The sequence below is a fragment of the Oncorhynchus mykiss genome, chromosome 28, assembly GCF_057628025.1.
Source record: "Oncorhynchus mykiss isolate SJ-2025 chromosome 28, ASM5762802v1, whole genome shotgun sequence".
In the NCBI taxonomy this organism is placed as follows: domain Eukaryota; kingdom Metazoa; phylum Chordata; class Actinopteri; order Salmoniformes; family Salmonidae; genus Oncorhynchus; species Oncorhynchus mykiss.
The window spans coordinates 25579423-25867780 of NC_143049.1; the positions used below are offsets into that span (position 1 = coordinate 25579423).

Sequence of the window (288358 nt, forward strand, 5' to 3'; positions counted from 1 at the left end):
TCCCGAAGTTGCCTCTTCGCTGTTGACGTTGAGACTGGTGTTTTGCAGTTACTATTTAATGAAGCTGCCAGTTGAGGACTTGTGAGGTGTCTTGTCTATAATTAGATACATGCATTAGCATTCTCTCAAGATGCTGAAAGAAAGAAATCCAATTTTTTCACTCCTGTTTTCAAGTCAACATTTAGCCTTCATTTGGATTATAATTTTACTGCAAGAAATGCTTAATTCTGCAGGAATTATTATAAAGGCTATGTGAGAGGTTATAGACCTACAGTCAGTGTCCAGATTTCAGTTTCCATTCAACCCATCTAAACAGTAGGTTACAGTTCCCTTGATGTGCTATATGCCTATTTGAAGTCCTGTCTTATGACTATCGAATTTGTATAGCGCCTCACAATCATCACACATAACATAGCCTGCTATCATCCTCTTTTACCACTTCACCTAATCTTTCCCAAACATTACTTTTCTGGTCCCCCCTTCTCTTAATGTTCAACTCTTCATTTTGCTGCTTTTCTCTTATTTAATTAAATGTCAATATTGTCCTATTTGCATCTGTGGATCGGCGTTAACATTTTCTGCAATGGTAACGTTTTCTGCCTGTTCCTAAAAGCATTAGGTGATAGGCGTGCAGTCTATTTGGTACGTGTCCAGTTTGGCCCTAAAGGTTAGGCTTACGCACTAATACCAGATAGCCTAAAATAATTTAAGAAAACCCTAAATTTAGCCTATAGATATAATTTGCACACAAATTATACATTTATGTATTTTTTAAGGTATTGTTTTCACTTTATTCAACCACACAATATTTAATAACCCTAAACCCGCCCAGCTCTCAGATATAACTGTGGTTATGAGTCAACCCGTGCATCACCAACTCTTACATTATTTGGGGAGAACCCCCAATGTCACAATAGTGAGTGCACGTCAACATTTTGACCATAGTTGCGTCCTAACTATGGCAACCTATTCCCTGTATGGTGCACTAATTTTGACAAGAGCCTAATGAAACTCACTGTATTGGCCGCTGCTGGTCTGATAGATTGAAGTTGGCACTTGAACTGCAGGCACACTGGAGGATGGAACCTCATCTTCGGGTTTCTCTTCCTCGATTCTCGGAATTGAGGAGGAATCTGATGATAGTTCATTGAGGATTTTTCTGAAAGAAAGAGGAAAGCACATAATAAACTACTCTGCTTCGATTGCTTTGAAATGTCATTGCTTGTTTATCAAATTACATCTTGCTCCCTTTATAGTGCACTACTTTTTGTTTGTTTCATATTTGCAACGTTTTTATGTCTACCAACCGATAAGATGGGCGTCTTGAGAGAATCTCTCTTCTTTTCTGTGTGTCTGTGGCTGTTGACTCCCCATCTTCAAGCCCAGCTATGGAGGTTATCTGGAGCAAAGAAAAACACTATGAAGTCTGAAAGTAATGCATTGATATGATCCCTGTGTACGGTCACCTCCCTCCATTTAAAATACCTTACTGAATACTGAAAAATAAAAGTCATTCCCAGTGCTGAAAACAAATTTGTACAATAGTAGAAACCTCAGGGTGTTTCCGAAATGACACACTATTCCCCCACAGGGCTCTGGTCAAAAGTAGTACACTATATAGGGAATAGAATGCCATTTGGGACAGATTCTCTGTAATTTAGAGAATAAAGGACAACTAGGGTGACATCACGTGCTGATTTGTCTAATGAAAGCAGACAGTGTGTTGTCTTAGAGACAGTCAGACACAATACAACATTCTGTGTACATGAAGGTTAAACTTTGTGCTTTTGCTAACTTCAATGGTGTCATTGTCAAGCCAAGCATGTTTGGAATGATAAAGAGTGACAAGAATTTTGCATGATGGGACAAACAGACTGGCACTCAAGCTAAGAAACTATAGCTACAAGTACGCAAAACCATTCTTTGGTTTTTCTATGGGGAAAAATAACTACTCAGTAAAATAACACAATGCAGATTTGACTGAATTTAGCCAAGAAGACTATAGTGACAAAAGTCTGTATCCCAAATGGCACATATTCCCTATATAGAGCACTGGTCAAAAGCAATGCACTATATAGGAATAGGGAAGGAGCTACCTGTACATTCTGCATCTGTGGTGACTGGATGACAGAGGCCTGAGGAGCCTGGATGACACCCTGAACATGAAGTGTCTGCCCACTAGGTAACTGCACCACTGTCATGCCAGCGGAGTCTCCTGAAACCTAGAGGAAGACGAGAGATGTTCAATTATTTTACAAGCAATTTAAACAATATTTGAGAAATATTTGAGGAAATGCAAACGCCTTGTCATTTATTGTCATATTTGTCTTGACAATGAGTAATGGGAGTTGGCAAAAACATAGACAGAACTGGGACCAGGCTATTTAGACCCCGATACACATCTGAATTATAAGAGTGATGATGAGTGACATTGGCCACAACACACACTTCACAAAGTATCTACCTGAGTGATTACTGCAGTGGGTGAGTTGGATTCACTCTGACTTGGATCCTCATCAGACAGAGAGTCATCAAAACGTCCCTCCTGCTTTGACGACACAACCTCTGTGTCCATGGTCATCGGACTGGAAATGTCAGGAAATTAGGCAAAGTACAATTAAAGTCTACTTAGCTTGGTTTCTTTAAGTTTAAGGTTATTTTAAAATCCATAATTATTGGGACAGTGACCATTTCGTTTTTTTTTACTCTGTGCTCCAGCACTTTGGATTTGAAATTATACAATGACTATGAGGTTAAAAGTCAGCTTTAATTATTTGAGGGTATTTTCATCCATACCGGGTGAACAGTTTAGAAATTACAGCACTTTTGGTACATAGTCCCAATATTTTAGAAGACAAAAAGTATTGGGACAAATTCACTTGTTTTTTTATTTAACTAGGCAAAGAACATTCTTATTTGCGCTGCCCTATGGTACTCCCAATCACGGCCGGATGTGATACAGCCGGGGGCTGTAGTGACACCTCTCGCACTGAGATGCAGTGGCTTAGACCTCTGCACCACTCAGGAGCCTGACTTATATGTGTAAAGTAGTCTAGTACTTGGTTTAGTACTTGGTCCCAAAGTTAGGTCTTCTCCTGTGCTGTAACCATACTAATTAAACAGGGATACACGTGTTTTAAATAGATGCAAGGAATGCTTTTGTGTCTTCGCTTGTTGGAATACATATGCAACAGAGGAGGCTGGTGGGAGGACGTGTAGGAGGACGGGCTCATTATAATGGTTGAAATGGAACAGAATCAAATGTGGTTTCCATTTATTTGATACTGTTCCATAGAATCCATTCCGGCCATTACAATAACCCTGTCCTCCTATAGCTCCTCCCCCCAGCCTCCTCTGATATGCCATCAAAGTTCCAAGAGCTCTTCATAAAGTTTAAGTCAAGTGGCCTTCAAGTCAAGCATTACAAGAACACAGTTCAACCAGAAGGTTGATGTGATTGTGAATCAAATGAATGTATTCAATGCAATGTAGTGTTAAATATGACAGTTGCTATTGCTTGGACCTTGGTTCATATTTTCATTTAACTTCCCCCCCATGGAGCAAACATGCGCCTGTCTGAATTCGAAATGGGAGGAGTCTTGTTTCTAAACTGGTTAGTTTGTACCTGTAGCGAGGTTGTTACATATGAAACTTGCTGCTACATCTGTAGCCATATTCAGCACCTAAAGAAGATACATTTGGTACATTTATTAAAAGGTATTGCTGACAACCACAATGTATTTTCTTCAGTAGCTGGCTAACGTTAGCTTTTCAAAAAGAGAAGAAGAAGAGAACGAGAATGGGGTTGCGTCGTTTAGCTATGCAGCTGTTCCATAGAAATTGCGACTCGCACCGAAAAGCATTAAGGGTGGTAACGTTAGCTTTAGATAATGTAACTAGCAGCTAACTAGTAGCAGGGAGTTACAAAAAAAAGTTAAGTAATAATATACGGTCACTGGTTGGCAAGCCAATTGTCACTGTATACCATGTCAGCTAGCAAGCCAAACACTATTGCATTTGTTTCTGTGCATGAAGTTGTTCAGCTGGCTAGCAAGCAGGAAGTAGATTCGACTGCGAATCGAAAGTTTGTCCATGCGTCATTGTAAACCGTGAACGTTCTGTCTTGTCGCTCCTTTTTTTCTGGGCTTGTGCCGCGAGTAGGCTACAGTGTAATAACTTACCAAAGTTATAAATTACGTAGTCAGACTCGTCACTAATTATGGTAGGAGTGGATGGCTCGAGCCACGTAGTCCCCACGTCAGTCCTGATGATGCAGCGCTAAAATGTCGACCAAGCACTCGTCCCCTCCAACTGAACCCTACAGAAAAACACTACACGTGGGAGGAGCTTCACAGATTACTGTACTCTGCTACTGTAGCTAGACTGAGGGCAAATCATTCTGTTCATGTTTAACGTTAGACAACAATGCACTGGATACACTAATAATAATAATCTTAGAATTAACCTTTGACACTGTATATTACTAGCAATACTGTGAGTTAAAAATAGTATAATAGTGTTTAGACCTACTCTTTGAAATTTAAAGAGTTAGCCTAAACATTGTAATTATATTTTACTTCTATCACATGTGCACAGTGAACACTTAACATTGATCGTATTTTTTTCAGATCATGTTGTAACTTGTAATGTAAGCCAAGAGTTGCCTGGCTGCACAAACTTCAGTTGGAGTAGTCAGGCAAAGTTTACAGTATTTCAATTTTATCTGGATGTGCCATCTAGTGGTTGTAAATGGGAAAACAACTCTGGTTTGAAATGTATACATTTTTTATTGATTTAACCTTTATTTCGACAGGGAGTTATGCTGAGAGCAAGGTCTCTTTCTCAAATGAGCCCTGCACACACATAAAACACATCAGTACACCCAGAGAAAAACAATAATAGACAACACATTCTTAAGGAAAAAAATATATATATATATTTGAGCTCAGCAGACTTGAAATTTGCTCAGTGCTGAAAATATTGAGAGAACATTGCATATGGCTATTTAAAAAATATATATATTTAACCATTTAAGTCATTCTTATTTACAATGACGGTCTAGCCGACGCTGGGCCAATTGTGCGCCGCCCTGTGGGACTCCCAATCACAGCCGGATGTGATGCAGCCTGGATTCGAACCAGGTACTGTAGTGATGCATCTTACACTGAGATGCAGTGTCTTAGACCACTGCACTCTATTTCCTATATAGTTCACTACTTTTGACCAGGACCGATGGAAAGAGACTTTTTGTCATTGGCCCCCTAGGGCCACCATATGGTGGCATTTATGCCAGGTCAGGTCATACTGTTCCTACACCAAGCCAGCTAATGTTAAAGAACAAAGTCATTACAGTAGCACCCTTATGTTGAAATATTGAATATATTAGGCTACAGCACATAAAATGATTAAATAGTTGGGCAAAGTATTTCAAGTGTGTGCATATGCGTGTGTTTATGTGAGTAATGGTGCTTGTGTTGTGTTGGGGGGAGGGCATTGGCTTGTACATGATGTACATGTAGAGGCCTATGGGTCCTGGTTAAAAGTAGTGCACTATATAGGGAATAGGGTGCCATTTGGGATGCAATTATGGAGGGCAGTGTCCAGATGGTGAGGCAACAGCAAGGGGACAACAGGAGGTACAAAGAGCGGCAGCAGGGGGTAACACAACCCTCAATCGACAGCTCAGGAAATTATTATATTAAACAATTTACATGATTTAACATTACATTGACATTTTAGTAATTAAGCAGTTTGTCTTATCCAGAGCAACTTACAGTCAAGGAAAAACAACCACATTTCACAGTTATTGCAAGTAGACCTTAATCGAAATATCTGCTATCAACAGAATCAGTGGCAGGAAAGTTGTCCTTCTGCTGGCCTCATTTACACTATCCTTTCTTAATCTGGTTCTGGCAAAAGGCAAGTTTCCTCAGTACATTGTTCGTTGCAACGTCATCTCACCGAGTCGACCTCTACACAAAAAAATGTAACTTGTGAAAGTACAACAGTAACATAACACTCACAGGAATTAACTGTATTACATTTTGCACATAGATAACAATAAAATACTTCAAATATTTTACGAAATATCCTTACATAAGGTCATTTTGTACTTTGTCTCTAGAAATATATTGGTACATTTTGTGTAGCGGCATATCTCAAAATACTAGTAAAACAAACAGTATAGTATAAATACAGTATAATGGGCCTATATTTATAAAGGCTACCATTCAATACATAGCTATACAAATAATATGGGTATTGAATTAAAGTTTTTGTCAAATGGCAACGTTTTTTTTATAATCATTTTCCAAACGTACTTAGATCTGCATTTCAGCCAAAGCAGAACTGCAATTATCAACTATCTGATTATTAGGTGGAACTGTTGAAATAAAATAAATGGATGAAAAAAAAATCCAAAACATCTAAAATATATAGAATGCATACAGTTGCAGTCGGAAGTTTACATATATTTAGGTTGGAGTCATTATAACTCGTTTTTCAACCACTCCACAAATTTCTTGTTAACGAACTATAGTTTTGGCAAGTCGGTTAGGACATCTACTTTGTGCATGACACAAGTCATTTTTCCAACAATTGTTTACAGACAGATTATTTCACTTATAACTCAATGTATCACAATTCCAGTGGGTCAGAAGTTTACATACAGTGGGGCAAAAAAGTATTTAGTCAGCCACCAATTGTGCAAGTTCTCCCACTTAAAAAGATGAGAGAGGCCTGTAATTTTCATCATAGGTACACTTCAACTATGACAGACAAAATGAGAAAAAAAATCCAAAAAACCACATTGAAGGATTTTTAATGAATTTATTTGCAAATTATGGTGGAAAATAAGTATTTGGTCAATAACAAAAGTTTATCTCAATACTTTGTTAAATACCCTTTGTTGGCAATGACAGAGGTCAAACGTTTTCTGTAAGTCTTCACAAGGTTTTCACACATTGTTGCTGGTATTTTGGCCCATTCCTCCATGCAGATCTCCTCTAGAGCAGTGATGTTTTGGGGCTGTTGCTGGGCAACACGGACTTTCAACTCCCTCCAAAGATTTTCTATGGGGTTGAGATCTGGAGACTGGCTAGGCCTCTCCAGGCCCTTGAAATGCTTCTTACGAAGCCACTCCTTCGTTGCCCGGGCGGTGTGTTTGGGATCATTGTCATGCTGAAAGACCCAGCCACGGTTCATCTTCAATGCCCTTGCTGATGGAAGGAGGTTTTCACTCAAAATCTCACGATACATGGCCCCATTCATTCTTTCCTTTACACGGATCAGTCGTCCTGGTCCCTTTGCAGAAAAACAGCCCCAAAGCATGATGTTTCCACCCCCATGCTTCACAGTAGGTATGGTGTTCTTTGGATGCAACTCAGCATTCTTTGTCCTCCAAACACGACGAGTTGAGTTTTACCAAAAAAGTTATATTTTGGTTTCATCTGACCATATGACATTCTCCCAATCTTCTTCTGGATCATCCAAATGCTCTCTAGCAAACTTCAGACGGGCCTGGACATGTACTGGCTTAAGCAGGGGGACACGTCTGGCACTGCAGGATATGAGTCCCTGGCAGCGTAGTGTGTTACTGATGGTAGGCTTTGTTACTTTGGTCCCAGCTCTCTGCAGGTCATTCACTAGGTCCCCCCGTGTGGTTCTGGGATTTTTTCTCACCGTTCTTGTGATCATTTTGACCACACGGATGAGATCTTGCGTGGAGCCCCAGATCGAGGGAGATTATCAGTGGTCTTGTATGTCTTTCATTTCCTAATAATTGCTCCCACAGTTGATTTCTTCAAACCAAGCTGCTTACCTATTGCAGATTCAGTCTTCCCAGCCTGGTGCAGGTCTACAATTTTGTTTCTGGTGTCCTTTGACAGCTCTTTGGTCTTGGCCGTAGTGGAGTTTGGAGTGTGACTGTTTGAGGTTGTGGACAGGTGTCTTTTATACTGATAACAAGTTCAAACAGGTGCAATTAATACCGGTAACGAGTGGTGGACAGAGGAGACTCTTAAAGAAGAAGTTACAGGTCTGTGATAGCCAGAAATCTTGCTTGTTTGTAGGTGACCAAATACTTATTTTCCACCATAATTTGCAAATAAATTAATGAAAAATCCTACAATGTGATTTTCTGGATTGTTTTTTCTCATTTAGTCTGTCATAGTTGAAGTGTACCTATGAGGAAAATTACAGGCCTCTCTCATCTTTTTAAGTGGGAGAACTTGCACAATTGGTGGCTGACTAAATAAGTTTTTAGCCCCACTGTACACTAAATTGACTGTGCCTTTAAACAGCTTGGAAAATTATGTCATGGCTTTAGAAGCTTCTGATATGCTAATTGACATAATTTGAATCAATTGGAGGTGTACCTGTGAATGTATTTCAAGGCTTACCTTCAAACTCAGTGCCTCTTTGCTTGACATACATCATGGGAAAATCAAAAGAAATTAGTCAAGAAAGAAAATTGTAGACCTCCACAAGTCTGGTTCATCCTTGGGAGCAATTGCCAAACGCCTGAAGGTACCACGTTCATCTGTACAAACAATAATACACAAGTATAAACACCATGGGACCACACAGCCGTCATACCGCTCAGTAAGGAGACACGTTCGTTCTCCTAGAGATGAACGTACTTTGGTGCGAAAAGTGCATATCAATCCCAGAACAACAGCAAAGGACCTTGTGAAGATGCTGGAGGAAACAGGTACAAAAGTATCTATATCCACAGTAAAACGAGTCGACGTAACCCGAAAGGCCGCTCAGCAAGGAAGAAGCCACTCCTCCAAAACCGCCATAAAAAAGTCAGACTACGGTTTGCAACTGTACAAGATCGTACTTTTTTTGAGAAATATACTCTGGTCTGATGAAATAAAAATTGAACTGTTTTGGCAATAATGACCATCGTTATATTTGGAGGAAAAAGGGGGAGGCTTGCAAGCCGAAGAAAACCATCCCAACTGTGAAGCACGGGGGTGGCAGCATCATGTTGTGGGAGTGCTTTGCTGCAGGAGGGACTGGTGCACTTCACAAAATAGATGGCATCTTTAGGGAGGAAAATTATGTGGATATATTGAAGCAACATCTCAAGACATCAGTCAGGAAGTTAAAGCTTGGTTGCAAATGGGTCTTCAAAATGGTTAATGACCCCAAGCATACTTCCAAAGTTGTGGCAAAATGGCCTAAGGACAACAAAGTCAAGGCATTGGAGTGGCCATCACAAAGCCCTGACCTCAATCCTATAGAAAATGTGTGCCCAGAACTGAAAAAGTGTGTGCGAGCAAGGAGGCCTACAAACCTGACTCCGTTACACCAGCTCTGTGAGGAGGAATGGGCCAAAATTCACCCAACTTATTGTGGGAAGCTTGTGGAAGGCGACCTGAAATGTATGACCCAAGTTAAACAATTTAAAGACAGTGCTACCAAATACTAATTGAGTATATGTAAACTTCTGACCCACTGGGAATGTGATGAAAGAAGTAAAAGCTGAAATGATTAATTCTCTCTACTATTATTCTGACATTTCACATTCTTAAAATGAAGTGGTGATCCTAATTGACCTAAGACAGGGAATTTTTATTAGGATTAAATGTCAGGAATTGTGGAAAACGGTGTATTTGGCTAAGGTGTATGTAAACCTCCGACTTCAGCTATATATTTGATTTAAAGTGGAACGCAAATGAATCTTTATCTCACCCCGATCGATCTGTAGAGGCTCGGGTAGACTGCTGTGCTCCACGCAACATGAGTAGTTGTGTTTAGTACCAGAGATGAAGATGGTTTTATGCAGTTGGTAAGTCAAATCATGATTAGGTTTGATGTCTGTTGCCACATGTAGAGAGGTTGGCTTCCCATCCAGCTCCCACTTAACAGAGATGTCCTTGACCCGGTCTTCTCCAGTTCTAGGTCTAATGACCACTTCAGGACGAACTGTCAAGGACAGAACATTACAATACAAAATCCCATGCACTCTACAAGACAAAGTGAACTTCCAAATCCTTTATTTCCACAATCATCAGTTTTGTACACTAACCATTGCCCACCTACTTATAATTGTGGGTACAATACAGTACTATAGTATACAGTATGGTACTATACAAATCAGGAATTAACTTCAAATTTTGCCTAAACATCCACATTCACATACAACAAATATACAACGAATACAACAAATAAGATAAGTAAGATATATTGCAGTGTGTATGCACAGGTTGCCAATGCTGCCAAACGGGTCATACAAGATAGTTATTTGTTCCTACGTTGTTCCAGTGTCATTCCAGTGAAATGTGGTTGGACTATCATACGTTGGTATGTTTCAGATTATTTGATTAGCATCATACAGTACAGTTTGTTTGAATGCCATTAGACAACAGTTGGTATAATTAGGCCTATAATCGACGATGGGCACAGATACATCCAACGTGTCTTGTTACAAAATACCCTAAAGACCAACATATCAAAATAAACTACAAAATACTGGTTCCAAAAAAATATTATGCAGGAAATACATTTATAAAAACAACCTGTCTATGACCCTTGGCTAACATGCTGAATACTACCAATAGCCTAGACAATTGGCACAGTTCATAGTGTTTTGTGGCCCCTATTACTCGAGATTTGCTGCATTGGTGTTAGAATTGTGAAAAATAACTCAGCCCTTTTTAAATGCAAAATGACAAAATACAAAAAAGTTAGTATGGTAAGTATTTCAAATACATCTAACAGAAAAACTGCCCCTATCTGATCAAGCCAAAACTAGATCGTATCTGTATGTGAAGCCTTGCTGAACTCTTATAGCAATGTACAATAACTCTATCTATTAATATCATGCAACTAATATTAAAAGTTGATAGCTGTAAGAGGATTTATATATATATATGTTTTACAAATCTATATCAATTGAACCAATGCATGGTCAGAGCCATAACATTTAATAAGTGATTTTACATTTTCTGTTGATGGCCATCTTACTGTGTGTAAACGTTCTTCAATCTTGGAACACAATCACGTTTCACATAGGGCAAATTACTTTGGTTCTAAAGTTTATACCCATCCAGAATGGTCTTGCTAATGCCATTGCATGGGGAACTGAGTGGCTCCAGAGCATGGTGTCATCATCCAAAGAAAGAGAATGTATTTCCCATTGACAGAGAACTTGTACAGTCCCCTCTGGATACCATCATGGTCTAATTCACAACCATATATTAACTGAATAAGTGGACCTTAAGAAAACAAATGTACGTACATACTACATATCAATGACCTTTCATACATGACACATAGGCTGCATGTTACATTCCTGAGTCATCGTTTATGTTCTTACTGTGACAAAAATACAATATAATATGCCCATACAATGTGCAGTATATGTAATCAGATAATTATTGTCAATCTACCATTTAGTAAGGCGATGGATTGGGGCTAAGGCCCTGCAGCCGAGTAATGTCCTGTCCAGGGAGTGTACTTGTACATCAAGCTGCCTCACGCTACAGAGGCCCTATGGGCTGTTCCGGGTCAGACAAGGCTTACTTGTCCAAGGCTTACTTACTTACCATTAAATCCTAGAGTGGCATTTGCATGTCTTGTGAAGGATTGAAAGTAGCCAAGTTTAAAACGAGTGCAGTCCTGAGTGTCTCAAGGGACTGGAAAAGTCTCTTACATTGCTTTTATAACTAAACACTCTTTGGTCATCGAGCATATCAGAAGAGCAGTACTCTGGTAAATGTCCGCGTGCAAACATCCAATATATAATCAAACTATGGTTTCCTAGATGAGAAGGGTGAACATGTTTGTCATCAATATGCCAGGTTCGTGGTAGCACAATATGGTCTGTCAATGCACTAACAGGATCATGCCGTTAGTCAAGATTAACGGACAGGCAAATTGCTTCATGCTTTTTTGTATGTAATTTAAATAAGTGCTCTCCAGTGTACAACTACAAAACCAACCTGAATAGTTATTCATCTCTACAATGGGGAACAGGCACATGCTAATGCCTAACGTTACCTGTTGGTTTCACAGAACAACAGCTTATTAATAACCACTTTATGATTGTTCTCAACAGAATTTCTCTAAATATTGAAGTTTCATAATGGTTATGTTGTTAAAAATGCACTGATATGGGGTTCCTGAGTGGCACAGGGTATAAGGCACTGCATCTCAGTGCTAGAGGCGTCACTACAAAAACACTGGTTCGATTCCAGGCTGGTCGATTCCAGGCAAGTCAGTTAAGAACAAATTCTAATTTACAATGACGGCCTACCCCGGACAAAGCTGGGACAATTGTACTCCCTATCACAGCCAGATGTGATATAGCCTGGATTTTAACCAGGGACTGTAGCGACACCTCTTGCACTGAGATGCAGTGCCTTAGATTGATGTGCCACTCTGGAGCCAAAACTTTATATTGGAGTTGTGCCTAATGGATATAACCCATTTTAGCATGGACGTTGAGTGCTACCACAATTTTAAAGTAGGCCTAGTCAACTGGGTGGGTATTCCTATTAGTTGGGAGCCATCATCCAATGAAGAAGAAGACGCCATGATGGCACAGATACTGTACCAACTCCAATTCACATACCGCCCCAAAAGATCCACAAATGGCACAATCTCTATTGCACTCCACACCGCCCTTTCCCATCTGGACAAAAGGAACACCTTCATTGACTACAGCTCAGTGTTCAACAGCATAGTGCCCTCCAAGCTCATCACTAAGTTAAGGGCCGTTGGAATGAACTCCTCCCTTTGCAACTGGATCCTTGACTTCCTGACGGGCCGCCCAAAGGTGGTGAGGGTAGGCTACAACATATTCGCCACGCTGACCCTCAACACGCAGGCCCCTCAGAGTTGCTTGCTTAATCCCCTTCTGCCCTCCCTGTTCGCCCGTGACTGCGTTTCCGAGCACAACTCCAACATCATCATTAAGTTTGCTGTCAACACGACGGTGGTAGGCCTGATCACCGACGATGATGAGACAGGCTATAGGGAGGAGGTCAGAGAGCCAGGACAACAACCCCCTGTCAAAGTCAGCAAGTCAAAGGAGCTTATTGTGGACTGCAGGAAATGAGGGCCTAGCACGCCTCCATTCACATCAACTAGGCTGTAGTGGAGCGGGATGATAGCGTCAAGTTCCTCTGGGTCCACATCCTTAAGGACCTATCATGGGCCAAACACACCAACACAGTCGTGAAGAGGGCATGACAACATCTCTTCCCTCCCTGGAGGCTTAAAAGTTTTGGCATAGGCCCTCAGATCCTCAAAAGGTTCTACAGCTGCACCATTGAGAGCATCTTGACTGGCTGATTCACTGCTTGGTATGGCAACTGCTTGACATCTGACTGTAAGGCGCTACAGAGGGTAGTGCATACAGCCCAGTACATCACTGGAGCCGAGCTCCCTGCCATCCAGGACCTCTATACCAGGTAATGTCGGAGGAAAGCTCTTAAACTGTTCTCTCTGCTACTGCATGGCAAGTGTACCGGAGCGCCAAGTCCGGGACCAAAAGCCTCCTGAACAGCTTCTACCCCCAAGCCATATGACTGCTGAACAGTTAATCAAATGGCTACCCTGACAATTTGCATTGAACCCATGTATTTGCACTGACTCTCTTGTATAGCCGAGGGACATATAATCCCTAATCTTACTACATTTACACACACTGTATATAGACTTTTCTATTGTGTTATTGACTGTACGTTTGTTTATCCCATGTGTAACTCTGTGTTGTTTGTGTCGCACTACTTTGCTTTATCTTGGCCAGGTCGCAGTTGTAAATGAGAACTTGGTCTCAACTAGCCTACCTGGTTAAATAAAGGCGAAACAAAAAAAAAGAAAAACAATTCTAAATACACACAAAACACACATGCCTATTGACGCTACACACATTCACAAATAGAGACACTCTTTCACACTGCTGCTGCCTTGTTTACTATCTATCCTGATTACCTAGCCACTTTTATCCCTACCTACATGTACATATTATTCTGTAACAACCAGGGGGTGGCGTATTAGCATACCTCTTGTACTATCTGATCACATGAACACTTACAAAAAAAAATACTTCTACATGCTGTATAGGAATAAGGCTACATGATGAAATAAGTTATATTGATTGTGCATTGTTACACAATGAAAAATTAATAAAACATTACAAATCAAATCAAATTTATTTGTCACATACACATTGTTAGCAGATGTTAATGCGAGTGTAGCGAAATGCTTGTGAAATGCGAAATAGCGAATGTAAGACACACACAAAAAGATGCCTTAGTACAGAGGCTAGGATTCAGCGCTTTTAGACTTCTCAGCTTGAAATGCCTCCACCTGTGGCATCAAATGTTTATCTTCTTGGTGGAGCAGTTGTCAAGAGGGCAGCCACCTATGTTTGCGAGATAGGATCCAATATTGAATACCAGAGTGGGCTGGTGAGGAAGGAAACAGTACTTTTATTAAGCAAGCTGTGGGCTATGTGTTACATTTGATTGCCCATAAAGATGTTAATTTGTGTCTGACTGTCAGGATTAAGCCTTAAATGGTGACATGATGAGTTGTGTTGCCCAGGGCCCTGGCTGGCTCAGTTATGGATGTATCTTAAATGGCACCCTATTCCTTATGTAGTGCACTACTTTTAACCAGGGTACCCGGCTCTGGTCAAAAGTAGTGCACTATATAGGGAATGTGGTGCATTCTGGGACACAGGCAGTGTTATGAGTTTGTTGTGATGGAGAAGCCAAGTTTCTATACAGCCCACCAGACCCTCTGGCACTGGGAGAGAATCCTGGGATGAGCCAGGCTGCTGTTTGAACATGCCAAGAGATGGCATATGCCTTCATATTGAGATGTCATCCCAAACTGATGAGAGAGAGGCCGCAACTGGAAAAACTTTCCCTGAACTTAGTGAGAGGACATTCGTCAATGGCCTATGCTTCTTACAGGTCAAGTAAGCCAAGTGCAGTACGTAAACATTCCACAAGGTGTCGCCCAAAACTTGCATGTTGACATTGCAATAAAAACAGTAAAAAACGGAACATTCAAGATGTGACGAGTTCATTGACCCATTACAGTTATTACTACAATTCTGTCAGGCAAACAGTATTGAGTAAATGTATAACATCCCATTAATAAATAAATAAATACAATATTTAAAGGTCATTTTAAAGCATTTGCACCAGCTGGCTTTGGTCAAGATCTTCTTTCAGGTGGTCAATGTTGAAATATTGATAATTGACCCAATTGTTCACGCACACATGGGTGCAATTGCTCGCGAGCGCCATATACCACCTTCGACAGTTCCAGTCTTGACCGGCGTGTGGAGGCCGTTCCCCAATCGAATCCTGATGGAGCTGTTGCTCCCTGCACTAGTCTGGGAACGTGGAAACACAAGGAGAAGGACTAAACAGGTGGTCAGAAACACACAGCTAACAATGTCGTCCCTGGATAAAATGTGAAAGATATTTTGGTCTCATCTCTTTTTAAGGATACAAGATTCAATAACCAAAGATAATTCATGTTTCGGCTGACTTTCAAAGGGATAATTTATCCTCGGTTTTCCTCCGAATCTGGGCAAGATCTATCGGATATTAAACTATGAAAGTGACTGTGTGTTTTGGAAGGACTAGGGTGGTGGTACCGTGCGGAGATGGAAATATCAAAATCCATATTCTCATCCTGCAAGCCGTCATGAGATACAAAAAAGCAATTGCAAAGGTAAGTCGCGTTTACTTTGTATGGCGTGTTTGTTTCCAATGTTCCATTTACAGCATTGGGTCTGGAAACAATGTTGCAATGCCTGGACTGGACGTGAGGCTCGCGCAAATATGGCGCAAATTTGTAAGAGATGAGCTAAAAATGACCAAATTATTCAACATGCCTTTCGTTTTATCCTGCTGACTAAAACAAACAACGCATGTTAGGCTGAGTTGATACATCACCATAGTTGGCAAAGTCCTGTGTAAATCCACGAAAACTTCATTTGGGATTTCACCCTTTCCCAACTGAAGTGCATGGAAAGATGGCACATAACGCTAACTTAAGTAGTTAACTAGCTAACTAACTAGGATATAATATGCAAACCTATTTAGTTCTAGAAGTAAAATGATAATGATATCTACCAATTCGAGATTTGACTCCTTGGAAGCTGCTAGCTGGATGCTTGCTAGTTAGCTGACTTTTATAGCTAGCTAGTTAGCATCAGCAAGCTGCAGGATGGCATTGTTTTTGAAATGGGGATACTGCCTAACTTAATTAAAACATGTCATTTTTAAAAAGCGTAAAATTTCCTATCGATGTCATGCCGATTGTACCTTTTTTATTATTGTTATGCTACCAAGATGTCTATACTACATTTTCACTGGCACCCGAGTTTCTCTTGACTTTGTTACCCCTAGCTAATTAGCCTATTATGTTGTTGGCATAGCTAGCTAGCTAAGAAGCGGTAGCTAGCTTGCTAGCTGGGTCATTCCTAAATATAGGGTGCCTTTTCTGTTCCCAGGAAAAATCACTTATTTAGTGTAAAATGTAGATTCCAAAATGCTTTAAATATAAAACCATTTATCATTTTACCTTAAAAACAAAAATATGGACCTTGAAGTGGAATTCTATGCATTTTTAACACTTTTTGTCTTCTCCTCAGTGGATGTAGGCGTTTTATGCTATGTCCGCCGGTGTTATTCATCCACTTCCACGATAAATATGAATACATTTAATGTCCCATGTCAGTCTCACACTCATAAATGTCCACTCTGTTAGGCTAAATTATTGAGAAAATTAACCAAATTTCAAAATGTTTGATAGAAGTTAAAATCCGATTCAAGTGTTCACCGTTATGCTAGCTCAATCTTGGAAACTCACAGAGCTGTCTAAATTAGGCTCCAGATTTCCACCCTGTTAGGTTCCATCCTGTTAGGATTATGCAACTAACAGGTTGGGAAATGCACCTAAAAAAATAATTGCTTAGCTTGACCAATGTGTGTTTTAAAAAAACCTCAATGATGCCCTTTTTTCTGATAGAAATACAATTTAAAATTATACCCAGCTAGGCTAGTATCAATCAAGGAAGAGGGCTTCAAACAAAGATTGTATCTCGAGTCTGTCTCACTTCTACTCACATCCCAAATTCAAATCAAATTTCTAGAATGATGCATGGTGGAACGTCAGAATGTTTCCCAACATGGTTTGTTTCCATTCTGTCTCAATTGTTTGAACTGGAAGTGGGGAAGAATCTTTCTTGAGCCACATGCTTCCTGAGAGCAATTTGCCCTTGAGGAAAGAGGGAAACAGCATGTGCCCTGCATTTTTAAGAGTCGACTGAGGACAGGAGAACCTTCATTGATATTTGTTTGAAGATAAACTTCCATGTCAGGATAAATGGTTCAGCTGACTATAATGATATTGTGCAATTTCTTAGCATATGATGGTTGTACTGGCATGCCTGGACAGCTGAGAACTAGATAATTTGATTACTCAGTTTTGGAGATGCCAAATTGACGCAGTAGCTGGTTATTTGATTCACTTCCACAGAATGCTAATTTCCCTCATACAGGAGACAAGCATAAACTGTTTTTGTATGTGGGTGCAGACCATATTGCAACCTATAAAGCTGCACAATGCAGAAATCGATCCTTCATTTCCTGGTTTCTAAAATTCGAATAATTTGCCTAATATCAGTTTGTGACAAAGCAAGCACATATAGTGTAGTCATTGAACCATTTATACTGCTTTGAAATAGCTTTTCCATAACAAAACAATTTTATTTTCAGCTGTTTGAAGCTGGTGTACAAAAAAAAGATACAAGAACAAAACTTAAGGAAGCATAAAATCGGCACACACATAACATATCTACCGCTTCTTAGACCTGCTTTGAATGCAAATGACAGACTTGAAACTCACATTTCTGTGAAATTGTTTGGGTGTCCCAAAAAGTTAATATGTAACTTTAAATATATATATATATATGGTCATTGACGACAAACTTGATTACATTGATATTAGATCTAGCCATGTATGTAGGATCCAGGAACATGAGGATTCTATAATTAAATCATGCATGGCACAGCGTTGTGTGGCAGAGCAGTCTCATTTGTTTCAATGTTAGTAACCCAGATGACATGGTGCAGTGAGTGCATGTCCTTTCAATAATTCAATGATGTCTGACAGTGAAGCGCTGGAGAAGAATGGGCCTATTTCTATCGTGAGGCTGTGACTGGGAGGCAGACTGGTGGAGCATATCTGGGGGACTTACACTTGGCCTTATCTATATCAATACAATCCTGCATATACTTTGAGTGTTTGGCTGTGTGCTGTCAGTATAGTTTACACTTTGGTAGAAGTTTTTCTTTGCCCTCCGATAGAAATTGTGGTCATTGGGTTTTTTTCAAGCTGACTTTCTAATGCAATTGGAATGTAACGTATGATAATTGTAACAGACTTCTATCATGGAAGAAGGAGAAGTGTGGAAATACTGAATATTCTCAAGCTGAGAGTGAATTGGTCTTCTAAGCAGTAGTGGTGCATGGGTACAATCACTGGGGAAGCCAGGCCAGAAAAACTAAGCCATATTGCCACCTGTGTTGTGATACTTGTTTGTTCTATAACCTGTAATGGACAGTTTATACTTGGTCTGTCTGTAGGCAATTAGAATGCGATGTGTCGCTGGTCAAAATGTTTCATATATATACCCCTGGGGAATGTCTAGATTGTCGCTTCAACTGTCAGTTTCCTTGTCACACAGACATGGAACAAAGTTTACGTCTCCATTGTCGTGGTTACCGGACTGCCACAGCAACTAGACCAATGATGCAGGAGGTCTAAAATTCTCAGATAGAATGACCTACTTTTATTTGGTCACGCAGTGGCGTTAAGCTTGACATTGCCTTGTAAATAATGATGTTGTGGGTTTATGTAACAGTTTTACTTCAGTCCGTCCCCTCGCCCCGACCCGGGATCGAACCAGGGACCCTCTGCACACATTAACAACTGCCTCCCACGAAGCATCGTTACCCATCGCTCCACAAAAGCGTCGGCCCTTGCTGAGCAAGGGGAACAACTACTTCAGGTCTCAGAGCGAGTGACGTCACCGATTGAAACGCTATTAGCGTGCACCACTGCTAACTAGCTAGCCATTTCACATCGGTTAAATTTATTTTCCCATAATATTTAATTCAAAAGTAGCCAACGTTTTAAGAGACGTTGTCAGGTATACAGTCGTGGCCAAAAGTTTTGAGAATGACACATTCATTTCCACAAAGTTTGCTGCTTCGGGGTCTTTAGATATTTTGTCAGATGTTACTATGGAATAATGAAGTACTATTACAAGCATTTCATAAGTGTCAATGGCTTTTATTGACAATTTACATGAAGTTGATGCAAATAGTCAATATTTGCAGTGTTGGCCCTTCTTTTTTAAGACCTCTGCAATCCGCCCTGTCATGCTGTCAATTAGCATCCGCCAACTCCTGGACAGTCTGGTGCAACGTGGCGTTGGTGGGTGGAGCGAGACATGATGTCCCAGATGTGCTCAATTGGATTCAGGTCTGGGGAATGGGTGGGCCAGTCCATAGCATCAATGCCTTCCTCTTGCAGGAACTGCTGACACACTCCAGCCACATGAGGTCTAGCATTGTCTTGCAGTAGGAGGAACCCAGGGCCAACCACACCAGCATATGGTCTCACAAGGGGTCTGAGGATCTCATCTCGGTACCTAATGGCAGTCAGGCTACCTCTGGCGAGCACATGGAGGCCCCCCAAAGAAATGCCACCCCAAGACTGACCCACTTCCAAACCGGTCATGCTGGAGGATGTTGCAGGCAGCAGAACGTTCTCCACGGCGTCTCCAGACTGTCACGTCTGTCACATGTGCTCAGTGTGAACCTGCTTTCATCTGTGAAGAGCAGAGGGCGCCAGTGGCGAATTTGCCAATCTTGGTGTTCTCTGGCAAATGCCAAACGTCCTGCACAGTGTTGGGCTGTAAGCACAACCCCCAGCTGTAGACGTCGGACCCTCATACCACCCTCATGGAGTCTGTTTCTGACTGTTTGAGCAGACACATGCGCATTTGTGGCCTGCTGGAGGTCATTTTGCAGGGCCCTGGCAGTGCTCCTCCTTGCACAAAGGCGGAGGTAGCTGTCCTGCTGCTGGGTTGTTGCCCTCCTACGGCCTCCTCCACGTCTCCTGATGTACTGGCCTGTCTCCTGGTAGTGCCTCCATGCTCTGGACACTACGCTGACAGACACAGCAAACCTTCTTGCCACATCTCGCATTGATGTGCCATCCTGGATGAGCTGCACTACCTGAGCCACTTGTGTGGGTTTTAGACTCCGTCTCATGCTACCACTAGAGTGAAAGTACCGCCAGCATTCAAAAGTGACCAAAACATCAGCCAGGAAGCATAGGAACTGAGAAGTGGTCTGTGGTTCCCACCTGCAGAACCACTCCTTTATTGGGGGTGTCTTGCTAAATGCCTATAATTTCCACCAGATGTCTATTCCATTTGCACAACAGCATGTGAAATTTATTGTCAATCAGTGTTGCTTCCTAAGTGGACAGTTTGATTTCACAGAAGTGTGATTGACTTGGAGTTACATTGTGTTGTTTAAGTGTTCCCTTTATTTTTTTGAGCTATATATCTCTATATCTAAACAAACAAACACAAGACACCTGTGTTTTTCACGCCCATCTCAGTGAAGTATTCCATTGTGGCAGCTGTGGGCATGGCATACTCCAAGAGGAAGGGGAGTGTGGCTAAAATGCACAATGCACGTCTCTCTCCAGAATGCTCTTTCTCCCTCCAATTTGGGCACATTCTTTATTCATAATTAATTGTGAATTGTTTGCTTGTTAGTCTATCAATTCCCCATTTACATATATAACCAGTAGTACATTTACCATTAATTCTAATTATTTCAAATCTACAATTTTTTGGGGGTTACTGTAATTTCCGTTAATGCAGTCTATTATTCCCGTCTTTACCGTTCTCATTGTCGGAGTGGACACATTGTTTGCAGGGTGGACAACTTATGCTACACTTGTTTCTCACAAGTTTGTTTAAAAAAAAAAAAATTCCATTTACGAGTTTTGTTAATTTAGTAATTGTCTTTTGTTTGGACGCTCCTGTCAATTTTGAGTAAGGACACCTGATTACGCCTAGAAGTAGGCATATAAGCTTTGGATACCGGCCTATGCACAAGTGTAGGCATATAAATGTGCCCATTTGGGGATCTGATAGTATTTCTGATAGTCTTAACGCACCACCAGTAATGAGCTGTGGAGCTTCTCAAAGTAAAGTTTTCTTCACCTCAAACAGCAAGCAAAGTATTTTTTTTCTATCCATTGAGAATGATAATAGTTACTCAATGTATTTGACAAATATTTCAGTCTCTCTCCCTTTCGATAACCACTCAGCGTGAAATTGAAAAAATGTAATGCTCCTGAAATTGAGAAATGTAATCCTCTGGTCCAGTGGAACCTCATAAAATAGGCCTACCTGATTACTTCTTATTCCTTGCGCAAATAGCTAGCCTACAGCTGTCTGTCCTGAGATCACTGGCACAGGGAAACTCTTGAGGGCCCAGAATATCTTATACAATGTTTCAAGTTTGTTGTAGACTGGCCATGCGTAGCCAATGTGATTTATAGGATATTTATTTTTTTCAGGATATTTTCTACCTGCAGGCTGCAAGGTTTTTATTTGTTGGCATTGTAGGCTATTTTCACAGTTGACATGGCAATATAAGTTACTTTTTACTTTGATCATTTATTTGGATAGAATTGAGTACATGACAACGATTTTTAGATACGAAGACGTTATAAGTGTGCATATGAAAACCATAACTGTCACGCAGATCGGTAGTAAGATAAGTTCACATTCCACATGAAAGGTTGCTGACTCCTGTAGCCTATACCAGCAACTTCAGGAGAGTAAACAAACGCAGAATCTGCCATTGAGTCATTTTGTCTTATTTCAACAAACAGTGCGCTAAAAGCATCAGACAAGCTCAATGCATGAAGTTGATTTTATTAAAAGGGTGTCTATATATGGAAAAATACACGTTTAAAAAGACGACTTTCGGTCAACCAATTAAAAAAAAATTAAATAAAATCCCCTTCGCACAGTCCTATTTCCTATATAGAGTCCAAGTCTAGCAGGTGAAGTGGGAGATTTCTAATGAATGCAAAATTGAATTCAAATGACGGAATTAAGTTGTCTAAATGAGAAAGGGTAGGCTACGATCAACCAACTGGTGTTCTGTCAACACCATTTTTTTCTCTCTTTTAGTGGTGGTCATTTTAAATATTTCAGTATTTGACATTTTTCCCCCCCCCCCAATATGTTTTAACAATGTTTTGTTTGAGTGGTGATTTGAATGACCGCATAGACTCTGCTCACCAGAAGTTAAGTGGTGCTGAGCAGTAGCCCTGCACCATACTAATGACCATAGCATCAACGCTTTCTTCTCACATGCCCATCCTGAGGCATTGCAGATCAGATCAAAGGCAGTTTCACATTAATCAAAATAGTAATTTGTGTAATAAAATTAAATATACCTGGACAAGACCATCACTTTTGGTGGTTGAAATAATTACCCTGTCATCAGTTTAACTAAAAATAAATCAGAATTGAGGTCACCATTGTAAATACCAAGTAGGCCTATGTATGTTATTAATCACAAAACATTCCAAGTTGTTTTCCTCAGGGTCCTTAATCCATCCTTTTCTATCTGAACTTAAGTAACCAGAATTGTCAGCAACTAACACCAGCAATCACTCAGATGAATATGGTCAGAGCACTTTTCCTGTACCTTATCTGGATATTGGGAACAAATATCATATTATTCAAATACTGAAATAATTTCAAATGCTTTCCCTAAAAGAGAATGGTGTTGACAGAATGCCATTGAGAAGACCACTTAGGCCTACATGCTTTTCTTGAACAAGATCCTCAAACGTGGTGTTCAGATGGAATATTACATTTCAATTTTAGTCCTTTAGCAGATGCTCTTATCAAGAGAAATTATTATTAAGTGCCTTGCTCAAGGGCACATTGACAATTTTATTTTTTAACCTAGTCTGCTCAGGGATTTAAACCAGCAACCTTTTTATTAACCTTTTTATTAATTGTTTTCCTCAGGGTCCTTAATCAATCCTTTTCTATCTGAACTTAAAGTATCCAGAATTGTCAGTAACACCAACAATTCATATCCAACAGCAACCACTCAGATGAATATGCAGCAAAGTGGCCTGGCTGCTAGCTGCTGTCTGGTGTGAGCTCTGGAGCTTGGCCACCTGAGGTCCCAGGGGAGGACGTCATTCATCCTTTAACACCCGTTACAGACAATGAAAAAGATACGCGGTCGACAAGTGGTTGGAGCGTTTTCTTGTACTTTAATATTAAGCCTACATGTCACATCAGGATTTTTAAAATGTATTTAACTAGGCAAGTCGGTTAAGAACAAATTCTTATTTACAATGGCGGCCTACCAAAAGGCCTCCTGTGGGGGCTGGGATAAAAAAAAAAAATAGAACACACACATCACGACAAGAGACAACACAACATAAAGAGAGACCTAAGACAACAACATAGCAAGGCAGCAACACATGACAACACAGCATGGTAGCAACATGGTAGCAGCACAAAACATGGTACAAACATTGGGCACAGACGAGCACAAAGGGAAAGAAGGTAGAGACAACAATACATCATGGAAAGCAGCCACAACCGTCAGTAAGAGTGTCCATGATTGAGTCTTTGAGATTAAACTGTCCAGTTTGAGTGTGTGTTGCAGCTCGTTCCAGTCGCTAGCTGCAGCGAACTGAAAAGACGAGCGACCTAGGGATGTGTGTGCTTTGGGGACCTTTAACAGAATGTGACTGGCAGAACATGTGTTGTATGTGAGGATGAGTGCTGCAGTATATATCTCAGATAGGGGGGAGTGAGGCCTAAAAGGGTTTTATAAATATGCATCAACCATTGGATCTAGCATGGGTAGGATGGTCATCTGAATCAGGGTAGGATTGGCAGCTGGAGTGAAAGAGGAGCGATTTACGATAGAGGAAACCAAGTCTAGATTTAACTTTAGCCAGCAGCTTTGATATGTATTGAGAGAATGACAGTGTACCATCTAGCCATACTCCCAAGTACTTTGTATGAAGTGACTACCTCAAGCTCTAAACCATCAGAGGTAGTAGTCACACCTGTGGGGAGAGGGGCATTCTTCTTACCAAACCATATGACCTTTGTTTTGGAGGTGTTCAGAACAAGGGTAGAGAGAGCTTGTTGGACACCAAGAAAGCTTTGTTGTAGAGCATTTAACACAAAATCCTGGGACGGGCCAGCTGAGTATGAGACTGTATAATTAGCATATAAATGAATGAGAGAGCTTCTTACCGCCTGAGCCATGTTGTTGATGTAAATTGAGAAGAGCGTGGGGCTTAAGATTGAGCCTTAGGGTACTCCCCTGGCGACAGGCAGTGGCTGAGACAGCAGATTTTCTGACTTAATACACTGCACTCTGAGGTAGTTAGCAAACCAGGCCAAAGACACCAATACTCCTTAGCTGACCCACAAGAATGGAATGGTCTACTGTATCACAAGCTTTGGCCAAGTCAATAAAAATAGCAGCACAACATTGCTTAGAATCAAGGTCAATGGTGACATCATTGAGGACCTTTAAGGTTGCAGTGACATCCGTACCCTGAGCGGAAACAGATGTCTATAGTATTCTCTCTGGTATACCATCAAGAAATTCAGTCAGTTGATTATTGACAAGATTTTCCAACACTTGATAAACAGGGCAAAATAGAAATAGGCCTATAACAGTTAAGACCAGCTTGATCTTTCCCTTTAAATAAAGGAATCATGGCTGCCTTCCAAGCAATGGGAACCTACCCAGAAAGGAGAGAGAGGCTTGGCGATGATAGGGGCAGCAACCTTAAAGAAGGAAGGGTCTAAACCATCTGACCCAGATGTTTTTTTTGGGGTCAAGTTTCAGGAGACCTTCTGGCACCTCGGACTCAGTGACTGCCTGCAGGGAGACTTTGTAGTGTGGCAGGGGAAAAAAGGGAGAAGCATTGGGGATAGTCGCATTTAGAAAGGGTGGAAGATGAGGAAATGTTGGACAGGCAAGGAGGCATGGCTGAGTCAAATAGGAAACCTGACTTAAGTGGTGATTAGAGCTCAGGCATGTGCTTCTTCATTAACAACCACATCAATTTTAAGGGACTTGGGCAGCTGTGAGGAGGAGAGTTTATTCTTCAGGTCTTTAAGTGTTTTGCAGAACTTCTTGGGGTGAGACCAATTGACGCGCATTCAACGCGCAAAATAAATGGACATTTTGGGGATATAAAAAAGGAGTTTATCGAACAAAAGGACCGTTTGTGAAGTTTCTGGGACATATTGGAGTGCCAACAAGATCTTCAAAGGTAAGGTGTGAATTATATCGTTATTTCTGAGTCGTGTCACACCTGCTTGGGTGAAATATGATTTTCCTGTGTTTGTATGGCTTTTGCCGCAACGCCTTTTTGAAATCTGACACGGTGGCTGGATTAACAAGAATTTAAGCTTTATTTTGGTGTATTGCACTTGTGATTTTATAAAAGTTAAATATTTCTAATAGTTTAATTTGAATTTCGCGCTCTGCAATTGACAGAGGGGATCAAGCGGATTCTATACCATTTTACAGAGGCCAGTTCATGAAGGAAGGCTTACTCATGAAAGTTTTTAGCAAGCGTCTATAACAAATCAGGAGAGGTCGTTTCACTGAGCAGCCATTACGGACACAGGCTGTAAAACAGTGATCACTAAGGTTTCAGTCTGGTGTTTTCTGTAATGACCTATCAGGATTATTTGTGAGGATAACATCAAGAAGAGTAGCCTTTTCTGGGTGTTTGGATTCATACCTTGTGGAATTGGTAATAATCTGAGAGAGATTTTTCATATTGCTTTAGGACTTGGTGGGTTAAGCATGTCCCAGTTTAGGTGACCTAGCAGGACAAATTCAGACTTGGTGTAATGGGCCAGGAGAGCGCAGAGGGCAGGTAGGGTACAGGCCGGTGCTGATGGAGGATAATAGCTCTTTGTTGACTGTTGCTGGGTGCTATTTGAAAGTTTAATACTTAAAACCAGCAAGTCTAATTGTTTGGGGAGAGACTTGGAGACAACTGAGCACTGAAGGTGATCCTTGGTAAAGATTGCCGCTCTGAACCCACACTTTCAATTGATCCATTTTAGATAATAAGCTTCTAGTGTTAACGTGCCGAAAACCCAGGCTTTTACGAGATCAGAAATTAGTGAAGCAGATATCAGAGCAGAAGTCTTGGGGCTAGCAACAGTAGATGGGCCAGGGTGTACATGCATATTTCCAGATATCATCAACAGTAATACAATCAAGGCACAGCATAGGACAGGGAGAGCTCTGCAGTGCTGATTTTATGACATCTGAATGTGCATCAGATGGCAACAAGATCATATTTTTCAGTAATTTCATCAGTTAACATGAATACAAAGCCGGCCGAGAGGTGGTTAGAATGGGATGGAGGCCAAAAATCTGTGTAACCAATAGAGTCAGAGTCCCGAGAGTGGGAACAGTCTTTCCCACGGTTGGGTAAAGAAAGTTTGTAGTTAACAAAGCATGCAGAAGTCATGAGACAAATAGCAAACTGCACAAGAAAAACAAAATGTAATATATAACGACTTGGGGCTAGCCATTGTAAGTTCAGAGTCACTTACCCCACCAGTGCCTGTGTGCTGGACGTGAGTGAAAGCTCGGGGGGGGGGGGGTATTCCTGTACCAGTACCAGACGGGGAGACAGGCCAGGGCAGACGGTGAACAGATCACCAGGTGGAATCCAAGCAGCAGTGCAGCAGGCAACGGGAGTAGGTGTCACACCCACTTGGGAGAAGCTTTAATTTCTGTAGGCAGATTTATTGTAGAAAAGCCCTGAACAGCAGGAGGGGGCTTCCAGGCCTCTGGATTTGGGTGGGGTAGCCTGCCATTTGTTGAGCTCAAAGGCTTCGACACCTCTCGCTGAAACAATTGAATCAAAAGTTCTAAATCCATGGATTTCATAGGCTACTCAATCATTAGTCTTGTCATAAGCAATCATGTTTGGCAGGTATAGGAGGGCAGGTGGCCAAGCGGTAAAGATGGTTGGGCCAGTAATGAAGGTTGCTGGTTTAAATCCCTGAGCAGACTAGGTTAAAAAAGAAAATGTCAATGTGCCCTTGAGCAAGGCACTTTAATTATAATTGCTCTTGATAAGAGCATCTGCTAAATGACTAAAATGGAAATTTAATATTCCATCTGAACACCATCAATGGCATTCTGTCAACACCATTCTCTTTTAGGGAAAGCATTTGAAATTATTTCAGTATTTGAATAATATGATATTTGTTCCCAATATCCAGATAAGGTACAGGAAAAGTGCTCTGACCATATTCATCTGAGTGATTGCTGATGTTAGTTGCTGACAATTCTGGTTACTTAAGTTCAGATAGAAAAGGATGGATTAAGGACCCTGAGGAAAACAACTTGGAATGTTTTGTGATTAATAACATACATAGGCCTACTTGGTATTTACAATGGTGATCTCAATTCTGTTTTATTTTTAGTTAAACTGATGACACCAAAAGGGATGGTCTTGCCCAGGTATATTTTATTTCATTACACAAATTACTATTTTAATGTGAAACTGCCTTTGATCTGATCTGCAATGCCTCAGGATGGGCATGTGAGAAGAAAGTGTTGATGCTATGGTCATTAGTATGGTGCAGTGCATCACACGTGCGAGCTACTGCTCAGCACCACTTTTAAAAGTTCTTGTGAGCAGAGTCTATGCAGTCATTCCAATCACCACTCAAACAAGACTTTCCAAGGAAATGGCTCAGTTATGGACTTGTCCATTTTCTTGTTATGTTCGAAAGGACTATCTGAATACAATAGACACTATGGTCTTCACTTCCTACAGTACACGCAGAATGTAATCATAGAATGAGTCCATAGAATGTTGCTAGCCTTGGTACCAGTCTGTTTGTTATCATGCTATTTGCCATGCCAAACAAACATGCAAGGAGTGGCATGATGGCACTAACACTGGTAACCAGGCTATAATATTGCACCTTTTGCTGCTGAACGGTGTTTGATCCTGTCACAGGGCTGTGTGAGACAGTGGTTTGGCTTCGTGCTCCAATGCTGGATTAAACGCTAATTTGATCATGTGTGTTGATCCCTGGGCAATGATTGGGACCCTGGCTGAGTCCCAAATGGCACCACATTCACTATCTAGTGCACTGCTTTTGACCAGAGCCCTTTTGGGGTTTTGCATCCATACTGATTTACACCGTTTCCCAGCTGCATGTAACAGCCTTGCATAAGCCGTCAGATTTGATTTTCCAGCGTTGACATCTTAATGAAGGGGATACCTAGTCAGTTGCACAACTGAATGCATTCAACAGAAATGTGTCTTGCAGCTTTAACCCAACCCCTCTGAATCAGAGAGGTGTGGGGGCCTCCCTTAATTGACACCCACTACCTTGAATAAATGTGTTCTGGTGCAGCCAAAATCATAAAACATCTGGAGTGCTGAGCTAGGATCATGTTTCCATTCTTATTCATTATGATTTAAAATGCAAAACTCATCCTAGATCAGCACACTGAGACGATTTATGAATACAGGCCCTGATTTTAAACCATTTCTAACTGCATGTTACAGGAAGTGACACAGTAGTAGGGATAAGTAGCTCTACTCCAGGGGATGGCATCTCTAAGGGCAGCACTAGTGGCCTCTTGGAACAGAGTTAACGGGAAGTTAAATCATAACACTTCATGACATGGAGTGCTTAAGTGGTTTATAGAGTGCTATGCAAACAGATTACATGCACCCTGGCAAAGATCCAGTCAGCTGAGTGTTGCCTACATACTGTATTTCACTATATATTGATGCATGGACAGGTTTGGGTTTTTACTTGGCCTTGTATAGCAGTATTTCAGTGTTTGTTAAATGTTATGCCACTCCGCCGCGTGTAATGTCAGTTTAAAAAATAATTCTTTACTCCGTTTGCTGCTTGTCGTCTCTCTCATTCCACACAGCCCCGCCCACTGTCACTCAGAGAGCAGTTTTTGGGCTCTACCACGAGTCACAACCACTTGGAGTCTGCATGGTCAATGTTGCAGATGCAACAAGATGTTGGTGACAACTATGCTGCTTCTTTATAGAAATCTTGTGGATTTATATTAACACTATCTTACTGTCTGTGAAACCGGGGCTATACTGCACCGCTGTAACTCTGCGTTGTGTGTGGTTGATTGAGAATAAAGACGTGGACTTTGGAGATCAGGTAGTTTTAATCAAGCAGAACTCACTTTCTGCATCCTGCATCCAAAAGGAAACAAAACATTTGTAGAGCACATGTTCTCTTTCTCTCAGTGCATCAATGATTTTCTAATACAAAAATTAATACTCTCTCCTTATTATACATAACATATTTTACATAGATAAAACCACACACCTGCATCCAAAAGGAAATAAAACATTTGTAGAGCACATATGTTCCGAGAATCGTCGCCTCTTTCTACAACAGATGCACAATAGGAGGGACTGGGATCATTCGAGGAGCTAGCCATCGTTCACACATACCATAGCTAGCTATTAACCGCATGTTGATATCATCCAAAAAAAGTACAATTACAAGTGCATCTTAACATTACCACCCAGTTATGAGTAACCTCTAAATATACATCATTATTCATGAACAAAACACTGTGTGTATGACTTTGTACTTAAAATAATCAAACTTTTCTGAAGACAGAAAAAGCGTGCCTACCTCTCTCAGTGCATCAAAATGATTTGAGCACGAGCACGCAGGGCAAAACGTAAGTACACACTCCCCTTCTCCCAGGATGCAGGCATGCATAATAACAAATCAACACTTGACATAATAATGAACCTGGTGAAATTCAAATAGTACTTTAACAACCGTTACATCTGCAAACATTTAGCATGTTGTGGCTAAAATAAATTGTGTTAGCGACTAATGCTAATCGCGAGTTAGCTGGCAAGCTAGCTAGGTAAATGTTCTTAGTCAGAGAAAACGTTGCTAGCTAATACAGCCTGATACCAGTGCTGCTGTAAGCCTAGATCAGAATGAGTTTTTTTTTGTGTGTGCAATGGCATATTCTAAATCATAAAGGAATAGGTGATGCATGAATATTTTAACTACTTCAAGGCCGCTTTTCAAACTCAAAGCAGACAGCCTCCTAAACACTCACACCTTGAATTACGTTTTATATCGTCACATCCAGGTGTACCTTAAATGCCCCTTGCCCAAGCGAGGGGGAATGATGATCGGTGAGGCGATGTCCTTGGTGGAAATCTTGCAGTTCAGCTTAAAAACAACCAACCTAAAGCTATTAATGTACCTAGTAAGCTAACATATCTAGCACTCCTGCCAGGTAGCTTGAAGTCTCATTTTTGCATCTGCTGAGAAGCTCTAGCTTTAGGTCTTCTTCCATAAACTGAGGAAGCGCCTGCATATAAACTGGTCATGACGGGGTGAGGCAGCTTTTAATATATATTTTTTTAGCTTTTATATCCGCTCCCTGCTTTGCTCTGAGTTTATTGCATGCCTTTGTCCACCTTTGTCAGCCTGCAGAACTTTCTTATACGTGGTTGGGTTGCACAGCCTCAGAGGCTCTGACCTGAGTTTATTTATAAATAAGGTTCTTCGGTTGCCTCCACAGAAGTGTGTGGTAAGTCATGGGCGTTTTCCTGAAGCTGGTGGTCTGTTTGGCCTAACCCTGGCAAGCAGAATATGGCCATATTTGGCTTCCCTGCAGGGTTATTTGGTCTCCTGCATAAGCAGTGGTGTTTTTTCTAGTGTTCTTATTTCTTTATCAATATCTAGGACTGGCCATTGGTGTTGGATCCGGTCTCCTTGCTGACAGAAGTCTCCATTTTGAGGTTATAAGAAATGTAACCTTAGTTTGAGTTTGTTAATAGAGGATCATTGTGGTTTATGCCTCATGAATATTCAAATTGTTCTGGAACAGTTATTTATTCTGAGGTAGCCACGTATAACTGGATAGCAGCAGCATACAGGTTGTGTCCCAAATGGGATATACCCATTAGGCTCTGGTTAAAAGTAGTGCAATATGTAGGGAACAGGGTGCCATTTGGGATTAACAGTTTTTCCATAATTCACCAGAAACTTGGTTAAATATCGTATCAATGAGACCATTCTTATGAACAATGCACACGGTTGGACTCTACTTGTATCTGGGGTAACATTGAGCCAGTTTACTCTAATTAAACCAGGTGTCAATTAGGACCCTCATGAACATGTATATTGAAGACCACATTTGAAACGAGCCTCTGGTCTTTGTGTGTAATCCTCCATAATGTTAAAGGCTGCGCCACACTAAGAGTACTATGCAGGCTCATTTTAATGATCTAATAAATTGAATCAAATTTGAACCGTTTCATTCTCCATCTCTGGTTTTGTTCCCCAGCTCCATGACTGTGTTCCAATGGCACCCTATTCCCTATATATTGCACTTCTTTTGACTATTGTCCTATGGGCCCTGGTCAAAAGTAGTACAATATGTATAGGGAATAGGATGGCATTTGGGATGGAACCCATCTTTGGTTTTGTTTCCCCAGCTCCATAAATGTGTTCTTGTCCTCAGAAGCACGTTTCTGTGGGGAGGCTGGCCTGTTCAGAGCTCTCCATAACTGAACACTTTGAAATGTCAAGGCCTGTGTGTGGAACACTGAGCACAGGGAGAGGATTGTTTCAGAGGAATGTCTGGCCATTAAATAAACATCTTTCCGTGGCTCAGATGTACTGTACGAACGACTCCACTCTGCAAAAATGCATTGACTCATGATATTTAACTGTTTCATTTCAAGACCCTTTGCACAGACATCACGTCTTTTTACTTCTTGCACAGACATCACGTCTTTTTACTTCTTGCACAGACATCACGTCTTTTTACTTCTTGCACAGACATCACGTCTTTTTACTTCTTGCACAGACATCACGTCTTTTTACTTCTTGCACAGACATCACGTCTTTTTACTTCTTGCACAGACATCACGTCTTTTTACTTCTTGCACAGACATCTTTATTCTTGCACCGTTCAGGCTGGTGCTGTTTGTTTGAGCAATGCTAGGCTACCATCAACATTCCACAACCAGTTAAGTGTGGTCTGTGTTGTGTGAAATGTGGTGCTTTAGTGATACAATAAGAAACCAGTGCTAGAGCTAGCCTGTAGGTCCTACCACTACCAAAAACCTTCAACCAGCACGGTCTTAAATCTACTTTCTTTGCAAAGTCATTTTAATGAGTAATACATAATTATGCCCTTTGAAATTGATGTCACTGCTCAGGCTGATGAGACCATGTTTGCGTAACAAATGGCACCCTATTCCCTATATGCTGCACTGCTTTAGACAAGAACCTTATGGATCCTGGTTAAAATTAGTGCACTGAATAGGGTGCCATTTGGGACGTGCACAATATTTATCTGCGATATATAGCAGGAGATCCTTTTTTTATATAAAGAGAGCTCCTCTGACAGACTTGATTATTAGCCTATTAAAGGGAATAGGGTGCAATTTGAGATGCAGACATGTAGATTTGAGATTCGTTACCCTGGTGACTGCACCTCCTAAGTTTGAGTTAAGACTGCAGTAAAGCATCACCTAACCCAGACATCTGTACAAAACCACAAGTGCATGTTGATATCTGCAGAATGGTTTTCAGTGACGGGTTGTTAAGTATTAAATCTGGTGTCAGGCTCTCTGAGCTAGTGAGTGCAGAACAGGGCACATTCACAAAGCGTCTAGGATCTGGTCCACCCTTATCCATATAATCTCATTCCTTACGATTTAAAAGGTAAAACAGACCCTAAATCAGCCCTCCTGCTGTGAGATGGTTGACATACAGCCTTGATGTCCTCACCAGTGAGAGTGTACCACAGAACAGAGCTCTAGTACTGGTTGGCCTCAGATGGGAAATGCTATGTATAGCATATATTCAAATCACATTTTATTGGCTCAATACACGTGTTTAGTAGATGTTATTGCGGGAGTAGTGAAAAGCTGCTCCCTTACTGTTTGACCATGAGATGATGCAATGACACATTTCCAATGAGGATTTACCTAGGTGTTTTACCCAAAGCCTCAGACGTTTCTGTTTCCATCTACTCAGGCCGGCACCAGTGTTTCATTGGGCCATGGCTCCGGCAGACCTGCTCTAACTTGGAGCCCAGGCAAGACCCTGGGTAGTTTTCAGCTTGCATTTACAAAACAATGACTAACTGAATTGTAACACGTGCTCACAAAACAACAGTCTTGAATGATGCAGAGGTTGTTGATTTTGCACACCACAAGTCTGTCCATCCAGAATCACAACAACACACGGCCTTCTGCCCCATTTGAAGTGCATGCATTGTTTTCGTGAAGTTGTCAGAAGGGACAAAAACAGTATTTTATTTATTTTTATATATATCAACAACAAAAAAAATCTCAAGGTAAAAATGAATCCATGAAGCAGTTAAACTCTGTAGTCCTTGAAAAACCTGTTATATGTATATATAAAAAATATGTATATATAAAAAAAAAAATATATATATATATATATATATATATTATATATATATATATATATATATATATATATATATATATATATATATTTTATATATACATATATTGTGCACTGTAGCTTGGAAATTAAAGTGACTCTGGATGACAGCATAATGTTTGTTTCCAACATTAGGGCGGTTTTCCTAAAGAAGTTAAGTTTTTGTTTCCTTGCCATGATACTAAGGAGTATTGCAATACTACTATTGTCCTGGCTCTAGTTGTCAGCCAACCAGTCTGTCTATACATAACCACACTAACGATAGTTGAAGGTGCGTTCTGAGCAAAGGAGAGACTGAGTCTAGACACTAGAATGTTCTGTTAAAAGGCATGCGAGTATATTTTCATACAACTCTCCAATGGACAGTTTCACATATGGCCACCTATGTCACTGATGGTCATAATATATTTATTATATGGCAACTTATCTTTATAAATATTTAGTTTGTATTCGGAACTGACTGTCAAGTTCGCCAGTCATGAATATTTTGACCACCTGCCCCCTGGAAGGTCTGTGCATGGCCCTGAGCAAGGGACAAATTGAGCTCTCTGTATTAGCAATCCCTGGAGTGCTGTTGAGTCCGTGCTGAGGAAATGCTCTATCGCAGCTGGGGAATCAAAGCTGTGCCCCTTAGCCACCAGCCCCCAGCCCTGGCCTGTGTTAACCCAGCCCCAGCCTCTGACTCCTGCCTGCCTCTCCTCTCTTCCTGACAAGATAATGACCGGTTAATAGGAGCTGTTTAACCTTGTGTGGGTGGAAGGAGGACTGTCAAACAAGAAACACAGAGGAAAATGCTTGTTTGGAGGAAGAGTCCTTTTTTCAGAATATGAATAGTTTAGTTGAAGTTTAAGCTGCAGTAGTGATTTGTTTTATTTGATTGAAACTATCTTACTGTGCTGTTTTATAATAGAGGCATGTTGAGTGCAATGCAAAGTGAAATGTGGGAAGGACATTGGAGTTGTTGTTGTGTTAAGAGGAACATATTTAGCAGTGTAGAGGTGTCACCAGCCCAGACTGGGAAATGATTCCTAGTCTGTCCTTGAAGCTCCTACAGATCCTTGTCCTAAATTGATTATACAAATAAAATCTAAGTGTATGGGTTGCGTACACAGATGTGCAGATGTTATAGTCGATGCAGCTAAATGCTTAATGTTACTAGCTCCAGCAGTGCAGGAGGTACATATATGACAATGTCACCTCCAATCATTCAGCCAGGGCTATTGGTGCCCTCTGAAACTCTGCATCTATAATGAGACCCGCATAGATGTTTTTATTTCACCTCTAAATTCAACCCACTCACTATTACGTACATGCACACTGTTATAGTCTACCGTCAGTGTATTTCACAAGCCTGTTCAATAGTCTCTGTACTACAATCTCTCAAAACACCATGCTTGTTGTAACAATATTCATAGCATGTAAATACTGTCTTGGCCACCAAAAAGAACAAGGTAACAGTGCACAGTGCTGGGGTATGACCTCTGGTTTGTCTTTCTGTAAATGCCTTCTAGAAAGCCCCGCAGCTACCGCTGTAGTCGTGAAACCATTAGCATCTCTTGACTAAATAATTCCTATATTGTCAAATTCTGCCATGTGTTCACTGACTGAACAGTCTTCTTAGAAAATAGAAAGGCCCTTATTTATATACAGTATTTCTATTAATTGGCCTGGTCAATTTGAAATGGAAATCCTAAGAACTGTGATGTTAAAAGTGAGATGATGTGTTTGGTTGGAGTTGGACAGCCCAGTTATCAGTCAACATTTTACAGATGTCCTCCGAGGCTGTTTGACAGGCTTTGTATTGCGATGTTGTAGTAAGAACACTGTCCTTTTTCTACCCAGGCTGCCTTTACAGGGATGGGAAAATGGCACATTCATGCCAGTGAATGCAAGACCTAGCTGTCTTACTACAGCTGGCATTAAATACACCGCACATACAGGCCCAGTGTTGTTTTTTTGCTCCCGCTGTTTTTATTTTGGTGAGGATTACGCAAACTCCAGAAAAAAACTGCCACTTTGTCAAATTTGACATGGCCATAGTATAGGCCTAGTACATTGTTGACATCTCTAGTTGTGGCCTTGATTTCCATGTAATTAACCATTTATGCCTCACATATGATTATATAAAGGTTTGGCCTCAGATATGAGCAGCCTCTTTAGTTCCAGGCCAGTTTTCCATATGGTTTTTATGATACATCTCAAGGTGAAATTGTAGGTGACACCACCAAATGAAACTTTGGCAACAGTAGGCCTATGTCTTTTTTGGTCATGAGAAAAATATCCTTATACCTCGGGTTATTTTCAAACCAAACTACAGTTTGCTATTGGACCTGACAGTGTGGGAGACATAAAGAAGACTGGTCTGTGTAGCTAACATCCTCTGCTGACTGGGGGCAGTATCACTCATGAATGTTAATCATCATTCTCAATCTCCCCTCTCTTCTTCCTACACTACTCCATCTCCCCTCTCTCTTCTTCCTACACTACTCCATCTGCCCCCCCTCTTCTTCCTACACTACTCCATCTGCCCCCCCTCTTCTTCCTACACTACTCCATCTGCCCCCCCTCTTCTTCCTACACTACTCCATCTGCCCCCCCTCTTCTTCCTACACTACTCCATCTGCCCCCCCTCTTCTTCCTACACTACTCCATCTGCCCCCCCTCTTCTTCCTACACTACTCCATCTGCCCCCCCTCTTCTTCCTACACTACTCCATCTGCCCCCTCTCTTCTTCCTACACTACTTCATCTGCCCCCCCCCTCTTCTTCCTACACTACTCCATCTGCCCCCCCTCTTCTTCCTACACTACTCCATCTGCCCCCCCTCTTCTTCCTACACTACTCCATCTGCCCCCCCTCTTCTTCTTCCTACACTACTCCATCTGCCCCCCCTCTTCTTCCTACACTACTCCATCGCCCCCCCTCTTCTTCTTCCTACACTACTTCATCTGCCCCCCCCTCTTCTTCCTACACTACTCCATCTGCCCCCCCTCTTCTTCCTACACTACTCCATCTGCCCCCCCTCTTCTTCCTACACTACTCCATCTGCCCCCCCTCTTCTTCTTCCTACACTACTCCATCTGCCCCCCCTCTTCTTCCTACACTACTCCATCTGCCCCCCCTCTTCTTCCTACACTACTCCATCTGCCCCCCCTCTTCTTCTTCCTACACTACTCCATCTGCCCCCCCTCTTCTTCCTACACTACTCCATCGCCCCCCCTCTTCTTCTTCCTACACTACTCCATCTGCCCCCCCTCTTCTTCTTCCTACACTACTCCATCTGCCCCCCCTCTTCTTCTTCCTACACTACTCCATCTGCCCCCCCTCTTCTTCCTACACTACTCCATCGCCCCCCCTCTTCTTCCTACACTACTCCATCTCCCCCCTCTTCTTCCTATACTAATCCATCTCCCCCTCTTCTTCCTACACTACTCCATCACCCCCCTCTTCTTCCTACACTACTCCATCTGCCCCCCCTCTTCTTCCTACACTACTCCATCTGCCCCCCTCTTCTTCCTACACTACTCCATCGCCCCCCCTCTTCTTCCTACACTACTCCATCGCCCCCCTCTTCTTCTTCCTACACTACTCCATCTCCCCCCTCTTCTTCTTCCTACACTACTCCACCCCCCCCTCTTCTTCTTCCTACACTACTCCATCGCCCCCCCTCTTCTTCTTCCTACACTACTCCATCGCCCCCCCTCTTCTTCTTCCTACACTACTCCATCTGCCCCCCCTCTTCTTCTTCCTACACTACTCCATCTGCCCCCCTCTTCTTCTTCCTACACTACTCCATCTGCCCCCCTCTTCTTCTTCCTACACTACTCCATCGCCCCCCTCTTCTTCCTACACTACTCCATCTCCCCCCTCTTCTTCCTACACTACTCCATCTGCCCCCCCTCTTCTTCTTCCTACACTACTCCATCGCCCCCCCTCTTCTTCCTACACTACTCCATCGCCCCCCCTCTTCTTCCTACACTACTCCATCGCCCCCCCTCTTCTTCTTCCTACACTACTCCATCGCCCCCCCCCTCTTCTTCCTACACTACTCCATCTCCACATATATAAAAACAAATATTACGGTACATTGTATCTTTTTTTTTACATTTTATTTTTATTTTTTATATAAAATAATGCAATAATATTTTCGTGGTAGTTGGCTGTACCTGCACCAAAAATCCTGTACTTTTCCTTCATGTCTTGTTCTCAATATTTTTAAACAGGGAGACAATTTGTTTACAGCACTTCTATTTCCATGACTGATCAAAACAACGTGTTTTCTCTTGTCCTTCTGCAGCAGATATATGTGAGCAATGGAGCCTTAATAAAATCTGTTTTGAATCACAATACATAGAATCGTGACAATCGCAATAAATCAAATTGTCACATGCACCGAATACAACAGGTGTCGACCTTACCGTGAAATGCTTACTTACAAGCCCTTAACCAACAAATCAGTTCAAGAAATAGATAAGAAAATATTTACCAAATAAACTATAACAATAACGAGGGCTATATGTACGGGGTACCGGTACCATTTCGATGTTCAGGATAATTTGTACATGTAGGTAGGCGTAAAGTGACTATGCATAGATGATAATAAACAGCCAGTAGCAACAGTGTACAAAATAAATGAATTGTGCAGTCTTATGGCTTGGGGGTAGAAGCTGTTAAGGGGCCTTTTGGTCCTAGACTTGGCACTCTGAGTCTGACAATTTTTTGGAGCCTTCTGACACCGCCTAGTACACAACACCTAAGTAAGGCTGGATTGTGATATTGTTTGAGGTACCTGGAAATAGACAGGCAGTAGGGCTGGGTGTCTACTTTATAGTTTGGATTTGGTTAGTTCTCATAGGATCGTATAAAAAAAATATGTAGCTCCATTATCGGTTTTACATACTTTATCTGGTTTTATTCGTTTAAGTTTACACTGAGTGAGGGCAAATGTACGTGTACTTTTTGTGGGCCTGAAAGGAAGCAGAGTGTAGATTAGAGCAGCTGTCAAAGTATGTACATTGGCCTGTATGTAACGTCTCAGATTAGGAGTGCTAATTTATGATCAGTTTGGCCTTTGTGATCATACTGGATAAGATTACATACAGGGGGGACCTGATCCTAGAACAGCAATCCTACTGATATTCGCAGCCTGGGCTTTTAAAGGAAACTCTGCCAGGACTGAGGAGTAAGCAGCAGCACACAGCAGAATCTGAAGCACGGCTGGACCTAGCTGTCTGTCAGTGACTGTACGTCTGCTTGTCCAAACCGGTCTGTGTGTACGTCTGTCTCTACATGCTCTACAGTCATTCTCCTGAATGATGCCGGCACCTGGGTCCACACCTTAGTGCTAATATTCAAAGTCTTGAGAAGAAAAACAACTTCTACAGGGAGGGCAAGCCTCCAGTACTCTGGCACAGGGATGTTACCACTGCTAATATCGAGTTATTGTTTTGGCAAGTCATCCCCTCTGTTATTGGTTATTTTTTAAAGCCCGTCTCAGTTGTCATAAACATGTCAGTTAATATTCACTTGACCATGATGTTTTTTTTAGTTAGTTTTTAGTTAGTTTATTTTTTATTTTTACAGGGACAGTGCACATTAATCAACGTTTCAGTAAAAGTGCCAGTTTTAGCCAGCCGGCTAATTTTCAACCGCAGTCCCTGGGCAGGTTATTAAAAACAATTACAATATAGACAATAGCAGCATAGAACAAGCAAGACATAGCATACAGACAGAGCAACATAAAACAAAAAGCAGCAAGACAAATACATATGTACAATGGTAGTTCTGGATTGAGTATTGAGCTGCATGTAAAGGCTGTAAAATAAACCTATTATTAACATGTTTTCATTTAAAGATGACTAACCTTTAAAATTCTCAGGCTGATGTTCATAGAATTACCCTGAACTGAATATAAAGGCTCAGGCTGAAATAAAACCTAACCTAACTCATTTGTTAGGATAGCCTATTTCTAGCTTTAGTATGATATAAGAATGTGATGTTCCTGACAACCAGCACTTTCGGCAGCAAAAAACTGTTCCGCTTCGTCACTAATCCTCACACAATTGTGCATCCCAAATGCCACCCAATTCCCCATGTAGTGCACTACTTTTGACTAAGGCCCATAGTGAATAGGGTGCCATTTGAGACATGGACAACATAACTGCATCCTCTGGTTATAATCTGCTGTAGATTGTGGGTGATATGGACAATGTAACTGCATCCTCTGGTTATAATCTGCTGTAGATTGTGGGTGATATGGACAAATGTAACTGCATCCTCTGGTTATAATCTGCTGTAGATTGTGGGTGATATGGACAATGTAACTGCATCCTCTGGTTATAATCTGCTGTAGATTGTGGGTGATGACGCATTGGGACCAGTTGAGTAGAGATTTTCTCAATTGGCCCCCTATTCCCTATATAGTGCACTAGCTTTGATCGGAGCCATATGGACCCTGGTTAAAAGTAATGCACTATATAGGGGGCCATTTAGATGGGCCCAGGCACTCACTAAGGGAAATCACGGCCAGCGTCCTTAGGATCCAGTCTCAACACGATCTTAGATCTGTTACAGGCGCTGGCGTTTCTCACTACATTATATATCAATGTCCTCAATGGCACCCTATTCCCTATATAGTGCACTGCTTTTGACCAGGGCCTTAAATCTCTGTCAAAAAATAGTGCACTATGTAGGGAATACGATGCCGTTTGCGGTGCACTCTCTTCCTCAGTGGTAAGATTTGAACTTTGATCCTTGGGAGAACCTTGTCAACCGCTAACATGTTTAGCTTTGCCTGTCACCGCAGCAAAATATTCCTAGTTTAGGCTACTCTTAACAGAATGATCGGTTGCTCTTATGAGTCTGCATACATGGAAATGGGCTGTGTCTGCTCAGCTGCAACTGAAGAACTGATTTTAGCGTTTTTCTATTTTGGGGAGTGGCACCATGTATTCCCTGTTCCAGTCCTGTTGTTTTGACTTTACTTTGTTTGAGGGGAATAGATTAAACAGAGTGAGCTCATCAGATACACACCTGGAGCACCTTTGGGAGGCTCTGCACTCTCTTCACTGGAGGGAGGTGGGGGAGAGAGGAGGGAACCCACCAAGAAAATGTCCCAAATGCCACTACTGTCCCTATATAGTGCACTACTTTTGACCATAGCCCTATAGGCCCTGATCAAAAGTAGTGCACTATAAAAACAAAACCCAAGCCTCTGCATAATCAGCTCAACACAAGTTAAATGACACCAGCTGTGGTCCGGGGCTCAACGCTGTTATTCTCTGGTCTGTGTCCCCCAAATGGCACCCTATTCCCTATGCAGTGCACTGCTTTTGAATAGAGACCTATGAGCCCTGGTCAAAAGCAGTACACTGCAGGGAACGGAGTCTAATTCAGACAACTGTCATCACCTCAGCCACCTCCCTGACGAGCAGAAGGAAGCAGCATTTCCACAAAGGGATAGTTACCCAAATGATGACTTTGATTTCCTTGCCCTCTAAGCAGTCTATGGACAAGGTTTGACAGAAATTCATGATTTGGTTTAGTTTCCCCGGCACTGTGAGAAGATGAGACTCACAAACTCGACGGTGCTCTACACACACACACACACACAAGCGTCTTGGGACTCAGTACAGCCCATCTGCCAACTTCTGTCTGTCTGAACAGTTTCGGCTACACACTAATATGACCCCTCTGTGGAGGTGTACTTGTTCGTAAGAAATTCATGTTGGTTGCTAGGACATCCACAAGCCACTCCTCTGAAGACCCCCCCCCCCCCCCCCCCCCCGGTAGCAGTAAAAAAAATAAAAAATAATGGAAGTATACGCCGCTGTTCAAACGTTTGGGGTCACTTAGAAATTCCCCTTGTTTTTGAAAGAAAAGCACTTTTTGTCCATTTTTAAAATAACATAAAAATGATCAGAAATACGGTGTAGACATTGTTAATGTTGTAAATGACTATTGTAGCTGGAAACGGCTGTATTTTATGGAATATCTACATAGGTGTACAGAGGCCCATTATCAGCAACCATCACTCCTGTGTTCCAATGGCACGTTGTGTTAGCTAATCCAAGTTTATCATGTTAAAAGGCTAATTGATCAATAGAAAACCCTTTTTCAATTATGTTAGCACAGCTGAAAATGGTTGTTCTGATTAAAGAAGCAATAAAACTGGTCTTCTTTAGACTAGTTGAGTATCTGGAGCCTCAGCATTTGTGGGTTCGATTACAGGCTCAAAATGGTCAGAAACAAATAACTTTCTTCTGAAACTCGTCAGTCTATTCTTGTTCTGAGAAATTGCCAAGAAATGGAAGATCTCGTACAATGCTGTGTACTACTTTCAGAGAACAGCGCGAACTGTCTCTAACCAGAATAGAAAGAGGAGTGGGAGGCCCCGGTTCCCAACTGAGCAAGAGGACAAGTACATTAGTGACTAGTTTGAGAAACAGACGCATCAGAAGTCCTCAACTGGCAGCTTCATTAAATTGTACCCGCAAAACACCAGTCTCAATGTCAACAGTAAAGAGGTGACTCCAGGATGCTGGCCTTCAAGACCGAGTTCCTCTGTCCAGTGTCTTGTGTTCTTTTGCCCATCTTAATCTTTTATTTTTATTGGCCAGTCTGAGAGATGGCCTTTTCTTTACAACATTAACAATGTCTACACTGTATTTCTGATCAATGTTCTTTCAAAAATAAGGACATTTCTAAGTGACCCCAATCTTTTGAATGTAATTTCTTTCATTGATCTTTCTTATCGCTCAGATATAGGACAGACACTTCAGAACAAACTTATTTTAGATTTTTTTGGGGGGACTGTTCCATGTAGTGAATCTGTTATTCAATGCGCTTGTATGGGCTAGTAGCAGTAAGGCCAAATAAAAAAATGTTAGTCAATTTAATATTTTTTGTTGATACTTCAAGGGGTCTTAATTCAAAATCAAATAGCTAAATCATCCTTGGTAGGACCTTCTTGTTGGTAATGACGATTAACCGAAGCCATCACCCAATAGACTTTGCTTGCTCATAAGAAATGATTGTCTTGGTGTAGGATCTCTGATCAGATTTACTGATTTGAACTATTATGTGTAGAAAATGGGACCCTATTCCCTAATATTGGACACTTTTGACCAGGACCCATGGAGTTAGGGAATAGGGTGCCATTTGGGACACAGCCCTTGACCACCTGAAGTCACTGGAGATCAGTCATTATGAAGTGGCAGCCTTATGAAATAGAGGGTTAAGAATCCAGGATGAAACCTGAAGAGGCCCAGAATGAAACGGTGCCGGGCTGGCACCGAACCCCTCCAAAGCTGATCTCAGGTCTGCCAATGCTTTGAGCTGCTGCCTCTTGAGCCTCACTTTGCTGAAGGTCTATAAATGTAATCCAGTTCATTGACCTAGCAGCCAGCTATGTGTGTGTATGAAAGCCATACTTGCTCTCTCTCCTCTCAGCTCTGTTTGTACTTTCTTCCTGACGTTCTTCCCAATCGCTTCCATTGCTTTGTATTCTGCTCTTTCAAGTCAGTCTTTCAGGTATTTTTCTTTGGTGCATCTAGTTTGTTTAATGTGCTGCTATGTTGCTGCAAACTGTATCAATAACCAATGAGACTGGTGATATGATACACTCTATCTAATGTAGCAAGAAGATGGGGGGATTCTCAAGTTGCAGTGTGTGGCCTCATTCAGAACCTCGGGCTACACCCCCCCCCCCCCCCCGTCAATAGTAACATAACCCGTGTCCCAGGAGAGCACGACATCAGCAGACAGCAGGTGTACTGTGTGTAGAATAACAGCAGGTTAATGGGCTGTGGAAGCACCACTGTGCCCTGAAGAGGGTGGAGACATGTCGGGCCTACCAGGTAGTAGTCGGTCTGTCCTTCCCCCAAATGGCACACTGAGCCCTGTTTTTTAAAAGTTGTGGTCAAAATAGGGATAGGGTGACTGTGACCTTAATTGCCTATTGTCTGTAAGCTGTTAGTGTCTTAATGACCGTTCCACAGGTGCATGTTCATTAATAATTTATGCTTCATTCAGTGTTTAAACTTTTTACAATGAAGATCTATGAAGTAAATGTATAAAAATCAAAATATCTTTGAAAGACTGGGTCCTGAAAAAGGGACGTTTCTTTTTTCAAAAGTTTTGCACTGTATAAGGAAACGGGTCACACATGCCCTATGGTACACAGCCCTGTTCTGCCTGTTGTTTCCTATCATCTCAGGCTAGGACATGTCCCCCTAGCCCAACAGGCTTCCAGACAGACAAATGAATCCATATAGAAGTGATATGGTCTCAAATTGTTATCCATTCAAAATGGCCTAATCCCCTTGACAGAAGAGTGCCTAAAGAATAAAGGATTTGTTTGGGTTATCACTAAAGCACTCCCAAGTCTGCTTTCCTCTTGTTTGGACTTCCTCTCCATTCAGTTAGGATAACGCTCTCTACCTCTTATCCCCAATTTGTGAAGTTCCACTGGATTCATTTGTGTGGGGGAACTTTTCCTATTTATTGAACTGCCATTCAGGCTTATGAGTGTTTGCTGAATTCTGGGCTCTGGCAAACCCCTTTCTCAATTCTGGGATAGTTTGTCTTCAATCTTCTTTTATTTGCCAACATCAAGCGGTCTAAGTAAGGGGTAGTGTTGGCAGTGTGACAGCCAGTGTAACTGAAGACTCTGACGTGTGTCTTCGGTTTCCCTCCCATTTCTCTCTAATGGACTGACCTTAAATAGAAATTCCAATTGGCTGTATTTTTTTTCTCTGCTCCACTCTGCTTTTTTTTGCTGTCTGCGAAAAATGTTTACATTTGAACTTTAATTTTTCTGTACTTGAAAGGCGATTGCAGACTTGTCGTTGTTTGGAAGGTACTCGTTGCATATTAGTTTTGGCGTGGTTAAATGAATAGCGGTAGGAGGAAACCTGATTTTTCCCTGCTGAAAGGCACTGTGCTGAAATGTTGCTTTAACAGTCACGGTGTCTATACAAATCTTGGAGTATAATACTGTACATTCCCTATCAATTTCTCATGACTGGGTTTCCTGAAAAGCAGAAATGTTTGCCCACAGGATGTTTTCTGCCTCCATGCTATTCCACAATATGCTTTTGGATTGGCTGCTTCATTTAGGGAATCGGAAGGCCATTTAATTCCGTCCCAAATGGCACCCTATTCGCGATATTAAAAGTATTGCACTATATAAGGAAGGGAATAGGGTGCCATTTTGGATGCGCATTTATTACAATGAGCTGTTGGCTGTGTTATCTTTCAGAGTAGGCGTAATGGAATGAAAATGTCTAACGTTGACTTAATTCATGAACATTATTGTGATTTAGATTTATTCTCTTTTGCTCATTTGCTTTAATTGCTGTTCTTTCCAGCTGAAATACCATAGACTTGTATATAATGGTGAAATACCAAACTGCAACTTGAATTTTAATACTAGAATCCTGGTAGGTGCAGATAGCTTACAACTAGTTTTTGTATGCCTACTTGAATTGCGTCATTAACAACTTTAGCTGCCGCAAGGAGCAAAATGGCCAATTTGTGAATGGCGTTTGGGTTACGGCGGGTTGTGGTCAAAGTATGTGCTTGCGTGCCTGTGTAGTGCTTACGCTGACCTGCACAGATGAGGGTCTAATGGATGAATGAGCCACTCTGTGATTGTGGATGGTGTCTTTTTACACACTGGCCCTAGCCTGCCGTCTGAGCTGGGTGTCCTGTGACACCACCTGGCCAGCTCTCTTTCACCCACACCAGAACCTGGGTACAGATACTATTTTAAATCTTTCAAATACTTTGAGCATTTGCACTAGCCTGCCTGGAGTTCCACTCAATGGGCTGCGTTTGGGTCTATTCTTTAAGCCAGGAAAGTTCAGTCGAGCACAAAGTGTGAAATTATTTCAAATCGCATTTAAAACAAGGTCTGACCCACACTGGCTCAACTAGAGAAAGGAATCAGTGAGAAAGATGCCCGTCCCTCCTCCCTCCTCGTTAACACTGAGTTCCCTGTGTCCTCGCTAGGCCTCTAGGGAACACTCCTAATCTCCTCAACACCCATACGAGGGGAGAGAATACTTACGTCTCTCTGTGTCTCTCTGTGGCTCTCTCTGTGGCTCTCTCTGTGGCTCTCTCTGTGGCTGTCTCTGTGGCTGTCTCTGTGGCTGTCTCTGTGGCTGTCTCTGTGGCTGTCTCTGTGTCTGCACTAGAGGTCGACCGATTAATCGGAATGGCCGATTTAATTAGGGCCGATTTCAAGTTTTCATAACAATCAAAATCTGTATTTTTGGACACCGATTTGGCCCCTTTTTTTACACCTTTATTTAATCTTTATTTAACTAGGCAAGTCAGTTAAGAACACATTCTTATTTTCAATGACTGCTCAGGAACGGTGGGTTAACTGCCTCGTTCAGGGGCAGAAGGACAGATTTTTACCTTGTCAGCTCGGGGGATTCAATCTTGCAACCTTACAGTTAACTAGTCCAACGCTCTAACCACCTGATTACATTGCACTCCACAAGGAAACTGCCTGTTACGCGGATGCAGTAGAAGCCGAGGTAAGTTGCTAGCTAGCATTAAACTTATCTTATAATAAAACAATCAATCAACCATAATCACTAGTTAACTACACTTGGTTGATGATATTACTAGTTTATCTAGCGTGTCCTGCGTTGCATATAACCGATGCGGTGCGTATCGTTGCTCCAATGTGTACCTAACCATGAACATCAATGCCTTTCTTAAAATCAATACACAGAAGTATGCATTTTTAAACCTGCATATTTAGCTAAAAGAAATCCAGGTTAGCAGGCAATATTAACCAGGTGAAATGGTCACTTCTCTTGCGTTCATTGCACGCAGAGTCAGGGTATATGCAACAGTTTGGGCCGCCTAATTTGCCAGAATATTACGTAATTTTGACATAAAGTTGAAGGTTGTGCAATGTAACAGGAATATTTAGACTTAGGGATGCCACCCGTTAGATAAAATACGGAACAGTTCCGTAATTCACTGAAAGAATAAACGTCTTGTTTTCGAGATGATAGTTTCCGGATTCGACCATAGTAATGACCAAAGGCTAGTATTTGTGTTTTTTATTATATTTCAATTAAGTCTGATTTGATATAGCAGTCTGAGCAGTGGTAGGCAGCAGCAGGCTCGTAAGCATTAATTCAAACAGCACTTTTGTGCGTTTGCCAGCAGCTCTTCGCTGTGCTTCAAGCATTGAGCTGTTTATGACTTCAAGCCTATCAACTCTCGAGATGAGACTGGTGTAACCAATGTGAAATGGCCAGCTAGTTAGCAGGGTGCGCGCTAATAGCGTTTCAAATCGGTGACGCAACTCGCTCTGAGACTTGGAGTAGTTATTCCCCTTGCTTTGCATGGGTAACTCTGCTTGGCTGTTGTCGTTGTGTTCCTGGTTCGAGCCCAGGTAGGGGTGAGGAGAGGGACTGAAGCTATACTGTTACACTGGCAATACTAAAGTGCCTATAAGAACATCCAATAGTCAAAGGTTAATGAAATACAAATGGTATAGAGAGAAATAGTCCTATAATAACTACAACCTAAAACTTCTTACCTGGGGATATTGACGTCTCATGTTAAAAGGAACCACTAGCTTTCATATGTTTTCATGTTCTGAGCAAGGAACTGAAACGTTAGCTTTCTTACATGGCACATATTGCACTTTTACTTTCTTCTCCAACACTTTGTTTTTGCATTATTTAACCTCTTGAACCTCTGGGGGCAGTATTTCATTTTTGGATGAAAAACGTTCCCGTTTTAAACAAGATATTTTGTCACAAAGATGCTCGACTATGCATATAATTGACAGCTTTGGAAAGAAAACACTCTGACGTTTCCAAAACTGCAAAGATATTGTCTGTGAGTGCCACAGAACTAATGCTACAGGCGAAACCAAGATGAAATTTCATACAGGAAGTGAGGAAGTTTGCCATGTTTCTGTCGATATTATGGAGTTAATTTGGAAAAAAGTTCAGTAATGACTGAATTTTCTGGTTTTTTTCTTAGCCAAACGTGATGAACAAAACGGAGCGATTTCTCCTACACAAATAATATTTTTGGAAAAACTGAACATTTGCTATCTGAGTCTCCTCATTGAAAGTTCTTCAAAGGTAAATTATTTTATTTGAATGCTTTTCTTGTTTTTGTGAAAATGTTGCCTGCTGAATGCTAGGCTTAATGCTATGCTAGCTATCAATACTCTTACACAAATGCTTGTGTAGCTATGGTTGAAAAGCATTTTTTGAAAATCTGAGATGACAGTGTTGTTAACAAAAGGCTAAGCTTGTGAGCCAATATATTTATTTCATTTCATTTGCGATTTTCATGAATAGTTAACGTTGCGTTATGGTAATGAGCTTGAGGCTATAATTACGCTCCCGGATACGGGATTGCTCGTCGCAACAGGTTAAACCAAATTGAACATGTTTCATTTTTTATTTGAGGCTAAATTGATTTTGATGTATTATATTAAGTTAAAATAAGTGTTAATTCAGTATTGTTGTAATTGTCATTATTACAAATAAATAAATAAAATCTGCCAATTAATCGGTATCGGCCCTTTTTTGTCCTCCAATAATCAGTATCGGATTGAAAAATCATAGCATTGAAAAATCATAATCGGTCGACCTCTGGTCTACACCTCCTTTGCTCTCACATCGTGGTGTTGAGAAAAGGCCTCTGCTGTGAAGTGCTGTGTTTTCTCCACTGGTTGACAGTGAATTGATTTAGCGTTCCAGGTTAGTCCCCCTGAAGGTCGTCGTGGCAGTGTGTGCTGCTCTCCAAGTCCTGTTCATCTAAAAAGCTTTTCATGTGGCCTGGTTAAGCAGATTATTTCTTTAGGTGGATTGAGATCAAATGGGGCGACAGAGGTAGACCTAGCTACTCCTCATTGCCAAGCCTCTCTTCCCCCCAGTTCAAACTCAGCAAAACCTTGCCACTAATATAGGTCAAACTATTCCAACCTCATCTGAAACGGGGTCCTACTAAGTGCTTTGAGGGGCTCTGCTCGACCCTAACGATTGAAGTAACGAGCAAACATCCAGTCTAAGTAATTACAGATATTTGTAGAATCTACTCTGCCTCCTGTTTTTAATCTTTTCATTCTTGATTGGATCAGAGACCCACAACTGCACTTAATAAATCTGAATGTAACATTGTGTGTTGAGTGGGACCCCTTCCAGGAAGGGTATGCTTGTCCCTGTGGCCGGGAGCTCACGAGGGAGGGGGGGGTAGGGTTGGACTTGAGGGGCTAGCTCCTGGCTGTATGTCATGTGGAAGAGGAAGCCTCTGAGATATTGAGTCCTGTCTGATGGGGTTCTGAGGTTACATTCCAAATGGCACCATTTTCCCTACATAGCAGTGCACTATATAAGGATTAGGGTGCTATTTGGGAGACATTGTCTGCGGGCTGACTGGCCTGGTACCGAGGTGACGAAATAGGGGTGTTTGAGAGAGAGACGGGTTTGGAGGACAGAGTTCTATAGCTGAGAACTATAGCTAGCTCAACTGGTTCATTGTGGCTGTGTTTTTGTGCCGTGTCATTGTGATTTAAAACGAGACATTACCGTTCCTCTTAACCCCCTTTCTCCGTTTCCTCAGATCAGTCTAACAGGAGTTATTGCTGACTACAGTCTCTCTATCACACAGTGTAACACTGGAAAAGGGCAGCCTGGTTGTAAATTGAGTGAATAAGTAGTAAGTAGTAGTTCCCACTGAGGACCTGTACTTAAGATTCCGGATGAGCTTATAGTCGCACGCGCACACACGGAGGAATGTAACGCACTTGACTTCAGGACTAAGCACAAAGCCATGCCTGCAGAGAGTAATGAACCTAGGCTAGGTAATAGGCATATCTTGTTACTGACACAGGCCCTGGCTATGTCCCAAATGGTAGCCTATATAGTGCACTACTTTTGACCAGCCTCTATGGGCCCTGGTCAAAACTAGTGCACTATATAGGGAATAGGGTGCCATTTGCGGGACACAGTTGGCCCCTCTGCCTGTCATTATTTATCTCCATTTCAAATGGCACCCTATTCCCTATATAGTGCAGTACTTTTGACCAGAGCCCTATGTAGGGAGTAGGGTTGCTATTTAGGACACAAGCATGTGCATGGTGTACGTGACCTTGTGTGGTCGCCGATTTTCATAATATATGAACTTGACTTTAGATAGCTACCCAAATTTGTAGCGAGATTTGTCAAAATTGATTTGTGGGTAATTTGAGTCATGACACAACGTTGTTCTAATGTTAATTTGTGTTGTGCAGCTCCATTGCTTCACATCTCTGCTGTGTCTGGAAGGCTCTGTTCCCTCACACCACCATGTTTCTCAATCCCAGTTTACACACAGGGTGTTTTACACTACCAAAATATGAAGTAAGATCTTCTTCTACATCTGTTTACATTATTGGAGGTAGTGTGGGCCATGGCCAAAGCTTTATGTGTGTCTAGCTAATAGTCTACCTCACCGGTTGAGTTGTCAGCCTTCTGATCAGATAAACAGTAAAGGCGAGCATAGACTGGTCAAAATGAAAAAGCGTGCCATTTGTGGGACAGCCTGTTGGAGGGCAGGTACGGTAGAGTGAACGAGTCCTCCAGAATCAACCATGCTAGAGTTGTTCTCGCCAAAGAAATGGTACCTCAGAGAGTTCTATTGTCATGAAGGTCTCTGCTGTTTGTCTTGGCCTAGATGAGACTGGCTGTGCTCAGTTAGCTATTTCTAGACCATGATCAGTTTACTGGAGCCTGGTCCAATCCCAAACTCTTTCACCCCCTAGCAGACTCCTCAGATACCTCCCAAATGTCACCCTATTCCCTATATAGCCTAGTGCACAACTTTCGACGAGGCTCCATAGGGTGCATGTTAAAAGTATTGCACTATATAGGGTGCAATAGGGAATCCTTTGTACATTACAGTAGGGTTGGCGTGCTGCTAGGTCAGGAGAAAGAAGTATGTAAGGGGATTTCTCTGGATTGTATTATGTTGTAATGTTTGTTAATCTCCCCCCAGATAGTTGCAGTAGCTTTGTCTTCATTTTGTCAGCTCCCAGCCACGTTGCCTAAGTAACTTACTGTCCTCCATCTGTCAACGCAACACACGGAGAGGCTCTCCCTCCATGCTTAATCCTAAATCTACAGTCACTTAATTATGCTCTCAGATGTGTGTGTGTGTACACGCACGTGTTTCCCCCTCCAATTTGTTCTCTGCATGAATTCAGACCAGAAAGAGAGCACTGCAGCAAAACTAGTTCTCAGGGCTATACTAAAACCTCATGGCAGTGCAAGTTTTTGTCAGTCATAGAGTAAACTACATGCAAATGAGCCTACATGACCGAGGAAGGAGGGGAATGGGTTTGGCTACTAAACCTGCCTTTGGTGTTCTTCGCTGTAGGGATAGGGAGAGATTTGAAGATGGATGAGTTTGGCTCTTAAACCTGCATTGGGGCTGCTGAGAAACTGTGTTGTGAGGATGACTTCTGCTGAGCAGAACAAATGCAGCATCAGTACTTTAATATTAATGAAGTATAAATATACAGTGCCTTCATGAAGTATTCATACCTCTTAACTTATTCCACATTTTGTTGTTGCAGCCTGAATTCAAAATGTATTAAATAAGATACAAAATCTCACCCATCTACACACAATAGCTCATAATGACGAAGTGAGAACATGTTTTTAGAAATGTTTGCAAATGTATTGAAAATGAAATACAGGAATATCATTACATGAGTATTCACACTCCTGAGTCAATACATGTTAGAATCACCTTTGGCAGCGATTACAGCTGAGAGTCTTTCTGGGTATATCTCTTAAGAGCTTTGCACACCTGGATTGTACAATTTTTGCATATTTATTCTTAAACCTCTGTCAAGTTGTTGATCATGGCTATACAGCCATCTTCAAGTCTTGCCATAGTCTTGAAAATCTAAGTCAACTGTAACTCAGCCACCCAAGACCATTCAATGTCATCTTGGTAAGCAACTCCAGTGTGTATTTTTGGGCTTGCATATTAGGTTGTCTTTCAGTGTCTGGTGGAAATCAGACTGAACCAGGTTTTCCTCTAGGATTATGCCTGTGCTTAGCTCTATTCTGTTTATTTTAAGCCTAAAATCCCTAGTCCTTGCTGATGACAAGCATACCCATAACATGATGCAACCACCACCATGCTTGAAAATATGAGGAGTGGTACTCAGTGACATGTTGGATTTGCCCCAAACATGCTTTGTATTCAGGACGTAAAGTTAATGTCTTTGCCAAGTATTTTTGCAGTTTTACTTTAGTGCCTTAATGCAAACAGGATGCATGTTTTAGAATATTTGTGTTCTGTACAGGCTTGCTTCTTTTCACTCTGTCATTTTAGGTTAGTATTGTGGAGTAACATCAAATAGGGCTGGGTAATATATCAAATTAGTTTAATTCTAATGTGTGTTTTAACACAATGTTCAAAATGCCTGTATCGCAAGAATCAACGTTTTATATGTAGTGTTCGTATTTATGAACACTTTTGGTCTCCTTCACTCCTTCTGTGCTGTGTGCACTGTGTACCTTCCCACTCACACACAGACACCAAGCCCATTCCCCTGCCACTCACAACAACGACAAAAGATAACTTCTTCCTCTCTGACAAGCGGTTTAAACTCGCTATTTGCATTTCAGGTTTGGTCCAACCGAATCGGTCATATGGACACAAACGCCTAGAGACATTTATTTGACTGTAATAGAGGAGAACTCTGCCTTTCTAACGATGCCCTTTTCATGTCTCAACTCCCAAAATGTAGAACAGAGCAGACCCTACTAAAATGAGAGTATCAATGAACTTGATTGTGGAAAATTAATGCTCAGTTTGTCAAGTGTGGCATTGCGGTACCACGTACTCGCTAGCAACATTTTAGCCAGACTTATGTGCTAGCTGTCTAGTTTGTTTTATTAATGTGCAATGAGCATAAGACACATTTATATAAAGAATTGGCAACTGGTTGTCATTCTGAGAAATAAGCAGCATCTTATCCAGTTAGGCCACTTGATTTCAACATCTAAAAGTGAACAGGTTGTGTTTCAAACAGTTGGAGATGGGAAGGAGGGTGTGTTTATAAATTCCATTGTTTTACTTTGTTAGCAAGCAAATAGATCCACGTTGGCTAGACTTCATATTTAACGTTTAGCTGACTACTCACTGGCACGTGGGCTTGTGCTTCAGAGATTGAGACCTGTGTTAATGTTCTATAATGCTACCAGAAGTTAGTCATTATTAGTGAATGTGCCTTATGCATGTTTCTGGTTTAACTAAAAGGGCATTTTCATAGACTCTAAATTGATTTACTGCAAAAAAGCAGGTTAAACTATTTTGATAAAATAATGAATTTATTAGTGGGTCTTATGGTTGTGGAAGGCTTATATTTAGCCTAGGTATAGGTGTACATGCAAGGTTTTGACCTTTTTTTCATTGAGCAAAAAGCTTATTTTAAAGGTTAAAACATTTTGAGATGTATCGTGAATTGCCCATAAATTTGAAAAAAATATAGATTTTTAGGCCATATCGCCCAGCCCTAACTATGTCGTAGATCCATCTTCAGTTTTCTCCTATCACACTCATCAAACTGTAACCATTTTAAAGTCACCATTAGCCTTATGGTGAAATCCCTGAGTGGTTTCCTTCTCTGTTAACTGTTAGGAAGGATGCCTGTCTCTTCTGTTGTGACTGGGTGTATTGATACATCATTCAAAGTTAAATTAATTACTTCACAATGGTGAAAGGGATATTCAATGTCTACTTTTTTAAATGTTTTAACCCATCTACCAATAGGTTCCCTTCTTTGCGAACCATTGGAAAACCTCAAATCTGTGTTTTTGAAATTCACTGCTCGACTGAGGGACCTTGCATATAATTCTGCGTGGGGTACAGATATGAGGTAGTCATTTAAGTCATGTTAAACACTATATTGCTCACAGTGAGCCCATGCAACCTATTATGTGACTTGTTAAGCACATTTTTACTCCTGAACTTATTTAGGCTTGCCATAACAAAGGGGTTGAATACTTATTGACTGAAGACATTTTAGCTTTTCCTTTTTTTTATTAATCTGTTAACATTTCTAAAAAACGAAGTTCCATGTTGATATCATGGGCCATTGTGTGTAGATCAGTGACACAATCTCAATTTAATCCATTTTAAATTCAGGCTGTAACAAAATGTGAAAGTTCTGAAAGAGGGGAGAGTGAGATGCTGGCAGCCAGAAATGTTGGCAGCCAGAAATGCTGGGAGCCAGCAAGGCAGCCAGAGATGCTGAGAGAGGGGAAAAGCGGTATGCTTACTTAGCCTTGTCACACAGTCCATCCTCCCTCCAGCCAGCCTGTTCCTTCAGTACAGCACTGGTCTTTGCATACTGCCCTTAGTGCTCAGCAGTGCATGGCGATGCAGCACACGTCATTGACAGTGGCCTATCTGTGCACTGAGCTAGAACCCCCACTGCCTGTTTGGACTGTGCCCAGAACCCATGGTGCTCTGCATTATCCCAGGGAGAGTATGTATATGTGTATATGTATATATGTATATGTGTGTATTTTAATGTTATTATATTTATTTATTAATTTGATTTATTTGTAATAATGACAACTTTTTTATTTTAACTTAGTATAATACATCAATAAAATCAATTTAGCCTCATAAATAATGAAACCGGTTCAATTTGGTTTAAATAATGCAAAAACAAAGTGTTGGAGTAGAAAGTAAAAGTGCAATATGTGCCATGTAAAAAAGCTAACGTTTAAGTTCCTTGCTCAGAACATGAGAACATATGAAAGCTGGTGGTTCCTTTTAACATGAGACTTTAATATTCCAAGGTAAGAGGTTTTAGGTTGTAGTTAATATAGTATTTATAGGACTATTTCTCTCTGCCATTTGTATTTAATATACCTTTGACTGTTGGATGTTCTTATAGGCACTTTAGTATTGCTAGTGTAGCAGTATAGCTTCCGTTCCTCTCCTCGCCCCTACCTGGGCTCGAACCAAGAACACACCGACAACAGCTACCCATCGCTCCACAAAAGCCGCCGCGGCCCTTGCAGAGCAAGGGAAACGACTACTTCAAGGTCTCAGAGCGAGTTGCGTCACCGATGGAAGCGCTATTAGCGTGCACCCTGCTAACTAGCTGTTCATTTCACATTGGTTACACCAGCCTATTCTCGAGAGTTGATAGGCTTGAAGTCATAAACTGCTCAATGCTTGAAGCACAGCAAAGAGCTGCTGGCAAACGCACGAAAGTGCTGTTTGAATGAATGCTTATGAGCCTGCTGCTGCCTACCACTGCGCAGACTGCTCTATCAAATATCAAATCAAACTTATTTCTAATACACTGCTCAAAAAAATAAAGGGAACACTTAAACAACACAATGTAATTCCAAGTCAATCACACTTCTGTGAAATCAAACTGTCCACTTAGGAAGCAACACTGATTGACAATAACTTTCACATGCTGTTGTGCAAATGGAATAGACAACAGGTGAAAATTATAGGCAATTAGCAAGACACCCCCAATAAAGGAGTGGTTCTGCAGGTGGTGACCACAGACCACTTCTCAGTTCCTATGCTTCCTGGCTGATGTTTTGGTCACTTTTGAATGCTGGCGGTGCTTTCACTCTAGTGGTAGCATGAGACGGAGTCTACAACCCACACAAGTGGCTCAGGTAGTGCAGCTCATCCAGGATGACACATCAATGCGAGCTGTGGCAAGAAGGTTTGCTGTGTCTGTCAGCGTAGTGTCCAGAGCATGGAGGCACTACCAGGAGACATGCCAGTACATCAGGAGACGTGGAGGAGGCCGTAGGAGGGCAACAACCCAGCAGCAGGACCGCTACCTCCGCCTTTGTGCAAGGAGGAGCACTGCCAGAGCCCTGCAAAATTACCTCCAGCAGGCCACAAATGTGCATGTGTCTGCTCAAACGGTCAGAAACAGACGCCATGAGGGTGGTATGAGGGCCTGACGTCCACAGGTGGGGGTTGTGCTTACAGCCCAACACCGTGCAGGACTTTTGGCATTTGCCAGAGAACACCAAGATTTGCAAATTCGCTACTGGCACCCTGTGCTCTTCACAGATGAAAGCAGGTTCACACTGAGCACATGGGACAGATGTGACAGTCTGGAGACGCCGTGGAGAACGTTCTGCTGCCTGCAACATCCGCCAGCATGACCGGTTTGGCGGTGGATCAGTCATGGTGTGGGGTGGCATTTCTTTGGGGGGCCGCACAGCCCTCCATGTGCTCGCCAGAGGTAGCCTGACTGCCATTAGGTACCGAGATGAGATCCTCAGACCCCTTGTGAGACCATATGCTGGTGCGGCTGGCCCTGGGTTCCTCCTAATGCAAGACAATGCTAGACCTCATGTGGCTGGAGTGTGTCAGCAGTTCCTGCAAGAGGAAGGCATTGATGCTATGGACTGGCCCGCCCGTTCCCCAGACCTGAATCCAATTGAGCACATCTGGGACATCATGTCTCGCTCCATCCACCAACGCCACGTTGCACCACAAACTGTCCAGGAGTTGGCGGATGCTTTAGTCCAGGTCTGGGAGGAGATCCCTCAGGAGACCATCTGCCACCTCATCAGGAGCATGCCCAGGCGTTGTAGGGAGGTCATACAGGCACGTGGAGGCCACACACACTACTGAGCCTCATTTTGACTTGTTTTAAGGACATTACCTAAGTAATGTCCTTAAATTATCGAAGTTGGATTAGCCTGTAGTGTGGGTTTCCACTTTAATTTTGAGTGTGACTCCAAATCCAGACCTCCATGGGTTGATAAATTTGATTTCCATTGATAATTTTTGCGTGATTTTTGTTGTCAGCACATTCAACTATGTAAAGAAATTATTTAAGAAGAATATTTCATTAATTCAGATCTAGGATGTGTTATTTTAGTGTTCCCTTTATTTTTTTGAGCAGTGTATAATAAAACACACAGAAATACTAGCCTTTGGTCATTAATATGGTCAAATCCAGAAACTGTCATTTCGAAAACAAAACGTTTATTCTTTCAGTGAAATACGGAACCGTTCCGTATTTTATCCGATGGGAGGCATCCTTAAGTCCAAATATTCCTGTTACATTGCACAACCTTCAATGTTATGTCATAATAGTTGGCATATTAGTTCTCAACGAGCCAGGCAGCCCAAACTGTTGCATATACCCTGACTCTGCGTGCAATGAACGTAAGAGAAGTGACACAATTTCCCTAGTTTAATATTGCCTGCTAACCTGGATTTCTTAACTAAAAATGCAGGTTTAAAAATCTGTAATTCTGTGTATTGATTTTAAGAAAGGCATTGATGTTTATGGTTAGGTACATTCGTGCAACGATTGTGCTTTTTACGCAAATGCACTTTTGTTAAGTCATCTCTTTTGTTAAGTCGGTCTTCACACAGTTTGCAACGAGCCTGGCGGCCCAAACTGCTGCATATAGCCTGACTCTGTTGCACAGAATGCGAGAGAAGTGACACAATTTCCCTAGTTAAAATAAATTCATGTTAGCAGGCAATTATGAATTAAATATGCAGGTTTAAAATGATATACTTGTGCATTGATTTTAAGAATGGCATTGATGTTTATGGTTAGGTACACAGTGGTGCAATGACAGTACTTTTTTCGCGAATGCGCTTGTTAAATAACCGTTTGGCGAAGTAGGCTGTGATTCAATGATAAATTATCAGGCACCGCATCGATTATATGCAACGCAGGACACGCTAGATAGTGATTATATTGTGTTTTTTCTAAGATACGTTTAATGCTAGCTAGCACCTTACCTTGGCTCCTGGCTGCACTCGCATAACAGGTTGTCAGCCTGCCACGCAGTCTCTTCATGGAGTGCAATGTAATCGGCCATGATCGGTGTCCAATAATGCTGATTACCGACTGCTCTAACATCTTGAAATCGGCCCTAATTAATCGGCCATTCCGATTAATCGGTCGACCTCTAATCCCAGGACACATCCTCGTGGAGAAGGGCCTTAAAACTGGATATGGATATCTTTAAGAAATGGCTTTCTTGCCACTTCCATAAAGGCCAGATTTGTGCAATATACGACTGATTGTTGTCCTATGGACAGAGTCTCCCACCTCAGCTGTAGATCTCTGTTGTTCATCCAGAGTGATCATGGGCCTCTTGGCTGCATCTCTGATCAGTCTTCTCCTTGTATGAGCTGAAAGTTTAGAGGGACAGCCAGGTCTTGGTAGATTTGCAGTGGTCTGATACTCCTTCCATTTCAATATTATCGCTTGCACAGTGCTCCTTGGGATATTTAAAGCTTGGGAAAATCTTTTTGTATCCAAATCCGGCTTTAAACTTCACAACAGTATCTCGGACCTGCCTGGTGTGTTCCTTGTTCTTCATGATGCTCTCTGCACTTTTAACGGACCTCTGAGACTATCACAGTGCAGGTGCATTTATACGGAGACTTGATTACAGACAGGTGGATTGTATTTATCATCATTAGTCATTTAGGTCAACATTGGATCATTCAGAGATCCTTACTGAACTTCTGGAGAGAGTTTGCTGCACTGAAAGTAAAGGGGCTGAATAATTTTGCACGCCCAATTTTTCAGTTTTTGATTTGTTAAAAAAGTTTGAAATATCCAATAAATGTCGTTCCACTTCATGATTGTGTCCCACTTGTTGTTGATTCTTCACAAAAAAAATACAGTTTTATATATTTATGTTTGAAGCCTGAAATGTGGCAGAAGGTCGCAAAGTTCCAGGGGGCCGAATACTTTCGCAAGGCACTGTATATGCGTAACATTACTTTCTGTACATGTTTGAGACCAGAAGGGTGTTCCTGCAGCATTCTGACTCCAGGCCTGTTGCTGCAAGAGTCGGTTGATGAGGACAGAGCCTGTCTGAGATGTTCCCACCATGTGTGTTGAAATAAGATGCATTTTGATTCAAGCGACTAATTGTCTCTCTCTTTAGAATATGGAGAACAAGCTATGAATAAAAAATACTGCTGTTTTGGTGCCCGTACAGCTAACAAGCGCAACAATTCTATTGGGATTTTGTCAACGACACGATATATCAACAAAAACAAAAAATTCCAAAATGTAACTGTTGTTTTCCCCCTCCCCCCATCACTAAAGGCTATGGGGTTGATCATTTATGTAATGTGTGTCTGAAGGTGGGGTGTTTAGTAAGGCCAGAAGCTGTGCCGAAATGGAAGAAAACGGACAAACATGGAGTGAACTAGCCTAACCTGAACCTGCTTGTTTTTCGTTGCAAAACTGTTTGTTGCCAAACGATTTGCTACGTGTGCACTAATGAATAGGATCCGGGTTTCCAGCATGCTACACCACCACAACTGTCCTTGTTTACTCCAGATCCAGAAATCCACTGGGACATGTGGTGTGTTATTTACACTTGGCTGTTTTTACTGGACGGACTGGGGCTTCTAGGAATGCATTTTACACACTGCTCTCTGATGTGGCTGACCCTGTTTAAGCAAAAAAGATAGTATCCCCTCAACAGACTACTACACAGAACACGTGCTTGAGGCTAAGCCCCCCAATATTCACTGAAAATCACTGACGGCTCTGGTTCAACCAGGATATGACTGCTCTGAAGCTGTGTATACTGTATATAGGTGTTCTTGTAAGCAACTTAATGGCCACAGAAAGGGAAATAGTAGCCTTTTTAATACTTCAACCTTTTTTAATACTTCAGCCTTTTTTAATACTTCAGCCTTGAACAGACCATAAAAGGCCATACCATTGCAGTGTTGAAGTGAGAGGCTGACGAGTGTTGTAGAAGGGGTCAAAGTGGCCTACTCACCCCAGGGCCAGTGTGCTTACTGTGGATCATAGATCAACCTGTCTGTCTGTGTCGGTCTCACGCTCGCTCTAAAATCGTGAGAATAGATTAACATCAATCCAGTTTGTACACTCAGTGTTTTAGAAAATAAATGGGCCACTTGGCCACCCACCACCTCACTCACTCCCCCATTGTGATTTGTTTTGTGTACACTCTGTGTTTGCACCCTACCCTGAGCCATCTGACCACTAAGGGACTGGCTCTTTAAGGATGCACCGAGTAGGTCCAGTTTGTCAATTTAACTGGTTATGTTAAGGAATCCATTGGTGTAAAATTTGTGCTCTGCTCTCCACTTTTTCCTGTAGTCCACTCCCTCTATCCCCCTGACAGACTGTCATTCTGGCTGCACCCTCATTTGGAGTTACCAAGGTCGTGTTCATTAGGCACCAAATGGAACCAAACAGACAAACAGGGCGGGATGATCTGGTCCAATAAGAAACACACATTCCAAACACTGTTTACCGTTGTATGCCCTAAGGAACAAATCTATGTTTTATTGCCATCTGAGACAGGTCCTCTTAATATGTAATTGATTGAACCAAAACCGTTCCTTCAATGGGGTATCAGTGGAGAGGTGCCTCCCCCTCCCCTCCACACTTTCCCCAGGTCTGATGTGAGGGGGTGGGGGCGAGAGGAGTGAGGCTATCAGAATAGGAATGAAGATCTAGGATCAGTTTAGCCTTTTAACTCCATAATGAATAAATAGCTGTCCTGATCTTACAGCACTGCTACTTTGAGACGCTATATGAATACTGGCCCAGATGGTATCTCCAGGGGTCCAGTACTGCCTAAATGTGGTGAGTGACTTGTCTGTCAGAGTCGTAATGATCTTAATGCTATGCGTTAGCTCCACAAGGTCTCCGCCATTGTCCCTCACTGTCAGGGTTTAACACCATGGGGACACATCAGTCACGGTTACAGAATGCAGAATATATTACAGTGCCAGCCAGCCATATTCATCACTCTCTGTATGTCTGCTCTCTCCTCTGTCTCTCTGTGTAGGCCTACCTCTTGGTTCTTCTCACTCTTTCTCTCAATTTCTCAGTCTCCTCTCTTGATGTTTCCCAACACTCTTATTGTTGAATCTGTGGACATGTTGACAGTTGATCTGTGTCTGCTGTGTTACTTGTAAGTGGAACCGATTGTAATGCGGGTCATTCTCCCAGTATTGTGAAAGATTGTCAGTCTATACAGTATAAATGATATGATGTGTCTACCCTCAGGGCTGTCTTCACGTCGCTGTGCTCTTAAACCGTCTCAACCCTGTCAAGACTGTCCCTAAACATCTCTCCCTTCTTTCTCTCCTCTCCCCCCTCCCACTCGCTCAGGCCGTCTCTGTCCTCTCCATGTGTTGTATGGGTATGTTTACCAGAGACAATGGGATATGTAAAATACCCATTTCTCTTGCTCATGCAGTAAATGGACAATGCATGAATCTTCTCCTTCTTCCCCTAGGATGCCAGCTACTGGTTACATGTGCACCGGTTGGAGCATGGGGACGGAGGTATCCTGGACCTGGATGACGTGCTGTGTGATGTGGCTGATGACAAAGACCGGGTAAGGGAACTGAAGCATGGGGTGTTCTAGTGGTTTAAGACAGTGAGAGAGTGGGTTTGAGTCCAACCTGCTGTTTTCTAGCACTTTCTCCTGCCTGTCCTGTCAGGCGTTCACTGTCCTATAGTAAACACGTGGTTGGAAATGCTACTTCAAGCAAGGGCCATGTGTCATCATGCATAAAGGATGACATGAGAGCAAAAACTCAGGGCATAAGTAGGTTTTGCCTACACTGTATGTGAACAACCCTTTTGGCAACAACACTGGCTATCTGGTTATTGCTTGGCATTTGTTGTTTGATACAGGGAGCTAGGTTGCTGCCAAAATAATGGAAATGCATGTTCTGGGGTTCATCCATTGGCATTCAGGAGTATACCACCTCAGTCACTGGCTTCATCAATAAATGCATCAATAATGTCGCCGTCCCCACAGTGACTGTTCGTACATATCCAGTACATCACTGGGACCAAGCTTACTGCAATCCAGGACCTTTATACTAGGCGGTGTCAGAAGAAAGCCCATAAAATTGTCAGGGACTCCAGTCACCCACGTCATAGACTGTTCTCTCTGCTACCGCACGGCAAGCGGTACTGGAGCGACAAGTCTAGGTCCAAAAGGCTCCTTAACAGCTTCTATCCCCAAGCCCTTCTTTGGACACTGTGTTAACAAACTTCCAAACAAGCTTCAATGCCATCCAACTCTCCTTCTGTGGCCTCCAACTGCTCTTAAACGCTAGTAAAACTAAATGCATGCCTTTCAACTGATCGCTGCCTGCCCGACTAGCATTCTGACTTAGAATATTTGGACAACTACAAATACCTAGGTGTTTGGCTAGACTGTAAACTCTCCTTCCAGACTCATATTAACCATCTCCAATCAAAAATACCACCATATACTACCCACCACTGCGACCTGTATGCTCTCGTCGGCTGGCCCTCGCGACATATTCGTCGCCAGACCCACTGGCTCCAGGTCATCTTTAAGTCTTTGCTAGGTAAAGCCCCGCCTTATGTCAGCTGGTCACAATAACAACACCCACCCGTAGCACGCGCTCCAGCAGGTGTATCTCACTGGTCATCCCCAAAGCCAACACCTCCTTTGGCCGCCTTTCCTTCCAGTTCTCTGCTGCCAGTGACTGGAACGAATTGCAAACATCTCCCTCACTGACTTTAAGCATCAGCTATCTGAGCAGCTTACCGATCGCTGCAGCTGTACACAGCCCATCTGTAAATAAGCCCATCCAATCTACCTACCTCATCCCCATATTGTTTTTAACTTTTTTGCTCTTTTGCACACCAGTATTTCTACTTGCATATCTATCACTCCAGTGTTAATTTGCTAAATTGTTATTACTTGCTACTATGGCCTATTTATTGCCTTACCACCTCCCGCCATTTGCACACACTGTATATAGACCTTTTCTATTGTGTTGACTGTACGTTTGTTTATTCCATGTGTAACTCTGTTTGTGTCACACTGCTTTGCTGCTTTGCAGTAATTGTCATTCGTTAATCAGTGGTCCCTGATTAGTTTAATGAGCATGAAAATGATTTAAGCCGTATGCCATGGCCGTCTGTCACCTGATCTCAACCAAATTAAAGACTTGTGGGAGATTCTGGAGAATCTATGCCAAGGTGCATTGAAGCTGTTCTGGTTCGTAGTGCCCCAACGCCCTATTAAGACTGTTGGTGTTTCCTTTATTTTGTTTGTTTTTCATCAATAACATAGATGCATAAATAGATCAGGCAATCAGTAAACTGTCTGTATACTTAAAGGCTTGGGCTACTTCACTCACCCCTCTCCACAGAATAGACTATGACCGCACCCAACCCTATTCCCTATATGATGTACTACTTTAGACCAGGGACCATATGGCTCTCTCTAGGGAAATGAGTCTGATGGAGAGTGAATCCTCTGAGTGATGAACAGCAGAGGTCATCAAGGGGTCACCTTCTCAGCTGGGTCTGCTGTGCGCCAAGGGCACCGGGCTATATCAGAATCCATGTTACCGCAATACACGGGACGGAATGTGACCAACGTAATGTTAACATTAGGATGCTGTAATGAGTTGCAGCTGGGATTTAATATGGGAATCCATGTGGGAAACCTCCACCAGATGTAGGCTTGGTACAGTGTGTATTGCATATACAAGTGAGTAAATTTTAGACTAACGTTCTTCTTACACAGTGGATGTAGCAATCCTGCTTAATGTGAGTGACTCTTACCCGAGTTTACAGCCTGATTCGGGCTCTATCCAGACCATGGTGTGGGTTTGTTTGAGAGTGTATGCATGTTTCCAATCCAATTGGAGACGATTTTCATGCAAATATTCTCAAAAATGCATAAAAGTAGTATGCGCTTTTCCCCACCAGAGATGTTACTATCAAATTGACTTGAGGATAAAAGGCTGTGTGTGATGACAGTGCACATAAAAATACCTTTTGCAGTTAATTTCCTATGTACAGTGGGGCAAAAAAGTATTTAGTCAGCCACCAATTGTGCAAGTTCTCCCACTTAAAAAGAGGAGGCCTCATTGTAGGTACACTTCAACTATGACAGACAAAATGAGGAAAACAAATCCAGAAAATCATATTGTAGGATTTGTTATGAATTTAGTTGCAAATTATGGGGGAAAATAAGTATTTGGTCAACTACAAACAAGCAAGATTTCTGGCTCTCACAGACCTGTAAGAGGCTCTTCTGTCCTCCACTTGTTATCTGTATTAATGGCACCTGTTTGAACTTGTTATCAGTATAAAAGACACCTGTCCACAACCTCAAACAGTCACACTCCAAACTCCACTATGGCCAAGCCCAAAGAGCTGTCAAAGGACACCAGAAACAAAATTGTAGACCTGCACCAGGCTGGGATGACTGAATCTGCAATAGGTAAGCAGCTTGGTTTGAAGAAATCAACTGTGGGAGCAATTATTAGGAAATGGAAGACATACAAGACCACTGATAATCTCTCTCAATCTGGGGCTCCACGCAAGATCTCACCCCGTGGGGTCAAAATGATCACAAGAACGGTGAGCAAAAATCCCAGAACAACACGGGAGGACCTAGTGAATGACCTGCAGAGAGCTGGGACCAAAGTAACAAAGCCTACCATCAGTAACACACTACGCCGCCAGGGACTCAAATCCTGCAGTGCCAGACGTGTCCCCCTGCTTAAGCCAGTACATGTCCAGGCCCGTCTGAAGTTTGCTAGAGAGCATTTGGATGATCCAGAAGAAGATTGGGAGAATGTCATATGGTCAGATGAAACCAAAATATAACTTTTTGGTAAAAACTCAACTCGTCGTGTTTGGAGGACAAAGAATGCTGAGTTGCATCCAAAGAACACCATACCTACTGTGAAGCATGGGGGTGGAAACATCATGCTTTGGGAATGTTTTTCTGCAAAGGGACCAGGACGACTGATCCGTGTAAAGGAAAGAATGAATGGGGCCATGTATCGTGAGATTTTGAGTGAAAACCTCCTTCCATCAGCAAGGGCATTGAAGATGAAACGTGGTTGGGGCTTTCAGCATGACAATGATCCCAAACACACCGCCCGGGCAATGAAGGAGTGGCTTCGTAAGAAGCATTTCAAGGTCCTGGAGTGGCCTAGCCAGTCTCCAGATCTCAACCTCATAAATCTTTGGAGGGATTTGAAAGTCCGTGTTGCCCAGCAACAGCCCCAAAACATCTCTGCTCTAGAGGAGATCTGCATGGAGGAATGGGCCAAAAATACTGCCACGCAGTCTCCTCATGGATTGCAATGTAATCGGTGTCCAAAAAGGCAGATTACCAATTTGTTATGAACACTTGAAATCGGCCCTAATTAATCAGCCAACTTGTCTAGCTTGTTTTGTGAACATTTTAAAAGTTTACCGAAAATGTTCTGTTTCCATCAGGCCTGTCGTGAATATATTTAGCTGACATGTACTTTACTTGCATAAAAAGGGTGAATGGAAACTTGGAAAGGGGGATACCTAGTCAGTTGTTGTACAACTGAATGCCTTCAACTGAAGTGTCTTCAGTATTTAACCCCTCTGAATCAGAGGTGCTGGGGGCTGCCTTCATCGACATCCACATCTTCGGCACCCGGGGAACAGTGGGTTAACTGCCTCGCTGTGGTCTATTAGATTAGGGCCCATGTCCGAGTTTTTTTTATTTTTATTTTTTTAAAGCCTGTGATTCTATTCAAGGGGGATGGATGATGAATGAGACTGGGATTGAAAGTGACTGACGGCTTGAATTAATCTGTAGAGGGAGATGGGCGGGGGGAGAGAGCAGCTTCGTTCAGTTATGGGTGTAGTTAGTAAGCATAGTGGCTGACGGAAGCTTCTCTCCACAGTAAATGGTTAGTTAGTGGATCAGCATCTCTACAATAAAGGGGGTAAGTGAATGCCGTGACCTTAGTGCTGGCACAATTACCGTATAGCTGTGTAACTGACGGTTATGGATGAAGACAGTCATGAAAATAAAATAATCGTCTCAACCATAAATTAAACTTCAATTCAAATGAACAGCTGACTGAATGACCACAATGCTGCTGCATCAGCAGCAAACGTAGAGGAAGAGAATGAATATAACAGGCTTGGAACCTCTAAACCGGGCAATTTGACTGGTAAACTCACGGGTACACTCATGGGTCGCCTAGGATTGTTATGCAATAATTCCATGGTAATGTCACACGTTCATTCAAGTCATGTTAACCCTTTAGACCCCAATATAATTCTGGAATGCTGCTGTAGACTTCCAAAAACAAAGAACTTGTAATTGTCATTCGTTAACTTAGTTTTAAAGAGCACAACCTCTTCTTTAATGACACCACATTCATGTCGATATGAATAACACTCATCGTCTTCCATTGTGTAGACACTCATTATTAACACAACAATAAACAAGTATTTAAATTGTAGTACATTCTGAGTGAGTAATTTAGTCAAATTTACTAAGTATAATCTATTATACTTCTAAATATGTGAAAATGTAACCGGAGGACAATATTCAGGAAGTATTTCAAAACCCACACAAAGTAGGCTATTTGATTGACAACAATTCTTACTTCTGTAACAATGTAAAAATACAAACATCCATTCAGACTATTTCAAAATATAGACACCCTCAATAAGGATTAGTACAGACCATGCCTGAAACCAAATGTAGAAGTAGTAGCCTACTTTGACAACAATTCAGTGAATGCAGACAGATTTCAGAGAAGTACAATTCTAAAAAGTACACAATTTCCCTAATACGATTTGGAGGACAAATTCATATTTCACCCTGCCATTTGAGTGTTTGCATTTAGCCTACAACATGTCATGGATCTTCTGGAAGCACGGCCCCATCCTGCAAAGTGGCACAGAACACGTAGAGCACTCAGAGGAAGTTACTAGATATCTCCCACTCTTTGCCCTGCGTCCACTCTGGATACACACCACACACACTGTCTCCTACGCCCTTTAAACTTCACCAGGGAGTGGCCTGCTTTCAAATGATGAGTAACAACTCAGTCCACACCCCCGGGTGACACACTCTTGTCTCCCCGCTTCCTGCCACTGTAGCCAAGTGAATGCACAAGCTGCATTTTGAATGCCTTCAGGGATGAGCGCATGCGGTTTCTGGGAAGGGGCCTTTGCAGGGTCCCCACACTGGTCTACTGACGCCGCCCTCAGGACGCCCTAGATGGGTAGCAATATGACACGCCACCGTTTTGAGCAGCTATGTAGGTACATGCACTTTTCAGATCCCAATTCAACAAATGAGACAGACAAATTGCACAAAGTAAGCGGTGTGCTACAAAGGTGAATGTTGAGATTTGGGGCAGACACATTCCATGGAAACACAGTCTCCCGTTTCTGGTGTCCTTCCTACTCCTCTCCATGTTCCTCTTCCTTGCCATGTCTCCATCGCACACTATTCCCTGTGGGCACCGGTGAAAAGTAGTACGCTATATAGGATACCATTTGGGACACACATTATGTCTGTATATATTGTTGTCAGTCAGTTTAGTCTGATACTCTACAGCCATAGAAATGTAATAGGTAGACTTGAATGAAGAGTTGATTGTGGATTCCCGTTCTACTCATTCCACTTCTGTGGCTACAGCAGTTCTGACCTGGAGTTAATTACATAGTTGTATGATGCCATAATCGGCTACTAGCCCAATAACCACTCCACTAAACATGACTCCACTCTCCTGGCAACTCGCTCTGCATCTCTGACATGTGTGAGATGCTTTTTAAAGACTGTGGAGAAGGAATGTGTGGCCTGGTGAGCGATGTGGCTTTTTATTGGGTTACAGCGTGTCATCGCTGCTGCCAGGAATGGTGGCAGACAGCTCAGGGATTCACTGAGTGTTTTTTCAGATGCTGTGTATCTTTCTGTCTGTCCCTCCCTCCATGAGTTCTCCTTTGGCCCACAGTCCAGCCTTGAGCCTTGATGGTATTCCCGTCTTTAACGGTCAGTCAATGTCCACCCTGCCTAGTAATAATTACCCAGAGATGGAGGATAGGACATTCAACACACACACAACCTTGGTGCCAGGTGACTGGCGTGTCCCAGCACCCTCCTGAGGTCATGAACATTTCAGGGCTATGCTGTTTCAACCCCACATTCTCCATGTGTCTGGGAAGGACACGCATGCACGCACACACACACACAGTGGAATCCGTGTGTCTGGGCAGGGCAGACAGCTGCACGGGCCATCTCCACTTAATCACTTCTTGACAGACACGCACTTCTGTGTAAATACATTTAAATTCACATACACAATCCATGTCTCAAGACTTAAAAATCCTTCTTTAACCGGTTTCTACCCCTTCATCTACACTGATTGAAGTGGGATTTACCAGGTGACATCAATAAGGGATCATAGTTTTCATCTGGATTCACTCGGTCAGTCTGTTATTGAAAGAGCAAGTGCTCTTAATGGTTTGTACACTGTGTGTAGTGCACTACTTTTGACCAGGGCCTATAAGGATAGTCATTTAGGACACACCCCAGCAAGTCAAACCACTCATTGGACACAGTGAAACCACTGTCAAGTGTTTCTATGACTGTAAACCCTGTCTGAATGTTACATACTGATTCCCCCTCTATGGCATGCTGGTCTGGATGGAATGGGGTAGGACTGACTCACTACTGCCCTGTCCTGAATTACAGGACACCTCTAGTTTGAAGGCAGGGGCTTGGCTTCAGTATTATTAACTTATTGAGACTGATGTGGAAATGAGCAGGGGGACAGTGGGGTAGGGAGATGCTGAGGTAGCGGTGGCGCCAGGATACGTACCCACGTTGAGGGGTGACCTATCAGGCCAATGTGCTGCATCGGGTGGTGTTACCTGCTATACCAGACTCAGGGTTTGGGCTCAATTGTACACCTGCTGAAAGTGAGACGATGTGGGCTTGTGCTCCATAGAGAACAAGGATGGCGAGGTAACAGCCATTTGTGAAATCAAACAAATCCACTGTTATCGACAAACCCTGCTGTGTTCCCCTTTGGGAGGGTGCTGTTCAATTGTGTTATATCCACGAAAACATAAATGTTTACATGTATTGATTTTGGGGCCTCTATATTTAGCCTGCTTGTTTGTCCACCAAGTGTATTGATTTTTGGAGCACATGTTTTATGATGCTTTAAAAATGAGTATTGACCCCATTATAATACATACTGGTACTTATGAGGAATGTCTTATGTATTCTAAAGCATTCAATATAAATACAGTTGTGTGGAAAGAAAAACACATAAAAAAACATGGTTCAAACTGGTGATGAGTTGACTTAGACCATGCCTCTGGGCTGCTTTTATCACTTTCATTAAATCTTCTCTGAAGCCATAGAGAGAGCAGAGATGCCCTCGAGCAGGGATTGGCAACTGGCGGCACGCCAATTTATGAAATAAATAAAAATGTTAAAAAAAAATATATATATATATATATATATTTGAAGTCGGTCGGGGTCTCAACTTACTGTTGAGGGTTGGAATAATAGAATACACAAGGTGCAATTTCCAAATTTGGTTGTGCATCAGTCACTCAATTAGTCTGTCAGCAATTTTTATTTAGATTTGTAAGTTAGCGACCAGCTTTCTAAACTTGTAGTAAGCATGGCTGAATTACCGACCGGGGTAGGGCCCATTTCTTCATCAGTTATCATATTAAAAACGGCAAACGTTTGCCCCCCCATGGCAAAATGTGTAGAATTGAAGGAAATTAAATTTAAAACGTACATTGTTTTTTGTCTTCACTGTCACAAGGGGGGGGCACTAAAATACTTTGCGCGCACTGTTGGGTGGTGAATGTATGTGGGTATGCAGAACCACGAGCCACTGCGGCCCCTCGTGACGACTTGTTTTTTTGTGGCCTCCACCCCCATCAAATAGTAGGTATACCTGTCTCCACCCATCACTACATAACCTAGTGGTGACCTGTGTGTGTGATATCCTTCATCTGCCTCTCCATCAAATACCTCCTTCAGAGAAGAGCTGCTAACTAATGACCTTCTATTCCACACTCCTCCTGCGTCCCGCCCTAATAGGAACAGCATGGTGTCTATTGGACTCTGCTAAGATGTGGTTGATAGAAAGGTCTATAGATGAGGTTAACACACACTAAGGTACCATGCTTTTCATATCTGTGGTGCTGGGTCTTACTGCCCGCGCGCGCACACCATTTTTACCTCAGCACGTGGATTTGACGACTTTCGCTGCAAGACCTTTTTGAAGACTGGGTAGAAAGGTCTCTGTTTGAGCCTCTGTAGTGGTAGACCAGATAGTCTACTGGCTAAGACCAAGTCAGGAACATGATTCATATGATATGTTGGTAGCTGCTGCTAAACACAAGTGGCCATTTCAACACTCAAACACTTGAAGGGGATTTAAACTGAATGGAAGCGGAAAACTCAATATTAATGATGGTTAAATGCTTCTAATGAGGTTAGAGTGGAAAGTTGTGAAAGGAAGCTGTCACTGGAAATTCATCATTTGGGCACTACGCATTAAGACCAGCGTGAATTTGTCAAGAAATTCACTGTACATTGACCTAGAAGTAGGCCTGTATACACAAAAATACACTGCTCAAAAAAATAAAGGGAACACTAAAATAACACATCCTAGATCTGAATGAATGAAATATTCTTATTAAATACTTTTTTCTTTACATAGTTTAATGTGCTGACAACAAAATCACACAAATTATTAATGGAAATCAAATTCATCAACCCATGGAGGTCTGGATTTGGAGTCACACTCAAAATTAAAGTGGATAACCACACTACAGGCTGATCCAACTTTGATGTAATGTCCTTAAAACAAGTAAAAATGTGGCTCAGTAGTGTGTGTGGCCTCCACGTGCCTGTATGACCTCCCTACAATGCCTGGGCATGCTCCTGATGAGGTGGCGGATGGTCTCCTGAGGGATCTCCACACAGACCTGGACTAAAGCATCCGCCAACTCCTGGACAGTCTGGTGCAACGTGGCGTTGGTGGATGGAGCGAGACATGATGTCCCAGATGTGCTCAATTGGATTCAGGTCTGGGGAACGGGCGGGCCAGTCCATAGCATCAATGCCTTCCTCTTGCAGGAACTGCTGACACACTCCAGCCACATGAGGTCTAGCATTGTCTTGCATTAGGAGGAACCCAGGGCCAACCGCACCAGCATATGGTCTCACAAGGGGTCTGAGGATCTCATCTCAGTACCTAATGGCAGGCTACCTCTGGCGTGCACATGGAAGGCTGTGCGGCCCCCCAAATAAATGCCACCCCACACCATGACTGACCCACCGCCAAACCTGTGGGTTTGCTGGAGGATGCTGGAGGATGTTGCAGGCAGCAGAACGTTCTCCACGGCGTCTCCAGACTCTGTCACGTGCTCAGTGTGAACCTGCTTTCATCTGTGAAGAGCACAGGGCGCCAGTGGCGAATTTGCCAATCTTGGTGTTCTCTGGCAAATGCCAAACGTCCTGCACGGTGTTGGGCTGTGAGCACAACCCCCACCTGTGGACATCGGGCCCTCATACCACCCTCATGGAGTCAGAAGCGCACATTTGTGGCCTGCTGGAGGTAATTTTGCAGGGCTCTGGCAGTGCTCCTCCTTGCACAAAGGCGGAGGTAGCGGTCCTGCTGCTGGGTTGTTGCCCTCCTACGGCCTCCTCCACGTCTCCTGATGTACTGGCCTGTCTCCTGGTAGTGCCTCCATGCTCTGGACACTACGCTGACAGACACAGCAAACCTTCTTGCCACAGCTCGCATTGATGTGCCATCCTGGATGAGCTGCACTACCTGAGCCACTTGTGTGGGTTGTAGACTCCGTCTCATGCTACCACTAAAGTGAAAGCACCGCCAGCATTCAAACGTGACCAAAACATCAGCCAGGAAGCATAGGAACTGAGAAGTGGTCTGTGGTCCCCACCTGCAGAACCACTCCTTTATTGGGGGTGTCTTGCTAATTGCCTATAATTTCCACCTGTTGTCTATACCATTTGCACAACAGCATGTGAAATTTATTGTCAATCAGTGTTGCTTCCTAAGTGGACAGTTTGATTTCACAAAAGTGTGATTGACTTGGAGTTACATTGTGTTGTTTAAGTGTTCCCTTTATTTTTTTGAGCAGTGTATATTGGGTTTCCTTCTGTAAAGACTGAATATACCTTGTATTTTACAAGCCACATGTTGTACTTCCCAAAAAGTGGGTGTAGTTGGCGAGTTAATGAAAGCCTTATGGGAAATACCTTGCCAGTGCTCTGTGGCTCAATGGTAGCCTTCCTTGTTAGCCTAGGTTTCCATGGAGCTATGATGAACCACATAAAGCAGTGTATGTAGCAATGGTGTGTGTAGGCTACCGTTAAGTCTCACCTTCATTCAGCCCATCCCCCATGAGAGGAACACACCCACGTTTACATGAGTGAGTCATAGATAGTCATACAGCCAGGGAGATGGGGAGCAGTTGCAGGACTGTAGAGAGCGAATGAGCGACGCCTTTGATCTGCTTTGTTGTGATGAGGCTTTTGGTTGGCTCTCCTGCTCTGTCATGGGTCTGTGGCCAGGACCGATAATGTAACAAGCCTTTTTAGGTGCAAACTCTGAGACGAGTGGGGATCTGTACATGGAGGCAAGATACAGTAAGTCAGAGAATGGCTTTACCTCTCTGGGATATGTGGGACGGTAGTGTTCCACCTCGCCAACAGCCAGTGAAATTGCATGGCGCCAAATTCAAAACAGAAATCTCATGATTAAAATTCCTCAAACATACAAGTATTTTATACCATTTTAGAGAGAAACTTCTTGTAAATCCAGCCACATTGTCCAATTTCAAATGGGCTCTACAGTGAAAGCTCACCAAACGGTTGTTAGGTCAGCACCTAGTCACAGAAAACCTTAGACATTTTCCATCCAAGGCGTGGGCTCACAAAAATCAGAAATAGCCATTAAATTAATCACTAACCTTTCATCTTCATCAGATGACACTCATAGGACTTAATGTTACACAATACATTTATGTTTTGTTCGATAAAGTTCATATTTATATCCAGAAATCTGTTTTACTTTGGCGCGTTATGTTCAGTAGTTCCAAAACTACTGAGAGCCACATCAATTTACGGAAATACTCATAATAAACATTGCTAAAAGATACAAGTGGTATGCATGGAATTTTAGATCCACTTCTCCTTAATGCAACCGCTGTGTTAGATTTTTAAAAAAACTTTACGGAAAAAGCACACCATGCAATAATCTGAGTACAGTGCTCAGACGCAAAAACAAGCCATACAGATACCCGCCATGTTGTGGAGTCAACAGAAGTCAGCATTATAGCATTATAAATATTCACTTACCTTTGATCTTCATCAGAATGCACTCCCAGGAATCCCAGTTCCACAATAAATGTTTGTTTTGTTCGATAAAGTCCATAATCTATGTCCAAATACCTCCCTTTTTGTTTGCGTTTAGCCCAGTAATCCAAATTCATGAGGCGCGATCACTAGGTCCAGACGAAAAGTCTAAAAGTTCTGTTAATGTTTTTAACATAAATCTTCAATAATGTTCCAACCGGAGAATTCCTTTGTCTTTAGAAATGAAAAGGAACGCAGTTAACTCTCACGGGAGCGCGTGAGACTGAGCTCATGGCACTCTGCCAGACACCTGGTTGAAACCGCTCTCATTCCCTCCTCCTTCATAGTAGAAGCCCCAAACAAGGTTCTAAAGATTGTTGATATCTAGTGGAAGCCATTGGAAGTGCAATATGACCCCATAGACACTATATTTGATAGGTAATGACTTGAAAAACTACAAACCTCAGATTTCCCACTTCCTGGTTGGATTTTTTCTCATGTTTTTGCCTGCCATATGAGTTCTGTTATACTCACAGACATCATTCAAACAGTTTTAGAAACGTCAATGTTGTCTATCCAAATCTACTAATTATATGCATATTCTAGCTTTTAGGCCTGGGTAGCAGGCAGTTTACTCTGGGCACCTTTTTATCCAAGCTACTCAATACTGCCCCCCAGTCCCAAAAGTTAAGACACAAGCTTTTTCTTTTGCTCCCTCTTTAAAGCTGGGATCCAAGGTGAAACAGCGCCCCAGTCACACTTGTTTTTGTTTTGTTTTTAACTGGAGGAGATGAGCATCTAGCATCATATGTGATGTCCAAAGGAAAATAGTCTTTGTGGTTTGAAGTAACATCTTTGTAATATCGCAAGCGGACGTGGCAGTTTCACCGCTAAGGATTCCATCTTTAAGGTAACATTTGTGTCCCTTTCTTTTACAGCCTGCTCGAGTAGGCTACGCCTAATTTGTCATCAGGAATTGAAAATGATTTAAATTGAGAATGTGTCACTGATCTACACACACACAATGTCAAAGTAGAATTATGTTTTTAGAAATTTTTAGTTTTTATGGCTGTGATAGAACTGAGGATGGATCAAAATTGTAGTTACTACACAATACTAACAAATTACAGTGAAAAGGAAGTCTGTACAGAATAAACATATTCCAAAAGGTGCTTCCAGTTTGCAATAAGGCACTAAAGTTATACTGTAAAAAAAATTGGCGAAAATTTACTTTCTGTCCTAGATACAAAGTGTTATGTTTGGGGCAAATCCAAGACATCACCAGGGATTGTGTTAATGCAGGATTTTGCCATTTTCATGCAGAAAGGGAAAGATAAAACGTAGAAAAAGTATCTTGCTTGGTTTAGTAAATGCAGATCTAAAATGCTTCTTATTGTAAATTCTACTCGGCTTCAGCCACGGTCAAAATCATGAATGTAAAAGGCCAATTTCCTGCTTCAGTTGTACTTCTCCACTTGGATGAAATATCTTTGCTCCCGTCATTGGATCACCAGACCTAGTTCTGACACTATCTGATGTGTGGGCAACTTTTCTCCGGTACTTTCCTCCAGTGTAGTTTTTCTTAAGACTGCAATTTAAAATGCAAGTTTAACTTCAAGCAAAACATTAGGGAATTTTGCTGGCTGCATTCTCTGACAATAATGCCTTGCTTTTTCATTGTAAGCTAATGTACCTAGCTATTTGTGGCTGCTAGCCAAATGGCATTGCACATCTGTTATCATCTGAAAAAAATTCTGCTGAATGTGTTGCACACCTCTTACACTTGTTACAGGTTTAGGATTTTCCATTTGTGTTTTGAGGTTGGACTTTAGCACGTAAAGCTTGTCAGCAGGTCGGGCTCACCGTGTACGTCGGTATGTATTACACATTCGGGTGTCATTAGTGGGAAGGTGTTTCACCTGTGCTGACCCAGGTGCTATTTAAGAGTAGCTGGCTCAGTGCTCCAATTGTCTTGATAGATGCGGAGGGTTAACTCGGCTGAGAGTCAGACTTGGCCGACGTAATGTATTACTAATGTCTACGATGTGGGAATTGGGCTCGGGACGATTCCAGTGTGAGTTATCTGGGCCAAAGGTATTGCTTGGGGTTTGGGCCGAGGCTACTCTGGCAGATGATGACACGAGCTGCTTTATATAATTAACATTTCATTATTTATTTTCTCATTGTTTCTGTGATCAAAAAAATACAATTAACATTTAAATTAAATTATTTAAGAGCCCTGTGTAGTATTTTAGTTTTCTGATACTTTGTGCAAGGCAATTGATAAGCATTAACTTTGCATGGAGCCTCCTGAGTGGCTAAGACACTGCCTCGCAGTGCAAACAGCATTGCTACAGATGCTGGTTCGAGACCCGTGCCGGCCGAGACCAGGAGACTCGTGAGGCGACGCACAATCGGCCCAGCGTCATCCGTGTGAGGGGAGGGTTTGGCCGCCCGGGATGTCCTTGTCCCATTGCGCTGTGGTCACCAGGCGTATGGTGTTTCCTCTGATTTTGTGGATGGGTATAATTTGTACGTATAAAATGTATGATAGTAATATTTAAAATTACTAAAACAGATAATTCCGGTAGACTGAAACGGCCCGACATACTTGAGCCGATTCTGGGCAGTCATTCATTTTGATTTCGGGCCGAGTCCATCAGTTGTGCTGCTTCTGGGCCTACTCCTCATTGCTAGCTGGGGTGTAATGGTTTAAAACACCAATTTATTTTCAAGATACAGTATATTAGTGTTTTCCATACATTCTAATGTTTTTGTGAATTATTCTTCTACTTTGACATTAGAGTATTTTGTGTATATTGACAAAAAACAAACACTTAAATCCTTTTTAATCCCCCTTTTGTAACACAACAAAATGTGGAGAAAGTTAAGGGGTGTGAGTACTTTCTCCCAGACTGTGTGGGTTTTTGTCTGCTGTATGAGGCCACAGGGAAAATCTGATTATTTGTGTGTGAAGTCCACAGGAGTCCATATTAAACAGGGTGCACCATAAAGGGAATTTGGTCCCTTTTGGGACACATCCGGGCTGTAAAAGATGAAGAGCAGATGTTAATCAGATTGGAACCTCCCTTCTGTCCATCTCCCAGCTGAATGTTTTTTTATGCTCTGAGGGAATTTGGGGTAAAGGACAAACTTTTCTCCTGTGTTTCCTGAAATTGAAGACTGGTTTCTTAGCAAACTCTTCAACATAATCTATTTGACATACCAGTAACAATAAAATACCAGTAACAATAAAACCACATTATTTTTTTTGTTTTTTTTTGTGTGTGCTTGTCAAGTTGACATAGCGTCACTACAAACACATCCTTAGCCAGCATGTAGTAAGTCCAGGGTCAGTACGGAGGAACAACGCTGCCCTCCTGAGGTGTACATCTGTAAGTGCAACATGTCTTTCCTTTTCCCCCTCCACTGCTTCATCTCAACTATGGCTGAATGCGCATTTTTCTTCTGGCTGACTGCAATTCTCACCCTGGCTGACTGTAATATCTTAAGCTTTTCAGTGATAATCTGTTGCCTTTTGAAAGCGGTAATAGTACTGCGTGGAAGATTATTCATATTTCTCACCTTTTGTTGAACGTTTGTGTGAATGAAAGATTGAAAAAGTGTTTTATGCTGTTTTCTTAACGTAATAATAAGTGATTATTGGCACCCATAGACCTTGACTACTGAGACTTCTGTTTTTTTTTAAGAGCAGCCACAATGAGCTGTTATTGGCCTATATGTTTTTGTAGCCACGACCACAACTACCCAGCAACACAACACAGATATGCCAACACACAATACAGCCATGGAGATGGGCAAACACTTCTTCTCCAATAGAAGTCTCTGATCACACTTGTAGGCAATGTCATGGTTACGTTGGCTAGCTAAGTTCATGCGCAGAAACACTTAATCGGGTCTAACGGTCGTTTCATGCCGAACTACGCATGTGCAAGGCCGTCAAATCAAATGCATTCTTTAGATATAGTTTTTGACTAAAATGAAAACGTGTCAGTTTGTCACTCTCAAGGTTGTAGTAATATCATGTTTGACTACTTAAGACATTAGCTCAAATCTAGGTTGTCCCTTTAGATTTGGAGAAAATTAACTAAGGAAGAATTTTTCACTTCTCTCATTGACTTCTCAAACCCTAAACGCCGGCCTGGTCTTCTTGGTCTATTTCACAAGAGGTGCCGGAAGTCGTGATTTTTGCAGCTGTGGGTTTAGAAACTCTGTGATAGCACTTTGTGTTCTGTTCTCAGCTGGGTCCTCATCTCAGATATGGCTTAGTTACATATGAACTGTGGAATGTTTTGTTACATGTTCTGTAGTCTCGCCTCCAATCGAAGGAGGTGTGTGAGAGAATAGTAAACTAACCATCAAAATCAGACTGGGGACATTTCGTTCGTCCCCACAAGGAAAAATGCTATTTCTGTGGTTTAGGATTAGGGTTTGGGGATAAAGGCTAGGAGTTAGGGTTAGGTTTCCTGTGTGTGAGAGATGTCTGTCACTTCGAGACACATACTGTGTCGTTGATGCTGTTTTAGGTAGAGGTGCCATCCTTGTACCTGTCTGATCGATCCAAGTTAAAGTAATAAATCCTTTGAATGTTCAGGTCCATTCATGAGATTAAGGTCTGTATTCATAAAGCATTTCAGAGTAGGCGTCCTGCTCTAGGATCAGTTTAGTATTTTAGATCAGAAGGAATAAGATCATATGGACAGGGAGGGGACCTGGTCATAGGTCAACACTGTAATACTGCCCAGTTTTGTGTTCTCTCTCTGTCAGGACAGTCTAACTTTGACCAACAGAGGTCTCCCTTGGTACATAGTCATTGAGATTGTCCTGCTCTGACATTGCTAGACTAATGTAGTCATTAGTGGGAGAATGTGTACACGCTTTCATCGTTACATGTAACAGCTCATTGAAACGTCTCGCCTAGTAAAACAGGAAACCACTAACTGGGGTTTGGCTCTGTTTCCCACACTTGGCCAGTACTTGTCTGCATCACAAATGGCACCCTATTCCCTAGTATAGTGCAGTTTTTTCTGACCAGAGTTCTATGGGCCCGGTCTAAACTAGTATAGGGAATAGGGTGCCATTTGGGACACATACATGGTTTTATGACAGAGCAAACACTGGACCCTCCATGTTAATCCCAAGAGGCTGTCCTGCCCAGAGAGAAGAGGGCTTGTTACACACACACACACACACACACACACACAGTGCCGTCTAGCCACCGGGTTCCCACAGTGAGTCACCAGTGCCAGCCAGCTGTGGTTTGTTTGTGGGAAGAAATGGCTTGTCGCTGCAGTGAGGATTCAGGAAGTGGTAGCTAGGCCTACATGGCACACAATAAAATCAAGTCCTAATTAAAAATGTATTTGTCACATGCTTGGTAAACAACAGGTATACACTGAGTGTACAAAACATTAAGAACATCTGCTCTTTCCTTGACAGACTGACCGAGTGAATCCAGATGAAAACTATGATCCCTTATTGATGTCACCTGGTAAATCCATCTCAATCAGTGTAGATGAAGGGGTAGAAACCGGTTAAAGAAGGATTTTTAAGTCTTGAGACATGGATTGTGTATGTGACATTCAGAGGTTGAATGAACAAGACAAAATATCTAAGTGCCTTTGAACGGGGTTGTTGTAGGTGCCAGGCGCACCAGTTTGAGTGTGTCATGAACTGCTCAGTTTTTCACGATCAACAAGTTTCCTGTGTGTATCAAGAATGGTCTACCACCCAAAGGACATCCAGCTAACTTGACACAACTGTGGGAAGCACTTGAGTCAACATTTCGACACCCACCGTGTAGATTCCATGCCCTGACGATTGAGGCTGTTTTGAGGGCAAAAGGGGGTGCAACTCAATATTAGGAATGTGTTCCTAATGTTTTGTACACTCAGTGTAGACTAACAGTGAAATGCTTACTTACGGGCTATTCCCAGCAATGCAGAGAGAACATAAAGGAAACAAATAATGAGGAATAAATACACAATAAGGAATGATAACTTTGCTACTGTACATACACGAGGTTACCAGTACCAAGTCGATGTGCAGGGGTACGTGGCAATTGAGGTAGATATGTTCATAAAGTCACTAGGTAACAGGATAAGCAATAAACAGTAGCAGGAGTGTAGGTGATGAGTCCGGTAGCTAACTATCACGCTGTGGCAGCACGTTCAGTTCACACACCCACACACTGAGACGTGTGGGTATTCTCTTCTGTCTATTACTGTACCCTAGAGGGGACATAGTTAGCCCTCAATTGCCTATTGTGACAACATATCACATTGAGGAATTGTGATAGAAATCTCTTTTGTCATACGACATTTCGTTGGTTCATTCATATGACAGTTCATTCGTTCTCTCCCCACCTGCTTTGTCTCTGTACTCCTGATGGAATGCATCTCACAATGTGGAAGTGTTTGTGTGCTGCTTGCCCAAGCCTTCCTTGAATAGGCATAGGTTTTGCCCATTGTTGATGCCGGACACACACACACACACACACACACACACACACACACACACACACACACAATGAATATTCTTAACTTCCAGAAGGGGACACTGTGGTGTTAGCATTGAGATGGTGCCGGCCCTTTCTCTTCTCTGGGGGGAGAGCACAGACTCTAAACCCCCATAGACTTGCATCATGTCTTGTGTCTGCTGTGCAGGACAATAGAATACAGGTAGTCAAGCCATTGTTATGCTGCGCTTGCCTGTCCAGTCATCCAAACAGTAGCAGTGTTGTGATCTTGCCTGTCCGGTCATCCAAACAGTAGCAGTGTTGTGGTCTTGCCTGTCCGGTCATCCAAACAGTAGCAGTGTTGTGGTCTTGCCTGTCCGGTCATCCAAACAGTAGCGGTGTTGTGGTCTTGCCTGTCCGGTCATCCAAACAGTAGCGGTGTTGTGGTCTTGCCTGTCCGGTCATCCAAACAGTAGCAGTGTTGTGGTCTTGCCTGTCCGGTCATCCAAACAGTAGCAGTGTTGTGGTCTTGCTTGTCCGGTCATCCAAACAGTAGCAGTGTTGTGGTCTTGCCTGTCCGGTCATCCAAACAGTAGCAGTGTTGTGGTCTTGCCTGTCCGGTCATCCAAACAGTAGCAGTGTTGTGGTCTTGCCTGTCCGGTCATCCAAACAGTAGCAGTGTTGTGGTCTTGCCTGTGCCTCCCTGCGACGATGACTTCCTGCATTTTCCCCTGTCACTGCAGAAATGCCTTGGACGGGAAGGGATAGAGCAGGAAGTGTATACACGCAGGTCAACAGGATGTGGTGATGTGATGGAGGCAGAGTCAGTCAGAAGTGCGGACTTGATTCCAGAAGAGGTTCCTTCCACTCTAATGACTGGGAAGTCTTTAGAATGGGTCAGAATGGAATTTCCGCCCGGGTCAGAAAACGGAGCCTCTCGTGTCAGCCTTTCGAACTGTCATGGTGGAACTTATAGTGTTTTAAATGCAGGACCTGAACGCCGGTGTAAAAAATAACAATTTGTGAGATGGGTCTGAACCCAGTGGTGAAACCTAATCAGAGTTAGAGAGGAGCTCCAGACCGGTCTGTCCTTTTTAAGGAGAACCTTTTATTTAACTAGGCAAGTCAGTTAAGGACAAATTCTTATTTACAATGACGGCAAAATCTGGCTGACACTGGGCCAATTGTGCGCTGGATTTGAACCAGGTACTGCAGTGACGCCTCCTGCACTGGGATGCCTTGTCTTAGACCACTGCACCACACGGGAGCCCAGGATTAGGATCTCATTAGCTCCATCTAAACAGCATCCCCCCAGCCAGAGAGGAAAGACCACCACTTACCCAATCACACCAAGGAAATCTCGTTTAGCCTACACACAGCCTGAGGAGGAACAGGAGAGGAGAGAGGCACGATGAACTAACCCAATACTGTACCTCCTCAACCTCCACCCACCAACTGCTGGGGACCTTTCATCTTCATTAGGCTGCCAAGAGGAAGCCCAGCTCTGAAGTACACAACAACCCTCTAAGATGTTTTCTGGTGTTGTGATGTTAGCTAGTAGCTACAGTAATATTGCTAGCTGCTCATAGCATTTCACTGTAAGGTCTGTTACAACTACCTGTTGTAGTCAGCGCATGTGACAAACAAAATTAGATTTGATAGTTCACCACCACATGTTAATCCCATACAAACAGGGAGATAAAACATGCATCACTGCTCTTAAGATGCTGACATCAACACAGGCTGCAGCTGCATTGGTGAGAGCTGGGACAAGAGCGTTGGTTGGTAATGGGGTCAATGGAGAGGAGAAGCCAGCCAGCAACCATGGCTGTGTGGCGTGAGCTACGTACTCACAACATCCCCATCTAATTTAACTGTATTTCATGTCTTAGACTTTCTTACCATCTAGGCCAGTCATATAGACTAGTGTCCTGTCCAGGGGGTGTACTTGTACATAAAGCTTCCTCACGCTACATAAACAGGAGATGGCTTCTTGCACTATGGTCCATTCTGGCTCAGACAAGGCTTACTTAGTCATATAGACCCATATTTATGTTTTTATGAGTCCTGGTTTTGATCTGACAACACAGGCATGGGCAGTGTTTTGGCTAATAGTCAATCTGCTGCTTGTTTTAAGGATTGTGAGAAGTGGACAGTTTCTCTGCTTTGTGGGGGAGAAGAAAAACAAACCCACACTTAACAGACAGACAGCGCCAGAGATCCTGGCATGGACTGATTTAGGTCGAATGGTTTTAACATGGGAAGACCAAGTCAGGTGCACAACCAGCCAACTACTAATCACTGCTCTCACCACCCAATGGGACTAAATGGGTCTGTATCTGTGCTCTCTATCTGTGCCCCTCAATGGACTGCAGGCTACTCGCAGATGGATAGGATCGCTGGCTGAGTCTGTCTCTCTACCATGCTGTGTCGCGCTGTGTGCATTAGCCAGTCTATGTAAAAGAGGGAATTACTGGAACAGACCACAGATAGCCAATTTGATCATTACGTTTGGTGTTTTGATGGTGATGGGCATCTTGTCTGGGAAACCTCTTAATCCGCTTCCTTACTGTAAGTGTGTACTGAGACTACATTTGGTCCAGTCTACTGTAGACTAGGCCCTATCATATGAAGCATATTCAATGCCTTGATGATAATCAAAAAGTAAGTAATGACTATAATGCTGAAGTGATGATCATGCAATCTTTTCAATAGGAGATTGATTGGGTCTCTTCTCTGGCAGGCTATCAAAAGTGTGGCACTCATTTTGGTCACAAGGGTTGTCAGCGATTTGCTGTGCGTGGATACTGCTCTTGATACATTTTCTTAGAAGAGAATAAGGTAATTTCACTTTGAAAATCAGAAGCCTTGCGTCAAGGAGAAGCAAATTGCCTGTATAGCATGTCAGCCTTTCATTAAGAGTTGGAGTGTCCGTGAGAGAAAATTTGAGATTTAGGAGGGGGTCAACTGGCTGGGGTGTTGGGCAGACCAGGGCAAGTTTGACCCTTAACATAGAGGGTGTGGATACGGACCTCTGTGGTCCCCATGGTTATATTTGAGCTCGCTGTCAGTATCACTTATTGCAGAGTGAGTCAAGGTACCTCTAAACATTCCCTCTCCTTTCTCTCTGGCTGTTTGGTGTTGGAAGCTAGAAATTGAGGTTTCCAAGGAATTCAAGAAATGAAGAGAAATAATTTTAAGACATTCTAGAGCAAATATGGACTGTTCAGTTTCAGACGAGCTAATAATTTAAAACTGTTTTCCTCAACCCATGTTAACGGTATCGTACATCTTTTATTTGTTTCATCTCTGTAATAATATCACTGAAGGACAAAACTATTTCCTCTGTTTCGAGATCCCCTTTGGAACTGTAAATCGTAACACCATCATGATTGGTCCTGGACTCAATTGAAAGGATTTCTTGGAGCAATTTAAAGTAATATTTGTCTGTCTCAAAAACCTGTATTACAAAACTGCACCCATAATGACCCATTTCTGTCAGCTTATGTCCAATTTCTGACAGGAAATTTTTTTAGAAGCCAGAGACCTCCAGTCTTAATGGGCTTGAGAGTAATTTCTCAGACTTTCAAGAATAGTTGTCTTCTGCAGATAGTGACCCATATGAACAGTACTATGAATGGCAATCTATTCCCTTTTATAGTGCACTACTACTTTTGAACAGAGCCTGGTCAAACAGTGCACTATACAGTGTATTTGTAAAGTATTCAGACCCTTTTGACCTTTTCCACATTTTGTTACGTTACCACCTTATTGTAAAATGGATTCAATTGTCCCCCCCCCCCCAATCTACACACAATACCCAATAATGACAAAGGAAAAACAGGTTTCTAGAAATGTTTGCAAATATATAAAATATTAAAACTTTAACACATTTACATAAGTATTCAGACCCTTCACTCAGTACTTTGCTGAAGCACCTATGGCAGCGATTACAGCCTTGAGTCTTCTTGGGTATGACGCTACAAGCTTGGCACACCTGTATTTGGGTAGTTTCTCTCATTGTCTGCAGATCCTCTCAAGCTCTGTCAGATTGGATGGGGAGCATTGCTGTACAGCTTTTTTCAGGTCTCTCCAGAGATGTTCGGTCGGGTTCAAGTCTGGGCTCTGGCTGGGCTACTCAAGGACATTCAGAGACTTGTCCCGAAGCCACTCCTGCATTGTCTTGGCTGTGTGCTTAGTGTCGTTGTCCTGTTGGAAGGTGAACCTTTGCCCCAGTCTGAGGTCCTGAGTGCTCTGGAGCAGGTTTTTATTAAGGAGATCTCTGTACTTTGTTCCGTTCATCTTTGCCTCGATCCTGACTAGTCCCTGCTGCTGAAAAACATCCCCACAGCATGATGCTGCCCCCACCATGCTTCACAGTTGGGATGGTGCCAGGTTTCCTCGAGACATGACGATTGGTATTCAGGCCAAAGAGTTCAATCTTGGTTTCATCAGACCAGAGAATCTTGTTTCTCATAGTCTGAGAGTCATTTAGGTGCCGTTTGGCAAACTCCAAATGGGATGTCATGTGCCTTTTACTGAAGAGTGGCTTCTGTCTGGCCACTCTACAATAAAGGCCCGATTGGTGCTGCAGAGATGGTTGTCCTTCTGGAAGGTTCTCCCATCTCCACAGAGGAGCTCTGTCAGTGACCATCAGGTTCTTGGTCACCTCCCTGACCAAGGCCCTTCTCCCCCCGATTGCTCAGTTTGGCCGGGCGGCCAGCTCTAGGAAGAGTCTTGGTGGTTCCAATCTTCTTCCATTTAAGAATGATGGAGGCTGCTTTGTTCTTGGACCTTCAATGCTGCATAATGTTTTTGTACCCTTCCCAAGATCTGTGCCTCGACACAGCCCTGTCCGGGAGCTCTACGGACAATTCCTTTGACCTCATTACTTGGTTCTTGCTCTGATATGCACTGTCAACTGTGGGACCTTATATAGACTGGTGTGTGCCTTTCCAAATCATGTCCAATCAATTGAATTTATCACAGGTGGACTCCAAGTTGTAGAACATCTCAATCATGATCAATGGAAACAGGATGCACCTGAGCTCAATTTCAAGTCTCATAGCAAAGGGTCTGAATACCTTTTTATTTTTTTATATACATTTGCAAAAAAATCGAAACTGTTTTTGCTAAGTCATTATGGTGTATTGTGTGTAGATTTGAGGGGGGGAATTATTGAATCTATTTTAGAATAAGGCTGTAACGTGGAAAAAGGGAAGGGATCTGAATACTTTCCCGAGTGCACTGTATATGGAATAGAGTCCCATTTTAGGACATAAACTATTCCTGTCTGTCGTGATAGATCTGTTGGCTGTAGCTCTCTCTGGTCGGGAGGGACAGTCTGCCTGTCATTTATTTATGTGTATAGGGACATCATACACCCATGTTGAGTTTATTATGTCCATGTGTTTGGAGTCAGACTGAGAAATGTACTGAAGCTATGGCCCAGTATGAAAATAGTAAAATACTGTAGGCCTGGTGATTTCTTGCTCAGTCATAGGCCTATTAACTGTGCTTGCTATGCCACTCTAGTCCAAAGCAGTAGTACGGATGAGCATCTACATGCTTGTTATTGAGTGAAAGGATGTAAAAATCATTTATTTTTGTGTACAACATGTATATGCATTGTAAAGCAGGACTTGGAGATGTTTACTTGTGAATGTGCTGTAATATTTCATGTTGTACAGCATTTACACAGGCATCCTTTGTCACTGCAAATTAGCTAGCTTCCTTTTCTCAAGTTTTTCCACAGCTTGTTCTATTCTTTGGGACAATGTGTATTGTATCGTTAGGATTTTCTGCTGTCTTTGCTATACGTAAAAGTGCTTATTTCATGCAGTACAAGGCCAGCCTTGTGTGCTGCTGTGTTCCTCTTCCTCCCCAGACACCGAATAAAGTATACATTTCCTCTTAATATACACGTCTCCATGGGCAAGCCTGAATTCCACTTCTACTCCCTATTTTTCATTTGGTAATTGGCAATAGTCTCTAGTTTAGGCTGTATAGCGTTTCTACTTCCGCTGTTGTAGTACGGTAGTAGTGCCGCGGTAGTACTCTCTGTGGTCTTGTAAGGGAGCAGATAGTGATTGTGTTCTATTTGGGTGCAACGTATTGGCATTCCTTGTTAGTCTGTGTGTGTGCATGTAGTATTAATAATATTAGCAGCATTTTGCTTTAAACATCTTTTGACTTAAGTCTCCTCCCGGTCTTTGTGTTTGGGTGTGGCTATTTTCTCTGGGATCTGATGTGACCATGCAGGCAAGTAATTTCCCAGTCCTTAGTCAGGACTGGGAAGTCAGGCAGTCAGACTGGCAGTCAGTCTCTTATACGTTTCCACAGGCTCCACTTTACTCCAACTGCATCGCATTTGGACTGTATTGTGCTCCAAACAAGTTTCACATGTCCATTGTGGGTACTGCACTGACCTAGAAAGTTCTGTCAATATTGAACTACGGTAGCAACCTGTACTTGAAATTAAAAAAATAAATTTAAAAAAGTACAAATTGAATTTGGACAGTGTCTGACTTTGGCACGGTGGTGGTGATCAGCATCTAGGAACACACTGGGAACTGACCACCTTGTTGAATTACTTGATTTGGGTCAGGGCATCTATGGTACTGTAAATAGCAGAAGATCACATATAATTAAAGTCATAAGTCATTGTCATAAGGACATGCTAAAATGTGAACCGGGACATTATGCCCTTAGTTCTAGCAAAAGAGCAAAGTGGGAACTGATTTGTCCCTGTGTGCCACAGTCAGTTTTGTGTCGTCATGCCCCTTCCCCAGTGTCGTCGCGCCCCTTCCCCAGTGTCGTCGCGCCCCTTCCCCAGTGTCGTCGCGCCCCTTCCCCAGTGTCGTCGCGCCCCTTCCCCAGTGTCGTCGCGCCCCTTCCCCAGTGTCGTCGCGCCCCTTCCCCAGTGTCGTCGCGCCCCTTCCCCAGTGTCGTCGCGCCCCTTCCCCAGTGTCGTCGCGCCCCTTCCCCAGTGTCGTCGCGCCCCTTCCCCAGTGTCGTCGCGCCCCTTCCCCAGTGTCGTCGCGCCCCTTCCCCATTGTCGTCGCGCCCCTTCCCCAGTGTCGTCGCGCCCCTTCCCCAGTGCCGTCGCGCCCCTTCCCCAGTGCTAGAACAGCAGACTTTGCCCAGGCAGATGATGATGACTCCTGTGAAAACCATGTATTGCGTTACGCCAGTGTTACCGGGGAGTCTTCAGGTCTCAAACTTTGTCCCAAATGACACCCTATTCCCTACATAGTGTGCTACTTTAGACCAGTGCTGGATAGGGCACTATATAGGGGAGAAGGGTGTCATTTGGGATGCTGCCGGTCTGTCCATCTTATTTTGATTTGTGCCAAACTCCCAAAGACATGACTTTGATTTGACAGTTTAATTTGTGCTTATTGGAGTTTAATTAGGTTTTGTGGCTTAGCTCTGGGAGGTTAGGATGGTGAAAGGAAGAGCGATGTGATTAAGTACGTTGAGGGCTCTCATTGCTCCTAGTGGTCTTCTAGCAGAGAGAAGGAAGAAAACAGAGAATCAAGACAACCTTTGGCAGAGAGAGACAGACTGAAGAAATAGAGCAGGAAAATTAGCTTTTGCAGAGAAAATGTTTTTTTTTGGGGGGGGTCACATTTGAGTCAGAACCCAGTGCAAAATTAAATGGAGAATTTGCTGAGCAGTCTGAAGTGGACAATATGGAGTTGGTCCTCTCTTGGAACCTCTTGATAACCTAATGCATTTATCATGGTTTGTCAAGACCTTTAATGAGCGCTAATCTCCACTGAGATTTCTATGTATTTGAAGTGTAGTATTTTCTAATCCAAATCCTGCCCAATGTAATGAATCCAAGGGGATAAGTATACTTATCAAACTGAAGTAGGACGGTGTCCTATTTCTGACGGCATCAGCAGAACTATAATTTCTCATTAACAAACTGTCACTCCACCCCCTCAAATGTGCACTCGTCCTCCAATTACAGATAAGGGTGTTTTTACACTTGGTCCCTTTCAGCCAATTTTTGTGAACTCAGTGCGGTTCTCTTAATTTTGTGTTCAGTGTGAACACTCCAAAGGAACTTGGACTACTCAAGAGCCGCTAAGCGAACCGAACTGAGACCATTCGGTTTGATTGAATTCCGGGGTCCGTTTCCCTTTTTTAGGACAATGTGAACATAAAGCTCCCCGGGTTCACTTGTCATTGGTGTAGGAATACACACTAGACTAGACTACTGCAACACTGTTTCCCCTGACATAACCCCTCACATTGGTGCCAAAAGAGACAAGATGATGTGCAGGTTTGCAGAAGAAAAGGTGTGGTGTTTTTGAATAGGCCTATTGATTAGCGATTTTCAAGGATGCATAAAAATTCCAAAACGTGTGTTTTTAGTTAAGATTATTTGTTTGCAATGTGATCTATAGGCTAAGAGAGCTTCATACGCTGTTTATTTGATTGTGGGGTTTGAATAGTGTGAAAACAACATATTTGGTGAGAATCACAGTACAGTACAAAATCAATACTAGCTCTTAAGCATGAGACACACCAAGAATCTCACTGCCGATAGACTGCCAAATAGATACTGATCACAGTGGGAGGCCTTTCTTTCTTTTGCTATAACATAAGCGGTACCTGCTGCGTGCCGACCTGGTAGCGACTAACCAATTGCAATGCTCGTCAGTGGCCAACAACTTGACTTTGCGCCAATCAGAGAGCACGAACCTCCACGTGGGGGAGCCAACAATGTTTAAAAAAAGTTTTTCTCCGTACATCCACAGATGAGACAGTCACATTTCATATGCCATGTAGGCTATGGGATGGTAAGTGCACAGATGCAATGCACACAACACTAAATACTTCCTCCAAGCTAGCTAACCACTATAGCTAGTATTGTATATAATTAAATCACAATGGATTAGCGAGTTTCCATGAAACAGCTGCCTGTGTTAGCTGCTGAGTTAGTGCAGTGTCTTTAACCAGCTAGTTAGCTACCTACAGTACCAGTCAAAAGTTTCGACACACCTACTCATTCAAGGGTTTTTCTTTATTTGTCCTTTCTACATTGTAGAATAATAGTGAAGGCAACCAAAAGTGTTAAACAAATCAATATATATTTGAGATTCTTCAAAGTAGCCACCCTCTGTCTTGACAGCTTTGCACACACTTGGCATTCTCTCAACCTGCTTCACCTGGAATGCTTTTCCAACCGTCTTGAAGGAGAGAATTAGCTCAACTAATTAAATGACTATCTCACCACAGAATAGGCCTTACTATCGCTGTGCTAGTGTCATTTAAGGGTGCCTCTGAGCCTGTATTAGTGAACATTAATGTTGTCAAAGGCTAACCAAGAGAACGGGAGATGGCTGCCAACCTACAATACATGCTTTGAGACAAATCAAAATCAAATCAAATCAAATTTTATTTGTCACATACACATGGTTAGCAGATGTTAATGCGAGTGTAGCGAAATGCTTGTGCTTCTAGTTCCGACAATGCAGTAATAACCAACAAGTAATCTAACTAACAATTCCAAAACTACTGTCTTGTACACAGTGTAAGGGGATAAAGAATATGTACATAAGGATATATGAATGAGTGATGGTACAGAGCAGCATAGGCAAGATACAGTAGATGGTATCGAGTACAGTATGTACAAATGAGATGAGTATGTAAACAAAGTGGCATAGTTTAAAGTGGCTAGTGATACATGTATTACATAAGGATACAGTCGATGATATAGAGTACAGTATATACGTATGCATATGAGATGAATAATGTAGGGTAAGTAACATTATATAAGGTAGCATTGTTTAAAGTGGCTAGTGATATATTTACATCATTTCCCATCAATTCCCATTATTAAAGTGGCTGGAGTTGAGTCAGTGTGTTGGCAGCAGCCACCCAATGTTAGTGGTGGCTGTTTAACAGTCTGATGGCCTTGAGATAGAAGCTGTTTTTCATTCTCTCGGTCCCAGCTTTGATGCACCTGTACTGACCTCGCCTTCTGGATGATAGCGGGGTGAACAGGCAGTGGCTCGGGTGGTTGATGTCCTTGATGATCTTTATTGCCTTCCTGTGACAAGGTATGAGGAGGCTGTTTCCAAGACGGGGTCAAAGGTCAGGGGTGTTGCGACAGCTTCTTTTTAAGAAGTGTGTACTTGTACACTTCCTGCCATGGATGAACAAGCATCCATGGCTGTAAGCATTGGCTAGCAAGAGAAGAGTTTCCGCCATCGTTAACTCCATGATCGGGAAAAGGGTGGAGAATCAGGTTGTAGACTTATGAGAAACTCTTTTAACTCCCTCAGTTAGCATGGAGCCAATGCATAATTATATATACAGTACCAATCAAACGTTTAGTATTTAGTATTTTCTACGTTGTAGAATAATAGTGAAGACATCAACTATGGAATCATGAAGTAACCCAAAGTGTTAACCAAATCAAAATATATTTTAGATTCTTCAAAGTTGCCACCCTTTGCCTTGATGACAGCTCTGCACACTCTTGGCATTCTCTCAACCAGCTTCACCTGGAATGCTTTTCCAACAGTCTTGAAGGAGTTCCCACATATGCTGAGCACTTGTTTGCTGCTTTTCCTGCAGTCCAATTCATCCCAAACCATCTCAATTGGGTTGAGGTCCGGTGATTGTCGAGGCTTGGTCATCTGATGCAGCACTCATCACTCAAATAGCTCTAACACAGCCTGGAGGTGTGTTGGGTCATTGTCCTATTGAAAAACAAATGATAGTCCCACTAAGCGCAAAACAGATGGGATTGGATATCGCTGCAGAATGCTGTGGTAGCCATGCTGGTTAAGTGTGCCTTGATTTCTAAATAAATCACTTGACAGTGTCACCAGCAAAGCACCCCCACACCATAAGACCACCTCCTCCATGCTTTACGGTGAGAAATACACATGCGGAGATCATCTGCTTCTCACAGACACGGCGGTTGGAATACAAATCTCAAATCTGGACTCATCAGACCAAAGGACAGATTTCCACCGGTCTAATGTCCATTTCTCGTGTTTCTTGGCCCAAGCAACTCTCTTCTTATTATTGGTGTCCTTTAGTAGTGGTTTCTTGCAGCAATTTGACCATGAAGGCCTGATTCACACAGTCTCCTCTGAACAGTTGATGTTGAGATGTGTGTTACTTGAACTCTGAAGCATTTATTTGGGTAACTCTGGGTCCTTTCCTGTGGCGGTACTTATGAGAGCCAGTTTCATCATAGTGCTTGGTGGTTTTTCTGACTGCACTTGAAGGAACATTCAAAGTTATTGAAATGTTCCGCATTGACTGACCTTTATGTGTTAAAGTAATGATGGACCGTTTCTCTTTGCTTATTTGAGCTGTTCTTGCCATATGGACTTTGGTCTTTTACCAAATAGGGTAATCTGCCGTATACCCAACCCTACCATGTCACAACACAACTGATTGGCTCAAACACATTAAGAAGGAAAGAAATTCCAATAATTAACTTTTAACAAGGTACACCTGTTAATTTAAATGCATTCCAGGTGACTACCTCATGAAGCTGGTTGAGAGAATGCCAAGAGTGCAAAGCTGTCATCAATGAAAGAGTGGCTACTTTGAAGAATCTCATATCAAATATGTTTTGATTTGTTACTACATGATTCCACGTGTTATTTCATAGTTTTGAGGTCTTCACTATTATTCAATTTTATAGAAAATTGTCAAATTAAAGAAAAACCCTTTGCTATGGGCTGGCACTGGCAGGATTATGGGTCAATTAGAGTCAATTAAATTGTTTCTTCATCTTGCTAGGTAGTTATCCAGCTGTGGCCATCTAGCTAGTAACAAGGGCTTTCTACAAAATAGCCACATTAGAGCAGATAGCTTGGAATCTAGACCGTAAGCAATACGTACGGATATTCATTGCCAAACAACGCTACTGTCACCTGGTTTGGAGTATTTTGTGGCTGATGACATCCAAGGTCTTTGCTGTGTGAACACAAAAGAGAGTACGAAACAATTACAACTACAGAATAATTTAATCTGCAGTTATTCTTCAGCTATTTATTTTCTTACTATTAACATGCACAAATTATTGGTGTCTTCTGATTTACAATGATTATGGAATGGCTGGTCCTGCACTTTGTCAAACCCCAGAATGCATTGAGTGAATGTTAGGAAAAATATATTGTTTCCTTTCTAAACATAGCAATGTGAACGCAAAGAGGACTCAGACCCCAAAATAAGTGAACCTGCATAAGAGTTGAGTCCTCATTCAACGGCAAGGGCAGTGTGAATACAAAGAGAACTGAGTTCTTTTGTTTTGTTTTACCCCAGAGGACTGAGATTGATTCTTTTAAAGAGGACTGTGAAAAGTCCAATTCCCCAACAAGTCCCCATGGAGTGCCAGTCTCAGACCCCCCATTTTGACCTGTTGACGGGGTTAAGTGTTGGCGCTCACCGTCAGCACTCATCAATAACACAGCGTTGATCTCTTCCAGATGCATCGTGGGTCAGGACGGGGACTTATTAATCTGCTCGAACAATGACCATTAGCTGTTGTCAGCTCACTTATAATAGGTTACGTCCCAAATGGCACCATATTCCCTACATAATGCACCATAGGGCTCTGGTCGAAAAGTAGTGCACTATGTAGGAAATAGGGTGCCAAATTGACTGTTGTAGCTTAGTTGGCTTATGGTGTTACTCTTTAAACCATAGCTCTAGCTGATTCTTCTTCATTAAGTGCGTACTGGTGTAGGCCTTGGCCTTATCAGGGGCCCTGTTACTGGATGAGTTGAGAAAAGCAGAGCTGTTGAGAGGTCGAGAGGGGCTCTGAAGTCATCCCAAATGGCACTCTGCTCCCTTATTGTTCCACTTCTTTTGACCAGGTTCCATAAGGCTCTAGTCAAAAGTAATGCACTACATGGGAAATAGCGTGCCATTTGGGTCAAAGCCCTTCTTTACTGGGGGAAACGCTGACCTGGCCTCACAGGGTGGGAGGTAATTGGACACCCGGGACTCTTCCAGACGCTGTATGATGAAACATTTCTGCTTCAGTCCTTTTTCACGCTGATCACTTTTAATTGTACAAATTTATTGCGATAAGCAAAGGAGCTCTTGTTTTCTTTCCTGAGTAGCCTAGTGGCAGGTAGCCTGGTGGTTAGAGCGTTGGGCCAGTAACCGAAAGGTTGCTGGATCGAATCCCCGAACTGACAAGGTAAACATTTGTCGTTCTGCCCCTGAACATGGCAGTTAACCCACTGTTCCCTGGTAGGCCATCATTGTAAATAAGAATTTGTATTTAACTGACTTGCCTAGTTAAATAAAGGTTACATTTAAGAAAATAAGTTCCGCATGTTGGCTCGTTGCGTTGTGAAACACAATATAATTGCTCAACATTGACAAAGTTGAGCTTAGCCAGCTGTATCGCAATGAATGATGCAACTTCCCTTCTACTCAGCTGGCCAGGCCAGTGAATACAGTACAGTCAGAAGGCATCTGACTCCCACTTGGAGGAAGTGTTATGTTCTCTGGCCAGACAGACACTATGGAGAAAGACTTCATTTATTACTGTAGGTTTTGCAAACTTTCTCTCGACATCGAGAGGAGGGAGCTCAGGATGTCTCAAGCTCCTTTTTGGAAGATGTCCCTTTTTCCAAGGAGCTGGCTGGAAAGGGCAGTCACACACGTGGCATTTACCGCACTGCAGGAAAAGCAATCGCCTTTCCTACAGTCCAGGATAGATGTTGCACCACATACAAAGAAGTGCCATGTTCTGCTGGCAGGTTCTCTCTCAAATGGCTACAACTAAGGCCCAGTGTCTCTTTGTACAGGAAAACAAGCTACTCAGACAGAATGTGTGTTGATTAACGATCCGACGGTAGCGCAGACACCACCTCATAAAAATGTTGTGGACTCACCGTGACTTTTATGAGGGGAATTGAAAAGCTATTGCTGTCGAGAATCGCCTAGCAACATGATGGTAATGGCAGCACCTGCATACTCAAAGATCTGTCTCTAAGCTCTGTTCTCTTCTTGAACCATAGAAATAGAATGTGTAGTGTTCTGTGTCTAGAACACCTTGGCCCATGCTGGGAGTGTGAAGTAGCAAACTGTCTCCATGTCCTCTGCTCTCTTGGGACTCCATAAACCTAGTTAATAACCAAACACCCACCAAAGACCTGGAGAAACCATACACTGCCGCTCTACAGTCACCATGTAAACCTAACTCAAGTTATTTACTGACGTTTCCTTCTTCCTGTGTCTGCCAAGTGGACCGTATTATCAGCCAAGCTCCGTGGGTTCTACTGGATCTGTTTTGATGTAAGAGTTGGGTGAGATACTGTATTTTTAACAAACATCTCCATAGTGCAGTGGAAAGCACGCCAGGATGCCATTCTGACATTCGGCCATAGGTGTTGTCATTGAGCCTTTTAATACAGCCTCCTTTAAGCGCATCCTTCTCTGCCGCAACGCGAGACAAATTGTTCCCAGCTAATTGAACACCCGCATTGTAAAATATGCCCATGATGTCTGATTAAGTGTTGATTGGCTTGAGAAGCTGTTATTGCAGTCCAAACAGGAAAAATGTACCTCCAATGTGATTAAGGGTGATACTGTGTGATGCATGATTCTCATTAACTGTTCTCCCAGCAGGCTTAGGAAGTTAGTTGCTCCTAATTCTTCAGACTATACTGAGGTGCTTAATTGGGTGGTGTTCTGTTGAATTAACCAGTAGGCCTAAAGCAATACACATGGCATAGCTCTTCATTTTTTTTTGTCTACTTCGAACATTTTTCTTAACCAACAGTGCGGTTCTAGAAGAATTAAGGGCTTGTAAGTAAGCATTTCATGGTAAAGTCTACTCTTGTTGTATTCGGTACATGTGACCGCTTGATTTAAGTAGGCCTATTGTTTGTGGAGCCTGTTGTTTTGTCTCCGTTCTCCAAGTCTTCTATGTGAGAATGTTAACACAAGCAGCACATGTACAGTAGTTCATGTGAGAACAAACCTTTTCAGGTCTCACGTATCTGAAAGATGTGGACTGTAGTTGAGGTTTACGTTTTAGTTTCAATTTCCTACAGCTTACGTGTAATTTCACTTTGCTATAAATGAAAGCTGTAACAACCTTTGTCTAGCCTTTATCCCAGGAATTTTTTATTTTTTTTCCATTTGCATTAGTATAGCTCTGTCCCCTATTACGATTCCATTATCTCTGTAATTTAATGTACACTATATACACAAGTATGTGGACACCCCTTCAAATTAGTGGATTCGGCTATTTTAGCCACATCCGTTGCTGACAGGCGCGTAAAATTGAGCACATAGCCATGCATTCTCTATAGACAAGCATTGGCAGTAGAAGGGCCTTACTGAAGAGCTTAGTGACTTTCAACATGGTACCGTCATATGATTGCTTCCTTTCCAATAAGTCAGTTTGTCCAATTTCTGCCCTGCTAGAGCTGCCCCGGTAAACTTGAAGTGATGTTATTGTGAAGTGGAAACATCTAGGAGCAACAACGGCTCAGCCGCAAAGTAGTAGGCCACACAAGCTCACAGAACGGGAACGCCGAGTGCTGAAGCGTGTAAAAATCATCTGTCCTCGGTTGCAACGCTCACTACTGAGTTCCAAACTGCCTCTGGAAGCAACGTCATCACAATAACTGTTCGTCAGGAGCTTCATGGAATGGGTTTCCAAGGCTGAGCAGCGGCACACAAGCCTAAGATCACCATGTGCAATGCCAAGCGTCGGCTGGAGTGGTGTTAACGCGTCGCCGTTGGACTCTGGAGCAGTGGAAACACGTTCTCTGGAATGATGAATCACACTTCACCATCTGGCAGTCTGATGGACAAATCTGGGTTTGGCAGATACCAGGAGAAAGCTACCTGCCATAATGCATAGTGCCAACTGTAAGGTTTGGTGGTGGAGGAATAATGGTATGGGTCTGTTTTTTGTGATTTGTCTAGGCCCCTTAGTTCCAGTAAAGGGATATCCTAACAGGATACAATGACATTCTAGATGATTCTGTGTTTCCAATTTTGTGGCAACAGTTTGGGAAAGGCCCTTTCCTGTTTCAGCATGACAATGCCCCTGTGCACAAAGGGAGGTCCGTACAGAAATACTTTTTTGAGATTGGTGTGGAAGAACTTGACTGACCTGCACAGAGCCCTGACCTCAACCCCATCGAACACCTTTGACGAATTGGAACTCGAACTGCGAGCCAGGTCTAATCACCCAACATCAGTGCTGACCTCACTAATCCGCTTGTGGCTGAAGCAATATTCCAACATCTAGTGGAAAAGCCTTCCCAGAAGAGTGGAGGCTGTTAGTCCCCCCTTTGCTGTTCTAACTCCATATTAATGCCCATCATTTTGGAATGAGATGTTTGACGAGCATGTGTCCACATACTTTTGGTCCACATACTTTTGGCGCAGGTCTTATTCAGATGCACCTTTTCCCCCAGATATTTTCTGTAGTTTCCATTAAGTGAAATGGATAGGGGGTTATTACAGTAAAACTGCTTCTTCCATTCTAGTCACAATTGTTCTACACTTGAACATGATTCTACTTTTCGAGTGGGTTGTATGCTCGCTCTCTGACGTGCGTGTGTAAGATTTGCGTCAAGTGTGATTGTACTGTACGTCTACATTTACAAGCCATCTGTCAAGACACTGTGATTTAATGGGCGGATTGGATCGAATTGATGCCTGACTGCTTGTGTGATGTTGACCATATCTTATAATAAAAGTCTATAAACAAGTCATCTCGCCCCTATCATGCCACAAATCAAACAAAACTCATCAAATGGGCTCAGCACCGTATGTATCTCTCCAGTGTCTGCTACTGACCCTCGTGGGTTGTTTTCACCACATCATGATTTGAGTCTTGTTATAAGCAATTTATTTTCCTTGTCTGTAGACAGTGTTTAATCAGCTACTTATGAGGATATTATTGGCCTGGTTGGGGCTCATACATATTGGGTGTTGTGGATGTTGGCTTTAGACCCAGCTGAGCATTGGGTGTTTTGGTTTGTAGATGTTGGCTGTAGACACGGTGATGATTGGTGTTTTGGGTTGTAGATGTTGGCTGTAGACACGGTGATGGTTGGTGTTTTGGGTTGTAGATGTTGGCTGTAGACACGGTGATGATTGGTGTTTTGGGTTGTAGATGTTGGCTGTAGACACGGTGATGATTGGTGTTTTGGGTTGTAGATGTTGGCTGTAGACACGGCGATGGTTGGTGTTTTGGGTTGTAGATGTTGGCTATGACAGAGACATGGCGTTTAGTGCTGGTTGTTGACCGCTATGTAGGCCAAGGATCTGGGCCATTCCCTCCACTCGCTGACAGCTCTGCTATCTCGCCTCTAGTATTTACCTGGCATACAGGGTCTAGCCAGACAGGTCCTACTTCTGCGGGCAAAGTGTGACATCTGCCTGCTCCCAGTTAGTCAAAGAACACTGTGGACTGCTCTAAGAGAAGTGGACATCCCCTGTTTGGGTTGGTTTCATTTGCCATGTCTACTGAGGCTATGTAAGTAAGTCTTGTTCATGCCAGGACGGCCTATAGGGCAGGAACACGTGTCTGTAGCATGAGGCAGTTTAATGTACAAGTAGACCCCGTGGACCCTGTATTTCAGATGGAGATGAGAGGTTATTAACTTGATGTTTATGGTATGATTTTAATGAGTGTGTCCCAAATGTCACCCTATTCCCCGACCTAGTGCGCTACTTTTGACCACAACCCTATGGGCATTGTTCAAAAGTAATGCACTACATAGGGAAAAGGGTGCCATTTGGTTTGTAACCAATAAATCACAGGGATATATCATGAGGCATTGGGCAACTCACTAGAACATGACATTGAAGGATGAAGTATATTGTAATCGAATGAGTGAAATATGATAGACATTGTTATAAAGCACTCCATATGCCTCTATCCATATGTGATTTAGTAGACAGAGTTGAGGACGGTTATAAAGATTTTTTGCGAGTTCATTGCTATGGCCATTGTGTCCATTGTGGTGTTCGCTATCCTTTAGGGAGGTGTAAAACCTGTGTTCAAACTGGGTAACAGAGAATTACACACACACATGCATGCACACTAGCGACGGGATGATACCAGTATCACAATATTTCTTCCATGGCAAAAATAAATAAACACGATGCAGATTTTTTGGTCCTATAAAAATCTGCTCTGTGTAAAATTGTGTGCTATATATTTATTTATTTTACCTTTATTTAACTAGGCAAGTGGTTAAGAACAAATTCTTATTTTCAATGACAGGAAAAGCTAACTGCCTCGTTCAGGGACAGAACAACAGATTTTTACCTTGTCAGCTCGGGGATTCGATCTAGCAACCTTTCGGTTACCAGTCCAACACCCTAACCACTAGGTTACCTGCCACCCCTATAGTTTGGAAAATCAATAAATGTGACTCTTGATGACGACAATGATAGTTCCTGACAACACGGTTGTTTACATAAAGCAGTGAAGAGGTGCTTAATGTTTTGTTTCCTTGCCATGATACTAACAAGTAGAGGTCGACCGATTTAATCGTAATGGCCCGATTTAATTAGGGGCGATTTCAAGTTTTCATAACAATCGGAAATCGGTATTTTTGGGTGCCGATTTAAAATAATAATAATAATTTAATAAAAATAAAATAATATCATTTTTTTATACCTTTATTTAACTAGGCAAGTCAGTTAAGAACACATTGTTATTTTCAACAACGGCCTAGGAACGGTGGGTTAACTGCCTCGTTCAGGGGCAGAAAGACAGATTTTCACCTGTCGGCTCTGGGGATCCAATCTTGCAACCTTACTGTTAACTGCCTCTCTCTCGTTGCACTCCACAAGGAGACTGCCTGTTACGCAAATGCATCCTGCCAAGGTAAGTTGCTAGCTAACATTAAACTTATCTAATAAAAAAAAAAATTATAATCACTAGTTAATTACACATGGTTGATATTATCTAGCGTGTCCTGCGTTGCATATAATCTGACTGAGCATACAAGCATCCAAATATCTGACTGAGCGGTGGTAGGCAGAAGCAGGCGAATAAACATTCATTCAAACAGCACTTTCGTGCGTTTTGCCAACAGTATAACACTGTTGTACATATACATATATACACATATACAACATATACTGTTGTAACAGTATAACTTTACGTCCGTCCCCTCGCCCCGACCTGGGCGTGAACCAGGGACGCTCTGTACACGTCAAGTCACCCTCGAAGCATCGTTACCCATCGCTCCACAAAAGCCGTGGCCCTTGCAGAGCAAGGGGAACCACTACTTCAAGATCTCAAAGCGAGTGACGTCGCCGATTTGAAACACTATTAGCGCGCACCACTGCTAACTAGCTAGCCATTTCACATCGGTTACACTCACCCCCCTTTTGACCTCTTCCGCAGCAACCAGTGATCCGGGTCAACAACATCAATGTCACAGTATAGACTCTACGTCCGTCCCCTCGCCCCGACACTGGCAATACTAAAGTGCCTATAAGAACATCCAATAGTCAAAGGTTAATGAAATACAAATGGTATAGAGAGAAATAGTCCTATAATTCCTATAATAACTACAACCTAAAACTTCTTACCTGGGGATATTGAGGAACCACCAGCTTTCATATATTCTCATGTTCTGGGCAAGGAACTTAAACGTTAGCTTTCTTACATGGCACATGTTGCACTTTACTTTCTTCTCCAACACTTTGTTTTTGCATTATTTAAACCAAATTGAACATGTTTCATTATTTACTTGAGACTAAATTGATTTTATTGATGTATTAGATTAAGTTAAAATAAGTGTTCAATCAGTAGTGTTGTAATTGTCATTATTACAAAAAAATACAAAATAAATTGGCCGATTTTAATCGGTAGCGTCTTTTTTGATCCTCCAATAATCGGTATCGGCGTTGAAAAATCATAATCGGTCGACCTCTACGAACAAGTATTACGATACTGGTACCTTCTTGTCACACGCAGACACACATGCACGACATAGCAGACACACACACACACACACACGCATGCATGACATATCAATCATGTAAGTGTGTGCAGAAACACACGTATACAGTCTCTCAGGGCAATCAACACACATTTGAAGTTGAACAGTTATTTTGTAGTCATCCTCAGGGAAAGACCACCCCTGTTGATTGTGTGTGTGTGCGCGCATGTGAATGAGTTATCTTGTGGTGGGGCCAAGTATGTGCTTGTCAACAAATGTAGCAATTAGTACTGAGGAGGGGGAGTTTCCTGCTGTGTAGATTGCTTCACCGCACACTTGTGTGAAGTCGCCAAATACCCTGCTGCAGTTTACTGGAGTATTTTAACCATTCTATTACCAAGTTGAGGCCAGGAAAGCGCAACTCCGTTCTCTGATATCGAGGCGGAGTTGCATATTAATAAGTGGTCGCACGATTTGCTAGCAACAAAATGGAGTCATCAGTCGACACTAACAATATTCCGCGGGGTGCTGAAATAAATACTTTTAATAAACTTTTAGCGAATACAACCACCAATTGAATCTCAACTGGCATGTAGAACGGAGTTGAGCGTTCCTCAGCTATCCATTGACCACAAGCATGTAGAACGGAGTTGAGCGTTCCTCAGCTATCCATTGACCACAAGCATGTAGAACGGAGTTGCGCGTTCCTCAGCTCTCCATTGACCACAAGCATGTAGAACGGAGTTGAGCGTTCCTCAGCTCTCCATTGACCACAAGCATGTAGAACGGAGTTGAGCGTTCCTCAGCTCTCCATTGACCACAAGCATGTAGAACGGAGTTGCGCGTTCCTCAGCTCTCCATTGACCACAAGAATGTAGAACGGAGTTGAGCGTTCCTCAGCTATCCATTGACCACAAGATTGTAGTCTCTCACATTCTGGGCACTCCACATAGGGCTGGCACAATGCAGCAGCACACATAGCAATATAAATAATAGATCGGGCTTGGAACCTCTAACCCTGGCAATTTGACTGGTAAACTCATAGATGTGGTAAAGAGGTCAATCGAACTCGACCAAAACAATGGAATTGCCATTTAGTGGGGGAAAGATTGCGAGTCTCCTCATTGCCCCCAGCAAAATTAACATACATTTAGATTATGGTTTATATGTATTTCACAATATGTTGAGGTCAAAATCTGAGTATAATGCTTGTATGGATGTTAAGCCCAACACATGTTAGTCATCGTTACCAATCAACAGCATTACAGTTAAAATGTACTTTGACTCCCACCCACAATTACCGTATGCTTGCTATGCTAACCAGTTTGTTCAAACGGGACTTGAAAAGGGACAAACTGAAAAGGGACCATTTCTACATGTTATGCAGCATAAACTGCCAAATATATCCAAATCGGACTTAAGTAATTACCTTTAAAGCTTTTAAGAAGGCTATTGCACTGTACTTGTGCATGTGACGACATTTAAACCTTGAAACTTGTGGTCCTGTTACAATACATAAATCATGACGGATTTGACGAATATCCACTTTGTTAGATTTGTTGAATATGCCCAAACTCCTTTACCACATCTATGGGTACACTCGCAATGGCTGCCTGGTATTGTATGTTCATTCTAATTATGTTAATTTGTTTGGCTCATGCTAGGTTGAAGAAATGTAGGTTAAGACAACGTGGTCACTAATCTGGGACCAGTGCCGCTGCCAACTAGCATAGCTGTTCCCATTGTTGCAAAGAGTTATATGATATTAGAATCATGTTGTCTTAACTTTTTAGTTTTCTTTAAATTAGGGCTCATGCATTGGCATGTGTTTTCTGTAATGTCAGTTGAGTCGAATCAACAAATCACAGCACATCTTGAGTACACTTCCTGTTTTTACTTCCTGCTTTGCTCCTATGAAGACACTCGCAATGGCCACCAGTCCACCCAACCATGCCATCATTAACTTGAATGGGGACATGTTCTATTCATTTTATTTTGTTGGCAACGCATGCAGTCAGGAGCATAGCGTTTGCTATTTGAACAGTTATTACGGAGACCGAGGTCATTCGGCTGGCCAATTACCACCATCCAAAATTCAATGACAGTCACCCTAGCTCTGCACACTCAACACTAGTAGTCCCCTACCTGGAGATACAGTGAATGTGATAAGAGTGAAATGCAATTCAAACAACCTGAGAGACAGTGTTGTGATGTAGTGATTAGTATGTTAGTGCATCATTCTCATCCTTACCATGGGATGTAACTTACCAGTAGATATTAACACAGATCCTTTATCATAGGCTTGAGAGTGACACATTCTGGAGACTGGTCAAAAGAAGTGCACTTTACATTGAATAGTGTGCCATTTGGGAAAAAGACCGTATACCTCCAGTGGACAGATACCGGTAGTGTTATTGTGCCCTCAAACTCTGCCTGACTCTGTCTCTGTGGCCAGTACGGGAGTCAGAGACGGACAACAGTTGGTTGCCTTTGGGCCTCTGCTGTACTGCATGGTGAATAAGATCCGTTTCTAATGTGGCTGTCTGCCTGTGTGACTGTGACTGTACTGTTATTGGCCTTTTGAACTATTTTGATCCTTCCTCTCCGCACCGAACCAATAACGCAAGCCAGCTGAACACACGTGGACGTCTTAGTGACGGCTTGAATGTCATATTCAATTAACTGCAGGGGTTCTTGTCCTTGGAAGTAATAAGGCCTCCGTACGATAGGAAGCCTGAATCATACAGTAGATACAATCATTGGTGGGATCCATATCGATTAGAGTCAGACGTCAACTTGAATTCTTAAGTCGTGTTTCTTTTTCCTCCTATCTCTCTTTCTCTCTCCTTCTTTTTCTCTTTGTCTCACACATTTTTCTTGCTCATATTCCCTCCCATCTCTCTCTCTTCTTCCCGACTTTCTATTACTCCTTCACACCACACACTAAGCTTTTCACTATTCTATACAGTACCAGTCAGTCTGGACACCTACTCATTCAAGGGTTTCTCTTTATTTTTACTATTCTACGTTGTAGAATAATAGTGAAGACTTAACTATGAAATAACACATGGTATCATGTAGTAACCAAACCCTTGAACGAGTAGGTGTCAACTTTTGACTGGTACTGTATGTCTTGCTCCCAGATACAGTATATGATTTACAAAAGATACATGTCTGTTGATAATGTAATGATTCCAGGAAGAGTAGCTGCCACTTCTGCATATGTAATACATGTAAATGGTCAATAAAGTAATCATCTTTTTCCCTCTTTCCGGCAGCTGGTGGCGGTGTATGATGAACAGGAACCTCACCATGGTGGCGACGGCACCAGCGCCAGCTCAACGGGCACCCAAAGTCCCGACCTGTTTGCCACCGAGCTCAACACAAGCAGCGTGTCTGCTTTCCAGCCCTACCAGGCCGCCAGCGAGATAGAAGTCACTCCGTCCGCACTCCGAACTAGTAAGTTCACAAATCAAACACCCGGGTTACGTAAAATGAGCATGCCTCCGACATGTACACCAAGGAATCATGTCTGCATGGATTTTGTCTGCAACGTTCGACAACGTCGAAGCATACAGATACAGTGCCTTGCGAAAGTATTCGGCCCCCTTGAACTTTGCGACCTTTTTGCCACATTTCAGGCTTCAAACATAAAGATATAAAACTGTATTTTTTTGTGAAGAATCAACAACAAGTGGGACACAATCATGAAGTGGAACGACATTTATTGGATATTTCAAACTTTTTTAACAAATCAAAAACTGAAAAAATTGGGCGTGCAAAATTATTCAGCCCCAAACTCTCTCCAGAAGTTCAGTGAGGATCTCTGAATGATCCAATGTTGACTTAAATAAATACAATCCACCTGTGTGTAATCAAGTCTCCGTATAAATGCACCTGCACTGTGATGGTCTCAGAGGTCCGTTAAAAGCGCAGAGAGCATCATGAAGAACAAGGAACACACCAGGCAGGTCCGAGATACTGTTGTGAAGAAGTTTAAAGCCGGATTTGGATACAAAGATTTCCCAAGCTTTAAACATCCCAAGGAGCACTGTGTAAGCGATAATATTGAAATGGAAGGAGTATCAGACCACTGCAAATCTACCAAGACCTGGCCGTCCCTCTAAACTTTCAGCTCATACAAGGAGAAGACTGATCAGAGATGCAGCCAAGAGGCCCATGATCACTCTGGATGAACTGCAGAAATCTACAGCTGAATTGGGAGACTCTGTCCATAGGACAACAATCAGTCATATATTGCACAAATCTGGCCTTTATGGAAGAGTGGCAAGAAGAAAGCCATTTCTTAAAGATATCCATAAAAAGTGTTGTTTAAAGTTTGCCACAAGCCACCTGGGAGACACACCATGTGGAAGAAGGTGCTCTGGTCAGATGAAACCAAAATTGAACTTTTTGGCAACAATGCAAAACGTTATGTTTGGCGTAAAAGCAACACAGCTCATCACCCTGAACACACCATCCCCACTGTCAAACATGGTGGTGGCAGCATCATGGTTTGGGCCTGCTTTTCTTCAGCAGGGACAGGGAAGATGGTTAAAATTGATGGGAAGATGGATGGAGCCAAATACAGGACCATTCTGGAAGAAAACCTGATGGAGTCTGCAAAAGACCTGAGACTGGGACGGAGATTTGTCTTCCAACAAGACAATGATCCAAAACATAAAGCAAACTCTACAATGGAATGGTTCAAAAATAAACATATCCAGGTGTTAGAATGGCCAAGTCAAAGTCCAGACCTGAATCCAATCGAGAATCTGTGGAAAGAACTGAAAACTGCTGTTCACAAATGCTCTCCATCCAACCTCACTGAGCTCGAGCTGTTTTGCAAGGAGGAATGGGAAAACATTTCAGTCTCTCGATGTGCAAAACTGATAGAGACATACCCCAAGCGACTTACAGCTGTAATCGCAGCAAAAGGTGACGCTACAAAGTATTAACTTAAGGGGGCTGAATAATTTTGCACGCCCAATTTTTCAGTTTTTGATTTGTTAAAAAAGTTTGAAATATCCAATAAATGTCGTTCCACTTCATGATTGTGTCCCACTTGTTGTTGATTCTTCACAAAAAAATACAGTTTTATATCTTTGTTTGAAGCCTGAAATGTGGCAAAAGGTCGCAAAGTTCAAGGGGGCCGAATACTTTCGCAAGGCGCTGTATATCTACTGTGGCTATGCAGATATTTTCCTGTGGGAGGAATCTAGGGCAGTCAGTTCTTTAGCCACATAAAATTATCACATTAAATGTTTTGGCCCGCTGGTCTTGAGTGGTTATAGAACATCAGGAAGATGCCATTAACTAACATTAGTCTAAGTGGGCTTTTGGTTGGAAACTGTTTTTGAATGGGAGTTCTGTAACAGAATAGCAGTATGTCATCAACAGCAAACAAGACTATGCTACAGTATATACAAACATTTAGTTGTTGTGTGCAGCACAAAAAGAAAATCAACAAAGTTAAGCTCCATTCATTTTCAGCGTTCTTCTCCAAACTATGTCAGAAATCCCAACGGCTTATTTGCTGCTCCACTGGGTCCAATAAATGGACCACAACAGAGAGCAGAACCCTGGAAAATCTGTAGCTAAGACACTGTTTTCATAAAATACCTCTCCAAGGCTTTTGAAGACACCAAGTGTCACATCACCATGTTCTGACTCATGGGAACGTCTCCACTATGCTGCGGCTCCTCAGTGCTACTTCCAATGGCTCCTCTCCCCTGCATGTCTCCCAGAACATTCAGTGTCACATCACCATGTTCTGACAGATGGGAACGTCTCCACTATGCTGCGGCTCCTCAGTGCTACTTCCAATGGCTCCTCTCCCCTGCATGTCTCCCAGAACATTCAGTGACACATCACCATAAAGTTCTGTTTATGACTAGCTCCTTCATCCAAACTGGAACACTGGAACACCGAGCAGGAGTCCCATGACGCTGTTAAAGTGGGCGTCTGTTCAGCAGGAGCGTGAGAGACGTGTTCAGAACTATGGTGTCTCTGTCTTAGTCATGGGACAGAGCATTACAGGGAGGGAGGAGAGAACTCCGTCCTAACAGGTCTGACCACCCAGACTCAAACTCCGAGGCCTCTCTGTCGGCCTCTCTAGCTGCCTACTGGAATCAAATTGCTGAAGACAGCATTCCATTAATTGTCAAGATTATAATTAGGAATATGATCAGAAAAACTATTAGAAATATAAGTTTACTCTCATTTTATTCAGTCCCTCCGCTATCCAGTCTTGTTAGCTGTGTATTCTTTACTCTTTGGCCAAGAGCCAATTGTCCAAATTATTCTACTGGCAAAATGTCATCTTCCATTAAAAACTGTTCCAATTTACATAGAGGACCCTGTGTAGATTCATTCAATTATACCAGTTTTGCAAGATATAGTAATATAAAGTTAGGCCCTGTTAAAAAAATATATATACCGCCAGTTAACTTCTTAGGGCTGAAATCCCATTAATGGGATCGATATGACAACAGCCAGTGAAAGTGCAGGGCGCCAAATTCAAAACAGAAATCTCATAATTACAATTCCTCAAACATACAAGTATCTTATACCATTTTAAAGGTAATCTTGTTGTTAATCCTACCATAGTGTCCAATTTCAAATAGGCTTAACAGCGAAAACACCACAAACGATTGTTAGGTCAGAGCCAAGTCACAGAAAAACACAGCCATTATTCCAGCCACTGAGTGGAGTCACAAAAATCAGAAATAGAGTTAATCACTAACCTTTGATGATCTTCATCAGATGACACTCATAGTGTGTTACTCATGTTACACAATACATGTATGTTTTGTTCAATAAAGTTCATATTTATATCAAAAAATCTCAGTATACATTGGTGCGTTATGTTCAGTAGTTCCAAAAACATCCGGTGATTTTGCAGGCGGTCGCCTGATTTTAAAATGGGGTTGCGAGAGAATTTGCCCTTGTTTCACAAAACTTACGCTAGATGCCGTTGTAATAAAGAAGTTTATTATGACCCCATCACCGAAAAATGACTGTCAGGTACATAATGTTTCCCTCTACTATGCCCACAACCCGTTAGAACCGAGTGGACAAGACCAGGCACTAAATTAGACTGGGGGAAAAATAACATCAATGTTATTTTCTACACAGAATATAATACACTATTGCCTGATGATCTTCTGAACTTCCCAATACCTTTCTGATGCATTTCAGTCACTTCAAACCATACTTCCTTCAGATTGAAATACTGTGGGTCTGATATGTAATGTCAAAGTAAACATTGGCCGTTGATTACATACCTTTTTTTTTACATAGTGGGGTAACAGATGTTTTTTGTATGAAAATGGGGTCGCGGGCCAAAGGTTTTGGAACCCCTGCTCAATATTTTTTATGCAACCTTTATTTAACTAGGCAAGTCAGCCTACACCAACCTCCGATAATTACTGAGCATAGACATAATAGTGGGCTCCAGAACACCAATTTACAGCTGATAGTGGTGAACTCTAAATTCTAATTTTTGTTATTTCTATTGCTGATTTGTGTATTGACGCAGGACTGGGAACCCAGACTGTAATGGCTTTATAAGAGAGAATCACCCACACTGCTCTGGTTCACATTAAGAATGGACTAATTACTACTGTGAGAAGGGAATTGGCAAGAACTGCTGCTGAGCATCATAGTCTGTTTGGGTGTGTTGTAGTCCAAATCAAACATGTGTCCTTGCTGAAACTAAGGTCCTGATTAGGACCAATACACAAACCTAATAAAGTGACATAAAGCAGACATCAATATGGAGGAGCCTAGAGAGAAGGTCAACTGAATGAAACCCAGCTGTTTGCTGGAGCGATGGGTCAAAGTAAGGAAGTACATACTTTCCCAAATAAATTCATTTTGACCTTCTCTGCTGTCTCTCCCTCCTCTCTGTCGTTCACCATCTCGCACGGTCTCTTGTTCTCCTCCAGATATGCCCCTCCATGTGCGTCGCAGCAGTGATCCAGCACTGGCGACGGTCAACGGGCCATTCAGCGACCCCCGTGTGACCCTGCCGCCAGAGGAGCCGTCCAGGAAGAACCCCACCCGCTGGTCCACCACAGCTGGTTTCCTCAAACCACGACACTCTGTTGGAGACACCAGCACTGAAGCCAACAGCCTGGAGAGAAAGGTTGCCAACGATCATACAACTCCCCTGTACACTATCAAAGCAGGGGTGGGCAAACTATGGCCATTCAATCTGACCCGCACTCAAGGCCAATAAATTGCCCACTCCTGATCTACAGTGTATGACATTAGCTACTTGTGTCCTCTCAAATGCTCTCCCCTAAGTGTACTGTATGTAGACGTACTTAGCAAGGGCCCCCCACGCTAACAGTGTTTATAGCCTTTGTCTTTAAAGGGAAACTTTGGGATTATGTAAATGAAACCCTTTATCTACCTCGCCAGAGTCAGTTTGAAGGAAGTTGTGTGCAGTTTGAAGGAAGTCACTTACTAGCTCTAGCGCAATTGCTAGCTAGCGTTAACACAGTGACTGGAGGTCTATGGTATCTGCTACCTCCCTTCATACTGGACATAAAAAAAAAGTGATATGCACAAGTTCATCTTACACTGGGGAAGTACATAAAGGGCCTCTTACACTGGGGAAGTACATAAATGGCCTCATTGCCAAAATCCTGAAGTATCCCCTTAAGGGATGGTTTTCCAGACCCAGATTAAGCCTAGCGTATAGTACGACTAGGGATAATCTGTGTCTGGGAAACCAGCCCTAAGATTCTTCTTTGTTCCTTTGTCTATCCAGGGTAAGGTTGTGGACACGTACCGTAGTCTCCCCCGTGACTCAGGGACCTGGGCAAACCAGAGAGAGTTCCAGAGAGAGACGGCCCGCTCCTCCCTGAGCGCCAACCACCCCATGGTAGACCGCTGGCTGGAGAGACAGGAGCAGGTAGCACCACACACTGTACTGTACATGCAAACCTGGTCACATTAACATTATGTATATTTGAGTCATTTAGAAGACTGTATTATCCAGAGTGTGGGGGCCCTTGCTAAGTACGTCCCGCGCTCTCTGCGCCCTCGCTCTCTGCGCCATCTGCGCCCTCGCTCTCTGCGCCATCTGCGTCCTCGCTCTCTGCGCCTTCGCCCACTGTGCCCTCTGCGCCCCTTGCCCACTGTGCCCTCTGTGCCCCCTGTCCTCTGTGCCCCCTGTCCTCTGTGCCCCCTGTCCTCTGCGCCCCTTGCCCTCTGCGCCCCTTGCCCTCTGCGCCCCTTGCCCTCTGCGCCCCTTGTCTCTGCGCCCTCGCTGCTTCGCTCCCTCTCCTCCATGTAAACCATGGCATTAGCTGACAGAATGAGTTCAGATGTTCATCTGTCTGTGGGCGCTGGGCCGACTGAGCTGCTCTGCTGTGGAGAAGCCACATTGACGACAACTGGTGGGTCTGTATCCAAAATGGCACCCTATTCCATATAATGGACTTATTTTGACCAGCTCTGGTTGAAAGTAATGCACTATGTAGTGACTAGGGTGCTATTAAGGACACAAGCCGGAAGTTCATAGCCTAGGATGTTTCTCATAATAGTGATCGTCATATAACTTCTTTCTTCCGACCGTTCATTTATTTTGTCAGCGCCATGAGATATGAGCTGATTTTAAAAGGACATGTGGAGCCATGAACGATTTAGTCACTCCATTAATCAGACTGGACTGGAGAGGCATCTTCCAACAGATGTCTGTATTCTATAGGGCTGTAGCCATCACCGTGAAGGGTGTCAGTGGTTGTATCACAAATAATACCCTATGCCCTATTTCATGCACTTCTTTTGACCAGAGCCTTATGGGCTCTGTCTAAAGTAGTGCACTATGTAGGGAATAGACTGCCATTTGGGAAGAATCAAGTGGCTCTGCTTTCTCACTGCTGTAAGTGTTTGTTCAGATTTTTTTCAGAGGGGAAGGATGGAGAGATGTTGAAAGTTGGGAGAAATGTCTTGTTTGTCCAGTGATGGAACTCCGTGAAAGTCATTGAGGTTCTGAGAATGCTCTGAAAACTCAAACTGAGTTTGTGATGTGAATCCTGAAATGTTATCTCCTTCATCCGCTCTGGCAACAGGTACTGTTGCTGTGGCAACATGAGAGCGCAGAGATCTGTGTGTGTGTTCATAAATCTGTCATGTGTTTTAATGAGCCACAGCTGGCAGTGCAGGAGCAGGGTGTAATGACCACTTCTCTTGCCAATCTGAAGAAGGACTACATGGGCGACAGTGTGTAAAAAAAACACTTTGTAGGGTCTGTTTTTGTATGCTTGAATACACTTCTTGGTAATGACCGACCACTTCTCACAGCAGACAGAGTATCTCACAGCCAATCTGATGGGGGATCACTTGGATGACAGTGTGGAGAAAACACTATGGTTGTGTCCTAAATGACACCCTATTCTCTCTATAGTGCACTACTTCTGACCAGGACCCAAAGGGGATTCAATACACTTTTTGGTGTGCTTGAATACACTTACTATCTATAAAGTATGGGTGCATATACATTATTGCGTGTGAGTGTCTGGCTCAACATAGATAGCAGAGCGTGAGACTTTCAATTCAATAAAAACAAATCTATTGAACACCATCATGCAATGTGAACTGTCTCTTTGGCCGGAGTATTGCAGTAACAGCCAGTCCACACACACACACACACACACCTGCAGATGAAAGAGGAGATGCCTGTACAATACCCAATGCCCACCCATATCTTGTTCGCTGCTGTAATTGGAATTCTTTAGAAATGAATATTTATAAGAAATGGGCTTTGGCTTCAATTCTCACTTGTATCAGTATTGGCTGAGGTTAGCGTGGATGTGCTTGGTTGCCCCTGGCTGTATACGCTTCATGCAGCTCCTGAATGAATGTTACACATGCAATCCATGTCAGGCGAAAAAAGATACCACCACCGTTCCATGGATTTACCTAATCATCATTCTGTCCGGTTTGTCCTTGTCCATTAGGCCATTGTGTGTATCCATGTCCTTTGTCATGGTTGGACTTGGTTTAGTGATCGGTGCATTAGTTAACCACAGGGGAGATGAGAAGCCTGTTTCACACAGCCGAACAAACAGTAGGTTAATCATCACTGCTGGCTAACTACATGCAGTAGAAACTGCTAGCTAGGGTCCCTCCAGCACTCCCCGATGTCCTGCATACTACAACAAAGATGGGGAAGTCCCTCAGGTGGCACTGGTGCAGAACAGAAGCCTACAGTCACCTGGTTTGTTATGATAAATCATGTGAAGCTAGGCCGTGGAGCCATAAATCATGGCTAATGGAGCTGCTTCAGGAGGATGTGCTGCTGGCTTCCTGGTAGCTAGCGGTGGAGGTGTTTGTATGAGGCTTAATAAGACAGTTGAGGGTGATTGGTCGACTTCTTGTCTTGGCCACTGGGGACCACAGCTCCATAAGCCCATACAGATACTAGAGAGGTACTAGAGTTCTTTTCCGTACGCCCATAGAGCCCAGGGCTCTTCTCCGTACGCCCATAGAGCCCGGGGCTCTTCTCCGTACGCCCATAGAGCCCGGGGCTCTTCTCCGTACCAGTAGGTGCTGCTGTGGCCTCAGGATTGTGGAGTACTTAATGGGGGAGTGGTATTATTTGTTCTAGGTTACTCTCACTCTGACTCTCTCTTTTTCCTTCTTATGCTCTTGCTCTCTATACTGTCTCTCTCTCCCCTCCGTGCTGCATCTCAACCCTTGCTTTTCTCTGAGAACCTCTCATTTGCTTGCTCCTCTTCCCCTCTCCTACCTCACCTCATCTCTCTCTGGTCTCCATGGCTGCACCGACCGTACTAGTATCTCGCCGTCGTTCTCTCATCTTTCTCCTCTCCCTGTGAGCTTTGTTCTCTTTTGTTTTAATGTGACACCCCCGCTGAGCAAGATGGGAGTTCCAAGGCTGGTCTCTCCCTGAGGGTCCACTTCTAGCAGAGAAAGACACCTGGGAATTTCTCCCTCCCAGAGGCATTGTGCATATTGTCACGGCATTCAACCCCACAACACGCTAATTACAACACTAATTAAACCCCCTAGCAATCAATACACTTAATGATTTCCAGAAACCATTCTTCAGATTTGTGATTGTCAATACCTGAATGAGAGGAGAACAGGACACTGTTAAATGTGAACAGGGGAACGAGAGCAGGAGAACAGGACACTGTTAAATGTGAACCGGGGAACGAGAGCAGGAGAGCAGGACACTGTTAAATGTGAACAGGGGAACGAGAGCAGGAGAGCAGGACACTGTTAAATGTGAACAGGGGAACGAGAGCAGGAGAGCAGGACACTGTTAAATGTGAACAGGGGAACGAGAGCAGGAGAACATGACACTTAAATGTGAACAGGGGAACGAGAGCAGGAGAACAGGACACTGTTAAATGTGAACAGGGGAACGAGAGCAGGAGAACAGGACACTGTTAAATGTGAACAGGGGAACGAGAGCAGGAGAACAGGACACTGTTAAATGTGAACCGGGGAACGAGAGCAGGAGAACAGGACACTTAAATGTGAACAGGGGAACGAGAGATGTCCTTTATCCTTTTGTGTTTTATAATTGGTTTAAACAGGAGTAGTACTATCAAAGGTAGCGCCAAAATGCCATCTATATCATTAGAACTAATACTCACTTTGACACGATGCAGTGCCCTGGCATGATACCACTTAGTATGGGCCCCTGACTGTGTAACACAAATATAAAAACAGTGCTTGCCGTTCTGTCCTTCTGATTTCCATTCTTACAAGAGCATTACCAGTCGTCAGACCGTGTCTCCCCACAGACGGGACGAGCCCAGTGATATCTGTATCCATCCCAAATTCAATCCGCAAATGCTGGTTTGTATCCCAAATGGCACCCTATTCCCTTTAGAGTGCACTACTTTTGACCAGGACTCATAGGGCTATGGAGGGGTAGATGTCTGAGAGGGGTGCTGAGGTTGAAGAGCTGCTGTCGTACCTTCACCACGGTCTATTGAAGGCCGAGGTGTAGTCAATAAACAGCATCCTTCTTGTCCTGGTTGAGGGCAGTGTGCAGTGAGTGCGTTGGCAATTGCGTCGTCTGGATCTGTCGGGCGGTAGGTGAATTGGAGAGGGTTGAGTGTGTCAGGGAGGATGGAGGTAATGTGGTCTTTGACTAGCCTCTTGAAGTACTTCATGATGAACGAAGTGAGTGCTACAGGTCGGTAGTCGTACAGTTACTTCTTGGGCACAGGGATGATGGTAATCATTTTGAAGCAGGTGGAGACAACGGCCTGTGCTAGAGAGATTGAAAATGTCCCAAATCACAATACCTAACTGGTCTGCACATGTTCCAAGGGCGCGGCTAGGGATGCCGTCTGGGCCGGCAGGCTTGCGAGGGTTAAGATGCTTGAACGACTTCCATACGTTCTCCGTGGAGACCGTAAGGACGTAGCCCTCATTGTCTTCAGGGGCTCTCCTCGGCAGATCAGTCGTTGTTGTTCTAAGCGTGAGAAAAAGGTGCTTCGCTCGTCTAGTAGGGTGGCATTGATGTCCACGGCGTGACTAGCTTTCTTTTTGTATTCGTTAGAAGATCATTAGAAGCCTTGCCACATATGCTGAATTGTCTTGGAGTAGGAGTGCTGATCAAGGATCCGAGCCCCCCTGTCTGTATTTGCTACAATCTAAAAGGCACGTCTGATCCTGAATCCTTGCACTCTGAGTCTTTATGGACTGCTTGACGCTATAGCTGAACAGAACCAACTCTATTGAAAAGTGGGGAGCCACAAAGGTGAAATTCCTTCACTTTTAAAGAAAGAAGTTGGTACCATTATAAGCATACTATCATAACCTAGGATAAATGTGACTCCACCAGCCTTTTCTCTAATGAGGAAAAAAGCTGTAGTTTCTCTATCTTCTGCTAGCTCCAAGACTGCCATGCGTCTTCCCTGCTAGCTCCAAGACTGCCATGCGTCCTCCCTGCTAGCTCCAAGACTGCCATCTCACAGGACTAGTTGTGTGGGTAATAGGCCTCTTGTGAAATTTGTTTGCTTTTTCTTTCTTGCGATCTCCCCCCCAGCTTTCAGTTGTCACCATTTATGTAAGTCTCTTATTAGCCTGACATTTTTTGTTTTATGGAACATTTTGTTTAACAAGTCAGTTAAGAACAAAGTCTTATTTACAATGACGGCCTAACCCGGACGACACTGGCCCAATTGTGCACCTCCTTATGGGACTCCCCAATCACGGCCGGTTGTGGTACAGCCTGGATTGAACCAGGGTCTGTAGTGATGCCTCTAGCACTGAGATGCAGTGCCTTAGACCACTGTGTCACTCGGGAGCTTGTTCCTGCCTGTAACACAATGTTACTCTGATATACCACTGCAATCGACCTTTAGCAAGTGCTTTATGTTAACCAACTAACACTGAAGTGACCTTCGTTGCTTTACGGCTAATCTGTAGATTAATTTCTTAAATATGCAGGGGCCATTTCTGTTGCAGAAATCAACTAGATTCAGCCACGGGACATTTTCTTTCTTGAGCGGACTGTCGGGGGGCCGGAACATAATTACAAATCATTTGTAGACTGCAAATTGACCACAAGAAGCCCAAACAGTAATGTTTGACCTAAACCTTGTTTACATTTCTGTATGATCATGCGTGTGTCTAATATCTGTGGGAATACTTGGCAACAGATTTCTTCAATTTAAGTGACTTGGAGCTGATTTCCTGGTGTTTTTACGGAATTGTGTGTCCAACAATGAATATTTGGAAAAAAAGCAGAACTTGGGCCAAATAAAGGCCCATGGGCAGCCAGTTGGGGAACCCTGTTCTATTGTCACCTCAGTGTAGCGTGTGTATTCTGCTTACGTATATATTTATTCCTCCTCCCCATTGTGTGAAACTATGCATTCATTGTTCTGTTTCATCTTCACCTTGGCTGGCACACACAAGCCTGTTAATTCCTGTTCAGTGTTGTCAGTGTTCGATGTGCTCAGTGGAGTGAGAAATGGCTCCCTCCATGCAAACAGTCTCACACCAGCTTCATTACCACAGTAGAGACACTGTATGTGTCCCAAATGGCACCCTAATCCCTTTATTGTTCACTTCTTTTGCGTAGAACCCTACAGGCCTGGTCAAAATTTGTGCACTGAATACAGAATAGTGTGCCATTTGGGACAGAGGCACAGCGGACTCGGAGACCGTAAACACTTCTGGAATTCACACATTAACAGGTGGAAACAATGCAATATACTACATTTAGTCAGGTTGAAATCAATACAGCTCCAAATGTAAACACATGATTATGCTATTTATTTGTACTGCGCATATATAACTACAGAGAGCCATGATTACATGGAACTCTATTCCACATCAAGTAACTCATGCCAGCGGTAAAATTAAAATAGTTAAAGTAGATTTTATGGAACAGTGGGGATTGTCAAGCAACACAAACAGGCACAAACGCACAGACGATAACATATGCACTATACACACACGTACACATGTATTTTGTGTTGTAGAATGGCACACCTGATGGCACACACTTAATGTGAATGTATTGTATAACAGCCTTAACAAATACAAATGTGTGTGTGATCCCACCCAACTTTCAGAGATGATCAGGAAGCTCTTATGAAGGATCCCACCTTCTCAGACTCATTAGTTGTGTGTGTGTGTGTGCATTCCAGCTCTTGCAGTGCCTCGTGTCTCATATGTTTCCAATTACGCTGTGTCCTGTACCCCCCAAACACAACATAAACCGCTGCTATGTGTTGGACCATGTTGATTGTTGTAAAAAATAAGCAATGCAGGTATCACGGAAGGAGTATACTTATAGCAGGGCTGTCCTGTGGTAGTCAGTCTGTCAGAGGAAACCGTTAAAATGGGTTTATGTATAAACCAGCTCTCTCTACAAGGAACTTGCAGTGTTTTCTTGTTGCAGTGTTTTCTACTTTCTACGTCCATTAAAACAGCATTTAACATTTAATTGTATTTGTCACATGCTCTGAATACTGTGAAATGCTTACTTTTACAAGCCCTTAACCAACAAAGCCATTTGAAGAAAATAGAGTTAAGAAAATATTTACTAAATAAGCTAAAGTAAAAAATAAAACATTTTTAATAAGTATCACAATACAATAATGAGGCTATATACAGGGGTATTGCTATGCAGATTCATATCCGGTATTGTTGTTGGTATTTAGTCCGTAACCTCCTCTCCCCTTGCTCCGTCGGTGATCGTATGGATATCTCCTCTCCCCTTGCTCCGTCGGTGATCGTATGGATATCTCCTCTCCCCTTGCTCTGTCGGTGATCGTATGGATATCTCCTCTCCCCTTGCTCTGTCGGTGATCGTATGGATATCTCCTCTCCCCTTGCTCTGTCGGTGATCGTATGGATATCTCCTCTCCCCTTGCTCTGTCGGTGATCGTATGGATATCTCCTCTCCCCTTGCTCTGTCGGTGATCGTATGGATATCTCCTCTCCCCTTGCTCTGTCGGTGATCGTATGGATATCTCCTCTCCCCTTGCTCTGTCGGTGATCGTATGGATATCTCCACTCCCTTTGCTCTGTTGGTGATCGTATGGATATCTCCACTCCCCTTGCTCCGTCGGTGATCGTATGGATATCTCCACTCCCCTTGCTCCGTCGGTGATCGTATGGATATCTCCACTCCCCTTGCTCTGTCGGTGATCGTATGGATATCTCCTCTCCCCTTGCTCTGTCGGTGATCGTATGGATATCTCCTCTCCCCTTGCTCTGTCGGTGATCGTATGGATATCTCCTCTCCCCTTGCTCTGTCGGTGATCGTATGGATATCTCCTCTCCCCTTGCTCTGTCGGTGATCGTATGGATATCTCCTCTCCCCTTGCTCTGTCGGTGATCGTATGGATATCTCCTCTCCCCTTGATCTGTCGGTGATCGTATGGATATCTCCTCTCCCCTTGCTCTGTCGGTGATCGTATGGATATCTCCACTCCCCTTGCTCTGTCGGTGATCGTATGGATATCTCCTCTCCCCTTGCTCTGTCGGTGATCGTATGGATATCTCCTCTCCCCTTACTCTGTCTGTGATCGTATGGATATCTCCTCTCCCCTTGCTCTGTCGGTGATTGTATGGATATCTCCTCTCCCCTTGCTCTGTCGGTGATCGTATGGATATCTCCTCTCCCCTTGCTCTGTCGGTGATCGTATGGATATCTCCTCTCCCCTTGCTCTGTCGGTGATCGTATGGATATCTGAAATGGATGCTCATGAATTAAGTGGATTTACCGACAGAGCTCATTGTAATTTTGAGAGTAGAGAAATCTAATGTTGCGCCTCCGTATTGTTATTGCTCTGCTGCTGTTGCTCTGAAAAAGGCTTAGCTGGATGTTTTATCTTTTGGCTTTTTCTCCACTCTCATTGCCTGTTTTATATACAGACAGTACACCAGGCAGTCCTTAGCTTTACACTACCTCAGACTGGGTGAGGGGGGGGGGCATTGTCATGTCAGCCTCAGCAGTTTCACCCATCCACCAGGAAAGTGGTTACATGCCTTGCATACTGGTAAGAGCCACTTAACAAAACCGCAACGATGAGGCCTATCTCAGATAATCGCAATGACTTGAGTTGACACTGACAGTCCTACTACACTTAGACTGCGTATCTTAAATCTATCCCCTCTCAATTCTTAGACCGTTTATGAGAATAATTGAATGACGTGATGGGTGTAGTTGAATGTCGTGGCAGGTGTAGTTGAATGTCGTGGCAGGTGTAGTTGAATGTCGTGGTAGGGGTAGTTGAATGTCGTGGCAGGGGTAGTTGAATGTCGTGGCAGGGGTAGTTGAATGTCGTGGCAGGTGTAGTTGAATGTCGTGGTAGTTGAATGACGTGGTATAGGGCTCCTATATGATCCTGTGGGAACCTGGAACTCTGTGTATACATATCACATTTCCCAGAAATGGACCCTGAGGGGTTTCCTGAGAGGGGTCACCCAGTCACTGACCCAGAACCTGTTTGTCCGGTGTGTCTCTGTCAAGACTCTGATTGTGGATGAGGAGCATTGTGCTCGCCCAGTGTTTCCTCCTGTTATGAAAACATGGCAGCGAGGCAGGATGGACATATGTGACTCTGGACAGGACAGAAGATGTAGTGGGGTTAAGTGTAAAGGACAGTCAGGATAGTCACCTGGGCTAAGAGCATATGTCCAAGTTCCACGTTTACTCCATGTCCTGTGGGTAATGTATGTGTGTTGTGTTTCTTTCTTGTGTCTGTGTCCGTAAACAATCAGCTGTCCATTTCCAGCGGGAGCACACTTCATTAAAGTGCACTTTGGCCGTCTGCTACACGGTCCACTTCATTCACACTGAGATGGATTTTACTATTAAAATGTAATGAGCCCACAGGCCCGAGTGCCATTGTGGCCAAGACACTCGCACTAAGATGAGGAAACAAACAATGACTCAGCTGAAAAATAAAATATGTCCTGTCCTGTGGCTTTCTCAAATGGCCCCCTATTCCCTATATAGTGCACTACTTTTAACTAGAGCCCTAGGAGCTGTCTAAAGCAGTGCACTATAATGGGAATAGGGTGCCATTTGGGCCACGACCTTGCCCTACCTACCCGCCTGTAGCCTGTCTTCCCAGTAGCCATTAACTCCAAGCCCAGCCCTGAATTATAGATGTGATGATCTAACCACTTGGTTAGAATGGGAGGATATGTACAACCTGATGTCACAGGAGGGGCTAGTGCCATAGTGCAGTTAAGTGACTTTTGAACAGTTATTTGGTTGATGTTGTATTAATCAAATGTGAGATCTTCAAAGCACATCTTGTACTGTAGCTGTCTGTGTTGTAGGGGCATTTTTGAATGTGTTTTAGTGCAAACAAAACCATTTGATTCACTCAAGTCACTCCAAACCAACATGAGCTAGTATAGGCAGTTTGTTTGTCATGAGGCCCTATACCCCCGAGCCAGTCGTTTACTGATGGAAAACTGCCACTGTCCCCTCAACATTTTCTGTCACCTCAGTGTCCCTGCGCCTTACCTGGGGGGAGAGACACTGATGCATCCCAAATGGCACCCTAGTCCCTTTAGAGTGCACTTTCTTTTGACCAGGGTCCAGCCGGCCCTGGTCTAAAGTAGTGCACTATAAAAGGAATAAGGGGCCATTTGGGACTCAGCCTGTGATGTTGGAGAGCCAAGTCGAACCCCACTGTGCAATTCAGGAAATGGAATTGTCACTCGATGAATAAAACAAAAGTCCATCGAAGGAGCTACTATTTAAATGTGGCCGTGTGACTTTCCTCCTGTATCTGTGGTGATGAATGTGATTCACATGCTCTTCAAGGAGCATAGTGTTGTCTTGGGGAATAGAATGACCTTTTCATAAATATCTCCCTTTCTATGTCTACACCATGCAAGAATTGTCATGTACGTGTAACCCACAGTGTCCCAAACCGTTTTCCTCTTGTTTAGAAACCCATTCACAACCTGTTAAGTATAGGACACGACTCCTATGAGACATGCTCTGTAGCCACTGTGATCCTGTTGTGAAGGAGACCAATAGGACTGGATTACCGGTGTACTGCAGCCCTCCACTGTACGTCGTCGCCCCCCCCTCGCAGCAGCAAACAGTGCACTGTCATGGCAACCGTACAGGGAACTGTGGCGATGTGTTCATTTTCATACTGATGAGGCGAGCTGTTGCTGCCGTTGCCGCGGCTCCTCTGCCTTCTCCAGTATCACCATGAAATTTTAATGACCCTGTCTAGTCCACCATCTCTCTTTCTCTCTCTTACTCCTTGTTCTCTCACTCTCTCTCTCGCTCTCACAATAGGAATCAGTCCTGAACATTTGTTCAGGTTTTAATAGTGGCATAGGCTGTAATGGGTGCTCATATGCAGGTTACCCGTCTTATGTCATGTTGTCTGCGTACCATTTTTTTGTGACTCATTTCAGCCAGTGTGGAATGGACCATCTTTCAATGTCTGTGCCAATGAGACTCGGGAGGCTTGGTTTGATAAGATGCTCATGTTGCAATCAGAGATCCATAGAATTACATGACTTCTAGGTTGTTGTCTTGTTTTGCAGGAGGAGGGGGGGCACGGGGAGGAAGAGAACGGCAGGATCCAGCCGGTTGGCCGAGCTGACTCCTGTATGGCCCACACCCCTGTGAGGTCACTGGAGTAAGTTGTCCAATTACAGATAGAGGACTACGTCCCAAGTGGCACCCTTTTCCCTTTATAGTGCACTACTTTTGACCAGAGCCTTGTGGATCCTGGTCAGAAGTAGTGCACTATATAGGGAATAAGGTGTCATTTGGGATTCATCCAGAGCTTCTGTCTCAACGTAACCACCTCTCTGATCACCTGACATTGATCCCTAACAAGTACAGGAATAACATTAATCTGTAGCATTGGAATGAGTACCAGTTAACTACCTACCTCTAAGCTGAACCTAACACTTCTGATCTTATATTGTATTCTCCATGTAATCATTTATTGTCAAGAGTCTTAGATTTAGGCCAATAAATATTGCATTCCACAAGTTTGGAGATAATCTTTTTAAACCCCTGGCTAATGTTCTTTTAAGGAACTTGAGCATAAACCAAATGTCATCATAACCATAAAAGGTACCATGTACTGATCCATTGTCATGGTGATAGTAATAACACTCGTTTTCTAACTGTCATCTCTTTCATGCCATCAGTCTAATCTTCAGGTACAGTATGTTATTGATATTGTTTCGCCCAAAAAGGAAGGCGTCCTCGCCTCCTAATAGAATACAACTATATTTTTATGCAAATAACCTTTGTCCTAAAGGTAATAGAAACACAGCTACTAAGCACCAATCTATGGAAACTCGAGGGGTTAGAGGTCAAAGAATACAAGTACAACACAATTTTTTTTAAAGGAATTTGATAGTTTACTTGTCTCAGATTTCCCTATAAAAATCCTATGTGATAGACTGTCTGAAGGTCAAGACATAAGATATGATATGTATATGTAGTGTGTATGGAAACCTCCCTTGACGCTCCTTAGAACTGGGTTCTGAATGATGCGTTTCTGTCACCTGGGATGTTGGGAGAAACCAAAACCTGGCGTAATGCTCATCCCTAGTGGTTTATTCATTTCTTCCTGCTCTATTTGTTGTTGTTTTTCTCCCCTTCCTGATTTCCATGTGGTTTCACCCCTCCCCATCCTCATTGTCTCACAGTGACATTGTAAAGCTGGTAGAAGTGTCCAATGACGGTGGGCCCTTGGGAATCCATGTAGTGCCTTTCAGTGCCCAGGACCGCAGGTAAAGCCCTCCCACTACAGCCACCACTGGATAGGCAGGCAGCAGGCTACTTACGCTACGCAGGCATAACACTGTCACGATTAAGGAGGGGGGAGAGAGAGTGAGAGGGAAGGAGGGGGGAGTGAGAGGGAAGGAGGGGGGAGAGAGAGAGAGCGCGAGCTTAGTCTGCTATGGCACCTGCATCCTCATGTGACCCAGTAAAACAAACACTCTCTCACACACACACACACACACACACACACACACTCACACACACACACACACACTCCCCCTACACAACATGCATGTCATGCTCACATCATGAAGTGATTAGCTAGTTTACAGTGATCAATCAGGATTGTTCAGTGCTTGCAGGTGACTGTCATGTTCCTCCGTCACTCCTGTCTGAAGTATTTCCTTGATGTAAAGGTTGTACTCAGCAGTCCTATACACATTTACAGTCCACACACGTCTCTGTTAGAAGATGTAATGGAATAATTGATTTAATGGTCCAGCTCTTTCACATATGTCCACTAGCACAGAGCTAGGTTTACAATTCCTAGCCTGGTCCCAGATCTGATTGTGCTGTCATGTCAACTCCTTGTCATGCCAAACATGACAAGGTGTGGCAAGGATTGGCATGATGGCACAAACACGGGTACCCAGGCTAGCTTATTCGCTACTGATTCAGAGGAACTTCCAACTAGAAGTTCTGGAAAACATATTTTGTTATAATGAATCTGTGTTTAAACATACCTGTGAACAATAAGTATTATTTTAATAGTTCTAGCACTTTATGGTAATTTGTATGATTTTGGATGACCTACTCTGTATGTTTAGTGAAGTCAGCATTGTATAGCAGTCAGGAAGCCCGAGGCATCTTGCTACTGTATGGAGGGTTACTGGTTTCTCTGACAGCTGTCACAGCTGAAGACTTCCCAAACTCACATGTGATGGAGCAGCATTTCTCTAATTCCTACATGTTACTGTAGATTTAACTGTTTTCTCTGTCAGAACGCTAATGGTCTATTTGTTTTGCATAAGGCAGCTCAGTCAGGAGCAAAACTTTGCATTCAGGTAGAGAGAACGGGCACACCTAGCTACAGTAACTAGACCTATGCTGTTTTAGACGGGCACTTTCATCTAGACACCAAAATTACTACTGACAAACATAACGCCACCAACTTAATAATAATTTATTTGAATTTATGTAACGCTTTTCTACCAACTGAGGTACTCAAAGCGCTTTACATAGTAGGGAGAATTTCACCTCATCCACCCCCAAAGTGAGGCACCCACCTCAGTGATTCATGGCCACCATTTCTGTGCCAGAACGCTCACCACACATCAGCTATCAGGTGGAGAGATGAGGAGTGACATGCCGATTAGGAACGAGGGGGATGACTAGGTGGCCAGAATGGAATGTGACCAGGTTGGGAATCTAGCCAAGACAGTGTCTCATATCTCACTTCCACTTTACACTTTGCATGAATTAAAACCTTACACCAATCAGTGTTAGCCTGTAAACTAAGTAAGGATGCAGATGACATGGAGGACATGTTGCTTATCTCTTCGTTATGAGCCTATGCATGTATCCAAAAATGGCTCTAGTGCACTACATAGGGAATAGAGTGCCATTTGCAACACACCTTATTCATGTAGAGCCTAGGTGTTTGCTGGAGCTTCAGTAGTCCTCCCCTTTCCAGGCCTGCTCTGTCTACCCCAACAACCATATTGAACCCTAAGGCCTCCTCCACAGCTGCCAGCCGTATTACACCAACGTCTGCTTCTGAATGTTTCCAGGACTCTCGGCTTGTTGGTCAAGCGCCTGGAGAGGGGAGGCAAGGCGGAGCAACATTGTCTGTTCCAGGAGAATGACTGCATCGTACGCATTAATAATGGAGACCTGCGAAACATCCGCTTCGAACAGTAAGACGCCTGTACCTACCGACCGGGACCACCGGTCCTGAGCCCCCCTCCACTCCCTGCCAGCCCTCCCCTGCTCCTCTCCCTTACTCTCCACTGCCATGTCTTCTAACCAAAGCATGGCCTCTGCTGCTTTCTGTTGCTAAGCTAACCCCATTCCTGTTTGATGATTCCTAAGTCGTTCCTACTGTAGGATCTTGGTAATATGGAGGCTGCCTGCCATTCCTCTCAGCCTCTGTCCTCTCCATACTTGCAATCCTTTCTATATGTATTTAGCAGCTCCATCTGTTGCTACTGGATGCTAACATCTTCCTATTAGACTCCTAGATCAAACCTACCTCTGCTCTACTTGCTTGGCTTCTGACTTTCAGGGCATCCCCGGCTTTGATCGGTCTCTCTCCCTCAGCTCCTCAGTCTGAGCAGATCTTAACGGCCTAGCTAACTGCTGCTGCCTCCCATTGTTCTCTGCTGCAGATACTGTTCCATAGAAATAGAATGATGGCTTCCTGCTTCATTCCTATTTTGTACAGTCAAAATGGCTGCCAGGCCACCCATTATGCTGTCATTGACTTGAATGGGGGAGGCCATTCTATTCATTCTAGTTCTGTTGTACGCTGCTTGCATGCCATTCTAGAATCCAGCTAAAGCTTTTGAATGCAATGTTACATTACATTCCTCATCATGCTTTATGTAATGTGCTTTTCTGAAGCATAAGCACTGGTGTACTGTGAAAAAACAGCTGTCATTTGTTTTGTGTGCACACTTACACACTCACAATAACCTATAGCTATAGTGTAGCCTAGTGGTTGAACAGGATTCCCATGTGATTCTGGGAGGAATGGGAGTGAAGTTCTAGAGTCCAGTTCAGGACAGGAACAACAGTCTACAGCCCTCAAACGCAACTCTGGACCTCAGTCAGTTCCACAGCATTTTTTCCCTTTGTTCCCCTCTAATCAGGGACTGATTTTAGACCTGGGACACCAGGTGGGTGCAATGAATTATCAGGTAGAGCAGAAAACCAGCAGGCTCTGGATGTCTTAGGGTAAGAGTTGAGTACCCCTGGTCTACAAGAATAGTTAAAAACTGAGTTTTATTATATATTTTTTGGGGCGGAAATGTCATGTGGAGTGTTGCACGAAAACGACTGTAGGCTAGGCCTAATATGGTTTATGTAATAAAAAAGAAATGGTCATTTCCCACCTCCCCCTTCCGCCGGGGTCACTCCCGTAGTATTACATTTGTTGTATAAAATGCTGCGGTTTAATCAAATAGGCTACCAGCTGGAGAGTGGGACAAGCAGCATTGCTGCTCTACTCACTTTACCATCAAGCCCAATTGTTTACGTATTTAACTATACCCGTGCCATCTGAGGTGAAGAGTGACATAAAAATAGATCACCTGAGTGGCAGTACTGCATAAGTCTATGTTCAAATGGCCACATTGGGAATTTTCATGTGTGCAGTGCTCAGTTGTAGGCTACAGATTTGTGCTGTTATGTGCAAACCATACCTGCTGGGGGGTCTGCCCTCATCCTTCAGCCTTAATCAATATACATTTAGGTCATTTAGAATACGTTCTTATCCAGAGCAACTTAGGCCTACAGTCAAATCAAACTTTATTTGTCACATGCTCCGAATATAACAAGTGTAGACCTTACCGTGAAATGCTTACTTACAAGCCCTCAACCAACAGTGCAGTTCAAGATTAGTTACAAAATATTTACCAAATAAACTAAAGTAAAACATTTAAAAAAGTAACACAATAACATAACAATACCGAGGCAATATACAGGGGGTACCGAGTCAGTGTGGGGGGGGGGGTACAGGTTAGTTGAGGTAATTTGTACATGTAGGTAGGGTTGAAGTGACTATGCATAGATAATAAACAGCGAGAAGCAGCAGTGTACAAAACAAATGGGGGGGTGGGGGTGTTGTTGTCAACTTAATAGTCCGGTGGCCTTTTTTATTAATTGTTTAGCAGTCTTATGGCTATGAGGTAGAAGCTGTTCAGGAGTGTTTTGGTCCTAGTCTTGGCGCTCCGGTACCGCTTGCCGTGCGGTAGCAGAGTTAACAGTCTGACTTTGGTGTCTGAAGTCTCTGCCAATTTTATGGGCTTTCCTCTGACACCGCCTGGTATAGAGGTTCTGGATGGCAAGAAGCTTGGTCCCAGTGATGTACTGGGCCTTACGCACTACCCTCTAGCGCCTTATGGTCAGATGCCGAGCAGTTGCCATACCAGGTGGTGATGCAACCGGTCAGGATGCTCTCGATGGTGCAGCTGTAGAACTTTTTGAGAATCTGGGGACCCATGCCAAATGTTTTCAGTCTCCTGAGGGGGGAAAGGTTTTGTTGTGCCTTCTTCACGACTGTCTTGGTGTGTTTGGACCATGATAGTTTGTTGGTGACGGGGACACAAAGGAACTTGAAACTCTTTACCCGCTCCACTCCAGCCCCGTCGATGTTAATGGGGGGGGGGGGGGGGGGGGGGCGCAGATCTGTTGCTACGCTTACCACCTTGGGCAGACTGTCAGGAAGTCCAGGATCTAGTTGCAGAGGGAGGTGTTTAGTCCCAGGGTCCTTAGCTTAGTGATGGGCTTTGTGGGCACTATGGTGTTGAACACTGACCTGTGTTCCCTCACCGAGACACAAATGTCGGTGACGACACCAGTTGGGCCTGGCAACCGATATCGCGGCGCTACTTCCCAATTTCAGGCTATATCAATTTCCAGACAGGATGTAATAGGTTTCCCAGCACAGGTTACTTACTGCTGTTGAATTAAATATATCAAAACAGACAGGGTTTTCACACATGCTAAATGTCAGAAAAGCTTCTCCATTATATTTTTGAGGAACTTGTGGGAGGGCTACATCATTAGAGGTTGACATGGGAGTGAACATTCATTATTGTTCTGTCATTGTTGGTAATGGGCTTATAAGTACGCATTGTATTCGGAGCTTGTGGCAAATCACATTTGATTTGGGAATATTATTAGTGGCTGGGCATTTTGGCAAGGAATTGCACGGTCGTTGGGAGTGAGGTAATGATGTCTGTTAATCTGTTTTGAGAAAGGAGTTGCCTGTGTGCATCCCATATGGCAACCTATTCCCAATGTAGCACTCATTTTGATCAGAGCCCTAAAGTCCCTGGTAAAAAGTAGAGCACTATATTGGGAATAGGGTGGCATTTGGGACATATCCGAGATGTCTAGCAAAGTCAGCTTTAATCTACTGTAACAGGTGTGGCTAACAAGACTACTGCTATGGCAAGATTACACTAAATAGATGGTTTCAGTTCATATCTACACTACCTAATGTTGAAGGGGTTTAAAATGATTTTTCTCCAAACGTGCTTCAGAAACCCCATTCCTTTCATCTGAGCCATATGAGGGATTACATGATGAATCTGGCAAGCCTATTCTAAAGCTATACATTCTTACTCTCTACAAGCTTTAATCACTGTGCTGTGCAGGTGCCCTACCAGTAGGGTTGATAACCACAACTAATGTAGTGTGTAATGTGTGCTTGAGTCATAAATTGGCACCAAATAATTTTTATTGAGCACTACTTTCAACGAGGCATTCAGGACACTCCTCTTGAGCCATTTGAGATGCAGACTATGTCGGATCCAACATCTGTGTTGAGTTGTTTTGCTTCTCCCTCCTTCCTGTCCTCAGAGCCCAGAACATGTTCCGCCAGGCCATGCGTTCACCAGTCATCATGTTCCATGTGGTTCCCAACCTGATGAAGGCCCAGTACGAGCAGCTGTCACACAGCGAGAGGAACCCCAACGTGGCCTACTCCTCTGGAAGCTTCAGCCCTGACTCCCTAGCCAGCGAGAGAGGCAGCACAACCTCAGGCCTGGACCACACCCCACAGGTCTCTCTACGTTTTGTATATTGTCTGTCGAGTGTCCAGAGTGCTGCAGCGGTCTAAGGCGGAGCATCTCAGTGCTACAGGCGTCACTACAGACCCTGGTTTGATCCGGGGCTTTATCACAGCCGTCCGTGATCGAAAACCCATAGGGCGGTGCACAATTGGCCCAGCGCCGTCCGGGTTACGAGGGTCTGTCGTTGCGTTTATGATGCAAGGCAAATTTCTTTCAAAACTGATAATGAAATGCTGTCTTATCTTATATCACAGAGGATGTCCCGTGGTCCCCACCCTCACCAGCACCCCGAGCAGGGTGACGCCTACACCTCTCTACCTCACCCCCATGGGCTTGCCCATGGGGGCTCCATGGGCAAGCCCCCATTAGGCCACGCCCCTCCAGGCCGCACCCCCTCCCCTCACAGGGTGCTAAACTCCACCCCCACGGCGGGCTTCACCAAAAAGGTCGGCAGGAGACTGAACATCCAGCTGAAAAAAGGTCAGACGACACACATACACACCTAAAAAATATGTGATTGGACCTCACAGAGAAAGCATTAATCTAATCCTCTCCAGCACATCTAATCCTGGCCAGGGGTCTAAGATAAATTGTCTTAAGGCGTCAGCATGCTTCAGTTCGGCTGGCGCCTAGCCGAACTCGGCTAACCGAACGAGTGTGCTTGTAGACTACCGTAAAAGACCATCGCTTGAAAAAAAAGCGGCAATAGTATGCACTTCCTCAAAATAGTCCGAAATAATCTAAGACAACTCAAGATGTCTATTAATTTTGATGTTTTTGCCTTAGAAATATTAGTCGCGCAATTTTACTTCTAGCAAATGTTTGGTACAGTATTTTTCAATAAAAAATGTGCATGAGTTGTCTCGTTGAATGACAAAGATTTTATTGAAGAATCCCCCCTGTTGACCAATCACCGACGAAGGGACTTAGACGTTGGCTCCAAACTTCGGCTTCGCCTCCAGAAAATGTGTGTGCCCGAACAACTGAAAAACCTTGCTTAACTCCAAAACTAACAAAAACACTGCACCAAATACCCTAGTTTCAGACTCTTAATTATCCTTACACCTCTGAAGACTCTTGCCACTTCCATGCCAGGCAGAATAACTTTTGTTTCATCTCCGAACACTCAAACTTGTTTCTCCACCGACTGTTGGATAAGAGGAACCATGGGGTGTTCAGATCCTGACTGCACCTTTGTCCATCCTGAGACATACCATGTGGTTAACCTGACACTCACACCTCACCATTGTTACAGCCCCCCCCCCGCATTTGTTTGTCCAAAAATAACAGGTGTTCAACGGTCAAATTATAAAATGCAACATCTCTAATGAAATGAAACATTAGAAAGAGTGTAAAGATAAGCCAAGACCTACATTAAAAAAAAATCCAAAATTCCCCCAAATAATTAATGAAATAAGCTAAATTTAAATACCCTCCAAAAAAGAACGAATGGCGGAATTAAGTGCAGTTTGCCACGACTACAAAGACTGTAATTGTGGTAGTACCCGTTTCAAGTAGGCTGATTTTTAGGCATTAGGCTACTTGAAGGTGAAACTATGAGAAATCAAGGGGCCTACTGTAGCATTTGGAATTTGACAAAGCTTTAGTTACTTTCTTAAATTATAGCAGGTAAAATGGTTTAATTATTCATTGTTTGTATCATGCTTATATTTATAAGTACTTTGCGTCGTACTGTGAAACTGCTTGAGGTGTTAGGATCCCTTTAATCAATGACGCCTTTGTTTTGGTTATTTTATTAAGTGTGTTATTTTAAATACACTTCAAATAAAGTTTGAATTGAAGTTTGATATTGGGTCTTTAATTGACAATTGTATGAGTATAGACTCTATAAACTAAATAGACTGTCGTTCTTAAGACATTTTTAGAACTCTGTTATATGCCTATTAAATAAATGTTTGGCATAGGTTACCTACTGAGCTGAACTGGGCCGTGATATGAGGACAATAGACAAGGTGTAGGGGCTATTAGTGTAAATATTTAGTGTAACGATCCATGACCTTCCAGAGCCAACTAATCAAGACTGGTCAAGCTCTGATTCAATACTGAGCTTCTACTTCTTATCATTACAGGTATTCTGACTGACTTGTACACGCTTGGAAACAGGCCATTTTACTCAGTGTTACTTTCCCTCAGTCTAAGAATTTAGCCTCTTAGATTCTACAAATAAAATGCTGTGTTTAGGTCTGTGTGATGAGGTTGGATAAATAAATACTTGTTCTGTTAAGGAGGAACGCAGCAAAGGGTTTGGGTGGAAATATATAATTATTACAGTAGCTTCCAAATAAACATATGCCAGTCTCATCTCATTGATTCATGAAGAGATGCACACTTCAGAATCATTCGATCTAGCCATAGACTTGTATAAAGATGGCCAAACAGCTTCACACTTTTGCCTGAAATGGTGGACAGAAAATGTGTTACAGATTGAGCCATAAATTCCTAATGAAACACACTTCAGGGGTGTATGCAGTGACTGACAGCTGGACAGAGTTGGCACGGCACAGGCCTCTGCCATAGGAGACACACACATACCGGTCTCTGCCATAAGGACCAGGTGTGTGTGTGTGTGTTCCTGCCAGGTGTGGTGGGCAAGAGGGCTTGTTGCTAAGCAGCCACTCTGTCTGTGTAGTGTGCACTGTGTCAAATGCAATGTTGAAGATAGAAGGGCCCAGTCCATATGGCACACCAGCACTGTGTTGGGATGTCTCCACTGTCCTGGACTCCTGGCCTGGAACCAAGCCAGAGTACTGAAAGGCCTAGGCCAGAAATCAGGGATGCATCACAACTTTCACTCTATTCGCTATATTATAGTGGACTGGTCAAAATGAGTGCACTATATAAGGAGTACTGTAGGGTGCCATTTGAAAAGCAGCCCGTAACTCCCAACCTGGTTGATTCCTGTTAATAAGATCCCCACTGACCACATCCAGGTGTCTATCGTTCCATTTAGTAGGAGGACAACGTAAACGTAGCTCTGTTATCATCCACCAAGTTCTGGAAGACATTCCTCCTTCCATTCCTTGTTTGCTTTGGTTGAACGAGTACAGTAGTTGCAGATTAACATTAATTTATGAGACTTTGCCTGGCTTGTTATGTGTCGAGTGCAGACTAAACCTTATTTGGATGATAGATTTACTTGGTTAGTTTGCTTGGTAACTCCAACTCACTGGCCTCTTCACAAAACCCAAGCTGTAACACAATCAATCTGGAATTAGAGCACGTCTTTCCTAATCAAGCTAATGTGTCTTCAAAGATCCTGTGTACCATGTGAAGCATAGCGATGGTTAAGCCATTTACTGGTAAGTGTAATACGTGCCCATACTGTGGTGGGAAGTTGATTGGCTTATTGACATGGAAGGGATTTAGAGTGTTCTGAAACAGAATCCTCTGAGCATTCTGGAATCCTCTGTTTGCGTTCTGCCTTGCTTGCATTACCGTACACAGCTCAGACAGTCAGACAGAGGGATTAGGCTGGGCAGACATTCTGAGACATTCTGAATGTGGTGCCGTCTGGGAGAGAAGCGGTCCGATCCCCATCCTCTACACTCTGAGTTGGTCTCATTAGGGCGGGAGGGTTCTGCAGGTTCAACACTGCGTCTTGTCTCAACATTCCCTACTAGTCCTCCAGATTCCTTCCCATGTTCCATTTTCCTCTTGGAATGCCTGTTTTGGTTTTCTATGGCCATTTGGACTATATGTTTTATTGCTGTGTACGTCCTAGTGTACCTGTGATATGAAGGCAAGTTCAAATATAGGCCATCTCACACTTTTTCTCACACTTCCCTCAGGTCCGGAGGGTCTGGGTTTCAGCATCACATCGCGTGACGTCCCCATCGGCGGCTCGGCGCCCATCTACGTGAAGAACATCCTGCCCCGAGGAGCTGCCATCCAGGACGGACACCTCAAGGCTGGAGACAGGCTGCTGGAGGTGAGACCCGAGATGAAAGGAATAGCGCTCACTGCCTGATCACCCTTCCTGTTTGCGTTGGTTTATGTTATGTTGGCATCATACAGTCTGCCACATAGACATGTTTAGGCTGTAAGGATCATATTAGTGATCTCAGTGGCGTTTAGCGGTCTCAAAATGAATGTGAATCTGTATGTTACTAATGGCCATTTGCCTTCCAGGTGAACGGAGTGGACCTGGTTGGGTTGACCCAGGAGGAGGTGGTCTGTCTGCTGAGGGCCACGCCCATGGGAGGGGCTGTGGGGCTTGTGGTGTTACGACAGGAGGAGACCTTCCTGCCCAGAGAAGTGGTATGTCTCTCTGCTCCCATATCACAGCAAACCCTACTTCCCTCCACTCTAGGACCCTTAGAAAGTAGAGTCCCCATTTGTCATATGTCCCCTACTCTCAGGAAAGTATGTGTGTGTTAGTTTGTATGTATGTTGTTAGGTCCTGTGGTTGTATGTATGTTGTTAGGTCCTGTGGTTGTATGTATGTTGTTAGGTCCTGTGGTTGTATGTATGTTGTTAGGTCCTGTGGTTGTATGTATGTTGTTAGGTCCTGTGGTTGTATGAATGTTGTTAGGTCCTGTGGTTGTATGTATGTTGTTAGGTCCTGTGGTTGTATGAATGTTGTTAGGTCCTGTGGTTGTATGTATGTTGTTAGGTCCTGTGGTTGTATGTATGTTGTTAGGTCCTGTGGTTGTATGAATGTTGTTAGGTCCTGTGGTTGTATGTATGTTGTTAGGTCCTGTGGTTGTATGTGTGTTGTTAGGTCCTGTGGTTGTATGTGTGTTGTTAGGTCCTGTGGTTGTATGTGTGTTGTTAGGTCCTGTGGTTGTATGTGTGTTGTTAGGTCCTGTGGTTGTATGTGTGTTGTTAGGTCCTGTCGTTGTATGTGTGTTGTTAGGTCCTGTCGTTGTATGTGTGTTGTTAGGTCCTGTCGTTGTATGTGTGTTGTTAGGTCCTGTCGTTGTATGTGTGTTGTTAGGTCCTGTCGTTGTATGTGTGTTGTTAGGTCCTGTGGTTGTATGTGGGTTGTTAGGCCACGTGGTTGTATGTGTTAGTATGTTGTTTGTGTGTCTTATACCCTGTCACAGATCTAGTTCATCTCCCAGTTCTCCAGTAAGTCTTGTTCTCCTAACACATGACCGTTCAGCGTGTTGATTGATTGTGCTGCTCTTTATCCTGGTGAGTCCCAAATGACACCATATTCCCTGCATAGTGCACTACTTTTGACCAAAGCCCAAAAATCTTGGTCAAAAGTAGTGTGCTATAGGGAACAGGGTGCCAGTAGGCTGCCATTCGGGACGAAACCCCTGATCCAGTTATTCTCAGTGGGAACCTGTAGCGCTCAGCTCCCTCAGAACAGATTAGATGGATGGATGGATGGATAGATGAGGGAACAGTCAGGCCTGGGACAGACTGAGAAATGCACATTGTGTGGATTATCAATCAGATTGAGCAAGCAGCACCAACACACTCCAAACCAGTAGACCTGGGAGTAATGTTTCAGTGACATGAAATACCTCCCAAATGGACCCCTATGCCCTATGCTGCACTACTTTAGACCAGAGCCCAATGACACAGCCACGGTATTGTCTAGAGGGTGACGACACTGTTTGAGATTGACTCATGTAAACATTAACAGTCAAATGTAATGTACATATCATATACATATATTGTGTGTACATAGACGTTCAAGGGGTTAATTTTTTTTACATTGAAAGGTTTTATTGTTTCTTAAATAATACAATAATACAACACATTTGGACTTTTATTAGTGTCTGACAAGCAGGGCGGCAGCGTAGCCCAGTGGTTAGAGCGTTGGACTAGTAACCGGAAGGTTGCAAGATCGAATCCCCGAGCTGACAAGGTAAAAATCTGTCGTTCTGCCCCTGAACAAGGCAATAAGATTTTGTTCTTAACTGACTTGCCTAGTTAAATAAAGGTAAAAAAAAAAAAGTGTTAATGCTGGAGTTATTTATGAGGACTAAGTCAGTTTATACGTCTCAAATGGCACCGTATTCCCTACATAGTGCACTACTTTTAACCAGAGGCACTATAAAGAGAATAGATTATCAATGGCTCCTATATTATGTCCCAACTCAACCGCCAGTGTCCTTAAACACCTGTCGAGTACTGAGCTGAGTTATTCCCCCTGTTGTCATAATAATGGGAAGTGGTTTTCTCCTCTCCATTAGTGGAGCCCAGTCTTCACCACCACCCAACAGCAGGTTCAATCAACCTCACCACCCCCTGTCGATGAGTTATTACAACTGAAGACTCGCACACCATATTGGCTGGCTGTCACTCTGGGTCTATGGCTTTTCATCAGAGCCTTATCGAGATCAATACTCATCCTCTGAATAGACCAGGTTTCTTTCACTCAATATGTATCCCAAATGCCACCCTATTCCCTATGTAGGTGCACTACTTTTTACCTGGGCCCATAGTGCTCTGGTCAAAAGTAGTACACTATATAGGGAATAGGGTGCCCTTTTGGAACGCAGACTCAATCTATTCATCTGTCTGCTGCCGTCTCATCTGACACATGAAAGGAGAACCTCTTCTACCCCCAGGGTTAGGGTTAGTTAAATTACACATGAAAGGAGAGAACCTCTTCTACCCCCAGGGTTAGGGTTAGTTAAATTACACATGAAAGGAGAGAACCTCTTCTACCCCCAGGGTTAGGGTTAGTTAAATTACACATGAAAGGAGAGAACCGCTTCTACCCCCAGGGTTAGGGTTAGTTAAATTACACATGAAAGGAGAGAACCTCTTCTATCCCCAGGCTTAGGGTTAGTTAAATTACACATGAAAGGAGAGAACCTCTTCTATCCCCAGGCTTAGGGTTAGTTAAATTACACATGGGAAAGAGAACCTCTTCTACCCCCAGGCTTAGGGTTAGTTAAATTACACATGGGAGAGAGAACCTCTTCTACCCCCAGGGTTAGGGTTAGTTAAATTACACTGGGGAAAGAGAACCTCTTCTACCCCCAGGGTTAGGGTTAGTTAAATTACACTGGGGAAAGAGAACCTCTTCTATCCCCAGGCTTAGGGTTAGTTAAATTACACATGGGAAAGAGAACCTCTTCTACCCCCAGGGTTAGGGTTAGTTAAATTACACATGAAAGGAGAGAACCTCTTCTATCCCCAGGCTTAGGGTTAGTTAAATTACACATGAAAGGAGAGAACCTCTTCTATCCCCAGGCTTAGGGTTAGTTAAATTACACATGGGAAAGAGAACCTCTTCTACCCCCAGGCTTAGGGTTAGATAATTACACTGGGGAAAGAGAACCTCTTCTACCCCCAGGGTTATGGTTAGTTAAATTACACATGGGAGAGAGAACCTCTTCTACCCCCAGGGTTAGGGTTAGTTCAATTACACATGAAAGGAGAGAACCTCTTCTACCCCCAGGGTTAGGGTTAGTTAAATTACACATGAAAGGAGAGAACCTCTTCTACCCCCAGGTTTAGGGTTAGTTAAATTACACATGAAAGGAGAGAACCTCTTCTACCCCCAGGGTTAGGGTTAGTTAAATTACACATGAAAGGAGAGAACCTCTTCTACCCCCAGGGTTAGGGTTAGTTAAATTACACATGGGAAAGAGAACCTCTTCTACCCCCAGGGTTAGGGTTAGTTAAATTACACTGGGGAAAGAGAACCTCTTCTACCCCAGGGTTAGGGTTAGTTAAATTACACATGAAAGGAGAGAACCGCTTCTACCCCCAGGGTTAGGGTTAGTTAAATTACACTGGGGAAAGAGAACCTCTTCTATCCCCAGGCTTAGGGTTAGTTAAATTACACTGGGGAAAGAGAACCTCTTCTACCCCCAGGCTTAGGGTTAGTTAAATTACACTGGGGAAAGAGAACCTCTTCTACCCCCAGGGTTAGGGTTAGTTAAATTACACTGGGGAAAGAGAACCTCTTCTATCCCCAGGGTTAGGGTTAGTTAAATTACACATGGGAGAGAGAACCTCTTCTACCCCCAGGGTTAGGGTTAGTTAAATTACACTGGGGAAAGAGAACCTCTTCTACCCCCAGGGTTAGGGTTAGTTAAATTACACGTTGGAGAGAGAACCGCTTCTACCCCCAGGGTTAGGGTTAGTTAAATTACACATGAAAGGAGAGAACCGCTTCTACCCCCAGGGTTAGGGTTAGTTAAATTACACTGGGGAAAGAGAACCTCTTCTACCCCCAGGGTTAGGGTTAGTTAAATTACACGTTGGAGAGAGAACCTCTTCTACCTCCAGGGTGAACATAGGCCTGGTTCTTCTTACTCTGTTGTTTTGGGATAGAGCGCTGGAGCAGGACATTCCTCACCCTAGGCAATGATTACTGATATAATGATATCTATAGAGGGCCTGTAGTGGTGCGTATAGATGTGCAGTTTGGTAAAGAAATGCTTTCTCTATTGGTATGTGAAACACTTGTTACTGGTACCACTGTACAGTGTACAGTCCAGATAAATGCATGTTACTGAAGATACATGGATCATTATTAGACATTTTAGTTTTCATTGCTGTTCATTTTCTCCAGTGGTATTCATATGAGCCTGGAGGTCCAGAACACTGCTGCTTTTCTCTTCTACCTGATGTTTAATTCCACCCACCTGGTGTCCCAGGTCTAAACCAGTCGTTGATTAGAGAGGAAGAATGAAACTCAGCAGTGGAACTGGCTTCAAGGTCCAGATAGGAGTTTGCCTGATGTACACTGTAGATGCTCCTCCCTCAGTTAGATTTGATGTACAGCGTTGCTGCAAACATCTGTCATTGACTACAGTTCTTCTATCCCCCGTCTCCCCTAGAATGCAGAACCCCAGATGCAAAGCCCCAGAGATTTGGTAAGTCACCTAAACCTGTAGCCTACACTACACAGTGGAGGCTGGTGAGGGTAGGACGGCTCATAATAATGGCTGGAATGGCATCAAACATTTTATTCTGTTCCAGCCATTACAATGAACCAGTCCTCTGATTTAAAGTGTTACCACTGTCCCGGGCCCACCCACCCCTGGCTGCTGCTGCTCAGCACCTTGCCTGGGTCCTGCAGCATGTTAGGAGCTAGCCTGCAACACTGCCAATTAGGGCTGCACGATTATTCACATTTTTATTGGAATTGGGATGCACAATGTCCATATCGGAAGAGGCTGTGATATTTTGAACCGCCATTGTAACGCACTTTCCATTCTTTTCTTTTTCAGTTTTGATTTATTACTCAAGTTGACAGTGTTCTCTACTCAGTCTTTCCTCTTTAGGCAGCTTCACAATCCCCCTGCCCCCTGTCACTCATGCAGGCAGTTCCTCATGCTCCAGATTCACTCAGCATGCATTGACCAAAAAGCAGCATGCAGTCAATAGATTCCTAACTTGAACTATGCAGCTTTCCACTTTGCTTCTTAATATAAATCCACATTTTCTACATGATACAATTTGTTTGTGTATTTTGCTCTCTGCCAAACTCTAGATCATTTTATTTCTATGATTCCAACAGGTGTTTTGATCTATGATCACAAATAAAATCGCAATATTTGGTACAAAAATTGTAATAATATTTTTTGCCGATATCACGCAGCCCTACTACCAATGTTTGAGTAAAGGGGCACCCAGTACATCACTGGGGCTGAGCTCCCTGCCATCCAGGACCTCTATACCAAGCAGTGTCAGACTCCAGCCATCCAAGTCAAAGACTGTTCTCTTTGCTACTGTACGGGAAGTGGTACCGATGCGCTAAGTCTAGAACCTTCTACCCCCAAGTCATAAGACTGTTAAATAGTTCATCCGGGTGGCTATTGGTTAAGTATTTAACTATCTGCATTGACCCTTTTTGAACTAACTCTTTGTCTCATCACAAACTGCTGTTACTGTTTATTATCTATCCTGTTGCCTAGTCACTTTATCCCTACCTATATGTACATATCTACCTTAATTACCTCATACCCCTGCACATCGACTCGTACTAGTACCCTGTGTATATAGCCAAGTTATTGTTGCTCATTAGCTGTGTTTGAATACCCATACTAACATACTGCGCTCTGGATAACATACAGTATATACTCCATTTCCGTCACAAATAGAATGGTTAGTATGAGTGTATCTGAACACAGCTATTGAGTATTTATTCCTTATTATTTCTCTATTTTTCTCTTTGCATTGTTGAGAAGAACTCATAAGTTGTTGTTTACGAAGCATGTGGAAAATACTGATTTATTGGTTTCGAACCCATTCAATGTTACTGGGGTAACACCTACCTATCCCATGTCAAAGAAAGGCTTAACATGCTGCCGATGCTCATCTGAATTAGAGGGGTAGCCCTAGAATAGAGGGATACTTTGGTATTTTGAGATAGAGGGATACTTTTTACTATTCCTTCATCTACTTCCCCAGAGTCAGAAGAACCCATGGATACCATTTTTGTGTCTCTGCGTTCAGTTTGAGGGAAGTTAGAGGTAGTTTGAGCCAATGCTAACTAGCATTAGGCTTCCAGTCATTGCGCTATGTTGGTCCTCCCTTTGCTGCTATAACAGCCTCCACTCTTCTGGGTAGGCTTTCCAATAGATGCTGGAACATTGCTGCGGTGACTTGCTTCCGTTCAGCCATGAAAATTAGTGAGGTCAGGCACTGATGTTGGGCAATTAGGCCTGGCTCGCAGTCAGCGTTCCATTTCATCAGAAAGGTTTTCGTTGGGGTTGAGGTCAGGGCTCTGTGCAGGCCAGCCAAGTTCTTCCACGCTGATCTCGACAAACTACTTCTGTATGAACCCCGTTTTGTGCACAGGGGCATTGTCATGCTGAAACCAGAAAGAGCCTTCCCCAAACTGTTGCCACAAAGTTGGAAGCACAGAATTGTCTAGATTCTAGAATGTCATTGTATGCTGTAGCATTCAGATTTCCCTTCACTGGAACTAAGGGGCCTAGCCCGAACTATGAAAAAACAGCCCCAGACCATTATTCCTCCTCCACCAAACGTTACAGTTGGCACTATGCGTTAGGGCAGGTAGCGTTTTCATGGCATCCGCCAAACCCAGATTTGTCTGTCAGACTGCCAGGTGGTGAAGCGTGATTCATCACTCCAGAGAATGCGTTTCCACTGCTCCAGAGTCCAATGGCGGCGAGCTTTACACCACTCCAACCGACGCATGGTTATCTAAGGCTTGTGTGCGGCTGCTTGGCCATGGAAACCCATTTCATGAAGCTCACGGCAAACTTTTCTTGTGCTGACATTGCTTCCAGAGGTGGGTTGGGTGTTGCAACCGAGGACAGATGATTTTTACGTGCTTCAGCGGTCTCGTTCTGTGTGCTTGTGTGGCCTACCACTTTTTGACTGAGCCATTGTTTCTCCTAGACGTTTCCACTTCATAATAACAGCACTTACAGTTGACCGGGACAGCTCTAGCAGGGTAAAAATTTGACGAAGTTACTTGTTGGAAAGGTGGCATCCTATGACGTTGGTGCCACATTGAAAGTCACTGAGCTCTTCAGTAAAGGCCATTGTACAGCCAATATTTGTTTATGGCGATTGCATGGCTGTGTGCTCTATTTTATACACCTGTCAGCAACTGTGTGGCTGAAGTAGCTGAATCCGTTTGTGTGTACACACACACACACACACACACACCTACTAGCGTACCATAGAGTCTAGTCATTGCGCTAATACTAGTTAGCATCTTCCTTCAAAATGAACACAGAGACAAACATTTTTTCTCCCAAGACTATACACATCACTTCTTGTCCAGTTCAGATTGTCCTCTGCTTTGCTGTTAGTGACGTGGTTGGTAGTGTCAGGTTTGTAAATATTGAGTCAACCATTGTCAACATTTTATTATTGATGATGGTATGCAATGCAGCCCACAGACAAATGCAATTAACTTTATTGCACGATGTCCATAAATTCTCCATGTCCTCCAATTGTGCACTGATTGATTTAAAAAAAAATAATAATTCAAGAGTTCAGTAGGGTTCTATAGAGGGGGATGTATTTTCACTACTTAAATAATTGGCTCAGTGAATGAAATGATTCAGTGGCATTAACAACCTGGCCAACTCGTCATTTTACCAATCTGGGAGGCAAAGTCATTAAAGAGTTCAATAATTCAGCAGTGTATTTCAGATGGAATCAATGCATTAGAATATACTTTGTTTTGAAATAGATCCATGATTAACTATACTGTATCAGTCAGCCATTCAGTAGCGTTATTTATACATTTGGTGCTTCTGTAACCATATCAGTTCGTTCCTCAATCCATACGCCTTGGTTGGAGAGCGAGGTAGCAGTCTAGAGTGGTAGTTCCATGTTCCCTGTGCTCCTGTGATACCTGACCGCTGCCTGCATTCATGGTTCTTATCGCAAGCGTGGTCTGTGGCCAAATGGAGAACAGTCTTGGTTATGATCCCCGCTGGCATATCGAACCAATCTTGCCTTCATCTGACTGATAATCTAAGTATAGGTTTAGTTCAGGGTGGTCCTTCTCCAGTAAACCTGTCATACCAGGACCAGGAGATGTGTAACCAAGAGATGTAGAATTTTCTTATGTGGAAACGGCCCAGTTGTGTGATTTTCCTCAGTAACATTTTACTTGAAGTTATCGTGGTGCCTAGATGAGACCCAATCCAGAGTGGGAGGCACCTTGGATCTCAAAGCAATCTCTTTCCTGTGGGATTTTACAAGCCCTCGTCAAGCCCTCGTCAATGAATCCCCTTCTCTCCTTCCTGGCATGTTCCTACCACAATGTGAACCTACGCGTTATACACCTTGGACTCATAGCAAGCTCTCTTTCGCTCTCTTTCTCGCTCGTTCTCTCTTCTCTTTCTCAGTTTCTCTTTCCCTCTACTTCCCGAAATATAACCTCCATCTATTTCTCTCTCTCGCTCCCCTTCCCGACATATTGCATTACCATTTCATTCTCTTTTTCTCTTTTTCTCTCTATCTACTTCTCTTTTTCCTGCTCTTTCTCCTTCCGACATACTGTATGACCTTCATCTTATTTTCTCTCGCTTTTTCTCCTTTCTTCCTTTCTCTCCTTCCCAACATTCTCTCATCACTATTTCTCTTTCTTTTGATCTCTCGCTCTCTCCTTCCCAACATATTCTCTCCATCTTTCTTTCTATATATTTTTCTCTCTCCTTCCCAACATATTCTCTCTTCTTTCTATATATTTTTATTTCTATCTCTCCTTCCCAACATATTCTCATCTTTCTTTCTATATATTTTTATTTCTATCTCTCCTTCCCAACATATTCTCTCCATCTTTCTTTCATTCTATATATTTTTCTTTTTCTCTGTCTCTCCTTCCTGACATATTTATTATCTCCATTTCATTCTTTCAATCTCTCCTTTTTCTATCTTTTCACTCTCTTTCCTTCCCAACATTCCCTCCATCTCTCTTTCTCGACTCTTTTTCTCTTTTCTCACTCTCTCTTTCGCTCTCCTTCCCGAAGTTCTCTTTCTATATTTCTCTCTCTCCTTCCCGACAGAGTTAACTCCATCTCATTCTCTCTCCATTTCTATTTTTCTCTCTCTCCTTCCTGACATATTACCTCCATCTCATTCTCTTTCTATTTTTCTCTCTCTCCTTCCTGACATATTACCTCCATCTCATTCTCTTTCTATTTTTCTTTCTCTCTCCTTCCCAACATGTTCCCTTCATCTCTCTCTCGTGTATGAATTTACAAGCCTTGCCAATGAATCCTTTTCTTCTCTCCTTCCCAGCATATTCCCTCCATAATGGGCTCAATTATAAACAGCAGATGTTATCTATTGTTTGAGGCTTTGTTCCACATGACTCTCAACAACACATGAACTTGACTGTTCTGTTGTGGTGCCAGGCAAGACAGCAAGCAGCACTAAGGTTCTTATACCAGTACAGCCAGAATATCTTTGTGAGTCTCAAATGGCACCACGGTATCTATATAAAGCACTACTTATGGTCAGAAGCAGTGCACTCAGGGCTCTGAATTAGAACATGTCATTGGTAGTACTGGTGCATTACATAGGGAACAGGTCAAACACTCAGACAACAGGAAACATCACATAGACCCTCCACAACAAGTGAATCAGAACTTTGCCAATGTTAATCATTAATCATTGTGTAATTGTTGGTAGTAATAGGTTATTTATCTTTGAGGCAGGAAGGGTGTTAGCCTGAGGACACAATGGGGACAGTTGTCACACATGGAATGTGTTGCAAATGGCACCCTATTTCCTAGAGAATATGCTGGCATTTGGTACTGGGCCTTGGTTTACAGTTGACTTGATGCTGCTGCACTTCTAACATGTTTGGCGCTGTTGCTTGATGGGCATTGGCAGTACCATGGCATATTGGGCCTGTGGTGATCTCTGGGAGGTGTATGGGATGTAACCGTGGGTATTGCCGAGTGACGCTGGAGGAAGGGAACAGTGAGGGAGGCCATTGTGGCCGACTGAGGTAACCGCCCCCAACAGTGTCTGTCCCAAATGGAACCCTATTCCCTTTAAAGTCCATTACTTTTGACCAGGGCATAGTTCTCTGGTCTAAAATAGTGCACTATAAAGGGAATAGGGTGCCATTTGGGGGACAGTCTAGGTCAAGCTGGTACCACGAAGCAATCAAGTAACACTGTTTGGCCTGTTGTGCAGACTGAGTGAAGGTCGATTGAGCAGTTTATTGGGAATGCCTAAGTAACAGTAAAGTGAGTAGCTATGTGACCCTGAGTACAGATTACAGGTCACATTACCGTCTGTCACTCTGTACTGATGATTTATGAAGTTACTGCCTTTCACCTACCATCGCAGAGCAACACAACGTAAGTATTTAATATACATGAACTCAACAAAAAAATAAACGTCCCTTTTTCAGGACCCTGTCTTTCAAAGATAATTTGTGAAAATCCAAATAACTTCACAGATCTTCATTGTAAAGGGTTTAAACACTCTTTCCCATGCTTGTTCAATGAATCATAAACAATTAATGAACATGCACCTGTGGAACGGTCATTTAAGACACTAACAGTTTACAGATTAAATTAAGGTCAGTTAAGGTCACAGTTGTGAAAATTTAAGACACTAAGAGGCCTTTCGACTGACTCTGAAAACACCAAAATAAAGATGCCCAGGGTCCCTGCTCATCGGTGCAGGTGCCTTGGTGGAAGAGTGGGGCAACATCTCGCAGCAAGAACTGACAAATCTGGTGCAGTCCAAGAGGAGGAGATGCACTGCAGTACTTAATGCACCAGATAATGTTACTTTTGATTTTGCCCCCCCCCCCCCCCCCTTGTTCAGGGACACATTATTCCATTTATGTTAGTCACATGTCTGTGGGACTTGTTCAGTTTGTTTCTCAGTTGTTGAATCTTATGTTCCTACAAATATGTACACGTTAAGTTTGCTGAAAATAAATGCAGTTGACAGCTAGAGGACATTTCTTTTTTTGCTGAGTTTATATACTGTATATGCCATTAAGCAAATGCTTTTATCCAAAGTGACTTAGTCATGCATGCATACATTTTTGCGTTGGGTGGCCCCAGCAGGAATCTAACCCACCACCCTTGGCATTCCAAGTGCCATGCTCTACCAACTGAGCCACACAGGACCACTGATCTCATACAGTACAGTAGTACCAATCCATCGCTCATTATATCCATAGTGGTTTATATTGTCGCAAACTTCGTTACAGAAAATTACAACAAGTTGAAATTGAAAACCATCAGTGGCAGTTACCATGTCATGGCAAGCCACATTGATCTATGATCACACACACATTCCCTCTCCCTCGACTCAGTAAGTCATCTCTGATAAAGCATTAACAATAGAATGCAGTTCAGTGCAATTAATTACTGGTGTGGCTCTTTCCGTCTTTCCCTCTCTCACTCACACACAGTGCTATTTGTTCCGCGGTGCAGATGCGGCTGCATTCATGTCTCTCGTGTGTGAATGTATGTGTTTCAGAGGGCCCAGTGAATGTAGAACATAACAAGCCCTTGCCTTAAAGTGATGTTTCAAGATGACACCTGTTCCTACACATAAAGCACACCGTGACTGCATCAGCTGCTAGTACAGGGGGGAATGGCAGTACGGGGGGGTGTATGGATTAGAGGTCGACCGATTAATCGGAACGGCCGATTAATTAGGGCCGATTTCAAGTTTTCATAACAATTGGAAATCCGTTTTTTAAAAATCTTTATTTAACTAGGCAAGTCTAGGCAAGTCAGTTAAGTTTTCAATGACGGCCTTGTCATTTACAAAATAGCCTCCAATACCCTACTCAACAAATTGGATGCAGTCTATCACAGTGCAATCCGTTTTGTCACCAAAGCCCCATATACTACCCACCATTGCGACCTGTTCGCTCTCGTTGGCTGACCCTCACTTCATACTCGTCGCCAAACCCACTGGCTCCATGTCATCTACAAGACCCTGCTAGGTAAAGTCCCCCCTTATCTCAGCTCGCTGGTCACCATAGCATCACCCACCTGTAGCACGCGCTCCAGCTGGTATATCTCTCTGGTCACCCCCAAAACCAATTCTTTCTTTGCCCGCCTCTCCTTCCAGTTCTCTGCTGCCAATGACTGGAACGAACTACAAAAATCTCTGAAACTGGAAACACTTATCTCCCTCACTAGCTTTAAGCACCAACTGTCAGAGCAGCTCACAGATTACTGCACCTGTACATAGCCCACCTATAATTTAGCCCAAACAACTACCTCTTTCCCTACTGTATTTATTTTATTTATTTATTTATTTGCTCCTTTGCACCCCATTATTTTTATTTCTACTTTGCACATTCTTCCACTGCAAATCTACCATTCCAGTGTTTTACTTGCTATATTGTATTTACTTTGCCACCATGGCCTTTTTTTGCCTTTACCTCCCTTATCTCACCTCATTTGCTCACATCGTATATAGACTTGTTTATACTGTATTATTGACTGTATGTTTGTTTTACTCCATGTGTAACTCTGTGTCGTATGTGTCGAACTGCTTTGCTTTATCTTGGCCAGGTCACAATTGTAAATTAGATCTTGTTCACAACTTGCTTACCTGGTTAAATAAAGGTGAAATAAAATCAAAATAAATAAAAAGGAACAGTGGGTTAACTGCCTTGCAACCTTACGGTTAACTAGTCCAACTCTCTAACCAACTGCCTCACGAGGAGCCCGTCTGTTACGCGAATGCAGTAAGAAGCCAAGGTAAGTTGCTAGCTAGCATTAAACTTAATCATAATCACTAGTTATAACTACACATGGTTGATGATATTACTAGTTTATCTAGCATGTCCTGCGTTGCATATAATCGATGCAGTGCACATTCGCGAAAAAGGACTGTCGTTGCTCCAACGTGTACCTAACCATAAACATCAATGCCTTTCTTAAAATCAATACACAGAAGTATATATTTTTAAACCTGCATATTTAGCTAAAAGAAATCCAGGTTAGCAGGCAATATTAACCAGGTGAAATTGTGTCACTTCTCTTGCGTTCATTGCACGCAGAGTCAGGGTATATGCAACAGTTTGGGCCGCATGGCTCATTGCGAACTAATTTGCCAGAATTTGAAGGAATTATGACATAACATTGAAGGTTGTGTAATGTAACAGGAATCTTTAGACTGATGGATGACACCCGTTAGATAAAATACGGAACGGTTCCGTATTTCACAAAGAATAAACGTCTTGTTTTCGAGATGATAGTTTCCGGATTCGACCATATTAATGAATAATATGAAGGCTCGTATTTCTGTGTGTTATTATGTTATAATTAAGTCTATGATTTGATAGAGCAGTCTGACTGAGCGATGGTGGGCACCAGCAGGCTCATAAGCATTCATTCAAACAGCACTTTTGTGCTTTTTGCCAGCAGCTCTGCTGTTTATGAATTCAAGCCTTTCAACCCCCAAGATTAGGCTGGTGTAACAATGTGATGTGAAATGGCAAGCTAGTTAGCGGGGTGCGCGCTAATAGCGTTTCAAACGTCACTCGCTCTGAGACATGGAGTAGTTGTTCTCCTTGCTCTGAATGGGTAACGCTGCTTCGAGGGGTGGCTGTTTTCATTTCGAGCCCAGGTAGGAGCGAGGAGAGGGACGAAAGCTATACTGTTACACTGGCAATACTAAAGTGCCTATAAGAACATCCAATAGTCAAAGGTTAATGAAATACAAATGTTATAGAGAAAAATAGTCCTATAATTCCTATAATAACTAACCTAAAACTTCTTACCTGGGAATATTGAAGACTCATGTTAAAAGGAGCCACCAGCTTTCATATGTTCTCATGTTCTGAGCAAGGAACTGAAACGTTAGCTTTCTTACATGGCACATATTACACTTTTACTTTCTTCTCCAACACTTTGTTTTTGCATTATTTAAACCAAATTGAACATGTTTCATTATTTATTTGAGGCTAAATTGATTTTATTGATGTATTATTATTACGTTAAAATAAGTGTTCATTCAGTATTGTTGTAATTGTCATTATTACAAATACATTTTAAAAATCGGCAGATTAATCGGTATCGGCGTTGAAAAATCATAATCGGTCGACCTCTAGTATGGATGGCTGTGGAGTTTCATTCTAATCTCAAATAATTCTAATCTCGTGGACCAACTTTTTAGGCCAACTGGTGTGTGTAATGCACCATCTGAGAGGTGGTGTGTGTGTTTAGGAGGATTTGGTAGGGACAGTTGCTATTTGTGAATATGCCTTAAAGATGGAAATATTAAAAGATACGTTACCTGCATGTTAGCATCACATAATTCATTGAGAGGTGCTCCTTGTCTTTGCTCACAGTTCCACTGTGTTTAATCACTCACTGGCCCGCTCCATGTGGAGTCTGACTTTGACTTCACTCCTGTGTAAGTGAGTGTGTGCAGTTTGCACTCCATGCTGTGAGTTTCTCTTAGTGCGCACGCATGCAGGCACACGCCTCCATGTCAGTCTGCCTGGACTCCTGTCTGTCTATTATCCCAGGTGTTTGATATTCATGCTCTATCAGCGTCCAGTCTCAGGCAGAGAAAGAGAGAGCTGCTTTAAAAAGGGCAGCCAACAGTGCTCTCCACGCATGGGTTCGCTCCAGCAATTACATCCTCCAGCGCCTTCTCTCCTCGCTGCGCTTTTAATTTGTTTCCAAGTGACTTTACAATGTCATCAAATAGACAGGTTTGTGGGAAAGTTGAGAGCACCTCTCTAATAGCTTCAGGTGATGCTGTTCAGAGCGACCAGGGGTGAGGCCAGGGGTGTAGCGGGGGGGGGGTAGTATTCTCCCCCTGCTTAAGGTTGATTCACCCTGTGGAATACAAAGCAGCATGCAGTCTTGGAGAGGGGGGAAGAAGAAGGGAGGAGAGGCAATTCTGCTGTTGTTCCACCTGAATTCATTCTCACTCCTTCTCCTCTTTCTCTTCTCTTGCGTTCTTCCCTCGCCCGCTCTCTCCACAAAGTAATCCGATCTCTCTCTGCAAACAATGGAAGCTAATGAATGTCTGACACTGAGCTTGATTATGACTGCATTCATTACACATGCACATAATTTCCAGTAGTTAAGTGTGCAGATTTATTCAAAGGACAGCTGTCAATTGACAAGGCAGAGAGAATAGCTTTTTTGTTCAATGAGGTTCAAGCACCTGTTGCATTTTGTGATATAGTGTCTGTTTCTGTGTAGGAAATTCTGTGTTTCTAATAGTAGATTGCACAGTAGCAACAATGACCAGTAACACAGTCCTTCCTCCCTCTCTGTTCTAGAAGATTGAGGAGGATGACCTGGTGTTGACCCCGGATGGTACCAGGGAGTTCCTGACCTTTGAGATCCCTCTGAGTGACTCCGGGTCGGCGGGGTTAGGGGTCAGCGTCAAGGGCAACCGCTCCAAGGAGAACCACTCTGACCTGGGCATCTTCGTCAAGTCCATCATCAACGGGGGAGCTGCCTGCAAGGTGAGTCTCATCTCTCACCTTTCATTTGAACTAATGTGCAAGTTTTCATGCTCATACAAGTAATCAATAATATGGTATTTTTGGGATAATAGTGGCCGATATTGCCACTCCTATTTGCCATATCGTTAATCTAAGCTGACTAGAAAGTATGTGTCTGCAGGGAAGCTAAAGTAATTCCCCTACCCAAGAATAGTGAACCGTCCTTTACTGGCTCAAATAACCAACCAATCAGCCTGTTACCAACCCTTAGTACTATTTTACTGTAAACATATTGCCAAGATACTTTCAGCACACGTATAGGGAAGAATGTTCAACAAGCATGCACTTACTCAAATGACTGATTGGCTGAGAGAAATTGATGATAAAAAGATTGGGGGAGCTGTTTTGTTAGACTTCAGTGCAGCTTTTGACATTATCGGTCATAGTCTGCTGATGGAAAAACTTGTTATGGCTTTACACCCCCTGCTATATAGTGAATAATGAGTGTGTTCTGTTAGAGAGGTAAGAGGGTGTTCTTTAATGGAAACCTCTCCAACATAATCCAGGTAGAATCAGGAATTCCCCAGGGCCGCTGCCTAGGCCCATTTTACTTTTTTCAATCTTTACTAATAACATGGCACTGGCTTTGAGTAAAGACTGTGTGTCTATGTATGCGGATGACTCAACATAATACACGTCAGTTACTACAGTGAGTGAAATCACAGCAACACTTAGTTGCAGTTTTTTTTTAAAGAGTTGCAGTTCGTTTTTGAATGGGAGGCAAGGAATAAGTTAGTCCTAAATATTTCAAATTAAAAGCATTGTATTTGGGACAAATCATTCTCTAGACTTAAAAATAATAATGTGGAAATTGAGGAAGTTGAGGAGAATAAACTGCTTGGAGTAACCCTGGATTGTGAACTGTCATGTTCAAAATATGTTAATACAACAGTAGCTAAGATGGGGAGAAGTCTGTTCATATTGAAGCGCTGCTCTGCCTCCTTAACATTATCATTAAGGCAAGTTCTACAGGCCCTAGTTTTGTCGCACCTGGATTACTGTTCAGGTGCCACAAAGAAGGACCTCGGGAAAATAAAAATTGGCTCAGAACAGGGCAGCACAGCTATCCCTTGAATATACTCTGAGATTTAAAATGAATAATATGTACGTACATTTCTCAAGGCTCAATGGAGGAGAGATTGACTTCATCACTACTTGTTTTTATAAGAAGTTTAAACTACTAGCACACAGCTCAGACAGCCTTGCATACCGCACAAGACATGCCACCAGTGTCTTCAGGATCCCCAAGTCCAGAACAGTCTATGGGAGGCACACCTTATGGAACAGTGGGTACTGTGAAGAGACACACACACACACACACACACACACACACACACACACACACAGGCACATACCCATAAGACACACATACACATGTATTGTAGAGTAGTGGCCTGAGGGCACACGCTTAATGTGTTGTGAAATGTCACGTCATGTAATATTTGAAATAGTATTAAACTGCCTTAATGTTTCTGGACCCCAGGAAGAGTAGCTGCAGCCTTGGTATCAGCTAATAGGGATCCTTAATAAATACAAATATACCAGACTAACCATCCTATTAGCATCTTATGTCTAGCAGTTCTGATAGCTGTTCTGTCTAATTTGACAGAGATACAACTTCATTGCTTTTTCTGCTATTCATTATTGTACTGCCAGTACAGTTGCCTGTGTCTGAGCTCTTGCCAACTCCTTATGGAATTAAGTGACCTGGGCGTCATTTGTTGCTTGGTGTGACAAGGAGTTGGCAAGAACACAAACAGATCTGGGACCAGGCTAACATTATAGTGCTAATGCATTGAACAGCCTGATTGTGCGTGTTGACTGATTCTCATCCTACCTGTCATATCCTGCGTGAACAGGATGGAAGGCTGCGGGTCAACGACCAGCTGATAGCGGTGAACGGGGAGTCGTTGCTAGGCAAGACCAACCAGGAAGCCATGGAGACGCTAAGGAAGTCCATGTCGGTAGAGGGCAACAAGCGGGGGATGATTCAGCTGATTGTGGCCAGGAGGGTCACTAAACGCAACGAGGTAGGCCTGACCATCTCTTAAAGCTGTGGAGATTATACGACTAACACCAGCCGTGGGTGGGCTCATAGTAATTGCTGGAACAGAATGAATGGAAAGGTGTCAAACGCATAAGAACATGCATTCCTTTCCAACCATTACTATGAGCCGTCCTCCTCTCACCAGCCTCCACTGACTAACATGCTTGTATGCTGAAATCTGTTTTTTAACCCACAGGGTGTCTATGTGTGATGTTAGGCTTGTTGGAGGCTTTGGAGGCAGCGTCTGAGAGCAGTGTGGCTCCATTCTTCTTTCCTCAGTCACTGCCATTGCTAATGTATTGTTTGTTTTTTCTCGTTCAATTGTCAAATTAAAGATTCATGAATTCTGTTTTCTATATGCAATTCTTTAGCAGAAAATGGTGTCATTTTTATTAAAATGCACAATATTCCTGAATAAGATAAAGACCACCCGTTACTCTGTCATGATACCTTTTGACATTTCTCTCAAGACTGGTCTTTTAAAAAAAATTTTTTTTTTTTTTTTAAACCTTTTCAAAAACACTTGATAGTTGTTCAGTTACCATTAACACGCACCCTCCCACATGTATTCTCCGTGTTAAATTCCAAAGCCACTATTCTGGACTAGAGAGCTATGTTAGGAATATGATGAAAGATCAGCTAGTCCGGTTGGGTCACAGCAGTTCACATGACATGAACTGCATCCCAAAATGGCTCCCTATTTAATGCAATAATGTTAAACATGATCGATAGGGCTCTGGTCAAGAAAAGTACTACAGTGCCTTGCGAAAGTATTCGGCCCCCTTGAACTTTGCAACCTTTTGCCACATTTCAGGCTTCAAACATAAAGATATAAAACTGTATTTTTTTGTGAAGAATCAACAAGTGGGACACAATCATGAAGTGAAACGACATTTATTGGATATTTCTTTTTTAACAAATCAAAAACTGAAAAATTGGGCGTGCAAAATTATTCAGCCCCTTTACTTTCAGTGCAGCAAACTCTCTCCAGAAGTTCAGTGAGGATCTCTGAATGATCCAATGTTGACCTAAATGACTAATGATGATAAATACAATCCACCTGTGTGTAATCAAGTCTCTGTATAAATGCACCTGCACTGTGATAGTCTCAGAGGTCCGTTAAAAGCGCAGAGAGCATCATGAAGAACAAGGAACACACCAGGCAGGTCCGAGATACTGTTGTGAAGAAGTTTAAAGCCGGATTTGGATACAAAAAGATTTCCCAAGCTTTAAACATCCCAAGGAGCACTGTGCAAGCGATAATATTGAAATGGAAGGAGTATCAGACCACTGCAAATCTACCAAGACCTGGCCGTCCCTCTAAACTTTCAGCTCATACAAGGAGAAGACTGATCAGAGATGCAGCCAAGAGGCCCATGATCACTCTGGATGAACTGCAGAGATCTACAGCTGAGGTGGGAGACTCTGTCCATAGGACAACAATCAGTCATATATTGCACAAATCTGGCCTTTATGGAAGAGTGGCAAGAAGAAAGCCATTTCTTAAAGATATCCATAAAAAGTGTCGTTTAAAGTTTGCCACAAGCCACCTGGGAGACACACCAAACATGTGGAAGAAGGTGCTCTGGTCAGATGAAACCAAAATGGAACTTTTTGGCAACAATGCAAAACGTTATGTTTGGCGTAAAAGCAACACAGCTGAACACACCATCCCCACTGTCAAACATGGTGGTGGCAGCATCATGGTTTGGGCCTGCTTTTCTTCAGCAGGGACAGGGAAGATGGTTAAAATTGATGGGAAGATGGATGGAGCCAAATACAGGACCATTCTGGAAGAAAACCTGATGGAGTCTGCAAAAGACCTGAGACTGGGACGGAGATTTGTCTTCCAACAAGACAATGATCCAAAACATAAAGCAAAATATACAATGGAATGGTTCAAAAATAAACATATCTAGGTGTTAGTATGGCCAAGTCAAAGTCCAGACCTGAATCCAATCGAGAATCTGTGGAAAGAACTGAAAACTGCTGTTCACAAATGCTCTCCATCCAACCTCACTGAGCTCGAGCTGTTTTGCAAGGAGGAATGGGAAAACATTTCAGTCTCTCGATGTGCAAAACTGATAGAGACATACCCCAAGCGACTTACAGCTGTAATCGCAGCAAAAGGTGGCGCTACAAAGTATTAACTTAAGGGGGCTGAATAATTTTGCACGCCCAATTTTTCAGTTTTTGATTTGTTAAAGTTTGAAATATCCAATAAATGTCGTTCCACTTCATGATTGTGTCCCACTTGTTGTTGATTCTTCACAAAAAAATACAGTTTTATATCTTTATGTTTGAAGACTGAAATGTCGCAAAGTTCAAGGGGGCCGAATACTTTCGCAAGGCACTGTATGTATTGCAGTGTTTCCCAATTCCAGTCCTCCAGTACCCCCAACAGTACACGTTGTCGAAGCCCCGGACAAGCACACCTCATTCAACTTGCCAAATAATCATCAATCCCTCAATAAGTTGAATCTGCTGTTTTTGTCCCGGGTTAAAACAACAATGTGTGTTGTAGGACTGGAGGTGGGAAACACTGAGCGAGTGAATAGGGTGCAATTTGGGAGGCAGTCTTGCTCTCCTCTTAGCCTCCATGTCCCGAGGCATGCTGGGGGAATTAGTGACGACTGGCCATCCAAGTTACACATGACTTTTTTTCATTTAAATGTTATGTTGATACGCTGCAGACTCACTCTGTCCCTTGCTCGCCCCCTCTCTCTTTCTCTCTACCGCCTTCCCTCTCCACATTTCAATGTCATAATATTTCTGCATACTCCATCCTGGCTTGATCACTTATCTATTGGAGGGCTGTGTCTACTCTGCAACGGTGGATTTGGTTGTTGTAGTGTGTACTGTGTGCCTCTTGCTACAGTACATGTCAGACCTGTGATTTCCCATGGTGCAGCTGGTAATTGGAAGCAGAGCGGGGGCTAAGTGCTAAGCCATGCGCTGCCGTCAGGTTGCAGGCTGTGCTGTGGAGAAGCCAAGGGTGAGAGCAGAGCAGAGAACACTGGCTATGAGGTACACACACACAGGAAGACTCATCAATATCTGCATCACGGGTACAGCTGTGGGGATGGCTTAGACTAGAGCATTATGGTTCTAGGTGTCTATATAGAAGGATGCTTTATTGATACATTTTTCTTGCAGTCCACAGAATGTGTGACGTATTTGAGCCATAGTGGAACTCGACCAAGGTCCTAGACATTCATGTGGCACAGCTTGATGGAAAGGTTGTACTCCTGTCTCCCATCAACTCACACCATCCCTCTCTTTCTGACTTATCCTCCTAACTTGACCTCTTCAGGGTAATAATCAGTGGCAAACTATTTTGAATCTGAACTGCTATTTCCTCAGTACTAAACCCCCACGCAGGGCTATTCTATTCAGACAAATGCCTTAATCACATTTCTGACCCAATAGAGTTCAGCCTAGCACCAGTTTAATTATAGGATGGACTATGCAATGAGTAGAGCAGTGATTTGTTGACAGGCACACATGTACAAACGATATGCCCACTCTGCAGCTGGTTTCATTAACCATCTAATTTAAAGTAAAGACAGGCTGACTTCCAACAGTCTGTAGGCATTTGACCTCTCTAGAAATAATTTTCCAGATCTCCACCCCCAGTCATTTGGTTCTACACCCGTTTTTACTCTTACTTCTACACCTGTTTTTACTCCTACTTCTACACCTGTTTTTACTCCTACTTCTACACCTGTTTTTACACCGACTTCTACACCTGTTTTTACTCCTACTTCTACACCTGTTTTTCTCCTACTTCTACACCTGTTTTTCTCCTACTTCTACACATGTTTTTCTCCTACTTCTACACATGTTTTTACTCCTACTTCTACACCTGTTTTTACTCCTACTTCTACACATGTTTTTACTCCTACTTCTACACCTGTTTTTACTCCTACTTCTACACCTGTTTTTACTCCTACTTCTACAAATGTTTTTCTCCTACTTCTACACCTGTTTTTCTCCTACTTCTACACATGTTTTTCTCCTACTTCTACACATGTTTTTCTCCTACTTCTACACATGTTTTTACTCCTACTTCTACACCTGTTTTTACTCCTACTTCTACACATGTTTTTACTCCTACTTCTACACCTGTTTTTCTCCTACTTCTACGCCTGTTTTTACTTCTAAGCCTGTTTTTACTTCTAAGCCTGTTTTTACTCCTACGCCTGTTTTTACTCCTACGCCTGTTTTTACTCCTGCGCCTGTTTTTACTCCTGCGCCTGTTTTTACTCCTGCGCCTGTTTTTACTCCTACGCCTGTTTTTACTCCTACGCCTGTTTTTACTCCTACGCCTGTTTTTACTCCTACACCTGTTTTTACTCCTACACCTGTTTTTACTCCTACACCTGTTTTTACTCCACCTGTTTTTACTCCTACACCTGTTTTTACTCCACCTGTTTTTACTCCTACACCTGTTTTTACTCCTACACCTGTTTTTACTCCTACACCTGTTTTTACTCCTACACCTGTTTTTACTCCTACACCTGTTTTTACTCCTACACCTGTTTTTACTCCACCTGTTTTTACTCCACCTGTTTTTACTCCTACACCTGTTTTTACTCCACCTGTTTTTACTCCTACGCCTGTTTTTACTCCTGCGCCTGTTTTTACTCCTGCGCCTGTTTTTACTCCTGCGCCTGTTTTTACTCCTACGCCTGTTTTTACTCCTACGCCTGTTTTTACTCCTACACCTGTTTTTACTCCACCTGTTTTTACTCCACCTGTTTTTACTCCTACGCCTGTTTTTACTCCTACGCCTGTTTTTACTCCTACGCCTGTTTTTACTCCTACGCCTGTTTTTACTCCTACGCCTGTTTTTACTCCTACGCCTGTTTTTACTCCTACGCCTGTTTTTACTCCTACGCCTGTTTTTACTCCTGCGCCTGTTTTTACTCCTGCGCCTGTTTTTACTCCTACGCCTGTTTTTACTCCTACACCTGTTTTTACTCCTGCGCCTGTTTTTACTCCTACACCTGTTTTTACTCCTACACCTGTTTTTACTCCTACACCTGTTTTTACTCCTGCGCCTGTTTTTACTCCTACACCTGTTTTTACTCCACCTGTTTTTACTCCTACGCCTGTTTTTACTCCTACGCCTGTTTTTACTCCTACACCTGTTTTTACTCCTACACCTGTTTTTACTCCTACACCTGTTTTTACTCCTACACCTGTTTTTACTCCTACACCTGTTTTTACTCCACCTGTTTTTACTCCACCTGTTTTTACTCCTACACCTGTTTTTACTCCTACACCTGTTTTTACTCTCATTTTACTAGCTGAGGGAGCAGCCAGGTCTGCTTGGTGAATGTTGAGCAGTTTCTGCATTAAATGAACTGAACCTGCCTGTATCACACCTGTCTCTGTTATCAGCACGTTTATCAAACGTAGGAAATGAAGGCGCTATGGGTTGATTATTCACTGATGACATTTCCTCTTGTTGTGATGCACATCAGTCTTCATGCTAATAAGTCATTTTCTTCACCTTGAGCCATGAATACAGAAACCGTTGCACTTCAATGGCTGGTTTCCCAAACTCATTAAACTAGTCCTGGACTAGGAAGTTCTTTAAATTAAGTCTCTCCACTGTGAATGCGTTTTACACTTGGACTAGGCTTAATATGTGTCAGGATATCAGCGTGTATAGTTAAAATCTGTGAGAGAGGAGATTCTAAGTGCAAACAGTGAGGGCATCCTCACCATAGAGATTCTATTGATTCCATGTAATTCTATGGTCCACACACATTCAACCCCACTTCCTCCCCAGCTCCTCAGTCATGTGTGTTTAAAAGTGTCCAAGGCAGTAAATGACCTATTTGGCCAATAAACAGTGGTGTGTCAGATAGCCCCTTGAGGAAAGTGGCACCTTGCTGCTCTCCTGTGGGGGAATGTTCTTCTCAGCAGGCATCTTAACAGCTATTGAAAATCCATAGTCATTTATCAAGCTATCCTAACCATGGTCGTGGTGGTGTTGTGGATAATATTAGCATGAACCATGAGCCTGCCTAACCTGCCTCTACAGGTCTGTCATTTATCTATCTAGCCTAGCTGTGGTGGTGCTGGGCCTATGTAGCATGAACCTAGCCTACCTCTGCAGGTCTGTCATTTATCTAGCTAGCCTAGCTGTGGTGGTGCTGGGCCTATGTAGCATGAACCTAGCCTGCCTCTGCATGTCTGTCATTTATCTAGCTAGCCTAGCTGTGGTGGTGCTGGGGCTATGTAGCATGAACCTAACCTGCCTCTACAGGTCTGTCATTTATCTAGCTAGCCTAGCTGTGGTGGTGCTGGGCCTATGTAGCATGAACCTAGCCTGCCTCTGCATGTCTGTCATTTATCTAGCTAGCCTAGCTGTGGTGGTGCTGGGCCTATGTAGCATGAACCTAGCCTGCCTCTGCATGTCTGTCATTTATCTAGCTAGCCTAGCTGTGGTGGTGCTGGGGCTATGTAGCATGAACCTAACCTGCCTCTACAGGTCTGTCATTTATCTAGCTAGCCTAGCTGTGGTGGTGCTGGGGCTATGTAGCATGAACCTAGCCTGCCTCTGCAGGTCTGTCATTTATCTAGCTAGCCTAGCTGTGGTGGTGCTGGGGCTATGTAGCATGAACCTAACCTGCCTCTACAGGTCTGTCATTTATCTAGCTAGCCTAGCTGTGGTGGTGCTGGGGCTATGTAGCATGAACCTAGCCTGTGTCTACCGGTGCAACCGGTCCCTCACAGACGGGGTGATGGATCATCTCTAGGTTTAGCTGTAGTCGCTGCTGCAATCCCACAGTGAGTGAAATAGCCATAATAGGGTTGTGGCTTTGAGCTAGAATGACAAAACACGAGCTCAAATATCAAGATTTAATCCAAATGTACTTAAGGGAGAATTTCTGTCTCATACTGCACATTTCCAGTATAATAAGGATTCCTTCATACAATGTATTGATTGTGCCGGTCTTCCCAATGCTTCTGTATGTGTAGATGGAGGCCTCTGGGAGCCCCCTGGGACCGGAGCAGACCCTCAACTCCACCCTGCTGGACGACAGGGAGCGGCGGATCTCCCACTCCCTGTACGGAGGCATAGAGGGCCTGGACGACAACCTGATGCCACGGCAGACACTAATGGGCCGAATGATGGGTGAGTCAGGTCCCCCCAATAGCTTCTCACAGCCTTACTGCTGGGTTAGCACCAGCTCTTCTCACAGCCTTACTGCAGGGTTAGCACCAGCTCTTCTCACAGCCTTACTGCTGGGTTAGCACCAGCTCCTCTCACAGCCTTACTGCTGAGTTAGCACCAGCTCTTCTCACAGCCTTACTGCTGGGTTAGCACCAGCTCTTCTCACAGCCTTACTGCTGGGTTAGCACCAGATCCTCTCATAGCCCTACTGCTGGATTAGCACCAGATCTTCTCATAGCCCTACTGCTGGGTTAGCACCAGATCCTCTCATAGCCTTACTGCTGGGTTAGCACCAGATCCTCTTACAGCCGTACTGCTGGGTTAATGCCAGCTCTTGTCATTCACACATCACACTCTACAAACTGTAAACTAACAGGGTTGATAAGAGCCAATTTACACCTGAGCCAAGCTGAGATGTGTGTTACTTAAAAAAAAAAAAGCCCTATTAATTAAAACAGAACTAATAGGACACAGTTTGATTATTCATACGGCTAAAAAAGTATTCACGTCTAACCATGCGTAATATTAGAAGGCAGTTCCATGGTAACAGTGACATTGACTCAGATCTTTGACTTTAAAATGTATGTCAAACAATAACCAATGATTCCAAAGTTAAACAAACCATACAGCTCTATGCACAAGGACTAGTTTGAACAATTTCCACAGAAAATTGCAACGTTTGCAAACAGAATGGCGGTTTGTGCTGTTTGTGCCTTCATTCTGTTACCAAACTGGGTGGACTGGAATAGGTGCAGCACTATCTTCTGTTGTAACACCTGGCCTAGCTGTTGGTTGGCTGGCTGGTATCTAAAACCTGTGATTGATTGAATCTCTGTGGCGCAGTTGTGACCGAACCATTTAAAAGCTGTCCTCCCATCAAACTGCCTGCTGTTCTGTCTGTCTGTCAGCCCAAGGCCCTCACACACACACACACACACAGTATGGACACACACACAGTTTGGTTACACAAACAGTACTGTTCCTCTCTTTCAGGGTCAGCCTGAGGAGCTGACAGAACAGGCAGACTCCAAACAGAGAGCTCAGGGATTCACAGAGCACACAAACCACTGAATCAATCAGAAGGTCTGCACTACACCATACAAGGGCCCTGAGCTGTAAATTGTCTGACCTTTTCCCGTACATTTTCCGAGACATTAAGATCTACTGAAAGTTGAACTCCTAGCACAGTCAGTTACTCCATTTCCTGTGTTGGCAAACCAGGTGGTCGCAGATCATTTAATCTACTGTAAACACACACATTGGGGTCCGCAGGGGAATGTACTACTTTCTCTATTGGAGTAGCCCTAAACTCATTTTCTTAAAGGAAAGGTTCACCCATTTTGAATGTTATATAGTTTTTGTGCATCTCTGAGTGATGTACTATCAATTTTCTGGGTAATTCAATGTGTATCTGAGTTGTTGGCCTTCAAGCAGGGAGAAATCCGTCCTGTATGACGTAGCACCGTGATAGTCGCTCTCACCATACTGGCAGTTAATAGGAATACCACTTTTAGATTGCGAAAACGTCCATCATAGATTTCAATACTGACTGATGTCATAACTTGGGAGGATGTCTTCTATTGAATGAGCTATTGATCATATTTGTCTCAACTTTTTCCCGTTTTGTCTGCCTCTTTAGTCCAGGATGCATTGCATGGTGCCGATGCCAGAGATCCTTTCTAGGGAGTTTTTCCTAGCCACCGTGCTTCTATACCTGCATTGCTTGCTGTTTGGGGTCTTAGGCTGGGTTTCTGTACAGCACTTTGAGATATCAGCTGATGTAAGAAGGGCTATATAAATCAATTTGATTTGATTATAGAAAAGAGCTAGGAATCCAATGAATGAAGGAACCTATAACGCCCCACCCAGTAGACTGTCGATGAATTGTGTTCACGTTGGCATGCTGCGTCACGTGGTTGCTAATCGTTACTCAATCCCTTCTCAAAGTCAGTGTATATGTCAAGAAAAGTGCCTATTTTCCTTTAAAGTACGTAATGTCATGATAGCAAGTTAATTATTGGACATCTTGGGAAAGATTTGTAATGTTTAACTTCTTGTTGATGTAATTTGTGCTAATGTTTTGTCTGAGCTAGTGCTCAATAGACTCCCATTCACTCCTTGAAGGAGACTGCTCCTTGTATCAGAATCACCTAGAATGCACCGTACAGCCCATTGATGAACAACATTTCCCATCTCCTCAAAAGTATAGATATTCATCTCGGTTGTGTGCCTCACTTGTGGGCCTTATATTCAAGTCATTCTGGTTAGAAAAGCAAATGTTTTAACTTTGACTTTGATTCATAGCGATGCTTATTTAGCGAAGCTTATTTCTCCATATGTCTTGGCAGGCCTAGAGTTAGGAATTGCCAGTGAGGCTTTGTGTTAATGTCAGATTGAAAGTGGTTGGAATAGAGTTAAAGCCCTTTATAAGCCAGAAGATGTTTGTCTCAAATGGTACCTTATTCCCCACAGTAGTTCAGTAGTAGTCTATGGGCCAGGATAGACTGTGCTGCGTTCAGATTACAGTCAGACCAGGCAGCAGGAATACCTGTGGACTAGCTAGTTTAAAAAAACAGTGCGTCCAAAATTCTAAACTGAATAAATACATATCACTTTGTACCTCAACACTTCTATGCTCGACTTGATGATGTTGCTAAATATATCCTGAGAATACAATGGCATAATGAGTTAGTTGTATTGTTTTAGTTAAGACTTAACACCCGGTTTGGCTTCGCCTGATTTCTCTGATCATTTTCCTATTGTTGTGCAGGCCTACCCCACTGCTATGACAATTAGAGGATTAGATGTTTCTTGAGTTAATTATTCTCATCTTTAGGCAACGGCTCGTTCTTCAAGAAGTGGACCGAAGGCAATTTCCCTGCTTATGTGAATTATGCAGATGGACTTGGACAGTAGCAAAATAAAACCCTCCTTTTCCTGCATCCCTCGCCCAATTATTCTCACCTCCAGACTCTATCTCCCATTTAATCTGGCCTGGCATTCCTCTCGGCTATTAAATCCTGCTTCTCTTCAGTATTCACCGGCATGTTGCCACATAAAGTATCTGATAATTGCTTTTACTGAAGACGAGACAATTCTGTAAAAACGCTGCAACTATTGTTCCTTTGTCGCGATGTCTATTTTTATTAGGGCTACTGTAAACTGTAATGAAAGTGTAATAAATAAATCCCACCGAGTCAGGTGCTTTGAGTTCTGCTCACCATTGTTGGTAAAATAGTGACCTTGGATTGGTCTACAAAAGACTTTGTAAGTCTCAAACGCCACCCTATTTCCCATATAGTGCACTACTTTTGACCAGGGCCCATAGAGTAGTAGTGTACTATAAAGGGAATGGGGTGCCATTTGGGACCCATAATAACATTCTTAGGTATGGATGGATGCCTGCCAAAAAAGTTGATTGCTTCTAGAAAAAAGCATGAACAGAAGTAGATTTATTCATTGGTCTACTCGGTGCCTGCCACCTTCATTCCTACTCACCTACAGTCGTGTTTCATTACAGAGCCATTGAGCCTTGTCAACTAATCATCAAGCCCTTGACTAGGTGAATCAGGTGAGCTAGTTCAGGGCTACAACAAAGTTGTGGAACGTCTGGGGGTCCGCGAGGAGAACGTCTGGGGGGGTCCACGAGGAGAGGTTTTAGACCAACTGCCTTAGAAGACCAATGTACACTGCTTTAGGGCTCACACACCAGAGTTCCCCGAAAAGACACACACACACACACACAGCAGGGATAGAGACGACAGGAACAACACTCTAAATTTACGCAAGCATGCACGCACAAACACACACACACAGTCCCTCTGCTCTATTTACATTGTAGTCATTTAGCAGACGCTCTTATCCACAGTGACTTACAGTAGCAATTAGGTTTCAGTGCCTTGCTCAAGGGCACATCGACAGATTTTTCACGTAGTATGATCGTGGATTCAAACCAGCGACCTTTTGGTTGCTATTGAGACTGGTGAGTCTGTGAACTTTCAGCACACCACGATTCATCAATCCAGCCATGCTAGCTGGCCGGGCAGTGTGGAACTATGGTTATATTTAGTACCACACAGATTCTCAGTGTGAAAGGATATGAGAAACAAACACTAACCCTGGCGCAAGGCCTCACGTCCCGGGTGGAAAGTCCTGTATTCCTGCCATGAGACCCAAGCAGATTTCTAACACAAACTTTTCTCTCCGTCATTGTGGAGTGCTATTATACAGCATTGAAACCACCCTTCTTCAGATGCTCAGTTACCGCCAAAGACAGGATAGCGTCATGCATTGCATAGCAATGTGTTTTTAAATCCCTCTATTGGACACAAAGAAAGGGGAAGGTTTTTTGCCTTGCTCGGTGAGCGTGCCAAAGTCAATAGTTTTCCGTTTTTCACAATGCCACAGCTTGCATTAAGCACACTATAATGACACTTGACAATGTCATGCCAGATGCTGCCAAACACAGCATGGTGATTTAAATAGGAACTGATTGAGAATTTCACTGTGGGTCTGCTTTTAAATGAAAGCATGTATTGTGGTAAATTAGTTACGTGTTATATCAAAGGATCAAATGTCCAATGAATATCAAATGAACGCTTTAAATGTGTTTATTGTGTGATGTATATCAAAGCCTTCTCCAATCATGCTTCTCTGTTTTGTCCTATAGGTAACTACCAGCTCTCCCCTACAGTCAACATGCCCCAGGACGACACAGTCATCATCGAAGACGATAGGCTGCCAGTACTTCCTACCCATCTCTCTGACCAATCGTCTTCCAGCTCACATGACGATGTGGGGGTCCCTCCCCCCTGGGCCAAAGAGATTCAAATTCAGAATGAGAGGTGAGAGGACAAAGTCCCAAATGGCTCCCTACATAGTGGCCTATGGTCCCTGGTCAAAAGTAGTGCACTACGTAGGGAGTAGGGTGCCATTTAGGACTTATTTCAGCACTGGCTCATTACCTTCTGTTACCTCAGTCAAACACACGACACACATTTCATCTCCACGAACACCGCTTAGGGTTTCTGTGTATATCAGCTGTTAGTGTGTCACGCGTAACATTTGTTTTGATAATCGGGACCATGTTTTGCTAAGGTTTCGCAATGGAATGCTAGTATTATTTCAGTTGTACTAATTTAGACCTAGTACTGTGTGTTCAAAATATTCCACTGTTTCTTTCTACGCTGAAATACACTGTAGGTATATATTTTTCTTTATACTGTATGTTGAAACATAAGGTCAATGTGTCTCCTATGTTTGCTGAAGCATCTGATTTTGAAAGGAAACCTGCTACCCACTTAACTGGGACTGCATCCCAAATGACACCCTTTTCCCTATATAGTGCACTACTAGAGCCCAATGACCCTGGTCAAAAGTAGTCCTGTAAATACGAATAGGGTGTCATTTGGGTAGTAGCCTGGACGTGAAGGGCTTTTGCCACCATGTGATGAGGAGGCCCAGTCAGTTCCCATCAGTGGGGCTGGGATGGTCTGAGTGGGTGGTGATTGTAACTGGGCCAGCCCAGTCAAATTAGTCTCTGCTGTAATCAGTGGCTCCTCAGGTATGGTCCTGACTCGAAGAGCTGCAGTGGCTTGATTTGATGATTGGAAGACATTGATGATGACTGTTTGATTTGCACGAGAATAATCTCATCCTGTCCTTCTCTTCTCTCTCTTTCTCTATCCTTTATCCTCTCACTCACTTTCACTTACTTTGTCTGTCGTTGTCTCTCTCCATCACTGCCTTCCCCCCTCTCCTCCTGTAGCCCTCTGAGCCCTGATGACACCGACCCAGACGGAGCCTTTCAGAGGGAGGGCTTCGGCAGACAGAGCATGTCTGAGAAACGGACAAAGCAGTTTGGAGATGCCGGTCAGCTGGAGATCATCAAGACACGCAAGTCCAAGAGCATGGATCTAGGTACTAACCCAAACATCCACCCATGTCCCTTTCCTACCTCTCATTGACACTCTATAGGTCAGCTCCTCCTGGAACCAATGGCACAATGTTTTAGGTCGGTTTACCAGAGAGATTAAGCCCTAGTCCTCTGTCTGTGAATACCCAAATTAGGCACATACATTACATGACCAAAAGTATGTGGACACCTGTTTGTCGAACATCTCATTCCAAAGTCATGGACATTAATATGGAGTTGGCCCCCCTTTTCTGCTATAACAGCCTTCACTCTTCAAGGAAGGCTTTCCACTAGATGTTGGAACATTGCTGCGTGAACTTGCTTCCATTCAGCCACAAAAGCATTATTGCGGTCAGGCACTGATGTTTGGAGATTTGGCCTGCCTCTCAGTTGGTGTTCCAATTCATCACAAAGGTGTTTGAGGGGGTTGAGGTCAGGGTTCTGTACAGGCCAGTCAAGGTCTTCTACACTAATCATGACAAACCGTTTCTGTATGGACCTCGCTTTGTGCACGGAGGCATTGTCATGCTGAAACAGGAAAGGGCCTTCCCCAAACTGCTTGAAGCACAGAATCGTCTAGAATGTCATTGTATGCTGTAGCTTTCAGATTTCCCTTCACTGGAACTAAGGGGCCAAGCCCGAACTATGAAAAATAGCCACAGACCATTATTCCTTCTCCACCAAACGTTAGTTGGCACTATGCATTGGGGCAGGTAGTTTTCTCCTGGCATCCGCCAAACCCATTTGGCAGATGGTGAAGCGCGATTCATCACTCCAGTTCAATGGCGGGGAACTTTACACCACTCCAGCAGATGCTTGGCATTGCGCATGGTGATCTTAGGCTTGTGTGCGGCTCAGCCGTGAAAACCCATTTCATGAAGCTCCCAACAAACAGTTATTGTGCTGACGTTGTTTCCAGAGGCAGTTTGGAACTCGGTAGTGAGTGTCGCATCCGAGGACAGACTATATTTACGCTCTACGTGCAGCACTCGGCAGTCCTGTTCTGTGGACTTGTGTGGCCTACCACTTCGACTGAGCTGTTGTTGCTCCTAGATGTTTCCACTTCACAATAACAGCACTTACAGTTAACTCGGGACAGCTCCAGCAGGGCAGAAATGTTACATACTGACTTGTAGGAAAAGTGTCATCCTATGACGGTGCCATGTTGAATGTCACTGAGCTCTTCAATAAGACATTGGCAGTAGAATGGCCTGTCTATGGAGATTGCTTGGCTGTGTGCTTGATTTTAACGGCCATGGCGTAAACTGCAGAATCTACTCATTTGAAGGGGTGTCCACATACTTTTGTATATTTACTGTAAATACAGTGCCTTCGGAAGCATTGACTTTTTCCACATTGTTACGTTACAGCCTTATTATAAAATTCATTAAATAAATGAAAATCCTCAATCTACACACACTACCACATAATGATACGTGAAAACAGGGTTTTAGACATTTTTTGCACATTTATAAAAACATAAATACCTTATTTACATAAGCATTCAGACCCTTTACTATGAGACACAAAATTGAGGTCAGGTGCATCCTGTTTCCATTTAATATCCTTGATGGTTCTACAACTTTATTGGAGTCTACCCTGTGGTATATTAAATTGTGGCCTCCATCATTCTTAAATGGAAGAAGTTTGGAACCACCAAGACTCTTCCTAGGGCTGGCCGCCTGGCCAAACTGAGCAATCGGGGGAGGTGACCAAGAAAACCTGACGGTCACTCTGATAGAGCTCTAGAGTTACTCTGTGGAGATGGGAGAACCTTACAAAAGGAAAACCATCTCTGCGGCACTCCACCAATCAGGCCTTTATGGTAGAGTGGCCAGACGGAAGCCACTTCTCAGTAAAAGGCACATGACAGCCCGCTTGGAGTTTGCCAAAAGGCACCTAAAGACTCTCAGACCATGAGAAACAAGAGTCTCTGGTTTGATGAAACCAAGATTGAACTCTTTGGCCTGAATGCCAAGCATCACGTCTGGAGGAAACCTGGCACCATCCTTACGGTGAAGCATGGTGGTGGCAGCATCATGCTGTGAGGATGTCTTTCAGCGGCAGGGACTGGGAGACTAGTCAGGATTGAGGCAAAGATGAACGGAGCAAAGTACAGAGAGATCCTAAAGATGTCATATTTTAGTTCATAATGACAAAGCAAAAAAATGTTTTTCCTTTGTCATTATGGGGTATGGTGTCTAGATTGAAGGAAACAAACAATCCATTTTAGCATAAGGCTGTAAGGTAACAAAATGTGGAAATAGTCAAGTGTTCTGAGAACTTTCCGAAGAACCTACATACCCACTCATTGTTAATTGCATCTGTAAGACTTGTATTGCACACCCTGATATTTGTGGCTTTTACTCTATGTAATCCACGTGTGATGCATTTCTGCCTTTTTTTATGTGACATCAAACAGGCTGCACACCTCAGAATAAGGTTTCAGCTCACTTCAGATGACATTAAACCTTCCTGATCGCTTTGGCTGACAGTCTTCCACCCCACCCACACTGTGCCTGCGTCCCAAATGGCACCCTGTTATATGTGTGTGTGGTGCACTACTTTTGACCAGTAATGCCCTATCAAGAGATTAGGGTGCCATTTGGGACACAGGCTATATCTAATCTGCTTCTGATCCCCACTGAATTATTGTAGTCCTGCACTGTTTATATCACAATAGCTCTGATTGCTATCCTAAACCCCTCCATTTCCCTGTCTTTCTGTCTGTGTCTCGCATGGTATCTGATTGCCCTTGAAGTTGCCCAAAGATGTGATGTACGCACTGTACAGTAACATTGCTGGAATGTTTGCATGTGGAATGTGCTCACTAACCAATCCTAAATGTGTATTGCCCCCCTTTAACAGTAGCCGACGAGATTAACCTCACCCCTCGCAAAGAGAACACACCAGGTAAGGAGTGACATGTCACTGAGGGAGAACGGACACCTCATCCATTCCAGTTGCTACCCACATTCCATCCTGCAAATCCAGACCTGCTTTAGAATCTACCACCTCACTATGAGAAGAGAATAGAATACAAAGAACCTTGAGACAGTTTGAGGTCATTGCGGTGGAATTGTGGGTGGGTGAATATGGACTTGGCAGTGATTTTTCTTAAGACACGGTAGCACTGCTAATTGTTCTGTGGATGGGGATGTGAGGAGGGGGAGAGACTGAGCGCGATAGATTGAGAGAGAGCAAGAGAAAGAGAACGCTCTGTCCTTGGCTGGGCTGCAAACTGACAGCAAGTCATCCGTCATTGTCAGCTGTGTGTTTTCACAGCCACCTCTAAATAGAAGTTCCTTCGAAGGATGGGATTTAGCTGAATGGCACAGTGAAAGCAAGAGAAAGAATTGGATTTAGCAGAATGTACGCCACAGTGAAGCAGGAAAAATGAAGGGAACCATCAGGAAATAGAAGCAGTCTGGTAGAACTACTGTACACATGAACGAGACTAAATATGTCATTAATGTCCCTTGTTTTCTCCAAATATTGTCTGAGCAGTCACTTGCAAGAGAGATACCTGGTATATGTCCCAAATGGCACCCTATTTCGAATTTAGTGCACTGCTTTTGACCAGAGCCCTATGAGTCCTATTTCGGGAATAGGGTTCCATTTGGGAAGCTGCCCCACACTTCAATGTGGGTGGCCGTGGATATTGTGGCTGCTTGGCTGGGAGTGAGAAGTGGAGCGAAGGTGGAAGGCGGTAAATTGAATACATTGCAGCCTGAACAAGCAGGGCTGGTGCCTATTCATTTTCATCAGGCTGTCCTGTCCTCTTAACGTCTCACTGAAGCAGCGGCTGATGGGCTTTCATGCATCAAACCACATTCATTTGGTTTTAGCCTTCAGTCAGCAGCCGCACTGCACGCTTCCCAGTCACACCTCTGTGGTAGTCTTAAAAATGACATGAATTCAGACCTCTGACAGACGGCGTGAGTCAAGAACATCATGCAGCGGTTTGTTTGAGAAGGAGTTTCAGATAGTCAGACCTGGCAACCTCCAGCCTTCTACATATCTGTACTAGGCGTATTTATACAGACCGCCACCCTATTCAAACTGAAGATAACGTGGGTCGTACAGAGATCGGTGGTGCTCCCTTATGATAATAAATACAGGTATCAATCACCCTGCAGTCAGGAGGAATGTCAAACAGGGAATACCCTGGAAGAGTCCCAAATAGCACCCTAAACCTTATAGTGCACTACTTTTGACCAGGTCCCATGGAACTCTGGTCAAAAGTAGTGCACTATGTAGGGAATAGGGTGCCATTTGAGAATCCCTGTGTGACTATAGGACCCACTGGAGTTGCACATGTAGGCACGTAATCGACTGGAAACGTCTTGGAAAGTTTGAAGGAATAACTGTTGCTATTGGCCATTAGGGAGCCCTATAACAGTGGGCAAACACCTCTCCATTGCCCTCTACTAACCTAGTGGACAAACATGTGGATACAGTCTGTGTCAAAAATGTCCTATAGCCAATCAGTGGAGGAGTATGGCCCTCTGGCCCAGGCTATTGTGTCCCACCTCTCGCAGGCTATGCTATGTCTATTCCCTATAGTGCACTACTTTTGACCAGAACTCTATGGGACGTCACTCCCTCTCCCAGGCTGTCACTGTGATCATTTTCCCAGGATTTGGGATTTGTTTTGGGCCTGCTAAATGGACCATGCCTCATTGCTGCTTTAGCTCGGAGTGAATGTGTAGATTAAAGGAGGAGAGTGTAGCACAGGGGCCGGGCAGACAAAATAACCCTTGAAATGCTTAAGAAAATAGCCTGAAATCTATTAGCCTATAATAATAGTTATTAGGGTGAAATTACATTCCCACAATTTAAATTGTAATTGAGTGGTTATCGTGCAATGTATTTTTCCGATGAACAGAAATCGTGTTTTACAAATATTTAGTGGATGTAGTCTTGAACTGGAGGCTAGAAACAACAGGCCTGCGTCACAAATGGCACCCTATTCCCTATAGAAAGCACTACTAGTATTAGCTCCCCGGGCCTCTTGTTTACCCAGTTCCAGTAGCTCTGCTACAGTATACTCTGTGGATTAGAGGGCTGTAGAGTCAGCTGGGCTGTTCCCCTGAGGTAATCCATCCCACTCTCTGGTTGCAATGCACATAGCACCCTATTCTGAGTATAGTACACTACTTTTATAAGGGTCCTGGTCAAAAGTAATGCACTACATAGGGTGCCATTTGAGACACATCCTCTCCACGCCTCCATACCACTCTATATTTTATTTATCTACAATACCCCCTCAACCTGTGAGTGATGGACAAGAGATGTACTGTAGACCTACAGGGGTACTCAACCCTACGAGGCCCGAAGCATGCTGGTTTTCTGTTCTACCTGATAATTAATTGCACCCACTTGGTGTCTCAGGTCTAAATCAGTCCTTGATTAGAGAGGAAAAATATAAGGTCCAGATTTGCATTTGTGGGACTTACTCTTATCTAGGCTTTAGCCAAAACACTATCATTTGTAAAAGTTATTCCACTTTTTTCTCAATGCAACACAACCTGTTTTGGTTACATGTTAGTGTGAGCTCCATTCAAGTTTTCATTTCAACTCACGGGTAATCAAGTAAAATCTCAAGGTGCTTTAGTTGAACACAGCCCTGCATTAACAAAATACAATCTCCTTTAGTTCCCTCACAGCTTAATCAAATAAGTAAGTTTTGATACTGTTGCTCCTCCCCAGGGTCTTCCACCAGGGACGTGGGTCCTTTCTTAGGCCTCAAGAAGTCCAGCTCTCTAGAGAGTTTACAGACAGCCGTTGCCGAGGTAACGCTGAACGGTGACATGCCCTTCCACAGGCCACGCCCACGCATCATCAGGGGGCGGGGCTGCAATGAGAGCTTCCGGGCTGCCATCGACAAGTCATACGACAGGCCAGCCGCTACAGAGGATGACGATGAGGACATGGAGACATGTAAGAGACTTCTGTTGGACATACACTACCGTTCAAAAGTTTGGGGTCACTTAGAAAAGTCATTGTTTTTGATTTTTTTTAATCATTTTGTCCATTAAAATAACATCAAATTGATCAGAAATACAGTGTAGGCATTGTTCATGTTGTAAATGACTTGTTGCTAGAAACGTCAGATTTTTTTTTTTTAACAATTGTTTAATGGAATATCTACATTTTAAAAGGATAATTGATAATTAATAAACCCACAAATGCTGATGCTCCAGATACTCAACTAGTCTAAAGAAGGCCAGTTTTATTGCTTCTTTAAACAGAACAACAGATTTCAGCTGTGCTAACATAATTGCAAAAGGGCTTTCTAATGATCAATTAGCCTTTTTAAAATGATAAACTATTTAGCTAACACAACATGCCATTGGAACACAGGAGTGATGGTTGCTGATAATGGGCCTCTGTACACCTATGTAGATATTCCATTAAAAATCTGCCGTTTCCAGCTACAATAGTCATTTACAACATTAACAATGTCTACACTGTATTTCTGATCAATTTGATGTTATTTTAATGGACAAAAAATGTGCTTTTCTTTCAAAAACAAGGACATTTCTAAGTGACCCCAAACTTTTGAATAGTAGTGTACCTGTAAGATAGACATCTATTGGACAGATCTTAGTTCAGGAGACATGTAAGATTTAATTATATTGGATAGAAATATTAGCTAACCAAAAGCCAAATACTTTCACACATACTCTATCTTCCATTGATATCTACACACAATTAATGCTAAAGTTCAAGTTACCTGTGTGTATTAAAAGTAAGGATTCAAGATCAAAGATTCAAAGACCATTTCTTCTTTAAAGATTCCAGCAATATAAAACGTTCTGTTACTGTCTGTCCAGTGGAGGAGGACACCGAGGGGAGCTCTCGGTCCGGGCGCGACTCTGTGTCCACCGTGGCAGATCTGACGCCACTGCCTAACACCGAGAGACCGCTGGTCAACGGCAACCGCACAGATGAAGACGAGAAGGACAAGGGAGGGAATGACAAAAAGAAACAGAAGGACAAAGAGAAGGACAGCAAGAACAAGGCTAAGAAAGGCATGCTGAAAGGCCTGGGAGACATGTTCAGGTAGGACGTGTACGCACACATACACTCTCTCCATTCTCCTCTACCAGTCTTTTACCCACCATTATAAGTGGGTCATGCCTTTCATCTGATTGTCTGAGATGGTCTCTGAGATGCCAATGATGCATACATTATTTATTCCTAGTGGTTTTGACGGAGGTTATGTCCCAAATAGCACCCTATTCGCTATATATAGTGCACTACTTATTTAGTAAAAGTAGTGTACAAAAGTGGTTCTGACAGAGAATGCCGATAGTGTAAAATAATAAGGAGCTCCTGTCAGACATGCAGATCAGATGTGTTTTGCTTTAAGGTTTCTGGAAGCTTGAATTGTTTGGCTGCTAGAATTGCAGGGAAAATTAGAATCATTATTGACCTGAGCACTGTCAGTAGTTACACACACACACACTTTAATCAAGCCCAGATAAAGTATTTGAAGTAACTTTGAATAACACAGGTCTGGTTGGAGTGTGTTGTTAGTCGCTCTCTAAACAGAGACACCAGACAGAGGCTAGTCAGAGCTGACCCTCTCAGTTCTCTGGGCTCCACGCACTTACACACACACTGCAGCCCAATCAAAGCCTCATTACCATCGGACCACAGCATCCTCCCTCTCCTACTCTACACCAATCAACACTTGGACTCAAAGCAACACCCAATCTGCTCGCTTTGCAGCCTCCTCAAAATGGCCACTGCCCAGACACACACACACACACACACACGTGTGGATTTGTCAATATAGTTGGTTTTTCAATGCTACGGTGTAGTAAAGTGAAGAACTGTAACTCATGAAAGGTTTCGAGCTGTGCTATAGTCAGACTGTCAAGCCAGACCTTATCACATCAAGATGAATTTGAAATGCGTCTTATGTGATTGCAATGCATTCTGTCTGTCCATCTCATATCTCTGTCGTTTGATGTTAAACTGCCGTGGCTCATCGTTATCTTCTCATGGACATTCTTTATCTGAGAAAATAACTTGACCGCAAATATATAAAGCAATGCAGTCTCTCTCCCTTTCTCTCGCTCTCTTTCTCTCTGTTGACTCAGAGCCGTTGAACTTGAAGTCTCAAGTCGCCTGCTTCTTTAGTTCAAATATCTCTTGTAAATTCCCATCTTATCAGTGGTGTTGAACTCGTGAACAGAGAAGTGATAAGGGTTCTGTGCGCAGAATATTAAGAATATTAAATGCCCTTCTGTCATGATGAATGTCCTCATCTCAAAGTTTCAGTAGTGCCTACTGTCATAAATCTCCAGTGTCCCAAATGCCACCCTATTCCCTAGATACATAGGGGCTCTGGTTGAAAGTAGTGCACTATAAGGGGAACAGGGTACCATTTTGGAGTCCCAATTAATATTGGGACGTGGCTGGTGTTTAAGGAGACTTAATGGAAGCCACTGGCGTGGAAAGAGAAACTGTCACGCGCTGTCTCTGTGATAGATAGGACAATTCTCAATATTAACACCTACACATCACTGTCAACCACTTTATGCTACATTTGAGGCCATTTGTTGATCAATTAATCAGGCAATAGACCTCCCCCTGCTGTATTTCGCTCCGCTCTGTTTCTCACTCTCTGAGACTCTGCAGGCCAATTTCCCTCTGAGTTAGCCTAGGAAAACTCAGTCAAGTAGAATGTAAAAGTTGAGAGCTAAACATTTGGCGTTTTTATCAGAAGTAAGTTGGAGAGAGTGGCAGAGTTGATCACCATTAGTAGTTTACTAGTTATTATCTCTGGGGGAACTGTTTGAATGTGTCCCAAATGGCAATATATTCTATATTCCCTATAAAGTGTACTACTTTTAACCAGATCCAATAGGGCTCTGGTTAAAAGGAGTGTGTTAGGGGTGCCATTTGGGATGCACACATAGAAATACCCAAATCGAAGCCATTTCGGTAAAATTGTCTGCTGAATCCATTTATGTTTCAGGTTTGGTAAACATCGCAAGGACGGAGAGAAAATTGAGCGTAAAGGGTCAAGCAAGTGGAGGCCGGAAGAGCTGCAAGCCTCAGAGGAAGAAACACTGAGGATGAGACTGGAGCAGGAGAGGTCAGTGTCTGTCTACACACACGAGGACACCAGGACACGAGCTCAACTCAGTCTAATGAAGGATAGGGCAGGAGGGCAATGTGCCAGTCATTTGGGCACCAGGTTGTAAATGCCAAAGCTTATTACTGAACATACATACATACATTTGAAGTCAGAAATTTACGTACACTTAGGTAGGAGTCATGAAAACTCGTTTTTCAACCGCTCCACAAATGTCTTGTTAACAAACTATAGTTTTGGGAAGTCGGTTAGGACATCTACTTTGTGCATGACACAAGTAACTTTTCCAACAATTGTTTACAGACAGATTATTTCACTTATAATTCACTGTATCACAATTCCAGTGGGTCAGAAGTTGACTGTGCCTTTAAACAGCTTGGAAAATTCCATAAAATTATGTCATGGCTTTAAAAGCTTCTGATAGGCTAATTGACATAATATGAGTCAATTGGAGGTGTACCTGTGGATGTATTTCAATGCCTACCTACAAACTCAGTGCCTCTTTGCGTGACATCATGGGAATATCAAAATAAATCAGCCAAGACCTCAGAAAATAAATGGTAGACCTCCACAAGTCTGGTTTATCCTTGGGAGCAATTTCCAAACGCCTGAAGGTACCATGTTCATCTGTACAAACAATAGTACGCAAGAATAAATACCATGGGACCACGCAGCCGTCATACCGCTCAGGAAGGAGACGCATTCTGTCTCCTAGAGAAGAACGTACTTCGGTGCAAAAAGTGCAAATCCGTCCCAGAACAACAGTGAAGGACCTTGTGAAGATGCTGGAGGAAACGGGTACAAAAGTATCTATATCCACAGTAAAACCAGTCCTATATCGACATAACCTGAAAGGCCGCTGAGCAATGAAGAAGCCACTGCTCCAAAACCACCATATTAAAGCCAGACTACGGTTTGCAACTGCACATGGGGACAAAGATCGTACTTCTTGGAGAAATGTCCAAAGAACACCATCCCAACTTTGACGCACGCGGTTGACAGCATCATGTTGTGGGGGTGCTTTGCTGCAGGAGGGACTGGTGCACTTCACAAAATAGATGACATCATGAGGTAGGAAAATTATGTGGATATATTGAAGCAACATCTCAAGACATCAGTCAGGAAGTTAAAGCTTGGCCGCAAATGGGTCTTCCAAATGGACAATGACACCAAGCATACTTCTAAAGTTGTGGAAACATGGTTTAAGGACAACAAAGTCAAGTTATTGGAGTGGCCATCACAAAGCCCTGACCTCAATCCTATAGAAAATTTGTGGTGAGAACTGAAAAAGCGCGTGCGAGCAAGAAGGCCTACAAACCTGACTCAGTTACACCAGCTCTGTCCGGAGGAATGGGCCAAAATTCACCAAACTTATTGTGGGAAGCTTGTGGAAGGAAATGTTTGACCCAAGTTTAACAATTTATAGGCAATGCTACCAAATACTAATTGAGTGTGTGTAAACTTCTGACCCACTGGGAATGTGATGAAAGAAATAAAAGCTGATATTAATCACACTCTACTATTATTCTGACATTTCACATTCTTAAAATAAAGTGATGATCCTAACTGACTGAAGACAGGGATTTTTTACTTGGATTAAATATCAGGAATGGTGAAAAACTGAGTTTAAATGTATTTGGCAAAGCTGTATGTAAACTTCCAACTTCAATCACTGCCCCTAAAACATGGTATTTAACACTTGTATTTCACATTATTAGAAAGTTCAGATATCAGTTTTGAGGGTGATTATTCACATTGTGATAACACCCTATAATGTTGAGTAATAACTGGTTTGGCAAAATGCAACTGAATATTGTGATGTTCTCACCTATTTATGACATGTTCTTGTGTACTTACGCTTCTTCCTCTCCTCTCCAACTACTGCATTTGGGACACAACCGTGGATTACTCAAAATTAAAATGGTGTTTAAGTACTACTTAGTTATACAGGCATCATACAGTAAATTATACTACTTAAGGTCAAATAGGATATTGCACAAGACATGGCTGTCTCTGAAATGTACCATTGATGCAAAACTCAACTAAAGCCATTAACAGGGCTTTCTGGTCGCTCACATCGTCTTTTCTATTTCTACCAGGAACCAAAGAAAGTTCAAGGGTCAACATATTGGGAAGCCTCACTGAAAGAGCCTGCTCTGTCTTCGTTCCCCGGCCTGTCTTACTTGCCCCTGTCTCAATGACTACATCCTTTTCTGTGATCCCACAAGTCAACTAAAAGCTACATTCACACATACGCTAGAGACAGGGTGAGAGTCCCAAGTGGCACCCTATTCCCTATATAGTTGCCCTGGTCTAAAGTAGTGCACTATATTGGGAATAGGGTGCTATTTGGGATGCAACTAAAACATAGAGAGAGGGAGTGTGTTGTTGGTGCTTGATGTACACCACCCTACTGCAGCACTGAGTGTTTCCTTTGATTTACCCTCTATTAAAGGACTGAAAGTTTTGGGGGCAATCATTGACATGAGAGATTCTTTTGAAGCCCAGATATTTAGTGCGCTGGCTGTGGGTGATAATGATCACACTCATCACAACACTTCCATTTCTACGTACCATGTCATTACAGTGCTGATGCACAGCCAATCACTTGGACATGGAGACCAAATCAAAGGGACTGCCATTATAAATTCACATCAACAAAATAGCTCCCTCTGCTTTGGGCTCTCGGCTAATAAGTGTTGCAAATTATGGATTCAGAAGGAAATATACTGCAAGGTGAATCAATGCACAATTTATTTAGATCACAAGCCATTGCTATACATATGTTAATGATCTTGTCATGAAATACCGAGAGTTGAGACACCCAGAAATCATTATGATCAGACCTATAGGAAATAGGATAAATCTGAATAAATCTGACGTGACTTACTGTAGATACAAAAGTATGTGGATACCCCTTCAAATTAGTGGATTTGGATATTTCAGACACACCCGTTGCTGACAGGTGTAGAAAATCGAGCACACGGCATGCAATCTCCATAGATAAACATTGGCAATAGAAAGGCCTTACTGAAGAGCTCTGTGACTTTCAACATGGCACCGTCATAGGAGAAAATAAGTCAGTTCAAATTTCTGCCTTGCTAGAGCTGCTCCGGCCAACTGTAAGTGCTGTTATTGTGAAGTGGAAAAGTCTCGGAGCAACAACAGCTCAGCCGCGAAGTGGTAGGCCACACGAGCTCATAGAACGGGACCACTGAGTGCTGAAGCGTGTAGCATAAAAAAATCATTGTCCTCGGTTGCAACACTGATTACCGAGTTCCAAACTGCCTCTGGAAGCAACGTCAGCACAATAACTGTTCGTCGGGAGCTTCATGAAATGGGTTTCCATGGCGGGGCCGCCGCACTCCACCATGCGCAATGCCAAGTGTCAGCTGGACTGGTGTAAAGCTTGCCGCCATTGGACGGGAGTGATAAATCACGCTTCACCATCTGGCAAATCTGGGTTACCTACCTGCCCGAATGCGTAGTGCTAATTGTAAAGTTTGGTAGAGGAGGAATAATGGTCTGGGGCTGTTTTCCATGGTTCGGACTAGGCCCCTTAGTTCCGGTGGAGGAAAATCGTAACGCACAGCATACAATGACATTTTAGACAATTCTGTGTTTCCAACTTTGTGGCAACAGTTTGGGGAAGGCCTTTTCTTGTTTCAGCAAGACAATGCCCCTGTGCACATAGCGAGGTCCAGACAAAAGTGGTTTGTAGAAATCGGTGTGGAAGAACTTGACTGGCCTGCACAGAGCCCTGACCTCAACCCCATCCAACACTTTTGGAATTAATTGGAACGCCAACTGTGAGCCATGCCTAATCGCCCAACATCACTAATGCTAGTGTGGCTGAATGGAAGCTAGTCCCCACAGCAATGTTCCAACATTTAGTGGAAAGCCTTCCTTGAAGAGTGGAGGCTGTTATGGCAGCAAACGGGGAAAAAACTTGTTATTAATGCCCATGATTTTGGAATAAAGATGTTCGACAAGCAGGTATACATACTTTTGGTCTTGGAGTATATATCTGCATCTCTGTGGTACATAGGTCTCTGCATTAAACACAAAATGTCCTCTGTACATTTTTGATCACATTCAATACTAATCTCTAGATGGATCTCAAGTTACAGTAAGTCAGTGTGGGTGTATCATCAATCATGCTTCATTTCTTATCCAGATGAAACACTTGTGTTCTCAGTGTGCTATCTACCTGCTCCTCCACCCCTCTCCCTACAGACCATTCCGTGGTGAACAGCTAAGGTATTCATTTTAAGTGCAAGGAGGGAGTACCTCAACGAGCACATAATTACAGCTACGCCAATTATCAACCTTTAAACTAGCAATTATCATCCCCTTGCTTCTCTCTGGGCCTCTTTACTGCTGGGGAACGAGGGAAAGAGAAAGGAGGACAGACAGGTTTGCCTCATCTAGCACTCAACAGGGAAATCTAAATAATTATGCCTCAAGAAATATGCATAATGAAATGGTAAGTCAAAGAAAAGGGTTTTCCATTTAACTGTGAAATAAAATAGTCATTATACGGGACAATATTTCTCCATAAAGGCAGTAATATTTCCCAGATGAGCTCGAAAAGAGCTCATCACATATTCTAGGCAGTCGCTGAGATGAATAGACTAAGCAATCTTTTGAATAATATTATGTTTAGGATTTGTTTTGGAAACAAAGTCCTCTTATAACACATTAGCACTGTAGCCTGCCCTGAGTGAAGACACTCTAAAGCTTGTTTGTAGACTCAGCGAATATCTACATTACCAGAAGGAAACGGGCCCTTGAGAGATCTTTCTTTAAACCTGGAGAAAACAAGGTTTGTGTTGCGAGTGTAGTAAGCTAGTGATGGGAAAAACTGTGCTGCTGATGAGGGCAGACATGGCAATCTGCTCCCTCAGAAGCCTTTCCGTGGAAGGGAGGTAAAGGGGTCACCAATGCTATGTTCTAATCAGGCTAGCTAGACCGACGGAATGAATTTGTCTCCTTACAACAGCAGCTGCCTTGACATGAAAGCCTGTACAATCTCAATCCCTACATCTTCTGAAAGAACCACTACAGCTGAATCATCTTCCTCAAATTCAAGCTCTGTTTACCTTGTACCACAAAAATGCTAATTGTTCCCCAATCCATTCAAATGAGATATTCTATCTTGAGAATAGCAAGTGCCAACACATGTCATAATCCTGAGCCTCTATCCAAGTGGGCCAGCCAGAAAGACGGACTGAGTTATCCGTAGGACCAAACAATGGCCTCAGCCCTGACATGTTTCTGTGAGGAAACCCTCCCAGGTCTTAATGATTGGCCCTGATGAGAGATGGAAATATCTCTACTTGGCAAAGAGTAGGTGGCTAGGAGCTATAATGGGTTCTACACTAGGGAAGGAGGGGGTAGTAGATGGCATAAGAACCAGGGTTGGTGAGAGACCTTTCCTCATTTTCCACACAGAACAATGTTCCATTGTGTTCACTGTGTAACAATAATGTGATGTCCCTTGGTGACAGTAGTGGAAAAAGTACCCAATTGGCGTACTTGAGGAAAAGTAAACATACTTGAGTCATTTTCTATAAAAAAGTTAGTCACCTAGTAAAATACTACTTAAGTAAAAGTATTAGGATTTAAATATACCTAGTTGCGCTTAGTAGAAATAGTTCTGCCATATTCTGGTTACTAGAACTCTAATAGTTAGCTAATTTTCAGTTTGTTACAAAATAAGATAGTATAGTGTGGAGAATCATTGTACCATCAATCACTGTGAAATATATTTTCAATAACCAAAAATGTTGTTGTTTTAGCTGTTTTGAAGCTGGTGTACAAAACCAAAAGTAAAATACGCAAAACTAAAGAACGGGAAGCATAGAAATAGTGCATATAGAAAAGATCTACCCCTTCTTAGACTTGTTTTCAAGTAGTGAACAATCTATAACTCACATTGCTCTGTGAATTTTGTCTGATCGCCCAAAAAGTTGCATATTGATTTAAGTATCAAATGTGAACGTCATTGCTAAAATATACTTCAGTATAAAAAAAAATGTCAAATTCCTTATTAACCAAACCAGACGGCACTTTTATTTTAATTTTTGATTTAAGGATAGCCAGGGGCACACTCCAACACTGCCATAATTTCTAAACAAAGCATGTGTGTTTAGTGAGTTCGTCAGATCAGAGGACGTACAGGTGATCAGGGATGTGTGAATTGGACCGTTTTCCTGTCCTGCCAAGTGTTCAAAATGTAACGAGGACTTTGGGTGTCAGGAAAAATGTATGGACAAAAAGTATATTTTCTTTAGGAATTTAGTGAAGTAAAAGTTGTCAAATATAAATAGTCAAGTTCAGATACTCCCCAAAAATAGCTTAAGTAGTATTTTTACTTAAGTACTTTACACCCTTGCTTGGTGGTAAAAACTACACAATAATGATAAAACATACTGAATGAAAGGAAAGTGGGATTAGATGTATACATAATATATTCCGGACAGTTGATTCACCAGACAGAAGCTTGTCGGTGTCCCAAATGGTACCGTATTCCCTATATTGTGCACTACTGTTGACCAGGCCTAGTGCACTATATGGGGAATATGGTGCCGTTTAGGATGCACTAAACAATTCTGTTTTTCTGTCTAGCTGTGAAGAGAAGGCCCTGACCCTCACCTGAGGAGTAAATTCATACAGACAGTCAATTAGAGGTGGATTTTCTCTAGCCTCTGGCCTTGACCAATCAATATGTGTTTTACCGGCGGATTTGCAAATCCCAACTGATCCTTGGGAAAGGAACTGCCATTACAGATCAGACATTGATTAGGTTAAAGTTTCTGCTTCTCCACCCTTCCCAAGGTAGCCTACTCAGACCGCCACAGAATTTCTAACTATTTCACTGCAGCAGTGGAAAGTTTACACGAGGGTTTAAAAATACATAAGTGTTATAGAAAGAAGGTGCAGCCGCCTTTTACAATAAGGATGTAAAAATGTTTGTCTCAAATGCACCCTATTCACTGTATAGGGCTCTGGTCAAAAGCTGTACACTAGATAGGGAAGCCTACCAGACGAGCGAAATTCCTTCAATGCTCGCTTTGAGGCAAGCAACACTGAACCATGCATAAGAGCACTAGCTGTTCCGGATGACTGTGATCACACTCTCCGTAGCCGATAGAGCGTAAGACCTTTAAACAGGTTAACATTCATAAGGCCGCAGAGCCAGACTGATTACCAGGACTGCGTACTCAGAGCATACGCCGACCAGCTGGCAAATTACATTTTCAACCTCTCACTGACCCAGTCTGTAATACCTACATATTTCAAGCAGACCACCATAGTCCCTCTACCCAAGAATGCCAAGGTAGCCGGTCTAAGTACTATCTCCCCGTAGCACTCATATCTATAGCCATGAAATGCTTTGAAAGGCAGGTCCTGGCTCACATCAACACCATCATCCCAGACACGCTTGAACCACTCCAATTTGCATACCACCCCAACAGATACACAGATTACGCAATCGCTATTGCACTCCACACTGCCCTTTGCCACCCGGACAAAAGGAACAACTTTGTAAGAATGCTGGTCATTGACTACAGCTCAACAACATAGTGCCCTCCAAGCTCATCACTAAGCTAAGAATTTAACACCTCCCTCTGTAACTGGATCCTGGACTTCCTGATGGGCCATTTGGTGAGGGTAGGCAACAGTGCTTCTGCCACGCTGACCCTCAACACAGGGGCTCCTCAGGGATGTGTGCCTAGTCCCCTCCTGTACTCCTTGTTTACCCACGACCGCGTGGCCAACGACACAACAGTGGTAGGCCTGATCCACAACGACGATGAGACCTGGAAGTGTGGTGCCACGAAAACAATCTCTCCCTCAATGTCAGTAAGACGAGAGATGAACGTGGACTACAGGAAATTAGGTCTGAGCACGCCCCCACTCACATTGACAGCGCTGTAGTGGAGCGGGTCGAGTGTCCAAATCACAAAGGCCCCATCATGGTCCAAACACACCAACGCAGTCATGAAGAAGGCATGACAATGCTTCTTCCCCCTCGAGGCTGAAAAGATTTGGCATGGGCCCTCAGATCCTCAAAGTTATACAGCTGCACAATTGAGAGTATCTTGACTGGCTGCATCACCGCTTGATATTGCGACTGCTTGGCATCCGACCGCAAGGCGCTACATAGGTTAGTGTGTACGGCCAAGTACATCACTGGGGCCGAGCTCCCTGCCACCCAGGACCTATATACCAGGCGGTGTCAGAGGAAGGCCCTAAAAATTGTCAGACTCCAGCCACCAAAGTCATAGACTTTTCTTTTATGATGCAGCTCGGCAAACGCTACCAGAGCGCCAAGTCTGGGACAAAAAAGGCTCCTGAACAGCTTCTACCCCCAAGCCATAAGACCACTGAACAGCTAATCAAATGGCTTCCCGGACTATTTGCATATATTATATATTTTTTGCACTGGCTCTATGCACTCTCACTGGACTCTACCCACACAGTCACACATTCTACATAGATACTGCATATGCTTACACACACAAAACATACACATGCATATTGACTCCACACAGACACACTTTTAAACTCTTTCACACTGTTTACACATGCTCCTGCAACTCTTTATTTGTTTATAATCTTCTATCATGATTGCCTCGTCACTTTTACCCCTACCTACATGTACATATTACCTCAATTACCTCAGCTACCTTGTACCCCAGCACATTGACTGTACTGGAAGTCCTTGTACACTGAGTATATAATAAAAATGAAGAACTGCTCTTGCCATGACATATAGACTGATCAGGTGAAAGCTTTGGTCCCTTGTTGGTGTAGATGAAGGGGAGGAGACAGGTTAAAGAAGGATTTTAAGGCCTTGAGACAATTGAGATATGTGTGCCATTCAGAGGGTGAATGGGTAAGACAAAAGAGCCTTTTAAAGGGGTATTGTAGTAGGTGACAGGCGTACCGGTTTGTGTCAAGAACTGCAATGCTTCTGGGTTTTTCATGCTCAACAGTTTCCCGTGTGTTTCAAGAATGGTCCACTACCCAAAGGACATTCAGCCCACTTGACACAACTGTGGCAAGTATTGAAGTTGAGGCTGTTCTGAGGGCAAAAGGGGGGTGCAAATGTTTGGTATACTCTGTATATAGCCTCATTATTTTATTGTTACTATTTCCTTTTGTGCAAATGTTCTTTTTAATTTAGCATTGTCTGGAAAGGGCCCGTAAGTAAGCATTTCACAGTAAAGTCTACGCCTGTTGCTTTCAGTGCATGTGTCAATTACATTTGATTTCAATAGGGTGTCATCCACTGTTTTCCTTTTGAATCCATGAAGAAACATTCCGTGTCTCCTTTCCTCCAGGATCCAGCTTAAGACCCGGGAGCTGCGGGAGCGGCAGGCACGGGAGAGGGACTACGCTGAGATCCTGGACATCAACCTGAGCCGAGATGAGGAGCACCCCTATGCCGGCATCGGGCCCCTGGACATGTCCCTGGGCAGCGGACACAGCCGTCCCCAGAGCCCCCGAGACAACGACCACCACCACCAAGATTCCTCCCTCTACACACAAGTCGGCAAGGCCCGCAACGCAAACGGACGCCCTCCCTCCGCCGACAGGTAGGGGGCCGAGGGTCGGTCCTACGCTATGAGGGGCAGAACTGGGTTTAAATACTTTGGCCATTTGCTCAATCCTGCCAGGAGTGGCATATGGGCAGTGTTTGTCTTTGAACCCGGGGCTGATGAAGAGAGGTAGTAAAAACACTATAAATACCACTATCAAGAATTACTATTACTATTAATTAGCACTTCTGCCTGGTACACTGTTTTTATGGACCAATTCATCGTGCTAAAGACCATCATTCAAGCCCTGGTGATGTTGAAGAACTCATTCCTTTATAGGTAAAATAGTATCTTGCTGTGCCTAGGTAACGCTAGGCCAAACACTGTTGCACTGAAGTGTCTTAGTCCAGTCAACACACCTCACCCCAGGAAAATAACCACAGGAATGAAAGGCAGTTAAATATCACCACTCTACTGACAGGGACTCACTGGTGATTACCTTGGTCCTGGGGGGAAAGGGAGGCAACATTTCTACATTTTCACTTACTCACTCCTGTTGCATGATCATAAAATGCATCCCAAATGGCACCCTATTTCCTACATAGCTGCGCTTTTACTTTTATAGGCCCTGGTCAAAAGTAGTGCACTATATAGGGAATATAGTGCTGGTTTAGGACTGTAGATAAACCGTTTGTGACTCAAAATCTAAGTCTGATCCTCAGGCTGATTCGGTTTACTTTCCTTTAGGATTGGCATCTGTCAATCATCTCACACCATTCCCTAGACTTGTGGAATGGAAGATATATTTTCATTTTACCAACTTCAACTTAATTGTCCCAGATTGGCTTTACAACAATACTCCAACATCATCGTACATCAATGATCTGTATTCCTACCATGTATTCATTCATACTCAATGTACCAGTGACAGTACTGTACATCACACATGAAGCTATGAGAAACCATAAGCCTGTGTGCCCTCTGTCAACAGCAGTAGTCCGTGGCTGCGTCCCAAATGGTACCCTATTCCCTATTGTGCAGAGCTTTTGTGCACTACATCGGGAATATGATACCATTTGGGACGCTGACCCAATATTACAGTGCCATTTGGGACGCAGAACCAGTATTAAATTGTAAGTCTGTATGGCCTGAAGCGTATTACAGAATGAATTATGTGATTTCTCTAGCCAAAGAGAATACAGGGTGTTATTTCACATGTTCCTATACTCACACCAGTGTGTATATTATTAATACTGTCTGTAGTATTGATTTGTAAATTATTGTGCTGCCACAGTGTTAGTGTTCTGTTATACAGGTAAATGCCAAAATAAAGGAAACAGTGTCAACATAGTGTCTTAATTGGGTGTTGAGCCAGAACAGTTTCAATACACCTTGGCATAGATTCTACAAGTGTCTGGAACTCTTATTGGAGGGATGCGACACCATTCTTCCATGAGAAAACGCTGTCTCAGGCACCGCTCCAGAATCTCCTATAAGTGTTCAGTTGGGTTGAGATCAGGTGACAGACGGCTATGGCATATGGTTTACATCATTTTCATGCTAATTAAACCATTCAGTGATCACTTGTGGATGGGGGCATTGTCATCCTATGGGGGCATAGCCATGGTACCCAAAATAATGGCCTACCCAGTATTTTATACATGACCCTAAGCATGATGGGATGTTAATTACCTTAGGAATCACAGCTGTGTGGAAGCACCTGCTTTCAATATATTTTGTATCCCTCATTTACTCAAGTGTTTCCTTTATTTTGGCAGTTACCTGTAGTTCTAGTGCGAGGATGTGTGAAGAAGTGAATAGCATTACCATGCACTGCTGCTGTTGAACGAGACTAGCAATATCATAGAGCACTTGTTCAATAAACAGTCAAGGACTTCATGTTTGTGTTCATGATGCACCACAACGATTCAGCTCCATGGAGAAAGGTGTAGAATTCCGGGAAATTCTCTACACCGCCAATGTGGGGGCCTCTAAAAATGTTATCTGAAATTACACCGGGCCGACCGCGCCCATTGCCACGCCCACTAAGCCCTTTTTTGATAGAGTAAAAAACCCTGACTTCTACTATGTAGTTCAGGGCTAATGCTAGGATTGAGAGACTGATTTAATTATTGATATGTGACCCACAATATAATATCTACTCATGTCCATGGCACTAAGACCTACGGTATGTGTTAATATGATAATGGTTGACATTGGACAGTCATACCCTGTATGTGAGGGGTGATGTGCTTTATAAACTGCCCTTGTTTGTCTCCGAATGTGAAAGCCAGAATAGTGCCGTTTGGGGACTAGTCTCCTCCCACTTTCATTCCTCTTAGAGCTGGAACATCACCCATTGCCCTTTTTGTCTGCTTGGCAGAGAAGGAAAACCAACCTGCAGCTGCATAAACATGCAGTGGAATTCATTTTCTAATTGCCTACAGTAGTTGCTTGCAAAACTGCGGACCATCAGAACTTTCAATTTAACTGTGCAGCGTAAAATGAGTCTGCCGGGAGCTTCATGAAACCCAGAGGAGAAGTCAGCCATTTCCTCCACCCTGAGAACCATGACTGACTTCTGTCAGCTCAATCATATTTTTGTGACAGACAGAGTCTTAAATGGCACCCTATTTCCTATATAGTGCACTACTTCTGACCCGGGCCTGGTCAACAGTAGTGCACTATATAGGGAATATGGTTCCATTTGAGACACAACCATACTGGTGCAACAGCATAGAGCTTTTTGTGGAGTTCATAGGCATTGGTACTGTGTATTAGCCTACAGTATGGAACTATAACATGGCTGGGCTAGTATGGGCTGCCTGGTAAAGGATTTATAGAGTTAGTGAAAGAAAATCATTTATGTTGAAATTACTCTGTTTGTTGTGCAGTAATTGTTATTTTGGTAGGGGTCCTATATTTATTGTATTGGTGGTACCGTAGCTGTAAGTTAAGAATATTCTCTCTCTGTGAGCTAGTCCTTCATGGTCCTCTGCCAAATTGCATAACCTCTCCTGGATATTGTGGTTGGTCCTACTTGCCCCCTCCGTCTGCCAAAAAAAATATTGTGCAAAGCCCAAACTTATCTCAGTAACCTTTTCCCACAATTACTGTGTATATTTCACAAGGTCTTGAGTTCAAATTTGACATCTGGTAACATTTGTCATAACCTTGTAAGTCCTAAGCCCCCAAATAGACTGAAAATGCAATTATGTACTTGGCAACAACTGTGTTGGCCATAACAATGTAGTCTACTTTAGTGAGAAGCACAGAGCACTGGGAGAATTCTGGGATTTAAACAGCAACAAAGCGGTCACCCAACACTTTTTTGGTAAACAGCTGAGGAACTGGGCTGAAGTAATGTAACAACTCTCAAATTCATAGACCATCCATGAGATCAAAAATACCCCCTGTCCAAAAAAGGATGTTCCAATCCCTGTTTGCCCCTTTAATGTGTTTCAAGAGAGGTGGGCTTTCATTGGTGTATATATCGTGAATGCCTGAAATGCAGTGTTCCATCACATGATGGAGTTTAAACTAGTGAATTATCTCCTGTGTCTGTATTGTCTCATCCCCCTCCAGGAGAATAGAGACCCTGGTTGAATGATCCCTCTGGGATCTTATGTGATTTGATTCTCCTCTGTGGCTGTTATTATTGAATCTGCTATATTGTGTTCAGTTAGGCCTGTAAGAAAACTCCCTCGGAGCAAAGCGACATACAGGAGTGGTCACATCGAGTCACACACACACCCGAAGCATTATATGAAACAGCTAGCCAAGCAGCATCTGAGAGGCAGTCACAAACACACCCGAAGCATTATATGAAACAGCTAGCCAAGCAGCATCTGAGAGGCAGTCACAAATGGCACCCTATTCCCTATATAGTGTCTGGTCTAAAGTAGTGCACTAGTGACATTTGGGATGTATAATGAGGTTCTGGGAGCCTGATAAGGCCCTAGAGTGAGTAACATCACACCACGGGGGGTCACTTCAACCTTGATCCATCTTCTCAGCTTTGCAGATGAATAGAAAAGGCAGTTGAATGTGGGACCACTCGGGGGTGGGGCTGTGTGCGCGTGCGTCCGAGGGCAATTAATTCCCACATAAAACGTGGGTAAACACACGGGTAATCCCCCTTTATTCAGACAGAGGGCTTTCAGATACCCAACAGGAGTCCCTCGAGTCTCTCTCTCACACACACACACATACACTCCACAGATTCTACCACCTACGATGATGGGGAAAGAATGGGTGTTGTGGAAAACCAAACTGTTAAGAGAAACCGTGAAATCGGTAAGAATGTGTTGCGAGAAAGTCACTGTGGTTGAAATAGTGTTACTAAAACAGCAGGCTGAATAAGCTGTAGACACTACACACAAACCTCATCTCTCATTTAAAATTATACGTTCATTTGATAAACTATAATCCACCTCTTGATAATGTCTTTATCTGCTGATTATCTATCAATCGTGTATATAGGAACGTTCCAAATGGCACCCTTTTTCCAATATAGTGCACTACTTTTGCCGTGCCCTATGGGGTCTGGTCAAAAGTAGGGCAATATATTTGAAGTACTAGTGGCATTTGGGACGCAGTCAGAATGTATAGCTGATGTACTCTTGGACCCGTTACTGTAATTAACGGTTTATTACAGAGTCGTTACTCTTTACTCAGTAAACCATCCTGTGTGCTGTATTTGGTAATATCAGTGACTGTTTAAATATGTGGTTGTAGAATTTAACGATCAGCTACTGTCATCTCCCATCTGAACTTCTGTGACAGAGTCATCCCTTAGTTAATCTATAGGGGAGACATGCCTTTCTGTTTTCTGCCTAATCCAGGGATCCTTCTTGGCCAACAACCTCTGGGGAGGCAGGACTGGACACTATGGTTCTATAGAAATCCTGTCTAGCTTTGCAAAATCCCGCTTACTTTCCCAAAATATCTAGGTTTCCCAGAAATCCTGGTTAGAGGGTTTTGGATTTCCTGCTGATTCTCTCCTGATTACCATTTAGAGAGAACCTGTGAATTTGGGGAAAGTTACTGGAATTGTGCAGCTCTAATCCTGTCTGAATGTGGGAGAGTATACCTCCGTGGCCATTGTCTTTGTCTTCACTGTTCTGGCTAGGTTGTTGGTGTTTTATACAGCTTAGTTCCAGTCCTAAAAAGGTTTTGAAGCTCTTATTTACCTTGACAACGCCAAGGTTTCAAGCTGAAAAGAAGGTTGTGTGAATGTGAGTGGGATGGGTGACAATGTCAGTAGGTTGAATAAGTGCGATTTGTGGCAAATGGCACACTATTCCCTATACAGTGCACTACTTTTGACCAGTAGTGGCACTATATAGGGAGTAGGGTGCTATTTAGGATGCTGCCTGCATCTCCTATCCTTCCCTACTAACATATGATAAGCCTCAAATCTGTTTACTGTATCTGTGTCTGTCTGTTTTCATGCTGGATCAGAATTACTCCTGTTTCTATCACACACACAGTAATGTACAGTAAATCAGGTTCGAGCCCTCCAATATGCTGCTGTTTAGTCAACCCTGAGGTGTTTATTTTAGGATGATCATGTTATAGGACTGGTGCTTTCAGTAATAGCCAGCAAAATTAGGACATCGCAGACAGCAATCTTTTGTATTATGTATTTAATTTAGACTTTATTGAAATGTATGGAATACTGAGATGAGTATAGTTTACCTAAATTATTTTATTATTATTATATTATACTATTTTATAAGCCCCACTGAAACAAAATGGTGGAATACCATTACAGTATGTATTCCCTCAAAGTGCCCATGGATTTTCTATCTTGTCATTTCATTTGAAGGCTGCTCCCTTTGTGAATAATGTGGCTTACTGTTCAGTGCAGGACCCTACCCAGAGAGACAGAACTCCTCTGGGGGTTGGATAATGCATCTGAACCCAACAGACATCTGATTATCAAAGAACCTTTGGCTCAGTGTGGCATGTACACACACACACACACACACACAGCACAGAATACGTTCTGGTCATTCAGGGACAGTTAGATGGCCATCTGTGCTGCCCAGTGTTGACCCTGTCTGATGTCTGACAGAAAGATGTAATCATCTCTCCTCTCATATCTGGCTCCAGGCGGACGGAGTCCTTATTCGTGCAATAATAGGGGCTTCCCTCTGGGGTCACTGTCTGAAGGCCTATTCCACTGACACGCTAGGCTGGTGGAACAACAGCAATTTTATTACACTACTATGTTCATGGTTTTATGTGTTTGAATCCACTTGTTTTTGATCCATCCTAAAAAACAATCCCTTAAGTGGCTTCAACATTTGCATTTCCAACGTCCTAGCTGTTGTATCTGCTTCATACACACCTTTCTTTCATGCCACTGGCCTCATTATGTACTTCTGACATGATTTCCTCTTGGCTCCATCACTTCTGTATCCATCCAGCTAAAAACACATTTGGTTTGAGTTCTCCTGTGGACTGCCTAGGTTCACTTCACACACCACCACTGACCATGTAACACTGAAGCCTGCCGACCCACATTTACACCAATCACCAGTCGTTGGTGTTTGGATGCTTTTTCTATCAATGTCTGCACCAAATGGTACCCTATTCCCTACTCCTCACCCTATTCCCTATATAGGGCACTGGTCAAAAGTAGTGCCCTATATAGGGAATAGGGTGCCAATTGAGATGCAACCTATGTGGCTAGACAATCTGGACCCTCTCTTTCTAAAATTATCTGCCGAAATTGTTGCAACCCCTATTACTAGCCTGTTCAACCTCTCCTTCGCATCGTCTGAGATTCCGAAAGATTGGAAAGCTGCCGCGGTCAACCCCCTCTTCAAAGGGGGTGACACTCTAGACCCAAACTGTTACAGACCTATATCTATCCTACCCTGTCTTTCGAAGGTCTTCGAAAGCAAAGTTAACAAACAGATTACTGACCATTTCGAATCCCACCATACCTTCTCTGCTATGCAATCTGTTTTCAGAGCTGGTCATGGGTGCACCTCAGCCACGCTCAAGGTTCTAAACGACATCATAACCGCCATCGATAAGAGACGTTACTGTGCAGCCGTATTCATCGACCTGGCCAAGGCTTTCGACGCTGTCAATCACAACATTCTTATTGGCAGACTCAACAGCCTTGATTTCTCAAATGATTGCCTCGCCTGGTTTACCAACTACCAACTTTGTCACCAAAGCCCCATACACTACCCACCATTGCGACCTGTACGCTCTCGTTGGTTGGCCCTCGCTTCATACTCGTCGCCAAACCCACTGGCTACAGGTTATCTACAAGTCTCTGCTAGGTAAAGCCCTGCCTTATCTCAGCTCACTGGTCATCATAGCAGCACCCACTTGCAGCATGCGCTCCTGCAGGTATATCTCACTGGTCACCCCCAAAGCCAATTCCTCCTTTGGTCGTCTTTCCTTCCAGTTCTCTGCTGCCCATGACTGGAACGAATTGCAAAAATCTCTGAAGCTGGAGATTGACTGTATTATTGTATTATTGACTGCATGTTTTATTTATTCCATGTGTAACTCTGTTGTTGTATGTGTCAAATTGCTACACTTTATCTTGGCCAGGTCGCAGTTGCAAATGAGAACTTGTTCTCAACTAGCCTACCTGGTTAAATAAAGGTGTTCTCAACTAGCCTACCTGGTTAAATAAAGGTGTTCTCAACTAGCCCACCTGGTTAAATAAAGGTGTTCTCAACTAGCCTACCTGGTTAAATAAAGGTGTTCTCAACTAGCCCACCTGGTTAAATAAAGGTGTTCTCAACTAGCCCACCTGGTTAAATAAAGGTGTTCTCAACTAGCCTACCTGGTTAAATAAAGGTGTTCTCAACTAGCCCACCTGGTTAAATAAAGGTGTTCTCAACTAGCCCACCTGGTTAAATAAAGGTGTTCTCAACTAGCCCACCTGGTTAAATAAAGGTGTTCTCAACTAGCCTACCTGGTTAAATAAAGGTGTTCTCCACTAGCCTACCTGGTTAAATAAAGGTGTTCTCCACTAGCCTACCTGGTTTAATAAAGGTGTTCTCAACTAGACCACCTGGTTAAATAAAGGTGTTCTCAACTAGCCTACCTGGTTAAATAAAGGTGTTCTCAACTAGCCCACCTGGTTAAATAAAGGTGTTCTCAACTAGCCCACCTGGTTAAATAAAGGTGTTCTCAACTAGCCCACCTGGTTAAATAAAGGTGTTCTCAACTAGCCCACCTGGTTAAATAAAGGTGTTCTCAACTAGCCCACCTGGTTAAATAAAGGTGTTCTCAACTAGCCCACCTGGTTAAATAAAGGTGTTCTCAACTAGCCCACCTGGTTAAATAAAGGTGTTCTCAACTAGCCCACCTGGTTAAATAAAGGTGTTCTCAACTAGCCCACCTGGTTAAATAAAGGTGTTCTCAACTAGCCTACCTGGTTAAATAAAGGTGTTCTCAACTAGCCTACCTGGTTAAATAAAGGTGTTCTCAACTAGCCTACCTGGTTAAATAAAGGTGTTCTCAACTAGCCCACCTGGTTAAATAAAGGTGTTCTCAACTAGCCTACCTGGTTAAATAAAGGTGTTCTCAACTAGACCACCTGGTTAAATAAAGGTCAAATAAATAAAAATGAAAAATATCAAAAAAAGAATCCACCGCTGGAGGTTCACTGCCCTGCCCTCTCCTCCAGAGCGTTAACTCTCCCTAAACTGGGCCGTATTATGACATTAACACGTTGAGGAAGGGAATTATAAACTATTTGACTGAAGACCTTTGAACTGTAGACTCCCGTTGCTAGACAACACTGCACATCAGAGAGGACAGGGCATACAGGGCTGTGGCTCATCTCTACTCATAAAGCCCCAGCTCTCTTCCAGACCTGAATTCATATACTATTTGAGATCTTTCAAGTACTTTAGCCCTGTTTATTGAGCTTGTCTGGAGAAATTAAACTAATTTAAAGAGCAATCCACAATCCAGATTTGAATCCTATTGAGAGGAGAGGGATGCTGATATGTAGAGAGAGAGGCTACTGCCTGGCTTTTAAGATGGCTTGGTCTTTGTTAGAATCATTGATCCCATGAAGGCCTGGGCTGTATCACAAATGGCATCCTATTCCCTATATAGTGCGCTAGAGCCATATGGACCCTGGTCAAAGCCGTGCGCTATATAGGCAATAGGGTCGTAGCCATAGTGTGAGTCTAAGCTTTGGAGCATGGACAGACAGCCCTTGGATGAGCACTGTTCTGAAGGTCATCCTAACAAGATTATAGATTAAATTGTCCAAATGGACAAGTATTTAAAAATCATGCAAAAATCACTATCAAACAATTAGGCTACGCCGATCAGAATTGGATCAAAGTGTCCTCCGGATGCGATGTGCTGCACACTGTCCCACCAATCTCTGCAGAGTGCATTGTGTAACAACCAATGCTGCAAACTATGATTGTAAACCGTCTCTCAAGCTCTCAAAATTTGCTAGGATTTTCCTCTATTCAATACTAGCTATGTAATTCTGACAAAGTAAAAACAAATATTATTAGATTCCTAACTCCTGTGCTGTCAATATCTCCCTGGCCATCCACCAGGAGATGGGTGTGCAGGCTTTTGCTCCAGCCCTGCTCGAACTCACCACATTGTAAAAAATCAGCTGCTCAACAGGGCCTTGATAAGCTGACTAGTGTGTTTGAGCAGGGTTAGGTACACCCAGTAGCTCTCCAGAGGGTTGACAGATCACATGTGTTTTATACAGTAGCCTATTCGTGCAGTATTTTACATTATGGTGGGTTAAGTGCCTTGCTCAAGGCCACACCGGCAGGAGATATAATGCGTGGGATCAGAGACCAGCAGCCTTACATTGTCAATACCAGTGATAATAATGCATGTTATTTTGTGGTTTCTTTATTTTGTGGTTTCACAATTTTCAGTCACCTTTTTGGCCCATGGTGTTACAGACCATTACTTTTTTGGGGACAACTACCTTGAGCTTTTGGACAAGTGAAGAAAAAAAAAAAAAAAGCTGTCCTAAGGACAAGTGGCTAAAAAAGTTAATGTCAAGCCCTGCATTGTTTGCTTTTCCCTGCCACCCGCCCAGCCGTCAACGACACTCTGAATGTGTTATTTGTGGTTGTTTTCCCTCTTCTCTCCAACGTGCTGCGTAATCTTTCAAATGTTCTCAGTTTCCAACCGAGATACCTGGAGCGACAGGGAATTAGAAATCTTGCTCGATTAAATCACTGGCTGACAGGCAGGCGGTGACAGTTTTGAAAGATCACCAGTGAGAGATACCATTATTATGTCGTTCCTGCCAAGGCAGGAATCCCCCTTCATTCTCAATGCTTCTGGGACCATGGGAAATTAAAGAACACAACCAAATCTGAGTATGAAACTCCAACTTTCATCAGCTACTGTTATCAGCCATTCCCTTTCAACTGGATGTGTTACCATGTTGGTATTCCCTCAGGAACGCAGGTAGGGAATTCTGAAGCAAGGAAGTTCTGTGGTAGTTTCACTCAACTCATCTTTTCATGTTTTTGTATTCAAACCTTCTGGTCTATACGTCAAAAGCAGTACAAATGTTTGTTACTTTCCCACCAAAAAACAATATAAAAAATGTATCTACTACACTTTTAATACCGCTAGTCTGTGACATTTATATATGGATTGAAGTGTGTTCATTAGTACAGTAGCTTCCGGGCTATTCAAATAAATACAATTTATCTCTGAGGTGTTCTGAGGAAATGATCACTGACCCCATCTCGTTAATCATTAATGATAGGGTCCCTTTGAATGAACAGCCCACCGAGTGTTCCCTCTCTCTCCCTCCACAACATGTGATGTCTTCTGCTGCCCCAGGTAGATAATACCAGCTGTGCCATGATGCCTCACTCTGGGATGGGAAAGCGTCTTTGTAAGATAATAGAGTTGGCGACATCAGTAGCCCACATTGTATATATTTTTTAAATGGGACTGACCCGTATTTAATCACACCCAACTAGAGTATTGCATTGTTTTCTGCCACCTGTATTTTACCCAATGGCTTGAATCCATACAATGCCTCCAATTTGCAGTGACAGAACAGGAAACATTCATTTCCTGCACTGTAGGTTAACTCTGTCAGGATCTTTTGACTGATGTTCAGATTCAATGCTCAAGAATACACTTTGCCCAATCTGATTATGGAGCTGTAATTCTGAATTCTATCGTCAGTATTTCTGGGCATGCTGCAACAATGATTGGCACACTGCTTGTACCAGTGATGTGTATTATGTCGTGTGCTGGACGCTGGCACACAACATAATACACAACACTGGTACAAGCAGTGTGCCAATCATTGGTCAGGTGACATAAGTGAAGCTGGGCAGCCAGAGTGAGATGGAGAGGAGCACGATCTCAATTAGTCTTTCCACAAATCCTTACATCTGCCTTCTCAACCCTATTGGAAGAGAAGGTCCAAGGTCCCTCCCTTCAGACCTTCTCCAATGCGTTTGAGGCGTCGGCGAGGAGAGAACATACAAGTAATTGAGGAAAGATGAATTGAGAAAGAGCCAGGGAGGGCACTGTGTGTGGTGTCCCCTTACAGGAAATGAGGAGCAGATCTGTGATCCCAGTGCCCAGTATAGCCTCCCTCCCTCCCTAGCCTCAGGTTTAACCAGGCAGGGAAGAGGGGACTGTAGCACTACAGCTGTCATCAGCAGTCGGGCAATAAAAAACTGTGAAGACTGCAGCCTAAAAAGCATTTTTATCGACTTCCACTGTCCTCCAAGACTGTCTGAGTTTCCTCTTCACATCAGCAGTCAGAAAGCCAGCCCTGCGTCTGGACCACACATTTAATTCACCCTCATCTTCCCAACTCCTGGCTGTGACGAGAGAGGGAGAACAGTTTGATGGCATCAGTCTGGATATTACTCACTGGTTGAGGAGAGATGTGTCCCGTATCTCTGCCCCAGAACCAAATCAGCTAACACTGTCACAACTCCCTAAACCACATTACATTTTGAAAAGTGCTTTGTATTTGTAAAATGTTCCCCCATTACCTTGGTCCCCAGTAAAAATTCAAATTCTGCTTTTTGACTCGGACTCATTTGAATATTAATAGTTGAGGAAAATATTGGCTCTGAAGATATTATCTATCTTATTATAATTCACTGATTATTTAGTTTAAAAAAAAGAAATCAGCTTAATGAAAACTCCCTCCCAAAGCAGACTCTGTGCTATTTGGTGTATTTCACTCACCACGGCAGAGCTGTGCAAAGCAATCAAGTCGAACATGTGAAATTAGTTTTCAGGTTTACGCAGTGGAGATAATTCACATCAAGTTTTCTTCCAAATTGAAGTGTTTACGTGCGTGTGTCACTTTTCATCCAAACTGTATTGAAATGAAATGGCCCTGGTGGTCGTTTGCATTCACAGAGCCCTCCTCTAATGAAAATAAGGTAGCATCCCAAATGGCACCCTATTCCCTATATAGTGCACTGGGGTGCCATTTGTGATGTAGCTGAAACTGTTGTGGGCTTAGGGGACCACCGTTTCACCCACTCACTTCAGAGCAATTACTTCTGTTGCCCACACAAGTTCCCTCAAAAAGTTAGTACAAAAAGTCCCCTCTTTATTTAATTAAATGAGATGATTTAACTGAAAAGGCAATTTGGTTAATTTGGAACTGAAGTCAAAGGATCTAAGGCCCAGTGGGTTTTCATTCACAAGATTGAATACATAAAAGAAGTGCATCTGGCGTAGCAAGCGGGTTTTGGATTTTGACTTGAAGAATGTTTGACTTGAATTTCCATGTATTGATATCTGACAATCTAGTGCTTTCTTTTTGTGAGGCCATAGAAATTAGTTAGCACACGGTCTTATGAAACTAGCGTCTGCTGTTTGGAGATTGCCGAGGCAATAACTGTATAGAGCACAACCCAATCACTCCTTTCGAAACCAATAATTTGCTATTCTAATCTGGTATTGTATAAAGTACAGTGCCTTCAGAAAGTATTCATACCCCTTGACATCCACATTTTGTTAGAGCCTCAATTGAAATTAATTAGTAGGGGTTTTTTCTAACTCATTTACACAAATACCTCATAATGACGAAGTGAAAACATGTTTTTATTTTTACTATTTTCTACATTGTAGAGTAGTAATGAAGACATCAAAAAAGTGTTATTCAAATAGCCACCCCTTGATGACAGCTTTGCACACTCTTGGCATTCTCTCAACCAGCTTCATGAGGTAGTCACCTGGAATGCATTTCAATTAACAGGTATGCCTTGTGAAAAGTTGTGGAATTTCTTTCCTTGATACGTTTGAGTCAAACAGTTGTTGTGACAAGGTGTGGGGGGTATACAGAAGATAGCCCTATTTGGTAAAAGTCCATATTTTGGCAAGGACAGCTCAAACAAGCAACGAGAAATGACCGTCCATCATTACTTGAAGACATGAAGGTCAGTCAATACGGAAAATTTCAAGAACTTTGAATGTTTCTTCAAGTGCAGTCGCAAAAACAATCGAGTGCTATGTGGACCGCAACAGGAATGGAAGAACCAGCGTTACCTCTGCTGCAGAGGAGAAGTTCGTTAGAGTTACCAGCCTCAGAAATTGCATCTCAAATAAATGCTTCACAGAGTTCAAGTAACAGATGCATCTCAACATCAACTGTTCAGAGGAGACCTTGTGAATGAGGCCTTCATGATCGAATTGCTGCAAAGAAACCATTCCTAAGTGACACCAATAATAAGAAGTCCAATTTGGAGATTTTAGGTTCCAACTGCCGTGTCTTTGAGTGACCTGTTGTGGGTGAACGGATGATCTCCACATGTGTATTTCTCACTGTAAAGGAGGAGGAGGTGTTATGTTGTGGGGGTGCTTTACTGTTGACACTGTCTGATTTATTTAGAATTCAAGGCACACTTAACCAGTATGGCTACCACAGCATTCTGCAGCGATACGCCATCCCATCTGGTTTGAGTTTAGTGGGAATATAATTTGTTTTTCAACAGGACAATGACCCAACACACCTCCAGGCTTTGTAAGGGCTATTTGCCCAAGGAGAGACCTGGCCTCCACAATCCCCTGACCTCAACAATATTGAGATGGTTTGGGATGAGTCGGACCGCAGAGTGAAGGAAAAGCAGCCAAGTGCTCAGCATATGTGGGAACTCGTTCAAGACTGTTGGAAAAGCATTCCAGGTGAAGCTGGTCTCAAAGACCAGCTCATTATTCTACAATGTAGAAAATAGTTTTAAAAAATAAATAAACCCTTGAATGAGTAAGTGTTCTAAAACATTTGACCTGTAGTGTATGGAACCATTTTAAAGTAACTGTTGGCTTCATGGTGAAATCCCTGAGTGGTTTCTTTCCTCTCTGGCAACTGAGTTAGGAAGGATGCCTGTATCTTTGTAGTGACTGTGTATTGGTATTTTATTAGGATCCTCATTTGCTTGTTGCAAAAGCTGCAACTACTCTTCCTGTGGTCCACACAAAACATGAAACATAATACAGAACATCAATAGACAAGAACAGCTCAAGGACAGAACTACATACATTTTTTGAAAAGGCACAAGTAGCCTACATATCAGTGCATACACACAAACTATCTAGGTTATATAGGGGAGAGGCATTGCTTTATCTGTTTTTTGAAACCAGATTTGCTGTTTATTTGAGCAATGTGAGATGGAAGGAAGTTCTATGCAATAAGGGCTCTATATACGCAATACTGTACGCTGTGAATAGACCCCTGGTGGCATGTCTGGTGGGATAAGTGTAAGTGTGTAAGTTTACTATGCAAACAATTTTCAAAACATTGTTTCTTTTTTTATCTTCTTTTTTTTGCAGTCAGTCTCTCCTCAACACTGAGCCAATAGAGACTGGCATGCATAGTATTTATCAGCCCTCTGATTACAATTTAGAACAAAACGTGCCCCTCTGTTCTGGGCCAGCTACAGCGTAACTAGGTCTTTCCTTGTCGACATGACTGGATAATAATCAAGATTAGACAAACTAGAGCTTGCAGAGCTTGCTTTTCGCAGTGTGGTGTCAAAAAACAGCATCTCTTTATTACTGCTAGACCTCTCCCCATCTTTACAACCATTGAATCATTTTTTGTATTTTTTTAATTTCACCTTTATTTAACCAGGTAGGCCAGTTGAGAACAAGTTCTCATTTACAACTGCGACCTGGCCAAGATAAGGCAAAGCAGTGCAACACAAACAACAACAGAGTTACACATGGGATAAACAAATGCACAGTCAATAACACAATAGAAAAGTCTATATAGAGTGTGTGCAAATGAGGTAAGATTAGGGAGGTAAGGCAACAAATAGGCCGTAGTGGCAAAGTAATTACAATTTAACAATTAACACGGGGGTGATAGATGTGCAGAAGATGAATGTGCAAGTAGAGATACTGGGGTGCAAAGGAGCAAAAAAACAACAAACAAACAATATGGGGCTGAGGTAGTTGGATGTTGGAATGTGTAGAGGGGCTGTGTACAGGTGCAATGATCTGTAAGCTGCTCTGACAGCTAATGCTTAAAGTTGGTGAGGGAGATATAAGACTCCAGGTTCAGTGATTTTTGCAATTCGTTCCAGTCATTGGCAGCAGAGAACTGGAAGGAAAGGCGGCCAAAGGAGGAATTGGCTTTGGGGGTGACCAGTGAAATATACCTGCTGGAGTGCGTGCTATGGGTGGGTGCTGCTATGGTGACCAGTGAGCTGAGATAAGGTGGTGCTTTACCTAGCAAAGACTTATAGATGACCTGGAGCCAGTGGGTTTGGTGACGGATATGAAGCGAGGGCCAGCCAACGAGAGCATACAGGTCGCAGTGGTGGGTAGTATATGGGGCTTTGGTGACAAAGCGGATGGCACTGTGATAGACTGCATCCAATTTGCTTAGAGTGTTGGAGGATATTTTGTAAATGATAGTAGGATAGGATAGTCAGATTTATGAGGGTATGTTTGGCAGCATGAGTGAAGGATGCTTTGTTGCGAAATAGGAAGCTGATTCTAGATTTAACTTTGGATTGGAGATGCTTAATTAATGTGAGTCTGGAAGGAGAGTTTACAGTCTAACCAGACACCTAGATATTTGTAGTTGTCCATATATTCTAAGTCAGAACCGTCCAGAGTAGTGATGCTAGACGGGCGGGCAGGTGCAGTCAGCGATTGTTTGAAGAGCATGCATTTATTTTTACTTGCATTTAAGAGCAGTTGGAGGCCACGGAAGGAGAGTTGTATGTCATTGAAGCTCGTCTGGAGGTTAGTTAACAGTGTCCAAAGAAGGGCCAGATGTATACAGAATGGTGTCATCTGAGTAGAGGTGGATCAGAGAATCACCAGCAACAAGAGCGACATCATTAATATATACAGAGAAAAGAGTCTGCCCTAGAATTGAACCCTGTGGCACCCCCATAGACTGCCAGAGGTCCGGACAACAGGCCCTCCGATTTAACACACTGAACTCTATCTGAGAAGTAGTTGGTGAACCAGGCGCGGCAGTCATTTGAGAAACCAAGGTTGTTGAGTCTGCCCATAAGAATGTGGTGATTGACAGAGTCGAAAGCCGAAAGCCAGTATTGTCTTTTATCGATGGCGGTTATGATATCGTTTAGGACCTTGAGCGTGGCTGAGGTGCACCCATGACCAGCTCGGAAACCAGATTGCATAGCGGAGAAGGTATGGTGGGATTCGAAATGGTCGGTGATCTGTTTGTTAACTTGGCTTTCGAAGACATTAGAAAGGTAGGGTAGGATAGATATAGGTCTGTAACAGTTTGGGTCCAGTGTCTCCCCCTTTGAAGAGGGGGATGACCGTGGCAGCTTTTCAATCTTCGGTGATCTCAGACGATACGAAAGGGAGGTTGAACAGGCTAGTAATGCCAAGTAATTTCGTCTCCTCAAATTGTTCAACAGACATTCATTACCAGATTCAGCTGAGGTCTACAACTTAAGGAATGATTTGTACCAAATACAATGCTCTTAGTTTTAGAGATGTTCAGGGCCAGTTTATTACTGGCCACCCATTCCAAAACAGACCAACTCTTTGTTAAGGGTTTCAGTGACTTCATTATCTGTGATTGCTGATGCTTATATGTTTGAATCATCAGCATACATGGACACACATGCTTTGTTTAATGCCAGTAATGGGTCATTGGTAAAAATAGAAAAGAGTAGCATGTTTGACATTAGAGAAGCTTCCATTAAAGATAACCCTCTGAGTTGTATTAGAAAGCTCTGGATCATTTTTTTTTCAACAACATGTTATGGTCAATAATATCAATCTTCTTATTATCAATTTATTTCAACAAGTCTGTTAATTTGTTTACAGGGAAATAGCATTGTATTTGGTCAAACACAATTTTTTCCAACAGTTTGCGAAGAGCTGGCACCAAGCTTATAAGTCTGCTGTTAGAACCAGTAAAGGCAGGTTTACCACTCTTGAGTAGAGGAATTACTTTGGCTTCCCTCCAGGCCTGAGGACAAAGACTCGAGGTTCAGATTAAAATTATGACAGATAGGAGTGGCTGTAGTCAGCTATCATCCTCAGTAGCTTTCCATCTAAGTTGTCAATGCCAGGAGGTTTGTCATTATTGGTCAATGATAATAATTTTTCCACCTCTCCCACACTAACTTGACAAAATGCAAACTTGCACTGGTTTTCTTTGATTTGTGTTTTTATGCATGAATACAATTGCTCACTGTTCGTTGTTGGCATTTCCTGCCTAAGTTTGCCCACTTGGCCAATGAAATAATCATAAAAATAATTGGCAACATCAAACTATTTTATGATGAATAAGCATCTGATTCGATGAAAGATGTAGTTGAATTTGTCTTTCTGCCCATAATTTCATTTAAAGAACAAGTTATTTATATCATTGATCTTGGCTTTGTAATAGTTCTTCTTTTCGTTGAGTTTAGTCACATAATTTCTCAATTTGCAGTAAGTAAGCCAGTCAGATGTGCAGCTCCTGCTCCTTATTAGCCACTCCTTTTGCCCCATCTTTCAACCATAGTTTTTCAATTCCTCATCAATCCATGGAGCCTAAACAGTTTGAAAAGTCAGATATGCCAACTGAAGTGTAATTAATAACTTCACCATGCTCAAATGGATATTCAATGTCTGCTTTTTTTTTAAGTGCTCTTTGCGAGGCATTGGAAAACTCCCAGGTCTTTGTCGTTAAATCTGTGCTCCACTGAGGGACCTTACAATTATCTGTATGTGTGGGGTACAGAGATAATCATGTTAAACACTATTATTGCACACAGAGTGAGTGCATATTTTTACTCCTGAACTTTAGGCTTGCCATAACAAAGGGGTTTAATACTTAATTACTGAAGCTTTTCATTTTTAATTAATTTGTACAAAATTCTAAAATCATAATTCCACTTTGACATGATGGGGTATTGTGTGTAGGCTAGTGACACGATCTCAATTTTATCAATTTAAATTTCAGGCTGTAACAGAACAAAATGTTGACAAAGCCAAGGGGTGTGAATACTTTCTGAAGGCACTGTATCTGACTAGTTCAGTCTGTTTAAGGAACCTTTTTTTACATTGAAACATTAAATGAATATAACCATGACAAAGTCGGTGACACAACTGTTAAGCTGTGTGTCGAGTCGCTTGTAGTTTTCACAATGTCAACAGCACAAAAACCGATTTTTGAGAAACAGAACTATTATGACCTTGGAGAAACGCCACGAAAGGAATATGTGCACTGTGACCACTATCTGTTAGTGGTTATTCTACCACAGATTGAGTCTAGCTCAGCAGTCACTGTCATACCCCAGCAGTTCCACAAAGGAAACCTAACATTAAAGGAATCATAATTAGTATTTCATTTCCAAGGTCTCTCAGATTGTGGGGCTGTTAAGATGAATATCCATTTCCCTACTCACTGTTGAGAAGATCCAGAACCAGAACTGTCAGTTTTCACTGTAGAGGTCTGACTGGTGCTGTCACAGGCAGGTGTGCGTCCCAAATGGAACCATGTCACTTGTGTAGTACACTAGTTTTGACCAGAGCTCAGTGACTCGGGTGCCATTTAGGAGGCATCCCAGATCTCCTTCCACTGTGTTGTGTGTGTGTGTGTGAGGGTGTGTGTGTATGAGGGTGACTGACTGGTTGAAGACGGGCCCCCTGGTTACCTGGTCCATTTCAGAGCAGACTACAGAGGTCCTATGATCGGTGGTTGGAAGAATTGAGAGCCCATGAGGGGAGAGCAGGGCCAGTGGTGATAGTTCTATCGGTTGTAGTCCAGGGTATTTTCCTGTGTGTGTGCGCGCGCCTCTATGTGCACATGTGTTTAGTTGCAGGTTGTAGCATGGTTTTCCCCTTTTTCTCTTTGATCTGTGATCACTGACACACAGGTTGGTGTAGGGGCATCAGTAGCTAAGAGGTACGGATGCTGATGTTGCGTTCCTTTACAGAAGGATTTGTTGGGATGAAAAAACAGGACCTGACATACTTGAGGAACCAAGTCTTTGATCCATATGTAGCATGTACAGTAAGGGATGCGTTCTGAATTTCACCCTAGTCCTTATGTCATGCACTACTTTTGACCAGGTTGCCATCTGGGATGCTATTTAGATGTTCCAGGGGTGGTTGTAGGGGAATGTATAACAGATGGCACGTTGTCATGGTGTATGTTTATGGATGGAGCCATTTAACTCCTTTGACAGTCAGCTTAAGGTTACAGAGCCACATCTAAGGACCGTAACATCTCTTAGAACAGAACTGAACCCCCCTGGCTTTGTAAAAACTGCCAAGCCTTGGTCACTTTTTCTTAACCTATCCCTGATGAGAGGAGAAGAAGTGTGTGTGTGCGACAAAAGATGTATGGCCAGACCTATCCTCGATATTGGCTGTTTTGAAATGCAGGCTATTCCCTTTGGGCCCTGGTTAAAAGTAGTGCACTATTTAGGGAATTGGGTGCCATTTGGAACGCAGACCCAGACGTATTGATTTTGTTTTTTTTCCCCCCTTGAGTAATGGATGGCCACTGGCCCCCACCCCTGTTCTGTTAGCACAAATAATGACTAATCAATATGTACTGGAGTCCTGGTGATCATCCTTTTAACACATGATTTATACCACACCAGCACAGGGCAGTTAGTCACTCTACTACCAGCCAATCAATTTAGCCAATCAACTAAGGGGCCCTTCATCATATCCTTTATTTAAGATGCTCCGTGGGTTTTTATTGGTCCATTCGCGATACCCTGGCTCGTATCCGGGCAGATGTGCCCTCAGAGACACCTTCTGATTAGGGCATATTATTTCTCTATTCTCCTATATGATATGTGTGCTTATTGAATATTAATAGCTCACTGTAGTCAGAAAGAGACTGCTAGAGACAGAGTGGTGTATCAATGTGTCCTTTTTCTGCTAAGTACCCACCAGTCACTGTCTGTTTATCTGTGTCTGAGTGATGCTGCAAATTGGACTGTATATGTATTCTCCCTCAGTCAGAGGCATATTATAGAGTGGGTGTGAGGGGGGTGACTTCATCTCAGTCCCAAATGGCACCCTATTTCCTGTATAGTGCACTACCCTATGGGCCCTGGTCAAAAGGAGTGCACTACATAGGGAATAGGGTTTCATTTGAGACTCAATATCTGAGTGAATGAAGGGGATATGATACCTCTCCAGAGGGGTATCCCGTTGACTGTATTAGCCTGCTCAAAGGGAACGGGGTCAGGCAGAGCTACTGGAGGCTACCCGGGCCTTCCCCTCTGGGCTCTGGTTCCATAGGCATATACAGGAAACCGCCATTAAAACCAACCATTTGGAAGTCGCCTCTGTGTGAATTGCCCAATTTTTCCCCAGATGAAATGTTATGTGTCTACGAAATGGAACCTACAACAGTGACTACTAATAGTTCAGTAAAACTTTGACAACGGAAAGAAGCTTCAACAGAGCTTTGGTTGGTTTAGTTCTGTAGTTGTGTGTTATTGTGCAAAAACTTTTTTTTATATCTCTTTAAATTAACTCCATGTTTCTCATAGGCTGCGTTTACACAAGCAGCTCAATTCTGATCATTTTTCCCCACTAATTGGTCTGGTCATTGGAATGCCTGTGTAAACGCAGCCATAGTGATTCTGGCCACTAATCTCTAATAGAAGAGAAGCTTACACCTTTTTTATAACATAGTTTAGGACTTTAATACCATATGTATTTCTGGATAATCCTTCCAAGAAGGAAAGGATTTGGGTGTGACTGAACAGCCATTGGTTTTACTAATCCTTAAAACCTTTATCATATCCCCCTGGTTTCTTTCTTAGTGTTATTTGTGTGGGATTTGTGTCAATTTTGCCCTAAAGCTTAATGTCAATTGGAATAATAACACTTGTGTTGGTTCCCCCCCCATTTCCCTTGTGGCTTTGCATGCTGCTTGAACTTGACAACTCAGTGAGACAAAGAAGGTATTGTATGAGTGCTGTAGTAGGATTGTATGAGTACTGTAGTAGTATATGAAGAGCATGTGTAGTGTGCTTTAGTTCCTTAGAGTTACTATACAATCCACTTCATGGAAGTAGTAATACTGCACATTTCCAGTTTTTGACTATTTCCTTAGTGTTCCCCTTTCTGCCATACCCTGAAGGCTAGTGAAGAGTGAATAAATAATAAGACACTTGTGAATCCATCACTGATTTAATGTATGTAACTAATGCATCATCAATGCATTATTGTGAATAGATATGAAATATCCAGGTATTCCTCATAGACCGGGCATCTCTGAGTAGGAATGCTGATCTGATCCCGTCCTCCCTGTCCATATAATCGTATTCATTATGATCTAAAAGGCAAAAATGAACCTAGATCAGCACTCCTACTCTGAGAGAGTTTTAGGAATACAGACCCTGGGAAATAAACGGATGTGTTATGCTATGTTCTGTAATGTTAGTTGTATTGTTTTGCTGCTGTCTTTTGTGGCTGGTGGGTGGGTGGTCCCTTAGGTGTTGGAAGCTGACAGCTCAATAAGGAGGAGTAATGGGGGTGATCACGAGAGAGGGAGGGAGAGAGAGAGAGGGATGGGGTTGTATGTTCCAGGGGTTCCCTGTGAGCCCTGGTCAAAGGTAGTGGACTACATAGGGAATAGGGTCCCATTAGGGATGCTGGGGCCTGGGCTGTGATCCCTGGGCAGGGGGCCTGGTTGGCCCCCGAGGGCCTGTGACTTATACCTGGCCCAGTGTCAGCATTACAGGCCTACCCTAGTGAGGTTACCACCTCCAGGTCCACACCAGGCTGGTCTGTCTGCACTACAAATGCCCTGGGCTTAGTCTTCTTTGCCCCAAATGTTTCCCTATTCCTTACATATTCCCCCAATGGGCTCTGGTCAAAGTAGTGTATATAAAGGGAATCGGGTGCCATTGGGGACGCAAGGAGATGTCATGACAGTGGGTCCTTTGAAAGTGGCACACTCAAGAGCACCACAGAAGCTCCTCATAGTAAGGGTGTTATTTCTGGGACCCTGTAAGTGCTGAATGAAACAGGCCTGTGTCAGCAGCTGCCCTGAACATCCTCCATGGGTTAGTCATACTATTCCCCAGGTCTTCCCTCACCCCTCCTCTCCATCCTCCATGGGTTAGTCATACTATTCCCCAGGTCTCCCCTCACCCCTCCTCTCCATCCTCCATGGGTTAGTCATACTATTCCCCAGGTCTCCCCTCACCCCTCCTCTCCATCCTCCATGGGTTAGTCATACTATTCCCCAGGTCTCCCCTCACCCCTCCTCTCCATCCTCCATGGGTTAGTCATACTATTCCCCAGGTCTCCCCTCACCCCTCCTCTCCATCCTCCCATTTACTGACCCTTCCTCATCCCTTCACCCCTGCCTACACCCACCCTCTCTCTCTCATCTAACCTCAATCTCTCCCCCCTCTCTCTCAGCCTTAGTCTTTTCCTTCAAACTCTCTCCATTCACTCCAATCTTACCTTCCCTCCACTGACCCTCTCACCCCAGCCCTACCTTCACTGAGCCCCTTTCTCCCCTCCCCCCTCTGTCCTGCTACCCCCCACACCCAGCCCTACCTTCACTGAGCCCCTTTCTCCCCTCCCCCTCTGTCCTGCTACCCCCCACACCCAGCCCTACCTTCACTGAGCCCCTTTCTCCCCTCCCCCTCTGTCCTGCTACCCCCCACACCCCAGCCCTACCTTCACTGAGCCCCTTTCTCCCCTCCCCCCTTTGTCCTGCTACCCCCCACACCCTAGCCCTACCTTCAGAAGGGAGTCCTGTCAGGCCTCTTATTTGCCGGGTTGTCTGGAGAGTTTTGAACCGTGGAGACATGCGACGTGTGTCTGCCAAACATTTTTAATAACCTGACATGATTTCTAGAGATTTCCAGTCGTGGTCTTTGATGCTCTGCACTTGTCTCATCTCGTGTCTGTCTGGTGGGCTTTGAGTCCAAGCACGCACGCACACACCGCCTAGCCCTCTGACCTTTCAGATACAGAACAGCTGTGCTCAGGCCTAGTTTGGAGATATTTTTTAGAGGGGTCATAGAGGTGAGTCTGTGAAAAGACCAGGGAAGGTTTTTGGTTGGCTATGTTCTTAATTTATCCCCTACCCTTTCAAGGTGGTGTTGTGATAGCTAGGCCTATACCTAGTTTACCTATTAACCTACATTTAGATGACTGTTCAAATAAGATGTCCCATCATGTTGCTTTCAACATATAGCTAAGCAAATACATCTCTATGGGTACTATATATTGCTCCTACAGTAGGACAGCCATGTCTGCTGGACAAGTATAGAATACTGTAATACATGTTTTACATTGAGAGGGGAATCTTTGTGCAGAACATCTGTACAGGCAAGAAGCAGTCAAACCCAGAATGAACAGCATAATGAACTGTATGTATGAATGGCATTGGGTTGGAAGAACCAAGGCCCTATCTCTCGACACAGCAGCACAGAGAGCAGAGCATTCCATCGTATGGCAGTCTGGGTCAGCACAATGAGAGAATAGAATGGCAGCGTTGCCTTTAAAGACAGGAAGGAGACTGGTGTGGGGGAGGAAACCGCTCTACCCTACTGATGTGGTGGGTATTTTGATGGCCTCCTTTTGAAATATTTGTCTTGAGAAACTAAGGCAGGAAAGTCTTTGTGCTGCATCCTGGGAAGACTGATTTAAGCCTGGTTCAGTCCTCAGCACCTGGTTTCCCCTCTAGGCCAAGGCTCCTGCTCCTGGATCGAAGCTCTCTGCTCTGGTGGGATATACAGGAACTAGGTCCAAAATGGCACCCTATACAGTATGGGGCCCTGGTCAAAAGTAGTTTACTATATAGGGAATAGGGTGCCATTTGGGACTACATCTGTTCACTGTCTGTTTTAGTATAGATGTTCATATGTGTTGTATTTGATGTAAAACAGACAGTCCCTTAGTGATCTCTGAGCTTCAGAAATGATTTGATCAAAATCACCCTATGAGCCCTTGTCCAGAAAATGTAACTAATGTTTTGTCCCATACACTTGATGGGTGCTGTGAAATGTTTTGCTTCACAGGGTCAGCCATAGTAGTATGGGGCCCCTGGAGCAAATTAGGGTTTAGTGCCGTGCTCAAGGGAACATTGACAGATTTTGAGTATTCGAACCAGCCACATTTCGAATGCTGGTCCAACGCTTTAACAGCTAGGCTACCTGCCACCCTAAATAAAGTGTGCGTTATAAAGGGAATAGGGTGCCATTTGGGATGCAGATGTTGTGAGAGAGCCAGTTGCCTCACTTCCCATTGGAGTTTCCTAGGCAGGATGTTCTATTGAAGATTGTCCTCTTTCCTTCCCCCTAGCAAATCACATTCAATTCATTTTTGGTCATGTTTTCATTTTTATTTGATAAATGTGCGTTGGATATTGTGTGAACGTGGGGTATTAGGCTTACACTGAACATTCCAATGGTTTACGTCTCAAATTCCCTATATGCTGTAGTGCTCATAGTGCTCTGGTCAAAGGTAGTCCACTATAGGGAATAGGGTCCCATTTGGGTCAGATCCATAGTGTGTTTCCCTTGCAATGCCCTCATAAAATTGACACCCCAGTCAGAATGTGTATCTTTAAAGTGTTAGGAAAGTCCATGTTTCCAATAAACTTGTGGGAACCTACACCAGGGTGAATTGAATACAGACTTTGTTTTTGTTCTTGCTCGTAGCTATAGATAAAACAGCAGGCACAGCTAGGCTTTACTTTGGTTGTCTCAAATGGCACCCTATTAGCTATATAGTGCACACATTTTTGGCCAGAAACAGGAAATAGGGTGCCGTTTGGGACGAAGTCCAACTCTGAACTGTTCCTGTGGCATGCTGGACATACATTACCATAGCAATCATACAGCATCAAAATATGAGTTTTCCAAAAACTCACTGCACTCCCAGAACAAAACCTTGTCTACTTTTCTACCTCCATTTTCACCTCGGTGAGAAGTCCTAGGATGCTACCCAATTGGCACCCTAATCCCTAGATAGTGCACTAGTTTTGACCAGACCCCATAGGGCTCTGGTCAGAAGTAGTGCACTCTATAGGGAATAGGGTGCCATTTGGGATGCTGGCCTAAACAGAGCAGGCCCTGCCTGCTTCGTGATGATAATGGCCTCTAATTTGACTAAATTGTGATTTTTATCAGATGCTAGCCAGGCTTCCTCCAACTCCACAGACATTAAAGCCTCTGAAATGGGAACTATTACCTTGAAAGTGCCATCAGTCACTCCCAGTGTTTTGGACAGAGAAACACATAAGCCATATGCCTGCCTAGATCCAGTTTAGAAATTGGACAGCTCCAATTCCATTTCCCCCTTTCCACCAACCGCATGCTGAAGTTATCAGTGGGCATTAGAATTATACCATCCGTCAGGGCCTTCGCCCATTCCAGAGTTCACATTATAATTATATTTATCCTCCGTCGTCGCTTATTTCACTTTGGCTTCTGTCGCCTTAGCCCAGCCACGGGCGTCTTATCTGTTTCCTGTTGCTGCTTTGGAAAGGATTCTCTTTCATTGCATAGTATTGATGACTGAAATCCGCTTTTCATTTATGTGAGTAATGTGTCCCTTATTCAGAGTATATCCAGATATGCTAAAGCTGAGATCATGATGGATGGCTAACGCTGGCTTCATACCCTGGCTGTGGACCCTCTTCCTTTGACTGTCAGACCCTGGAATGTTCACCTTGAGTGTCCACTTGGGATGTCCACCTGACCTGATCACCTATTGACTGTCCATTGAGTCGTATATGCATTCCATGATCCAGTGGATGAAACATAAGTTCATGCCCCTGTACCCATAGTCATTTACTAAATGACCTGCAAGTAGCACCTTCTAACTGACCAGTGATCCTCTCTAAATCCTCTCACCCCTCTCTTTCTCCTCTCTCTCTCTCTCTGTGTGTGTATGTCGCTCTAGAATGCTATATAGGGAATACGGTGGCATTTGAGATGCAGATTGTGTGGCGTTCTTTTTAATCATATGGAGTGGTCAGTGTATGGTGTAGGGCATCAGAGCCCTCCTTTACTCCTCTCTGGACATGGTGAAAGAATCAGCCTGCTGATTGAGGGTCATTTCCAGTCTGAACAGTCCACCGTATGCTGCTCCCTCCAGCTGCTGAATAACCTGAAGCTGGACATGGCCTATAGACTATGTAAATGGAATCTCAATCTTTGACCTAAATGGATTTACAGTATCTGATTAACTGAAAAAATACCTGGGTAGAACAGGGGAGTATTGTATGAGAATGGGGGAGTATTGTATGAGAATGGAGGAGTATTGTATGAGAATGGGATGAGAATGGGGGAGTATTGTATGAGAATGGGATGAGAATGGGGGAGTATTGTATGAGAATGGGGGAGTATTGTATGAGAATGGGGGAGTATTGTATGAGAATGGGGGAGTATTGTATGAGAATGGGGGAGTATTGTATGAGAATGGGGGAGTATTGTATGAGAATGGGGGAGTATTGTATGAGAATGGGGGAGTATTGTATGAGAATGGGAGGAGTATTGTATGAGAATGGGGGGAGTATTGTATGAGAATGGGGGGAGTATTGTATGAGAACGGGGGGAGTATTGTATGAGAACGGGGGGAGTATTGTATGAGAACGGGGGGAGTATTGTATGAGAATTGGGGGAGTATTGTATTGTATGAGAACGGGGGAGTATTGTATTGCATGAGAACGGGGGAGTATTGTATGAGAATTGGGGGAGTATTGTATTGCATGAGAACGGGGGAGTATTGTATTGTATGAGAACGGGGGAGTATTCCATTGGGACTCATTGTGGGGTTTGGTGGTTATCTACCTCATCAGAGAATAATCATAATGTGAATTTCTAATAAAATCATTGAGTGAAAGCTTAATTAAAAATCACAGTTTTAATTAAACATTTAATTAAACAGATAAATTATCTGGGATTTATACCCGGAGACGTGACTGTTTTGTGAACTACAATACGAGTATTGAATAAACATTTGCTGATGTAGTTACTGATATACCCGGCTGATGAGGAAAACGGACAGGTCCCAAAGGGATGTCACCCCCCCAAACCAAAGCCAGCTGTAGCTGTTGGTTGAATTTTTTTTATCAGATTCACGGAGAGAAGCGCACCATCTCAAAAAGACAACACAGCAGCTGGTAGCTAGCTAGAGCCTCTCTCCACAGTGAAAAATGAGGCTAGCTGATAATCCAGTTGTATTGATTGAGAGCAACTCAAAAAACATTTACTGAGAGACTCCTTGACTGCTGCTCAGTATGTTGTAGTCAGGTGCCATCCTCTCCTAATCAGGAACTAATTCAGACCTGGGACACCAGATGAGTGCAATTAACTACCAGGTAGAAACAAAAACCAGAAGTGTTTCTCCAGGACCGGAATTAAACAGACCCGTTTTAGATGCTACATGTGCCTCTGTGTTCTACATGATGTCGCTAAAAATGTCATTTTTGACGTTCATTAGGTCTCAGTTTACTACCTGGGATTAAAGGTCATCTCAGGATTATCTGGGATTAACAGTGATCAAATTGCATTGATTCTTCATTTGCAGTAGCGGCTGATCAATACCAAAGTCATCCCACACAGGCTTAGACTATTAATTCAAGGAAATACAGGACATTTGAGGTAGAAACCCAGATCATACTGTGTCTGGTCTAGTTTGTTCTTCAGTGAGAGGAAAGTAGACATCTTTATTTTGATCTACAGTGTATCTATTTACTCAGGGGGTCAGAGGACCTAAGGCTAATGGATTCACCTACTGTCTATGACCCCGGGCCAAATTAGACTCTGTATGCATGTTCCAAACCTTCTCAGACACGACTCAAAACACACACTCTCCTCAAAGGGCAGTTCCTCTGGCCAAAAGCCAAAACACACTGCCAGCTCTGTCTCTCTATGTACATCGGAACAAACACGGAGAGGGCTTACTCACAAGGATGAAACATAATGTGCATTCCAAATGGCATCCTTTTCCTTATATAGTGTCCATTGGGCTCTGGTCGAGAAGTAGTACACTATATAGGGAATAGGGTGCCATTTGGGATATAGGCTCTGCAGACATTGACAGAACTACCAACCAGCTCCACAGCAGCTTCTTCAAAGTTTCAAGGGAGGACAATTTCTTCCCGAAAGCATGAATCAGGTATTCAAATATCAAAGTGATTTATTATGTACTACTTTTAGAATTGTGTTTATTTACTCAACTATTAAATGGGGACATGTCAGAACGTCATCTTTTGCTTCATCGCCTCTTTCATGTCATAGGGCCAGTTTTGGCCAGTGTAGGCAGTCATTGTAAATAAGAGTTTGTTCTTAATTAACTGACTTGCCTAGATAAATTAAGGTTAAATAAAAAACTGTAAATATATACATAACCATGCCAGCCCATATATAATAAATATATATATAAATAAATAAATACATATTTATATATATATATATACAGTGCCTTGCGAAAGTATTCGGCCCCCTTGAACTTTGCGACCTTTTGCCACATTTCAGGCTTCAAACATAAAGATATAAAACTGTATTTTTTTTGTGAAGAATCAACAACAAGTGGGACACAATCATGAAGTGGAACGACATTTCTTGGATATTTCAAACTTTTTTAACAAATCAAAAACTGAAAAATTGGGCGTGCAAAATTATTCAGCCCCTTTACTTTCAGTGCAGCAAACTCTCTCCAGAAGTTCCCAGCCTGGTGCAGGTCTACAATTTTGTTTCTGGTGTCCTTTGACAGCTCTTTGGTCTTGGCCATAGTGGAGTTTGGAGTGTGACTGTTTGAGGTTGTGGACAGGTGTCTTTTATACTGATAACAAGTTCAAACAGGTGCCATTAATACAGGTAACAAGTGGAGGACAGAGGAGCCTCTTAAAAAAGAAGTTACAGGTCTGTGAGAGCCAGAAATCTTGCTTGTTTGTAGGTGACCAAATACTTATTTTTCACCATAATTTGCAAATAAATTCATAAATCGTACAATGTGATTTTCTGGATTTTTTTTTCTAATTTTGTCTGTCATAGTTGAAGTGTACCTATGATGATACATTACAGGCCTCATCTTTTTAAGTGGGAGAACTTGCACAATTGGTGGCTGACTAAATACTTTTTTGCCCCACTGTATATAACAACAAAAAAAAAATTCAGTCCGGTGAAATAAGGATTATGTTGCATTTACACTGAACAAAAATATAAATGCAACATGCAACAATATTAGGAAATCAATCAATTGAAATAAATTCTTTAGGCCCTGATCTATGGATTTCACATGACTGGGAATACAGATACATATGGATCTGTTAGTCACCGAAACCTTAAAAAAAGGAAGGGTTGTGGATCCGAAAACCAGTCACTATCTGATGTGACCACCATTTGCATAGAGTTGATCAGGCTGCTGATTGTGGCCTGTGGAATGATGTCCCACTCCTCTTCAGTGGCTGTGCGAAGTTGCTGGATATTGGCGGGAACTGGAACATGCTGTCCTACACATCAATACAGAGCATCCCAAACATGCTCAATTGGTGACATGTCTGGTGAGTATGCAGGCCATGACAGAACTGGGACATTTTCAGCTTCTATGAATTGTGTACAGATCCTTGTGACATGGGGCCATGCATTATCATGCTGAAACATGAGGTGATGGCGGTGGATGAATGGCCTGACAATGGGCCTCAGGATCTCGTCACGGTATCTCTGTGCATTCAAATTGCCATCGATAAAATGCAATGGGGCACTCTGTTCGTAACGTTGACGTCAGCAAGCCACTCGCCCACGCAATGCAATACATGCTGTCTGCCATCTGCCCAGTACAGTTGATTCATCTGTGAAGGGCACACTAATCCAGCGTCAGTGGCCATTGAAGGTGAGCATTTACCCACTAAAGTCGGTTACGGCGCCAAACTGCAGTCAGGTTAAGACCTTGGTGAGGACGATGAGCAGTCAGATGAGCTTCCCAGAGACTGTTTATGGCAGTTTGTTCAGAAATTCTTTGGTTGTGCAAACCCACAGTTTCACCAGCTGTCCGAGTGACTGGTCTCAGACAATACTGCAGGTGAAGAAGTCAGATGTGGAGGTCCTGGGCTGGAGTGGTTACATGTGGTCTGTGGTTATGAGGCCGGTTGGACGTACTGCCAAATCCTCTAAAATGACATTGGTGGTGGCTTATGGTAGAGAAATTAACATTCAATGCATTCCTGCAGTCAGCATGTCAATTGCATGCTCCCTCAATTTGAGACATCTGTGGCATTGTGTTGTGACAAAACTGCACATTTTAGTGGCCTTTTATTGTCCATTGCCCTGTGTTATGATCATGCTGTTTAATCAGCTTCATGATATGCCACACCTGTCAGGTGGATGGATTATCTTGGAAAAGGAGAAATGCTCACTAACGAATGTCAACAAATTTGTACACAAAATTAGCGAAATAAGCTTTTTGTGCGTATGGAATATTTCTGGGATCTTTTATTTCAGCTCATGAAACATGGGACCAACACTTTACATGTTGTGTTTATATTTTTGTTCAGTGTGATTTAAGAAATGGCAGAACAAAACAATGGTTACAGAACAAAACAATGGTTACAGAACAAAACAATGGTTACAGAACAAAACAATGGTTACAGAACAAAACAATGGTTACAGAACAAAACAATGATCCAAAACGCATGTAAATGTCCAACGGTAGCCATACACAGCCAAGCTTTCCTCTGCTCCAATAGCACCATGTTAAAGTACTAGCCATTCCATGGGATGCAACCACATGTGTAACATCCTCCACACTAAACATTGGAATCCACAGACATAATGGATTAGATTTAATTGTCTTTTCAGTTTTACAATGTAGCCATATATTTCCAGAGACACTGCTGTCAGCAGAGACTGTAATGCGATATTTGCCTGATGAAATTGCGCTGTTATGGAGAGATGGTTTTTGATGTCAAAGTATGGCGCCACCAGTAGTAATGATGCATGTAACATGGTATAGGCCTGCTTTTAATTTCTGGACAATTTCATGCTTTACAAACCAATATATCAATTGTGTACTAGGTTACAACCAGCAAATACATTGAACTGCTTGTCCTCCTTTTATTACAGTCTCTCCTTTTACTTGGAAGGGAGTTTTCTAAGCAGGACTTGCTATCTGTCATAAGTGCCATATCTCAAATCCTTGCTGTTCCATACAGACAGTTCATCTCATGCGTGCATCATTGTACTTTTTAACGTCTGTTTCACCAAAGCCAGACAATAGTGAAATATCTGGGCCTCCTGCAAAATCCTTCATAGAACAGTAGCCTTCAACCCCTAGGAATCTGTTACACATCACTACATAAATACACTGAATGCACAGACAACATGCAAAATGATCGTGTATACTGTATTAAGTGTTCATCCCCTAGTCTACACCATCACAGAGCTCTGACATAATGTCCTGCAGTCAAGGCCATGATCGACTGGTGAGATGTCATGTGTGATGGATGGCGGTTGGGTGGCTATGAGGGCGTCGTAACAGAGAGATAAAGGTTGCGTCCCAAATTGCATTATATTCCCTTTATAGTGCACTAACTTTGAACACGGCCCATAGGGCTAAAGTAGCTACAGACTGCTATATCGGTCTGCTTTTTTAAAAATTCTGATTTTTCAGGGGGTGCTACCTGGCACCCCTACTTCCTGCGGCTATGGCCTCCATACATCACGTCAAATCAATCAGTCAATGGACCAATCACAGCTGTCAGAAAGAGCACTTACTGAAATATATCTACAGCCCCTAAATATGGTTGTGAACCCACCAATCATAACTTAAGCTCTGCGCGAGTGCCTATCATAATCGCCATGCACTTCACAGCTGATTAAATTTATTAAATTACCTGTATAATCTGCAACAGCTTTGTAAGGATTTTTGGTTAACCATGTTTTTCCATTTCTAATTTCATAAAGCAATAAAGAAATCGTCAGCATCACCAACTTGTCTCTTTAAGGCCGTTAACTTGTACGGGTGCTGTAACATGTCATAGAGGGAGCAAAATGGAGAACTGGGCTGCTTGTGTAAATGCAGCCTTTGAGCTGTGTTCTCTTCCTCTCAGCTTAAAGGTGCAGTGCAGTTTAAAAATGTGATTTCCCTTGTTTAAAAAATATATATATATAGTTCCACACTATGATGTCAAAATAATACTCTGAAATTGTGAAATTATAATAATGCCCTTTTTGTGTAAGATGTTTGAAAAAATAGCTGAAATTTCAGCCTGTTCAGGTGGAATGTAGCATTTGTCCCACATGATGTCAGAATGTGATCTGATTATAATAGACCAATGACTGTTCAGTCTTAGGTTGGGAACCCCTGCTCTAGACCAGCCAACCAGGGCTGTGTATGTAAATCTTCACATTTGTTTTCTAACACCCACATGATCAGACTGAGCATTTCAAGGGCCAATGGAGGCTCAGTTATGAGTTATTTTCATTTATAAATAAACACAGTGATGTTAGACATACAGTGATGATTTAAAATTACAAATATTGCATGGGGGCTTTAAACAGAAATGCCACTAGTGCTTTCCCCTTAAACCAACGGCCCACCACTCACCACAAGGGTGTTCATCACAACAAAGACGGTCTCCATCCCAATGATCATATAATCATGTGTGACTCCTTTTTGTCTGGTTTTATTTGATTTATTTATCCTTTATTTATGCAGGGAAGCCACATGTAGTTGAACTCTTTATTCCAAATGAGCCCTGGCCAAGAAAGCAGCATACATTTATTTACACAACACAATGTAGACTAAAACAACACGAGTCAGTGCAGTGGTCAAGTAAAAATAGTGCACAGAAAGGCTGGCTGGCAACATTGTCAGAACAGCAGCTGGCTTTTACAGCCTGGGATTGAACAGGGATGAACTGCTCATTCAGAGATGGATTCGTAAAGCCTCAATCACTCCCAGTGGTACTCTTCTCTTCCCTCTGGAGTCCAATAAGAACGCTGGTCTCCAACCCCCATATTAATATGACCAGAATGGGTGTTTTCCATTTATGCTGTGCACCAATCGATCTGTGAGGTGCCTCCTGTTGTGTCCTGAGGCTGGGAAGGAAGAGGAGTTCTGAAAGAGGCCATTCAGATGTAATCCAGGGGATCAGGAGCCTTTGGATCAGCTGCTACTGTTACTTACTGTACGTTCTGCTGTAGGGGGTTCCCCTATAGACAGCCTTTGGATCAGCTGCTACTGTTACTTACTGTACGTTCTACTGTAGGGGGTTCCCCTATAGACAGCCTTTGGATCAGCTGCTACTGTCACTTACTGTACGTTCTACTGTAGGGTGTTCCCCTATAGACAGCCTTTGGATCAGCTGCTACTGTCACTTACTGTACGTTCTACTGTAGGGTGTTCCCCTATAGACAGCCTTTGGATCAGCTGCTACTGTCACTTACTGTACGTTCTACTGTAGGGTGTTCCCCTATAGACAGCCTTTGGATCAGCTGCTCCTGTCACTTACTGTACGTTCTACTGTAGGGTGTTCCCCTATAGACAGCCTTTGGATCAGCTGCTCCTGTCACTTACTGTACGTTCTACTGTAGGGGGTTCCCCTATAGACAGCCTTTGGATCAGCTGCTACTGTCACTTACTGTACGTTCTACTGTAGGGGGTTCCCCTATAGACAGCCTTTGGATCAGCTGCTACTGTCACTTACTGTACGTTCTACTGTAGGGTGTTCCCCTATAGACAGCCTTTGGATCAGCTGCTCCTGTCACTTACTGTACGTTCTGCTGTAGGGAGTTCCCCTATAGACAGCCTTTGGATCAGCTGCTACTGTCACTTACTGTACGTTCTACTGTAGGGGGTTCCCCTATAGACAGCCTTTGGATCAGCTGCTACTGTCACTTACTGTACGTTCTACTGTAGGGTGTTCCCTTATAGACAGCCTTTGGATCAGCTGCTCCTGTCACTTACTGTACGTTCTGCTGTAGGGGGTTCCCCTATAGACAGCCTTTGGATCAGCTGCTACTGTCACTTACTGTACGTTCTACTGTAGGGGGTTCCCCTATAGACAGCCTTTGGATCAGCTGCTCCTGTCACTTACTGTACGTTCTGCTGTAGGGGGTTCCCCTATAGACGGCCTTTGGATCAGCTGCTACTGTCACTTACTGTACGTTCTACTGTAGGGGGTTCCCCTATAGACAGCCTTTGATTTGGGGTGGGATGATTAATAGGGACTGTAATGTGACATTAGCCTGGTTTCTAGATCTCTTTGTACTGTCTAGCTCCCATAGGAGTTGGCAAGAACTCACAAACTGATCTTGGACCAGGCTAATGTGATGGCTTCCAACTCCATCGGCATGAAGATGAGTTTTGGTCAAGGGCTCAAAGTTTGACCCACCACTTTCTCTTTGCCACTCAAACCTGAGCTTCAGGTTTTAGATGTATGGCAGCGAACATCTGCTGTCGATTTTGAGGGGAAATAATTAAAGCATTGTTAGCCTTTACATTCACACAGGGCCACACAGACGGGAGTCCGCATCTGGGGGACAGATCCACTGTCTCCTCCAGGTCAAGGCCGGAGACGGTGCTGTGGCCCCATTCCACGGCTACTATTCCCTCAACTGGTGGGCCTCCAAGCACTTTTTTAAGTAGTTTTGTTTGGTTCTCGGCTGACGTCAAGTTATGCTAAACTCACAGCCTCTTTGTGTCCTGACCAAGCTATAAGCCACAGACAAAACTCAAAGGGCACATCCTATCATAACATGAAATAAATAGCTTTCCAGGCTGCCTAGTCAGCAGCCAGGCCAATCCAATGTCCCAAATGGCTCCCTATGTAGTGCACTATTATTGACCAGGGCCTATAGGGCTCTGTAAAGAAACTGAGGGCCATTTGGGATGCAGCCCAAGTCTGTTGAGCCCCAGAGGCTTAAGTCTGTAAACAATGACCCATCAGGCCAGACACAGCAGCAGATATTGAGGGAGCTTGTCCATAGGTTGTAACTCATCTAATGTTAAATCTCACCACACTGCAGGGGATTTTCTTAACTCCTTCTGTATTTCTTTTGTTCTGTTTTATCATTGATTTAAGAGTCTTGGCAAACAATAAAAGACTGAGGTAATCTCTCGATCCATGATAATTGAAGTCCATTTTTTTAAGGCTATTTGATGATAGTGGTACATTGAAGCTTCCAAACGTTTCTGTTCCATTTCAAACACAGTGTTGTGATGAAGGAAGGATGGGGCGCGCACACACTTACTTTTTCAATTCAATAATAGCCTGCCCTAGTATTATGAACACTGACTGTCCTCTTAAACTGTCATTCTAAACAATGACTGTTCAAAATAAAATGATGCTACAACACTGCCAAATGACACACTATTCCCTACACAGTGCACTATGTTTGACCAGAGGCCTATAGACCCTGGTTAAATAGGGCACTATAGGGAATAGGGCGCCATTTGGGAACAGCCCAGTGCTCTGTTGAGAGCCATATGTTCACAGGTTGCATGGCAGGCTAATATCTGATAATAAAGTGGTTCTGTTGCTGTGACCCCTGATGGGGCTGTGACCTATAGGCAGGGGGGCACACATGGTGTTCAAAGAGTATATGGTTGTGTTACATATCACAGGGATTAGACAGATCACGCATGACAGTTTCCAACCCCATACAGGCTGAATGGGTCTGTTCTTTGGTTTTGGAACCAGTGTTTGTCGGTAATGATTTAGCTATTTATCCAATGTTATGTTGTTAATGATTTAGCTATTTATCCAATGCTATGTTGTTAATGATTTAGCTATTTATCCAATGCTATGTTGTTAATGATTTAGCTATTTATCCAATGCTATGTTGTTAATGATTTAGCTATTTATCCAATGCTATGTTGTTAATGATTTAGCTATTTATCCAATGCTATGTTATTAATGATTTAGCTATTTATCCAATGCTATGTTATTAATGATTTAGCTATTTATCCAATGCTATGTTGTTAATGATTGTGAAAACATATGAGGCTGTTTCATAGATTATCAAACGGCCTTAGGTGGGTCTGTTTTAGTTGTCTGTTTTTGGAATCAGTGCTTTATTGGTGATGTTTGGGATCTTGTATTAAGCTATTTCAAAGGTCGTAAAATTAGAGGAGACTGGATACTTTTAAGAGATCATAAAATGATGTCCAGAAAAGTTACTGGCTGTGTTTGAAAGTTGAACAGTAAACTTGGGATTTCTCTTCTGCTGCTGCTCTCTGGTCGCCTGTCCTGACATGGCTGTTCAGAGTCTAACAGTGGTTTTAATTAGCTTCACTCTGAGAACACAGATGACCTCCACCTGTCTGTCCTCTCACGTATGTCTAGATAGCCCACCCCTCCCCTCTCCCCCCTCTCTTGCTCTCCCCCCCATGTAATCTTCATCAGTGCTTCTGGGACGAGGTCTGCTCCATTGGATAATGCAGAGACTTCCGCCCTCTTTCTCTCTTGTCAAACTCAATTCAGTAATTAGTCAGGTGAGCCAGGTGATGTTTTAATGGCTTGGTTGTTATGAGTGGGCCTAAAGACAATGGATGGTGAGTGATGAGTGACCTGAGGATGTAGCTAAACTAGTTACTATTGTTCATTACTCTGCTTTGTTCGTCTGCTTCCCAAATGCACCCTATTCCCTTTATAGTGCCAGCACCAATTGGCTGTGGGTAAAAGTGGGGCCATTTGGGACGTACGCCATGGTTATAAATAAAACATGATTATTTATTAGTTTTATTCATGTCTGAGGCTCTACTGTGTGTTAGTCCCTTCACTTATCATAAATATACATTGTATCTACCCGTTTCTGGACCATTTACCAGCTACACTGATAAACAGCATTCTAATTGGCACTTTATTCCCTAATGTAGTGCACTACGGGCTCTGGTCAAAAGTAGTGCACTATATTGGAATTAGGGTGTCATTTGGGATGTATATTGGCCCACCACCTCGCTCATCTAGTATTTCCTCTCTCTCCCCCCCTGCAGCAACAGACTAGCGCCTAGCAACCACGACCGGATACAGCGGCTGAGGCATGAGTTCCAGCAGGCCAGGGAGGACGATGACCCAGACGACCGGAGACGCACATATAGCTTCGAGCAGCCCTGGGTGAGTGTCTGAGACCGGGCTGAGAACCAGGCCTGCCTGCCTCTCCATGGACCAACCCCTCACTAACCACTTCCACTGCCAGCCTGGGAGGGCTGCTAACACCCTGGCTGGCTGGTTATACTTGCTGGCTGGCTGCACCGTGGAGCCTCCCACTAACAACACTGGGCCTGGCCTGAGCATGGACTGTCCAGTATGACACTGACTGAACGTCAGCCCATGGAGCCTCTTCTCTTTAACTCCTCTATAGGCCTCCCACCTAACCCAGGCTGTGTAGCTCTGATAACTCTAACAATGTTGCGTCCCAAATGGCACCCTATTCCCTATTTAGTGCACTATTTTTGACCAGAGCTCTATGAGACCTGGTTAAAATAGTGCACTATGTGGGGAATAGGGTGCCATTTGGGACACAAACAACCTCTCCACCGGCATGTGTCCTGGAGTATGTGTCCCTCTGGCACGCTCACCTGACCTCTAACCCCGCCCCCCCCATCACCACCACCACTCCCTTCATACCACCCTTGTCATCCAATCTGCCATCAGTGCCATTTGTTGGTTTGTCTGTCACTCACAACACAAGGATCCCCCCCACCTTCACATGGACCAATGGACTCCTATCTGTGTCTGATTGTGTTTCCTTGTTGGGGGTTTCTTTTTTGTGTGTGAAAGGTGGCTTTCTGGTTTTAACTGTGCCTTTTTAGAATAGGTTTAGGTATGATTTTCTCCCTTTTGATGGCATGGCTGTTGGCCACCAAGTTAGAATGAGTGAGAATTCAAACTGAACAAAATTGGAGACCTTTCTATGACCTAATTGAAGGTATTTGGTCCCTCAATTAAAAACAGCACTATTCTTCCATTGCACCAGCAGTATGCCTTAAGTATACATTTTACATTGTCAATTATGATGTAAAAATCTGAATATCAACAAAATGATTTGCCTAATGTTTGAGAGTCGCTACTTTAATATGTCTGTTGTTGTATGATATTGTTTTCCTATAAGCACTAATGTATTTATTGACTTTTGTTGTATTAATCTTATACATTGTCCATATGACGTACATTTCTACTAATTCAACTTTCATCATATAGACCTGTAATTTGCGGTGACGTTTTTAGAGCTGGTTTAGACTGTCAACATGTAGTAGTTCGTGTTTATATTGTGTTGTCTAAGGCTTGATTTGAATGAATTTTCCAACGTTTGTAAACTGATAGCTAATGAACAGACTCCATTGACATCTGGGGCTGTATGTGTCAGGTGTCTCAGAGTAGGAGTACGGATCTAGGATCGTTCATTGTGATCTAAAAGGCCAAAAGATCCTAGATCAGCATGCCTACTCTGAGACGCCTGATGCGTACTGACCCTGGGCTTCTCTTATAGGTGATGACAAATCAAATAAAGGGCTTGGTCTTGTTTTGAGTTCTGTTTGATATTAGTACCCTATAATTGAGTAAGTTGTGTGCAATGTGTGGGAGAGAGCTTTCCAACCCCACTCTGTTTCTCTGAACAGTCAACATGCATATAAAGTGCCTTGTAAAGGTTTTCAGACCCCTTTGATTTCTTCACAGTTGGGATTAGTGTTATTAAAATGGATTTAATTGTAAACTTTTTTCAACAATCTACACAAAATACTCTGTCAAAGTAGCCAATGCGTTTTTTTTTTTTTTTTAAAGATTAAACAAAATGTCATGAAAATATAGTGGTTGCATAAGTATTCATCTCCCTGGGTCAATACATGTTAGAAACACCTTTTTGATTACGAATGTCTAGAAGAACTTTGCACACCTGGATTGTGCAACATTTGCCCATTAATTATCTTTTAAATATTCTTTAAGCTTTGTCAAGAGGGTGGGTATCATGGCTACACAGCCATTTTCAAGTCTTGGTATAGGTTTTCAAGGATATTAAATGGCCATTCAGGAACATTCACTGTCTTCTTGGTAAGCACGTTGTTGATCCATCCTCAGTTTTCTCCCATCACAGCCATTGAACTCTAGCTGTTTTAAAATCACCAATAGTCTCATTGTAACATAACTGAGCAGCTTCATTCCTGTCCTGCAGCTCAGTTCAGAAGGAAGACTATCTTTGTGTCTGGGTGGTTTAATACATCATCCACAGCATCATTAACTTGACCATGCTTAAAGAGATATTCAATGTCTGATTAGTTTTTGTTACCCATCTACCAATCACTTGTCTTTGAGGCTTTTGAAAAGCTCCCTGGTCTTTGTAGTTGAATCTAGGCTTGAAATTCAATACTTGACACCTTACAGATGTTGTTTGCATGAGGGACTGAGGAAGGGTTAGTCAAATTAAAAGCATGTCAACCCCTATTATTTCACACAGAATGAATCCATTTAACTTATTTTGCCAAATGTTACTCCTGAACTACCTTAGGCTCGTCTTAATAAAGGGGCTGAATACTTAAGCAACGACTATTTTGGTTATGACGTTTTTATTTATCTTTAAAAAAAACTTCCACATTAACATTACTGAGTATTTTGTGTAGATTGTTGATAACAATTACATCCATGTTAATCCTACTCTGTAACACAATAAAATGTAAGGGGTCTGAATACTTCTGTGTAGGTTATGTCCCAAATGTTACCCTATTCTCTAATTAGTGCACTACTTTTGAACAGAGCCCTATGGGAATACCACTGCATTGTTTGTTTACATTACTGATAGAACATAATGTTCCCATGACAGCAACATTAAAGGGACAGTCGGACATTATTGCAATCACAATTTATTTCTGAATAACCAACCTCTTACAGAATCGTAAAGAAATCTAGTCATTTGTGTTATTTTTTCCCTACCATACTAATTGCCACATTATGGAAAACAGGAACATATATAGCTGGCACCCTTTTCCGTATATAGTGCACTAGAAGGTCGACCGATTAATCGGAATGGCCGATTAATTAGGGCCGATTTCAAGTCGATAACAATCGGAAATAAGTATTTTTGGGCACCGATTTGCCTATTTTAATTTTTTATACCTTTATTTAACTAGGATAGTCAGTTAATAACACATTCTTATTTTCAATGACGGCCTAGGAACGGTGGGTTAACTGCCTTGTTCAGGGGCAGAAGGACAGATTTTCACCTTGTCAGCTCAGGGTATCCAATCTTGCAACCTTACAGTTAACGAGTCAACGCAATAACGACCTGCCTCTCTCGTTGCACTCCACAAGGAGACTGCTGTTACGCGAATGCAGTAAGCCAAGGTAAGTTGCTAGCTAGCATTAAACTTATCTTATAAAAAACAATCAATCATAATCACTAGTTAACTACACATGGTTGATGATATTACTAGATATTATCTAGCGTGTCCTGCGTTGCATATAATCTGACTGAGCATACAAGCATCTAAGTATCTGACTGAGCGGTGGTAGTCAGAAGCAGGTGCGTAAACATTCATTCAAACAGCACTTTCGTGCGTTTTGTCAGCAGCTCTTCGTTGTGCGTCAAGCATTGCGCTGTTTATGACTTCAAGCTTATCAACTCCTGAGATGAGGCTCGTGTAACCGAAGTGAAATGGCTAGCTAGTTGGCGCGCGCTAATTGTCGTGTTGCTGGTTCAAGCCCAGGGAGGAGCGAGGAGAGGGACGGAAGCTATACTGTTACACTGGCAATACTAAAGTTCCTATAAGAACATCCAATAGTCAAAGGTTAATGAAATACAAATGGTATAGAGGGAAATAGTCCTATAATTCCTATAATATCTACAACCTAAAACTTCTTACCTGGGAATATTGAAGACTCATGTTAAAAGGAACCACCAACTTTCATATGTTCTCATGTTCTAAACAAGGAACTGAAACGTTAGCTTTCTTACATAGCATATAATGCACTTTTACTTTCTTCTCCAACACTTTGTTTTTGCATTATTTAGACCAAATTGAACATGTTTCAATATTTACTTGAGGCTAAATTTATTTTATTGATGTATTATATTAAGTTAATAAAATAAGTGTTCATTCAGTATTGTTGTAATTGTCATTATCACAAATACATTTTCTTTTAAATCGGCCGATTAATCGGTATCGTTTTTTTTGGTCTCCCAACAATCGGTATCGGTGTTGAAAAATCATAATCTGTCGACCTCTATAGTGCACTGCTTTTGAGTGCTCAATCAACATCATGCCTTCTGTAGTGGCCACAGTGCCTGATCTAGACTAATGTCAAGTCCAAAGGAATAGAATCGCAGTGGGTTATCTCAATATGTCCGCTGACCCACTCATCATGGAACATAGACAAGGTGAATGGAATTCTGGGAATTCTATTCCTGGGCCCATAGGGTAAACAGTGAAGGGAGAGTATAGGTGTTACAGCCATGTGGAAGCACTGACCCTGTCACTGTAAGTGTTCTTAGCAGGTATTGATATTAAATATCTGGCCAGCTCTGTGCATTATCTCCTCTACAGCCTGCCTGTTGAGGCCTGCTGTCCAATTTCTGTGGGCTGCAGAATAATTTCCCTAATTATCCGGTTCTGCATGCTGTTTAGTTAGGTGTTCCTGGTTAGCTGAAGTGCAGTTCGACAGCTCTACATCCCCTGATTGGTACCCCTGTGGATGGTATATTTCTCACTGTAGAGGAGAGCAAGTTCAGTAGGTAGAAAATGTTTTGGAACTGGGTACTACCTGAACTTGCTAAGTAAGAACACCGATTTTTCACTTTCCGTCACAAAGAGTGTTGCTATGGTGTGCCCTACAGAACACAACCCTAGTTTCCGTGGGCTAATTCCATCACAGTGACTGATGGGTAGATATCCAATCTGTGTTGTGGTTGCATTGGGGACCCTTTATTGAAGTCATTTACCACACAGAGCAGTGCATCGACTGGCTGCTTCCGCCAGCAGCGCTATATTGCCACACTGTATTGTTCATTTTAATACCTCCATTAGCTTTAGGTCTTCTGGGTCATGTTTTATCTACTGGTGTTTCCTCATGTTACTAAGGTATTATTTCAAGACACTAAAGGGATCATTCCCCAATACTTCCCCATATTGCAAATTGTAATTTACATGTACGTGTATAATCACAGTAAAATTCACATCTGAAAATGACTGAGAGCTAGCGACATGGATGGAGGTGAGCTGCCTTTACGTGTCCCTAGCCTTGTTCCATGTTCTGTCTGGTGTCGCCATGGCAACAGATACAGCACGGCAACAGCCCAGGTTATGCCAATCAGTCCCCGATGATTGCAGGGATTCATTATGTTTATGTGCATGTCTCGGAAGTCCTCTCAGCGATGACAGGACTAATCTCTTTATGGCCCTCCCACCACTAGTGTGGCACTGTATGAATAGTTGGCATTGCCCATAAAAATAATTAGATTGCCTTTGTATTATGACTGATCGGCAGCCATTACACCCACCTCATGGCTAATGAAAGATGGGGAAGAAGAACAAAGGTGTGGTCGTTAGTAGTTACGCCGACATGTTCCAGAAAGGATATGGGATGTCTCTCTCAAATGGCACCCTATTCCTTATATAGTGCACTACCTTTGACTAGGACCTTATCCATTCTTGCACTATTTAGGGAATAGGGTGCGATTTGTGATGCAGTCATCTGCCAGGAGGAGCTGGAGATAATTAAATGATGATGCTATTCCAAGGTGCCTTGCCGTACGGTGGTGTACACTGTGTGTTCAGGCGGGTTAATGACCTGTGCTAGGGAGGAGGGAGGAAGCCCTGTCACGATGTCAGCGGAGCAGCTACTTGCTTCTTTTAAGGCCCAGTGCAATCAAAAATGTGATTGAATTATACTTTGAAATTTTTGATAATGCCCTTTTAGTGAAAGAGCTGTTTGAAAAGACCACCTGAAATGTCAACCTGCTTTGGTGGGTTGGAGTCTAATTTAGTTATTAGACCAATCAGAAAGAGTTCCAACTCTTTCTGCCCTTCCCACTCAGACCATTCCCAGGCTGTCCAAGCAAAAATCATGCTTGAGAAATGACTTCTTTTTTTTTTCTTTTTTTTATTATTAAAAAGAAAAATAATCACAGTATGGTACTTAATAATTGTTACCCAGAAATGATTTAATACTGAGATAAAAACGGCTGCATTGGCCCTTGTAACATCTACTTAACATTCATCACATCTCACTTGTCCCTACATCTCCAGCATGGTCCTCCATCCTCCCTAACCTCTCTGTCTCTCTGTCCGTTTTACCTGAGCACTATGAAGGACAAGGACAGGTAATGTCATCTCTGGATGCCTCCTGGTAAGTGTACTGCAGAGCTATATATTTAGATAGTTTGGCCAACTTTTAGAATGGACGCCATGTTTGTGCCTTTGAGCATTCCATTTATCCGTAGGTTCATGTCACAGAACTAAAGTTACATTCAATTTCTAAGGGTTCATGTACTGTAAATGCATCATATTACATAACTCAATGTCCAAACACTAAATACATGGCTCTGGTGTACAGTACGTGTCTGTGAAAGTTGTGTGTTGAATAACCAGGATGTTGGCCCATTCCTCTTTCAGCAGAACACCACCAACACCGGTCCAAGCCCGTACCAGACAGACAGACAACAGACAGGCCGACACTCTGTGTCTGTAGAGATGCAGATGCAGAGACAGAGGCAGGAGGAGAGAGACTCCTTCCAACAGGCGCAGAGACAGTACAGCTCTCTGCCACGGTAAGTGTGTATGTGTGTAACACACAGAAAGAACACCCGTAGTCCCTATTTGTTTTCCCAGGTCAAGGTGACATTACATATTAATGACCAATTGGCCATGGTATTATCCATTCATATGGATGACATCAGCCTGAAATTATCAGCCGGAATCTACAACCAGGTCATTCCTGTCTGGAGTCCAAAGCACCAAACCCACAGCCAAATCTCAGAATAAGCTCAGTTAAACCACAGTCGAGGACTGCTTCCTAAATGGCCACCTATACCCTACATTGTGCACTACTTTTGACCAGAGCACTACAGGCCCTGGTCAAAAGTAATGCATGATATAGGGAACAGGGTTCTATTTGGGATGCAACAAGGGTGTGTCACATTACCCACCACAGTAATCTGACATGATCGCACTAATCTGAGAATGAAGTTACCTTTGAACTACATGATCTGTGTGTTATTACAGGAAGTGGTGTGTCTGTCTGTGGCCTTACATGCTGAAGAAACCGCACGTGCGCAAGTTGATTTTGTTCACCCACACCAGATGCAATCAGGACACGCAGATTGAAATATTCAAACAAACTCTGAACCAATTAAAATTATTTGGGGACAGGTCAAAAAGCATTAAACATTTATGTCAATTTAGCTTGCTGTTGCTAGGTAATTTGTCTTGGGATATAAACAATGAATCCACAGATAAAAAAGGTAAATCAAATGAGTTTCTCGTCATCGCTCCTCCCTTCAGGCTTATTTTTCTTTGGACTGTATATGGCGGTTGGCAACCAACTTTACGGTGCATTACCATAAAGATGAACTGAGTGTGGACCTCAGTTCATCTTTCAATCACCCACGTGGCTATATGCACCTAAAAACAATGAGATGGGAGAGGCAGGACTAGCAGCGCTTTGAGCGTCACAAATAGAACCAAGTTCTATTTTAGTGCTTGGCCACAACGATTGAATAACACGTATGTGTACATTTATTTTGCGACGTCAGCGATGTGGTCAGCATGTTATTATCTGCTCAGGGTTAGAGGTATAGTTCACGCTTCTGATTGGCTCAGGGATTAGAGCAGGGTTTCCTTAACTTTTTCACTCAGCCGCCCTTTCCAACATTAGAGAACATCCCGCGCCCCCCCCCCCCCCCCCCCCCACGTCTATTTCTATGGGTACAAGTTACTGACAAACTGTTCACACCCCTCTTGTTGGCTGAGATAACATTTTGCAGGTTTAAAGCAAATTTCCTGCAATTATACATATTGTCTTGTGTGTTCATGTGATATTTGAGGTACTCGAACGTTACAACAAAATCAATGGACTAAAAAACCTAGATAAAAAACGTTGGCTGACATGGGTTGAGTTGTTCTGGACAAGTTTCTGACAAGTTCTAAATAGCTCTCTAAGGTCTGCAATGACTGACATGACAAGGAAACCTGCTGATGCATTACCCAATTTCAAAATTGAACCATTAGAGGATTGTTCATTCTTGTTTAGCGAGAAGCTAAACATTGGCGCCAGAGGGGATGACTGCCGTCTTATCGGCTCTTAACCAACCATGCTATTTTATTAAAAACAAAATTGCATTGTTCGTAACTTGTTTTGTAGATAATGTTGTTGCTACCGTCTCATATGACCGAAAAGAGCTTCTGGACATCAGAACAGATTACTCACCTCAGATTAGACAAACAGTTTTTCTTACACTGAAACCCTGATATTTTTCCGCGAAATCTCAGTTGCCTTTTGAGGATCAGGCGACGAGTAGCTAATCTGCCCATGCCTTCCGTCCTGAAAATCGCTGAAAAAATAAATGGTACGAACTGAAAGCACGTACACTACCGTTCAAAAGTTTGGGTTCACTTAGAAATGTCCTTGTTTGTGAAAGAAAAGCATTTTTTCTTGTCCATTTAAAATAACATAAAATTGATCAGAAATACAGTGTAGACATCGTTAATGTTGGAAATGGCTATTGTAGCTGGAAACGGCAGATTTTTTATGTAATGGAATATCTACAAAGGTGTACAGAGGCCCATTATCAACAACCATCACTCCTGTGTTCCCATCCACGTTGTGTTAGCTAATCCAAGTTTATAATTTTAAAAGGCTAATTGATCAATATTTTTGCAATTATGTTTGCAGAGCTGAAAGCTGTTGTTCTGATTAAAGAAGCAATAAAACTGGCCTTCTTTAGACTAGTTGAATATCTGGAGCCTCAGCATTTGTGTGTTTCGATAACAGGCTCAAAATGGGCAGAAACAAAGAACTTTCTTCTGAAACTCGTCAGTCTATTCTTGTTCTGAGAAATGATGGCTATTATATGCAAGAAACGGAAGATCTCGTACAATGATGTGTACTACTCCGTTCACAGAACAGCACAAACTGGTTCTAACCAGAATAGAAAGAGGAGTGCAAGGCCCCGGTGCACAACTGAGCAAGAAGATAAGTACATTTGTGTCTAGTTTGAGAAACAGATGCCTCACAAGTCCTCAGCTGGCAGCTTCATTAAATAGTACCCGCAAAACACCAGTCTCAACGTCAACAGTGAAGAGGCGACTCCAGGATGCTGGCCTTCGATGCAGCGTTCCAGAGAAAAAGCCATATGTCAGACTGGCCAATAAAAATAAAAGATTAAGATAGGCAAAAGGACACTGGACAGAGGAACTCTGCCTAAAAGGCCACCATCCCGGAGTCGCCTCTTCACTGTTGACGTTGAGACTGTGGGATAATACTTTTCGAAACGGTCATCCAACTCGGAATACCAAGTCGGGAACTCGGGCCTCTTTCTAGAGGAAGATCACTGATGTCATGATTCGGCCTATTTTTCCCCCCCAGAGTTCTCAGTTGTATTGAAAGCACCATATATCCAGACAATACCAGACTTTGACAAAGTTTTATGACAAAATTTGCCCACAAGAAGGAGCACCACACCATCTTCCTGTTCAAGTGAGCACAGCACTACAAGACGAGTCCAAAAATGTATTGTATGCTGCATAAATGATGTAATATGCCAGGGAGATAAGAAAATAAAACTCCCTAGAAAGGCCAAAACCTAGAGAGGAACCAGGTTATGAGGGGTGGCCAGTCCTCTTCTGGCTGTGCCGGGTGGAGATGATAACAGAACATGGCCAAGATTTTCAAGTGTTCATAGATGACCAGCAGGGTCAAATAATAATAATCACAGTGGTTGTCGAGGGTGCAACAGGTCAGCACCTCAGGAGTAAATGTCAGTTCGCTTTTCATAGCCGATCATTCAGAGTATCTCTACCGCTCCTGCTGTCTCTAGAGAGTTGAAAACAGCAGGTCTGGGACAGGTAGCACCTTCGGTGAACAGTTCAGGGTTTCATAGCCGCAGGCAGAACAGTTGAAACTGGAGCAGCAGCACAGCCAGGGGGACTGGGGACAGCAAGGAGTCATCAGGCCAGGTAGTCTTGAGGCATGGTCCTAGTGCTCCTACAGAAGAGATGAGTCTTCAATAAAGACTTGATAAATAAATACTTTTTCCTAGCCACCGTGCTTCTACACCTGCATTGATTGCTGTTTGGGGTTTTAGGCTGGGTTTCTGTACAGCACTTTGTGACATCAGCTGATGTAAGAAGGGCTTTATAAATACATTTGATTTGATTTTGATTTGAAGGTTGAGACAGAGTCTGCGTCTCTCACATGGGTATGCAGACCATTCCATAAAAATTGAGCTCTATAGGAGGAAAGCCCTGCCTCCAGCTGTTTGCTTAGAAATTCTAGGGACCTTAAGGAGGCCTGCGTCTTGTGTAGGTATGTACGGCAGGACCAAATCGGAAAGATAGGTAGGAACAAGCCCATGTAATGCTTTGTAGGTTAGCAGTAAATCCTTGAAATCAGCTCTTGCCTTAACAGGAAGCCAGTGTAGGGAGGCTAGCACTGGAGTAATATGATCACATTTTGGGGTTCTAGTCAAGATTCTAGCAGCCGTATTTAGCACTAACTGAAGTTTATTTAGTGCTTTATCCGGGTAGCCAGAAAGTAGAGAATTGCAGTAGTTTAACCTAGAAGTGACAAAAGCATGGATACATTTTTCTGCATCATGTTTGGACATTAAGTTTCTGATTTTTGCAATATTACGTAGATGGAAAAAAGCTCATTCATGTCTTAATCGAATTATAGATTGCCTCTTATCTGCTCATCCTTCCTTTGTCATAGTTTGAACATCTTAATTGTCAGTAGAAAACACATTTGTTTAAGCAAGTCATCCATATCAGCTATATATTTTTTTAAAGGCAATAAATGAGGCAGAATTAACTGTTTCGCTGCCAGACAAGGCTCCACTTATAGCCAGGTGTAGCAGGATTCACTCCATGGTGCTGAAAAGAAAGCTCTGCTGTTGGGACAGCTTTATGTAGGTCCTAACGGTTTCTGTGCACTGTTCGTCACCGTTATAGTGCAATTAATGTATTGTTTAGTGTTGTGTTGTGTAGTGGCTTTGCTGGCATGCATTAAAAAAATGTTTACCCCACCAAGATTTACACACCAAGACATGCTATTATCGCCACTGCTGCTAGCTAGTACTTCATCAATTCAGCTTAGTCATTGGTTGCTGATACAGATTCCCGCTTGATGAATATTTGAAGAAGCAGCTTTGTTTACGGCAGAGATTTATTGTATAAATGTCTCCCCGATGCCTGGTCAAAGAAACATCCTGTGGCTTTGTGGTGTCATTTCATTGTAATTCTATTAAGGCCAGTTGTGTTTGGATTAACCTGTTTGTTTAAACATTCCATTGTAATTCTAGGCCATTGACTTGGAGTAATATGGGGCCTGGTATCAGCTTGTGCAATCTTGATTGATTTCATATGGCCCCTTGCTTCTGCAGCACAAAACTCTCCAACACACACAAACACACACACACACACACGCTGCCATTGGTTGAATGGATGAATCATGGCCTATTTGTGATTCATGTTAGTGTGTTCATAAACAGCGTTTTAGATAAAGGTCAGTTTCCTCCTGGTGAAGCTTTGCTAAACAAGGGGTTCAAGTGAAAATAGGCCTTGAACAATGACGCTTGTTGAGAGCCCATGTTCATCATTGACACACAGTATAGATGTCACAGCAAAAGTCTTGTCATTTACATCAGGACCAAAGGGCTTCGGTGTCTGTAGAGAGGCTGTCGAAGTGCTTCCCAAACGGCACCCTATTCTCTTAATGGTGCACTACTTTTAACCAGAGTCAAATAGGTCCTGGCCAAAAGGAGAACACTACAGTGCCTTGCGAAAGTATTCGGCCCCCTTGAACTTTGCGACCTTTTGCCACATTTCAGGCTTCAAACATAAAGATATAAAACTGTATTTTTTTGTGAAGAATCAACAACAAGTGGGACACAATCATGAAGTGGAACAACATTTATTGGATATTTCAAACTTTTTTAACAAATCAAAAACTGAAAAATTGGGCGTGCAAAATTATTCAGCCCCCTTAAGTTAATACTTTGTAGCGCCACCTTTTGCTGCGATTACAGCTGTAAGTCGCTTGGGGTATGTCTCTATCAGTTTTGCACATCGAGAGACTGAATTTTTTCCCCATTCCTCCTTGCAAAACAGCTCGAGCTCAGTGAGGTTGGATGGAGAGCATTTGTGAACAGCAGTTTTCAGTTCTTTCCACAGATTCTCGATTGGATTCAGGTCTGGACTTTGACTTGGCCATTCTAACACCTGGATATGTTTATTTTTGAACCATTCCATTGTAGATTTTGCTTTATGTTTTGGATCATTGTCTTGTTGGAAGACAAATCTCCGTCCCAGTCTCAGGTCTTTTGCAGACTCCATCAGGTTTTCTTCCAGAATGGTCCTGTATTTGGCTCCATCCATCTTCCCATCAATTTTAACCATCTTCCCTGTCCCTGCTGAAGAAAAGCAGGCCCAAACCATGATGCTGCCACCACCATGTTTGACAGTGGGGATGGTGTGTTCAGCTGTGTTGCTTTTACGCCAAACATAACATTTTGCATTGTTGCCAAAAAGTTCAATTTTGGTTTCATCTGACCAGAGCACCTTCTTCCACATGTTTGGTGTGTCTCCCAGGTGGCTTGTGGCAAACTTTAATCGACACTTTTTATGGATATCTTTAAGAAATGGCTTTCTTTTTGCCACTCTTCCATAAAGGCCAGATTTGTGCAATATACGACTGATTGTTGTCCTATGGACAGAGTCTCCCACCTCAGCTGTAGATCTCTGCAGTTCATCCAGAGTGATCATGGGCCTCTTGGCTGCATCTCTGATCAGTCCTCTCCTTGTATGAGCTGAAAGTTTAGAGGGACGGCCAGGTCTTGGTAGATTTGCAGTGGTCTGATACTCCTTCCATTTCAATATTATCGCTTGCACAGTGCTCCTTGGGATGTTTAAAGCTTGGGAAATCTTTTTGTATCCAAATCCGGCTTTAAACTTCTTCACAACAGTATCTCGGACCTGCCTGGTGTGTTCCTTGTACTTCATGATGCTCTCTGCGCTTTTAACGGACCTCTGAGACTATCACAGTGCAGGTGCATTTATACGGAGACTTGATTACACACAGGTGGATTGTATTTATCATCATTAGTCATTTGGGTCAACATTGGATCATTCAGAGATCCTCACTGAACTTCTGGAGAGAGTTTGCTGCACTGAAAGTAAAGGGGCTGAATAATTTTGCACGCCCAATTTTTCAGTTTTTGATTTGTTAAAAAAGTTTGAAATATCCAATAAATGTCGTTCCACTTCATGATTGTGTCCCACTTGTTGTTGATTCTTCACAAAAAAATACAGTTTTATATCTTTATGTTTGAAGCCTGAAATGTGGCAAAAGGTCGCAAAGTTCAAGGGGGCCGAATACTTTCACAAGGCACTGTATGTAGGGAATAGGGTGCCCTTTGGACACAGACGCCATCCATAAGAGATAGCTGGTTTACATTCATTTACAGAGAAACTGTGTCTTACATGTCAATGACATGTGTCCCAAATGGCACCCTATTCCCTATTTAATGCTCTACTTTTAACTAAAGCCTTATGGGCCCTGGTCAAATGTAGTGCGCTATAGAGAATAGGGTGCAGCCCACATGTACAGTACTGGCATAATATCTAATGGAAAAGAGAATAGATAGCTGGTTTACATGTATTTACAGGGAAACAGCCCAAGTGTGTCTCTTGTGTCAATGTATGAAATATAATCAGAAATGGAGTCGTGGAGCCCCATCTTTTGAAATTGGAATCATTGAAGCATGGGTTTAAAATAAACAGCTGGGTTTGTGTTTCTGTTATTGGTTGAAAGGCCAGCATTTCTGTATCTAACCGCCGGTTGTATTTACACAAAGGTCTGGGTACATTTCTCATTATCATTTTTCCTTCAAATACAGAAATAATACAGTTTCTTCACAGCTGGTTGATAAACCTGCTAATTATGCATGGCTCTGAGACAGAAGGCTGTTTGTTTCAGCCCTGGCTTCAAATACTACTTGAAATCTATCAAATATTTTTTGAGCATTTGCTCTAGCCTGCCTAGAGTGACAGATGGGTGGGGTTTACAGTTGTGGGACTATTCTATTGGTCCATTAGGTCAGACAAGCACAGATTAAGTATTTTTTAAATGATTTAAAATAGTGTTTGAACCCAGGTCTAGTTGGTTGATGTTATTGTGTCTGTTCCATTTGTCCTGCCCCTGCGATAAGCAGTGTTCAAGGCCTGAACACTCATGCATTTCATAAGGGCTGAATACAGAGGTCACAAAGTGCCCAGTCAAGCATGAGTCTGGGTGATGTCACACACACACATATATATATACATCCTGTGTGGCTCAGTTGGTGGAGCATGGCGCTTGCAACGCCAGGATAGGGGGTTCGATTCCCATGGGGGACCAGTATGGAACAAAAATATGAACTACTGTAAGTTGCTCTGCTAAATGACTAAAATGTAAGATACCATGTCAGATGTCTAGTGTCAAACCGCCGCAGACACATAGTGGGCCGAGTTGAGTCTCATCTGCAACAGGGCTGCTATTACTGCCTATCAAACCCAATGGCCCGATCTGTGCTTCACAACAGGCCTAAATGGATGGGAATGGCTGTGCCACTGGTTTATTGTGTGCTAAAATTGCCTATTGGTCATGTGTGGCACTGTGCCTTGTCTGCCCCAGCCTCTCTCTATGGAATATCCTCTCTTTCTGAACTCCTTCTCTTTAAAACCCTCTTAACCGCTTTACTCGTGTCTCACCCTGTCTCCTTTTTATTCTCTCCCTCCCACCAGACAACCCAGGAAGAACCCTAGCTCCATCTCTCAGGACTCCTGGGTCAAGGTCTACCCGCCGGGCGAGGGCTTCCAGACGACCAAGGAGAACCCTCGCTACTCCAGCTACAAGGGCTCCAGGAACGGCTACCCGGGGGTGAGCAGTGTGAATGCCCGCGTCTTGCTGGAGGCCCAGGAGCTGCTGAGGCAGGAGCAGAGACGCAGGGAGCAGAAGGCCAAAGGGAAGCAGCTACTACTAGCACCCCCGCAGGAGCACCACGGGAACAACACCTACAACGCCACTCCGTCATACTCAGCTCACAAGGACCCTGTGTCGCCTAAGGGCCCCTATAGACAGGACGTACCCCCCTCGCCCTCCCAGCTGGCCAGGCTCAACAGGCTGCAGGGGCCTGAGAAGGGGAGGCCCTTCTACTCCTGAGGGGATAAGGGCGGGAAGGGACAGGGCAGCCAAGAAGAGGCCACAGTTGGTGGCAACTACTGCAGGAGCTGATTAGCTATAGAATGGGGAGGACCTTCTACTCCTGAGAGGATAGGGACAGGGTGGGCCAGAGGTGCCATAGTTGTGGACAATGTGAATAGGGAATGCACAGTGAGTGTTAGTATTAATGGCCTCTTAGTGACGACCGTTCAGTCCTTTTTCCTCACACAGACTGTTGTTAAATGAGACTTTCAGTGCCTCCTGTGTTCATGGACATGATGCTTTCTGGGGTAGTAGTGGTGTTGTGGGATTCATAGACATCTGTCACCCTCACGCTCTGACAATCATACAGGCAAACAGATGTTTTTTCAAACAATGGAGGTGTGTGTGTGCGAGTGCGAGACTGTCTTAATGTATGTATGTGCGTTATGCTAGTGTGGTGTGGACACTTACAAGGTCGCCTGGTTTAGTTAAACCATGGCTCCTACTTGACCTGCCCTCCCCTGGACATGAACCTCCCCATAGTTGGTAGTACACTAACACGTCAAAACAACAACGCTGAGCTCTCACTATTCTATTTCTCTGTGTTCATCCTGTTTTTCTTTACTTCAGTAGTCACCAGTGGGCTAGAGAAAAGAGAGGGAGTGTGTAAAAGGAGGGGGAGCATAGCACTGGTTATTAATGAAGGACTCTCATAAATTATTCATGTGTGCGCCATCTCCACGGAGAGAGAGAGAGAAAGATAGAGAGAGAGTCTGATCCACCGCCTGGCCCCTCTGCTCTGGGCATGGCTAACCTGGCCTGCCTGTCTCTGGCTTCCTCCTCTCCCTCACCACCACTTTCTCCTCCTTCGCTCTTCCTCTTTCCCCTATCCTCCTCCCCCTCACCACCTATTTCACCTCTTCTCCTCACCCTCACCACCTATTTCACCTCTTCTCCTCACCTCTTTCACCTCTCCTCCTCTTCCACCTCTCCTCCTCCCCCTCACCATCACTTCCACCTCTCCTCTTCCCCCTTCCACTCCTAGTTCACCTCTTCTCCTCCCCCTCACGTCCTTTTCCAACTCTTCCCCCGTCAACCCTGCACTGAATTTTGCATCACAAGCTGCCTGCCACAGCCAAAGAACAGAACACAGCACCTAGAGGCTGCTGTGTAGTGGAGGGCCACACCACAGTTTCTCTCCGCAGAGAGACAATCGGAGTACCGACGCAAGACTTAGGTTCAATCTTCCCTTGTTCATAAAAAATAAATAGTGTTTGAGTGGTAATTGCTTTCAGCTGCCGTATAGCGGAGTACTAGTGAGTCGCTCTCCTCTTGTAAATATTGGACCTTTAATGTAACGATGCTCTGATGTCTATGAAATGTACCAAATGGTGGAGATGAATTTCAACCGAACAAAGGAGAGCACAGAAAAGATGAAAAATCTAATGACTGTGGTACGTACTCTGTGTGTTGCCTCGTGGTATACTATAACAGAAGAGTCTGGCACCTCGCTGCTTTGGAGATGTGCTTCAGTGTTCTCCCTATGCCAATTACAGCCATACGAAATGCATTAGCTTCCATTTGTGAGTTAATACAGTGTCTGTGTCCCAAATGGGACCCTACTATCTACACAGTGCACTACGGGCCCTGGTCAAAAGTAGTGCATTAAATAGGGAATCAGCTGTTGAACACGTCTAACATGGAAATAAGACTGTGTTCTGTCGTCTGTACTTAAGTACCTTGCCAATGTCTGCAGTCTGGTTGGAATCTGTTGTATGGTGTCCATTGCTAGCTTAGTTCCAGATCTGTCTTGTTAATTTCTATGGTCGTTATAGTTAACAAGGGTGTAGGCAGAAGTTCCCCAGGCTATGTTGCTGATCTTATGTCAGTTTTTCATGTCCCTCACTAAATGGTTAAGGTTAGGATTGGGGGGAGGGGAAGCTGATCCTATATCTGTACCTAGGGGAAACATCACCCCAGAGTAGTAAATAAGACAGGGCAAATAGATCTGGGATCAGGTGGACCATCTGACCACCACTGGCTAAGTTGAGAGTTCAATAATAAGTGCCTGAGATGCCATGCAGTTCCTGAATAGGAAAAACAATGTGGATTGTTCCTTGTTGTAGCTAAATAGACACAACACCATCACACCATGTGTTTTTAACATAATATTCTCATGTCTACAGCACAGTATGTGTTTTGATTGTTTTGGGGCTTTTTTACAGTGAGAGTTCAAATAAGCCTCTGCACAGCTGATCAGTGTATTTGTATCCTGTCTGTTTGACATTGCCTTCACAATGCTGTACGTATCATGATGTTTAAAGTATAAAGCTATTGTAAGCACAGTGCAATTGTTTTTCAGACTTTGACATGATATGTTTAGACATGTATACAGACACGTTTCCTGTACATATCACATTTAGAATAAAAGGAAGGCCGTTTCATCCTGTTTACAACTATCTCTGGGTTGTCCTCGATTTGTCATCCTCTCCTTTGAATAATGAACTGGCAGTGATATCAGGTTATATCCTCATTAGTAGCAGTGAGTCTGGTTTGATCCACTCTTGTATTTGTAATATGATTTTGCCTTTTCTATCAATAGGTTATTGCAGTTCTAGCTTCACATCTTTCATGTAAACAGCTCTACGAGTGTCTCTGTATCCTTGTCTCTGTATGCTTGTCTCTGTATGCTTGTGTTTGTGATTATGTGTAAGTGTGCGTGCTTTAGTGCCTGCATGTCGGTGTTTGTATAGTCAATGCAGTCAGAATGGTTTAGAATTTAAGGCTGATGTGTTTCCTGTTGTTAATTGCACTCACATTCCCATTGTCTCTCGTACGGTGTTAAATTACTCGGGCTACTGTGTGTGTTCCTGGGGTTAAAGTTGACGTTCTAAGCAAATACCACTAAGCTGTTTCAGCTACCGAGGGGAGGGGGGGGGGGGGGGCTCTCTTGAAAGGAATATGAGAGAGGAGGAAAAAATATGTTGAAGGAAAGAAATCCTTTCATCTCATCCTGTTCTTTTATCTTCTTAGCTTTGTCTGCTCTTTCATCAATTTATAAAAGAACGCCTCACAGAGAGAGAGGCGTCTCCCTATGCTTTTGGCAAAGCCTCCGGCCAGAGGAGGATTGTCTTTGATTTCTGACTCGTAGATAGAGGAAAGCCTGAAGGTCATTGACTATGGCACAACCAGAGGAACCAGAAATATGTATTATTGCGTAAGGCGTGTCCGTTTGATCCCGTGCTCTGGCTGTTTTACTACTATGACTGACTTGGTGTGTAGTTTGAGTTAGGAAATGTGACACTCAACCATTCTTTTGCTTTCTTGCTGTGTCTTTTCAAACACATGACTACTGGGTCGTATTCACTTGGAACCAAACAGAAGCAAACGGGCCAATTAGAATTTTTCCATAAAGAAACATTTGTTTTTTGCTTTCCATTGCAAAATGTTTTTCTGTGGTGTGCAGTAACTGATATGACCCAGATGAAAGACAGCTGAATGACGAGGGACCTTAGATACATTTTTTTATGCATCACAGTTTCCAAATCTACAGTAGATTTTGCCCTTACACATTCTTGTCCATGATAGTAAAAACACATGTTGAATCCCTCTCAGAACAGCGTGTTGTTGCTGCGGAGGCCTTTTCCTGAGTTCCAGCATTCCGGGCATCGCCCGACATCGCCATGCTGATGTGAAGGTCATCCAGGGTCACGGAGAGGTCAGTGTTCATCCTCAGCTGGCGCTCAGCTCACAGGATACACAGCCTGCTTTGAGTTAACTACATACATACCATACATTTAACAATATGGATATCACCTCTTCTCATTAGTATATAAATATATGTCTGATATAAACGTGCATATATGGCGTGTATATGGTATAATGTTATTTAACAATGGTGTTCAGCTTGCAGCTCAGACTGGCATTGATTAACAGTGTTGACCTCTCCAGGACAGTTTCCATGGGATCAGTATGAAGATAGGAGGATAACAATCAAGGTCTTCATCTGCTTGCCTAGTGATAGAGAATGTGATACATTTTAGATGGGACATAAAATATAAAGAACACTGCATCATGTGAGACAAGCGATGATTAATTTTACAATAGTCTAGAATCCATATGTAAGGGAGCATCCGACGGGTCGATCTCAGTTTTTTGTTGTGTTTTTGTGTTGTTTTCAGCCCAGGTTCACGCAGCAGTCTGGTGTGGACTGAGGGTAATAAGTGTTTGTACCCCAGCCAAGCCAGTGCTGCCATATCATTACTCATACTCTTAACAGCTAACTCTGAGCTTGTAATGCTCTCCTCTCTCCATAACTCCCAGCCACACCACGGATCACTTCCTCAAAGGCCTTTCTCTATGGAGAAATTAATAACAAACACTGGGCTTCATAACCGCCTATTTCACTGATGTTATCACGTCGTCGTAGAGTTAGTGGGGTTCATTATACCCCATCATTCTATATTGAAACGCAATCAAACGTGCTTGAAACGTGCTTCTACACCTGCATTGCTTGCTGTTTGGGGTTTTAGGCTGGGTTTCTGTACAGCACTTTGAGATATCAGCTGATGTAAGAAGGACTATATAGATACATTTGATTTGATTTTATCAAGCTCATGAACACGTCAGACCTGGGTTCATATACTCATCAAAGTCATTTCAAATACTGTATCTGTCCTTGATTGTGCTTACCTGTTGCAATGGAACCAATAGAAAACTCCAACATTGCAAGTAGAAGTAAAGCTATTTATTAAAAGTATTTGAACACCGGTCTAAACACGTTTGGAGATCGGGTGGGTTGGTACAGTGAGGGCTGTTGTTACTGAGGTGACACCTGTTTCTGCTTGCTTGCTGGTTTCCCTGTATTTACGCTGTATTCTCTGGGATGGATGGAGTCTTTAAGGGTGTTTCGAGAGGAAGCTGTGCTAGTCACAGAGAATCTGAAGCATAAATCCTGAAGGAGACAAAGGTATTGTCCCAAATGGCACCCTATTGCCTATTATAGTGCACTTATTCTGACCAGAGCACTATGGGCCCTGGTCAAAAGTAGTGCACGACATTGGGAATAGGGTGCTATTTGGGACTGAGACAAAGGAAACCAATAGGAGGAAGTCCCCCAGGTCTAATCTTAACCCTCTGCTGTTGGAGGAACCTCTGGTGGGATTTTACTATGGTTAAACATAGACCATAGTGTTGTCTACTTATCTAGCTACCTACCACACACAGACAGGTTGACAGGCACCCCAATCCTCAGCAAACTGTTTCATCACATCCACATTGGTGCAGTTTTCTATGCTCTAAGATAATCTCATGTCTGTGGCCTGTCATGGAACACCATTAAAAAGGATTGTGGCACTCCTTTGTGGAAGCTTTATAAAAACAATCTCAGTATTTAGTTTGTACAGTATAATTTGTAGCTACTGCTCTTGACTTGTGGGGAAGTAAGAAAAGCAGCCTGGCAGCACTATCCGAATAAAGCAGAATAAATGACTGAGTCCTGACTCCTAAAGGCATTTATACTCCAAACAGAATTCACCCAGCTTGTCTTTCAAATGCACCCTGAAATGGCTCTAACATGCCTTATTCCCTCTGTTTAACCCCAGTTAGCCATAAAATCATTCTCTGATGCCTGCTGGACAGATACTGGCTGGCATGTTCTCTGTGTTCAAAATATACCATATTCCCTACATAGTTCCTCTATATATCCCATTTGGGATGCCCAGGCAGTCTGGAGAGTTTGCGCCTATAGATAGTTTCCCTTCCAATAAATTACTAGTGTGTAAACTTACTGTAAAAGTTATGGTCATGCTCTCTGTGACAGATATATTTCATATGCAGGAAGTGGCTTCCCACTAAGCGCAAAATGGTTGAATCAACATTGTTTCAATGTACTTTGTCAATGTTTTGTGATGTGGATTCTACACAGAAAATACATCAACATAAATTGTTGTTTTGAGGGTAAAATGTCTACCACAGGATTATGGTTACCAAATTTCAGCATAGACAAACCTTGTATAAAATATGTTGAATTTGTACCTTTTTAAAACAACGTCAGATCTTCAGTGTTACATTCACTACCAGAAGAAAAAAAACAACAGGCTGGGCAGCACCTCCTAGGAATTGATCTATCGACAGCTGTCCTTTGGTCTCTCATCCAGGGTTTTAACCAAGCCCAGCCCTGCTTAGCTATGATATTTGTCACTGACTATTACCAATGTGCTATCGTGAGAATCATTGTTAAGCAATCTCTGCTTAAAAACTAAATAAGATATACTGTTGCTTTTGAAGTCATTTCAAAGGGTAGGTTTAACAGAGCAAATTAAATGTGACCATACTTTATCACTCAAATATCATGATGTTGTTTAGGCCTAAATAGCATTTGCAAATTCATCAACAGCTTTCAACCCAGGATTCAACTAAAAATAGGCAATACATAGGTCTAGGGTTTCAAACTCTGGTTGATTTTACATTGAATGATATTTAGTGATTATTGAATTGTGTTTGGTTGTCAATGCAACCAAATATCAATATTTGAAGGATATTTATCTTGTGCTTGGATAGTTTCATCTGTAGCACTGGCTTAGTCTGGCTTTAATTCCAGTTTGTTTTCAAATTAATAATTGCTATGTTGTAATCAGGTATCCATGTCAACCAAAAATGTAAGTTAAATATTTTTATTTAAAGTGCATTTCAAGTTTGATTTTATTTGATTTAGCCCAATTATTTAAGGTAATTTATTTATTTGGGGGGTGGGGTCGAGGTGAGGAGGGGGATAATTTAAGATACTGTTTGAAGAGGTAGGGTTTCAGATGATTTCAGAAGATTGGCAGGGACTCTGCTGTCCTAGCTTCAAGGGGAAGCTGGTTCCACCATTGTGGTGCCAGGACAGAGAAGAGCTTGGACTGGGCTGTGCAGGAGCTGCCTTCCCGTAGGGAGGGCCAAGAGACCAGAGGTGACAGAACGGAGTGCCCGGGTTGGGGTGTAGGGTTTGAGCATAGCCTGAAGGTAGGGAGGGGGGCATGGGGGAGAGTGTGAGGTGAGAGAGGGAGACACCCCAACACCTGTAGTGGGAGCTGCCCCCAGTGCATGATCATCTGTCTCTGGGATTGGACTGGGCTCTAATGGCCATACATATTTGCAAGCATACACACACAAACACACTTTCTCTTGTTTTTGTTCTCTTTCTCCCTGTAATTTTAGGAGATCCAGATAATGTATTTATTCTTCTGCTTTTATAGAGCGTCTCCTTTACATCCAGTTGAATAATGAGTCTCTTAATTTAATTTATGTGTAATGTCATATGCCCTGCCGTGCCACACTGCTACAGTCTCTGTCGGTGAGTCACTATTAAAGGTTCATAGTCCCTTTGAGACAGTGGGAATATGGTACATTTCTACATTACAATGTATGTGTCCCATCCCACCCTATTCCAGATTAAGCGCACTACTTTTGACCAGGGCCCGTGGGGCTGAATGTTTATTAGAACCCCCTCTGGTGATGTTGCCTTTTTAATTACTCTGTATTGCCTATTGGCTGTACCTACAGATGGGTCCGTTTTGGCTCAAGCATTGCACAGTAACACAATCACAAAATGAGCCACTGGTACTGTTGTGGCTCTAGTTTCCCAGCATATTTCCCCCTCCTTTCTTGTTATTGACAGTGACCTGCAGATGAGCCTGTTGCTGGGAGGAGAGTGGGAGTGGCACCCTATTCCCTATGTATTGAATTATTTTGACCAGATCCCTATGAGTAATTGTCAAAAGTAGTGCACTTCATAGGGAATAGGGTATCATTTGGGACGTACCCTGGGTGAATGAAGATTAATGACACCACCAGGACCGTGTCTCCTGTTAATAATGCTTATTCATCACTGTCCCTGTCTGCCTCTGGATGCTGTAAACACACACACACACACACACACACATTTGTTTTATCTTTCTTGTGGGGACCAAAAAATTGCTTCCCATTCTAAATCCTATTTTCTCTAACCCCTAAGTCTAAAATAGCCTTTTTCCTTGTGGGGACTGGTGAAATGTCCCCACGTGTCCTGATTGTCTCAAGATATGAATGCTTATTGGGGAACAGTACCTTTAACAGTATGTGTTTGTATGATGTTGAATTCAAATACACATACACATGGTTAGCAGATGTTAATGCGAGTGTAGCAAAATGCTTGTGCTTCTAGTTCCGACAATGCAGTAATAACCAACGAGTAATCTAACCTAACAATTCCACAACAACTACCTTATGCACACAAGTGTAAAGGGATAAGTAATATGTACATAAAGAGATATGAATGAGTGATGGTACAGAACGTCATAGGCAAGATGCAGTAGATGGTATCGAGTACAGTATATACATATGAGATGAGTAATGTAGGGTATGTAAACATAAAAGTGGCATAGTTTAAAGTGGCTAGTGATACATGTATTACATAAAGATGGCAAGATGCAGTAGATGGTATAGAGTACAGTATATACATACAGTGGGGCAAAAAAGTATTTAGTCAGCCACCAATTGTGCAAGTTCTCCCATTTAAAAAGATGAGAGGCCTGTACTTTTCATCATAGGTACACTTCAACTATGACAGACAAAATTAGAAAAACAATCCAGAAAATCACATTGTAGGTTTTTTAATGAATTTATTTGCAATTTTTTTGCCCCACTGTATACATATGAGATGAGTAATGTAGGGTATGTAAACATTATAAGTGGCATTGTTTAAAGTGGCTAATGATACATTTTTTACATAAATTTTCCATTATTAAAGTGGCTGGAGTTGAGTCAGTGTGTTGGCAGCAGCCACTCAATGTTAGTGGTGGCTGTTTAACAGTCTGATGGCCTTGAGATAGAAGCTGTTTTTCAGTCACTCGGTCCCTGCTTTGATGCACCTGTACTGACCTCGCCTTCTGGATGATAGCGGGATGAACAGGCAGTGGCTCAGGTGGTTGTTGTCCTTGATGATCTTTATGACCTTCCTGTGACATTGGGTGGTGTAGGTGTCCTGGAGGGCAGGAAGTTTGCCCCTGGTGATGCGTTGTGCAGACCTCACTACCCTCTGGAGAGCCTTACGGTTGTGGGTGGAGCAGTTGCCGAACCAGGCAGTGATACAGCCCGACAGGATGCTCTCGATTGTGCATCTGTAAAAGTTTGTGAGTGCTTTTGGTGACAAACCGAATTTCTTCAGCTTCCTGAGGTTGAAGAGGCGCTGCTGCAACTCTACTTTGTCTCTATACTGACGCTTAGCTTGTTTGCGGAGGGAATAGCTACACTGAGGAGGGAATAGCTACACTGTTTGTATTTGGTCATGTTTCCGGTCACCTTGCCCTAGTTAAAAACAATGGTTCGCGCTTTCAGTTTCGCGCGAATGCTGCCATCAATCCACAGTTTATGGTTTGGGAATGTTTTAATAGTTGCTGTGGGTACGACATCGCAGATGCACTTGCTAATGAACTCGCTCACCGAATCAGCGGATTCGTCAATGTTGTTGTTGGACGCAATGCGGAAGACATCCCAATCCACCCCAATCCACGTGATCGAAGCAGTCTTGAAGCATGGAACCAGATTGGTCGGACCAGCATTGAACAGACCGGACGGGAGGGAGCTTCCTGTTTTAGTCTCGGTCTATAGGCTGGGAGCAACAAAATGGAGTCGTGGTCAGCTTTTCCAAAAGGAGGGCGGGAGAGGGCCTTATATGCTTCGCGGAAGTTAGAATAACAATGATCCAGGGTTTTACAAGCCCTGGTTGCACAATCAATATGCTGATAGAATTTAGGAGGTCTTGTTTTCAGATTCGTTTTGTTAAAATCCCCAGCTACAATGAATGCAGCCTCAGGATATGTGGTTTCCAGTTTACATAGACTCAAATAAAGTTTGTTCAGGGCCATCAATGTGTCTGCTTAGGGGGGAATATATACTGCTGTGATTATAATCGAAGATAATTCTCTTGGTAGATAATGCGGTCGACATTTGATTGTGAGGAATTCTAGGTCAGGTGAACAGAAGGACTTGAGTTCCTGTATGTTGTTATGATCACACCACGTCACGTTAATCATAAGGCATACCCCCCCCCCCACCCCTCTTCTTACCAGAAAGATGATTGTTTCTGTCAGCGCGATGCGTGAAGAAACCAGCTGGCTGTACCGACTCCGATAGCATGTCTTGAGTGAGCCATGTTTCCGTGAAGCAAAGAACTTTACAGTCTCTGTCTCTCTGGAATGCTACCCTTGCTCGGATTTCATCAACCTTGTTGTCAAGAGACTGGATATTGGCGAGTCGTATGCTCGGGAGCGGTGCGCGATGTGCCCGTCTCCGGAGCCTGACCAGAAGACCGCTTCGATTGCCCCTTTTACGGCGACGTTGTTTTGGTTCGCTGGCTGGGATCCGATCCATTGTCCTGGGTGGTGGGCAAGACAGAGGATCTGCTTTGGGAAACTCGTATTCCTGGTCGTAATGATGGTGAGTTGACGTTGCTCTTATATTCAGTAGTGCTCTTATATTCAGTAGAGATCATGACAGAACACGGCCAAGATGTTCAAATGTTCATAAATGACCAGCATGGTCAAATAATAATAATCACAGTAGTTGACTGTATGTAATGAAACCTAAGATTACCTGGGGTACCAATGTAAGAAGTAACACGTAGGAACGCGAAGAGAGGCGCCGGAAGTGCCTTCCATACAGTTGAGTGTGTTTCAATTTCGTCCTATGTGAATACTCTTATGTCCACTGTGTGTATTTTAATATACACTGCTCAAAAAAATAAAGGGAACACTTAAACAACACAATGTAACACCAAGTCAATCACACTTCTGTGAAATCAAACTGTCCACTTAGGAAGCAACACTGATTGACAATACATTTCACATGCTGTTGTGCAAATGGAATAGACAACAGTAGGAAATTATAGGCAATTAGCAAGACACCCCCAATAAAGGAGTGGTTCTGCAGGTGGTGACCACAGACCACTTCTCAGTTCCTATGCTTCCTGGCTGATGTTCTGGTCACTTTTGAATGCTGGCGGTGCTTTCACTCTAGTGGTAGCATGAGACGGAGTCTACAACCCACACAAGTGGCTCAGGTAGTGCAGCTCATCCAGGATGGCACATCAATGCGAGCTGTGGCAAGAAGGTTTGCTGTGTCTGTCAGCGTAGTGTCCAGAGCATGGATGCGCTACCAGGAGACAGGCCAGTACATCAGGAGACGTGGAGGCGGCCGTAGGAGGGAAACAACCCAGCTGCAGGACCGCTACCCTCCGCCTTTGTGCAAGGAGGAGCAGGAGGAGCACTGCCAGAGCCCTGCAAAATGACCTCCAGCAGGCCACAACTGTGCATGTGTCTGCTCAAACGGTCAGAAACAGACTCCATGAGGGTGGTATGACGGCCTGACGTCCACAGGTGGGGGTTGTGCTTACAGCCCAACACCGTGCAGGACGTTTGGCATTTGCCAGAGAACACCAAGATTGGCAAGTTCGCCACTGGCGCCCTGTGCTCTTCACAGATGAAAGCAGGTTCACACTGAGCACATGTGACAGACGTGACAGTCTGGAGACGCCGTGGAGAACGTTCTGCTGCATGCAACATCCTCCAGCATGACCGGTTTGGCGGTGGGTCAGTCATGGTGTGGGGTGGCATTTCTTTGGGGGGCCGCAAAACCCTCCATGTGCTCGCCAGAGGTAGCCTGACTGCCATTAGGTACCGAGATGAGATCCTCAGACCCCTTGTGAGACCAAATGCTGGTGCGGTTGGCCCTGGGTTCCTCCTAATGCAAGACAATGCTAGACGTCATGTGGCTGGAGTGTGTCAGCAGTTGCTGCAAGAGGAATGCATTGATGCTATGGACTGGCCCGCCCATTCCCCAGACCTGAATCCAATTGAGCACATCTGGGATATCATGTCTCGCTCCATCCACCAACGCCACGTTGCACCACATACTGTCCAGGAGTTGGCGGATGCTTTAGTCCAGGTATGGGAGGAGATCCCTCAGGAGACCATCCGCCACCTCATCAGGAGCATGCCCAGGCGTTGTAGGGAGGTCATACAGGCACGTGGAGGCCACACACACTACTGAGCCTCATTTTGACTTGTTTTAAGGACATTACATCAAAGTTGGATCAGCCTGTAGTGTGGTTTTCCACTTTAATAATGAGTGGGACTCCAAATCCAGACCCCATGGGTTGATAAATTTGATTTCCATTGATAATTTTTGTGTGATTTTTGTTGTCAGCACATTCAACTATGTAAAGAAAAAAGTATTTAATAAGAATATTTCATTCATTCAGATCTAGGATGTGTTATTTTAGTGTTCCTTTATTTTTTTGAGCAGTGTATAATCCTATCAAGGAGTCTGATAGCTGAAGAGCACGTAAAACATATTTTATTTCATTTGAAAGCACTGCACAGTACACACAACCATATGCCTTAGCCAAGATGACAGAAAGACCATAAAATAAAAGGAGCTACATTTTAAGAAATGAAAGGGACCTCTGTCCTCAAACTGCTGCTTGATAGAAACCCATTTCAGCTCTGGCATTTCTGCCCATAATGGCAAATAAAGACTGGAGAGTGTCCAAGATGGGGTCTAAATGAAAAAACTTCGAGGCTCTGACCCAGGGCCAAGGCCTGTCCATCTCCTCAGCCTAGTACAGCTGCTGACCAGGTCTGCTTCCCAAAAGGTACCCTATTCCCTACACAGTGCATGACTTTTGACCAACATCTTAACCTTCATCACAGACCATATGGACATCTGAAGATATTATCATTGTATGATTTCTTATTTCAGTGGATTGTGTACCGTTTTATTTTAGAAATAAGACAGACATTAAAATTTGTCAGCATTTGAATGAAAATGACAGTTATTACATGATACCATAGTACACAACACGTCATGTTAGATCCAGCTTCATTATCTCAGACATGATGCACCAGCATGGAGAAAGGAGCTCAATGGGAATGTGAGTTAAAATGGTGAGTATCATATTTGATATAATTTAGTTTTATTAGCCACCGCAGTCAACTCGGTAACACTGGCCACTGTTTTCCAGGGGGTCCATGCTCTGTGGGATAAATCCCAACCATGGCCCAGTCAGCAGCCACATCCTTAGAGGGTTTGGCTCAAACCTGGCTGGCTGCATCTCGAGGAGTCACCTGCTTCTATTTCACTGACTGACTGGCTTTAGGATTAGCGACCAGCGATAGGGGGGTGGTGGCTAGGAGAGAGGATGAGCCAAGTATACACATCCTTCTGTCATGACGTTGGCCTGGGGGGTTGGTTTATGACAGTCATAAATACCTCTTCCCCCCTTTTTCCTCTCTCTTCCCTACTCAGGTTACATTTGCAAAACCCTTGGTTAACATAGAGATTCTGGGAACATCAGAAGGTGGGGGGAAATGAACTATATTCTGGTAATCCGACCAATTGAACATATGCGGTGGTACTTAATGAATATGATGTCAGTTCGGTTGTCTTCTGAGACATTCTCATCAATGATAAGATGACATAAACTCTACAGTGGAAAGTCTACACATCAGAGTTATCGGATTCACATGGAATTGTTGTTCAATTTAAATGTTTGAATATGAAATTATTCGTGATGGGATGAAATGTGATTTTAGCTTGTTAAATGTGAGATTTGGGTTTTCATAAGATAGGGCTCTGCTCAATCAGTGGCCCGCCCCTGTGAAGGGACATGGGCTATAAAACTTTTCAAACACGCCCTCCTCTCCCTTCCTTCAAAGCCCTTGACGACAATGTAACCTCCTGTTCCGAGGACGTGAGGACGACGGTCCTATGTCAGAATGGTTCAGATAATAACTACAGAACGAAGCCAACATCAGCGTGAGCTTTGGTTGCGAATGGTATGAACCTTGAACTCTTATTCACTACAGAAGTGATACCTTCTAGCCGTTGAGTTAGCAACAGCAGATGCAAACAAGGGTTAGGAAGGAACAGACAGAGTATCCCGTCTATCACCCAACGACGTTACTACAACGTATCCAATTGACGACCAGAGACATTCATCAAAGGACTCGGGAGGCTGTGTTGCCCAACCATCTACCACCAACCTACTGAAGCACAGCTCAGAGTAAACATTTATTGCATTTTCCTTTTCCAAATGGGCGGTAATTTAGAATGCATAAAATACTGTATTGACGATAGCACAGCTTCGCCCTTTGTTCCTCAGTCTTCCCGCTCTTTCACTCAAACCCAGCCCCTTTTCTTTTGTGTAACAAGCTGTCATATCTGTTCCGCCCGCCAGGGACGTTTTCCTTTATGACGTAATTTCTAATCAAGTTATGATTTAATTATGTGTATGTGTAATTATGTGTGATTAGTTAGGTATTTAGTAAATAAATAATTGAACACAATTTTGTATTGCTGGTTCAACTTGTTAGTCAAGGTTCGTGCAGATACCCAAGAATTTACAACTTTCAGATGAGACTGAATTAAAATGTTGATTAATATGGACTGTTATTGATGTAAAATATTACTAGGCCTTTAAGAGTTTATTCGGAAGATAACCGCTCTATAAATATTATTTTGTGGTGCCCGACTCTCTAGTTAATTACATTTACATGATTAGCTCAATCAGGTAATATTGATGACGGAGAAATTATTTAATAGAATAGCATGTCATATCACTTAATCCGGCATAGCCAAAGACACGACACTTCCTTCCAACTTATCAGTGACCACTGAGACCAAATTAAGCATAAACACAAGAGCACATTGAGAAGGACGTGTATGTTGCAGCAGCTAGCACCTCAGAGGATCCCATGCCTTGGGCTGTATGTTCCCGCAGCTAGCACCTCAGAGGATCCCATGCCTTGAGCTGTATGTTCCAGCAGCTAGCACCTCGGAGGATCCCATTTCTTGAGCTGTATGTTCCAGCAGCTAGTACCTCAGAGGATCCCATGCCTTGTCCATCCAGACCGAGGAAGATGGAGATCGTGTCCCAAATGACACACTATTCCCTTTAAAGTGCCTTACTTGTCACCTGAGCCCTATGGGCACTATGTAGGATAAAGGTGCCATTTGGAAGGCGGAGACTGTTAGTTCCATGCAGCGCTGGGCCCCTGGTCTGGTCTGATGCCAACAGCTGCTTCTCTCTGAGCCAGGCCCAGCTGTGGACTAGGAAGAAGACTGGTGGTGGCAGTGGGGGGGATATCAAAGGAAGGCAATGGAAATAAAGTAAGAGGGCCAAATCCCAAATAAATTTGTGCCACAATCACTGCAGCCCAGGACTGTGAGAAATGTCTTTCTGATGCCATTGTTTTGTCCCAACTCGCAACCAATTCCCTATATAGTGCACTACTATTGACCAAAGCCCATATGTCCCTGGTCAAAAGAAATGGTACCATTTAGGACACAGAACATCCCAGGCCGGCCCATTGTGCTTGGGGCAGACCATCTAGGGAACCAATGACTCCTTGAATGCATGAATTGTATGTATATCGTATGTAATTGTATTATATATTGTGCTTTTCAGCACCTGGTTCATGATGTGATGAGAAGTCTCACAAAATGACTGGAATATAGATGTAGCATCTTTTTATTTATTTATTTTATTTCACCTTCATTTAACCAGGTAGGCAAGTTGAGAACAAGTTCTCATTTACAATTGCGACCTGGCCAAGATAAAAATATCTTAATCTGGTCACGCTTTTGTCGCTGAGAATATTCCTGTACCGCAGGAAATGTACTAACTAATTTCACTGAAAACCCGCAGTAACACAGTTGATATGATCAGTATTGCACTTTTCATGTAGCATACTTTAGGCCAGCTAATACCCTAACCACCAATCAAGCAAACATTATGGACTAAATGACAGTATAGGTCAAATTTAAGATACTTCCATCTGTAAGCATGAGGAAAAACAATGGTAAGATCTGTTGAATCTATATGGATAAAAGCATTACAAGAGAGGGAAATTATAATCTATGTATGTGTTATGAAGGGAAATGATTTATGGTAGGATGCCCTTCCTACTTATGTGTTTATTAACATGAAATGTGTGGAGGGCAGGCAGTTCAACCTTTGTAATTTTAATGGGATTTCTATCATTTAACCCCATGTTAATGTGAGACAGTCACACATGTTGGTTCATTGTGTCTCCCCGACCTGGTGTCTGTGCCATCACCAGAACAATTACACATCTTCTGGTTAGACATGATTGTAAAATAGCTAATTATTGTGTCTACTGCCGGCATGCCAGCATTCAGATGAGCCAATTGTGTGACAAACTAACAAGCCAATTCAAAAGCAGCCATAAAGGAATGATGTTTCGGGAGCATTGTTGGTACATTCAATGAACATTCTGCGCCACCATTCAACTGTGTATCTTTTGAAAGACATTCAGCTTTTCAATTCCCACACAGAGGCTCACAGTAGTTCAATTAGGTTTTATTCTATTTCCAATTCCAGTCCCGCTCATGCTGAATTTACGAGATACGCATGTTTTCCAGAGAAAGGAATTCCACATAGTGGATTGTGGGAAGAACGTTCAAAGAGGGTTTAAATGGAGAATGTGGCGTGATTATTGGACAGTTAAGGTTTGTTTCCTTTCATGTCCAGCCCAGTAAACAAAGCTGCCAAACATCAGTGCCTTTTTAAATACTTGCGTATTTTCATTTTTATTTCACCATACCATTTTAAAGGTGCTCCGGTAACACCTTAAGTGACACCCAGCATCATGACACATTATGACACGGTCATAACCATGTCCTCATATGTCATAACAGCTAACATATCCTGTCATAACCTGTTACAGGTTACAGTTAACACTGTCATGACACATATATTTAGACCTGGCTGGTTATGACACCTACATGAGTGTCAAAACTCGCAAAACTTACCACAAGGCAAAACATTCCATCACACCATAGTCTACGTGTCAACAGTATGTTTATATTCCATAACGTTTTCTGAAATGGAACATATTAAATTATAATTGTAATTGCGCACACATTGATGTGACACCTTCACCTTTCCCAATGTTCTGCTGCTGTTGACTGGGATGAATGCAGGAGCAGATTTCAGGAGCAGGACAAGACACCCTCTTTTTGATGATAGGCTTATCTGTCTTATATGATTATGATGGTCCTGACAGTGTAAAATCTCATGGTGTTGACATATTGAAAAACTGTCAGTTCACTCATCATAATAGGATGGACATTAATTGCATTACAGTTTAGGCCTAATTTGGATTTGGCCAATTACTACATTAGCAAAACAACCAGGCTCAAGCCTATCAAAAACAAGTTGGCCATTTTACTGCACTATACCATGGAATATTACTGTGTTTTCCACTGACCTGCTTTACAGCACTCAGATGACGTGACAACGCCATGGTACGATAGATTTCCAAACCAAAGAGCAGTGTGATCTCTGATGCTTTCTACCATGACCGTTGTTTACATCTCGTTAAGTCCATGGAGTGTCAATACTATTGATTTCCTGCACATGTAACTATCCTACCTCTCTCAACCATGGAGCTGACTATCTGTGTCCCAAATGACTCACTATTCCCTAAATCGTGCACTACTTTTGACCAGAGCCCTATGGGCATATACTGGGTGCCATTTTGGACGTAACTTGTGTGTCTATTGACATGCAGGCTGGTGCCTGACAGAACCCTGGATCCTTCCTTGGTCTGTTGGAACCCAATGTCGCTGACTGGGCAGAAGAGGGTCTTCTGCATTGCTTGCTGTTTGGGGTTTTAGGCTGGGTTTCTGTACAGCACTTTGAGATATCAGCTGATGTAAGAAGGGCTTTATAAATACATTTGATTTGATCTTCTCTTTAAGATATGCAGTGGTATGTGCTATCTGGTATGTAGAAATAATGAAGCGGTTGAAAACACGTGTTCAGAATCCACTGTCGTTCGATCAGCCTTCAGAATAATGTCACAGGTTTCTAATAGTTACTAAACGTATTTATTTCCCGTTACATGTTCTAGGATCCTGGGCCACACCAACACAGACACCAGAGAGTCAGAGGTAAAGACAGTGACCATTTTTATTTTAAGTTGAATCGACAACTTAAAATCTATTTTTAAATTGACACTTGCCAGAACACAATTCACAACTAAAGAAAAACAATATTCTGTAACACCATTTTCAGAATTCAGTTGAAAACAATAGCATGTGTTCAGAACCCACTGTCATTCCTATTGTAATGTATGTAGGTGGCAGCCAATATCAAATTCTCCCCACCACTCAGTCAACACAGCTTTTCCACTGTTTCTGTTCCCTCTTTAATGCCACCTATTTAACATGCATCAGACGCTATTATCCACGATGCCAATCTACCTTCAGCATAACACATCTCAGATACGTATGAAAAGGTGTGGAGTCTGTCTGAAATGACTGGCCTTTTGTCCTGTCTGAATAGCTGCAATTTTCCTTTTCAATCATCCCTCCACCACATTCAGAAAATGCCCATACAAAGTCCTGCTATCATTCCTTCTGCAACGCCAGATGCATACTGATCAATAGTCGTATTCTCCCGTTCTGATTCTGATGAAAGCCATTGACGGCCAAAATGTCATGATTTTAGCTTGAATTCGATTTTTGTAAAGCATCAAGATTTTAATTGTGAGTGAGAGTTGCGCCTATTCCTTTCAAATGCTCTTATGTCTCATGTTGGTTGAGCACCTTCTACTCTCCACTCTTTAGCTCTGCCCATTCCTCGAGTTCCCCTATTAAATGCTTAGACGGGAGTAACAGACCATTCTATAATTTCCTCTTCTGTTAACTAAGATTATGAGGGACGGCTCATTGTGTCTTTATTGAGGGGAGAAGAAGTTGACCCCTGGGGTCACACACTCAGGCTCACAGAGGGAGATGTTACATCACGTCTGCGTCCCAAATGATGCCCTATTTCCAAAATAGTGCAGTATTTTTGACCAGAACTCTATGGGCCCTGGTCAAAAGTAGTTCACTTTTTTGGGAATAGGGTGACATTTGTGACACTACAGGCTCACAGAGGGAGGTATTACATCATGTTTACCGAGGCTGGGAGGGCTGAGGCTCATCTCATCCCTGACCATATGTGCCAGTGTCCAGAGAGAACAACCTTGATCTTGACTGCTGACATTTCCCTTCCCCAGGGTCAGATATGAGCGGCGCCTCAGAACTCACATAAGATTAAGGGCAGTAGCATCCGCTAGAGCCAAGCCCATTGGCTGACCTATGACCTTTGAGTGAACATTCTCCCACAAGGGGAGAAAATCTAGGAGGGGAGAGACACAACTGCATCTCTCTAACACCGGATATAAAATCATCTTTGGCTATGTTGGAAATGGTAGTGTAGTATATAGGGAATTGGGTAATATTTCTGACACAGACAGTCTGTGTTGTTTAGCTTTATTCATCCTGTTTTGTTATCTTAGTGTCTGTCCCCTTCACCACATGACACACAGTCAATGCTACTGTGTTACCACCAAACAGAGAGGGGATTCAGAATCTCAAGGTCAAGATCAACTGCCTCGCAGTTGACAGAATGTCCATTCTGTCTACTTGTTGCTCAACTCGCTCCCCTAAAGGTGAGCACACTGAATCCATCCATCAAATTATCCTGGAGAAGACTTCTTCATTCCGACAGATTCTTTCCTTCACTCATCCATTCTTCCTCTCCATGGTAACGGAATTTCGCTGAGGCTCAGATTTATTTTAAAATGTATACCCCCAAAGTTTAATATAACCACACAACTCTATGAACACGGACTACTTTTGAAGGTCCAATGTAGCTGTTTCGATCTTAATATAAAATAATATCTGAGTATATGTACATTATACCCAGAAAAGGCACTACAGAAGGTAGTGTGTACGGCCCAGTACATCACCGGGGCCAAGCTTCCTACCATCCAGGATCTCTATACCAGGCGGTGTCAGAGGAAGGTCTTAAAAATTTCACATTCTTAAAATAAAGTGGTGATCCTAACTGACCTAAAACAGGGAATTTTGAAAAACTGAGTTTAAATGTATTTGGCTAAGGTGTATGTAAACTTCCAACTCCAACTGTAAGTATTCACACCCCTGAGTCAATACATGTTAGAATCACATTTGGCAGAGATTACAGCTCTTTCTCGGTATACAGAGTCTTTCTCGGTATGTCTCTAAAAGCTTTGCACACCTGGATTCTTTCAAAAAATTCTTCAAGCTCTGTCAAGTTGGTTGTTGATCATTGCTAGACAGCCATTTTAAAGTATTACCATAGATTTTAAAGCTGATTTACTGTAATGTTATTGGTATGCTTGTAACTGTTAAAGACTGGGGAGTTTTTCAGAATAAAAAAAGAAACCAAATGGAGCTAAGCACAGGCAAAATCCTAGAGGAAGACCTGGTTCAGTCTGCTTTCCACCAGACACTGGGAGATGAATTCACCTTTCATCAAGACAATAACATAAAGCACAAGGCCAAATACACACTGGTATTGCTTACCAAGACGACATTGAACGTTCCTGATTGGCCTAGTTACAGTTTTGACTATGCTTGAAAATATGCCACAACTGTGCTTGAAAATATGGAGAGTGGTACTCAGTAATGTGTTGTATTGTATTTGGCCCAAACATAACACTTTGTATTCAGACCAAAAGTGAATTGCTTTGTCACATTTTTTTGCAGTATTACTTTAGTGCCTTCTTGCAAACAGGATGCATGTTTTGGAATATTTGTTATTCTGTACAGGCTTCCTTTTCACTCTGTTCAATTAGGTTAGTATTGTGGAGTAACTACAGTGTTGTTGATCCATCCTCAGTTTTCTCCTTTTACAGCCATTAACTGTTTTAAAGTTTTAAAGTCATTGGCCTTCAAAGTCACCATGGTGAAATCCATGAGCGGTTTCCTTCCTCTCCAGCAACTGAGTTAGGAAGGACGCCTGTATCTTTGTAGTGACTGGGTGTATTGATACATCATCCAAATTGTAATTAATAACTTCACCATGCTCAAAGGGATATTCAATGTCTGCTTTTTTTATTTTTACCCATCTGTCAATAGGTGACCTTCTCTGTGATGCATTTGAAAACCTTCCTGGTCTTTGTGGTTGAATCTGTGTTTGAAATTCACTGCTCGACTGATGGAGCTTGCAGATACTTGTATGTGTGGGGGACAGTGCTGTGGTAGTCATTCAAAAAAAACCTCACAGCTGTAATCGCTGCCAAAGGTAATTCCAACATGTATTGGCTCAGGGGGTTGAATACTTATCAAATCAAGATATATTAGTGTTTTGACATTAGAGTATTTTGTGTAGATCGTTGACAAAAAAACTTTAATCTCACTTTGTAACACAACCAAATGTGGAAAAAGTCAAGGGGTGTGAGTTCTTTCTGAAGGCTCTGTATATGTCCCCATAGTATGTTATACCGAGTGCCCGACTGAAAGGGAATGTACAGTTATGAATATAACTACTGTTCCCTGAAGGAGGAACAGGTTATTACATCATTTGGCCCTGCGTCGTCAGAGGGTTTGGGTTCAAAGAAGAGCCGTATTGAATTGAGGATATTAATGGAGCCCCGGTGCTATAGCCAGGAAGGTGGGGTTTCCGAGGGCGGGCTCTTCATTCATTGGAAATTTGGGTGTGTTTCTAGTTTTTTTCCAGGTGACTGTGATTGGTCGTTGACTCCCCATTTTATGTCATACCTCGTTCCCCCCTTCGGTGAACAGTAGTTATACTCATATTTGTAAGTTTTCAAGAAATCCAGAGAATCCCCTATTCAGGGCAGCAACTTTCAGACACTCAGAGAACCCTTAGTTTCTGAAAAAGACAGCACACTTGAATTTATAGCTGCTTGCATGTTAAACAATCATCATTTAAATTGTGACCTGCTGTTTTTGTCAACTTGATTAGGGACAACATCTGGCACAATCACAGGCAGCCACCACAAATTATTTGTCAAAATAAACCATTATAAACACAACCGATGACCTCCCTGCACTGCAATCAGTGCAGATTCTAGGTTTTAGAATTCTCGATGTTAGAACATACTCAGTAACTGCTTTATGTGTGGCGGGAAAACATGACTGTGATAATGAAATACAGTGGTGATTGAAAAGCTGAAGGTCTTGTGCTGTGTCCCTCCATAGCTGAAGAGGCCTGGGTTAAGTCTCAATTGGCACCCTATTCCCTATATAGTGCACTACTTTTGGCCAAAGCACTATGGGCCTCTGGTCAAAAGTAGAGCTCTATGTAGGGAATAGAGTACCATTTGGGACACAGCCCTGAAGTTGCAGTAAAGCCTATCATTTCCTGCATGGGGGTTCTGTTGCGGTCATCTGATGATTGATAACCAGGCAGCAGATGTTTCAGGAAGCAGACCATTGATGACAGTCCTTGAAGGAGGAGCACGATGATTCGGGTTCATCACCATCACACACCATCTACTGCACAACCACAAGCACATACACACAAGCAGACACACACAAGCACACACACAAGCACACACACACACACAAGCACCATCTCGCCATCCATCACAGCAGTAAATAAGAGGCCTCGTTCTCAGGCCTTTCACAGAAACACATAGAACCGGTGATGATTCATTAAATTATAAGAAATAGATGATTAGAGACACTGATCTTACAATCTTTTACGTCCAGGGGCATGGATGATTGCGTGTAATTGTGGACGACAACAAGACTCATTACATGTATTTTTTATGGAGTGAGGATGGTTCTACATCATGTATGTACGTCTGGGTCTTTGATTCAATCTCAAGATACCATATGAACTTTAAGCATAGATCGCTGGAATTAAATGAAGCGAAATGGCTTAAAAAACGCACATGGAATCATTTTTGAGATAATGACATTGCATATGTAAAACTGCAACCTGATGGGTAAAGTTGCACTCATAAGCGCGCAGAGAGGATGGAGAGAGAGAGAGCCCAGGGAACTGGCAGTGTATTGTAGTTGTGTGTTTTTTCTTACCCACAGTCAGTTTGAGCTTCAGAAGCCTGTCTGCAGGGTAGAAATGCATTCAGCTCTGAACGATTTGAGAAACAATGCAATCGTCCTGAATGTAAATGGGTTCAATGCATGTAATACAGATTGAACAGTCGGAACACAGTCACATATAGTATTCGTTAGTTCAGAAAGCTTTCTCACTCTCTTCTTTCTCTCTCAGATTTCAGATTTGTTTTGCCCTCATGAAAATGGTATCAGCCCCGACAAAAATGTTCATTAATTATAATCCAAATTTCCTGTTGCTGCGGGATTAATTTCCTGCTGTAGCAAACTGGCTCAAATTAAAATCCTGCATCTGTAGCTAGCATTTATTTTCTCTGTTTCTCATTGGGGACAGTGTTCAGACCATCGAGGGAGAGAGGGGGAAAAGTTCACTATCTGCTTAACCAAATGTGCGCGTGTCACATTCTGCCTAACCAAGTCTGACATCAAAAAGTCCCCTTCTTAACAGTGAATAACAGAATAATCAAATGTGGACTGGTGAAGACTTCCAGACGCCTCCCCATGTCTAAACCCTGTGGAAGTGTCTGACGTGTGGGGCCTGGCCCGGTCACCCTATAACCAGATGGTGGACATTTATAACTTTGGAGGAGGAATGCCATACCCACATGTAGGATACAATGCCTCTGGGAGCAAATCCCACTCCAATATCGATTTCTCGTTGGTTTAACGTAATTTCATTGAAATTACATTGATTCAACATTGATTCAACCCGTGTGTGCCCAGTGGAACTTGTATTATCAGTCCACATTCTGTTGCTATTACATTTGATTAAGACTTTAGAATATTAGAAGAGTATACTAATGGACTTTAGAATGTTAGAAAGTGAACAAATGGACTTTAGAATGTTAAAGTATACTAATGGACTTTAGAATGTTAAAGTATACTAATGGACTTTAGAATGTTAGAAAGTGAACAAATGGACTTTAGAATGTTAGAAAGTGAACTAATGGACTTTAGAATGTTAAAGTATACTAATGGACTTTAGAATGTTAGAAAGTGAACAAATGGACTTTAGAAAGTGAACTAATGGACTTTAGAATGTTAAAGTATACTAATGGACTTTAGAATGTTAGAAAGTATACTAATGGACTTTAGAATGTTAGAAAGTATACTAATGGACTTTAGAATGTTAAAGTATACTAATGTACTTTAGAATGTTAGAAAGTATACTAATGGACTTTAGAATGTTAAAGTATTCTAATGGTCTTTAGAATGTTAGAAAGTATACTAATGGACTTTAGAATGTTAAAGTATTCTAATGGTCTTTAGAATGTTAGAAAGTATACTAATGGACTTTAGAAAGTAAACTCACACTCCTTGACGTGCCAACAGGTGCATGGAGAGAAAGGTATACTGTACTAAATAAAAAAGATAACTCCACCACTCCAGCAGTGTGCTAGAGATTTTCTTATTTTTATTGACGTTAGTATGTTACCCAGCATTTCATCCATAATTTACAGTAATAACCAGCTTGTTAATAACAAATAGCTATTGATTCCTATGTTGAGCACCTTACAGTTTCTCTTTTGTCTTGCAATTACACTGCATTCTTGGTGGTCCATTTGGTTGGTTTGTTAATTGCCTTGCAGGGAGATAAGGGAAGACATTTCATCCGAACAAGTTAATTAGCCAGGAGATTGCATCAGTGCAAATGAGGATAATGAAATTAACACTGTCCTAAAGTAACTGATTAGCAATTAAGCTATTATAATTGAACAAATGGCATTGTTTTATGGTTTGTTTGTTTTATAGCCCTTGCCTTCAGTCAATTACAAACGTGCCATCTTTGGCCTCATGGGTGGAATATTATTCATAGTTTCCATAATTTCATAATGAATAAAGAGTTTTTTTACGACAAAAATCCAGTGTTTTTATGTCAAACAGTTTTGTTATATTTCAGTCTTCTGTGATGTGTATAAAGTGTAATATTGGGATGCAAACTCAAATTTGAACACGTTTCAACTCTGTATCTGACATGGTACAGGTGTCTTCTTTTTTTAAGCCCCCAACCATGTGTGTGAGGTGTATACTTTTGTTTCAAAGTCAATTTGTTTAAGACTACCAAGAAACACTCTGTGTGACCCTGATTTAGCCCACTGCAGTAAAAGGTTTATGTTGTGCAATATTGCAATACGTGCGGAGACTACAGTACTACGATGTGTTTTTACTGTAGCACACATAGCAAAGTTTTTAGGACACAGTATTTCACCAGGAATAAGAAAGGAAGTACAATATGGAAATCATCTTCTCAATAGATACAATCTTGACTCTGTGTACATACAACATTAAATCTTCCTGCATCTGAGAGAAAACTATTTACAATTGTTGTATAAGTTAAGGGTTACTTTTCAGGAGGTTTATTGTTCCATTCGTTGCTGTTTGTGAAATGTGTATATATTTTAAGCCTAGCAGAGAAATGTGTATACTTTAAATGACACGGATCCATTAATTCTGAGATGCTCCACATTCCATTGTTAACTTCGTTTTCCCACAGAATAATTGAGATCAGCAGTATAACATGGTTTGTACTCAAAAACACCATACAGATATGGCAAAAATATATGTATGGTGTGCGTCTCTACTGGGTCCACCCTGTCCTTTCTCTGAGAGGGGAGGCCCAGGCAGGCCCTGTATGCCTGATGGATGGAGGGCTGAAGGGTTTATAGTCATTGTGACAGAGGAACTACACGTCTAGTTTTATCTCCTCCACCAACCTTCTTCACACACACACACACACACACACACAGCCAGATAATATAATTAACCCACAGTTCTTTGTTTCTCTCCACCACTGCCCAGCCCCTGTATCAGCGCAGAACAACCATTTGAAAGGGGATCTCTCATTTCCGTCCTTAACAATGGGCTGATAGTGTGATCATGTGCCTAAGTGACGGATTCAATCCAGCTTGGTAAAATAGAAAGGCGATGAAGTGGCAGCATCATTAGCTATTATGGCTTCATTGGCAAACAGTCTCTGATGGAAAGTATTTGTAAGAGTGTATAAGGCATCATGTTTGAAGTGTTTGAATGGGCACACAAACAATCAAGCTTAAGACAAAATGATGGTCTGTATAAAAAAATAATTGGATTGAGAAAATACTGCTCGGAGTGGTTGTGAACTGAAATAGCAACGTGTTTTCACACAATAACACTAAACGCGCATGCACTAGGGATAGCAAGTCAAGCTCATAATGTTGAGCAATAGTCCCCTTTGACTGCCTTGGATGGTGGCAGTAGTGTTTGGCCAGCCTATGCTGCATGATGTCATAGCTCAAGGTCTCAATGTCATTACTGGAACACTGAGTCACCTTTGCCCGAGCACGAGATGTCGCAGAAGGACCCATCACTTGTCATATTGTATTAGAAGAATACTCCAAATACAGCCAAGCTGTTAGACTTTGAATCACATTTATGCGACGATGTCAAATGAATGAGCTCACGCTGTGTGAGCTAACCCCAATTACAGTAAATGTAAAAGTAAAGGACTTTGCAAAAACAGAATAATTACATTGAAAAAACTTGGGCAAACTTTCCTGGTTTTCAAGGTCTATATTGGAGGCTTTTTAGTAACTTCAGGACAAGCTGTACTTTGTGATTAATGACTCTACTTTGTGAGGCTCTCTATGGAACAAATAACCACCATAGCAAGAGGCAAGCAGTCTACAGTAAATGCTGTGAATTGTGCTTCACAGGGCTAAAAGTGAACCAGGGGTCCCAAGAGGTTTGCCTAATGGGAATAGGATGGTAAGGTCACAACATAGAGTAGACATGAATTGCAGTATGTATTATGTGTATGACAGCTACTCTGCTTTGTATTGTAGGTCCATTGTGATCCACTCAATGAAACATCATCTTAGGAGCCTGAAAAGATTTGGCTCAGTCATGACCATACACTGAGATGCACCTGAGCCCAGGGAGGCCTATCTCTCTGAACGAAAGTAGGTGTTCGCATCTATTGAAATACAGAGAAGTCATTTTGGATCTGGTTAAGCATGTGTGTATGGGTTAGATGAGGTAGTATAGAGCCCAACATTGGATGTGTCATTATACCCATGGTTCCAATAGTTTTTCCTCCATACATTTTTCCCATAGTGAATTTTAGAAACACTTAAAATAAGGGCTGTGTTTCGTGTAGGCTTATCCTACGTTTTAATAACCATGTAAATCTCTCTCGGACATGGTGACTTGTATTAATATATTTGGCTCTATTTATTCTCAGATTAAAAAATTTAAATCAGCATAAAATCCCTGCAATCTCCTGCACGTAATCTGTAGCTGGCACCTATGCTAATAGGTACATTTAAATACATTATTTATGCAGAGATTCTTACCTTTGACTCGATTTTGCAGTCTTGTCCAGTTCATCATGGTTTTTGTAGTTCTTTGTGATTGCCACATAAGCAGCTAATTAGCATTTCATTTGTTGAGGACAAATACAGGCAACTGTTTTGATAAAAGTCACCTTGTCCGAAAGGGATTGACACGGTTATCAAGACGCCACGCCAGAGAAAGCCTACACAAAACACTGCCCTTATTTGAAGTGTTTCTAAAATCACCTATGGGAAATATTTATGGTGGAAAAACTATTGGAACCATTTCCCTTTTTTGACCGCTAGGTTTTATGGCTATTATGACTCATTCTGTCATTCTGTATACTGTCTGACTGGAATAGAGAAACTAAAGGAGGCTGTTTGACACTTCCCCACCTGTAGTGCTGTGCATGGACTCTCATCCAACCGCTGCATAAAAACCTCATCTGAATCCTGCTGCAGCCAAGGCCCATTTGATTAGGTCTGCATCTGCGTCCCAAATGGCACCCTATTCCCTATTTAGTGCACTACTTTTGATCAGGGTCCATAGGCTTCTGGTCAAAAGAAGTGCACTACCTGTATGTTGGGATCAGAGTGCCATTTGGGGGTGCAGACGAGTTGCCCCGTGACAGGACATCAGTTTAATGTCCCCTCTTTCATTTTGTCCATCAAATCAAATGCTATTTGTCACATAATTGGTAAACAACAGGTGTAGACTTACAGTGAAATGCTTACTTACAGGACCTTCCCAACAACGCAGAGATATAGAAAATAGAGAGATAAGAGAAAAGTAAAAACACAATAATACAAAGTAATACTAAATACACAATGAGTAACGATAGCTTGGCTATATACACAGAGTACCGAAGTCGATGTACAGGGGTACAAGGTAATTGAATTAGATACAAAAGTATGTGGACACCCCTTCAAATTAGTGGATTCGGCTATTTCAACCACACCCATTGCTGAAAGGTGTATAAAATCGAGCACACAGCCATGCAATCTCCATAGACAAACATTGGCAGTAGAATGGCCTGACTATAGACACATCTAGGTTTGGTGGATGGCAGGAGAACCTGCTACCTGCCTGAATGCATAGTGCCAACTGTACAGTTTGATGGAGGAGGATTAATGGTCTGGGGCTGTTTTTCATGGTCATGGTTCATGGTCCATACAGAAATGGTTTATTGAGATCGGTGTGGAAGAACTTGACTGGCCTGCAGAGAGCCCTGATTTCCCCAACAAACACCTTTGGGATGAATTGGAACGCCGACTGTGAGCCAGGCCTAATCGCCCAACATCAGTGCCCGACCTCACTAATGCTCTCGTGGCCGAACGGAAGCAAGTGCCCGCAGCAATGTTCCAACATCTAGTGGAAAGCCTTCCCAGAAGAGCGGAGGCTGTTATAGCAGCAAAGGGGGGACCAACTCCATATTAATGCCCATGATTTTGGAATGAGATGTTTGACGAGCAGGTGCCCACATACTTTTGTGTATGTACATATAGGTTGGGATAAAGTGACAGAGGGCAAACAGTAGCAGCAGCCACGGAATCGTGGCTGAATGACGACATGGATATTCAGCTAGCGGGAGATACGCTGCACCGGCAAGATAGAACACTCCAGTAAGACGAGGGAGGGCGGTCTGTGCATAAATTTAAACAACATCTGGTGAACGAAATCTAAGGAAGTCTCCAGTTTTTGCTCGCCTGAAGTAGAGTATATTGTGATAAATTGCAGGCCACACTACTTGCCTACTTTTCGTGGCTGTTTATTTACCACCACAGACAGATGCTGGCACTAAGTCCACACTCAGTCAGCTATATAAGGAAATAAGGAAACAGGAAACCACTCACCCAGAGGCGGCGCTCCTAGTGGCTGGAGACTTTAATGCAGGGAAACTGAAATCAGTTCTACCAAATTTCTATCAACATGTTAAATGTGCAACCAGAGGGAAAACATTTCTAGATCACCTGTACTCCACACAAAGATGCGTGCTAAGCTCTCCCTCGCCCTCCATTTGGTAAATCCGACCACAACTCTATCCTCCTGACTCCTGCTTACAAGCTAAAAATAAAAGCAGGAAGCACCAGTGACTCGGTCTATAAAAAAGTGGTCAGATGAAGCAGATGCTAAACTACAGGACTGTTTTGCTATCACAGACTAGAACATGTTCCGGGATTCTTGCAATGGGATTGAGGAGAACACCACATCAGTCACTGGCTTTATTAATAAGTGCATCAAGGACGTCGTCCCCACAGTGACTGTATGTACATACCCCAACCAGAAGCCATGGATTACAGGCAACATTCACACTGAGCTAAAGGGTAGAGCTGCAGCTTTCAAGGTGTGGGACTCTAACCAGGAGGCTTACAAGAAATCCTGCTATGCCCTGCGACAAACCATCAAACAGGCAAAGCATCAATACAGGACTAAGATTGAATCATACTACACCGGCTCCGATGCTCGTCTCATGTGGCAGGGCTTACAAACTATTACAGACTACAAAGGAAAGCACAGCCGCCAGTTGCCCAGTGACACGAGCTAAATCACTTCTATGCTCGCTTCAAGGCAAGCAACCCTGAGGCATGCATGAGAGCATCAGCTGTTCCGGGCGACTGTGTGATCACGCTCTCCGTAGCCGACGTGAGTAAGACCTTTAAACAGGTCAACATATACAAGGCTGCGGGGCCAGACGGATAACCAGGACGTGTGCTCCGGGCATGTGCTGACCAACTGGCATGTGTCTTCACTGACATTTTCAACTTGTCCCTGATTGAGTCTGTAATACCAACATGTTTCAAGCAGACCACCATAGTCCCTGTGCCCAAGAACACAAAGACAACCTGCCTAAATAACTACAGACCTGTAGCACTCACGTCTGTAGCCATGAAGTGCTTTGAAAGGTTGGTAATGACTCACATCAACACCATTATCCCAGAAACCCTAGACCCACTCCAATTTGCATACCGCCCAAACAGATCCACAGATGGTGCAATCTCTATTGCACTCCACACTGCCGTTTCACACCTGGACAAAAGGAACACCTATGTGAGAATGCTATTCATTGACTACAGCTCAGCGTTCAACACCATAGTACCCTCAAAGCTCATCACTAAGCTAAGGATCCTGGGACTAAACACCTCCCTCTGCAAGGCTCTAAATATTGTCAAAGACCCCAGCCACCCCAGTCATAGACTGTTCTCTCTACTACCGCATGGCAAGTGGTACCGGAGTGCCAAGTCTAGGACAAAAAAGGCATCTCAACAGTTTTTACCCCCAGACCATAAAACTCCTGAACATGTAATCAAATGGTTACCCAGACTATTTGCATTGTGTGCCCCCCCCCAACCCCTCTTTTTACGCTAATGCTACTCTCTGTTAATCATATATGCATAGTCACTTTAACTATACATTAATGTACATACTACCTCAATTGAGTCGACCAACCAGTGCTCCCACTCATTGGCTAACCGGGCTATCTGCATTGTGTCCCGCCACCCACCACCTGCCAACCCCTCTTTTACACTACTGCTACTCTCTGTTCATCATATATGCATAGTCACTTTAACCATATCTACATGTACATACTACCTCAATCAGCCTGACTAACCGGTGTTTCCTATAGATCACGATCATCATGCAACAGAATGCACAGTAGGAGGCTGATGGAATCAGTGTGGTTGAACATTAAATTGCAGTAAGAGAAAACACTCAAATAGAATTTGCTAGAAATATAATAATAATAATATGATATTCCATTTAGCAGACGCTTATCTGCATTGTGTCCCGCCCCCCACCACCTGCCAACCCCTCTTTTACACTACTGCTACTCTCTGTTCATCATAAATGCATAGTCACTTTAACCATACCTACATGTACATACTACCTCAATCAACCTAAGTGGTGTCTGTATGTAGCCTCGCTACTGTATATAGCCTGTCTTTTTACTGTTGTTTTATATCTTTACTTACCTGTTATTCACCTAATACCTTTTTTGCACGGTTAGAGCCTGTAAGTAAGCATTTCACTGTAAGGTCTACTACACCTGTTGTATTCGGGGCACGTGACAAATACACTTTGATTTGATGTGATGAGTCAGAAAAGTTAGTGCAAAAATGGTCCATGCAGATAGTCCAGGTAGCTATTTGGTTAACTATTTAGCAGTCTTATGGCTTGGGGGTAGAAGCTGTTTAGGGTCCTGTTGGTTCCAGACTTGATGCATCGGTACCACTTGCCATGAGGTAGCAGAGAGAACAGTCTATGACTTGGGTGGCGGGAGTCTTCGACAATTTTTATGGCCGTCCTCTGACACCGCCTGGTATAGAGGTCCTGGATGGCAGGGAGCTCTGCCTCAGTGGTGTACTGGGCCGAACACACTACCCTTTGTTTTTTTTAAATGAGAACACATTCTCATTTACAGCAACAACCTGGGGAATAGTTACAGGGGAGAGGAGGGAAACGAATGAGTCAATTAGTAGCGCCTTGTGGTCAGATGCCAAGCAATTGCCATACGAAGCGAGGATGCAGCCTGTTAAAATGCTTTCAATGGTGCAGCAGTAGAACCTTTTGAGGATCTGAGGGCCCACGTGGCCATGCCAAATCTTTTCAGCCACCTGAGGGGGAAGAGGCATTGTCCTGCCCTCTTCCGAACTGTGTTGGTGTGTTTGGACCATTATAGATCCGTAGTGATGTGGACACAGAGGAACTTGAAGCTCTCGACCCGCTCCACTACAGCTATGGCAATGAAAATGAGGGACTGCTCGGCCCACTGTTTCCTGTAGTTCACGATCATCATGCAACAGAATGCACAGTAGGAGGCTGATGGAATCAGTGTGGTTGAACATTAAATTGCAGTAAGAGAAAACACTAAAATAGAATTTGCTAGAAATATAATAATAATATTCCATTTAGCAGACACTTATCAAAAGCAGCAGTGTGTGACATGCATTTAGAAATCTAGAAAAGATACCGCAGATTCCCCATTTAAGATGCAAAGTGTTTCTGTTACTGTTAAACGCTAGAATACAATCCCTTTTGTGAGCCTGACATGTTGATAGTGTGTGTTTCCATGACAACAGCTACCTTCCATGGTCTGGAATAGGAATATTGACAGAAGGTTATGGGTTGAAGGCGTTGACTCTTACTCTCCCTGGGTGTAAATAAGACAAATAGTAAGGTACTTGGCAAGAATACATGTAATATATTCTCTACCCTGTCATAAGGCTCCATGCCCATGGCTGGTTTACCTTGAGATGAAAAAGATAATGATCAAAGTATTTTAATTGCGCTCTCTTTTCCCTGATCCAAGCATATGGCACATTGATGCTGCAGTTAATGTGGGCTCCCAGGCGAGAGATGTCTTCTGAATGCTCCGTACACACTAACTAATGAACACGTCTGTGATAGATTACAGCGAGTGAACTCTCAAGGGGGTGATAAAGAAAGACTTACTTAAATAGGACACACTGTGTCTAGTTCTACTATCTATCCATCTACCTCAATATACCCATTGACTGAATGCATGGGATTCCCCTTTAGAGAGATGATGCAAGGTCAAATCATGGCAAAAGATCTATGTGATGTACAGTAACAACAAAGTTAAAGCATACTGTAATGGAGGCAGACAAACATGAACTGTCTTTTTGTCTCTTACAAAAAAGAAAGCTGTGAGTCCTCCAGTGAGAATGATGACAGCAGAGTCGAGCATCATGATTGTGAGAATGATGAAGGTTCCAGATTGTCTGATGTACAGCCGAGAGCCCAGCCTGTACGGCCTCTCTGTGATGTGCAATCTGTTACCTGGGTTTGCCCTTCACACACTGGAAAACACAGAGTAACACTGTTTGATGCTGCAGGTTTTCCACCTTTCATTTTCAAGAAGCATATTTCCCGACGCTTCACAACACAAAGGCTAAATCGGATGAAACACAGGAGTTAGTATGGCGACATGGATGGGTTGATTCGTTCCTATTGTTTATGAAAAGGCGTGGAGGCCCAAATTAGCTTGATGCTAATTCAGAAGACAAGCTGATAATTTATCCCATGCAGCGAACTAAACCAATGGCTTCTTCCACATGGCAATACACCAAGCCATAACATTAGCTGACTAATTGCCTCATGAATTCCCGTCTGGGTGAGTGAGTGTAGCCACAGTGTAATGCCTAGTGACAAAGCTGATTTAAACCAATAAAGAGGCACTAGGACTCTAATGAACAAGCTCAACAAGTGATGATTCATTTGTATGACACTGGCCATTTTCACACCTCCTCCAATTCAGGCATGAACCTTAGCATCAGGCAGTGTTATGACTGACCACCAAGTTAGAATTTTGTCACCCAACTCGCTTTTACTCTATGCTTGCGTGTACCACATGCTGTGTGGCTGTGTAGGGTAAACCTCTGAGTTGTCGCTAGTTGGGACTGACATTCAGACGCGGGTGTATTGAAATTCAGCTTTAGAAGCACTGCTGTGGGAAGAGATGCATTTCCCTCCACCAAACCCCACCCCAGCTACCATGATAACCCTACCCCATCTCCCATGTTGGCCAGTCAATAGTGGGTGAGTCATGGCCCATTTTAGTTTGTTGAAGATCAAATGTCTCTCACATTGGAATCAATTAGTACATGGGGCAGTGGCTATTATTTAAAGACTTTAATTAATAAATAAATACATTTTGTTGAATCAATTTAATAGGATCTCTACGGTATCGCCAATGTCTTCTTTTCCACACAGTCAATTTTAACTGTGATCTAGTGCCAACTGTAGCAATTAGCCACACACCAAAAATACTGTAATGCTAGAACTCGATTCAGACACTGCTCTTCAACAATTTGCTACATTATTTTACATGTTTTTTTGTGTTCATTAAATAAATGTGTAGCCCTGATGAACTGGTTCCTTTGTATTTAAAATTGCAGTTAGTTGATTTCAAACTGCATTGCAGTTAAACAGATTATGCAAATGTTTAGTGCTGCTGCCTTTATTTTAATACCTGGAATAAAGCATTTACTTCTATGGAGGTCAGAGTGGATCTAAGATGTTTATGTGCTCCTTTGTACATTACATTATCATAGCATAGTGCTCCGCTGCCTCTCACTCTAACTAATCCTAAAGACTAATCCTGTTGTAAACCATTAGTATTTTAAAGATGCACTGCGCAGAAATCGATCCGCCATTTCCTGGTTGCTAAAATTAGAATAGTTTGCCTAATTTCGGTTTATGTGAAAAAACAGGCAAACTATTGTGTAGAGAATCATTGTACCATCTAAACTGCTGTGAAATATACTTTCCATAACAAAAAAAGATTGTATTTTCAGCTGTTAGAAGCTGGAGTACAAAAGGAAAAGACAACAACAAAAAAACACTATGAGAATGACAGATCTATAACCCATTGCTATGTGAATTGGTTGGGTAACCCAAAAAGATACATACTGCAGCTTTAACTCTTATATCTGTTGGTCTGACATGACGTGGTTATTTTATGAATTCTTACTACTTTCAAGTGATGGTGGTTTTATGCTAAACCAGGCCACAAGTTCTCTGTTTCATTCCTGCATGGCTGCCTGCATGTGATTTCTTCCAATCGAAGATGTGGATCTAACCAATCTCCTTGGTTAGATATCAAAGAACACTATTTATCATTCAGATGTTTTCCCCGCAGAGCTGGTGATGCTTGTCACATTATAATTTATGTATTTATTTATTCATAACACTTATTCATAGCACTTTACTGCTAGTTATATGTACATACAGTTGAAGTTGGAAGTTTACATACACCTCAGCCAAATACATTTAAACTCAGTTTTTCACCATTCCTGACCATCCTAGTAGAAATTCCCTGTCTTAGGTCAGGTAGGATCACCACTTTACTTTAAGAATGTGAAATGAGAGTGATTTATTTCAGCTTTTATTTCTTTCATCACATTCCCAGTGGGTCAGCAGTTTACATACACTCAATTAGTATTTGGTAGCATTGCCTTAAACAATTTAAACTTTGGTCAAATGTTTCAGTTAGCCTTCCACAAGCTTCCCACAATAATTTGGGTGAATTTTGGCCCATTCCTCCTGACAGAGCTGGTGTAACTGAGTCAGATTTGCAGGCCTCCTTGCTCGCACATGCTTTTTCAGTTCTGCCCACAAATTTTCTATAAGATTGAGGTCAGGGCTTTGTGGAGGTCAGGGCTTTGTGATGGCCACTCCAAAACCTTGACTTTGTTGTCCTTAAGCCATTTGGCCACAACTTTGGAAGTATGCTTGGGGTCATTGTCCATTTGAAAGACCCATTTGCGACCAAGCTTTAACTTCCTGATTGATGTCTTGAGATGTTGCTTCAATATATCCACATAATTTTCCTGCTTCATGATGCCATCTATTTTGTGAAGTGCACCAGTCCCTCCTGCAGCAAAGCACCCCCACAACAGGATGCTGCCACCCCCTTGCTTCACAGTTGGGATGGTGTTCTTCGGCTTGCAAGCATCAACCTTTTTCATCCAAACATAACGATGGTCATTATGGCCAAACAGTTCTATTTTGTTTCATCAGACCAGAGGACATTTCTCCAAAAAGTATGATCTTCATCCCCATGTGCAGTTGCAAACAGTAGTCTGGCTTTTTTATGGCGGTTTTGGAGCAGTGGCTTCTTCCTTGCTGAGTGGCCTTTCAGCTTAAGTCGATATAGGACTCATTTTACTGTGGATATAGATATTTTTGTACCTGTTTGCTTCAGCTTCTTCACAAGGTCCTTTGCTGTTGTTCGGGGATTGATTTGCACTTTTTGCACCAAAGTATGTTCATCTCTAGGAGACAAAACTCATCTCCTTCCTGAGCGGTATGACGGCTGCGTGGTCCCATGGTGTTTATACTTGCGTACTATTGTTTGTACAGATGAACGTGGCACCTTCAGACTTGTGGAGGTCTACAATTTGATGGCTGGCGGATTTCTTTTGATTTTCCCATGATGTCAATCAAAGAGGCACTGAGTTTGAAGGTAGGCCTTGAAATACATCCAAAGGTACACCTCCAATAGACTAAAATTATGTCAATTAGCCTATCAGAAGCTTCTAAAGTCATTACATAATTTTATGGAATTTTCCAAGCTGTTTAAAGGCACAGTCAACTTAGTGTATGTAAACTTCTGACCCACTGGAATTGTGATACATTGAATTATAAGTGAAATAATCTGTCTGTAAACAATTGTTGGAAGAATTACTTGTGTCATGCACAAAGTAGATGTCCTAACCGACTTGCCAAAACTATAGTTTGTTAACAAGAAATTTGTGGAGTGACTCCAACCTAAGTGTATGTAGACTTCCGACTTCAACTGTATCTACCTTAATTACATCGTACCCCTGCACATCGACTCGGTACTGGTATATACTCATATGGTGTATATATACAGTGCCTTGCGAAAGTATTCGGCCCCCTTGAACTTTGCGACCTTTTGCCACATTTCAGGCTTCAAACATAAAGATATAAAACTGTATTTGTTTGTGAAGAATCAACAACAAGTGGGACACAATCATGAAGTGAAACGACATTTATTGGATATTTCAAACTTTTTTAACAAATCAAAAACTGAAAAATTGGGCGTGCAAAATTATTCAGCCCCTTTACTTTCAGTGCAGCAAACTCTCTCCAGAAGTTCAGTGAGGATCTCTGAATGATCCAATGTTGACCTACATGACTAATGATGATACAATCCACCTGTGTGTAATCAAGTCTCCGTATAAATGCACCTGCACTGTGACAGTCTCAGAGGTCCGTTAAAAGCGCAGAGAGCATCATGAAGAACAAGGAACACACAAGGCAGGTCCGAGATACTGTTGTGAAGAAGTTTAAAGCCGGATTTGGATACAAAGAGATTTCCCAAGCTTTAAACATCCCAAGGAGCACTGTGCAAGCGATAATATTGAAATGGAAGGAGTATCAGACCACTGCAAATCTACCAAGACCTGGCCGTCCCTCTAAACTTTCAGCTCATACAAGGAGAAGACTGATCAGAGATGCAGCCAAGAGGCCCATGATCACTCTGGATGAACTGCAGAGATCTACAGCTGAGGTGGGAGACTCTGTCCATAGGACAACAATCAGTCGTATATTGCACAAATCTGGCCTTTATGGAAGAGTGGCAAGAAGAAAGCCATTTCTTAAAGATATCCATAAAAAGTGTTGTTTAAAGTTTGCCACAAGCCACCTGGGAGACACACCAAACATGTGGAAGAAGGTGCTCTGGTCAGATGAAACCAAAATTGAACTTTTTTGGCAACACTGCAAAACGTTATGTTTGGCGTAAAAGCAACACAGCTGAACACACCATCCCCACTGTCAAACATGGTGGTGGCAGCATCATGGTTTGGGCCTGCTTTTCTTCAGCAGGGACAGGGAAGATGGTTAAAATTGATGGGAAGATGGATGGAGCCAAATACAGGACCATTCTGGAAGAAAACCTGATGGAGTCTGCAAAAGACCTGAGACTGGGACGGAGATTTGTCTTCCAACAAGACAATGATCCAAAACATAAAGCAAAATCTACAATGGAATGGTTCAAAAAGAAACATATCCAGGTGTTAGAATGGCCAAGTCAAAGTCCAGACATGAATCCAATCGAGAATCTGTGGAAAGAACTGAAAACTGCTGTTCACAAATGCTCTCCATCCAACCTCACTGAGCTCGAGCTGTTTTGCAAGGAGGAATGGGAAAAAAATTCTGTCTCTCGATGTGCAAAACTGATAGACATACCCCAACTTACAGCTGTAATCGCAGCAAAAGGTGGCGCTACAAAGTATTAACTTAAGGGGGCTGAATAATTTTACACGCCCAATTTTTCAGTTTTTCATTTGTTAAAAAAAATTGAAATATCCAATAAATGTCGTTCCACTTCATGATTGTGTCCCACTTGTTGTTGATTCTTCACAAAAAAATACAGTTTTATATCTTTATGTTTAAAGCCTGAAATGTGGCAAAAGGTCGCAAAGTTCAAGGGGGCCAAATACTTTCGCAAGGCACTGTATATACATACATACTCTCATATGGTATATAATCGACTCGGTACCATGTACCATAAAGTTATGGTTGCTCATTGTGTATTTTTTTTACAGCTTTTATTATAACTTTTTTATTGTTTCTCTATTTTCTTTCTCTCTCCATTGTTGGGAAGGGCCAATAAGTGAGCATTTAACTGTTAGTCTGCAACTGTTGTTTATAAAGCATGTGACAAATAAAATTTGATTTGATTTTGTCCATCACTTCCCATTTCAGTTTCCGGGACCAATGAGTAACACATAGCCAAGTCCCTTATGGCAACCTATTCCCTACATAGTGCACTACTTTTGATCAGGGCCCTATGTAGGGAATAGGGTACCATTTGGGACACAGTCCCATGCCAGGTGGACACGTGTGTGCCATTTGGACAGACTGATGCTAAGTGGCACTCTAAAACGATCCAGACGGAAATAATTGTAACTTATGTCGACAGAAAATCGGACTCATCAGGGGTCTACACCCTTCTTCTCCCCCCCTGTTCCTACCCTTATGTCTTCTCGTGTTACCCACGGCGCTGCCAAAATGGGATAACAGGCATCATTTTGTTGAGGCTTTTATGACGGACATGTTTGTTCCCCCAACCATTCAATAGAGTAGTGAATTTAATAAGCAACAGCCTCCTTCCCCTAACGCTGTATACGCTGTATGGAAGCCCCCAGTAATGAAGGTTTATGTGATGTGCTAAACAGCCTAACGTCCTTTGCTCTCATTACAGAGGCTTTCACAGCCTGCTAACAGCTCCTCAGTCAAGCTTGAATAACAGGCCAAGATGAGGAACTACGTTCCAAATGGCACCCCTATTTCCACGGGCTCATAAGGGCTCTGGTCAAAAGTAGTCCACTATGCAGGGAATAGGGTGCCATTTGGGACGTAGTCAAGCTGTACACAACTTCCACTGAATGGAAAGAGAGGCTTTTAGATTGGGTTTATTACACCAAATATCCTTGAATGGAAGGTAGACTCTATGTCCAGGTTAGGACAAGGGATACTTTTGGAAGTAGTGATGACTTCCATACAATGTGCAAAGGATGTGCTTTATTGATTTTTACTTAATCACATTCTTCTGGATCTTTATGTTCCTGATTCCATTGTGAAATAGCATACCTTACCGATTGTATCCTTAGATGTATTATGAGTGCGTTCCAAATGGCACCCTATTTCTTTTATAGTGTACTACTTCTGACCGGGACCTATAGGTAACTATTAAGGGATTGTGCCATTTGGGAAGCAATCACTGTGTGTAGTCAGGTGAGTAGACATGAGCTCTTAGTAGCAATGTACTAGTGCTTATGTGGCGACGATTATCGCTGTAGTGGCTTGATGTCCACTTATGGGCCTATTTCAATAATTTACTCGAGATTACATTTGGCCATGACTGGTTGTTCGCTGCTCTGAAGTGGCATTGAACAACAAACTGTTCATCTTTGGAAAATAACTGGATTAAACACAGAGGAGGCTTTAGAAAGGCTTGGAATGTGAAAGCAAGCCTGATATGTAAATGTATAGTTATTTTCACCATGACAATCTAATAGCCTGCTGCACATGCTATTTTCTGTATGCATGTGCACAGCCTAAACACTACATTACTGTTTTTTTTTAAAACAAAAAATACACCATTAAACATCATATTATGCAGGAAGGGTTACCATTACAGTTTCTATTCAGCTTTCACTCCACACTGATACTCTACACTCACCAAAAAATGTAATAAATAAATAAAAAACACTCCCCGAAAAATGTACATTTCCAAATTCACCCGATTTCAGCACTAAATAGGTCAGCAGGCCTGAGGCCATAGGTTTCAAGCGTCTCAGAGTTTGAGTTTGGCCTCTTAGATCATAATGAGTAACATGACATGGACAGGGGGACCTGGGGCCTTAGTTATCAAGAAATTGGTCCTAACTGCCCGAAGATTCTCAGAATTACCAAATGTGGTCCTAATTTTACGCATAGGAGTAAGAGCATGTTATCAACATCCTTATGAGTAGCCTACTTATATCATATCTCAGGGTGTTTTTAAGAGAGATCAAGAGGTGTCTTAACCGGTTAGGAGTTGCCAGACGACGGCAAGCACGCACATTTAGGGAGAGGAGGTGTGTTTTAAAAACATTTGATAATGATATCAAAAGATATCGGTTAGACTGACCTTGGCCGTGATGCTATTTGTCCATCTATGGGATGAGCGTGTGCTCTCTCTGTAGAGATCAAAGTTATCGCCACTTTATGCTTCTTGGCTACAGAAAAAAATTAGACTGTAACCGCGATGATTTGGTTCCATCACAGACTACTATCAGCAAAGCAATCTGCCAAACCCTGATGGCAATTACGGCTTCTCAAATCATCGAAGGTTCATTGATCCATCAGTCAACGCCAGATTATTCAAAAACAAGCTGTTTTAATGCAAATCGCTGGTTTTCCGGGAGTTGTTGGCGTCATTGACTGTACTCCCATTAAAATCATTGCCTTGTTCATCAATCGAAAGCTGTACCACAGTACTGGGCTACAGTATATAGTGGACTTTATTTCAGCATAATTAACATATTAATCTATATAAAATGAGATGTACAATGATTTTATCTGAAGGGCTCACAAGATCACAAGGAGCGTGGTGGAAAGGGGAATTGGCCAGTGGAAGAGATTTCATGTGCTCCATGGAGAGATGCGTCACAGCCCAAGGATAGTCTGCCGCATAATAATGATTTGAGCAATATTGCAGGACATCTACAAACTACGGCGGATCCCTCTACCTTCCGTCAATGGAAACCCAGAAACTGATATTGATAAGTGATGTAGACGATGATAATGCGCACCCCAATGCCACAGGTGAAGAGGGAACACTTTTCTGCCAACTGTTTGCCGACCCTCACTTTAGGTAGGCTGGCACAGCAATCTCCACACTTAATTTGGCGCTGTGTGAGCACAGGAGAATGGTCTGGCAGAACCCAATATCTAGCTACTGATAAACATTAAGCTATTGGCATGGGAGAGCGTCATACAGATATGCCATAGTGGACTAACGTAAGTATAGGCTAGATTTCGGTGAACAAATAAGCACACCATATTTTTTAAGCGTTTTTATTGCAAGAGAGTAATATTCCTCCTGCAAATGCAAAACTTGTAAAAATGTTTTGTTTTCTCCAGTTGCGTCTGAGCAATGTCGGGTGGCAGGTAGCGTAGTGGTTGGAGCTTTGGACCAGTAACCGAAAAGTTGCTGGATCGAATCCCCGAGCTGTAAATGTAAAATATCTGTAGTTCTGCCCCTGAACAAGGCAGTGAACCCACTGTTCCCCGGGTGACGTTATGGCAGCCCCCCGCACCTCTCTGACTCAGAGGGGTTGGGTTAAATGTGGAAGACACATTTCAGTTGAATTCATTGTTGTACAAACCTCCTCAGGGTTTGATGGAACCAGACCTTTCAGGGAGCTGCTGGGGCGCCCCGTTTTTATTGTAGGAGAGTAATATTCCTCCTGCAAATGCTAAACTTGTATAAATGTTTTGTGTTCTCCAGTTGCATCTGAGCAATGTCCTCCTCGGGGTTTGATGGCACCAGCCCTTCCGGGGATCTGCTGGTGCATGGTGCGTCCTGCAGCAACAGCGAAGTGGAGATCCCCTCAGACGCTGGAACGAGAGATCCGCTGCAACAATATAATTATTGTTTAGTTTAGCTTACAATAAAACTTTTATTTTTTAAATCAAAATATCATGTGAAGTGTTTTAAATTCAACAGTAAGCTTAAATCCTACTTATCCTACTGCCCATTGGCCCTGAAAAGTGCAGTGTCTTGGCCCTCTCCAATGCCGGAGGGTCACATTTGAGCACCCCAGGTACATTCAGCTATGGCACTGAGGGGTTTGGGTGGAGGGCCACCTCCTGAATGCAGATAATACCCATTAGACAACACAATAGTCTACTTTACAGTGTGGATAACATATCAATTGAATTTAGGCCTATCTGTTTTTTTCCGTTTGGCTGCAGAAGTTGGCCACCTCCAACCTACAGTTTGATAGGATGGTGTACCAGCGTTTTTCACATTCTTCAGGAGTTCTTACAGAAAAATGAAATGTGTCGTTTATTAATTCAGAGACGGCTCTCCACGAGTCATTCTTTTGCTGGCTGGTCAATGTAGGATTACATTTGCACTTGATAATACTTTTGAATTTCTCAACTTGCCCTGCAAGTAAAATATAGAGCTTTCCTCCTCCCACCAGTTCACTTTTCTTTTAATTTCCAACAATATGACATGATGTGTTTAAAAAAGCTAGAAACTGGAAAGGGATTTGTAGTTCTACAGTATGTAAAGAGTGTAATGTGAGAGCTGTTCATAATGTCCTCTCAAACTAATTTGGTTAGTTAGATTAGCCTATCTCTCACAACAGTGCCAACCTTTCATACGCTGGTGTGCCTGGGATTATTATTTAATCTAAATAGGCCTAATAACAAATTTAATATTGGCCAACACCATTATGATTATTTTATGATGATTACATTTTAATATAACAATAAGAAGAAGAAATAATAGCATACAAAACAAACATCGTAACACTATGTTGCTAAGCCTATAATTGGTTTGATATTAATGTTGCTTAAATGTACCAGTGTTGTTTTTGGAAATGTGGAATCAACTCAGTGTGCCCTTTTTCTACTTGAAAAACTACAAAATGTCATCAGACGTTCACTTAACGGCTCTTCTCATGCCATAAAAACGTGCTGAGATCAAGTCATACGACTGAGTCCTACTCAATGCTGGGACTAGGGGAGAGACGCCCTTTTAGGTCCTACTCTGAACGGTGAGTAAATTAGGTCACAGTCATACACAGTCTTATCGGCAGACTCAGTAGCCTCGGTTTTTCTGATGACTGCCTTGCCTTGTTCACCAACTACTTTGCAGACAGAGTTCAGTGTGTCAAATCGGAGGGCATGCTGTCCGGTCCTCTGGCAGTCTCTATGGGGGTGCCACAGGGTTCAATTCTCGGGCCGACTCTTTTATCTGTATATATCAATGATGTTGCTCTTGCTGCGGGCGATTCCCTGATCCACCTCTACGCAGACGACACCATTCTATATACTTCCGGCCCGTCCTTGGACACTGTGCTATCTAACCTCCAAACGAGCTTCAATGCCATACAACACTCCTTCCGTGGCCTCCAACTGCTCTTAAACGCTAGTAAAACCAAATGCATGCTTTTCAACCGTTCGCTGCCTGCACCCGCACGCCTGACTAGCATCACCAACCTGGATGGTTCCGACCTTGAATATGTGGACATCTATAAGTACCTAGGTGTCTGGCTAGACTGTAAACTCTCCTTCCAGACTCATATCAAACATCTCCAATTGAAAATCAAATCTACAGTCGGCTTTCTATTCCGCAACAAAGCCTCCTTCACTCACGCCGCCAAACTTACCCTAGTAAAACTGACTATCCTACCGATCCTCAACTTCGGCGATGTCATCTACAAAATTGCTTCCAACACTCTACTCAGCAAACTGGAAGCAGTTTATCACAGTGCCATCCGTTTTGTCACTAAAGCACCTTATACCACCCACCACTGCGACCTGTATGCTCTAGTCGGCTGGCCCTCGCTACATATTCGTCGCCAGACCCACTGGCTCCAGGTCATCTACAAGTCCATGCTAGGTAAAGCTCCGCCTTATCTCAGTTCACTGGTCATGATGGCAACACCCACCCGTAACACACGCTCCAGCAGGTGTATCTCACTGATCATCCCTAAAGCCAACACCTAATTTGGCCGCCTTTCGTTCCAGTTCTCTGCTGCCTGTGACTGGAACGAATTGCAAAAATCGCTGAAGTTGGAGACTTTTATCTCCCTCACCAACTTCAAACATCTGCTATCTGAGCAGCTAACCAATCGCTGCAGCTGTACATAGTCCATCGGTAAATAGCCCACCCATTTTTACCTACCTCATCCCCATACTGTTTTTATTTATTTTATTTTCTGCTCTTTTGCACACCAATATCTCTACCTGTACATGACCATCTGATCATTTATCACTCCAGTGTTAATCTGCAAAATTGTAATTATTCGCCTACCTCCTCAGCCTTTTGCACACAATGTATATAGACTCTCCTTTTTCTACTGTGTTACTGACTTGTTAATTGTTTACTCCATGTGTAACTCTGTGTTGTCTGTTCACACTGCTATGCTTTATCTTGGCCAGGTCGCAGTTGCAAATGAGAACTTGTTCTCAACTAGCCTACCTGGTTAAATAAAGGTGAAATAAAATAAAATACTTTTAGCACAATTCCTAGGAGTCATTCTGAGACGCTTGATAACTACGGGTGCTGATCCAAGATCAGCACTCCTACTCTCAGATACTCTCAGATGCTTTACAGGCCCTGAGCAACGGAAGTTCCCATGATACACATGCAAGCCAAGGAGGTACTGGCACACTCTATTACCTCTGGAATGGCACTGCAATTGAATTATCCCAGATAGGGTATAGGCGTCAGCATTTTGTCTTTGGAGGACCTGTTAACATGAACAGTGTCAGTGTGAGTGAATCATCTTTCACAATCAGCCATCTGTGTGATGTACCCTGGGCTGGGAAATGGGACTACTGCAGATGGAGAGATGTCTCAGCTGTGAAAGGATTGGCTGGGTTTACTTTGGACCGTATCATGCAGATCCAGAAGGAGCTAGGAGCTGGGCGCTAGCAAGAGAGCATACAGCTGTAGGATCTTAAACATCTAAAAGTCTAAACTGTATAGGAGATATAAGAAATCTCAGGAGATTACGCATATTTAACCCCTTATTTTTGATGGCACCGAACTACCTCCATACTTCCATTAGTTTGAATGGGTTACCTTCAGACAAGTCCTGTGACACTTGTGGGGGTCATAGACCAAAGAGTCTCCCCTTTCCATAGAGGGGTCATATTAGTTTGTAGACCGTTCAGATGCTGCAGACGCTTTCGTGAGAAGACCGATTTTCGGGATGTCTCATGTTCTGACAAACATCGCTGTAGCTCGGCCACCTTTTCATCGCAGATGCGGAAGGCCGGCATAGGCGGAAGCTGTGGATTGTGCCCATGCAAAAAAATATATATCTCTAGCTTAAACTGTCAGATTTTGATGCAAATGTTTTTATTATATTACTTAGATTAATGCACAGATGTTTTATGCAATCACTCTTTTGTTGCTGCACAGCAGGAAATGAACATTTATAGTGTGTTTGAGATTTTAAAAAGCTTATACTTTTTGTAATTTCCACTTTGAAAATTCAGAGTTAATTTGCACTAATGAAAAATGTATCAACCCCTAGAAAAATGTCCATTCATTGTAATCCACGTAATCATTCAAATTTCCAGCAAACTGGCTCAAATTAAGATCATGGTTCACTTTTCGATGTTGTTATTGCTTTCTTATTGCGTTTGTTTGTTTTCTAAATGGTGGTGTTTTAGGGGAAGTCTAACAGTCCATCACTTTTTGTGTTTGCAGTTTTTTTTTTTTAAGTATATTTTCAGTGTGTTTAAAAAAAAGTATATTTGCAGTGTGTTTTAAAAACAGTATATTTTCAGTGTGTTTTAAAAACAGTATATTTTCAGTGTGTTTAAAAAAAAGTATATTTGCAGTGTGTTTTAAAAATAGTATATTGGCAGTGTGTTTTAAAAATAGTATATTTGCAGTGTGTTTTAAAAACAGTATATTTGCAGTGTGTTTTAAAAACAGTATATTGGCAGTGTGTTTTAAAAACAGTATATTGGCAGTGTGTTTTAAAAACAGTATATTTGCAGTGTGTTTTAAAAACAGTATATTGGCAGTGTGTTTTAAAAACAGTATATTTGCAGTGTGTTTTAAAAACAGTATATTTGCAGTGTGTTTTAAAAACAGTATATTGGCAGTGTGTTTTAAAAATAGTATATTTGCAGTGTGTTTTAAAAACAGTATATTGGCAGTGTGTTTTAAAAACAGTATATTGGCAGTGTGTTTTAAAAACAGTATATTGGCAGTGTGTTTTAAAAACAGTATATTGGCAGTGTGTTTTAAAAACAGTATATTGGCAGTGTGTTTTAAAAATAGTATATTTGCAGTGTGTTTTAAAAACAGTATATTTGCAGTGTGTTTTAAAAATAGTATATTTGCAGTGTGTTTTAAAAACAGTATATTTGCAGTGTGTTTTAAAAATAGTATATTGGCAGTGTGTTTTAAAAACAGTATATTGGCAGTGTGTTTTAAAAATAGTATATTGGCAGTGTGTTTTAAAAACAGTATATTGGCAGTGTGTTTTAAAAATAGTATATTTGCAGTGTGTTTTAAAAACAGTATATTGGCAGTGTGTTTTAAAAACAGTATATTGGCAGTGTGTTTTAAAAATAGTATATTGGCAGTGTGTTTTAAAAATAGTATATTTGCAGTGTGTTTTAAAAATAGTATATTTGCAGTGTGTTTTAAAAAAAGTATGTGTGCCGTGTTTGCAGTGTTTTCCTCTTTATCAGTGTGCTTTCTAAGGTGACATTTGTGGTTTCTTCAATGCTTACGAAAACTGATACTAGAGTGTTAAAGGGGCATTGGGGACTTTGTTGCTGTTTTCTAGGAGTTTGACCCTGAACTATGTGAAAATCGCAAAGGCTAGTTGACACACACAGGTAGGGCATAGTCACTTTACCCCTACCCAACCACTGCACATTGACTCGGTACCGGTACCTCCTATTGTTATTTTGTTACTTTTTTAAATTATTTTTTTTACTTTAGTTTATTTAGTAAATATTTTCTTAATTATTATTTTTCTTAAAACTGCATTGTTGGTTAAGAGCTTGTAGGTAAGCATTTCACGGTAATACTTTTTGTATTCAGCGCATGTAACACAACTTTTCAAGGCAATATCAAATGTATATTTCAGACAACATACATCTATGTGATATCTTTAGCTTGATCTTAGGAAACACTTTGAGTTGCAAAACGGTCTTTAAGAAGGAAGCTTTCATGCTGTTGTTGACAATGTTATCACCTCGTTAGTTCAAGAATCTGTCACTTAAGCAGCACTAGTAAACAGACCAGCAGCTAGCCATATCTCACTGTTCCCATGGGACCCTCAACAGCCTCTCATAACTCTGAGTAGCCCACTGCAGAAACTGCCCTATCACAGGACCAGTCTTACTAATGTCATGTAGGCCCATTTGATATGTCTGAATTGTATAATTAGCAAAATCATTTAAAATTATTTCTCAATAAAGAATTAAACTGTTCGTTAGAAATTGTGAATTGCCTATACCTTACCTCTTAGAAGCAGTTAAATAACACATATTTGAGTATATTACAATTTTATATGGATTGATTTGCCCATCAGAAATGAATTGTTTGGCCAAGAAAACCGTTGCTACGGTGTCCATATTAGGACAGCCTCAGTGTCAATGATTGCAGAGTCTGAGGCTGTCGTAATATGTGCACCACATGTGTTTATCATATAAGATGAATCTATCGCTGTGTTTGTCATCTTATAGGAATCTATCACTGATTGGCTAATGTCCAGGGAGTCTTCCAGCAGCAGCTTCCTGTGTGTACATATTGTGAGCCCAGTGTGATATCACAACTGGGATGGATCCTAATCCCTCTCCTGTCCCACCTATCAGCAGACTTAATTACTAACTCTATAGTAGACTCCAATCTAGGCCACTCCCAACCTGTTTGTCTTTCTTTTCTTCTCCTTATGGGAATGTTGCTCCTGATAAAACCCTGATAAAGGCAGCATAGCTGTCAAAACGTTAGTGTTCATTACATGTATTGCATCGGAGCCATGAGAGTTGATGAAAAAAAGGGGTAGGGTTGTGAAGAATCGAAGGTGCAACTGAAGCACAAAATTAGTCTGAGGCAGAGCAGAAATTACAATAAGAAGCATTTTAGATCTGCCTTTACAAAACACAGCAAGATATTTCATATGCCTTTTATAAAAAAGATTTCTACATTAACATGACCCCTAAGTTTAACTTGCTAGTTATCTAAGACAGGGCATCATATACTGTAGCTTTCTGCCGTGTTTGAGAAATCTGTACAGCTGCCACTGCTGTCTTGATTTCCTTGTGTTATTTCTCCTCTCCATTCTCAGCCTGTCTGCTCCCCCCACCACTTCCCAGTCAGAGGAGGCAGGCCCGTTGCCCTAGCGACTCCAGACTCCACACAGATCCAGTACTGTTCTTCCTTCACACAAGTATGCATCAAAACTTTGTTGATCTGTACAATGTCTTTCGTTAGCAATCGCTTGTAACTGTCCAAACTCACCAAAAACTAAATTCGGTAGCTCCTACCTACGGTGTATTCAGACCCCTTGACTTTTCCCAGACTTTGTTCAATTACAGATTTATTCTAAAAAAATTTTTTATTTTTTATATATTCATCAATCTACACACAGTACCCCATAATGACAAAGCCAAAATAAAAAACAGAAATACCTCATTTACATAAATATTCAGATGCTTTGCTATGAGACACAAAATTGAGCTCAGGTGCATCCTGTTTTCATTGATCATTGTCACGCCCTGGCCTTAGTTATCTTTGTTTCCTTTATTATTTTGGTTAGGTCAGGGTGTGACATGGGGGATTTATGTGTTTTGTCTGGTCTAGGGGTTTTGTATGTTTATGGGGCTGTTTCCTTTCTGGGTAGTTTTGTATGTCTATGGTTGCCTAGGTTCTCAATTAGAGGCAGCTGTCTGTCGTTGTCTCTGATTTGGAACCATATGTTCTTTGGGTATTTTGTGGGTGATTGTCTTCTGTCTTTGTGTCATTGCACCAGACAGGACTGTTTTGGTTTTCACATTTGTTGTTTTGTATTTTTGTAGTGTTCTCGTTTATCTTCTATATTAAAGATGTTGAACACTAACCACGCTGCATTTTGGTCCTCCTCTCCTTCAGTGGAAGAAAGCCGTAGAGAATCACCCACCATAAAACGATCAAGCGTCGTGGTAACAGGCAGCAGCAGGAGAGGCAGCAGCCAGCAGCAGGAGAGGCAGCAACAGCAGCAGGAGAGGCAGCACTATTTGGAGAAATGGACTTGGGAGGAGATCCTACACGGGAAAGGACCCTGGGCACAGCCAGGAGATTATCGCCGTCCCAAAGAAGAGCTGGAGGCAGCGAAGGCGTAAGGCACTGGTATGAGGAGGCAGCACGGCGGCGCGGATGGAAGCCCGAGAGACAGCCCCAAAAATGTATTTGGGGGGGGGGGGGGGGGGGGCGCACAGGGAGAGTGTGGCAGAGTCAGGAGTCAGACCTGAACCAACTCCCCCTGTTTACCGCGAGGAGCCAATGATTGAATCAGAGCAGTCGGCGAAGTTGAGGTGTGCGTCTGAGAATGTGGAGGAGTTATTGGACAAATTGGAGGAGAGTGAATGGAGGGGAGATTGAGACATTCGAGGAGGAGTTGATAAAATTGGAGGAGAGTGAAGAGAGAGCTGTCGGTTTGGCGCAGTATGCACGGCATTCACCCTGAGGAGTGTGTTAGCTGTCTGATGCCACATGTGTCAGTTCCTAGTACTCATCCTGAAACGTGTTAAAGCTCCTGAACAATTGATGCCGGCTATACACACCAGGTCTCCAGAGTACCTTCACAACCCGGGGCGTTCTGTTCCTGCTCCCCGCACTCGCTCTGAGGTGCGTGTCCTCGGCCCAGTACCACCAGTGCCGGCACCCCGCACCAGGCTTCCTGTGCGTGTCCAGAGCCCAGTACTCCCTGTTCCTCCTTCCCGCACTCGCCCTGAGGTGCGTGTCCTCGGCCCAGTACCACCAGTCCCGGCACCGCGCACCAGGCCTACAGTGCTCCTCACCTGTCCAGAGCTGCTAGAGTCTCCCACCTGTCCAGAGCTGCTAGAGTCTCCCGCCTGTCCAGAGCTGCTAGAGTCTCCCGCCTGTCCGGAGCTGCTAGAGTCTCCCGCCTGTCCGGAGCTGCTAGAGTCTCCCGCCTGTCCAGAGCTGCTAGAGTCTCCCGCCTGTCCAGAGCTGCTAGAGTCTCCCGCCTGTCCAGAGCTGCTAGAGTCTGCCGCCAGTCTGCAAGGAGCCGCCAGAGTCTGCCGCCAGTCTGCAAGGAGCCGCCAGTCTGCTGCCAGTCTGCAAGGAGCCGCCAGAGTCTGCTGCCAGTCTGCAAGGAGCCGCCAGAGTCTGCCGCCAGTCTGCAAGGAGCCGCCAGAGTCTGCCGCCAGTCTGCAAGGAGCCGCCAGAGTCTGCCGCCAGTCTGCAAGGAGCCGCCAGAGTCTGCCGCCAGTCTGCAAGGAGCCGCCAGAGCCGCCAGTCTGCAAGGAGCCGCCAGAGCCGCCAGGATCCGCCAGGGACGGCATTCAGCCAGGGTCCGCCAGAGCCGCCATTCAGCCAGAGCCGCCATTCAGCCAGGATCCGCCAGTGCCGCCATTCAGCCAGGATCCGCCAGTGCCGCCATTCAGCCAGGATCCGCCAGAGCCGCCATTCAGCTAGGATCCGCCAGAGCCGCCATTCAGCCAGGATCCGCCAGTCAGCCAGCCAGAAGCTGCCAGAGCCGTCAACCAGCCTGAGCTACCTCTCAGTCCTGGGCTACCTCTCAGTCCTGGGCTACCTCTCAGTCCTGAGCTACCCCTCAGTCCTGGGCTACCCCTCAGTCCTGAGCTACCCCTCAGTCCGGAGCTGCCCCTCAGTCTGGAGGAGTTTGTTTAGTGGAGTGGGGCCCTTTAGTAGGGTTGCCAATCATAGGTCAGTGGCGAGGGTCGCCGTTCCTAGGAAGAGACTAAAGCGGACAAAGACTATCGTGGAGTGGAGTCCCGCGCCAGAGCCGCCACCGTGGACAGACGCCCACCTAGGCCCTCCCTTTGGGGGGGGGGGGGGGGGGGGTACTGTCACGCCCTGGCCTTAGTTATCTTTGTTTCCTTTATTATTTTGGTTAGGTCAGGGCGTGACATGGGGGATTTATGTGTTTTGTCTGGCCTAGGGGTTTTGTATGTTTATGGGGCTGTTACCTTTCTAGGTAGTTGTATGTCTATGGTTGCCTAGATTGTTTCTCAATTAAAGGCAGCTGTCTGTCGTTGTCTCTGATTGTGAACCATATTTAGGCAGCCATGTTCTTTGGGTATTTTGTGGGTGATTGTCTTCTGTCTTTGTGTCTATGCACCAAATAGGACTGTTTCAGTTTTCAGATTTGTTGTTTTGTATTTTGTAGTGTTGTCGTTTATCGTCTATTTTAAAGATGTTGAACACTAACTACGCTGCATTTTGGTCCTCCTCTCCTTCAGCGGAAGAAAGCCGTTTACAATCATCCTTGAGAAGATTCTACAACGTGATTGGTGTTCAATTGATTGGACATGATTTGGAAAGGCACACACCTGTCCATATAAGGTCCCACAGTTGACCGTGCATGTCAGAGTAAAAACCAAGCCATGAGGTCGAGGAAATTGTCAGTAGAGCTCCAAGACAGGACTATGTCGAGGCACAGATCTGGGGAAGGGTACCAAAAAATGTCTGCAGCATTTAAGGTCTCCAAGAACACAGTGGCCATCATTCTTAAATAGAAGAAGTTTGGAACTACCAAGACGCTTCCTAGAGATGGCCACCCAGCCAAATGGGGGAGAAGGGCATTGGTCAGGGAGGTGAACAAGAACCCGATGGTCACTTTGAAAGAGCTCGAGAGTTCCTGTGCGGATATGGGAGAACCTTCCAGAAGGAATACCATCTCTGTGGCACTCCACCAATCAGATCGTTATGGTAGTGGCCAGACGGAAACCACTCCTCAGTAAAAGGCATATGACAGCCCGCTTGGAGTTTGTCAAAAGGCACCTAAAGGATTCTCAAAACATGAGAAACAGAATTCTCTGGTTTGATGAAAACAAGATTGAACTCTTTGGCCTGAATGCCAAGCGTCACGTCTGGAGGAAACCTGGCACCCTCCCAACGGTGAAGCATTGTGGTGGCAGCATCATGTTGTGGGGATATTTTTCAGCGTTAGGGAGACTAGAAGGTTCACCTTCCAACAGGACAACGACCCTAAGCACACAGCCAAGACAATGCAGGAGTGGCTTCGGGACAAGTCTCTGAATGTCCTTGAGTGGCCCAGCCAAAGCCCGAACTTGAACCTGAACGAATATCTCTGGAGAGACCTGAAAATATCTGTGCTCCCCATCCAACCTGACAGAGCTTGAGAGGATCTGCAGAGAAGAATGGGAGAAACTCCCCAAATACAGGTGTGCCAAGCTTGTAGCATCATACCCAAGAAGACTCGATGCTGCCAAAGGGTAAAGGGTCTGAATACGTATGAAATGTAATATTTTTAGTTGTATAAATTAGCAAAGAATTATTGGGTATTGTGTGTAGATTGATGAAAAAACTATTGAATCCGTTTTTAGAATAAGGCTGTAACAAAATATGGAAAAAGTCAAGAGGTCTGAATACTTTCCAAAGGCACTGTATACTGCTGGAACAGGTTTATCTATTTTGGATGCAATTTGAATGGAGTTGGTGAGAGAGAAAGACTACAAGAGAGTGCTTGATATTTGAGTGTTAGGCCTGTAGGTTTTAAAACTTAGCCGCTGCAAAACAACAACAAAAAATGTAATCTTTACAATTTCAAAATAAGGTCACATGGATAAATTAGAAGCATATTATGTCTTTATACCTGTCACCAGAAAAAAGTTTGGGGGGAAAAGGGAGCAATTTTGGGCAGTAAATCTCAATAACCAGGTTCCCGCCATTCAACCCTAGCCCGTTCAAAGGCACTTAAATATTTTATTTGGCCCATTCCCCCTCTGAATGGCACACATACACAATCCATGTCTCAATTGTCTCAAGGCTTAAAAATACTTATTTCACCTGTCCCCTCCCCTTCATCTAAACTGATTGAAGTGGTTTTATCAAGTGACATCAATAAGGGATCATAGCTTTCACCTGGTCAGTCTATGTCATGGAAAGATCAGGTGTTTTTAATGTTTTGTGCACTCAGTGTATGTATAACTTTCTGAGCTGGATTGCCTGTCTTTGCAATTAGTTTATTTTCGTTTGCGCTCATTAGCACATTTAGCTAACAGCCTCCATGGAAATTCGCTATTACTTATGCTAATTTTGTTAGCATTCTGGTAACAGACACCCAATGTTGTTTTTTGTTTTAAAACGGCAATTCCACAAATCCAGGGATGAGAGAACGATATGAAAATCTGGATACTGATCAACCCTACTATTTGGTTTAAATCTGACTTCAGACCATCCTGTAGGTTTTAACTCCAACCCTGTTCCTGGAGAGCTACTGTCCTGTAGGGTTAACTTGCTTCAACCCTAATCTAGCGCACCTGATTCTAATAATTATTTGATAAGGTAGGTAAACTGAATCAGCTTAGTTCGAGGATGGAGTAAATCAGATAAAAGTGACAGCAGCTCCTCCAACCACCATGGAAACCATGGGAAACTCGGTGTGTGTGATGTAACCATGTACGTATGGGCATACATACACACATATGTAGGATCTTAATTTGAGCCAGTTTGATACAGCAGGAAAATAATCCTACAGCAACAGGAAATGTAAATTATTATGTGGATTATAATTAATGCACATTTTTGTCGGGGTAACGGAAAATCAAGTATTAAATTGCGAAGTGGAAATTACAAACTTCAGAAGCCTTTTTAAACCTCAAATACACAAACTTAAATATCCTGCATTGCAGGGGAGTTCTGCACAGGGTGATCGAAGTAAGATCCTACATCTGTACCATCTAGAGACCATCTTAATATACATGAAAAAATCGTTTTGGCTCAGACGAGCTTAACCCCCTTACTATCTCAACATATAGGACCTATTAACATTCCAGTGCCAATGCACTCAATGTCGATGATATGAGACCAATCTTAGTGGTAGCATGTTCTTGACTTCAGTAGGCTACAGACTTAAAGCCTAACCTCCCTCTCTTACTCCAACATTTCCTACTTTATCTGCCTCCTTAAAGTCGTTTCCTGTTTTATCTGCCTCCTGAGAGTCATGCTGATGGGACGGACTAAAGAGTGATGGTGTTGTTTTGAAAAAAACTAAACTGTGGCACAACACTAGCTAATTCCCCTGTTGACGGCCTAGGAACAGTGGGTTAACTGCCTTGTTATGGGGCAGATAGACAGATTTTTACCTTGTCAATTTTTACCTTCTCGGCTCGGGGATTCGATCTAGCAACCTTTCGGTTACTGGCCCAACGCTCTAGCCACTAGGCTACCTGCCACCCCTGTATCTGTGTATGCCATGAATAGATTTGATTAGAGTTTTGGTGCTCTGAACTCGTTGACAGTGGACTAATGACCGTTGCGTCCTCCTGACTGTTCTTGCAAACAGCCATATAAATTATCCAGCGTCTTCTTCTCCTGACCTGTTAATTGATAGCATCAAATGCTAGCATTGCATCCTTCCAGGATGACTGGGATTATGGAAGTCAACAGATTCTTGATTGATTGCAGAGAAAGCAAACTGAAGTCTCCTACAGACGCACAAGGGAACAGTCCCACGTCTAGTGCAGGTGAATTGTGATTAATGACAGCATTCCCCGTCTTCAATGTGTTTAGTTTCAGCTACTGAATACAAAGTGAAAGAACCAACTATATGCTCAAGTTTCTCTCTTGTTCTGCTAACCATCAACCATGGAATGAAGTTCTCCAGTATTAGTTAATAAAAAAACACTACAGTATAAATGTGTTTCTGCACACAGTATCATCAGTAAAGGTGTTGTATCTGCACACTGTTTGTTTAATCAGAGCAGCTAGCTCCTGAATGCTCACCTGTTGTTCAGAACCCAGTCCTCAGTGTATTGGGACTGTCACACAGCAGTCTGGCTTCACTAAAGTACAGTCTTGTCCTCCTGCTCACTGGATCACAGCCTGTAGACAAACATAAAGCTGAGCTACAGAGGAGCAGTGTGCAGCATGGGTAGACCAACAAACAATTATATAAATATATCACATCCAGTGGTTCATTGAGTTCAGTATCACACTGTGTGTCCAAAATGGCACCCTGTTCCCTATATAGGGCACACATTTTTTTTTATTTTACCATGGCTCTGGTCAAAAGTAGTACCCTACATAGGGAATAGAGTGCCATTTAGGATGTCTCTCCATAAAGTTGGTAAACTCACAAAACCTCTCCCTTCAGGAATGAACTCCATCTTCATCTGTTCTTCCAAGGTTTCCTGTTATTTCAACATAGTTTCTTATAGCTGTCATACCCCCCTCAGTCAACATGAACCCTTTATCTCTGATCTGACTGTATGCGTCTA

At 42.9% G+C, this 288358-nt stretch overlaps 2 protein-coding genes and 1 long non-coding RNA gene across 17 annotated transcripts in view; 1 reads left to right on the plus strand and 2 right to left on the minus strand.

Moving 5' to 3' along the window:
- LOC110508783 (cAMP-responsive element modulator) overlaps positions 1-4376 on the minus strand; it is a 12316-nt gene extending 7940 nt beyond the window's left edge. Inside the window, exons 1-5 of the mRNA XM_021589598.3 lie at positions 4182-4376; positions 2465-2585; positions 2097-2222; positions 1308-1399; positions 1017-1159 (exon numbers count right to left, since the gene is read on the minus strand). Coding sequence (XP_021445273.1) covers positions 1017-1159; positions 1308-1399; positions 2097-2222; positions 2465-2581 — 478 coding nt within the window. The 5' untranslated portion in view covers positions 2582-2585; positions 4182-4376. The remainder of the gene's footprint in view (positions 1-1016; positions 1160-1307; positions 1400-2096; positions 2223-2464; positions 2586-4181) is intronic.
- A 9773-nt stretch (positions 4377-14149) lies between these two features.
- LOC149970805 (uncharacterized) lies at positions 14150-16874 on the minus strand. Its single transcript, XR_016492722.1, has 2 exons — positions 16564-16874; positions 14150-15364 (listed from the first exon to the last, which is right to left on the minus strand). It is a non-coding gene; the product is annotated as an uncharacterized LOC149970805 (long non-coding RNA).
- Positions 15218-235299, plus strand: LOC110508784 (partitioning defective 3 homolog). Of its 15 annotated transcripts, none has more exons than XM_090224832.1 (26): positions 15218-15708; positions 60954-61055; positions 102560-102740; positions 107231-107430; positions 108061-108204; positions 119325-119419; positions 120450-120533; positions 122316-122441; positions 126112-126313; positions 126578-126803; positions 130133-130272; positions 130473-130601; positions 135101-135136; positions 145999-146184; positions 148083-148253; positions 155267-155423; positions 160132-160306; positions 161230-161381; positions 164245-164289; positions 167089-167319; positions 168216-168444; positions 170372-170491; positions 179845-180099; positions 217447-217567; positions 224059-224210; positions 232441-235299. In XM_090224832.1, exons 1-26 carry the CDS (start codon positions 15589-15591, stop codon positions 232856-232858), a joined length of 4197 nt encoding a protein of 1398 aa, XP_090080958.1. In that variant the 5' UTR covers positions 15218-15588; the 3' UTR covers positions 232859-235299. The 15 variants fall into 15 exon arrangements, with proteins under 15 accessions (XP_090080958.1, XP_021445275.3, XP_090080956.1 ...); XM_021589600.3 differs by having other exon boundaries at positions 15287-15708; positions 145996-146184; positions 224056-224210; XM_090224830.1 differs by having other exon boundaries at positions 15287-15708; positions 145996-146184.
- Positions 235300-288358: the final 53059 nt, after the last annotated feature.

Coding starts and splice junctions, on each gene's coding strand:
- LOC110508784 (XM_021589600.3), top strand. CDS start 15,589: ATGAAAGTGACTGTGTGTTTTGGAAGGACTAGGGTGGTGGTACCGTGC. Junction 15,709..60,953: donor ACAAAAAAGCAATTGCAAAG/GTAAGTCGCGTT, acceptor TTCTTCCCCTAG/GATGCCAGCTACTGGTTACA. Junction 102,741..107,230: donor TCCGTCCGCACTCCGAACTA/GTAAGTTCACAA, acceptor GTTCTCCTCCAG/ATATGCCCCTCCATGTGCGT.